Source organism: Capra hircus, chromosome 18 (assembly GCF_001704415.2).
Source record: "Capra hircus breed San Clemente chromosome 18, ASM170441v1, whole genome shotgun sequence".
In the NCBI taxonomy this organism is placed as follows: Eukaryota; Metazoa; Chordata; class Mammalia; order Artiodactyla; family Bovidae; genus Capra; species Capra hircus.
The window spans coordinates 50,582,927-50,841,899 of NC_030825.1; the positions used below are offsets into that span (position 1 = coordinate 50,582,927).

At 52.6% G+C, this 258,973-nt stretch overlaps 10 protein-coding genes across 20 annotated transcripts; 4 read left to right on the plus strand and 6 right to left on the minus strand.

The window, feature by feature from the left end:
* C18H19orf47 (chromosome 18 C19orf47 homolog) lies at window positions 2,758-23,682 on the minus strand. Of its 4 annotated transcripts, none has more exons than XM_018062419.1 (10): window positions 21,153-21,263; window positions 18,143-18,194; window positions 14,223-14,310; window positions 14,007-14,121; window positions 12,050-12,131; window positions 8,851-8,988; window positions 7,185-7,334; window positions 5,794-5,864; window positions 3,702-4,053; window positions 2,760-3,034 (listed from the first exon to the last, which is right to left on the minus strand). In XM_018062419.1, exons 2-10 carry the CDS (start codon window positions 18,159-18,161, stop codon window positions 2,937-2,939), a joined length of 1,113 nt encoding a protein of 370 aa, XP_017917908.1. In that variant the 5' UTR covers window positions 18,162-18,194; window positions 21,153-21,263; the 3' UTR covers window positions 2,760-2,936. The 4 variants fall into 4 exon arrangements, with proteins under 4 accessions (XP_017917906.1, XP_017917905.1, XP_017917908.1 ...); XM_018062418.1 differs by having other exon boundaries at window positions 7,185-7,337; XM_018062417.1 differs by lacking the exon at window positions 21,153-21,263 and adding an exon at window positions 23,588-23,682 and having other exon boundaries at window positions 2,758-4,053; window positions 7,185-7,337.
* PLD3 (phospholipase D family member 3) lies at window positions 23,753-43,311 on the plus strand. 5 transcript variants are annotated; one of them, XM_018062424.1, is made up of 13 exons: window positions 23,753-23,984; window positions 33,684-33,901; window positions 34,465-34,555; window positions 34,656-34,730; window positions 34,824-34,966; window positions 35,438-35,621; window positions 37,025-37,145; window positions 37,226-37,353; window positions 38,795-38,995; window positions 40,791-40,930; window positions 41,512-41,677; window positions 42,568-42,667; window positions 42,780-43,311. In XM_018062424.1, exons 3-13 carry the CDS (start codon window positions 34,529-34,531, stop codon window positions 42,965-42,967), a joined length of 1,473 nt encoding a protein of 490 aa, XP_017917913.1. In that variant the 5' UTR covers window positions 23,753-23,984; window positions 33,684-33,901; window positions 34,465-34,528; the 3' UTR covers window positions 42,968-43,311. The 5 variants fall into 5 exon arrangements, with proteins under 5 accessions (XP_017917913.1, XP_005692469.1, XP_017917910.1 ...); XM_018062421.1 differs by having other exon boundaries at window positions 23,871-23,984; window positions 34,424-34,555; window positions 42,780-43,307; XM_013971113.2 differs by having other exon boundaries at window positions 23,871-23,984; window positions 33,684-33,879; window positions 34,424-34,555; window positions 42,780-43,307.
* On the minus strand, window positions 44,043-52,636 carry HIPK4 (homeodomain interacting protein kinase 4). The gene is made up of 4 exons (XM_018062420.1): window positions 51,462-52,636; window positions 46,860-47,216; window positions 45,142-45,990; window positions 44,043-44,526 (listed from the first exon to the last, which is right to left on the minus strand). Exons 1-4 carry the CDS (start codon window positions 52,377-52,379, stop codon window positions 44,347-44,349), a joined length of 2,304 nt encoding a protein of 767 aa, XP_017917909.1. The 5' UTR covers window positions 52,380-52,636; the 3' UTR covers window positions 44,043-44,346.
* On the minus strand, window positions 54,282-69,398 carry PRX (periaxin). The gene is made up of 7 exons (XM_018062425.1): window positions 69,366-69,398; window positions 65,185-65,228; window positions 65,003-65,101; window positions 64,742-64,870; window positions 62,317-62,473; window positions 58,926-59,122; window positions 54,282-58,319 (listed from the first exon to the last, which is right to left on the minus strand). The coding sequence occupies exons 4-7, from the start codon at window positions 64,766-64,768 to the stop codon at window positions 54,495-54,497; spliced, it is 4,206 nt and encodes a 1,401-aa protein (XP_017917914.1). The 5' UTR covers window positions 64,769-64,870; window positions 65,003-65,101; window positions 65,185-65,228; window positions 69,366-69,398; the 3' UTR covers window positions 54,282-54,494.
* Window positions 77,971-80,861, minus strand: SERTAD1 (SERTA domain containing 1). Its single transcript, XM_005692416.3, has 2 exons — window positions 80,714-80,861; window positions 77,971-79,028 (listed from the first exon to the last, which is right to left on the minus strand). The coding sequence occupies exon 2, from the start codon at window positions 79,026-79,028 to the stop codon at window positions 78,309-78,311; it is 720 nt and encodes a 239-aa protein (XP_005692473.2). The 5' UTR covers window positions 80,714-80,861; the 3' UTR covers window positions 77,971-78,308.
* On the minus strand, window positions 87,714-91,587 carry SERTAD3 (SERTA domain containing 3). The gene is made up of 2 exons (XM_018062426.1): window positions 91,004-91,587; window positions 87,714-88,983 (listed from the first exon to the last, which is right to left on the minus strand). Exon 2 carries the CDS (start codon window positions 88,975-88,977, stop codon window positions 88,381-88,383), a length of 597 nt encoding a protein of 198 aa, XP_017917915.1. The 5' UTR covers window positions 88,978-88,983; window positions 91,004-91,587; the 3' UTR covers window positions 87,714-88,380.
* On the minus strand, window positions 94,122-111,868 carry BLVRB (biliverdin reductase B). The gene is made up of 5 exons (XM_018062427.1): window positions 111,685-111,868; window positions 100,110-100,274; window positions 99,884-99,973; window positions 98,494-98,622; window positions 94,122-94,383 (listed from the first exon to the last, which is right to left on the minus strand). Exons 1-5 carry the CDS (start codon window positions 111,761-111,763, stop codon window positions 94,226-94,228), a joined length of 621 nt encoding a protein of 206 aa, XP_017917916.1. The 5' UTR covers window positions 111,764-111,868; the 3' UTR covers window positions 94,122-94,225.
* Window positions 113,211-191,883, plus strand: SPTBN4 (spectrin beta, non-erythrocytic 4). 3 transcript variants are annotated; one of them, XM_018062428.1, is made up of 36 exons: window positions 113,211-113,346; window positions 115,784-115,970; window positions 126,332-126,483; window positions 127,601-127,774; window positions 128,876-128,967; window positions 130,009-130,089; window positions 131,605-131,720; window positions 134,393-134,505; window positions 134,605-134,792; window positions 134,867-134,984; window positions 135,429-135,587; window positions 136,325-136,627; window positions 137,412-137,562; window positions 141,309-142,248; window positions 143,724-143,861; window positions 146,572-147,322; window positions 149,215-149,417; window positions 153,052-153,142; window positions 156,855-157,001; window positions 158,534-158,797; window positions 172,394-172,618; window positions 173,521-173,610; window positions 175,715-175,993; window positions 176,107-176,237; window positions 177,114-177,318; window positions 178,089-178,469; window positions 179,804-180,048; window positions 183,599-183,737; window positions 183,832-183,916; window positions 184,270-184,466; window positions 185,043-185,668; window positions 186,727-186,796; window positions 187,488-187,780; window positions 188,908-189,081; window positions 189,236-189,278; window positions 190,867-191,883. In XM_018062428.1, exons 2-36 carry the CDS (start codon window positions 115,799-115,801, stop codon window positions 191,023-191,025), a joined length of 7,695 nt encoding a protein of 2,564 aa, XP_017917917.1. In that variant the 5' UTR covers window positions 113,211-113,346; window positions 115,784-115,798; the 3' UTR covers window positions 191,026-191,883. The 3 variants fall into 3 exon arrangements, with proteins under 3 accessions (XP_017917917.1, XP_017917918.1, XP_017917919.1); XM_018062429.1 differs by lacking the exons at window positions 187,488-187,780; window positions 190,867-191,883 and having other exon boundaries at window positions 189,236-189,279; XM_018062430.1 differs by lacking the exons at window positions 113,211-113,346; window positions 115,784-115,970; window positions 126,332-126,483; ... (13 more) ...; window positions 149,215-149,417; window positions 153,052-153,142 and adding an exon at window positions 154,533-154,641.
* Window positions 192,260-204,724, plus strand: SHKBP1 (SH3KBP1 binding protein 1). Of its 2 annotated transcripts, none has more exons than XM_018062433.1 (18): window positions 192,260-192,395; window positions 192,627-192,680; window positions 192,794-192,839; window positions 192,946-193,019; window positions 193,443-193,501; window positions 193,730-193,810; window positions 194,785-194,946; window positions 195,026-195,116; window positions 195,213-195,403; window positions 196,228-196,343; window positions 197,365-197,452; window positions 197,581-197,697; window positions 200,314-200,484; window positions 201,621-201,776; window positions 202,192-202,288; window positions 203,325-203,503; window positions 204,101-204,212; window positions 204,315-204,724. In XM_018062433.1, exons 1-18 carry the CDS (start codon window positions 192,310-192,312, stop codon window positions 204,544-204,546), a joined length of 2,112 nt encoding a protein of 703 aa, XP_017917922.1. In that variant the 5' UTR covers window positions 192,260-192,309; the 3' UTR covers window positions 204,547-204,724. The 2 variants fall into 2 exon arrangements, with proteins under 2 accessions (XP_017917922.1, XP_017917921.1); XM_018062432.1 differs by having other exon boundaries at window positions 204,098-204,212; window positions 204,315-204,723.
* On the plus strand, window positions 209,178-236,128 carry LTBP4 (latent transforming growth factor beta binding protein 4). Its single transcript, XM_018062434.1, is given in 34 exon segments — window positions 209,178-209,341; window positions 211,129-211,187; window positions 211,344-211,482; window positions 211,968-212,077; window positions 216,946-217,137; window positions 217,292-217,539; window positions 217,616-217,718; window positions 218,073-218,147; window positions 218,243-218,365; window positions 218,891-219,055; window positions 220,240-220,389; window positions 220,515-220,646; window positions 221,212-221,343; window positions 221,429-221,554; window positions 222,332-222,457; window positions 222,975-223,172; window positions 223,175-223,216; window positions 223,939-224,064; window positions 224,153-224,272; window positions 225,132-225,260; window positions 225,481-225,606; window positions 225,899-226,021; window positions 226,249-226,380; window positions 227,522-227,653; window positions 227,733-227,858; window positions 229,065-229,211; window positions 229,992-230,258; window positions 230,571-230,642; window positions 230,918-231,046; window positions 231,256-231,402; window positions 232,390-232,542; window positions 233,490-233,870; window positions 234,255-234,407; window positions 235,712-236,128. Coding segments are annotated over 34 exon segments (4,887 nt in total). The 5' UTR covers window positions 209,178-209,192; the 3' UTR covers window positions 235,867-236,128.

The window sequence follows — 258,973 nt, forward strand, 5'->3', positions numbered from 1 at the left end:
CTGGAAACAACCCGAATTCCCTTCCCTGAAGGACTGGCTGAGTAAGCCAGGCCATTAACATGTGTGTGCACATCTGCGTGTACTGTGTTCCTCTGGCTATATGTATGCACGCACATGTGTGTGTGTGTATACACACACAGACAGACACATCTCTGGAAGGGTGATCCAAGATAATGGTAACACTGGTGGCCTCTGAGGAGGGGGCTTGGGAAGAGACTTTTCATTGTGAAACCTTTGTATCTTGGCACTGTACACTAGGTATATGTATTCTTTTGGGTTAGCCAAAAATTTCATTCAGGTTTTTCTGTGAGATGTTTATGGAAAAGCCAAATGAACTTTTTGGCCAACCCAATACTTATACTCGAAAATATTTCAGAGAACCAGAGGAAAAAATAACACACCCCTGTGGGCCACAGCTGTTGGGGCCGGCTTGGGAGAATCACCGAAGCAAATGGGTGGGACGCTGGAGTGGCTGGGAGGCTGAGGGGTCCGGCTCCACCCTGTCAGGCAGGCGGTGGCAGGGTGGGCACGACCCTCAAGGCCCACAGCCTTCCAGAGCTGCAAGTGCTCCCTGGGGTAAGTAACGGGGTAGTGTGCACACACAAGCAACTCAAGGACACCGGAAACCACTCTCCCAGGACCCTGTCCTCCCCTTTATAAAGGGGGGCCCTGGTTCCGACCTGCAGCTGAGGCAGCACAGGCAGGGGCTGAGGGGTGAGGCGCCCGCTCACCTCCCAACGTCACACCCAGGACCGCCACCCGCCAGCTGTCTGTCCCCCTCTGCACCTCTATCAGGAGCAACAGTGACTCGACTTACCGCACAGCAGGTAAGCTTGTCATGATAAGTGACACGTTTTTATATCATTTTAGTTCCTATTATGCATTCAGAAATTACCCTGTGCTCTTAAATATAGTAACTGGAACCCTGCCAGGCAACCCTGGCAGTTGCTGAAGTTATCCATGAAGTGGAACTCAAGAAAATCACTAGGAGGGTTTTCAAAGAAAAAAAGAAGTGAAGAACCAACCGCAAGGAAAGTGTCTCTGTGTGTGAGCGCCTCCTTGTGGCCCTGACACAAATGGGCGGCCTCTGGGATCTTGACACCACTATCATTTGCTGTCCTTCTGAGGTCAGCAACCTCAACCAGCCCCACGAGGGTCTGGCCTGGGCCCTCTCCACAAGAGGGGGTCTATGGCTGCTCTATCACTGCCCCTCATACTGAAGTCTGGCCCGCACACCGCGGGCCCAGCGCGCGGGACCCTGCCTGACGTGCAGCAGCCTCCCAGCATGACGGCGCCGACTAACTAAAAATAAACGGATGATCATTTATGAAGACAAAAACAGGTCTGAAGATGGATGACGGTTATACAACAGTATGAATATGCTTAGTGCCACTGAAGAGGACACGTTAAGAACAGTTCAAATGGTCAGTGTTGTGTTGAAATGGAAAATGGAAAAAAATGGAAAAAAAAAAACCAATGGGAAAAAAAAAGGATGCCGTCTAACCTCACCTTCACCTGCTCTCAGTTCTTCTCCTCACTCCCTGACCACTCCTTGGTAATCTCCTTATCAGAGACTATTCTCGAGGTGGGAAAAGCACCCTCACTCCCTCTGGGCCCCCTCCTCTCTCTAGGCTCTTCTCCGGCGGGTACCACCAGGCCCGCGGCTGTGAACATGCCTGCGCTGAGCCTTCCCCGCGGACTGCTCACCTCTCAGCCAACCCGGTGAAACCTGAGCGCCCTCCCACCCCACCTAGCACTACAAAACAGCACGCTCCTCTGGATGCTGAAGTGCCCCATCCAGGCGTGACCCAGCCCCTTGTCTGCTCCCAAATTCCAGCCCATCTGCAGGGAGAATCCTGCTGCCCCTCTCGAGGCACCCCCAAAGTCCACCCCTGCCTCTCCTCCTCATCCCACCACTTCCCCCCAGGCTGCCTCCCTGCCTCCCTCCCACCCGCCCGACAACTCCTCACAGTGGCCCCAGCAACCTTCATACAAGGCAACTCAGATCACCACTTGTTAGCCTCAAACCCTCCCAAACTCAACGCTCTTGGGAAAGGGTTCAAATTCCTTAGGCCCGGTAATCACTCACTCACTCGGTCACCAGCCACGCTGGTCTCTTCCGTGTCCCCTCATCCCACTTCAGGGCCTTGGCCTTGCCTGTTTGCCCTGGTTGAGCCCTCTCCTCCTGAACTTCATGTAAACCACCCTGCAAGTCACCTCCTCTGAAAGGCCTTCTTGCCCCAAACATCTAGAGAGACCCTGATCACGGGCGCTCAGCCTTCCTTCCGACTCTGAGCAGCGTGATCACTTTCCGCTTGTCTCCCTGGCTGGTGAGGGCAGCCATGCAGACAGGGACGGGCCTGCTTGGCTCACAGATAGATCCCAGCCCTTAGAACAGGCCTGGCAGACACAAGTACCACACAGCAGTGAGAGGGTGAAGAACCCAGTCCAAAGGAGCCCACAGCCTCACAATGGAGCTGCAATCTGGAAAACCCCTCATAGGCAACCTGGCAGAAATGGGGGAAACCTATGATGAGGAGGGCAGACAGACAGAGGCCCTGCGGGAGCCCAGAGCAGGAGGAGGTGGCCCAAGTGGATGACGACCGGGACTTACTCCCTTCACCTCAGAGCTGGCAGGAAAATCACGGCCTACAGGTGTGCAGGGAGCTGCCCAGCTCTCCACGGGTGCCCCACCCACTCTGTGCTGCATGTAAAAAGCAATCCTGCAACTCACCCTGAAGGAGGGGAGGGAAACAGTCTGAAAGTCACAAAAATATATTAAAATAGCTGTTTTCTTCTCTCGGTGTTGGCTTCCCACCTCCATGCCCCTTACCCGCCGCCCACCACAGACTTTCAGGGAGAAAAGAGGCCCGGGCGGGTGCCCTGGCTACAGCCTGGGGTCTGGGGAGGTCCCTCCAGCCTGGGAGTGAGGGCGGCTAACAGTCTCTACTGGCTCGACGCCACCGCCGACGAGGGCGCCGCTGGGAGGCCGGAGGTGCAGGAGGGTCAGGCAGGACGCAGCGGACAGTCGGGCCTTGCCACGGGGACAGAAAACAGAAAAGAAATGAACAGAGTGAAGATCAGGAGAGAGTGGGGGAGGGCAAAGCAGTTGGGGGGGGGGGGGCAGAGGCAGGCGGGCAAGGAAGTCCCGGGGTGGGGGACACAGAAACCCCTCCGGGTGCACCCTATCTGGGGGACAAGGAGGCCCCAGAATGTGGGTTTGAGGCAGCAGATGCTGCTGGGAGAGAGGAAGGGCATGGAGGGGAGGAGAAGGGTCCTTGGCATCGAGAGAGGTAAAGGGGGGGTCCTGCCAAGGCCACAGTCAAGAGGCAAGAGCAGAGGACGGGAAGGAAGGGAAGCCCCAGAGCGGCAAGGCCGGGCCACGGCGACCCTCTCGGATTCAGAACACCCAGGTGGCTCCCCGGAAAGCTCAGGCCAGCGGAACACCTGAGGGGGCGACAAGTCGTCCGGAAGCCGGCAGGGAGGGGTAACGTGCCCTCGCTGAAGACTGATGGAGCCGGGAGTCAGGAGAGGGGCCTGCGCCCCGCCCATGGGCTAGAAGGTCCTCCGGCCCAGTCTTTTGAATACGCTCACGGTGCCCGCGTGGTCCATCTGGGCACCCAGGCCCTCGCTGGAGCTGCTCCCCCGGGGACCCACCAGAGTCCTCTTAATGGTGACCTTGACCTCAGCTGAGGACTTACTCTTGGTGCTGGTGACCTGGCTGTCCTGGGCCTCAGGCACGAGGGCGGGCTTGCCCAGTCTCTGGATGATGCTGACTTTGGACAGGGCCTCCGGCTTCCTCTCGGGCGCCGGGCGCGAGGAGAGGGCCAGGCGCCGCAGCGTGGGGGCAGCAGCGGTCGGCGCCGAGCTCGTCGCCTTGGCTTTGACAGCCAGCGCAGGCTGCGGGCTGGCCTTGGCGGGGGCGCGGCCCAGCCTCTTCAGGACCCCGGCGTACTGCAGGACGGAGCTGCTGCTGCTGTCGTTGTCGCTGTCCCAAGCCAGGTCCTCGTCCGTCTCAGGCGTGGCCCCCAGGCGGCTGAAGACTCCGGTGGGCTGTGGGGGTCGCAGACAGGACAGGTGAGCCACCGAGCCACTCACCCTGTAATCACAGAGCTGCCTCATCCGTGCCTGGCCTCGTGGGGCTCGCACTTGGGAAGCGCACCCCTCGCTGACACACTTGATAGTAGTGAGAGCCAGGAGAGGGCAAGTCCAGGGAACTGGGGGAGCCCAGAGGAGACCACTCCCCGCCGAAGTTAGGGGAAGGCATCCTGGAGAAGGGACCTCCAGGATGAGACCTGAGAGCTGAGTGGACGTGAGTCAAATAAAGAGCAGGAGGGAGAGGGGAGGTGAAAGGAAAAACTGGCTGCAAAGGTCTATAGAGGACCCACAGAGAAGAGGCGAACTTGGTCAATCACTCCACAAATAATCTGAGTTCCAGCTCAATATCTGGCCTGTATTGGGCAGTGCTGGGGACTCAGTGCTGACCAAGACTGGCCCTGCACCACTCACAGGGGGCTTACAGTCCAGCAGGGAAGACAGAGTCGGCATCGGACCTCACACAAGTAATTCTCCAGTAATGACAGGACTGCGTGCTTGGGAGGGCGGGTGTGGGGCGGGGGCAGTGGAGAGCTGTGGACAGCGAAGCCTCGTCTCCTCGCTGAGTTCAGGGACACTTTCTCTGAGGCTCCGCTGTTTAAGCAGAGTAAAGCGCACCCTCAAAGTCCCCCAGGCATGAGTAACAGTCATATTTATGGGGTACTTGCCCAGCTCTTCCCACGGCGGCATCTTTAAGCCAGGTTATCCTGAGCATTACAATCATGCTCATGATAAGATTTAGGAAATGAGAAAAAAGCCAGAGTGGGTGAGCCCTGGTGAGCAAGCAAGGAAAGGCAGCTGGCAAACTTGACCAGCGTGAATCTGAGGCGCCATTTCAAGACGCTCACCAGGGACTTCCCTGGCGGTCCAGCAGACTGCGCTTCCACTGCCGAGGGCGTTGGTTCAAGCCCTGGTAGGGAAAGTTCCGTGTGCTGCTCAGTGCGGCCAAGAAAAAAAGATGCCGACCAGGCACCAGACAGACCCCACCACACAGGTATACCTCCTGAGTCCTCACGACTACCCTGTGAGGCAGGGACTATACAGAGGAGGAAACTGAGGTGAAATGGTCGAGGCCATGAAGCCAGGCAATGGCAGAGCAGGATTCATCCCAGGCAACAGGCTCAGGCTGCGTCTCCTAACCACATGCCACGCCTGGAGCCTGCGAGACCCCAAGTGGAGGCAAGAAGATCGGGCTACCTCCTGGGCTGGTGAAAAGCCTCTGAAGGGTTTACGGTGGGCGAGGAGGGCAGAAGGGGCCTGTCCTGTGGGTCGTAGGCACTGCTGCTGTGAGGGAGGGGCTGGAGGGCTTTCCCTGGAGCTGCACAGACACCAGCTAGGAGGCCACTGCCCATCCCAACGGGACGAGGCTGCAGACAGGAGATAGATGGTGCCCTCAGACTCAAGACTGCCTGGAACGGGGGCATGGAGCCCCCAAGACAGGAGGAGGATGTACTTTGGAGGAAGATTCGAAGCCAGTTAGGGGACATGCTGGTGGGTGGGGTCCCAGGACACTGTCCAGGGGTCCACCAGAGCCCTGGGGCTAGAAATCGGGAGAGAGATCGGGGTAGCAGACAGACAGGGAGCCGGACTGGAAAGGTACGTGAGACAGGGTGAGGGGTATGCAGGAAGCGCCAGGAATGACACTCAGGGAAGACCAAGCTTTGAGAGTCCCCAGGGGCTCCCCCACTTCCCACTCACTTTATTCCCCGTTGTGGTATCTGCCTTGGTCTCAGCGCCGAGGCGGTCAAACACAGATGTCCTGTGGAGACCTGGGAGGGAAGTGAGGTTGTTAGCCTACGCCTGGGGGGTGGCCCCTGCAGGCCTAAGCTGGGCTGAGCACTGAACAGACAGGGAGGGGTCATCATGGCCAGCCCAGACCCCAGGAAGCTCTGGTCCAAGCAGGCGCACACTGGACGGAGTCAGGTTTTATGTCTGTGTTGTCCGCTAACACTGACCTTAACCCCCACACTTCTGGTCAATGTCAAATGTGAGAAGGATCAATTAAAATGGACACTTCCAGTCCTCACTTCTTGGTACCAATTCAGTAAGTGTATGTGCAGGAAGAGTTCTCAATCCCTACTGCTTCCTTCCCCTCTTTTGGGGGCCTTGGGCCTCTAAGAGAATCAGATAAGTGGTAATACCCTCCCTAAATAACAGTTTGAAGAGCCATCAACAGAAGAATGTTTACTAGATTACGATACAGAAGTATTATGGAAACACTGAACAGCCATCAAAAAGAATGAAGCAGATCCATGTGCACTAATGTGAAAAGAGCTCAATAAAACCTTATACAATACATGCAGGATGAGACTATTTGTGCTTAAAAAGAAAAAAAAAAGCCGAGATGCATGTAAACACACAGACAGATGTCTGGAAAGGCGCCATTACATGTGGGATACAAGTTTGTTTTTACTGCCTCTGCATCCACTGAATATTTTTCCGTGAGAATATACACAATGTTCTGACAGAATGCAGGGCTTCAGCAGGAGTAAAAAATCCACCTGCCAATGCAGGAGACAGAAGACACGAGGGTTCGATTCCTGGGTCAGAAAGATCCCCTGGAGAAGGAAATGGCAATCAGCTCTAGTATTCTTGCCTGGAAAATTTCAGGGACAGAGGAGCCTGGTGGGCCACAGTCCATGGGGTCGCAAGGAGTCAGACACAACTGAGCACAAAAGGAATGCTTAAAGAAGAGCATCCTCATACCGCCAGATAAACTCCAGCTCTGGACTGAATCTCAGCCTGACCCCTCTGGCTCACCGCGATGGTTCCTACTGTTTGGGGCACTGTCCTCAGCCAGGCACGGTCACTGACTTAGCAGGCAGACCAGCACTGGATCCGTGCCACCGTTCCCCGGGGGAGAGACGCCCGCTGAGGCACCGAGGATCCCTGCTATGCTAACTGCAGGACAAGAAGGCAGAGGTGGTGATGCGCCCCTCTCTACTATGGCCACCATTGCTGTCCCTGGGTCCAAAGCCCCCTGGATCCCCATCAGAGCCTGCTTTTGGGCCAACACCCGTAGAACGTGACCAACCCTGCAAGACGCAGCAAAAGGGAAACACAGTCTCTGCCCCTCCCCAGGCCAGTACCTTTTGCTGCCTGCTGCTGCTCCAGGATCTTCCGGGTCCGCGGGGTAGTACCTTTGGGCATGTTGATAATGTACTTCCCCTCCATCTCGGCGGTGACCCGGCGCCGCTTGGTGGGAACACTCAGGCTCTCCTCCTCTCGGCGGGCCAGGGCTGCTGGGGGAGGGGGTGGTGGTGAGCATCTTCTGAAAGGGAATGTCCACTTGGGGTGGGGGGCTGGACGCCCTGCAAAGGGCACACACGTGCCCTTTATCTCCATGCGTTCCCATGACCAGAATCCCTTCTCTTCCCAACCTCCCCTATGGGCATTGACTGATCCACCAAGAAAGTCAGGGGCCTGGGCCCAGTGGGGTTGCAGAAGGCTATGGCTGGCCTCCTGGGCTCTCTGTGGCTCTGACCCACCCCCCAGTAGGCTCGCCTCCCAGGCCAGCCAGAATACTCTCAGACGGGAAACTGCTGGGTGGTGGACAGGCCATCAAGGTAATGGCTTCACAGGTATGATCATTTGTTAAAAATCATTCAAGCTATGTACTTACAATGTGTGCCTTGTGCAAAAGTAAATTACACCTCAACTTACAAAAATAAACAGAATCTCCTCTACTGTGCTGAAGGGGAAGGAACCATCCATCCCAGGCCCCACATCTTTTCACTACTTTAGGAATGAATCTTAACTTTCTCACTCTTGGCCCACAAACTGAACAATCAGGAGGAGGAGGAGGAGGAGGCGCTTCCAGACACATGTGGCCCAAAGGGAGCACCTGTGATGGAGGTGGACGGGGCGTGACGGGGCTGGGCGCCATCCTGGGCCTTGCTTTCCACATGGGCCAAGACCACTGGGCTGTGGGGGTGGACTCAACAAAGGCAGAAGCGTGTGATGGACAGAAGGCGGGCTTGGAAGCCCAAAGGCCGTGCCCCACTCCCAGCTCACAAGCTGAGACCAGGAAGAGCAGCGGCCAAGCATAGAAGAGTCTACGCAGGAAGAGGGCCCTGGGAGAAGGGAATACTGGGGCAAAGGCCCCATGATGGGAAGGACCCTGGAGGGGAATGGAGGCAGCAGGCAAGACATAAACCCACAGGGCCCAGCAAGGCCACGTGGGAAGATGACTTTACTAATGGAACAATAGGAAGCCCTGGAGAGTTCTAGACAAGGGTGGAAAAGGATCAGATGGAAAGTTTTAAAGGATCCCTCTGGTGGCTAACAGGAAAGGTAGCTTCTTTACCTTTGACCCCAGGCATCAAGCACAGGGCCGGGAACCAGTGTGGGGCTCAGTGACCATCTGTTAAAAAAGACTGAACCACCCACAGTCAACAACACTGTTCTGCACACGTAAAGTTTCATGAAGTAGGCAGATCTCACGTTGTGTTCTCACCACAATAAAATAAAAATTACACAGACTGAACTGGCCCCTGCGTGAGAACTGCAACGGGCCCACGACACTCACAGACACCATCTCAAGGGCTTCCAACGGTCCGCGGAGGAGGGTAGCACCAGCCCCCTTCGACAGACGTGGAAGGCGAGGCCCCCAGAGAGGCCGTGACCTGACCGAGTCTGAACACTGTGCACACCCCATGGCCTGCACAGCAGCGTCAAGAACACATCCCCCCAGATGCCGTCTGCCAACCCGCAGCGGCCTCCAGCTCCTCCCACCCACTGCCCACGTCCCCTCACCGGCAGCCTTGGCACTCTTTGCTGCCATCTTGTTGGACACGGTGACAGAGATCTTGGAGGTGCTGGTGTCCGGCCGCCTGGGGGGAGTGCCAGGTGGGGAGTCTCGGTTCAGGCTGTTGGTGATCATTCGGGAGGCGGCTGGCAGGAAGAGCAAAGAGGAGAGTCCAGTGAGACAGGGCCCCAGGAAGGGGGCAGGATAGGGAAGGCCACCTTGGGACTGAATGGGCTGTACTGTCAAGACAGGGAGGCCTGGGGAGGGCCTGTCTTCCAGGGACTAGTCCAGCCCGCCTAGCCCAGGGGGTGCTTTCCTGAGGCCCAGACCAGATGGTTCCAAGCACCCTTCATCCACCGGTCACCCAGCCCTGTGCTGAGTCCTTCCCTCTCCCTCCCCCACAGCCTTGCTTTCCTCCAGGACCTTCCTCCTCCAGAAACCACACACCTTGGGGTGCCTGCTATTTGTCTATCTGCTGTCTGGCTGGCTCACAGCTCCCCCAGTACCAATGGGCTTGCTCTCTCTCTTCATTCAGGTCTCCTCTCAGACTCAGCCTCCTCAGAGAAAACTCCCGACTGCCCCCTCAACCGCTCCCACTTCTACCCTACACTATTCTTTTTCTTCATAGTCCGTATTACTGCTGGATACGCGTGCATGCTCAGTCACTTCAGTCGTGTCCGACTCTATGCGATGCTACGGACTGTAGCCCGCCAGGCTCCTCAGTCCATGGGATTCCCCAGGCAAGAACACTGGAGCAGGAAGCCACGTCCTCCCCCAGGGGATCTTCTTGCCCTTCCTCCAGGGCTTCCCAGGGATTGAACCCACGTCTCCTGTGACTCCTGCATTGCAGGCGGGTTCTTTACCCGCTGAGCCAGCAGGGAAGCCCACTACTGCTCGACATTCAAGTACATTTATCTGTCTACTGGCAGACTCGCCCAAGAGACTGCAAGCCTCAAGAGGAGATACTGTTTGTTGCTGTGTCCTCAGCACTTCACAGGTCCTCAGTAATAAACATCTACTGAAAAGATGAACAGGGTCACCGAACCTCTCAACACCCCTAGCAGACAGGCTCTGCTGCAAACGAACTTTAAAGATGAGGAAATTGAGGGCACTCAGGGAGGAGGGTCACCCAGCAGGGGCCCTGGACAATGTAGGTGTGCCTTCAGCTGGGCTGGGACAAGAAAAGAGGAGACCTCCCTTGGAGGTGGGGAGCAGTCTCAGGCACCCCGTCTCCTGTGGAGAAGGAGAAGGGGTGTCCCAGTTTGCAAGATGGGCTACAGAGAGCAGACGGGAGGGCCAGGAGCAGCTGCTGCTAGCTTCAGGGGTGGGTTTCCTGAACTCCCGGGGGAGCCCTGCAGGGGAGGGGGTAGGGGGGGTCTTCATGCTACCACTCCTTGCTCAGTAGGCCTAGGAACACCCCCTATAGTGGCTATCAGACGTTGCTACTTTGTCCTACCCCCTCCCCTCCGGAAAAGTTCTCTCTTCCTGCAGTGTGCTACCTCTCAAAGCCTCCTGAAATCCTTCATGATGACCCTCAACACAAGATTATAATTTCCTATTGCTTGGTTGTTTTTAACTATAACTACAGTATACAGAAAAATACATCAAAGCTACACAGTCCATTTAACATCAATTCCCATAAACCAGGACTTTCCCAGCGGTCCAGTGGTCAAGAGTGGCTTCCACTGTAGGGGTCATGGGTTTGATCCCTTGTCAGGGAACTAGGGGTACATGGGTGGGTCGGTGGGTGTGTGTGTGTGCTTCTGTATGTAACTTAAATGAATTACTTTGCTGCACACCTGAAACACAACACTGTAAATCAAGTATATTTTAACAAAAATTTTTTAAAAACCTTGGGTCAGAAGATCAGTTCCTCATTATCAGTAAGTGCACAAGTATGATTTGAAGTACTAAAATGTGCAAGTGTTAAAAATAAAATGAATTTTGCAAAAGGTGACCTCTTACTCTGAAAAGAAATCAACTACTTTGAAATCAAAAATTTTTTTTTAATGTGTGTTTATATCTGTTTGGGGGAAGCCTGTTAAGCAGCAAAGGCTAATCAATATGTACGTATGCATGTATGTCAAATTTTTCAAGTGCCACACTGCTAAAAAATCAGAAGTATAAATATAGTTGATTCTTATCATTCAGATTCTGTATTTATAAACTGGCATATTTACAAATTTATTCACAACCTCAAAACCAATACTTGTGGGGTTCTGTGGTCATTTATAGACAGGCACAGAGAGGCAAAAATCCTGAGTTGCCTAATGCATGTTCCCAACTGAGGTCAAACAAGGCAACACTCTGCTATCCTGCCACAGCTCACATAGTAAACAAGTCTATATAGTGCTGCTGCTGCTGCTGCTGCTGCTAAGTCGCTGTAGTCGTGTCCGACTCTGTGCGACCCCATAGACGGCAGCCCACCAGGCTCCCCTGTCCCTGGGATTCTCCAGGCAAGAACACTGGAGTGGACTGCCATTTCCTTCTCTAGTGCATGAAAGTGAAAAGTGAAAGTGAAGTCGCTCAGTCCTGTCCAACTCTTCTCGACCCCATGGACTGCAGCCCACCAGGCTCCTCCGCCCATGGGATTTTCCAGGCAAGAGTACTGGAGTGGGGTGCCATCACCTTCTCCACACCATCTATTTACGGTTTCCTCAGTGATATTTTCACATCTTTGTGTTTCTGTTTGTGATTCTGCTGTTTAAAATGGTCCCCAAGCTTGGTGATAAGATACTGGGTAGTGTCCTAAGTTCAAGAAGGCGGGGATGCGCTTTATGGAAAACATATGTGCGTTGGATAAGCTTCATTCAGGCGTGAGTTTTAGTGCTGTGGGCTGTGAGTTCACTGTCAATGAATCAACAATATATATTAAATAAGGTCTTTTAAAACAGAAACACACATAAAATAAGGTTGTACACTGGTCAGATGATGAAGATGTTGTGACCAGAAGCTTGCAGGAACCTGACCCCACATTTCCCTGGGAGCAGTGACTCAGAGTCACTGACTCAATGCTCCCAGTGGCTTTGCAGAATGGAACAACCACGAACGAAAATCGATCGTATGCACAGTCACTCTCTGCTCCATTTATCCCTGAGACAAGAGAGCCCCAGATGGCTGTGCTTCCACCTCTGCAGAGTCCAGGCGTGTCCCCTTCACTACAGAATGTCGGAACGGAGGAAAGAGGCCTGAACAGACAGGACTCACCGCTAGAAGCACCTCGGCGAATCTCGCCTGGGAGGGGGCTGGGGCTGCAGGGCACCGCCTCAGTGGCAGCTTTGCACATATCCTGTAAAGAAAACAGGTGCCTGGGGTTACCATGGGGATGGGATGTGAGGTGGAGGAAAAGGGGACCCAGATATCTGAGCAAAACTGGGGGAGATCAGAGCCTGGGCTGTTAGAGAAGAGATTTCAAAACATTTCACTTCTACTTGCAAGTTTTAAGTCGCTTCAGTCATGTCCGACTCTGTGTGACCCTATGGACTGTAGCCCACAGGCTCCTCATTTCATTGGAATTCTCCAGGCAAGAATACTGGAGTGAGTTGCCATACCCTTCTCCAGGGGATCCTCCTGACCCAGGGACTGAATCCATGTCTCTTTCGTCTCCTGCATTGGCAGACAGGTTCTCTACCACCATCGCCACCTGGGAAGCCCAACTTATAACAAAGCACCAGACAAACCCAAACAGGGACACGCTACAGAACAGCTGAGCAGTACTCTCCAAAACTGTTAAGGTCATCTAAAACTCGGGAAGAGCAGGACTCTGGCCCAAATCAAAAGAGACTAAGGAGACACATGGAGAAAATGCCATGTGGTACCCCAGAGGAGAAAAGGACATTAGTGGAAACCGGAAGAAACCCAGAGTCCGTAGCTTAGTGAATAACAGCATGTGCATAAGCTGGAGCTCAGTCGCGTCTGACTCTGCGACCCCATGGACTGTAGCCTGCCAGGCTCCTCTGTCCTTGGGATTCTCCAGGCAAGAATACTGGAGTGGGTTACCATTCCCTTCTCCAGGGGATCTTCCTGAGCCAGGGATCGAACTCACGTCTCCTGCACTGGCAGGGGGATTCTTTACCAACTGTGCCACCTGGGAAGCCCAATAACAGCATAGCAATGTTTCTTTCTTAGTTTTGACAAATGTGTCATGGCTATGTAGCATGTCAACATTAGGGGAAGCTGGGTGAAGGAAATACAGAAACTTTGTGTCCTACTGTTGCAACTTTTCTACAAATCCAAAATCAGTCTCAAATTTTAAAGTTTAAAGAAAAGAACACATTTTGCTCTGTGACCTCTGGGATAACTCAGACAGCATCCCTGGCTTGAGAGAGCCCTTGCTGCAGGGTCCTGTCCAGGATGATGGGCAGATGAAATCCTGGCCCTGGAATGCAGAAAGCCTCTAAAATTAATGAGAAAAATCCCAGTGACCACCACGTGGTACGTGGACTGCTTGAGAGTGCAGCCTCTGCAACAAGCCTCCCTTACGGGAAGAAGGAGTCAATAAGCTGGTAATGTGTATAAAGGATGAAGACAGGGACTGGCGGGCCACGGCAAGAGCCTGGAAGTGCTAATGATCACAGCTAAAGCAACTCTTCACTCCAGGCCCGGCACTTGACGCCATATACACTCTCTGGTGGACGGCCACAGAGGCCCTATTCAGAAAGGGTGAGTGCAAGGCCTGTTTCAGTGACTGGGGGAGGTGAATCACTAGTCCAAGGTCACTGTCAACAGAAAGCCCAAGAATGGAACCACCATGCTGTTGGCCAAGTCACCAACTGTGTCCCACCTCGGAAGCTCCTATTTTGGGGACAGAAGAGTCACAGTAAGAATAACTATGATGAGGGAAGGAAAAACTAACAGTAATAATAATAATAATACTTACAGAGAGCCCTTAACGAGGCCCTGCTGTGTACACTGTGCTAGGGCTTTATGTAGCTTAACACTTACAATCCCCCTACGAAACAGGTTTGCCTATGTGTATTCTACAAGCGGAGAAAGTAAGGTTCAGAGAAATTAGGCAACGTGCCCCGTGTCACACAGCAAGCAGTGGAACCAACCTTGGAATCCAGGTATGCCTACCTTTGCTTCCAAGCCTCCGACTGGTTCTACCACCAGCCCTCCATCCCACCCTAAACCCAGAAACAGAGGCGTCGAGCAGAGAGCCCACCTGGCGGTGCACCACCTTGGCATGCTTGAGGATGGCAATGATGTCGCCCACCACGGTCACGCCCAGCTCGTTCATGATCTCCTTGTTGAGGTCCAGCAGCATGCTCTTCTGGATTCTGCAGGGAAGGGTGACAAGTGAGTTGGGGTGGGTGGGCCGGCCTGTTCCCTAACTCCCCTTCTTTCCCCAGGGTCAGCCCTGTCCCCTCAGTAGCCTTACCTATTATCCACAAACATCACAGCGTAATTGACAGCAGGTCCTGGAGGAATGCCGGCTTCCTTAAAGAACTGGATCCACTCGGAAGTGGCTGGGAGCGTGGAGGTGTAGACAGGGCTCATTATTCACATGATTCTCCTTAGAGAACAGCAGCAGCAAAACCACAACAGCAGCAGCTCCCACAAATTAAGTGCTTATCAAATGCCAGGTCCTGAGCACTCCACGTAGATGACAGAACTAAGCCGACCTGCCAGCTCTGGGCGTTGAGCAGCACTGACACCTCTACTTGGCTGATGAGGAAACTGAGGCAGGGAGAGGCTGGACGCCGGGCCCCAGGCCACACTGCTAACAAGAGACAGACTCCCCAAGCCCCTGTGCTCCTGGACTGCCCTTCTCCTCACAACTTTGCCCTGCCTGGAGCATGATGACCCCCAGCAACCACTGTCCCCCAGGCTTGGCCAATGACTGGGGGCGGCGGGGAGTCAGGACTCTGGGTTCTCCACCCAGGTCTCCATCACAGGTGCAGGCCCAGAGGGTGACAGGATCCACAGGTGGGTGGAAAGAAGGTTTGCACAGTTGGCCTCTGGGTGTCAGCAAGCATCTCCACTACAACACGCACAGGAGCAGCCCAGCCTCAGAAAGGAGGTCATGAGCACAGGCTTTGGAGTGTGGGTTGGAATCCTGGCTTTGCCATCCCCCAGAAAAAGGACTCTGGGGAAGGTAGCGCTTGCTGCTCGGTCTCCTCTGGGGTGACACATTCCACAAGCGTGTACTGAGCATCTGGCACACACCGAGTCCTGCTCCAGGCACTGGGGATACTGCAGGGCCCAGAGTGCCTTCCCTCAGGGAGCAGACACTCTAGTAGTAAGAGCGCTGACGTCCTGGGTCATCGTGCAAACTAAAGAGAAAGGATGCAGAAAGGGCTCGAAATGGCACAAGGCCCAGAGGATGTCCTCCCCCACGGCAGCCGTGATGGTGACGGTGACGGTGATGACGTCCCCTCTACGCGTGGAGCCTAGACCAAGCAGACTTCATCCACCCAACTTCACTGTTTCCAAAGTTCTTTCTTGGCCTCTTGGGTGTGACCTTCAAAATGACCCTGACCACTCAGGCCAGGTATCAGAGCAGATCACTGGTTCTGAGTAGAATTTTTTTTCTCACATTTTAGTATCTCGGAAACTAGGATTTACCTCACAGTTGATGGTGTGCCACAATTTAATTAGCAACATTTTCTTTTAAAGTCTTTCTCATGGTATATAACGGTACATCCCAAACTCCATGCTATTTTTTTTAAAAAGGAGAAATTTGGTGTTACTATGCCCATTTTGCTGATATGACAACTGAGGCTCAGAGCAGGGCGAGGGACACAGTCTGGATGAGACGCTGCGTGGAGGGCGGCAGGGGTCTCAGGTGCCCACCCAGCACGGGCCAGTCTCCCCAGGCCTGCAGCAAGTGAGGTGCTCACAGCCTCAGGACTTCTACCAGCCCCGAGGAAAGGATGGACTTTTTTCTTCTTTGCCCAAGCACTTTCCATCTGTCAAGACATGGGCGGGGGTGGGGGGGGCCTGGGTTCCTTTAGCCAAAAGCAGGCAGCTTTGTCTAAATATCAAAAACTACCACGTAATAGTTCCATTTATGTGAAATGTCCAGGAGTGGTAAATCTATGGCGATCTATAGGGACAGAAAATAGAATAGCAGCTGCCAGGGACCGGGCTGGGAAAGCAGGGGGGAGAGGGGAGTGACTGCTAATGGGCATTTGGGAACTGGGGGAAGTGAGGAAAATATTTTGAAATTGATTGTGGCGATGGACGCACAAGCCTACAAACACAGATTTTAAAAACCACTGGACTTCCCTGGTGGTCCAGTGGTTAAGAATCTGCCTGTCAATGCAGGGTACACCTATTCAATCCCTGGGCTGGGAAGATTCCACATGCTATGGAGCACCTAAGCCCGTGGGCCACAACTACTGAGCCTGAGCTCCAGAGCCTGCGAACCGCAACTACTGAAAGCACGTGCCCTGGAGCCCGTTCTCCACAACAGGAGAGTAGCCCCCACTTGCAGCAACGGGAGAAAACCCACAAGACCCAGCGCAGCCAAAAAGAAAAAAAAAACAAACCCAATGAGTTGTATGAAATGTGAACTGTATCTCAACTAAGCTGTTATTAGGGGAAAAGGAAACACAACACGGTTGGAGGCAGTCAGTTGCCTGAAGCAAAGTCCAGGAGCTGCAAGAGACCCCGTATCCGGCGTCAACATCATTTTGTGTTCTATGAAGGAGGAAAACCTGCTGCCAGTTAAATGGTCCTAAGCACCAGCTGTAAGATGCACCCCCGTCTCAGAAATAATAATACAGGCCACAATGCGTGTCTGGGACTCAAACGGGTGACCTGCTGTTCACGCCAGAAGACAGGCACTAGAATATTCCTAGCAGCTAGTCTCACAATCCAGAAACAGTATCCACTGACAATAGCACTGGCAAAGAAACGATGATCGATGGCTCACCCAGTCCACACGATGCAGCAGAGTAAAGCAAGAACTATGGGGAATGCCCTGGCAGGCCAGGGGTTAAGACGTTCACTGCAGGGGATGCAAGACAGACCCCTGGTCAGGGAGCTAGGCTCCCACATGCCTCCCCGCCAAACAAAGAAAACATTAAAACAAGCAATATTGTAACAGATTTTTTTTAAAAAAGGAAAGAACTACAGCTACACACAGCACCAGAGATGACTCTCCGGCACTGCGCTGAGCAACAGCAGCCAGATACAAAAGAACACAGGGCATGGCCGGATTTCCTTCGTGTAAATTCAGAAGCAAGTCTGTAGGAACGCTTTCATTAGTGGCACACCGATAAGGTAAGGTAAGGAGGGAAGATCGCAAAGAGAAGATAGTGGCAGCTTCCATCTGAAGGAGGGAGGTGGTGTGACGGCTGGAGCCTCGAGGTGGGTAGGCAATATTCTAGTTCTCCACCTGGATGGTTAGATGGGTGGAGGTTTTTTTAAAACCTTTCTTACTGAACTATAAGGTACACTCACAAAAGTGCACACAAGTCGATAGATTTTCGTAAACCAACACACCCATGTAACCAGCACCCAGATCAAGAAGTAAAACATTTCCAACATTCTAGAAGCATTCCCCCGGCCTCCCATTCCCTAGGGAGCCACTTCTCCCTGCCTCCCAAGGGCAATAAACACCTTCTAGCAGCACAGAGTGATTGTGCCTGCTTCTGCGTTTTATTATTTCGACCATGTGGTGCAGCATGTGGGAATCTTAGTTCCCTGACCAGGGATCAAACCCATGTTCTATTGAAAGCGCAGTCTTACCCACTGGACCACCAGGGAAGCCACTCCTGTGCTTTTTGTCAATGGAATCAAAAAGGATGTATTCAGATGTTTGCTTTCTAATTGCTCTCATGATCACACAAATCTGTTTTACATACTTCTCTGTATATTCAAAAGTCCAAAAATTTAAAAGTGACTAGCTAATAATCTCTGTGTTTTGGCAATCCCCAAGTACAAAGTTTAAAGAGAATGTTGATAAAGCTCATGAGAATAGTAACAGCTAACATTTGCTGAGAACTAGGCTCAAGGCTTTACATGCAATCACCTCCTTAATACTTAAACAACGTCCCAGGATGTTATGATCTCCATTTTACAGATGAGAAAATCAAGGCTCTAAGAGGTCATGTGGGTGACCTGCTGGACTCCAGAACCCGAGTTCTTTATGGCCATAGTACGTTGTCAGGAGGCCAGGATAGCAGAAAGCAGGCGGTCGGCCCTGAGCAGGCCTGGCCCTGCCTCCAGGTTCCTCAGAGCACAGCTGTTCCTGCCAGTGACTGGCCCTCCCTCCCCCACCCAGCCCCCCCTATTAAGGTCACACGTCAAAAAGGGGGAGAGGGGAGAGAGGGCCCTTGAGAGAAGACTCACCCATAGTCACTGAGACCATTGTCTCCTGGGCCTTCACGCCGCTCCCTGGAGCCTGAAAGAGAGGACGAAGGGAGAGCGCTCGTGAGCCACCGCCGGCTAAGTGTCTGTCCGTCTCTTGCTGCCTGTCTGTCTGCCTGCCAGAAAAGAGTTCCTGGGCTGGGGGCTCACAGCCCAGGAATAGCCTGGACAGCTGGCAGGAAGTCAGCCTGGGGCAGAGCTGTCACTGCAGAGATCACTCCTGCCTGGGACAAGGCCCAGGGACAGCAAATGTCCACAGCTCCGTCCCCACACACCTCCCAAGTTTCTGGCTGGAAAAGAGAGAGACAGATAAAAGACCCTCCCTGGCCCAAGACCTTAACCATAAATACCCATTCATTCTTTCAAAAACTCTCTCCTGAAAACCTACTGGGCGTGAGGTACTGCTCTAGGGGTCGGGAATACAGAGGTAAACAAAAACCCGGAGCCTGGCCTCTACGTGGTGACACAGTTAAGGACAGAAAACAATTAGCAAACCAGCTGACAGTGTCGTGTGTCAGAAAGCCTTCAGTGTCATGGAGAAAACGCGGAGGGCCCAGGAAGGGAGGGCTTACAATTCTAAACAGGTGCCCGGGGAAGGGCTCTCTCTTTTTGTTGCTGTTGTTTCTTAAAAAAACTTTCTGGCCCCACCATGCAGCACGCGAGATCTTAGTTTCCGGAGCAGGGATCGAACCCATGCCCCCAGCAGTGGAAGTACAGTCTTATCCACTGGACCGCCAGGGAAGTCCCCAGTAGGAGCTCTCCAAAGTGACATTTAAGAGACCGAAGGAGGTGGAGGAGTGAGCCATGCAGTTTTAGAGAGGAAGAGTGTTCCAGGAGAAGGTACAGCAAGTTCAGGGCCCTGAGCCAGAAGCCCATCTGGCATGTCCGCGGGGCAGCCAGGAGCCCGCAGGGACCATACCATAGAGGGAGCGAGGTGAGTGAGAGAGCCAGGGACAAAGAGGCGGGGCTCCACTCAGGACGGGCCCCAGGGCAGAAACACAAAGCCAGTTTTCACTTGGGTAAGGTCAGCGGGTGCCAGAAAGACACATGACATACGAGCACCAATGGAGACCTTCTCCTGCACGTGAACAACAACGCTGAAACAGAACTAAAAGAAATCATTTCCTCACCTGATCTACCACTACTGACTCCAGGAACCCCCATGTCCCACACTGCCCCTCCCTGGCCATCCTCTCCCCCTACGCTGCTCCCCCGCACTCATGCCAGCCCCCAGTTCTGACTCATGTCCCCCACCCCTCCATCACCTACAGGGTGCAGAAGGCCCACTCTCCAGCCCCTTTCTGTGGACCATCACCTACCATCTGCCCCTTCCTACCCACTATTTTAATGGTATCGCAGTGATGGTACTCTGGGGGACTTCCCTGGTGATCTAGTGGTTAAGATTCCACCTTCCAAAGCAGGGGATGTGGGCTCGATCCCTGGTCGAGGAACAAAGATCTCACGTGCTGCAGGACAACTAAACCTGACTGCCGGGGCAACTAAGCCGGAACGCCACAACTAGAGAGGCCTGCACTCCATAAGGAAGAGCCCGCGCAGCCAAAAAAAAGTGTGGCGGGGGAGGCGAGAGTGCCTCCCGGGTGGCTCAGTGGTAAAGAATCCGCCTGCCAGTGCAGGAGACATGGGTTTGATCCCTGACACGGGAAGATCCCACGTGCCACGGAGCAACTAAGCCTGTGCGCCACAACTATTCAGCCTGCACTCTGGAGCCCAGAAACCACAACTACACACGCCCTAGGCCCTGTGCTCCGCAACAAGAGAAGGCACTGCAATGAGAAGCCCGTGTACCACAACTAAAGAGGAGCCCCCGCGCATCGCAACTAGAAAAAGCCTTGTGCAGCAACAAAGACCCAGCACGGCAAAAACCAAAAATACATAAACAAATAAAATTATTTTTAAAAGTAAGGACTCTGGAACCAGACTTGCAGGGTTCAAATCTGGCTCTACCACTTACTAGCTGTGTGACCTTGCCAAGCAACTTCACCAGTCAGGCCCCAGTGTCCACGTCTGTACACTGGGATGGTACACCCCTGACTTATCCCAGAGGACTGCTGTGGGGCTAGATGAGTTTCTATGCACAGAGTACCTGAGAGTGCCTGCTGCATGCTAAGTACTTTAGAGTGCTGGCTCTTCTTGCCCCCCAGGCCTCCCACTCCAGCCTTCCCTCCAACACCCAAGGGCTTTGCCAGCTACACACTCTTCACACAGAATGTCACCTGTGCCTTGCATGTTTGCTTCTCCTATCCTCCTAGCAAGCTCTCCATCACTCTGCATGGCTGCCACCTGCCTTGTGACATCTTCCCAAAGTCCCCAGGGTGATGCTCTCTCCTCCACCCTCAACTAGGATGAGGAACATGACCAGAGGCATCACTTGATCCCGTACTTGGCTCCTAAGATGCCCTTTCCCTTCGGGATGTTACCACTGGACAAGAACAACACAACCAACATCTCTCAAAGAGCAAGGCCTGAAGGAGGCTTCAGTAAGCCAGACAGAACAACGCTGCACATAGCAAGCACCAACTATGCACCAGGAATGGTGCCAGGCATCACGCCAACGCCTCACAACCTCCTCATGCGTGAGGACTATCATTAGCCACATTTTAATCAATGGGAAAAAAAAAAAAAAACTGACTCACTGTGGTACAGTCATTTGCCAAATGCCACATCAAGCCAGAGCTTTACTGGGATTCAAAAACAAAAACAAGTTATCCCTGATTCCAGTGCCCATGCAGCAGCTCCTGATGAGCATTCACGTGCCTAGCATTGCTGATGAACACACCTCAGCGCCTCCTCACCATCACCTGCGGTAGAAAGTAAAAACAATCTCCAAGTTACAGGGGATAGTGGCAGGCCTGAGGTCACACAGCAAGCAACTGAGGGGCCAGGATGCGAACCCAAGTCAGTCCACTGGTCAAGAGATTACTATGAGCTGGGCACTGAGGTCTGTCTTAGCAAAGTTTCAGTTAATACTTACTAGAAGCCTTTAGGTACTGGTATCCTCCCTGGTGGCTCAGTGGTAAAGAATCTGCCTGCAATGCAGGAGACTCAGATTCGATCCCTGGGTCGGGAAGATCCTCTGGAGGAGGAAATGGCAACCCACTCTAGTATTCTTGCTTGGGAAATCCCACGGACAGAGGAGCTTGGCAGGCTACAGTCTGTGGGGTCACAAAAGAGTCAGACACGACTGAGCAACTGAACAATAGCAACATCTTCCCACTACAGCTGCAGAATTCCCCACCAGAATCAATTTTCTCTCTCCACCATTAAAAACCTATCTCCCACGCTGACTTTATGAACAGCGAAAATTATATAACAATAATAGAAAAATGACAGCTCCCCAAAATTCAAGTAATTACCATTCACCACACTCCCTATGCTCAGCCCTTAGAAGGCCTGCCTCCAAAGCTCGATCTTACCACTTCCTAACCCTGACATTGGAAAAGACTCTGATGCTGGGAGGGATTGCGGTCAGGAGGAGAAGGGGACGACAGAGGATGAGATGGCTGGATGGCATCACCGACTCAATGGACGTGAGTTTGAGTGAACTCCGGGAGTTGGTGATGGACAGGGAGGCCTGGCGTGCTGCAATTCATGGGGTCGCAAAGCGTCGGACACGACTGAGCGACTGAACTGAACTGAACCCTGACTCTGAGGCAAGTGGTTTAACCTTTTTGGATCGCACTTTCTTCAACTGTAAAATAAGAATGACAGGAGTTATTGTACATCAACTATACTCAAATTAAAAAGAAAAAAAAGGATAGGCATATCTATTTTTAAAGTGCTTAGTGGGGTTAAGAGTTCCTAAATGCTAAGCTGTTAGAACGACGCTCAGTAGGTTTTGTACATGTGCATTAAATAAAATAAGTACATCTTCAGTGAGTCAGGAAAAGGGTAGGACAATCACTAAGCCAAGACCATCATATGCCAAGTGCGAGCTGAAAACAGAGTATAACTTGACAGGACCCATGAGACCTGACAGCATGGAATCACAAAAACACAAGTCCTTCCTTTTTCAATTCTTTCCTTTTCTATCTACAATATAATAAACCATTCTGCTTCCACTGGAGTTCAGGCTAAGTCCTCCTTTTCACAGCCAAGCAATGCTAGTTTTTCATTAGAAAAGCAATACAAATTTTCCTTCTCAAATGAACCGACTGGAGAAAAATGAATCAGTGGTTTCAAAGAAAAAGGAAAGCCTTAATACTACAGGATTCAGCAAAATATGACAAATAGTAAGTGGCAGGATGTCAATTTGCCTAGCTGCAGATTCAAAGTCTTTCCTATCAGAAGGAAAGTGAAGGAAAGCTGAAGTCTCTGAGCTTCTCCTTCTTCTCTACTTCCTTGCTAGTCTCATCTACACCAATGACTCTTGGAATCATTATGTCGTTATTGTTTAGTCACTAACTCATGTCCGACTCTCTGTGACCCCACAGACATCAGTGCACCAGGCTTCCCTGTCCTTCACTATCTCCTGTCGCTTGCTCAGATTTATGTCCATTGAGTTGGTGATGCTCTCAAACTGCCTCATCTTCTGCCGCCCTCTTCTCCTTTTGCCTTCAATTTTTCCCAGCATCAGAGTCTTTTTCAATGAGTTGGCTCTTCACATCAGGTGGCCAAAGTATTGGAGCTTCAGCGTTAGCATCAGACCTTCCACTGAATATTCAGGGTTGATTTCTTTGCGGTCCAAGGGACTCTCAAGAGTCTTCTCCAGCACAACTGGAAGGTATCAATTCTTCAGCGCTCAGCCTCCTTTATGGTCCAACACTCACATCCATATATATAGCTACTGAAGAAACCATAGCTTTGACTATAGGGACCTAAACACCTAATGGGCGTCTGCTATGGCCAGTATTATTATTATAGTCCGGATCTATTTACTGAGCTCCTGCTCTACACCGTCAGGCCCTATGCTGAGTACTTTACACGCACATTTCATCAGCATCCTCACAATAACTCTATGATATGATGAAGGGATTATTAGCCTTCATCCTATAAACGATGAAAATGAAGTTCAGATAAGGGAAGGCACAGGTCCGCTACCACAAAGTGTAGCTTAGGATTTGAACTGAAATGTTGGCTCCCAATTTCACGCTCCCACACCCTGATCTTCCGTACCAAACACAATCATCAACAATACTAACAATAATAGTATAGCAAAGAAGTGTGCAGTGGGCCAGGCGCTGAGCTAGGGCTCCGACAAGCACGAGCTGACTTCTCACTCCAACCCATAAAGAGGATGCTATAGTCACATTCTGACCCCCATTCTACAGAGCAGGAAACTGAGATTCAGAGAAAGAAATCGCTTGTCCAGAGCCGCACGGCGGCTCCAGGACTGACTCCGGAATCCCGGGGCGCCATTCATCTCCACCGCATCCAACCCATATCCACCACCCCTGGCCCGCGCCTCACCTGGCCCTCGGGGCCCGCGCCCACTCGCGCAACCCGCCCTCCCGGCGGCGCCAACTGTCAGACCCACCTCCCTCCTCCCGGCTGCCCGCCCCGGAAACACCGTTCTCGCTGCCGGAAGTCGGGCTTACCCGCCCTCGGCCGCTCTAGCCCACGGGAGAGCCACCAGCGAGAGCGCAGGGGCAACCGTCACGTGACCATCCGCAGTCTCCCAGGCGCTTCCCCCGCCCAGCGCTAGCGAGGAGCGCGGCCAATGAGAAACGCAGCTGCTTGGCCCCCGCGGGTCCGCAGTCCAGCCGGAGTGCGCCTGCGCGCGGCGGGTTGTTGGGGGGGCGCGCGGGGCTCCAGCCTAGAAGGTACCAGCAGGGCTGGGTCCTGGAGTGGGAAACGTGGAGTGCAGGTAATGTGCGATCTGGGGGCGCGGCGCCTCGGCTGCCTTTCTGTTGTCCTTCCTCTATAATGCATTTCTTCTCTCATATCGTCCTCTGTCCCTTTATATCTCCGTTCCTCCCGTTATGTTGCATCCTGCTTAGATCGTTATCACTGCCTTGTGTTTCCACCCCTCTCCTAATGTCGCCATCAATCCCCTTAACAAGATCTCGTTCCAGTTCCATGGCCACCGAATGTCACTCCTGTCGTGTCGCCTTCTCCTGTTGCCTACACATCTCGTTGCTGCTGCTCCCTTACAAAGTCCTTCTCATAAACCGTCATCACACCCCCGTGTCACCTTCGCACGCCTCCTGCCCCCTTCGTAAATCGCGTTCACGTTTCCCTTCTGTCTTTCTCAGGCCTTGTGTCTTCGTCGCTCCCCGCTCACCTTTGCTTCTCCGACAGTCACTGTCCGTGCCTAATGCTTCCAGTGTTTTCCCATTAGGAGTTTTTTTTGTGTGTGTCTTCATGTCTCTGTCATTTCCCCCGTGTCACCTCTCACATACCAGGTACTAGAGCCCGTTATTCTGGCTCCATCGGGAAACCTCTGGGTAACCTCGACCATCTCATCACACCTTTGCAAACTTAGCTGCCTCATTTGTAAAACCCACACAGGGACACCTATGTCAGGGATGAGAGTCAGGGTCCTGTGAGTTTATTCTGGTGACATGCCCAGCTCGATGTGGCTAATAACGATCAGTCATCTCACCCTCACCCTCAGCCAGTCACCTTCATCCCCTCCTCCTTGTTACTCTCCCCCTCCTCCCAGCTACCCTCATCATTCCTGGGGTGTCACACTCTCTCTATCCTGACAAGTTCGGCTGCAGCAGCCAACCCCTGCTGTCCCACGTCACGGTCTCCAAGCTGTCCTCCCCTCCGCCACGTCACCCCACCTGGGAGGGTGGCCCATCAGCCATTAAGAACCTTGCTCATGTCAATATTAATCCATACCTCTTTACCTTGGTGGACAGACTGATTTCCCACCCCCAAATTGAGAGCACTTAGCCCATAGTAGGGGTCGGGCAGGGCTTGGTGGGGGGAAGACTCTAGGTAGCTTAGACCCAACCATCCCTTAACTCATAAAATCAGGGGTACAGAGAGAGGAGGCAGGTCTCACCACACCATCAAACCTCAGCAACCCTAAATCCTCAAGTGAAGAGGCGAATATCTTAGTCACTCAGCTTGCCTTAGCATGGCTGAGGAGCACAGTCATTACAGTGTGTGCCGGGGACTGGACCACCCCCCACCCAGGTGCCAATCTTGGTTTAATTGTTTAGTACTTAAATAGCTGCATGAGCTTGGGCAGGTGGCTCAAGGTCCCAGTGCCTCAGTTACTACATCTGTAATATGGGAATGCAAATACAGGTTATTCATTCAATCGATATTTGTTAAGCGTGTTCTACATGCTGAAGACTGTGCTAGGCATGGGGACACATGAGTGAACAAAACAGATTCCCTGGCCTCATGGAGTTTACATTCTATTAATAGCAAGGGCCAGAGACAATACACAAATGGGTAAGTAGATGATACGATATATTGAGGGGATAGGGAACGCAGAGATTGTAGTTTTAAGTAGGGTGACCTGGTGACATTTGAACAAAGACTTGAAGAGGGGGAGAGAGTGACATGGCTCTCTGAAGGAAGAACAGCATTCTAGGCAGAAAGTAAAAGTGTTAGTCGCTCAGTCGTGTCCCACTCTGTGACCCCATGGACTGCAGCCAGCCAGGCGCCTCGGTCCATGGAATTCTCCAGGGAAGAATACAGGAGTGGGTAGCCATGCCCTTCTCCAGGGGCTCTTCCCAACCCAGGGATTGAACCCAGGTCTCCCACCTTGCAGGGAGATTCTTACTGCCTGAGGCATTAGGGTAGCCCCATTCTAGGCAGAGGGAACAGCACATGCAAAGGCCCTGAGGTAGGAGCCTGCACGGCATCGGTAAGAGGTAACGAGGACGCCAGTGAGGGAGGGGAGGGATGGGGGAGGAAGTCAGCGGGGTAATGGGGAAGGTCCCCTGGGGTCTCAAGGGCCATGGAGAAGACTTTGGCTTTCCTCTGAGTGAGGCGGGTTTGGAAGAGAGGAGGGACGTGATCTGATGTGACAAGAAGCCACAGCAGCAGCTGGGGAACTTCTACCAAGGATGGACTGGCAAGAGCAGCCTGGTTGGAAGAACACCTGAAGTCCTCTTTTAAAGCTGCACTCATATCCTTTATGCTTGGAGAAAGTTTCCAATGTCCTTCTCAAAGATTGAGGGGAGGGAGAAGGAGGTGTCGGTAGAGGCTTTGAGAGGCTGTTCGGGAGGGAGGGAGGAAACCACAGGTCTACAGATAACAGACAGCAGGAGAGGGGGCTGTCTATAGCCAGCACCTTAGGGAGCTTGGGCTCAAATCCTGGCTTCCTGGCTTTGTCCCTTTATGCCAATGACTTAACCGCTCTAGGTCTTTAGTTCCCTTATCTGTTTGTTGTTGTTGTTGAGCCCCTAAGTCGTGCCTGACTCTTTGCAATCCCATGGATTGTAGCCCGCCAGGCTCCTCTGTCCGTGGGATTCTCCAGGCAAGAATACTGGAGTGGGTTGTCATTTCCTACTCCAGGGGATCTTCCCAACCTGGGGATGGAACTTGCGTCTCCTGTGTCTCCTACATTGGCAGGTGGATTCTTTACCACAGAGTCACCTGGGGGAAGTTAGGCTAAAACAAAACAAAAACACTGTTATGAGAATTGAATATATAAAGTGTTTTGAGCAGTACCTGGTTCAATAAACAGAAGGATCCCACTTTCTCTCCCGTATCCTACCCTTCCACAGCCACAGACCTCCCGGAGGGTAGCAGGGAAAAGACATTCCACCTTATTTTGTGTTTGTGAGTTGGTTTAACAACACAGTGCCCTGGAACAGAACTGAGCTCTGGGATCAGATTCCCAGCCGACAAACCAACCCTGTGTGACCTGGGCAGGGATTTCCCTGAGCCCTGTCTCATCTGAAAAACAGGGATAATAATGCTTTTTCCCCCCAGATGTGTTTTTTTTTTTTTCATTTGTTTGATTTGGTGGGGAGGGTTTGGGGACCACACAGCCTGTGGGATATTCGTTCCCCGACCAGGGACCGAACCTGTGCCCCCTGCGCTGGAAGTATGGCATCTCAGCCATGGGAAGTCCCTGTTGTTTGTTTGAACGGCGGCATCAACCACTTTCACGGTGATGCCACGGCATCCCTCCCTTGTTTTCCTTTTCTCCCAGGTACGCAGTGTACATTTCACTCATTGATCTATTGTCTCACCCCCTCAAAAGAATTTCTTCCTTCCTAGGGATTTTTTTTTTCCTGTTTTTCTGTGCTGCATCTCCAGTTTCTAGACAAGGCTTGTCAGCAGTAGTTGAATAAATGCTAGTTGAATGAATAGATGGATGCACTGGCCACTGAGCATCTGCCACGTACTGTCCCTGTGCTGGGTGACGTGGGGAACACAGCAGTGACAGCCAGCCCGGCCCCCCTCTCATGGATTCTGGACCCATCATCAGGTAGTGACAGTTCAGTGGTCAGGGCCAGGTTGCGAGAAGCACAGGCAGAGGGGTACAGGCTAGGACTGATAAGCCTAGGGGACTGCCAGTCTCATGGAGGATGTCTGGACCAGCCAGGGAGTCAGGGAGGGCTTCCTGGAGGAGGTGGTACCTAAGCTGATAGAAGTGAGCAACATGAAGAGAGAAAGGTATGCTAGGCAGGAGGGGCAGCTGTGGGCAGGTTTGGTGGTAAATGTGTGGTTTCAGTTCGAGGAACTGAAAGATATTAAATCTGACTGGGCCATGGAGAATGGTACAAGCGTAAGCCCAAAAGGTTATTAAGGAAAGGGCTCTGGGAGCCACAGTGTGAAGCTGAGACTTTATCCTGTGCACACTGGAGGGCCAGAGTATTTGAGCAGGAGAGGGGCAAGTCAGACTCAGCTCAGAGGGGGAATTAGAAGTGTTTGAGTGGAGGCTGGGAGCCACAGGAGGTGGCTGGAATGGGGACCCAGATGAGAGGGGCCAGTTCATGGCCTTGGAGGGGAGGGGAAAAGGGTGGGTGGGAGACACTCTTGGGAGGCCAAGTGGATAAGTTATGGGGGACCCAGGACTCGGGGGGCATCAGGGCTTTCTGGGGAAGGTGGAACACAGGCTGAGACCTGAAGGCTGGGTAGGACAGCTGTCCTGGGAATGGGGACCCAGGGGAGGGGCAGGTTTGGGAGAGATGCTAAGGACAATTGGAGACATGGGTATAAGGGGCTTAGGGACACCTGGGTGGAGGTATCTAGGAAGCCATGGGACTTGCAGAGCTGAAGTTGAGGGAGGAGATATGAGTCAGAGACAGCTTTGGAATCAGAGGAACTGAAACTCAGATGGGGAAGGTCCACAGGCACTGTCCCTGGAGAGCCCAAGAGGGCATCATAGGACAGTCGCACTTTGTCCCGAAGGCAGTGGGCAGCCACAGAGGGGGTTAGAGTAGGGATGGGACAGCTTTTGAGTTCCAGTTCCCAAGTATTTATTCACCATTCATGATGGGGGCGGGGGGTGGTTTCATGTGGGCCCTTTTTTTTTTTTTTTAATGATTTGTTTTTAGACCAAGCATCTTCTGTCCCTGGAAGGGGCACCTTCTGGGGTCCTTTGAAATAAAGGATCTACTGCTAAAAAGAAAAACGTTTACAAAACCAGCGCTCTGTACTGTTTTCTATAGACTTGACCACAGACGATTGTGTGGTCGGTCCAAAGGGGTCTGCACAATCGAATGAAAATTGGCCCCTTTAAAACCAAGAACAGGTCTGTTTTGAACCATGCAGAAGGTCCCTAGGTTTGTAAATGTTTCCTAAGGTATGGCCTGTCCAGTGCTTCAGATATGCTTCAGCAGTTAAGTGGCCCACCCTGAATTTTACCCTCAGGCTGAAGCACCACTATTTGTACCTACCCTATTGCCCCAGGCTCAGAACGCAAGCTACTAATCATTGTGTAGGAACCCAGTGTCACTGAATCTTAAAGCGACATCTAAGAAAGTCTTTTCTCCCTTCTACTGCTCTTTCCTTCTGTTTTCAGAAGAAAAACAAATAAATAAACATTTACAATGTGCTGGGCACTCGGTGGGTAGAGGAATAAATCAGACATAGTCTTAGTTTTTCAAGGGACACATATATAAGTTTATCTGTGATAAATAGTGTGTTCAGGGTACTAGGGGACACAACTCACCAGCCAGCTTGTATCTGTGTGCACTGACTGCTGGGGATGGGTTTCATTGACTCTGCCCAGCAAAAGTCATGTTGGTATATTAATCTCCCCAGTGTTCTGAAGAATGTAAGTGAGGCTCAGGAAAGGTAGTCTCTTCTCCAGGTAAAGCACAGAGCTGAGATATGAACCAAGGGCTTGGGGACTGTGAGGCCCACCCTCTTAAACCAGCCACCACTCCCCAGTTGTTTTTTTGACCGTGCCACGTGGTATATGGGACCTTAGTTCCCCAACTGGGGATCAAACCTGCACGCCATACAGTGGAAGCACAGAGTCTTTACTGAACCGCTAAGGAAGTCCCAATCCTCTTTTTATGAATGAGGCCAGCAGGGAAATAAAGCCCTGTGCCCAATGTCACTGAGTATGAAAGTGACAGAGGGCTTCTGGCTGTCCAGTGGTTGAGATTCCACGCTCGCAAAGTAGGAGGGACCTGGATTCAAGCCCTGGTCAGGGAACTAGATCCCACATGCCACAACTAAAGATCCCACGTGCTGCAACTACGACCCGATGCAGCCGTATATTTATTTACATATAAGAAAATTTCTTAAAAAAAAGTGACAGAGGTGGGATTTGAACCCTGGATTCATCAGTCCAAAACACTTCTATGGAAGGGGGATCAAGTCTCCCACCCTCACCAGGGGTGGGGGTGTTCAGGGAATTGTGACCCAACACAGGCCCAGTGGGTTTTGCTTCCTCCTTGTCCCTGGGCTATGGTGTCACACCCAGGGTCAGGCAAGGCACACGCCAAGGGGACAGGGAGATATTCAATGGGCTGGTGAAACTGCACAGTTCAGTCCTAGAGGCTGGGACTCAAAACACAGCCAAAACCCAAACTGGGACTGAAACCCACTTTCTTTTCATCTAAATCACACACCTGGTCTCAGGATTTAATGAAGCTTAGGTTCTTTATCGGAGAAGGCAATGGCACCCCACTCTAGTACTCTTGCCTGGAAAATCCCAAGGACGGAGGAGCCTGGTGGGCTGCAGTCCATGGGGTCGCTAAGAGTCGGACACGACTGAGCAACTTCACTGTGACTTTTCACTTTCATGCATTGGAGAAGGAAATGGCAACCCACTCCAGTGTTCTTGCCTAGAGAATCCCAGGGACAGGGGAGCTTGGTGGGCTGCCGTCTATGGGGTCGCAAGAGTCGGACACGACTGAAGTGACTTAGCAGCAGCAGCAGCAGCAGGTTCTTTATGTCTCAGCACAGAAAGAATTCAGTGAGGGACAAAGTGATAGGTGAAAAGTGGGTTTATTTAGAGAGAGACATTCCATAGACAGGATGTGGTTCATCTCAAGAAGCAAGAACAGCCCTGGGAGAAACACTCCACAGAGTGTGGGCCATCTCAGAAGGCAAGAGTTCCTGAGATAGGGAGTGGTTAATTTTTATGGGCTGAGTAATTTCTTTTCTTCTTTGGCTGCACTGGGCAGCATGAAGAATCTTAGTTCCCCCATCAGGGATCAAACCCATGCCCCTGCAGTGGAAGTGCTGAGTCTTATAATCACTGGACCAGCAGGAAGTCCCTGGGCTGGGTAATTTCATAGGCTAATGAGTAGAAGGATTGTTGTAACTATCTTGGAGAAAGGGTGGTGAGATTTCCAGGAACTGGGCCACCACCCACTTTTGGGCCTTTAATGGCCAGCCTTGGAACGGTCACGGCGCCTCTGAGTGTGTCATATGCTAATGTATATAATGAGACTCCAGGTCCACTGAATAAGGTCACGTTCACAAGTTCCAGGAGTGATGACCACATCCAATTTAATCAGTTTTGAGGGCACCATTCAACTCAGCCCCAAAGGAGATCATGTTTCCTCCTCTGCCCAGAACCTACCCTTGGCCCCATTCTTGCTACAGTCCAGGTAGCTCTGCATAATCCGGTCCTGTGACCTCTGATTCACCTCCTCTCCCTCCCCTCACTGCCATTCCACTAGAGATACCTGCCAGCTTGCTCTTCTCTATCCCCACAGGCATACTCCTGCCTCAGGGCCTTTGCACTGGCTGTTCTCTGTGCTTAGAATACTGTTCTGTAGCTCTCTTCCTCCCCTCCTTGAAGTTTTTTTCTCAGATATCCCCTTCTCTGTGCAGCCTTCCTTGTCCTCCTTATTTTCAAATGCAAGTAATCCCACCCTCACCCAACCCCGTCCCTCTTCCCTGAGTCTCTATAGCACATATTACCTTCTAACATATAATTTACTTTTTTTTTTTCTGCAAGTCTGCAAGTCTATTTTGTTCACAGTGATGTTCCCCAGTGCTTAAAACAATACCTGGTGCACAATAAAGGTGTGCAAAATTAATGAACAGCCTTGGGAAAAGTAGGCAGTACTGTTACTTTGCCCATTTTGCAGATGGGGACATTAAGGCACAGATGCGTTGTCAGTTCTCTGAAATCAAATAATCGCATACATACTGAGGTTCATATTAAGATCAGGCATCTGGCTCCAGATGCCACAAGTGTTAACTGCCTCACCAATCTAATGCAACCTACACCACCTCTCCAATACTGGTTTTCTTTATAAGTGCGCTAGGTTCGTTTGCTTTGATAAAAATATAACAAGTCCAGATTCAACCCATCAGTAAAGACGTCATCACGGCACAATTTGAAAGCCAAAAGATTGCTAACAAACTGAATAAAACGCGTCTTCAGTCACTCAGTCACATAAGACTCTGCCACCGCACTGACTGCAGCATGCCAGGCTTCCCTCTTCATCACCAACTCCCAGAACTTGCTCAAACTCGTATCCCTTGAGTCTGTTTTCTTGCTGTTTTTGGTTTATCAGCGACCACCCCAGTTCCCCTGCCTCACCATGGTGTGCGCCATCCCTCACATCTTCCAGCCCTACCTTTCCCCAGTTTTGTTTCTGTTGATCTTAGCTTCCCTCCTGCAGAAGGGAATGGCAACCCACTCCGGTATTCTTGCCTGGAGAGTCCCATAACAGAGAAGCCTGGAGGGCTACAGTCCGTGGGGTCGCAAAGAGTCGGACACAAATGAGCAATTAATACTACTACTAGCTTCCCTAATTTCACCTGACCTTCTGTTCCAACCACATAGTCTTAAATAAAGCATTTCTCACCAAGGGCTTTGCAAATAAATAAAAGGCAAACTTGTTTCCTGCGCCATGCCTCCCCTCCCCCACCCTTGCTCCCTGCGGTCAGCCTTATCGAAAACTGTTACCTTCTGCTTCTCTTGGTGACCTACGGAGATCAGATAAGCTTGATCTGTTGCTATTCCTTGCTGGATCCATCCCCTTTTTGGCTGGCTCCCTATGATGGGGTGGGGGTGGGGGAATACCTACTGCCTTTAACCAAACTGGGATCAGACGTTGAGGGGGAAGGGGTTTTCAAATTATCCTTTCAGATCTAGGCTGGATCTTGTGGTGAGTGGTGAACCAAACTCCCTTTTGGAATTTCCTTCTTTTTTTTTAAATCACATCAATGCGTGGAATGAATTTTTAAAAACGTGACAAAACCTGGGACGCGGCAACACCTGTGTTCGCTTTATAATTATTTTTTTAACCCGCACAGAGATATTTTTCTCTTCTGTAAGTCGCTCATATTTCACGATTTTAAAAAAGAAAATAGGCGTAGGATAAAAAGCAGTCCTGACGCACCCCAAATCCTGTTGTCAAGGCAACCACTTCTGACGCTGTTGCTTCTTTCAATAATAACCCTTCTCTACCTTTGTGCACTTCCTGCCTGGGTAGGGGAAAGGGGGTCCTGCCCCTCTTTCATTGAGAGAGGTGGGCGGGAAAGGGGGAATCCCTCCAACTTATTATCCCGCCAGCTGTGGCCTTAAATTCTGCTTCGGAGATACGAGATGGTAGATGGGAAGCCCTCCTTATTCCCTTCAGCTGGAGCCTGGATTTTTTTTTTTTTTAACACCAAAACCATTTTGTATTGGGATATAGCCAATTAACAATGTTGTGGTAGTTTCAGATGAACAGGGAAGGGACTCGGTCACACATATACATGTATCCATTCCCCCCCCCAGCCCCCCGCCACACACACACTGGTAAGAAACATTTTTAAAATCCCTATCAAAATATCAGTTGGCCTTTTTAAAAAATCAAATAGAGACTGCAATACAGACTACAACAGAAAACCCACCATCCCCTTATCGAACACCCCGCGCTCTTCCCCTCCCGTAACGTGGGCTGCGTCTTTTGATTTTATGGCCACATCCGTAAATCATGTTGTTCAGCCTTGATCATTCCATTTTATAATTTTAAAAATCATTAGTCGTATTTATGTATTTATTTTTGACTAGGTAATACGTGCCCACGGTGCAAATATTCACAGGGTTTATAGCCGAGAAAAGATGGGGGGGGTCTCTTTTTTCTCTTTACCTGAGTCCTCCCTAACCCATAATGGGGAGGCTCTAGGATGGAGCGTAGCAAAGCCATCGCTCAGACCTGTGCTCTTTCTCCACCCCCGCCAGGTTGGCTAGACCGTATGTGGGGGGGCCGGCCCCCCCTCTCCTTGCGGTGAGCCCGGACCGGCGCGCTCACTGCGCAGACTCCCCGCTGCAGAGGGCGGAGCCCCCTTGGGCCCCGCCCCCTCCTCCCTCCCGCCCCTGCTCAGCCTGTTGGGGCAGAAGCTGGGGCCCCGTGGAGGTAGCAGCAGCTGTCTGCCGAGTAAGGCCGAGGCCTCTCTGGGGTACGGTAGGGGCGGATGATTGGGGGGATGGGATGGGAGCTGACAGGGAGGCCCCGATGGTCTTGGGCTCCTGGCCTGAGCTGTCTAGTGGTTACCTGAGTGTGAGGTTAAAGGAGCTACCTGGAAAATGACTTCAGGGTAAATCCCAAGGCTGGGAAAAGCCAGGAACAAAAATATTTAGGGCTCCGCTGACCCAATCCGGAGCTGTCATTTTGGGAATGTGTAGGATAGGGCTCAGAGAAGGGAAGGTGCTAAATGGGGAGCAGGGCCAGTGCTGATGACAGGCAGGGTGGGCACTCAGGGGGGCATGGTGGGCACTAGAGTGAGCAGGGAGGGCACCCCAGAGGGACAGGAGGAAGGCGGAGGGGTTGGACTTTGAGGGATTTCAAAATCCCTACTGACCAGCAGTCAGCTTCCTCCTTTAGGGGTGGCGGGCGCAGTGCCAGTAGCCCCCGTGACAAGGCAACCCAGTAAGTCCCGTGAGCCCGAGGCTGATCCGTTTTCTGTGATGTCCCCTAAAAGCCTAGAACACCCAACAGAGTCCCAGCTTCTGATCCCCGCAGTTTGGAGACCCTGACACACCCACTTTTGCACCTGGGACCTGCATAACCCCTGACTGCCAGCACGATGAAGCCTAAACTGATGTACCAGGAGGTAGGTGGATGGAGGACCCGGGGAGGAGGGGCTGGATCAGGAGAGGGTGGGGGCCCTGCTGAGCTGACCTGTCACCACCACCCCCATCCTTGTGCCCCAGCTGAAGGTGCCTGCTGAGGAACCTGCCAACGAACTGCCCATGAATGAGATCGAGGCATGGAAAGCTGCAGAAAAGGTAGGTGCCCCTCGCCACCCTCAGTCTGTCTCTGGAGGCTGTGGGCTGGGCTGCTTTCCTTGGGCTGACTGCTCGCCTCCTCCTCCCCCGCAGAAAGCTCGTTGGGTCCTTCTGGTCCTTATCCTGGCGGTTGTGGGCTTCGGTGCCCTGATGACTCAGCTGTTTCTATGGGAATACGGCGACTTGCATCTCTTTGGGCCCAATCAGCGCCCAGCCCCCTGCTATGACCCTTGCGAGTAAGTGGAGGGGGCGTGGGGGCCTGGGATGATGGGGGGAGGGGCCCTGCCAGGCCAGGGGCACTTCAACATGCACTACGCAGGGCCTGCACCCAGTGGTGGAGACAGAATAAGGGGGTGGCAGAGACTCCCAAGTGGACCGTCACAGTTCTTCTGTGCCCACCCGCTTCACCCACACTGTTGCCATGGCAACCACAGCGTCATCTTCTATGCCTCTGTGAACAGACAGGCACACATAGACACACATGGCCTCTTCCATCCACATCCATGGACAGACACACTTACACACACACACACATATACAACCTTCCACAAATCTAGAGAGACAAATGCAGACACACAGGGAATCACGAGTACAGACACACACAAATACATATAGTCTTCCATCCTCCGTGGGCAGACAAGTGAGCACTCACAGTCTAGCCCACCATAGCTGATTCTGCCTCCCTCCCTCCCCATCTCCCCACCCAGAGCAGTGCTGGTGGAGAGCATTCCCGAGGGCCTGGACTTCCCCAATGCCTCCACGAGCAACCCCTCCACCAGCCAGGCCTGGCTGGGCCTGCTCGCTGGTGCCCACAGCAGCCTGGACATTGCCTCCTTCTATTGGACTCTCACCAACAATGACACCCACACTCAGGAAGCCTCTGCTCAGCAGGTACCTGGCAACCTGGGCCCTGGCTGGCAGCAGGGGTGGTGGGAGGCATCAGAGGCAGGGAGATGAAAGGGGTTTCCCTCCAGCCCAGGAGACAGACTGGCATGTCTCATGTAGTGGGTTGGACAAAAGTGTTTGGAAGCAACTGTCTTCACATGGCCCGCTGGACTGGGGGCGTTTTGTCACGGTCATCTGGAGGCCTCTGAATGTCAGGGCATGGGTTCGGTTACGAGGGATTAGGCTAGCAGATATGCTCACCCACAAGCTGCCCTGAGCCTGTCACACAAAGAAATGGAAACATGGAATGAGTAGTAGCCCAGCCTCAAGCCAGGCTTCTGCTTCCCAGCTCTGTGACCTCAGGCAGGTCACCTCATCTTGCAGTCTTCTTTTTCTGCATCTGTAGAATGGGGCCATTATCTAATGTTCACCTCTTGTGAAGATGAAACAGGCTGATCCCAGCCAATGACAGCAGTGCCTGACAAGAGTCAACCTTTTATAAGCATTTACTATGAGAGCCTTGTTAGGGTCTGCAGACAAACTTAAAAAGCATAAAACTTCAAGATTTGAAAAGGAACAGCCTAGGTAGCTAAGCCCTTCTTTGAAAAACGTAGCGAATTTGTCCCTCTTATTCCTTTTCCCTGCTGCCACTCTTTGTCAGAGGTAGACTTTAAATGTATTAAAATTGTGGGGATCATTAAACAGTGCCTGGAAAAAATGCACAACAGTTAAAAATTATACAAGCTGCAAATTCCCTGGTAGTCCAGTGGTTAGGGCTCCGAGTGGTCACTGCCAAGGGTTCGATCCCTGATCAGGGAACTAAGATCCTTCAAGCCTGAGTTCGGGTGTAAAGGGGCTTAGAAGGGTCCTGGCTCACAGTAGAAACAAGGGAATCATTGGCTGTTACTGTTATTGGCATCATCAAGCCTTACCCAGGTCTTCCCAGACCCCCAAGTCTGCTCTGTGCCTTTAACATCCTTCAAGGTGCCTAGAGACCCCTGCTGTGTCAGGCATGGATAACTACCAGGTCAGGGGCTTGGGAAGGACCTGTGAAGGGCAGGAGTGGCAGGGAGGCCCTAACAGGGCTCAGAGCAGCCAGGTATTAAAATAGATAAAGACACTTGCCTGTTGGTCCAGTGGTTAAGAGTCCGTGTTCTGAATATAGGGGGCATGGGTTTGATCCCTCGTTGGGGAACTAAGATCCCTCATGCCACACAGCACAGCCAAAACAATAAATAAAACAGATAAAGTAAGGTTTTAACTTCTTAACCTGTAAAGCCTTCCCTAACTGTATTAATGTAAAGCCTGATCAGATCTAGAAGCCTAATCTCAAAACAACTCCATGGGGTGCTCCGTGGGGCTCGAGAGGCAGCTGATCCATCCCCTCAGAAGCTGTCTCCTCCCTCCAGGGCGAGGAGGTCCTCCGGCAGCTGCAGACTCTGGCACCCCGAGGTGTGAAGGTCCGCATTGCTGTGAGCAAGCCCAATGGGCCCCAGCCCCAGGCAGACCTGCAGGCCCTGCTACAAAGCGGTGAGCTAGGGGGCCACTGGGGGTGGGCTGGGTCTGGGGCTCCCCAAGCCAGCTCCTGACCTCCACTCCTGTCGGTCCAGGTGCCCAGGTCCGCATGGTGGACATGCAGAAGCTGACCCATGGCGTCCTGCACACCAAGTTCTGGGTGGTGGACCAGACCCACTTCTACCTCGGCAGTGCCAACATGGATTGGCGCTCCCTGACCCAGGTCTGCCTGTGCCCTGCACACCGCCCTTCTAGGTTGCTCCCTGCCTCACGGGGCTCCCAGCCTCCAACTGTACCCCACCTCCTCCTACCAGACCTCCTAAAACATCCCCCAATCCGGCCCTCCACCACCCTCCCCTTGCTCATGGAAGCCCCTCTGATCCCTGATGGCACCTGCCAGCCCCTTTATACAGCATCCAAGGCCCTGTCCACCCACTTGACCTTCACTACTCACTTCCTGAGAGCCTGCTCTAAGCCCAGCCCTGTTCTGATGCTGAGAACGTGATGGCAACAGATAGACCTCTTGGAACTCATGGTCTAGGGCAGAGACGGGCCTGTCACCAGGCAGTGTCAACCCAAAAGCGTCAAGGATGAGATGGGAGATGGGGAGAAGCACAAGTAGAGGGTCAGGATGGGGGACCCAACCTGGAGTATCAAGGAAAATCTCCCAAAGGAGGTGACAGTTAATCTGCTACTTGGAGGAGCTGCAGGAATGAGCATGAGATGGGAAAGGGGTACAGCTGAGGCAGTGATCATGTCTTCAACAAATGGATATTGTGCAAGCCCCTAATTGGGCTTCCCTGGTAGCTCAGCTGGTAAAGAATTTGCCTGCAAAATTGAACCCGGAGACCCCGGTTCAATTCCTGGGTCACGAAGATCCCCTGGAGAAGGGATAAGCTCCCCACTCCAGTATTCCTGGGCTTCCCTGGTGGCTCACTAAGTAAAGAATCTGCCTGCAATGCAGGAGACCTGGGTTCGATTCCTGCGTTGGGAAGGTCCCCTGGCGGAGGGCATGGCAACCCACTGCAGTATTCTCACCTGAAGAGTCCCCATGGACAGAAGAGCCGAGCCTGGCAGGCTACAGTCCATGGGGTTGCAAAGAGTCAGATACAACTGAGTGACTAAGCAGAAGCCCCTAATCCCACCGACTTTTGCGGGAAAACAGAAAATACAGCCATGGCTGAGACATCCCTGGTGCCTGTCCTCCCAGTCCAATGGGGAGACAGGTTTGTCACCAGGGAAAGTGATGAGGGAGGCCCAAGGGACCTGGAGAGCCAAAGGAGTGCCTGACACAGGGTGGGCAGTCAAGGCAGGATTCCTGGAGGAGGAAACCCTCAGTGGAGACCTAAGACTGAGCAGGAACTCAGTAGAAGGTAGAAGCTGCAAAGGTTCAGGAAACCAGGAGCTTCAGAATAACTGACTTTCACCAAAACTTCAGATTTTAGTCTTGAGTCAAGATCATGTCCATCTCAGGGCTTTAGCTGGGGGAAAGAGGACGGGGGCTAAGGGGCAGAAAGAAGGAAGTAGGGGCAGAAAGAGGGGGAGACAGAAGGGCAAGGGGCTGGAAGAGGGACTTGGTGGAGGCAGGAGGAGGGGCTGCAGGTGTCCATGTCACCTGCCGGCACCAGGCCACCACCCTGGGGCTCAGCACTGTGCTCCCACAGGTCAAGGAGCTGGGTGTGGTCATGTATAACTGCAGCTGCCTAGCTCGAGACCTGACCAAGATCTTCGAGGCCTACTGGTTCCTGGGCCAGGCGGGCAGCTCCATCCCGTCAACCTGGCCCCGGCCTTATGACACCCGCTACAATCAAGAGACTCCAATGGAAATCTGCCTCAATGGAACCCCTGCCCTGGCCTACCTAGCGGTGAGTCCAAGGGAAGAGGGGCCTGCCACATGCCCTCACTGGGCCTCCTCCATCTAGCCCTGCCCAGTGATTTGATGGGGATGAGGGAGTCCTGACTACTAGCTGTCACTTCTGCTCACTCAGGGGCCTGGGCTATGTCCCAACCTCCCTAGGCTTTGGTTTCATCTAGAAATCTTATGATTGCATCGTAATATTTGCAATCTCTTAGAGCTAATGAGGCAGCACAGCTGGGTTCATTCAGGCCAATCCCTGGTTGAACTGTCCACTATGGCTGAATGTCACATTTTTAATCAATTAAGATGCTGCTGCTGCTGCTGCTGCTAAATCGCTTCAGTCGTGTCCAACTCTGTATGACCCCATAGACGGCAGCCCACCAGGCTCCCCCGTCCCTGGGATTCTCCAGGCAAGAACACTGGAGTGGGTTGCCATTTCCTTCTCCAGTGCATCAAAGTGAAAAGTGAAAGTGAAGTCGCTCAGTCGAGTCCGACTCTTTGCAACCCCATGGACTGCAGCCTACCAGGCTCCTCCATCCATGGGATTTTCCAGGCAAGCAATTAAGATGAAATGCTGTTAAAAACTCAGTTCTTCAGTCACCCTAGCCCCCTTTCAAAGGCTTAGCAGCCACACCTAGCAAGTGGTTGCCATATTGAACAGTGTAGATACAGAACATTTTCATCACTGTGGAATGTTCTGTTGGACTGCACCCACTCTGGACAAGGCACTGCTGTTTTCAGCTGTTGATGTTTTCACTAGTTGGGGTGGCCAACCTGGGACCCCCCCAAGCAAGTCACCTGGCCAGGCCCAGCATCATCATGAAGGGCCACCCTAAGGCATGGATGGAGGGACATAATTCACTGGGGTCCTTTACTCCAGTGATCTCCCACTGGGGAGTAAAGTTTCCCTCGTCACTGGTTCCCCTTTCAGAGCTTAAGTTTGCTCACCTGTTGGGAAGGTGGAGGGGGCTGGGTGAAGCTCCTGGGGTCGGGGGGCACATGAGGAGTGCCATGGCGGTGGGCTGTGAGCCAGTCAGCGACAAAAGTGATTAGAGGGCTTCCCCGGTGGCTCAGAGGGTAAAGAATTCACCTGCCAGTGCAGAAGATTCAGTTTGCATCCCTGGGTCGGGAGGATCCCCTGGAGGAGGGCATGGCAACCCACTCCAGTATTTTTGCCTGGAGAATCTCCATGGACAGAAGAGACTGGCAGGCTACAGTCCATGGGATCAAAAACAGAGTTGGACATGACTTAGCAACTAAACAGCCACAGCAGCAGCAGCAGCAGAAGAAAACACTGGTACAACAGTGTAAAGCAACTATATGCTAATAAAAAAAATTTTTTAAGAGATTAAAGCAGAGGTCCTCAAGCCTGAGCATGCACTAGAATTACCAGAAGGGCTTGTTAAAACCAGATCCCTGGGCTCCATCACAACACCTTGATGCTGTGTGCCCTGTGCAGTGAGGCCCAGGAATCTGCATTTCTAACAAGTTCCCAGGTGATGCTGCTGCTGCCTGACCAGACACCTCATGTCCAGAACCACTGGGTTAGAGCTTAAGTTCTAGAACCAGACCGCCTAGGTTCAAACCCTGGCTCCGTTCCTCAGCTCTGTGACCTTAGGCAAATCACTTATCCTCTCTGAGCCCCCGTTTGCTGACCTGTGAGCTAGGCCGTGGTCATTATCTCTCCCCTTCACGGAGGCTGAGCATTCAGTGAGATACGCAGGGACCTAAGTCCTGATGGGCTGTCTGCAGCTGGGGTCCACGGTGAAGGATGTGTCTAGACTGTCCCCTTGTCCCCCCAGAGTGCACCCCCACCTCTGTGTCCGAGTGGCCGCACCCCAGACTTGAAGGCCCTGCTCAACGTGGTGGACAATGCCCGGAGTTTCATCTACATCGCGGTCATGAACTACCTGCCCACCATGGAGTTCTCCCACCCACGCCGGTATTGCGGGCGTGGACAGGGCTCGGGGCTGGAAGCCACACGAGTGGAAGAGGAGGCAGGAGAGGGAGTGATGGGGCCCAGGAAGCAGGCAGGGGACAGAGGGAGGGGACACCACAGGGCGAGACAGAGGCGGCAGGGAGAGTGGCTCTGGCTGCTTGAGACAAGGGAAAGGGGGCAGAGGAAAGGCTGTGAATATTGGGAAAGGGGTATGGAGATGGGGGGCTGGAGGCTTGAGGCAGAGGATGCGGCGTTTCTGGGCGTAGGGAGCAGGGAGTGTGGGCGGGATATGGGGTGAGGGGCTCGAGAGGTGGGACTGAGCGTATTCAGGTTTGGGGTGGCATGGTTGGGGTTTGAGACCTGGGATAGGAAGAGGGGGTGATTGGGTCTGAGGGTTCAGAGCAGGTAGTCTGGGGGCAGCAGACAAGACGATGAGTGGTTTGGGTATTGCTGGGCAGGAGCGGGAGCCAGGGATGGGTTGGTCTTTGGAAGTGGGGGTTCTCCGAAGCTGCAGTGGGACCCAGGCCCGGCACCCTAAAGCTGAGGGGAGACCTCCCTCCGTACCCTGTACTCCCTGCCCCCAGGTTCTGGCCTGCCATTGACGATGGGCTGCGGCGAGCTGCCTATGAGCGGGGCGTCAAGGTACGCCTGCTGATCAGCTGCTGGGGACACTCTGACCCCTCGATGCGGGCCTTCCTGCTCTCCCTGGCTGCCCTGCGTGACAACCACACCCACTCCGACATCCAGGTGGTAAGCACCTGCCCAGACCCGCCCCTCAACCCCTGTGCAGAGCAGTGCAGGGACACAGCTCCTGTGGAGCTCACCTGTCATCTGACAGAGATGACACAGAGCGGGCTGTGCCCTGATTGGGGCGAAGGAGGGGTGACCACAGGTCAGGGTTGGAATCAAGGGCGTGGGTAGAGGGGTCAGGGCCAGGAAGGGGGAACCCCGAGGAAGCTCCTGCTTCAGCCTGAAGGGTCACAGAAGACTTTCAGGAAAGGGGACATCTGAGGTAAGACCTCAGGGACAATGGTGAAGAATCTGCCTGCAGGGCAGGACACCCAGATTCGATCCCTAGGTCGGAAAGATTCCCCTGGAGGAGGAAATGGCAACCCACTCCAGTATTCTTGCCTGGAGAATCCCATGGACAGAGGAGCCTGGCGGGCAACGGTTCATGGGGTCTCAAAGAATCACACATGACTGAGTGACTAACACTTTTAACCCTAGAGGGAACAGGTGGCATGTGAGCCAGTCTTTACGGAGGATCCACTCCTCTGAAGGGCTTCACACACTGTGCTAGTGGTAAAGAACCCGCCTGCCAATGCAGGAGACATAAGAGAGACAGGTTCGATCTCTGGGTCGGGAAGATGCCCTGGAGGAGGGCGTGGCAACCTACTCTAGTCTTGCCTAGAGAATCCCAAGGACAGAGGAGCCTGGCGGGCTATGGTCCATGGGGTTGCAAAGAGTTGGACACGACTGAAGCAACTTTGCACGCACACGTGCACTTCTCTGGGCCCTGTTCTGATCCCCAGGGCCCAAAGGGAAGCAGCTGAGCCCCCAGTCTCGAAGACCTGGTTCCACTCCCCATCCCCAACCCAAGGGCTTCTCTGTCCTCACCCTGCATCTCCCCACCCCCTCAGAAACTCTTTGTGGTCCCTGCGGACGATGCCCAGGCCCGAATCCCTTATGCCCGCGTCAACCATAACAAGTACATGGTGACTGAACGGGCCACCTACATCGGTGAGTGTTCCAGGAGCACCGTGATCGGGGGGCAGGGGGGTTGGGTGGGCGATGGAAGGGGGTCCAGGTGGTGCCATGGGCCCTGACTCTCTGGACCCCCAACTCCCCATAGGAACCTCCAACTGGTCTGGCAGCTACTTCACCGAGACGGCGGGCACCTCGCTGCTGGTGACGCAGAACGGGCGGGGTGGCCTGCGGAGCCAGCTGGAGGCTGTGTTCCTGAGGGACTGGGACTCCCCTTACAGCCATGACCTTGACGCTGCCGCCGACAGCGTGGGCAACGCCTGTCGCCTGCTCTGAGGCCCGGTCCGATGACCAGGCCAGGCCTGCAAGGCCCCTGCAGGCCCAGGTGTTCCAGGTCTCCATCCCCTGTCCCCATGCCCTCCGCTTCTGTCTGACCCGTTGTGACTCCAACAGGCTCCCCCTTCGCAACCACCCCCACCCCAGCCTCCCATCTCTACCTCCGCCCCCACTGGCCTGATGCTGTGGCCCCAGAGGACCCAGCCGAGCTGCGGGCGGGCTCAGTCCCCAGAAGGGGAAGTGGGGGTGCATGCTGGGCCTAGCCTCCCTGGCCCACCCCACTTCCCAGGGCAAAGAGGGCCCAAGGTCATAATAAGAAGTAAATACCTTGTCTGTACAGCCTGTGCCTGACTGAGTGGTGTGAGGTGGGGTGTTGGGTAGGGGACAGCTGGCATGAGCCTCTGGGGGGGACATTTTTGTGGGTACTGGGCCCTCAGCATGTGACCAGTGTGGTTTGGTGTGCACTGGACTCTCAGCACCTGTCTGGTGTGTGCTGAGCCCTCAGTGGGTGACCAGCATGGGCCAGCGTGTGCTGAACGCTCGGTGTACGATGCACGCTAGCTGGTGTGTGCTGAGCATGGGTGTGTGACCTCGTGGGTGGACATGAACTGAGCCTCCCGGAGCCAGCATGGGGCCACATGTGCTGCACACTCAGCGTGACGCGAGCCACATGAGCACGCGCTAAGCCACTGCCCTATCCCTGAGGGTGGACTCGCACGTCTGGACACTGGCGTGGGTACTGAGCGTGAACTTAACATTTCGCATGTCCTGAGCATGGATACGTGCATGCCAAGCCTGTCACCTGTGGCAAGGACAGGTCAACAAACAATGAGAACTGGGCATCTGGCCAGCTCAGATGGGCACCTACTGAACGCTGAGCATGTTCTGATGGTGAATTCTTGCATGCCAGGCACCAAGAGTGTGCAAGGGAGGGGGCAGTGTGCTGAGTGCAGGCTCCAGCTTGAGCCTGTGGTAGACTGGGTGCAGCACTGGAGAGCAGAGCCTGGGTCCCTCTGAACCCCGCTCCCCGTGCCAGTTCAGGCCTCAGGCAAGGAGAATAGGCAGGGGGCAATACTGCTTAACAGTTCTTTATTGAAATAAACAGACGGCAGGGCCAAGGGTGTGCTCAGGGCCAGTGGGGTGAAGCCCCCCCTTCTTGCATACCTCTGGCCCAGGGGGCCACAGGTCAGACCCCAAAACCCTTCTGTGTTCGGGGTGTGTGTGCAGACATGCACCATGGGCGGCGGGGGGGGATGGGGAATTTCTGGATAACTATCTTTCTGTAAGAATAATTTGTCGGTTCAGGGGATGGCTCTGAGAAAGGGGTTGCCAGCCCCATCAGCGCAGCCCCCAGCGATGGGCAGGGGTGGGGTCACCCATCAGTGGTGCCCGCCAACGTGCTGCAGAAAGCTGGTAGCCCGGGGTGGACCATGTGGGTGGGCATGGCGTGGGGGGAGCCCCTGAACCCGTGGCCCCCTGAGGCCCTCCAGCGTCCAGTCTGGCTCACTCAGCCATTCCCCAGGACAGCTGTTGGGGTCGAAGAGCTCAGGGCCTGGACTCTGTTGGGGAGGAGCAGAGATGGGCATCACCCAGAAAGCCCCTTCCCCACGTCCCACCTCCACCCTGGAAACAGCCAGCCTGCCCGCTCATGGACTCCTTCAGTCCCAACTGCTTCCTTGTGACTTCCTGAGGACAATTTTGTACATCCTGAACCCTCTCGACATTTTGGAGGCTTAAATGGCGTGTGCTGAGACCTTAATGTGTCCTGAAGGAGTGTTTGCTGAGACCGTAATGTGCCCTGAAGGAGTGTTTGCTGAGACCATAATGTGCCCTGAAGGAGTGTTTGCTGAGCCTCTGTCCCATCTTCCTGGAGGTGGGTGAGCTGTGCTATGGTCTTGTTCAGGGTTCCGGGCCTTTATCCGTTCCCACATGTGGATTATGATGTTCTGAGTTTTTACACAGCCTGAATATGGGTTCATGTTTGCTGAACCTTGTCACATGAGTGTCTTAGTGTTTGCTGAGCCTCATCACATCCCGAGGGTGGGCTAGTAGTGTGTGTTGGACCCTGAGCCAACTACAGGCCACTCAGATGTGTGGGAGGCCAGGCTGGTTCCCTGTGCCCCAACCCCAGAATCACCTGCACCCTGGCCGCCCCCCACCCCCACCCAGCTCACCTCAGCATCCATGGCCATGTCCTTGATGTCTGGCCCATCCCCGTCACGCTGCGGGATGACAGGTGGCTCGGCAGAGGCCCCAAGGCGCTCTCCTTCTGCCCAGCCGCTGGCCCTGCATGGGGCGTCGTCCTCGGGTGAGGCCTGGCTCAGCCGGATCAGGTTGCTGAAGTTGGAGTCGGACTTGGAGCCGGCCGGTGGCTTGCGGATCTTGTGGCGGCCCACCAGGCGGCTGCCATAGAAGGCCAGGATGGGCTCAGGGCTGGACTCGGGCAGCCGACGGCCCACAGCGGCGGCCTTGAGCGGGGCCAGCACGTCGGGGACCACATTGGCATGGGTCTCGCCCCAGAGCCCACGCCCCACCTCCTGCAGGCTCAGGTCGTCCAGCTGATCGATGGCCCTCTGCATGCCGGGGGCCTTCTCCTCTCGGAAGAAGGGCCCGCTGCCCCCCGTGCTGCCCAGGCCCATGGCCACCTCCTCCTCGGCCAGACGGTAGTAGGGGGGCCCATCTTCCGCGGCGGCCAAGACCGACGTGGGTGGCTTGCCCTCCACCTGCAGGGACAGGCGGCAGCTGCGCAGCGAGAGCTGGTAGTAGCGGGTGGTCTCATGGGCGCTGCGCAGCTGCTGCATGGACACGAAGGGGTGGCGCAGGGCGGCGCTGGGGCTGATCCGTTCGTGCGACTCCCAGGTCAGCATGCGCTTGATCAGCTCCACCATGCTCTTGAGATCGGCGTGCTCCGCCAGCACCTCACGGTCCGGGAAGGTCAGCCGACTGGCCGCCCCGACTCCGTTCACCGTCTCGATCTGGTCCAGCGACTTGAGCATGTACTTACGGCGCTCCAGTGGGCGCACCTGGTGGGACGCAGGGTGGGGCAGGGGTGGGCATGGAGTTCTGGCCCCAGGCTCTCCTGCTGTGGGGCCCACATCTGAACCCCCGCCCTAGTTTCCAGTCGGCCCTCCAGTCTGGCCCAGAGCTCTCTCATAGCTATGAAGTCTGCACACGGGAACCCTGACTTCCAGTTCTGCCTGGGATCTGACTTGGTGCTCTCTTACTGCTGGGAAGGTCACACTTGCTCCCTACCAAGAGAGGCCCCCTCTAATCTCATCCAGACCCCGCCTATTGCTGCAGGAAGAACAGCTGACCGTGACCTCTGGTCCTCCTGTTTAACCCAGGGCTCTCACTGACCCCAGCTGGCTCTTGCTCCAGCCCTCCCGTCCTTCCCTGAGCCATGGGTGCAGCCCCTGCCAGCAATGAGCAGAAGGGGTGCCTCTTTTGGAATCAAATGCTGACCCCTCTGGCTGCCACAGCTGATCCCCGCGTCTGATCCCAGCCCTCAGGCCTCCAACGAGTCAAGCCCAGACCATTCTCCCAGGGGTTATTAAGGTCTGCCGGGTACTTCAGTCCCACCTTTGGTCCCACCCAGACCTCTCTCTTCCTGTGACAGCTCCCACGCCTGACCCAGACTTCCAGTCCTCTCTGCTGTCTCATCCAGGCTCTTGCCGCACAACTCTGATGATTCTGGTTGCAGAGATGGCCGCCCTGACTTCCAGTCCCACCCGGGGTCTCACTCAGATCCATCTTGCTGTAACAACTCCCACAGCCTGCATCCCACCCCCTGCCAAGCTTCCAGTCCTCTCTGAGATCTAACCTAGATCTTATTTCTTCTGGGTGCAGCAGACTGCCCACACTGACTGCCCTCGCCCCCACCTGTCCCCTCTACCTTGGTCTCAGCCAGGTAGTCAGCCGAGGACTTCAGCTGCCAGGGGTTGGCGGCGTCGGGGTGCGGGTTGCGCTTGAAGAAGTGGTGGGCCTTGCGGGCGGCATGCAGCAGGTGAGGCTTGGGCAGGCCCTGCGTCTCACAAATGTAACGCACCTGGTCGTACTCATTGTTGCCTGGGTAGAGGGGCCAGCCCAGGTGCAGCTCGGCCATGACGCAGCCCAGGGACCACACGTCCACCTTCTCGCAGAAGGGCAGCCCCAGTAGAATCTCGGGGGCCCGGTAGAAGCGGGACTGGATGTAGGGTTCCTTGACGTAACGCACCTCGCTGAATATGCTGGCTGAGCCGAAGTCTATCACCTGGCAGGAGGAGGGAGGCAGGTGGTCAGGGGCAGCCCGTATGAGCCTCCCCTGGTGTCTCGGTGGGCTCCTTCTGCATCTGCCACTTGACTCTCTGCTGCTGCACTTCTGAATCTTGGTCTCTTTATGTCCCTCTCTCCTCCAGCCCTTGTTTCTGGTTTGTGTGCTGGTCTCTCGATCTCTGTTTCTCTCCACTAGAACGTATGCCCCTGGGGGTTAACCTCTGTCTCTTTCTTTCTCCCCCAAGCCTTGTCCATCAGCAAATCTTCCTGACTCCACCCACGTTCTGTTCTGCTCACTCTGTGTCCCATTCTCAGCCCCCACCCTGGTCCTGTCTTCCTTCATCCCCAACCTAGGCTACTGGAGAAGAAAATGCAGAAGGAAGTGGCAACCTACTCCAGTATTCTTGCCTGGAGAATTCCATGGACAGAGGAACCTGGTGGGCAACGGCTCGTGGGGTCGAAAAAGAATCGGCCACGACTGAGCGACTAACACACCAGACTAACGTCAGGGCCTCCTTGCTGGTCTCCCTGTTCCTTCCCTGCCCACACCTGCCCCGCCCCACCAGCCCTCCAATCTGATTCTCACAGGCAGCCCCAAGGATCCTGTGACCACCTGAGTCAGATCGCGTCACTCTCCTACTCAGAATCTTCCTGCAGCTTTATCACATCCTGTGATAAGAGCCGAAGCCTTCATCCCTTGGCCCTCAAGACTCCGACAATCTGCCTCGTCCCCTACTCGTGGTCACGTAGCACCAGCTATACCTGCCTCTTGCAATCCTTGAACAACCCAGACACACTCACAGCTCAGGGCCTTTACAGTGGCTGTTCCCTCGGCCTAGATAGCTCTTCCTCTGGATGTCCACGTGGCTGCCTCCCTCACCTCAAGTCTTTATTTAAATGTCACCTTCTCAGGGAGCCCTCTGCTGACCATCCTATCGAAAACAGCACACCCCACCCTTCTCACCCACCTCCCTGTGTGCGTGCTAAGTCACTCAGTCCTATCTGACGCTTTGCAACTCCCATGGTCTGTAGTGCACCAGGCTCCTCTGTCCATGGGATTCTCCAGGCAAGAATACTGGAGCGGGCTGCCATGCCCTCCTCCAGGGGATCTTCCCAACCTAAGAATCGAACCCCAGTCTCATGTCTCCTGCATTGGCAGGAGAGTTCTTTACCACTAGCCCCACCTTGGAAGCTGCACTCACCTCCCTAGCCCTGTTTATCTCCATAGCTCTTTTTTTTTTTTTTTTTTTCTGGCTGAATCAGGTCTTAGTTGCAGCACAGGAGGTCTTTCAGATGCGGCGTGTGGGATCTAGTTCCCTGACCAGGAACTAGATCCCGGGCCCCCTGCATTGGGAGCAAGGAGTCTTAGCCACTTGATCACCAGGGAAGTCCCTCTCCATAGCTCTTGCTACCATTTCACATACCATGTATTTTAGTTTTGTTTGGAGTTCATTGCTTTTCTATCCAACGAGGACATCAGTCCCATGAGGGCAAGGATTTTATCTATTCATTGCCGCATCCCTAGATGGCTGGAACAGTGCCTGGCACACGGTAGGGGCCCAGGAGAGAGTGAATGAATGTTTGAACTGACTTTTTTATCCCTGTCATTCTCTTTTTTTCTGTCTCTTGTTGGGTTGGTGTCTCTCTCTTTTCTTTGCCTCCTCATTGCTTGTCTGCATCTCTCATCTCTGTCTCTCTCGGGCCCACTAGAAGGACACCACCCTGAAACCCATCAAGCATTGCTGACACCCCACCCCGGCCCTTGGTTCATACAGGTGCTTGATGAACAACCTGTCGAAGTCACCTTGTGAATGACTGAAAACCCTTGTGTCTTGCCATTCCTCTGGGGGAGCCGTCTGCCATTTTCACTCTGAATCTCTGTGACCGTATCTCAGTCTCTCCCTCGGTTTCCCTCCCTGAGTTACTCTGCTTTTCATTCAGCCATCCCTTACCTTCTATCGGCAGAAGGCAGTGTTATGCCAATTAGTTATTGATCTGGACTCAACACAGACTGCTGAGGCCTGAATCCCAGGAAGTTTGGATGACCCCGATCATTCAGTCGGCCTTCATGGAATTCATTCATTCATTCGCTCATCCCACAAACGAGGCGGGGGTGCCAACACAGACCAGGTGTTGTGGTTCTGTCTTGTTTGCCTCCTGCTCTATTTGTGGGAATCTCTCCTTCCTTGGGTCTCTCTCCCTCCATCTGTTGGGGCAGAATGATCTGCCTTTTCCTGTCTCTGTATCTCCCTGTGTCTCTGACGTTCATTTAGCACTGACTCCACAAAGGTGCTATGCTGGGAAATGCTGAACACACGGAAGTGACCGAAACGCCCCTGGCCCTGCCCGCACAAGGCTCTTAGTTCAGACCCATCATCAGAGAGTAACAAACCTGTAAGCAGACAGAAGGGTCAGAGTGGGGATGGGGGAGTCCAAGGACCCGCGACAGCTCAGAGGAGGCACCTGCGTGCCCAGCTCAGGGTCAGGCCCAGAGCAGCCCTCCGAAAATGTTTGCTGATGAACAAACTCACGATGAAGGATCCTGCCGCTGTCCTTCCAGTCACTCAGGCCAACAGGCCTTTCGGCCTCCCTCACTTCCTCTCTCACACGTCACGTCAGATCTGCCAGCAAGTCCTGTTCTAAAATCTTTTTTTAAATCATTTTTTTAATTGGTGAAAAATTGCTTTACAACGTTGTGTTGGTTTCTGCCGTACAACAACCTGTTCTAAAATCTACCCAGAGGGACTTCCTTAGTGGTCCGGTGGTTAGGACTCCGTGCTTTCAGTGCCGTGGCCCAGGTTCAATCCCTGGCCAGGGAACTAAGACTCCCGCCAGCTGAGGGGGTAACCAAAAGAAACAAATCTACCCGGAAACCCCACCCCCCCCAAACACATCTCTTCCCCCACGATCCCACCCACCTGGACCGGGGGCAGTCTCTCTCTTTCTGCTCCGGCCCCTCAGTCAGTTCCCCTCCTGCAGCCAGAGGGAGCCCGCGAGCACCTGCGTTAGACTACACCCCCTCCTCAGCCCAGGATCCTCAGGTGCTTCCACCGCTCTCTGGCTCTCTCGGAATAAAACCCAAATCCTCCCTGAGGCCCACGGGGCCCTGCACACCCCCGCCCCATCCTGTCCCTGGTCTCGTTTCCTCCCTCTTCCCCTCAGTCACTCTGCTCCAGCCACGCTGGCCTCCTCACTGCTCCTCAAACAAACATACTTGTGCATTTATATATATATGATGGTAAAGAATCTGCCTGCAATGCAAGAGACCCGGGTTCAATCCCTGGGTTGGGAAGATCCCCTGGAGGATATGGCAACCCACTCCAGTATTCTTGCCTGAAAATATCCCATGGACAAGGGAGACTGGCAGGCTACAGTCCGTGGGGTCACAAACAGTCAGACATGACTGAGCAACTAACACTTTAACACTTGATCTTAGCCAAAAGGCCTAGAAGCGATAAACACCTTCAGTTTCACACTTTCATATACTTACTCCTGCCTCTGGGCCTTTGCACTGGCTGCTCCTTCTGCTGAGATGCTTTCCCCCAGATGTTAACACAGCTCCCTCCTTCTCTCAAACCTTCCCTCAAATGTCACCTTCTCAGGGAGGCCTCCGTGACCACAGAGCCTAAAGTTTCATTCATCACCACCCCACATCCTCCTCCTCCTGATTTCGTCTTGTCTCTTTCTTGTTCACATAGCTTATTTTGCTCATTTATCTTGGAGACTCTATCTCCCCGGCTACAACTCACATGGGAAAGAATCTGCCTGCAATGCAGGAGACCCAGGTTCAATCCCTGGGTTGGGAAGATCCTCTGGAGAAGGAAATGGCAACCCACTCCAGTATTCTTGCCTGGAAAATCCCATGGACAGAGGAGCCTGGTGGGCTATAGTCCATGGGGTCACAAAGAGTCGGACACGACTGAGCGACTTCACTTTCACTTTCACTGTCTCCCCAGCTAGAAGGTCGCAGGGATGGGAGCAGGACAGAGGAGCTGCGCCAAGAATGGAACAAGGACGGGGAGCCCTCAGGACTGGCAGGGAGAGGGGGTCAGGACTGGGATGGGGGAAGAGAGGAATTTCAGAGCCAGGAGGTGGGCAGAACCATCGTGGACAAGGAGGGAGAGACCTCAGGTTGGGGAGGTGGGACCCAGGGAGACCCTAGGGTCAAGGAGAGACCCCAGGGCTGGGGGAAGCTGGGTGAGAACAGGAGCAGGGACCTGCTGCCCTGGGGTGGCGCACTCACCTTGACCCTGAAGGGACAGCGGGTCTGGTCCACCAGCATGATGTTCTCGGGCTTGAGATCAGCGTGGATGATGGCTAGTTCCTTGAGCCTGGCCAGGGCCCGGAGCACCTGCAGGGTGACCGTGCGGATGTGGCGGGCGGGGAGGGGCGCGAAGTTGTTCTCCTTCTGGAATTCGAAAAGGTTTTGCTCCAGCAGCTCGAAGACCAGGTAGAACTTGAGGGCGTCGTGGAAGAACTCGAGGAAGCGGATGATGTGGGCCTCCTCGGGGTCCAGGCCCCGCATGCATCTCAGCAGCTTCAGCTCGTTCTTGATGATCCGGTTGCGGTAGGCGTCGTTCTTCAGGATCTTGATGGCCACCATCTCGCCTGTGCTTCGCCGCCAGCCCTTGGCCACCTCCCCGAAGGTGCCCTTGCCCAGCACCTCGATGATGTCATAGCAGTCAGTCTCCGACTGGATGGTGGCCATGGTGCCCCTGCCTCTGGACGCCGCCCTGCCGCCACCCCTGTTCCACAGGCTCTGCCTCCGAGGCCTCCCGCCCCGACACTGGCCCCGAGGCCCCCACAGTGGGGGAAAGAGGACCTCACTCGTGCCTTGCCCTGCAAGGTTCGTCCCCACCTCCCTGGCAACCCCCAGACCCCTGGGCCACACGGTGAGTCTGCCAGGGGCCGCACCCCTCCCCCAAAGCCCTCCCGGCTTGGGACGAGGGGCCCCAGGCCCCCCCGAATGGGTTCCAGCGTTGCTGAGTGGCTCTGGTTCTGTTGTTGGAGACCTGAGCCCCTGGCTGGAATGGGGGGGTGGGGTGGCAGGCAGGGCCTCCCCTCCCCCGCCCAGGGGCGGAACCCTGGAGAGGCTGGAGAGGTGAAAGGTCGAAAGAGAAGGGAGCCTGAACATGGCCTTGGGCAGAGAGCAATGGGACATCCCTAAACAGAGGTGAGGAGCTGCAGGCTTCCCAAGCTGGGGGATTTGTGGGTGTCTGTGTTCAGAAAACGCCTGGCCCTGCCTGTGGCTTCCCTGGGGAGGGGGCGGCGTGGTTGAAATGAGGCCAGGTTGCAAAGGATCTTGAGTGCCAGGCTAAGGAGTCTGGACCTTGTTCTGAGAGCACTGGGCTTCCCCGGTGGCTCTGGTAAATAATCCACCTGCCAATGCAAGAGAAGTGGGTTCGCTCCCTGGGTTGGGAAAATCCCCTGGACAAGGGAATGGCGACCCACTCTAGCATTCTTGCTTGGGAAATGCCATGGACAGAGGAGCCTGGCGGGCTACAGTCCATGGGGTCACAAAAGAGTTGGACACGACTTGGTGACTAGACACCAACAAGTGAGGGCCCTGGGGAGCCACAAAAGGACTTTGAATGAGGAAGGCAGATTGAAAATTTTATTTAGTTACTTATTTTTAAATTTTGGCCTCAAAGCTGGCAGGATCTCAGTTCCCCTCAACCAGGGATCAGACCCAGGCCACAGCAGTGACAGAGAACTCCCCAGGGTCAGATTTTGAGTGTCAGAAAGCTACTGTGTGAAGAAGAGTGGATTGGAGGGGGCAAGAGTGGAAGCCCCCAGCCTGCAGCAGAGTCCAGGTGGGAGAGGCGGGAGAGGCAGGTGGATGGGACACTCAGGAGGCCAGGAGGACAGGCCATGGGACTGGCCAGTTATGGGAAAAGGAGGGAGCCGTGCAGGACAGGGCCCAGGGCTCTGGCCTGGATAACAATGGGACGGAAGCATGGATTGGCAGTTCGGGGGAGCAGACTTTAGGAAATTTAACACTGAAACATTAAAACACATATTGAATGCTTTAGAAGCCTTATCTGATCTTTACACTATATATGTGTAAAAAAACTCCAAGGGGTGTCAGCTTGAAGGAAGAAGGTGATGGATTAAGTGAGGAGACTGGGACAACCCAGGGCTTCCCAGGTGGCACTGGCGGTTAAGAATCCACCTGCCAATGCAGGAGACACGGGTTTGACCCCTGGGTCGGGCAGATCCCCTGGAGGAGGAAATGGCAACCCGCTCCAGTACACTTGCCTGGAGAATCCCACGGACAGAGGAGCCTGGCAGGCCACAGTCCATGGGGTCACAAAGAGTCGGACACGACTAAGTGACTGAGCAGGCGCACACACATACTCACTGGGACAACTCAAAGGCACAGCCCTTCTTCCTCTAGAATGGGAGGGTGGAGGCGTGACGAGAGTGGAGTGGCGGTTATAGCGGCATCACCGGGAGCGTTGCACCTGGACAGCTTACCTGGGGCACCTCAGTGTAATGGGGACCCTGGTGGGGGCTTAGATCCTGAGTGGGGAGGGGTCCCTGGGAGCTGAGGCCCAGCCCCAGTAGGGGCTGACAATCCTGGGACTTAGTCCTAGGGTGTCATGGAGTGGAAGTTCTGAACCCGGGAGCTTGGAAAGGCCTCCCCGGGTAGGGCAGGGGTGGACCGGTAGTCAAGCCAGCCAGGTGGGAAAAGGAGAGCAAGGGTGCAGGAGTGCTCTCGAGGTGGGGAGGTGGCCAGCGGAGGGCAGGGGGTAGCAAGCGTTTTCTGCTTAGGGCTCCCGGGGTTGTCCTGGCAGAAGGGACCCCGCAGGACACGTGGAGCCTCCAGCACAGGGGTCCCTGGGCTCTGCTGGGGCACTTCCCCAGCTCAGAGGCCCCTGGGAATTTTGAACAGCCCCTCTCCCACCAGGCCCACACCAAGGCCTTCCTGACTCTGGGCTGTCTCCCTGCACAGAGGACCCCTTCAGGCCAGACCTCAAGGGACTCCTTTCTCTGGCCCACCCCCCACCCGCCACACTCCACCCCTGCAACACGAGCACACAGAGGAGACCCCGCACAGAGCCACCTCTGGATTATTTTATTCACATGATTTGGCAAGACATAGGCACTCCTGCCAAAGAGCCAGGCACGGCCACCCCGGACCTGCCCTGGTCAGTTGCCCACCTCCCAGCCTTCTGAGGGTTAGTGCTAGTTATCTCACACACAGAACAAGGGGTGGGGGATGGGAAAGACGAGACGGGGGCGGGGGCGGCGGTTTCCCTCTGCTCAGGGGTTTTCAGATGACGGCAGCCTGAGCCCCCTCCATCCTCGCGGGGCCTGGAGGGCCCATCTCGGAAAACCCCACGCTGGGCAGCCGCACCCGGAATCCACCCTCGTCCTGGTCCCCACTCCCGCCCCGGGTCTTGGGGCTTAGGGACACCCGGGGGAAGCGGAACTTGGGTGACTTCTCCCCGCTGGGAGACTTGGGTGCCGCCTCGCCCTCCTGCCCCCGGGAGGCCTTGGAAGGGGCAGCCAGGCCCACACGGGGCAAGCGGACTCGGACGCGACCTCGGCGCCCGGAGGCCCCTTCCCCGCAGCCCTCTGCGTCTTCCTCCTCGGGGCTGGGGGAGCCTTCCCCACTGACCGCCTCGCTCTGGCTGAAGCCCACGCGGGGCAGCTTGAGTTTTGGGCTCTTGGCCTTCTCACCTTCCTCAGCCCCCTCCTTGGCCCGTGCCAGGCCAAACCGGGGCAGCCGCACCTTGAGCTTGTGTCCGGCATCTCCCTCACCCTCTGCCACCTGGTACTCAGCGTGGGTGCCCACAGCAGGTGGGGAGAGCTCCACGTCGGGCAGGGAGAGGTGGAAGATGCGCTCTGCCTCTGCGGACTGGTCGCCCGGCCCCTCAGCCCCGGCCCCAGCTCTAGCCCCCAGCGTAGGCACCTTCAGCTTCAGCCCACCCTCACTGGTGGTGGCCTCCCCACCCTGCACCTCTCGGCTCAGCCCCACGTCCAGCTCAAGCTGGGGCACTGTCACAGCGGGCATCTTGAAGACACCCTCGCCCACCAACAGCTCGCCACCCGCCGCCTGGGCTCCAGGTAGAGCCAAGGTCACTTGAGGCACGTGGACCTTGTAGCCCGCTGTGCCCTCTGCTAGAGGGGCAGAACTCTCAGCCTGCTGGCCCGGGGTGGCCTCCCTAAAGCCGGTGAGCTCCACCTGGGGCAGGGAGATGCCCAGCGGCATCCTCAGTCCCCCGTCCTGGGCCTCAGTGCCCACCTGCTTGGCTGGGGACACTTGCAGGCCTGCGAGCCGTCCTCGGCTGCCGGCTGTCTCCTCCTCTACCCGCCCCTCCTCCTGGGCCCCCAGAGCAACCAGTTCCACCTCAGGGATCTTAAGTTGCACAGCTGTGGACTCTGGCTTTTCCCTGGGGCTGACTCGCCCACCCGAGATGTCTGCTTCCTTCCCTCGAGCCAGCCCAAAGGAGGGCATCTTCAGCTTGGGCATCTTCACCTTCCCATCCCAACCCCTGCTCTTGCCCTCCAGCTCAGCCGCCCCTGACACTAGTTCCCCCACCTCAGTGTCCCGGCCCCTGACCCCAAACTTGGGCAGGCCGAACTTGGGCCCCTTGAGCTTGATATCGGCCCCGGCCACCTCTACCTTGCCTGTGGGCAGATGGGAATCCAGGCTTAGCTGCGGGATGGACAGGTCGAGGGCGGGCAGCAGACCTGCCTCCTCTGTGCCCTTGGCCTCCACCTCGGTCCCCACCCGAGCCCTGGGGAGTGAGATGGCGAACTTGGACACTTTCAGCTTGGCAGCTCGTCCGGCCCCCTCAGCCTCTGCTTTGGTCACCTTTGGCCCCGAGAGTCCAAACTTGGGCAGGGAGAACTTGGAGGAGGGCTTGACTTTCGCCTCTGTCACCTCTGCCTGCCCTTCCTCCAGCATGGGCAGCTGTGGGGTGACGATCTCCACGGAAGGCAACCGGAAGGCAGCTTCCCCGACCCCAGCTGCTTCTGCCTGCTCCCCTTTGCCCACTTCGGCGGCCGCGGCCTGCCCTTCCAGGCCCAGGGCCCCCGGCAGGTCTAGCTCCACCGAGGGCAGTGTGAGAGAGGGGACACCCACACGAGCCTCGCTGCCCACCTCTGGCTGCAGACACGGAAGTGTCACCAGCTTCCCCGAGACCTCAGCGCCTGCCTCACCAGGCTTGCCCTGAGATGGGGACTCCGCCCTCCCTAGCTTGGGCAAGGTCATCTTGGGCATCTTGAAGCCGAAGTCCATGCCCTCTGCCTCCTTTAACTTGGCAGCTTTTAGCTGCACCTCCGGAGCCTTGGGCAGCTTCACTTCTGGTGCCTTCGGCAGATGCACCTCCGGGACCTTGGGCGCCTGGACTTCTGGCAGCCGCATCTCCGACACCTTTGGCAGATGCACTTGTGGGAGGTGGACGTCCGGCACGACCACTTCCGGCACCCTGGGGAGTTTTATCTCCGGGAGCTTCACCTCGGGGAGCTTGACATCAGGGACTTTCATCTCCGAGACTTTCGGCAGCTGCACCTCTGGGAGATGCACTTCCGGCACGGCCATCTCCGGCACCTTCGGGAGCTTCACCTCGGGGAGTTTCACCTCGGGGACTTTCGGCAGCTGCACCTCTGGGAGTCGCACTTCCGGCACGGCCATCTCCGGCACCTTCGGGAGTTTCATTTCCGGGCATTTCATCTCGGGCACCTTCGGCAGCTTCATCTCTGGAACTTTCGGCAGCTGCACTTCTGGGAGACGCACTTCCGGCACGGCCATCTCCGGCACCTTTGGGAGCTTCACCTCGGGGAGTTTCACCTCAGGGACTTTCGGCAGCTGCACCTCTGGGAGTCGCACTTCCGGCACGGCCATCTCCGGCACCTTCGGGAGTTTCATTTCCGGGCATTTCATCTCGGGCACCTTCGGCAGCTTCATCTCTGGAACTTTCGGCAGCTGCACTTCTGGGAGACGCACTTCGGGCACAGCCATCTCTGGCACCTTTGGCAACTTCATCTCTGGGACTTTTGGCAGCTGCACCTCTGGAAGTCTCACCTCGGGGACGGCCATCTCTGGCACCTTTGGAAGCTTCATCTCTGACACCTTCGGGAGCTCCACCTCTGGGAGTCGCACCTCTGGAAGGACCGGCTCAGGCATTTTGGGGAGCTTGACCTCTGGGACCTTGGGGGGCTTCACCTCAGGCCCCTTGGGCACCTTGACCTCCGGCGGCGAGACCCCGATGCCAAAGGAGGGCATCTTGATGGTGGGCAGCTTCAGCTTGCTCTCAGGAGCTTCGGGGGCAGCAGGCCGGGGCTCCAGAAGAGAGAGCCCGAAGGTGGGCATTCGAAGCTTGGGCCCCTTCACCTTGGCCTCAACAGCTTCCTTTGCTCGGGCCCCAAAGCGGGGGAAACTGAGGCGGGGCATCTTCAGGGCCACCTCGGGCACCTCGCCTCGGGGTTCCACCTCTGCACCAGGCAAGGCCAGGTCCACCCCCACTGTAGGTGCTGCTACTTCCAGGGTGGGTACCGTCACTGCCACAGCCCCTTCCCGGGTCTCCAGGCAGGGAAGTGTGGGCAGAGCAGGTAGTGAGGGCAAGGAGGGCAGCTCCACTTGGGGCACCTGGATCCCTACAGCCGCAGGCTCCACGGCAGGGACAGCTGGGGCTCCCAGCCCAAGGGTTGGCAGGTGGAGGGCAAAGCCGCTGACGGCCTCTGCTGCAGGGGCCGCCTCCCCCTTGGGGGCTGGGACCTGGGGGACACCCACCTCGGCACCTGGCAGCCGGGGCCCAACCAACTCCACCTGGGGAGCCGTGAAACGGGGTCCTGCTGCCACCTCAGCCTCTGCTTTGGCCTTCCGTGGGGGAGGAGCGGCGGCCGCCAGCCTGGCTACCTGGGCCTCTTCGGCCACTTCTCGGACCCGCAGCCGAGGCAGCTGGAGGCGCCGGCGGGTGGGGGCAGCTGGGACAGGACCCTCGACAGCCTCGGCTTTGAGGCCTCGACGCAGACGGGAGAACTTGGGAAAGGAGAATTCGACGTCAACAGGGGCCAGGTCTGTGGGGGCCCCCAGGGCCCCGGGCATCACCATCTTCTTCTTCTTCACAGGGGACAGACTCTGGATGTTCTGGGGAGAGAGGAGAGAGGCAGGAGGCGGTGGGACAGTGGGAGGCCTAGGGTGGACAGGGGGAAGCCCCATGCTGTCATTTTACCAGGATGGGTACGTGTTGGATGGAGCATCTTGTCTCCAAAGCACCATCCCCACTTCCTGCCTGTCATGTCACCATGACTGCCCAGGAAGGCAAAGACTTTAATTTGGACTCTTACAGTGCATCACCAGGGGTGTATAAACTGTGACCCAAGACTTCTGGTTCCTCGTCCACCATTTTCCCCAATATCCTCACTTTAGAGATGGGGAAACTGAGGCCCAAGGAGGTAAAGAAGTTCCTCCAGAGTCACTCAGTAGTAAGTGAGCCACCCTTAGGCTTGACTGAACGTGGCCTCTCTGGTTCAGGACCACTGGTGGGTGAGGATCCTGGTTTGGGTGGGTGGGTCCCCCTCCCCAGGGAGGAGTTTAGGGGCAGAGAACAGGAGGCAGTGGATGGGATTAGCGCTGGGTTAGTGACGAGACAGAGGGCAAGGCTGGCCCACGGGTCTGGGGCAGTGGGGCTCACGGCGCAGAGACAGCATCGCTGGGGCAGTCCAGGGCCGGGGCCGGGCTAAGCACGCGTACCAGCTTGGCCACCTTGGCCCGCGGGCCCTTGATCTCGTAGCCGGCCACGGTCCCGGGCCGTAGCGCCAGGTCCCCGGTGGGTACAGTGCGCTTCAGGCAGAAGGAGACTTTGTAAGGCTCGGCGCATTGCAGCAGGCGGAGCGCGTCCTCGTACTTGAAGTTCTCGAAGAACACTCTGGCGCTCAGCAGCTGGTCCCCTGTAGGCCAGGTGGAGGTAGGCAGGGCGTGGGCATCTTCCGGCCCCGCCCACTTCCCTGGAGCCCGTGCAGCAGGGCGCCGCCCAAACTTTTGGCCCCGCCTATACCCGCGTGCAGTGCGTCCTCGATCGCTTCAGTTGTGTCCGACTTTTTACGACCCTACGGGACTGTAGGCTGCCTGGCTCCTCTATCCATGGGGTTCTCCAAGCAAGAATGCTGGAGTGGGTTGCCATGCCCTTCTCCAAGAGCACAGGATACTGAGACACAAAGTTCCTCCCTGTTTGAAGTTCTGATACTTAGAGAAAGCCAAGGCCTAGGCTTTAGCCCTGCCTACCTTAGAGCAAATCCAAGCCCGTTTGCCGCACCTCTCCCCTTTCTACTCCCCCTCCCCGAACCTCACACTTCAAACACTGATTCTGTTTTCTTTTACTGAGAAACAGTCAGAAGAAAACTTCCAGAAGCCCCCACCCAATTACTCACCCCCCCTGGTCCTGCGGCGATTTTCTCTACTCTCCATCTGTCCTAGAAACCAATGCCACTCCTAGCTCGGGTCAATCTCTCCACCACCTTTTCAGGGATAAACTCCAGCAATTCTCCCCTTGCTCCCTACATCATCATCAATTTGTCCTTCTCTTCTACATTATTGTCATCAGCAAAGAACATACCACTCTTTCTCCCATAAGAAAGGTTGTCGTGGACTTCCCTGGTGGCTCAGTGGATAAGAATTGGCCTGCCAATGCAGGGGACATGGGTTCGATCCCTGGTCCAGGAAGATTCCACGAGGCTCGGAACAACTAAGCCCCTGTGCCACAACTACTGAGTCCATGAGCTGCAACTTCTGAAGCCCTTGCGCCTATGGCCTGTGTTTGCAACAGAAGAAGCCCCTGCAACTAGAGGCCCACATACTGCAATGAAGAGTAGCCCACAGCTGCCGCAACTAGAGAAAGCCCTCAAAAAGCAACGAAGACTCAGCACAGCCAAAAATAATTTTTTTTTTTTTTTTAAAGAAAGGTTGCCTTGACCTCACTCTTTCTGGAACTTCTGCCCCACTTATATGTTCACTTTAATGGCACAATTCATGGAGTTGTCTGACTGCGTTATTTTCACTTCTCCAATCACACTTTTGACACCCCCCTCCCAGAGCCTCGAACTGGTCTCTCAAGGTCTCATACAGTGACCTCTGTGTAGCTGCTAAGTCCAGCAGTCAAGTCCCAGACTTCATCCATTTAAACCCTTGCTTGAGACTCAGCTTTACTCTCTCTCTTTCATCTCCTTGCTCAGCTTGGCTTCCAGGGTGCCCAACCCTCTGGAACCTCCCTGGGGGCTTCTTCTCAGCTTCCTGGGATGATTCCTCCCATCTCCCAGACCTCTTAAAGACACAGAGTCCCAGAGAGCCAGCTCAGGCCTTGGACCTCTCCTCTTCTCCATACTACTTATCCCTTAGGGAAGCTCACCCAGGTTCAGGAGTTTAAAGATCATAAATATACTGACAACTCCCAACTGTGTCTCTCCAGCCCAACACTCCCCACATCCATCCTAATTTCACATATCCCTTCACATCTCCGCCTTGGTGTCCAGCTCTCATTTGACAGGTCCAAACTGTACTCCTGGTCTTTCTCCAAACAAGCTCCAGCCCCAGGGTTTCCCATTTGTGGGGCTACCAAATCCATTCTCAGGTCAAAAATTCCTGGACACATCCTTGACCCCTCTCCAAAAATCCCATATCCAGTCCGGAAGACTCTTCCTTCAGATTATATCCAGAATCCAGAGCCTTGTCTTCACCTCCAATAACACTGTTTTGGCCCCAAGTATCACCCTGTCCTCCACTAACTCCCAGAGTTTGCTCAAATCCATGTATTTAATCATCGCATCCTCTGCTGTCCCCTTCTCCTTTTGCCTTCAATCTTTCCCAGCATCAGGGTCTTTTCCAATGAGTCGGCTCTCACATCCATGGGGTCACAAAGAGTCAGTTCCCTGTACTATAATGTAGGTCCTTTTTGGTTATCTATTAATATTTTAAATATAGCACTGCGTACATGTTGATTCCAAACTCCCTGTTTATCCCTTCCCCTAGCGAGTGAACAACAACAAATCACCAATCTCTTACCTGGATAATCACAGGAGCCTTTTTTCCTGCTCCCCATCCTGCCCCCTACAGTCTACTGCTAATACAGCATTTCAATATGGTCAATTCATGTTCTTTCTTCATTCACAACTTCTGATTAAAAATTAAAGTTCTCCCCGTGGTCCATAAAGCCCTCAAAAAACTACCCCTTCTCTTACTTCTCTGGCCTCATCTCTTACTCTGCTTTTTACTAACTCTGCTCCATTCACACTGGCTTCCTTGCTGTTTCTGCAACAAACCAGGCACTCTCCCATCTTGGGGCAGTTGCACTGGTTCTCTCTGCCTGGGATGCTTTTCCAGATGGCCACAGAGCTCATTCCCTCACCTCCTTCAGGCCTTTCTGCCCTTCCTGGTTCATCGTACTTAAAAACGCAGCTTCCTTCCTAGCTTCCATAAGCATACACGGCCTTCTAGTGCACTCTGTATTTTACATTAGTTTCCATAAATTATGTATATATAATGTACTATGTATTTCACAGATTTTGCTTAAATATGTCTCTCCTCACTAGAATGTAAGCTTCATAGGAACAGAGAGTGTTGTCTGTTTTGTTCACAGCAGTAGCCCAAGCGCCCAGAATAACATCTGGAAATAGAAGGCACTCAGTAAATAGTTGTTGCATGAATAAAGCATCAACCTCATCCATGTTACTTAAAATATCCCTTACTAAGCTCTCTTCGCCACTCCCTCCAAGTTGTTAACTCCGCCTCTTTTCTTCAGCCCCAACAACCAAACTATAACTAGCACTTATATAGTGGTTACTATGTGCCACTTAGTTACCTGCTGTGTTTTCAAATACTGACTCATTTAATCTACATAATAACCCTATGAGGTATGTACTAGAGTAAGTCCCATTTTAGAGGTGAGAAAACCGAGTCACAGAAAGATCACAAGATAGTTAAGTGCAGATTTGGGAGACAATGAACCTCCAGAGCCGGTATCTGAGCAACCGCAAAACCAAGACACACAAAGCCCCGCCCCTAGCCCTTAACCCCGCCTCCTGGCCCCGGGGCCTAGGGCAGATTCCCGCCCCCGCAGGAAGGCCCCGCCCCGTGCCTGCACCCCGCCCACCTTCCTGTAGGCTGAGGCTCCTGGCCGCCGGCGAGTCCTCACGCAGCTCGCGGACGAAGATTCCCTCCTTGCCGCCTCCCGCTACGTTGATGCCGCTGACCCCGGTCTGCGCCTCTGTCTCCACGATGATCTCCACCAACTCCGCCCGCCTCAGCTCCTGTGGAGAGCGGCGAGGAGTCGCCATGGGGCGCTGGGGCCGGACCTCGCCCAGAGCCCGCCATCGCGCTTAAAAGCAGCTCTTAACCGGGTCCTCAGGGCACAGGCGATCAGGCGGGGCTCAAGCCGGTCGTGTGGGCCCACTCTCGCCGGCATCTCCCCTTTAAGTGAGCGCGAGGGCGGCTCTCTGAGACCCACGGAAGGGTTCAGTGGGTCTCCCGGCTCACTGGCCTGAGGGAGCCCCGAAGGCTGCAGTCGGGAGAGGCGGGGCGAGGGGTGGTATCATAGAGGAGGGATGGGACGGGGAGGCCAGAGGGAACCTGAGTCGCAACTGAGAGGCCGACCTGCTTGTGAGGGCGGGGCTGTTTGCTAAGGGGGCGTGGTCGGTTCGGAGGCGGGGTTAGGGGTTGGAGCGCGACCCGATAGAGGACAGTGGCCGGAGAGGAGCGGCCAAAGATAGGAAAGGGGTGTGGCTAGAGTGTGTCCGTGGATGCGCGGAAGGGACCCGTAGTCTATGGACGGGCTTGAATTATGGGGAGGGGCTTTAACAACGGCAGAATAGGGCTGGAGTTGAGGATGGGGTCCCGAAGAAAGGGTGCGGTATGAAGGGGTGGGGGTGGGCCTGGCCTCCTTGAAGGCTTGAATATGTGTGACTGTCCTATTGTGTACTCTGTGACCTCAAGCCCTGCATAACGCCCACTGGAGAGGGAATCTAGTGAAGAGCGGCCGTGCGTGGGTAATGAGGGGTGGACTGGCAGACGTGGTATGCCTGGTATTTACTGTAAATGGTGCTGACCTGGCCCTGGCCCAGCAGTGCACTGTGGGATCCACATCCAGGCTTCCCAGAAGAGACAGTGAAAGACCTCAGTTTCACAACCCGTCCAGGAATGCACTCTTCTATGTGTCTCTAGGGGAGAACTGTGCCCTCTCTGGGCCCATTTCCCTCCTGTAAAGTTGGATGACATGGGTATATGGAAGGAATCTCTGATTGTGATTGAAACAACAGAGATGTGAGGGGATGCTGTAATGGGCAGTATCTTGAGGCTGGCACAGACTGGCGTTGAGCCCAGAACTGAGCCCAGGACTTGGAGAAGGGAAAGCAAATTTGCCCAGATGCTCCACAGCAGCAGCCCCGAGTCTAGAGTGCTGGGCAGAACATGGTGAGAAGGGGTAGGAAGAGTTGTGGTAGGGGCAGCAGGGAAAAGCATGACCATCACCACCATCCTTAGGCCCTGGGCCAAGTATTTTATGTGTGGTGTCTCATTTCATCCTCCACACAGCTTGGGCAGAGAGTAGGACACAAAGGTCCAGAGAAGTGAAGTGACTGCCTAATGCTACACGGCCAGTTCAGTGATGGGGCCTCAGCCTTGGGGGTGTGACCTCAGAGCCCATAAGCTGTCCTGTAGGCAATGACCTCTGTGCATGTTACCCCATGCCTGCCACCCTCAGCCTCAGCTTGGCTGCTATAAAAGGAGACCCGCTGTATGCTTGGCATCCAGTAGGATGCAGTCAGTGCTATGCTCTGTCTCCATGACAATGAAAGCCACTCACATTTAAGGAGGCTAGGTACCAGGCCCTGGGCAAATGACATAAGTGTGAGTCCTCAGCACCCTCAGAGATGGGGACCATTGCCCCATTTCACTGATGGCAAAACTGAGGGTTTGAAAGGTCAGGTCATCTGTTCAGGGTTGTACAGCTGAAGTGGTAGGACTGGGATGTAAGCCTATAGATCCAAACCCCATGTCTTTAACCCCTACACCATTCTGCCTCTTCTGATGAAGAGGCTTTCTACTCTATTTTCTTTAGCTTAGTATTAATAGAATTCCAGTATGATCCTATCCCTTGTAGCTCAGTCGGTAAAGAATTCACCTGCAATGTAGGAGACATGGGTTCAATTCCTGGGTCGGAAAGATCCCCTGGAGAACGGAATTGCAATCCACTCCAGTATTCTTGACTAGGAAATCCCATGGACAGAGGAGGCTGGTGGACTGCAGAACATGGGGTTGCAAGAGTCGGACACGATTTAGAGACTAAACCACCACCATGCTCAGTGAATTAGCTTCTTGGAATCTTAGTCTGTGTCAGGTACTGTGTTAAGCACATCACGAATGTTAATTTCTCTTTCCCTCACCGCGACCTATAACAGTCTGTTGCTGTCTCCATTTCACAGATGGGAAGACTGAGGCAGAGAAGCCAAGAAGTGCCTCAGTGCCACCCTAGTCATTGCTCCCCACCAAGGCCCCGCAGGTCCCCTTTGAAGGGTACTCACCTCGGCACTCCGGCTTCTGGCCTCCATGGCACTGCTGGGAGTCCCCTGGCCCCCCGGCTCCTCCGGTTTCCTCTCTCCCTTCTGCTGCAGGACCAGCTTCAGTTCTGCATGGAGCAGCTGCCTCTGAGCCTGTGGGGTCAGGGATGCAGGCTTGAGGCCATCCAGGGGAAGATGCGGGGAGAAGGCCGGGCTTAAAGGTCAGGGTGGGTATGAGATGGGGAGAAGGGCCGCCCCCCGCCCCAATCCCAAGTGTCCTCTCACCGCTGCCTGTGCATAAGCACCCCCTCCTAACAGGAGCCCAGCCCGGGGTGGCGCGCAGTCGTCTGCGGGGCTCGCGCCTTTCCTCTGGGGTCTTGCTGCCTGCCAGGGAGAGACCAGGTCAGGAGGCTCCAGGCAGGCCAGGAAAGGGCGGAGCGGGGCATGTGGCACCAGCCAGTGCTCACCTCAGTGTCACCTCCAGCTCCTTGAGCCTTCTGGGTCCGGGGCTCTAAGAAGAATAACGTGAGCATTACTATTGGCTGACCCTACTGATGATTCCTGAGTGTCTGACCCTCCCTGCACTCTGTCATTATTCTATCCCCACGGGTTCCCTGGTGGTCCAGTGGTTAGGACTCCACACTTCCACTGCAGGGGGCAAGAGTTTCGTCCCTGTTTGGGAAACTGAGATTCCACACCCTGTTGCATGGCTTGGGGACTGCAACCCTGCAACCCTGTTGCTGCTCTGTCCCCAAAGTGTAGGTAGGGAACCTGAAGCTCCAAAAACCTTTATCCAAGGTAATGTGGCTGGACAAGAAGCAGTAGTATAGCCAGGAATGACTCCTAGGCCTTTCTGACAGTACCATCCCTATGTTAACCACCTCAGCTGACCAAGGGGGCCAAATTCACTGTAAAACCATTGCCTCTACTTGCCAGGTAGGCAAATCACCTCACCTCTCTGTGCCTCAGTTTCCCCATCTATAGAATGGGGCGAATGAGAGCACCTACCTCCCAGGGCTAGTTAGAGGGTCACGTGTATTTGTAAATATACAGTGCTGGGCACCTGGTAGGCACTTCATAAGCACTTGCCATGATTATCACTGAGAACTTCCTGTGGTCCTGATCTTGTTTCGAATATCCCACGGGAGTCAGCGTCTGTGGACTTCAGAACACCCTGGTGAGATCAATACAGTTATTGGGCATGGGACTTCCCTGGTGGTTCAGTGGTTAAGACCGCACACTTCCAATGCAAGGGGCACAGGTTTGATCCGTGGCCAGAGAACCTGGGTCCCACATGCTGACGAGTGTGGCCAAAAAATAAAATCATTGAGCTTGTTACAGAGAAGACGTCTGAGACTGGGAGAAGGAAAGTCACTCACCTGAGTCACAGATGGCCTAGCCAGGACTTTTAACTCATCTGAAGGCTCCAGCTGCTTCTACAGATGCTAATAGCTAATGGGCACTGTGTGGTTACTCTTTGCCAGTCCTAGGCTAAGACCTTCACTTCCCACCTCACTGCAGAAAACCCTAACCCCTGAGAGAGGCCAAGAACCTCATTCAAGGTCACATGGCCCAGTGAGAAGGAGGCAGAGCTGGGGTCTCTGCCGACAGCCCCTTCTAGAGGAGGGAGATGGATCCTGTCCCCCTCCTCCAAGCCTTGTCCTCCTGGCCCCCACCTGGCATGCCAACTCACCAACCCCCACTCCACAGGGAAAGGTCAGGCCTCACGCGGCACATTCCCTCAAACAAAGGCCCATCTGCTGTGCTCGGTCACATTCCACCCCTGCCCACCCACCCCCAGCCACAAAAAGGCCCTTCATAGCCCACCACTGGCCGAGACAGAGGACAGAGAGACCCCCCCCCCCATGCTCCAGCTGTACCCACTCCACTGGTTGCCTTCCCCCTGCCGCCACAACCCCTGGTGTCAGAAGGCTCCTCTCTGGCTCTCCATGTCCTTCCCTGGCCTCCCCTGTGAACCCCCGGCCCCTCCCAGCAGGCTTGACCCCCACATCCAGGTTATTTCCTCTAGACTGGGCCTTATGCAGGCCTCCTTAGGCCTTGAAATCACTCTGGATGTGGAGGCTATTTTAGGGTTGGAAACTGAGGCTCAGAGAGGGAAAGTGACCTGTCTGGGGTCATACAGCTAGGACCTGTGCCCTTGACCCCCAACTCTGCACCTTAACTTGCACTGGTGACTCTGAGCCCTGGAGGAGGCCTAGGCAGCAAAGCAGTTGAGGCAGAAGTTGGGCTGGCAGAGGGGATCAAGGGTGCCAGAAACAGGTGTTTTGAGAGCAACTCAGTGCCAACACTGGGCAAGGCAGACACTTTACGGCTGTGGCTTCATGGTACCCCATTTTACTGATGAGTAAATGAGGGTTAAGAGATGGGCTATCACAGGGAGTTCCCTGGCAGTCCAGTAGTTAGGACTCGGCACTTTCAGTGCCAGGGCCCAGGTTCAATCCCTGGTCAGGGAACAAAGATCCCACAAGCCACGTTGTTGTTTAGTCGCTAAGATGTAGCCAACTTTGCAATCCCATGAACAGTAGCTTGCCAGGCTTCTCTGTCCATGGGATTCTCCAGGCAAGAATACTGGAGTGGGTTGCCAGTTCCTCCTCCAGGGGATCTTCCTGACTCAGGGATCGAACCTGCGTCTCCTGCAGCTCCTACACTGGTGGACAGATTCTTTACCACTGAGCCATCAGGGAATCCCATTCACAAGCCATGGGGCATGGCCAAAAAAAAAAAAAGAGACAGAGATGGGTGGGATATCACAGTGACGGAGTTGGGACTTGAACCCTGGTCTGAAAAGCTAACTCTTAGTCCCTGATACAAGGTAGTGTCCTGAGCTGTGGGTGAGAGAAGCCTGGTACTCGCAGGAGATGGTGGAGATGGAAGGGAGGATCTCCAGGGCCACAAGCGCCCTGTCCAGGACAAGCCAGAGAAGGTCACACCCAGAAGCTGGCACCGGAAACCCAGCCAGGGTGAGGGCAAGAGAGAGAGTGCCCAGCTTCTCCATCCCTTCCCGGGACGGCTGCCCAGCCCAGGTTATATTTAGCCCAACTGTGCCCTTCCTGAGCCACGTACCCAGCTCCTGGGGTGGGATTGGGTGGGAGCAGCTTCGGAAGGAAGCCCCCCCACCCCGCCCCCACTACCCCACAACCCGGGGCACTCTCTGTTCCCGGCTCTGGCTGTCCCACTAGGCAGGGGAAGGAGGGGTAGGGAGGTGCCCAGGGGGCGGGCCTGACCTGTGTTAGGGGAAGCTCTAATGGGGCTTCCCTGGGGAATCAAGGCTAGGCAGTACTCTCCAGAGGCTAACTGCCGATTTCTTGAGCTCCTGTGGCACTTCCCTGATCCATTCCTGAGCTTCCAGAATTCTGAGAATCCCCTTTCTTGAGCATTCACTGTGTGCAAAGATTCTTCCCTGCCTGGGCTCATTAAATCCTAACAACACCTCCCTGGGGAAGTCACAACTCAGATGCTCATTTAAGATGTCACTCCTGCCCTTCTGGGTGGGTGTCATTTTTACTCTGAGCCCTTCAGCTGAGCTTTGGGCCTGCTGAGGAAGCCCCCAGCTTTGCCTCACCGTACCTTCTTCCACCACCCCCATGCCTGGCACCAACGTCACTTAAGAATTCTCCCCACTCACAGCCTCAGCCACCCCGAAGACCAGAGTGACCTGGAGCCCTTGCAGTGGGAGTGAGAGGTTGACCTGACTCATCCAGGCCCCCAGATATCTGAGATATCTGAGGCCATCTAGTGATGCGGAGGGGGAGGCATTCTGGCAGTGGCCTCTGGGTGCCTCATTTAGGCCCAGCTCCAGCACTCCTCAGGTTTGCATACTGGGGCAAGTTTTGAATTTCACCTCTCAGGGCCTCAGTTTCTTCCTCTGTAAAATGGAGCCAATAACAGTGGCTTTGAGGAATTATGAGATAACAGCAGGTGCTTAGAATATTCGGAGTATACAGTATAAGAGCTCAAGTAATAGCAACTAATCTCTGAAGGCAATTGTGTGTGGGAGGCAGGGGGCTGAGTATCTTAAAGTGTCTCATATCCAGCCTTTGCCCACAGTGGCCCCACTTTCTCCGCTACCAAAGAGGAACTTTGGGTGAGGGACAAGATCCAGCTTGGGTACCAGCTTCCAAACCAGCAAGATCAGCACTGCCTCCCCAGCACTCTATTCCAGGGACCAAAAAGCCTGTCCCACCCTCAGCATCCAGCCCCAGCTCTCTATAAGCAGCAATTCATTTACTCTCGTGTCAGCCCTGTGAGGTGGCCTCCATCAGCCCCCCTGCCTTTTTCTTGGCTGCGCTTTGAGATAGGTGGAACTTCCCCAGCGAGGATGGAACCTGTGCCCCCGCAGTGGAAGCACAGAAAGACTGGACCACCGGGGCAGTCCCATCAGCCCATTTTAGAGGTGAGAAAGCAGAGGCGCAATGAATGCAGTATCTTGCCCAAAGCGACACAGCCAGAAAGAAGAGAACACTGGGATTTGAACCCAGGGTCTGGTTTCAAAGTCTGTACCTTTAACTCCTACACCTTGCAGCCTCCTGAGCCCCAGACACCCTCCCAGACCCTCCCAGGATCCTGGGTCTCATTCCCACAGCTTCTTAGCTTGGCCAGGATGGGAACTGGCTGGCTCATCTCTTACCACTAGGCCTCCAGACAGCTCGAGAGCTCCCAGGTCCGGTCTGTCTGCTCAGCCCCGGTCCCAGGCTGGGGGGGAAAAGGAATGGGGAGGGGGAGGAGGGGGAGACCCCAGCCATTGGCTGCCGAGATATGACATCACCAGGGGGTGGGTGGTGGGGAAACAAACATCCCCTTCTCCCAGCCACATCCACCCGCCAGGGGGTGGGAGCCACAGAGGAGAAGCCTAGACAGCTGCTCTTCCTCGCCTGGGCTAAGACCTCCACCGTGAGCCCTGATCCTGGGGTTGACAGGTTGCTAGTACCATGGGAGACTAGCCTCCTACCAACACCATTCCCTGGCTTCCAGACCCAGGCATGGCCCTGCTGGTTCCTGGGGCCCCTAAAAATAAACTCCACTCTCTCTCCCAGTTAATGTGGGTTCAAATCCCAGCTCAGCCGTGTCCTGGCTGTGTGACCTTTGGCAAGTCACAGCATCTTTCTGCACCTCAGTTTCTCCATCTCTAAAACAAGGATCACAGAAGTGTCTGCCTTATGGGTTTGTTGTGAAGATAAAATGAGTGAAAAGAGACAAAAAGCTTTCAAAAGCTCCTGGCACGGAGTGACTGCTACTTATACGCATTTCGTATTATTCAAACAAATTAGGGGACCAGCTAGACTTGTCAGCGGACTTTTGGCTTGAGTGGGACTGGATCAGGGAGCCCCACTTCTCTGTTTAATGGAGTTGCCACTTGGGGGGACATCTATCATGTACCATGCTGGGCACCCAAAGCTTGGCCCCTGGAATCAGGGATGCAAGACAGGCAGATGAAAGCCCAGTTTTTAGTTAAAAATCCAGGAAGTGCTGGGGCTGGGATCCAACCACAGTTCTACAGGACCGCCAAGACCCTGCAATATGCCCTGTCCCCTTCATATAACAGCCAAGGAGGCTCAGAGAGGGGAGTGACACCCAAGGTCACCCACTTCAGGTAATAGGTAGCACCGGGATTTGAACCCACATCTGCCCAACTCCCAAACCAAGGCCACCAGGCCTCACCCTGATCCCCCGGCCCCTGGCCCCCAGCCAGCCCTGACTCACCAGACCCCGGGGGGCGGCACAGGGAACATAGGTATTCCCACATGCCCCTCACACCCACCCGGCTGCTGCCTCAGATGCTCCTGGCTCTCTGAGCTGGAGCCTGGGGCCGGGGCTGGGCTGAGGCTGGGGATTACCCCCAAAATGCACATCAGCAGCTTCCGGCCCATTGTCCACCCGGGCGCGGCCTCCAGGCTCTCAGCAGAGGGGGCACCTTCACCTTTCACATCAGCTTAGCTGGCCCCTCAGCAGCCCCCTCCCCACCCTGAGCAGTTGGAGCCCACTCCTGAGGGGCTTGGGGGACCAGAGACCGGCTGGCAGGATCCCAGAATGCCAGGGGCATCCTCCCTTCTCTCCGAAATGCCCCCTGCCCACTCTCAGCCACTGGGGAAGGCAGGAATGTGCTGAGCTCTGGGAAATGCCTTCCAGGCCTGGCAGCCACTAAAGGTTGGGGTGTGGTGGAACCCAGCTAGAACCCTCCTCCCGGGAAAGTTGGAAGGCATGGTGTGGTCACGGCTACTGATGGGCTCAAGGAGGCCTACCCCCACTGCAGGCGCACGCTCTCTCTCTCTCTCTCATTCATTCATGCATTCAGACATTCCTGGGTTCATTCATTCATTCAATAAATCTTCACAAGCCCTTGGTGGCTGGCCCTTTGCTGAGCACTGGAGACACTGTCAGACCACAATTCACCACAGAGGGCAGGCTCAGGCCACAACTTCTGGGGTCAAACTGCAGGGTTGAGGAGGAAGAAGCCAGGTAAAAGGTTAGGGAAGAAGCTTCCAGGAGGGAGGAGGAACAAGGGCAAAGCACCAGCAGGGAGAGAGGGAGCAGTCCTTTATCCAAAGTCAGCAAACAGTCAAGGAGCACCTGGTCTTGTGCCCAGCCCCAGGCTGGATGGTGCTGGGGACACAGTGTGACCAAGATAGCCTGGGTCTCCTTTCAGAGTTCACAGTCCAACAGGGAGACCGACCCAGAGTGGCCAGGGTTGGGATGGGGGAATTGCACACAGAGAGATCAGAGCCTTACTGGGGGAGCCCAGGCAATGTACCTGCTGCAGCCCAGGAAGGGAGGTCAGGGAAGGCTCCCTGGAGGAGGGGACATGTGAGCCGAGACTTGAGTGACCCATAGGATCTAGGCAAGAGAAGAGGCGGTATGAGACTTCCCTGGCGGTCCAGTGGTTAGGACTCCGAGCTTCCACTGCGGGGGGCACGGGTTGAATCTCTGGTTCAGGGAACTAGGATCCCTCAAACTATGCAGTGGGGTCAAAAAAAAAAAAAAAAAACAATAGAAAGAGAGGGAGAGAGAGAGAAGAGGGAGTGGAAAAGTTTTATGGGCAGTGGGAACAGACCGTGTAAAGGATCTGAATCCAGACAGAGTTCGCACATAGGAAATTTTCTGGAGCCAAGAACCATGTCCTTGTTCATGGCTGTGTCTCTATGGTCAATATGCCCTGTCATGTGCATCTCCTTCTCATTTATACATGTATTCACCAGCTATTTGCGGACACTTCTTCGGAATCAATCCATCCCTGGGCTGGGCGATGCTGGGGACACAGTAGTCACTGTGCCCTCACGGGACTCTCAATCCAAGGGTGGCAGACACCAAAGAAGTGAGCAACTAAACGAGTGTATAATTGAAACAAGTGTACAATTACACACTAAGCTAAGTGCTCTGAGAAAAAGATCCAGGTCTGTAAGAGGGGTCTGACACGCTGATACTATCAGAAAGGGCAGAGAGGGCTTCTTGGAGGCGGCAACATTTAAGCTGGCACCTGAAGGACACATAGGAGTTCATGCCAAGCTGCGGGTGGTGGATACATGAAAGTGGGTTTCAGGTAGAGGGAACATCCCACGCAAAGGGCCCCTTTGAGAAACCGGTGAATGTGAGAGTAAAGGGAAGCTGAGGGACGGGCCACAGTCAGCAGGGCCATGAGGAGGGCCTCAGACTTTGTCCCACCGGCCCCGGGCACCTACAGGAGGGACAAGGCCAGAGCTGAGTTTTAATAACTGAGGGTGGAAAGAATCTACCAACAGGCCAGGCTAGAACCAGGAAGAAAACTCACTGCTTGCTACTCCAGCAGACAGGGAGGCTGGTACTCGACAGACAGACAGACAGACAGACAGAGCCTATCCAGTCCCTCTCTATGTCTCGGAGGGCAGATAACCTTCCTCATCCCCGATTTTATGGGACAAGCACAGTCCTCTGTCATGAAATATAACATTAGCTGTATGTTTTGTGTAGCTGCCCTTTAGCAGGTAAAGAAAGCTTTCTTTCCTAGTTTGCTGGAGGTTTTTTTTCCCCTAATATTTCTCTATTTATTTAGCTGCATCTGATCTTAGTTGAGGCACATGAGATCTTTTTTTTACTTTTTATCTTATTTTTTTTAATTATGAAAATATGATAACACATTTACAGGAGACTTAGAAAATACAGAACAAAGTTACATATATTCCACTAAATATCACAGTTGTTTAAGTAAATAAGTTAAGATTCTTGGTTGGAGTTTCAGTATCAGACTCTGAAGTGCGCGGGATCTTCATCTCAGTTGCGGTATGCGGGGTCTTTTGATGCGGCCCATGGGCACCAGAGCGTGCGGGCTCAGCAGTTGGGGCGCATGGGCTTAGTTGGTCTGCGGCATGTTGGATCTTAATTTCCCCAGCAGGGATCGAACCCACGTCCCCTGCACTGCAAAGCAGATGCTTACACTGGAGCACCAGGGAAGTCCCTGCTGTGCTTTCTGTGGTGACAGGTCTCTCTCTCTGTGTCTCTCTTTCTCTGTCTCTTGCCTTTCCTTCCCCCCCCGGGGGGGGGTGGCCATGGGAAGTTGAGTTCAGGGGGTGGCACCAGTGTCCCAGTTCCGGCCAAGGCCACCTCCATAAACACAGGACATCCTGCAGGGCTGGGGAAGGACATGGAGGGCGCTACTCAGGGACCACCCTCTCCCCACCCATCTGAGCCATGCAGGAGTCAGGTCCCACCCAGTGCAGCCTAGAGAAACTACCTCCCTCACCCCCATCCTTTACACCTGCTCCTGTCCCCTGCCCTCTCTACTGAGCTCCAGTCCCTGGGGTTTGGGGGGGGGGGGGCGGCGCTGCCTGGATACCTGCCCCTGAGTGTCCTCCTAGTCCCTTGCACCCACAGGGTGTCCCTCTCTGGCCTCAATGTCAACCCCAGACCTGGTCACCATCGTAGAGAGCCCCAGGTTCCCAGGCTAGAGCCCTGGATCTCATCCTAGGCCCGTCCTCCACTGCAGCCTCGTCACTCCTACAGGCTGTCCTCTGTAGCAGCTCTGCCTTCCCCTCCCCTCCCCTCTCCAAGGCTGATCTGTCCCTCTATGGCCTCCCCTCTCGGCTCCTGGCCTCCTGTATCACCTCCCACCCCCTGGTACACAAGGCAGCCAGACAGATCCATTTATTCCTAGATTCCTTTACCCTAGTGCCTTCAGAGTAAAGTCTCCCATCCAGGGCCTGTGTGCCCTCGTCCCTACCAACCCCTCCAGCTCCATCACTTACCTTACTGCTTTCTCCTTCTTCCCAATAAAACTCAGCAGCTTACAGATCCCTGAAAAGGTTGTAGGGTCCCTCACTCCCTTACCCTTGCGCATCCTTCTGCCTAGAACACTCTCCCCTCAGAACAATAGCCCTTCAAGGTGGCTACACTTACTGTCCCAGCTTATAGATGAGGACTCTGAGGCCCAGAGAAGTTGAGTGTCTTGCCTAGGGTCACACAGCCACAGAATGGCAAAATATAGGTGGCCTGGCTTTTAACACAATCCTTTTTTTTTTTTTTTTTTTTTTAATTTTGACTGCATCTCACAGCATGTGTGATCTTAGTTCCCCAACCAGGGCATAAACCTGTGTCCCCTGCATTGGAAGTGTTGCAGTGAAAAGGAAAAAAAGGGGGAATGAGTGCTTCTCTTCTTTCCTGAGAACAAATATAGAGAACAGTAAGCAGGCCTGATCACTCCTCATTTTTACTGTAACTGTTCTAATCTGTAGTTTGTAACTAAGTTTGCTTTTCTGCCCCCTAACTCCGCAGGAGCTACATTTTGCAACTATTATCCTTTGTGCTAATTACATTCTGTATCTGGTGCTCACCTTTATAGCACTCTCTTCACAGACCACCCCTCATAGTTTTTTCTCTTTTTGCATTATAGAAAGAATACCACACATAAAAGACAGTAGACCTTACCCATCTGCCAGACCCAATTACTGGGCTACCTGATGCCAGCCTATGACTATTTCTGAAAGAATGTAAGAGCAAGAAGAACACAAGTTCCTTATACATTTCTCATCACCGACCCCTGACTGTGAGCCCTCATCTTATATAACTCCCCAGATTCTTCCTGGAAGGGGAATCTGGACTTCAAGGTCACAGTTCTCAAAGCACGAGCCTACTGAGTTCTCCCCTCTGCCGGCTGAGGATTAAAGATACGTTTCCATTTCCTCTAGACTCTGTCTCTGTATCTTTTACTCGGCTTCAGTGGGCAGAGAGAACCAAGACTTTGGCCGCAACAGAAGCATGTAGTCTTAACCCCTGGACCACCAGGGAAGACCCCCGGTACAGCTTGCTGCTAAGTCACTTCAGTTGTGTCCGACTCTGTGCGACCCCATAGACAGCAGCCCACCAGGCTCCCCCGTCCCTGAGATTCTCCAGGCAAGAACACTGGAGAGTGTTGCCATTTCCTTCTCCAACGCATGAAAGTGAAAAGTGAAAGTGAAGTCGCTCAGTCTGTCTGACTAGTAGCGACCCCACGGACTCCAGCCTACCAGGCTCCTCTGTCCATGGGATTTTCCAGGCAAGAGTACTGGAGTGGGGTTATTGGGTCAATAATCATTGACCAAGTACCATTAGGGGCTTCCTCGGTGGCTCTGATGGTAAAGAACCTGTCTGCAATGTGGGAGACCTGGGTTCAATCCCTGGGTTGGGAAGATTCCCTGGAGGAGGGCATGGCAACCCACTCCAGGAGTCTTGCCTGGAGAAACCCCATGGACAGAGGAGCCTGGCAGGCTGCAGTCCATGGGGTTGCAAAGAGTTGGACATGACTGAGTGACTAAGCACAGCACAGCAGAAGCATCATTAGACTTCTGCACTGGGACCAGTAAATGTTCACTGAATGAATGAATGGGACCAGGTGGAAGGTAAGCCTTGGAAAGGGCAGGGTTCATATCCCCAAGGAGAGGGATACATTCTGAGGGGCCCAGAGGGTGGGAGAGATGCGGTCAGATTTGCCTTTTACATACAGCCCGGCACCTGGTAGGGTAGGTACTGGTAAATCTTTCCTGAATGAGGGAAGGGGAAAGCAGGAGACCAGGGACAGTTCTCCCAGGTGCTGGAGGAGAGAAGGTTGTGTGTGTGTGTGATGGGGGTCCCTGTGAAAGCCCAAGGAGGGAGCGGGCCTGGGAAGGGTCGTGGTGGGAACACACAGAGGCTCTGTGAAAAGCGGCCACAGCAGCAGGGCTGGCAGCTCTACGCGGAATGGTGTGGGCCCTGGAATCTGCTAGCTGAGGTAGCCTGGCTTCCTGGGGTTGAGTCTGAGGGCGGAGGGGCACACCAGAGCCAGGGAGCTGCACAATCCTTCTGCAGGGGGCAGACACAGGGAGAGCAGCACAGGCCCTCAGCCACGAGCTGTCAGAACCTGAGGGCAGCAGGGGGATGGAAGCAGGACTGATCTCTGCCAAGCGCTGCTTTTGTGCAAAAGGCACGCCCCCTCCCCCAAGGCACTTGATCTCCATCTACTGAGAAACTGTCCTCCTAAATATGTAAGCACAGGTGCCAGAGACGTTTGTGGCGGCCCCTTCAAAACCGAGCCTGTGTGCAGTGCACGATCTGAGCACCTGTAAATGGACACTGGGGAGAGGGGAGCGTCCCTCACCAAACAGGCCCAGGGGTAGACCGGGCCATTGTTGACAAACTGTCTGTGTCAGTAGGCATCGCAGATTATCCCCCAATCTGGCACTCAGAGACACCATCAGAAATAGGTCCTCACGGTGTTGTAAACAGAAGGCATTGCTGACCCCACACAGGGGGACTCCTTGACTCCCGGTCAGGTCACAAGGGAATTTTAAGGTAGTGACAGGACAGACCCCCCTCCCCCAGACTGGGCACCAGGGGGCATTGCTGAGCTTAGCCTACCCGCAAGGTCTGGGTCTGGGTCAAAATCGAATCTGAGTCCCACTGCCCAGGGGCTGGAGCCCCCAGGTGTTGGAGTCAGGCACCCGGAAGACCCTGAACTAGGGCACCAGCTCCCTTTGGGGCATTTCCACTCCCCTCCCGGGGCCACCCCATCCACTTCCAGAAATGGGCACGACTTCCTCCGCTCCTCCAGGAAGCTCCCCTGTGCCCGCCCCTTCCAGGCCCGCAGGCCCGGCCGAAGCTGCCCGCCTCTCCCCCTCCCTCTCCCCCCACCCTTCCTCCCCCCCCACCCTTCCTCCGTTTCCACCCCAGCTTCAGCCTCCCCGTAGCTTCCGGCCAGAGTGGAGGCACCGGGCCCCACGATTTGAAGTGTCCCTTTGCCGGGGCTTCCCGCATCCGAGGCCCAGCGAGTCCGCGCAGGTCACCCTGCGCCCCTCCCCCCGCCTGCCTCCGCCCTCCCCCGACGCCGCGTTCCCCATGCCCCTCCCCCCTCCGGTACCCCGGGCGCGGCCCTGCCCCCACGGCCGCCAGGAAGGACGCCGCCTGGGTCCCGTGCCAGGCCTCTGAGTGTGCGGCCCCTCCCAGCCGGGCCAGGAATGCGGCTGGACGGCGGGGGCGGCGCAGACACCCGGCGCTCAGGCCGGCCCTATCGCACAGGCCTGTCAGGCAGGTGGCCCCAGCCCGCTGGGGCTCCGAGTTTCTTCTAGAACGAAAGCAGGATCCCTTGCCGTTCTTTCTGTCAAGCCACCACACTTAGTGGCTTTATTTCGGAATCGGCTTCCGAGCTGCCTTATCCCTAGCCCAAAGAGAGATTTGAGACCCGGAGTGGATTTTGTTTAAAACTTCCTGGAGTCCTTCTTTCACCATTTTCCCAGAGAACTGGTTCTCTGCGCTCAGAGGAGAGGCTCCATCCAGCCTTCAGCTTTGTGCTTTTATTTCTGGTTCATTCTGAAAGCTCCTTCTGCACCCCCAACTCCAAGACACACAGGTAGACTCCAGGCAAGGTCTAGATTTCATTTTTCAACAGTGGCCTGGGGCTCCTCCTCCTCCACCACCACCCACCACCATTAGGTACACACACAGGCACATGGGGAGACCTGACTGAGTATATTCCAGAAGTTTTCTAGAGAGCCAGTTTCCAGACCTAATTGGTCTGCTTCTCAGACCAAAAAACAGTAAAGTTTGAAACTTATCTCCCTAAGAGTTGACTTCTTGGATCCTCAGTTTTCTCAACTGTAAAATGAGGATAATGACATGCTCATCTTGTTATGAGGATTAAATCAGCACACGTCAAGTGCTTAGAACTTGCTGTGTGCACAGTCCTCGCTTGATAAACGCTAGAGGTTTTCTACCACCCTCACCAGTGCCTTAGCCCAGAAACAGAGCAGTACACACACTTCAGACTTTCCAGGACTGGCTTTAATTTCAAAAAACAGGTTGGGGTCTCTTCCCCCATCGACGTAAATGTATACCAGGCTGTGCCTCCGGGGATTCAGCACAGGACCTAGTCCAATCACATTCCAGCCACCAGGCCCTGTCATTTCATCACAAGGGCCAATCCCAGACTCCCCTCCCCATCAGTCAGAGACAAGAGGATGGAGGTGAAGTTGCCCAGGACTGGATTCTTTCTCTCCAAAGCCCCTCTCGAGGGAAGCCAGCTGTATCTTTCCAAGGAGAGTTGGTCCAGCCAGCAGGCTCAGTTTGGACATCAGATCAACATCCCGGCCCAGAGGGGTCAACGCCCTGGCCCCGGTGGTCGCTCCAGCGCCTGTGTGCCCACCAGCACGTCCATGAGGTAGTCCAGCTCGGCCTCGTCCAGATCTGGACCTACCTCCTTGCCTGGTCCATCTTCAGGGCTGGATTTGTGGCCCTCAGAGACTGGTGCCCAGAGTTCACTGTCATACATGGACGTGTCAATGTCCTCAAACAGGCCCTCGAGCCCATCGTCCAGCAGACAGCCAGTGGCTGGGCCCAGCAGGTCCAAGGCGCCCAGGCTGGGTGAGGCTCCCCCGGCAGGGCGGCCTAGTGGCCCCTCATCTACCAGGGGCTGTGGGGCCTGGCTCAGGCCCTCAATATGGCTGAGGTCCTCCAGAAGGCTGGCCATGGAGGCTGAGAGGGCAGCATCAGAGCTGGCCAGCAGGTTGTCAGCCACGCTGGGGGCTGTAGGTGGGGTGGGCACAGGTGGCAGGGCAGCCGTGGGTGCCATGGATGCCTGGATTCGCCGCAGTGTGTTCACTACCAGCACCAGGTGCCGCAGGTCCGGCTCACTCTGCCGCAGGCTGTGATGGAGCTTGAGCACCGAAAGGTCAAAGAGAGAACTGGAGGCCACGGCTGGGGGTGCCTGAGCTACTGCTGAGTGGCTGGGATCCAGCCACCAGGCGTCCACTGCCAGGGTTTCCTTCTCCTCCTCCTCCTCCTCCTCCCGCTTTCGCTTCAGGCCCTTGCTCAGCATCATCTGTGGGAAGAGTCATTCAGTTATGGAAAGCCAGTGTGCAGTTCTGAGCATTGCTGTGTGATCTTGGGCAAAGCACTTAACCTCTCTGAGCCTATGTTTTTTTGGGGAAGCTTTAAGACATTGATGAAAATTGTATCTACTTCCTAGAGTTGTTTTAAGGAATAAATGAGATTAAAAAAAGCACTTTGGACAGTGTCTGGTACATAGCAATTACTCCTGTAAATAAGTACTATTGATAATAACTATTATCTATTTCTTCAATGAACTATGTGAAATGGCTAACATGAAGTGTCCAGTGTGAAATGTCCAATATTCAACTTTTTTTTTAAAACCTACAAAAGCAGTTGTTTCACATGGTTTGATCTAATATTTACTGAGTGTCTACTAATAGCATCAGACAATAAACAAACACAAGAAATGTACCGATGGTGCTAGGAAGATGCTAAAAGTTTCTGGAGAGTGGTCAGGGAAGGCTCCCCTGAGGAGGTGACATCTGAAATGAGCCCTCAAGTACGAGAAAGAATCAGCCATGGAAGAACCAGGGGGAAGGCATTCTGGGAATAAAGAACAGCAAAGGCAAAGAAAAGCCTAGAGACTGGATGAGTCTGAGCTGAAAAAGGACTCTGTAGTCAGTGCGGGGGTTGGGGGTTGAGGGTGGAGTAGGGAGGATGTGGGGGTTCGAGAGTAGGCAGAGGCAAGGAGCTTGGATTTTATTGGGGGGTGTGGTGGGAAGTCACTGAAGGGGTTTGAGCAGGGAGGACAGTGATGTTGTGGACTGATTAGGTTTCCAGAAGATCCCCTTGGCTGCTAAGAGGAAGGGGGAGCGAGGAGGGGAGGGGAGAGCGGCCCTGAGATCCTTTCGGAGGCTACTGCAGTCTGGGGTGGGCGAAGACGGTGACTTGGGAGCATAAGGTGGCAGTGGGCATGGAAGGAAGATGGTCGCTTCAGGATTTATTTGAGAGACAGCGTGGACAAAGCTTGCCGGAAAATCCTGATGGGCACGGGGGTCACGGAGAGAAGTTTGAAGACCCACACTTTCCCCGGGGTGGGTGCCCCTGACCCAACCTGCTTTTTTAAGCCAGGCAGCCTGTAGGGTATAGTACCCAGATCCTTGCCCAGGAGGACTTCAAGAGTGACCCCCTCACACTACTCAAAACTGGGTCCTCGCCTCCTTCCCAGCAAATCCGAGAGTCCGGAACCGCAGGAATTCAGCCCCCACTCCCGACTCCGCCCCTCCGGCCCCGGCGCCCCCTGGCGGAGCCAGGCCGGCTTTCCCCGGGGATTCCGACTCTCCAGACCCCAGGACTCTTTACAGTGCCCCGCGGGACGTGGTCATTTCTGCTTGCCACCAGGCACCGTGCGGGCCGGGATCCCCGGAGGGCCGTTCTGCCCTCTCGGCCTCCGCTCGCTTCCGGAAGGCAGTGGAGGCTACTCCTCCCGAAGCGGCGGCGGCGGCGGGGGCGGGTGAGTCACGCAGCCGGAGCCAGGGAGCCGGCGCCTCCGCCCCCTTCCCGGGCTGCGGTGTGATTCACCCGCCAGGCCGGGGCGGGCGGCACGGAGAGGCCCGTGCGCCTCGATCCCGGGCAGCCCTGGCGCGCACCTGCCGGACCGGGGGATCGAACCTGCCAAAGAACCCCGCGGCCAGTACCCCTCTTTCCCCAGGCCTCTTCCCTTCATTTACATACCTAGTTCACCAGCTGCCAATCAGAAAGAAGAGGGAGCCACCCGCAGCCAATCAGGAAGCGGTGGCGGCAGCATTGCTCGCCCGCTCTGCCTCAGCAACCGGCACCTGGGTTGAGAGACGCAGTTCTGACTCCAGCTCACGACTCGCGGCTCCTGACTCCCCTTAGTTACCGCCCACTCCCGTGGCAGCCCCACCCTTCACCCAGGGATTGGTCCTAGACGGTGATGGGCGGAGCCTGTAGAAAGCAGGCTAGAAAGAGAAGCGAGTTGTCTTTAGGGCGCATGTCCGGGAGGCTGCTTGAAGGGAGGGAGGAAGATAGGGTGGCTCTTGGCCCTGTAGGTCGGTGGCGCGGTGGAGTTTGTCTCTCAAGCTGTGGGCCCCCTCACATCTGCCCACATCTGCATCACATCTGCACTTGTCAAACCCAATAATTGAGCTTACGCAAGCAGCCCCAACAGAGGTCTACACTCCAGGCCAGCTTAGTCCTGGATTCAAATTCTGGTTTCTGAGCCCACAGAGTATGTTAAAGGGGGATCTTTTTCGCCTACCTCTTGAGAGTTGAGAAACTTCAAGTAAGGTATTATCTGTAAGAGCACTATATAAGCAAATTCTGGGTAGTTGGACTCTGTCCTTGGCACTGGAGTCCCTTCCTGGGCTCCATTCCGTAAGTACAAAGCTGTGTGACCTTGACCAAGTGCTTTAATTCTTTAGGTTTTCTCACTTATTTTTAAAATGAGAGAAATAGCCTCTGGCGCAGAGGATTGTTTTGAGGATTAAACAATTCCTGCACAATGCTGAGTGGTGTGTTAGGTGTCTTTTTTCATTAGTAATGGCTGTTGTAGTAATACCACAGGTGCTCAGTTCAAGGGGAGACATTCACGGTGGGGTGCACGTGGACAGGAGTTTAATACATGTCAGATAAACTGACAATGGGACTTACCTTCTTCAAATACCTCATTTGCTAATTCCTCATTCGCTAAGGGAAAGAACTGTTTGTGAATAAATCTTCTGACCAAAGTAAGCTATCAAAAATGCTAACTCAATTACTTGATTCAGACAACCATTTTCAATAGATGCTCACCCTTTGGGGTGAAAAGTTAATGGGGACCAGGATCTCGACAGTTTTCAAAGCATCATCCCACAAATTCCTTGCTAACTGCAAAGGGGGAAATATCCTTTTATGATGGGAAGAGGAGGAGCTCAGCGCCTTAACTATATAATGAAACTTTGCATCCACAGCAGCGGGATGCCCTGACACTGGGTGGTGCCTGACGTGATGCATTAGGCAGTACACAACCTTCGTTGTGGAGCTTCCCTGTTACATTTCATAAAGTGAGTCTCAAGCGTCTAGGCCCAAACTTCAGCATACAGGGAACAGAGAGTGACAATATTAAACACAAAAACAGTCAGACAAATACACAGTGTGGGAAGTCTACAGCAAGGCTGGGTTGTTCTTCCAAAAATCCAGTTTCAAGAAACCACAGTAAGGGATTAGTGAGGTTAGGGGGTGGATGTTCCAGAATAAAAGATACTGTATAATTTCTTTGTTACAACCAAATAAGCATGTGAACCTCCCTTAGACTCTGCTGCAGCTGCTGCTGCTAAGTTGCTTCAGTCGTGTCCGACTCTGTGCGACCCCATAGATGGCAGCCCACCAGGCTCCTCTGTCCCTGGGATTCTCCAGGCAAGAATACTGGAGCGGGTTGCCGTTTCCTTCTCTAATGCATGAAAGTGAAAAGTGAAAGTGACTCTAGTTTGTGGTAAATTCTACAAAGGGTGTTCTTGAGAAAATTGGGCAGATTTGAATATAGGCTGGATACTAGGTGATATTCTGAAATTCTTAATTCCGTCACATGTGAAATAGGACTGTGGTTTGTAGTTGAGCGTCCTTAATCTTAAGAGATGCCTGCTGAGCTATTAGGGGTACAACATTCAGATGTCTGCAATATACTCTCCAGTGGTTCAGCAAAAGGAAAAAACAGACACATATATATACACATATTCAAATAAAGGAAACAGAATGTTAACAACTAAATCTAGGTGAGAGGGTATTCAAGTGCTCAGAAGACATACTTTTTTTTTCTTTTTTTTTGTGCTTGAAATTTTTCAAAATGAATAAAGGGTAAAATGCTACTTAGAACCAGGCCCCTGTTAGGCAAACTCACATAATTATCTTTTTGGCCTGGAAAAAGGAGATTCAGAGTCTCCATCCAAGTGGCTCTTTCCAGGTCATAAAGAGAAGAAGAGCTCATAGGCATCTGATTAGTGTGTGTTTATTGAGCACCTAATATATGGTGGGCAGTTGTAGACAATGGGGGCACAGCACTTGATAAGCCTCACAGGGTCTCTCTTCTCATGGAACAGGGGATGGATGGAGTGGAAAGAGAAAAGAAGTATGAAAACAAATGAATTGAGCACTTTCTATGTGCCGGGCACTGAAGATATGGCTGGAACATTAGAAACAAAAATCCCTGATGTCAGGAGGTGGACAATAAACTGAATAAAGCAATGATTTAGTATCTTAGAGGGTGATAAGTGAAAAGGAAAAGCAGAGCAGGAGAAGAGTAATGAAAGGGGGTGCAGTTTGGACAAAGAAGTGGTAGAGGGTTTCTTTGAAGAGGTGACATCCATTGAGTAGAGACTTGATGAAGTGGGAGAGGGAGGTAAAGCTCTGGAAGAAGCGTTCCAATCAGAGTAAAGGGCCAGTCCCAAGGCCCTGAGGTGGGGAGGTACGGTCACTGCGGCCAGGGAGGAAGTCAGAGAAGTTTCCAGGCCCTTCAGAGCACTCTGCGGACCTTTGTTTTTTATTGAGCGGGATGAGAAGACCCTGGAAAATCACTAAATGAGGAAAATACTTTCTGCTTCTGTTCAGTGACTTAAACACACACACAAATAGGACGGGATAATAGGCTAGGAGAGAGGTACCTGCAGCCGGGGTGGTACGGGAGAGCCCCCCTGAGGAGGTGATAGCAGAGCTGAAATCAGAAAGTGAAGAAATTCAAAGGGCTAGGGGGAGGGAAACAGACAGAGGCCGGACCTCGGGAAATGAAACCAGAAGCGGAGCCACCGTCCCGGCAGGCCTGGGGAGGAGCCTCCGCCAGCAGGGGAGGGAGAGGGGCTGCGGGGTTCGGGGGGACGCCCCGCCTCCAGCCGGCCGCTCCACCCCGCCCCTGGGGAGAGAGGAGGCGCCGGCCCGACTCCCAGGCAGAGTGGGCAGGTGGGAGGGACCAAGGTGCCCGAGGTCCATCCCCCAACGCGGGACCCAGGCGGGAGGGCAGGTTGCGGAACGCGGACTCTGCCCTCAGCGACCCGATTCCCTCTACGAGGCCAGCCCTTCCACTTCTCTCGCCAGTTTTCTGACGGTTGTAGCTGGGCCTCTCTGAGCCGCAGTTTGATCACCTGGAAAGTGGAGGTGCTCCTCATACTGGCCTCACCTTGGTCCTAACAAACTCCATGATTCCTCATCACTCCTGTATTTTGGGGCTTCCCTGGAGGCTCAGACGATAAAGAATCTGCCTGCAACGCGGGATTTTGGCCTTTCCTGGTGGCTCAGACAATAAAGAATCCGCCCACAATGCGGGAGACCTGGGATCAATCCTCGGTTTGGGAAGATCCCCTGGAGGAGGGTATGGCAACCCACTCCAATATTCTTGCCTGGAGAATCCCATGGACAGAGGAGCCTGGCGGGCAACAGTCCATGGGGTCACAGAGTCAGACAGGACTGAGCGACTAAGTTTAGGGCAAAGAGAGTCCATGTAAAAGTGAGTCTGGGGACTTCCTGGTGATTCTTAGCTAAGACATCCTGCTCACAATGCATGTGGCCAGGGTTCGATCCCTGGTCAGGGAATTAGATCCAACATGCTGGAATCAAGAGTTCCCATGGTGCAGCTAAAAGATCTGGTGTGTCACAACTAAAGACTCTACATGCACAGCCAAATAAATAAATTAAATAAATAAATATTGGGGGGAAAAAAAAGTGAGTCTCCTTCCTGCACAGCTCAATACCCTGCCATGCCTTCCATCTCACTCAAGGTAAAGCTCTAGCCCTCCCTACGGGACTCTACAACACCCTACAGGACTTGCCCCCTCAAACTCTATCATCCTTTCTCCTAGTACTCTCCTCCTTGCTTTCTCTACTCCAGGCACCTGGATACTTGCTAAGTTATTCCGTCGTGTCTGACTCTTTGCTACCCCATGCACTGTAGCCCACCAAGCTCCTCTGTCCATGGGATTCTCCAGGCAAGAATACTGGAGTGGGTTGCCATGCCTTTCTCCAGGGTATCTTCCCAACCCAGGGACTGAATCGGAGTCTCTTACATATCCTACATTGGCAGATGGGTTCTTTACCACTAGCTTCACCTGGGAAATCCCACTGACCTCCAAATGGTCCTTTAAACACTCAACTAATGCTCTGACCACAGGGCCTTTGCACTGGCTGTTCCTGCTATAGGGATTGTATCCCCACAAATTCACAAAGATCATGTCTGGTCTTTCAGGTCCCTCTCAAATTTCATCCTGTCAGTGAGGCCTTCTTTGGCCTCCCATCTAAATAGCAACATCCCCATCACTTTCTTGCTTTTTCTTTGTAACATTTGTCACTACTTGACAGACTACATTTTACTGTTTATTTCAGTGTATATTTCAGCCTCTCCCACGATGATGTTTTATGAGAGTGGGAACTCTATTTCGTTCATGTTTTTGGACGAGTGCCAGGTCCACATAGGCACTCAGTAAATCTGAGCAATTATTGGAATCTTTGGTGTGCAGCAAGAGCCCTCTTACACACTCTGCATGATCGCTCAGTGAGGCAGATACTACTCCAGGTGTTGAGGGTGGGACATGGTGTGTTTGAAGAGCATCAGAAAATGGTGTTGGGGAGGTGAGTCGAGAGAGGTGGCAGGGACTTTGGCTATCTCAAGATTGAGAGTTCATCTTCTCAACAACAGCACATAGAAAAAAGAAAAAATTTGAGTGCCCACCTGTGCCAAGGGTAGTTCTGTGCAGTACCCAACCCCTTCCTCTGAGAGATATCTTTAACAGACCAGGAGCCTAACCTTAAAAATAACATAAATCACTTGAGATTGGATAGGTACTGCTAGGACTTCCTCGATGGCTCAGTGGTAAAGAATCTGTCTGCAATGCAGGAGATGCAAAACGCTCTGGTTCCATCCCTGGGTTGGGAAGATCCCCTGGAGGAGAAAATGGCAACCCACTCCAGTATTCTTGCCTGGAAAACCCCAAGGACAGAGGAGCCTGGCAGGCTACAGTCCAAAGGGTCACAAAGAGTTGGACACGACTGAGTGACTGAGCACAAGGTACTACTAACAAACTCAAACAATGTGAAATGGGGTTGGGGTGGAGGTGCACCTGGACACGTTAAGCTAGGAAGGGCAGGAAGGGCCTCTCTGAGAAGGAGACATTTGTATGGGTGAACTTATGCAAGAAGTGTCCTCTGGGCAGTTAACAGCACGTGCAAAAGCCCTGGGGTCAACTGAAGTTGTGTGAGGAGTGGAGGAGAATCAGAGCTAAAACTAGGGAAGCTAGGTGCAAGATTGTCAGGCCTTGCGTGGGTTGGGGTTTTATTCCGAGTGTGGGTTTCCCCGATGGCTCAGTGGTAAAGAACCTGGCTGCCATTGCATTTGGTCCCTGGGTCAGGAAGATCCCCTGGAAGAGAAAATGGCAACCCACTCCAGTATTCTTGTTGGGATAATCCCATGGACAGAGCAGCCTGGAGGACTGCGTCCGTGGGGTGGCAGCGTAGGACACAATTGAGTGAGCAAGACGTCACCTAAAGGTTTAAGTTGGAGTCAGACACGGGCATGTGCCTTCTGGAGATCCCCTTGACCACCTCCTTTCTTTCTCTGGATTGGCACCCACCTGTCAGTTACCCAGCTGTTTTCAGTTAGATGCAGTGCCTCTCAAGGTGAGCATCTGGCTTTGAGCCAGAAAGCAAAGGCAAAAAAATCCCCTTCCTTTCCCTGCATGTTACAACCACAAGTGGTTCCTCCTTGTATCTTTTTCAGAAAAGTCCCTAAATGCAGCATAAACTTATCTGTTGTCATGTTTTCAAAGGTCTCTGTGGAGGCCTTGCCAGTGCAGCAGTATACATCACATCTTCCCTGGCCTCCCTTCTTTTCCCCTACTCTTGCCAGCCTGGGCTTGCACCTCCTAAATAAATCACTGGAACCATTAACTTTAGCCTGGACTGTACTTCCTAGCCAACAGTTTTGTAGAAAGATCTGTTAGTGCTGGGGATCTCTGAACATTTTCTTTCTCCTCTGGGCCTCTGTAGCACATTTCCTACAAAATAAAAGGGCTGATTTTGTTTTTCCATTAAAATTTGTTTATCTATCTGGCTGTGACAAGTCTTAGTTGTGGCATGCAGCATCTGTAGTTACAGCACTGAACTCTTAGTTGTGGTATGTGGGATCTAGTTCTCTGATCTGGTCTTGAACCTGAGTCCCCTGCCTTGCAAGCACAGTCTTAGCCTCTGGACAGGCAGGGAAGTCTCAAAGGGCTGACTTTTTAAGTGTCAGAGAGCCCTATCCTTTGACATGTTAATTCATGTGACCTAATTTCTCCTTCCTGTGTCCACCATGTGGCTGGGGAGTCTAAATCTACAAAGAAGCGATGAATATAATAGTTAAGAAGGCTCTGGAGGTAGCCTGAATTTGAGTTCTAGCTCCTTGGTCCTTACTCTTCCTAGTTTGGGCCTCACTCTTCCTGAGCAAGTGACTTGACCTTTCTGAACCTTAACCTTCTCTTATGTACAATGTGGTAACAGTTATCTATTTCAGTATAATCATGAGGAGGAGATGACTTAATTCAAATAAAGTAGGTAGAACAGCGCTCTTAGCGTTCAATAATGTTAGTGGTCTTAACATTCAATAAATATTGTATCTAATAATATACCTACCCCAACTTTGACTGGGAAGGGGTACATGCCCCTAAGGATACCAGGTCCCTCCCACTGACCTACAAAAAAACTTTAGGCAACATCACCCCTTCCAAAATACTTTTATTAAAAAAAAAAATTATTACAAACAAACAAACAAAAACACCACAAAACCCGCTTTTCTTTTAAATAATGCGGCATGGAGCAGTTTGGTTTCCACCCTATTGCACGTGGTCCGGCCTGGTCATGAATCAGGAGGCTGCTGGGACTGGGGTCCTGTGAAGGAGGTGGGGTTCAGCCTGGGGGAGGAGGCCAGCCTCTCCCACTACCTGGAGGTGCCATGAGGCAGAGGCTGGGTTTCCATAGCAACCAAGTAGCACATCCCTGTCATCCTTTGACAGGCCCAGCTTATCTTCCCTGAGGCCCCAGTGACACAAGAGGAGTCAGAACTAGAGGAAAAGGCAGAAGAAATGTGGAAGTGGGAAATCAGACTCCCGGAAACAGAGTCTCATTAAGGCATTTGGAAGAGATAAATTAATTCAGGAAGACCCACCTTCACAGAAGGCTGAGATAACCAGACACACACACACATGCAAGACAATTTGTGGAACCCTGAAGTGGGAGGAGAGGAGGCCACTGCTTAGAGGCCCCATCAAAACACACACACACACACACACACACACACACACACACACACACAGAATTGCATCCAGGGAGTCATCCCACCAAGACTGGGATGAGGAAAGAGCCCTCCCCTGCCCCCCATCAAAGTTTTAGGATCCCAGAATGATTTCCATGATGTGATCTAGTTCATTCCATTCCCAGGACCCTGGGGCACAGAAAAGGTTGTGAGGAGGTTCTGGTGGGGCCACTGCAGGCTCCTTCTCCACTGCGGATGTGTCAATGTCCAGGAAGAAGTCATCCAGGCCTGAGTCCCCCAGGTACCGGGAGCTCAGAGCTTCTAAGAAGACTGGATCGGGCTGGGAAAGCACTTCATTCTGGGGGCTTGGGGGAGCTGCTGGATTCTGAGGTGGCTCAGTCTCATCCATGGAGGTCTCCAGCTCCCGGAGAATAGAGCCAATGGTTGCCGACAGCGAGAAGTCCTCCTCACCCAGGAAGAGGGGCTCCGGGGGCAGGGCAGGTGCAGGAGTCAGGCAAAGCGCCGCTTGGAGCTGCTGGAGGGTGTTGTGGATGAGCACGTGCCTGCGAAGGCTGGGTGCTCGGGGGCCTAGGCTTCGCTGGACTTTGTCTAGGGAGATGCGGAGCAGGGCTTGCTGGTAGCTCCGGAGGCCTGCTGGACTCCAGTCCCACTTCTCATCCTCTTCTTCTTCCTCCAGATCTGAGTGCTTCCTCTTCAAGCCTCCTACCATGATGCCCTATGGAGAGAAGAGGGGCAAATAAGACAGAGCAGGGCTAATTCAAATCCCGAATCTCTAGTATGATTATTATTGATTTGTAATGATCCAAACTTCAGTTTCTGCATCTAAAAATGAAGATAGTATGAGTCCCACAAGGCTAAGAAGAAAAGTCAATGTACGTGATTAAGAAAATTAGATCTCAGGACTTTCCTGCTGGTCCAGTGGCAAAGACTTTACGTTCCCAATGTAGGGGGCCCAGGTTTGATCCCTGGTCAGGCAACTAGATCCCAATGTCACAACTAAAAGTTTGCATGGCACAAGGAAGACAGAAGATCCACATGCCTCAACCAAGACCCAATGCAGCCAAATAAAGATAAAAATATTAAAAAAAACACAAAACACCAAAATCTGGACTTAAAGGGTTTGAATCCCACTTACTTGCCCGTGTTGCCTGAGTGAGTTTAACTCCCTGAGACTCAAATTTCCTCATATGCAAGATGAGGATCCTAACTCAAGTCCCCCTAAATCTTAAAGCTGTTCTTTCGACAATACTCTTTTCTTGAAGTGTGACAGATACAAGACAGGTGTTGAGCACAGAGCTATGGCCTTGAAGCAGAGAATCCTGGGTCTGAATCCTGCTTTTCACACTGCTCAGTTGTGCGATCTTGGGAAGTAATGTGACATCACGCACTTTAATGAACGAGAGTCAACTGCTATTTATGAAATATTTTTGAGTGCCTACATTCCAGCCACCTGGAGCCCTGTTAAGGCACCTATCTGTGAAGACGCTTCTTTCCACATGGAAGCTACTTCTGTCCATGCCCTCATCCTAACTGACTGGGAGCGTGCCCAATGACAAGGTATGCGGCCTCCCTCATTCCCTCCGCGGAGGCCTTCAGGTTTCCCCTGGGCGAGCCTCACAGGAAAACTTGCTAGAACTGATTCACGCCAAGCCCCGCCCCCACCAGTCCATCCAACCAGATCTCGGCCCTCTACAGGCCCCGCCCCCTACGATTCCTCTTTCCGCATTCAGACACGCCCCAATCTGGCCCAGGGGCTTCTGGGAAATGTGGGCCAATAGCCATCAGGTACAAGAACTGACGTTGAGCAAGCACTACAACCCCCGGAGGGCTCCGCAGGCCGCAGGGACTAGCCTTCCCCGCCCTGCCCCCCGCCGGGGCATGCGCACAGTGGCCCAGTGTACGTGGGGGAAGGGAACCCGGACGTCCAGCTGCCTGGCGATTGCCAAGCCCCGCCCTCCGCTGCCTCCTGGGCTGCGGGTCTGAGCTCCACGCCCTGAACACCCCTCCCCCACTCCAGACTTTGGCTCTAAAACCGCTTTCTCCCGGTCCTTTGGAACCGCAGAAGGTCCTGGATTCTTCACTCAGGCTGCTCTCGGGCCCAGAGACGCAGGACCCTAGCCACAACGCTCAAACAAATGCGCTCCGATTCACTCCGTTCGGGACACTAAGTATCTCAGTTACGAGACCGTCTCCCGTCAACGTTCCTCTATTCTCCCGTCTTTCAAACGCTTTTCGACTTCACCTCCAGTCTCCCACTGTGACTTCTAAGACCCGACAGGGAACTCTCCCCAGAACCCGCTCTCCGACTCTGCGTCTGGGAGACCCCAGAGTCCTTGCCCCTACTTCTCTCGCTTCTCCAAAGGTCCGGGATCCCAGCCCAGCCCCTCACACCTTTCCCTAAACACTAGAGCCCCGAATATAACCTGTCCCAGACTGTCCTAATGTTTAGTTTCCTACCCCAAAATTTCCTTCTCTAGTTTTCTCGCTTCTCCAAACACACTATCTCCCAGCTTCAAACTTCCTCCACTTGGAAGATTTTGCCCCCCACCCCCAAAACTCTGCCTTCCGTGCACGGATCTGGAAACCCCGGTCCCTAAATCCTCTCTCCAACCCCTATTATCACCCTGAATCTGCGCCCCCTACTCTCGCTCATACCCCGCCTCCACAACTCTCGAGGGAGCGCCTCCACCTCCCTCAACTTAAGGCAGATCCCAAGCCAGGTAGCCACACCTCACCTCAGCTGCCAGGTTCGCAACCACCACCTCCGGGAACGCCCGCGGCTTAGCGACCCTCCAGCGTTGGGTAGGGGCCTGGTTCACCTCCCCCGGGCCTCTCACCCTGGTCTCAGGCCCACCCAGCTCCGCCCGGGAGCCGAGCCGCGAGTCACGATTGGCTGGAGTCCTGCCGGCCGCGGGGCGCGGATTGCTGGGCGGGGCCACCCGCTAGTCGCCAGGAGACGCCCCACCCGCCCTCCCCTCCTTTGCTTCGCGGACCAATTAAAGGATTCCGACTAGCCGGCCGGGGCCACGTCTCTACAGAGTGGAGGGCACATCAACGCACTTTCCTTTAACTTAGCTACTATCTTCACTCCAACACTGTCATCTTTGCTCTCTGCTATCCCTTTATACCAGGCCAGGACCGCGTCGCGAAGCAAGAACTGTCTGGCACTCCCCACTCCACCCCGCTTTCGGGGCGGGAGGGGCTGAACGTCTCGCTGAGGCCGCGCCCATTGGATTCAGGAGGGCGGAAGCAGCGGGGAGGATGACGCATTGACGATCAGCCAATAGTTTGGCGCGGCCTATGTTGCCTGGGCGATCGCAGCCCCGCCCCTCGCCTCCCCTGTCCTGCCCCTCACACTTTACCCGAAGCCTTCTTCTTATAAGGACTTCTCCGGCCTGTCTTCTGGTGGTGCCTCATACGTCTTCCTAATGCCCCGTCTTTCCGCTCTCAGGGTGGCACGTCTGCTGCTAGAGACTAGCCTATGGCTCCCCATTGTCATGGGTACAAAGTTCAATCTCATTTTTGTCTCTAAGCCCTTCAGGTCTGGCCAGATACAAACTCCTGCTTGCTCGCTAAAATCCTGCCACACTCCTTGACTTGCTGTATTTCTAAAATGGCTCCAAGTGCACTCCACCACCAAGAACACAGAGATTCTGTTTTCTTCCCTGCTTTATCCACAGTGCCTACAACAATCCCAGATACATAGCTGCTGCTGCTGCTGCTGCTGCGTCGCTTCAGTCGTGTCCTAGTCTGTGCGACCCCATAGACGGCAGCCCACCAGGCTCCGCCGTCCCTGGGATTCTCCAGGCAAGAACACTGGAGTGGGTTGCCATTTCCTTCTCCAATGCATGAAAGTGAAAAGTGAAAAGTGAAAGTGAAGTCGCTCAGTCGTGTCCAGCCTTCGCGACCCCATAGACTGCAGCCTACCAGGCTCCTCCATCCATGGGATTTTCCAAGCAAGAGTACTGGAGTGGGGTGCCATTGCCTTCTCCGCTGATACATAGCAAGTACTCAAAAATGGAAGGGAGAAAAGAGGCCTCTGGATCTTTAAACTTGCGTCCCCATTCTGAAAACACACCCTCATTCCCCAGAATCCAAAATTCTCACCAGAAACTCATTCCAAAGGATTCCTTCCCTCAGAAGCCCTCCTTGAAGCTCCAGGATGGGTTGGGGCCTTTTCTGGGCTCCCTTGGTGTCCTGTGTTGTTTTCCCCATCCCAGCTCTGACTCTTCTGCTCCTGCCACTGCATCTTGGCCGTGGGCTGTCACTGTCTAGACTGTGGACCCTCTGATATACCAAGGTTATCTCAGGCTCCCACTGCTTGGGCCACAGCATCACCTCCCACAAGGCTGGACACCAAGCAGGTACCCAGTGAAAGTTTGCAAAATGCCTGGACAATGTGATTGAAAGAGATAAGAGGGCAGAAATAGAACGGTGCTGGTGCTGCGAAAGCCTGACCCAGCCTTGCCCCACCCCTACGCGTTCTCACCAAGGGAAGTTTTCTCCAGGCCACCCCTGGGAAGGAAGGTTTAAGTCGCCTCAGGGCAGTTCCCCCACCCCCACCCCCCGCTGGACTTTGCTAACCAAGTTGTCCATCTGTTTGCAGAGTGCAGGATTGGAATGGATTGGGGGTGGGGTATGGACGGAGAGGGATTTGGGAGTTTGGTGGGAAGGGGCTGGAGGTAGGGAGAGAGGAATGTCTTGCTCAGGCCTGGGAGAGGTGTCTCTGCAAAACAAAGGTTGGGGAGAATAGATTCCAAAGAGGGACATGTTTAGGAAGGGAGGGGGTTACAATTCTTCCCCTTCCTCCTCTCAAACTTGCCCCTCCAGGGTTCCCTTCACAGGGTGACACTGCTAGAACCCCATCTCCAGCATATAGCCCCAGGCTTCTTCCTAGATGTATCCTTCCCCTCGCCAGAGAACTGTCCACTCAAGACTCTCTCCCACCCACTCTCCCTTCTCTACCTCTGGGCACCTGGGTTTCCAGCCTCTGCTCTTTCATCCTCTGATCCATCTTCACACAGTTGCCAAGGAAAGCTTTATAAAATACAAATCTGAATGTGTCCCCCTCCCTGCATCTCCCCTGCTCCACTCATTGCACAACACCTTAGACTGAAATTTAGACTTTTTACAATGATTCTGAACAGCTTCGTGTCCTTTGAACAGCCCCTCTTGGGTCTGATCGCTCTTCTCCTCCAAACGAAAATGAAAGTGTTTGTCACTCAGAGGTGTCCGACTCTTTGCAACCCCATGGACTATAGCCCACCAGGGTCCTCTGTCCATGGGATTCTCCAGGCAATACCGGAGCGTGTTGCCATTCCCTTCTCCGGGGGATCTTCCCAAGCCAGGGATGGAACCTGGGTCTCCTGCATTGCAGGTGGATTCTTTATCGTCTAAGCCACCAAGAAAGCCCTCTCCTCCAAGCGAAGTGTTATTAACTGTAGGGGATAGATCTGAGTTCTTCAAAGGCACCATGTGCTATTCAGTTGCCTGGCTCAAGTGGTATCTTCTACCTAGAATGTCATGTCTTAGAACCTTCTCCTGGCTCATTCTCACTAAATCAGGTTTCAGGCAGGACATCTGCTCTTCCACAGAACACTGTCTGCACCTCCAGCTGGGTCCCTCAGCCCTGTGTGCTTCCTCCATCAGAGTTCTGGCCAGTCTGTGTTGTCGCCGTCAGGGGCAAGACTGTCCTTCCCCCTGGACTGTGAGATCTGTGCGGGCAGCGTCACCGCTAGGTCCACACAGTCACCATTGGGTCCCTGGCACAGAACCAAGAGAGGAAATGAATGAATGAATGAATACCCAGAAAATCTCACAGAGGCAGACAGACACACTGAGCATGCAGATAGATGTGGATCCTCTAGAGTAATCTGGAGCTCTTGGCTCTAGATTTATTGCCCCCTTCCTTTGTTCTGTTTCACAGGATGCTGTCTTCCGGGGACAGGGCCAGAGCCCTATTCATACACATGGGAGGGGTAGGTGGTGTGCCCGTCGTACTCATCGGTGGTGAGGCAGCGCAGCATGAAGTGGCCCAGGTCGTGTTTGGAGATGACCCTCGAGGGCCCTCGTCCATCCAGGGTCACTGTGTAGGCCCCAGTCAACGGGTGGTCTCCTGCGAGGTAAAGACAGAGGGGCCAGGTAAAGTGGATGACCTTTCCTCTCCCCCAACTTGTGATCACGCCAATGACATCCCAGGGTGTCTACAGAGTGCCTAGACCAGATGGTAGAAGATGGTATAAGAGCTGGGCTTCCCTGGTTGTCCACTGGTTCAGAATCTGCTTGTCCATGCAGGGAACTCGGGTTCAATCCCTGGTCCGGGAAGATCCCACACGTCTCAGAGCAACTAAGCGCATGGGCACAACTACGGAGCCTGAAAGCCTAGAGCCCGTGCTCCGCAACAAGAGAAGCCCCTGCAGTAAGAAGCGCAAGCACCGAAGAGTACCTCCCCCTGCTGCAACTAGAGAAAGCCAGGTCACAGAAAGGAAGATCCAGAGCAGCCAAATAAATAAATGAAGGGAAAAAAAAGAGGAAAGAAACATATACTGTCACAACATTCCCGCCAAAACTATTCAACCTGAGTCTGTAAGGCAGAAATTTCTGTAATGACAGAAATCCAGAATGTGGAATATTTCAAAAGATATCTGAGACAACAAGATCCTACTATTTAGCACAGGGAACTACATTCAATGTCCTGGGATAGACCGTAATAGAAACTAATATTAAAAAGAATGGATTCAAGAGGGAGGGGACATATGTACGCCCATGGCTAATTCATTTTGATGTATGGCAGAAATCAAACCAATATTGTAAAGCAATTATCCTTCAATTAAAAATAAAGTTAAAAATAAAAGAATGGATATATATGTAAAAAGAAAAGACACCTTGCCGGTTATGTTTCATGTTAAAAAATAATTTTAAAAAAATGATATGGAGGATTGTTCCAGACTGGAGGTGACATGGCAACTAAACGCAACACATGATCCAGGACTGGATCCTGATTTTGAGGGGAGGGGAAGGCTGGAAGACATTTTTTGGCAGTTGGGTATGTCTGAGTACGGAGTGGATACTAAATGATGTGATAGAGTGAATGTCAATTCCCTTAGTGCAGTAACCGTACTGGGGTTTGTTTCCAAATACTTCTTCTTGGAAGTGTGCCAATGTAGACACACACATTTTAAAAAATGTATGTATATACACTACATATATATTCACATAATCACACATGTACATTGTGTGCTAAGTCATTTAAGTCGTGTCCAATTCTTTGCAGCCCTGTGGATTGTAGCCCACCAGACTCCTCTGTCCATGGAATTCTCCAGGCAAGAATGCTGGCGTGGGTTGCCATACCCTCTTTCAGGGGAATCTTCCCAACCCAGGGATCAAACTCATGTCTCTTTACATCTGCCTGCGTTGGCAGGTGGATTCTTTACGACTGGCACCACCTGGGAAGCCCCTACACTTGTATTCACGTGAACACACATACACATTAGCGGCATGCATAAATGATAAGCAGATAGATGGGGAAAAGAAACAACCCAAAATGTTAACAAGTGAACCCAGATGAAGGGTTTATGGGTAATTCTTAAACCTTGAATTTCCTTAACTTTTCTGGAGGTTTCAAAGTTTTCATATTCACACAACAAAAGAACTAAAAAACCCCCCCACAACTTTGTGTTAAGTAATTTTTAGGCTTAATCTCTCCGAATATTCGCTTTAAACCTGGGAGGTCAAGAAGTAATATGAGCCCGTTTGGAGATGAGGAAACTGAGGCTCAGAGGTCACAGGCCTGAAGTCTGCACAGCACTGGGGCTGGCGCTCTCTTTCGCTTCTCCACCATGCAGCCTCACCACTGATTCACACCTCAGGATTCTCATCCAACAGGGTCCCTGAACTGAACCTCAACATCGAAGCTTACCTGAACCTCTGGAGGGTGGTATACAAGCCTCCTCCTCCTCCAGGCAGAAGGCCCCGGGCACAGAACTGCTCATCCAGCAGGCAGGCAAACAGGAAGGAGATAACAGTTCCCGACTCAGGCCTGGGCACTGCTGTTCCCTTATCCCAGAATGTCCCCCTTCCCCTTAGACACTCACCTGGTTCCCTCCCTCAGGGCATGAAGCCATGTCCTTAGAAAGCCTCTGCTCTAAGCAGCACCCCATTACTCTCTTCACTGAACTATTAACGTATGTTTCTTCATTCAGCATAGCACCACTCAACAGTAATATGGATCATCTATCGTTTGTTTGGATTTCCTTGGTGGCTCAGATGGTAAATAATCTGCTAGCAATGCAGGAAACCTGGGTTCACTCCCAGGGTTGAGAAGATCCCCTGGAGAATTCCATGGACAGAGGAACCTGGTGGGCTACAGTCCATGTGGTTCCAAAGACTTGGATGTGACTGAGCGACTCACACTTGCTCTTTCACATCGTTCTTTTATCTCCCCTGCTAGAAATGGAAGCCTCATGAGATCAGAGACTATGTCAGTGATATTTGTTTTATTGTTTTGGCCTCAACACGCAGCTTGTGGGATTTTAGTTCCCCAACCAGGGATCAAACTCTGGGCCCTGGGTAGTCAAAGCCAGTGAAAGCCTGGAGTCCTAACCACTGGGCTCCCCAGGAATTCCCACTGGTACTTGTAATGCTGGCCAGGTGCACACCTCCTGTGCAAGAGACATTTGTAAGTGAACGAATCTCTCCCTCTGACTTTGGGTCTCTCAATGTGAATTCCACACCCGGGAGGGGTAAAGAGGGTGTGGTTCCCTCCACAGCACCACCTGGAAGCAAGGCATCTCCCCTGGTATTAGTTCATTCGACAAATATTTACTGAGCACTTATTACAAACCAAATGCTTTGCCAGTGGCTCAGCGGAAAAGAATCCGCCTGCTATGCCAGAAACACAGGAGATGGGGGTTCGACCCCTGGGTTGGAAAGATCCCCTGGAGGAGAGCATGGCAACCCACTCCAGTATTCTTGGCTGGAGAATCTCATGGACAGAGGAGACTGGCAGGCTACAGTCCAGGGGGTCCCAAGAGTCAGACAGACTGAGCCAAGAGTAGGATAGGACTGAGCAACTGAGCCAAGCCCTATCTAGGCACTAGGAACACAACAGTAATCAAAACAAGACAAAATCCGTGCCTTCAAACAAAGCTTCATACTTCACAATTCTAGTGAGGGAAACACACACTAAATAAGATTAAAAAACAAGGGAATTCCCTGGTGGTCCAGGGTGACCACTTTGCATTTCCACTGCTGAGGGCAGGAGTTTGATCTCTGGCAGAGGCTCAAACAGTAAAGAATCTGCCTGCATTGCAGAAGACCTGGTTTCGATCCCTGGATCGGGAAGATCCCCCTGGAGAAGGGAATGGCAACCCACTCCAGCATTCCTGCTTGGAGAATTCTATGGACAGGGGAGCCTGGCACCTACAGTCCATGGGGTCGCAAAGAGTTGGACATGACTGAGCATTAACACTTTCTTTCACTTTCAGAGTAACTAAGACCCCACAAGATGTGCGGCGTGGCCAAATAAATACATGGGTTTTAAAAACAAAGAACCGACGTGAAGCATAAGTCCCCATCTCTTGAATGTGGAGGAGCCTCAGTATAACTTCCTTCTAATAAAGAGAGTACAGTGGAAGAAGTCCTGAGAGACTGCAATTTCAATAAACCTAGACAGCATATTAAAAAGCAGAGACATCACTTTGTTGACAAAGCTGTATAGTGAAAGCTATGGTTTTACCAGTAGTCATGTACAGATGTGAGAGTTGGACCATAAAGAAGGCTGAGCACCAAAGAGTTGATTGATGCTTTTGAACTCTGGTGTTGGAGCAGACTTTTGAGAATCTCTTGGACTGCAAGGAGATCAAACCAGTCAATCCTAAAGGAAATCAGCTCTGAATATTCACTGGAAGAACGGATGCTGAAGCTGAAGTGCCAATACTTTGGCCACCTGATGTGAAGAGCCAACTCATGGAAAAGACCCTGTTGCTGGGAAAGATTGAAGGCAGGAGGAGAAGGGGATGACAGAGGATGAGATGGTTGGATGACATCACATGAGCTTGAGCAAATGAGTTTGAAGGACAGGGAAGCCTGGTGTGCTGCAGTCCATGGGGTCACAGAGAGTTGGACACGACTGAGCGACTGAACAGGGAAGGCCCAGCGAATGTCCCCAGAGGACTGGAGGGAGCAGGCTGGTGATGACCCTGCAGTTGGCTCTCTGCCCACTCACCTATATGTGGTGGCATCACGGCCACGTACTTCAGGCCTGACTGCTGCAGTACCTTGTGCATCCGGACATGGTCATCGGTCACATCCTGCAGTCTTGGGGGCACCTTGGAAGGGTCCCACAGTAGGAAGGCTGGGGGGACACAGGGCAGGATCAGACAAGACTTGAGGACAGCCTGGCCAGGCCCATAGCCCGCAGGTCTCCTGCCAGAACATCTCCCTGCAGGGACTCATTACTGCCCTTCAGTTGTTCCAGGCTTCTCACCCCACCTGCTCCTGTCTGGTGTTACCTCCTGCCTAGACCATGGCAGAGCCTCCTCCCTGTTCTCCTGACCCTACCCTTGCACATCTGGGACCCTACCAGGACCCCATCTCACTCAGGGGAACAGCAGAGGCCCCATCAGGGCCCCGGGGCCCCATTTGATCTGATAGCATCAGCCCCCTGGCCTCACCACCCAACACTCTCCCCTTCACTGGCTCTGTTGCAGCCACGCCCCTGCCTCACAGTCCCTTCCCCTCCTCACTCCCCCCTCATGTCATCTCCCTTCCCTGGGAGACAACAGGTGTGATGGAACAGCGGTGAGGTGTGTGGGTAGTGGAGACAGACAGCCTGGTTCCACACCCCAGCTCTGCCAGCTACAGGCTGTGTGATCTCGGGTAAGGCGATGGGCCTCTCTGTGCCTCCACTCCCTTAGCTATAGACGGGAGGCGGTAAGAACAGCTACAATTCACTGGGCACCTAGGATGTGCCACCATGCATGGAAGTACTATCAAAGGAATTTTGAGAGGACTCAGTGGCATTCATCTGTGAGGTGCTCAGATGGTGCCAAGCACACAGTAAGTGCTCAATGAACACTGCTAGCTTTAACTGCTCCTGTCACACACCCTGCAGCCTTCTTTCCGGATTATTCAGGAAGGGCATCTCTTTGTAAATTGGGAGCTCTTTGAGAGTAAAGACCTGGCCCATGTATCCAAGGCTCTGTCACTTCCTCTTGCATTCTCTCCCTGACCCCTTCTTAGGCTGGGTCAGACACCTCCTCTGAACCCCCAGAGTCCTCTAGTCTTCCCCCATCCCAGCTCTGATCCCGTTCCCCATGCTCCCCCCAGATCCTGGCCTTGACCCCTCTGCCTGTGCCTCACCCTCCATCCTGGCCCTGACTACTCCGGCCTGTCACGGTTTGATGATCACGCCGTTACCACTTCCTTTCTGTTCATGAGACCCATGAGTGCAGGGCCCAGGTACCATTCAGCAAGGTTCAGATGCAGAATTGGTGCTCAATAAATACACAGTAACTTGGAGTAGCTCCAATGCCACCTTGTAGAAACCCCTGGGCTGCCTGTCCAGTACCCAGCTCCCACTTTTCAGCCACAACCCCTACGACCCTGCCACCCACCCGAGGTGCAGGCCACGACCTTGTCCACGCCATGGGCCTTCATGGCCGCCACAATGTTCTGGGCACCCTCGGACATCACTGTGGTAGGACCTTAGAGGAGACAGAGAGTGGCTGTCACTGGTGGGCGGCGGCGGTGGCAGGGGTGGCAGGGGAGGGGCTGGGGGCGGGGGCGGCGCTGGGGGCCGAGGTGCAGGGGTGGGCCGCGGGCAGAGGGGGGGCTCAGTACTGAGGTCATTGCGGGTGCCCAGCAGTACGATGACAGCGTCCTGCCCAGCCACAGTCTTGTCCACATCGGCCGGCTGCCGGACGTCGCCCACCACCACGTGGGCCGGCTGGGGCCCCTCTGAGGGCAGCCTGGAGGGGTCCCGCACCAGCACCGTCACCTCATAGCCTGCAAAGAAGGGCAGAGAGGCAGGTCAGTCGGCCTGCAGGCTGGCACTCCTAGGCTCCAGAGGCTGGGTCCTGGAGGGTCCCATGAACCCCCAAATCCATCCCCCAGATCCCCTGTTCTGAGACCATGATCTTCAAACATTTTTGCTGGCATACTCACAGTTGATATACACACAGTTGATTGTTAAAATAGGGTGATACCTCCCTGCCAGTTCATAAATAATCTGCCGATGCCTTTCTCTGCCTCTCATCCCCTTGACTTCTCTACTCCCTCCTCCCCCCAACAACTAAAGGGTTAAGCTCATCATCACACTGGTCTATGTCCCCCGTCCATGGTCCTGGAGGAAGCTGAGGTACTGCCAAGTATGTTCATCATTGGGTTTGGTCCCCCAGGCCTTACTTCTGAAGGGTTGGGTCCTGTCTTTCGGGTACGTGTGCATGCCAAGTTGTTAAGTCATGTCCAACTCTTTGTGACCCCGTGGACTATAGCCCACGAGACTCCTCTGTCCATGGGATTCTCCAGGCAATAATACTGGAGTGAGTTTCCATGCCCTCCTCCAGGGGATCTTCCCGACCTAGGGATCGAAACTGCGTCTCTTAAATATCCTGCATTGGCAGGTAAGTTCTTCACAACTAGCGCCACCTGAGAAGCCCTGGGTCCTGTCTTACTGGTCATTTATTTTGAATATTCCTTTGGCATATCACCTCCCAAAAGAATTTTGGATAACTCTGTGTCCCTTGGCCCCACCATCACACACACACAAGTACTCCTTTTTAAAGTTTATAACCAACAGGGACTTCCCTAGTGGCCCAGTGGCTAAGACTCTGTGCTCCCACTGCAGGCACCTGGGTTCCGTTCCTGGTCGAGGAACTAGATCCCACGTGAGGCAACTAAGAGTTCACATGCCCCAGCTAAGACTTGGTACAATCAAATAAATAAATATATATATATATTAAAAATCAAGTTTACCAGCAACATATTTCTTTGTTTTAGACAACATCAAAATATATTAATGTTTATGCATATTGCAAAGAAAAAAAAAACAAACCAGTAGTTTGTAGTCTCTGTCATGGACTGAATGCTTTTGTCATACGCTGAATTCATATGCTGAAGCCCTAACTCCCAATGGGATGGTATTTGGAGATGCAGCCTTTGGGAGGTAATTAGGTTTAGATGAGGTCATGAAGGTAGAGAGTAGGGTCCCCATAATGAGATTAGTGTCCTTCTAAGAAGAGGAAGGGGCTTCCCTGGTGGCTCAGTGGTAAAGAATCTGCCTGCAATGCAGGAGCCACAGGTTTGATCCCTGGGTTGAGAAGATCCCCTGGAGGAGGACATGGCAACCGCCTCCAGTATTCTCACCTGGAGAATCCCATGGACAGAGGAGCCTGGCAAGCTGCAGTCCATGGGATCGCAGAGTCAGAGATGACTGAAGCAACTTAGCATGCTTGCACGCAAGAAGAGGAAGACCAAGGCGCTCTCTCTCTACAGTGTAAGGACACAGCATGAAGGCAGCCTCTGCAAGCCAGGAAGCAGGCCCTCACTAGAAACCACACCAGCTGGTACCTTGATCTTGACCTTCCCAGTCTCTGGAACTGGGAGAAATGAGTGCTGATTAAGCCACTTGGTCTGTGGTATTTTTGTTATAGCAGCCTGAGCTGATTGACAGCCTCTAAACAGCATTCTCGTGAAAAATGAACCAGAGCTCCTTGAAGGAATGGCTGGTTGCTGGGCCGGGGCAGGGAGAGGACAAGATGAACCTGGAACATCTTGTACCACCAGCTATGTGATGTTTTAAGAATGATGAAGTGAGGTCAAGAGGACACAGAAGCCACTTGAAGGGGTTCTCAGGACAAATCAGGGGCAATTTGATTTGTCCCAAAGAATATGGATGGCAAAGAACGGAAGCACATCAAATATATAAAAATATGTGAATTCATAATGATAACTAAGAAATTTCATTGGTCATCACTGGTACCTATCAGAGGATTAATCTATTGTTCTGAAAATGATAAAGGAAAGGCAAAACAACACAACTGTCCCAGTTTCCTTGATACTTGTCATCATATATTTAAAAAACAAATAATTAAAAATCTGTATACTCTGGGGCAACGACGATAATAGTGATACTTAGTGGCTTCCCTGGTGGCTCAGTGGTAAAGAATCCGCCTGCCAATGCAGGAGACATGGGTTTGACCCCTGATCCAGGAAGATGCCACATGCTCTGGAGCAACCAAGCCCATGTGCCACGACTACTGAGCCTGGGCTCCAGAGCCAGGGAGCCACAACCGCTGAGCCCGGTGCCGCAGTGACTGAAGCCTGCGGGCTCCAGAGCATGTGCTCTGCAACAAGAGAAGCCACCTCCACGAGAAGCCCACTCACAGCAGCTGGAGAGCAGCCCCCTCTTGCCACAACGAGAGGGGGAAAAAAGTCGTTGGAGCAATGAAGATCCAGTGCAGTAAAAAATAAATAAAATTAAAAAATAAAGATACATAGTATTTAGAGAGCACTCACTAGATGCCAGGTGCTAAGTACTTTACATGTATTAGCTTATCTAATTGTCAAAGCAACCCGGATTTTGAATTCTATCTGTCCCTACCACTAGCTAGCTGTGTGACACTAGGCAGGCCACTTAACCTGTCTGGCCTTAGAGCCTTCATTTGTAAAATGACACCAATAATAGTCTCTGCCTTACAGGGTTGATGTAGGTTTGAATAGTATTCCTAAAAGTTTAAAGTGGTTGGTTGATTTTTGACAAGGGTGCCAAGACAATTAATTCAATGGGAAAAGAAGAATCTTTTCAACAAATGGTGTGGAGACAACTGGATATCCATATGTAAAAGAATAAAGATGGATCCCTACCTCACATCATATATGAAAATTAACTCAAAATTATCAAAGATCTAAATGTAGGAGCTAAAACTGCAGTCCATGGGGTCGCAAAGAGTCGGACACGACTGAGCGACTGAACTGAACTGAATTGAAAACTATAAAAATCCTAGAAGGAAAGTGAAGTTGCTCAGTCATGTCAGACTCTTTGCGGCCCCATGGACTGTGGCCCACCAGGCTCCTCCATCCAAGGAATTTTCTAGGCAAGAGTACTGGAGTGGGTTGCCACTTCCTTTCCCTTTCCCTAGAGGAAACATAAGCATAAATCTCTGTGCCATTCGATTAGGCAGTGGCTTCCTAGCAGTGACACCAAAAGCACAAGCAACAAATGGGAAAACAGATTCACTGGGCATCATCAAAATGAAAAAGAAAAATTGGTGAAAAAATGAAAACTGAAATGAAAAGAAAAAAGCTTCCAAGGACACTATCGAGAAAGTGAAAAGACAACCCACAGAATGGGAGCAAACTTTTGCAAATCATATATCTGATGAGAGACTTGTATTTAGAATACATAAAGAACTTTTGCAACTTGATAGTAAAAGATGAACATTAAAACCTGAGCAAAAGATCTGAATAGACATTTCTCCAAAGAAGATAGACAAATGGCCAATAAACGTATGAAAAGATACTCAATATCATTAACCATCAGAGAAATACAAATCAAAACCACAGTGAGATACTATTTCATACCCACTAATGGTCTGGACCTAATAGAAGCAAAAGATATTAAGAAGAGGTGGCAAGAACACACAGAAGAACTGTACAAAAAACATCTTCACGACCCAGATAATCATGATGGTGTGATCACTCATCTAGAGCCAGACATCCTAGAATGTGAAGTCCAGTGGGCCTTGGAAAGCATCGCTATGAACAAAGCTAGTGGAGGTGATGGAATTCCAGTGGAGCTGTTTCAAATCCTGAAAGATGATGCTGTAAAAGTGCTGCACTCAATATGCCAGCAAATTTGGAAAACTCAGCAGTGGCCACAGGACTGGAAAAGGTCAGTTTTCATTCCAATCCCACAGAAAGGCAATGCCAAAGAATGCTCAAACTACTGCACAGTTGCACTCATCTCACATGCTAGTAAAGTAATGCTCAAAATTCTCCAAGCCAGTCTTTAGCAATATGTGGACCGTGAACTCCCTGATGTTCAAGCTGGTTTTAGAAAAGGCAGAGGAACCAGAGATCAAATTGCCAACATCCGCTGGATCATGGAAAAAGCAAGAGAGTTCCAGAAAAACATCTATTTCTGCTTTATTGACTATGCCAAAGCCTTTGGCTGTGTGGATAGCAATAAACTGTGGAAAATTCTTCAAGAGATAGGAATACCAGACCACCTGACCTGCCTCTTGAGAAATCTGTATGCAGGCCAGGAAGCAGCAGTTAGAACTGGACATGGAACAACAGACTGGTTCCAAATAGGAAAAGGAGGACATCAAGGCTGTATATTGTCACCCTGCTTATTTAACGTATATGCAGAGTACGTCATGAGAAACGCTGGACTGGAAGAAACACAAGCTGGAATCAAGATTGCCAGGAGAAATATCAATAACCTCAGATATGCAGATGACACTACCCTTATGGCAGCAAGTGAAGAGGAGCTAAAAAGCCTCTTGATGAAAGTGAAAGAGGAGAGTGAAAAACTTGGCCTAAAGCTCAACATTCAGAAAACAAAGATCATGGCATCCGGTCCCATCACTTCATGGGAAATAGATGGGGAAACAGTGGAAACAGTGTCAGACTTTATTTTTTTGGGTTCCAAAATTACTGCAGATGGTGACTGCAGCCATGAAATTAAAAGACACTTACTCCTTGGAAGAAAAGTTATGACCAACCTAGATAGTATATTCAAAAGCAGAGACATTACTTTGCCGACTAAGGTCCGTCTAGTCAAGGCTATGGTTTTTCCTGTGGTCATGTATGGATGTGAGAGTTGGACTGTGAAGAAGGCTGAGCACCAAAGAATTGATGCTTTTGAACCGTGATGGTGGAGAAGACTCTTGAGAGTCCCTTGGACTGCAAGGAGATCCAACCAGTCCATTCTGAAGATCAGCCCTGGGATTTCTTTGGAAGGAATGATGCTAAAGCTGAAACTCCAGTACTTTGGCCACCTCATGAGAAGAGTTGACTCATTGGAAAAGACTCTGATGCTGGGAGGGATTGGGGGCAGGAGGAGCAGGGGACGAGAGTCGGACACGACTGAGTGACTGAACTGAACTGAGGAGGACTATAATCAAAAAGACACAATGACTGTTGGCGTGCCTGTAAGGAAACTGGAACCTTCATACAGGGCTGATGATGTTGAATGATGAGGTTGCTTTGGAAGACAATCTGCCAGTTCCTCAGGTTAAGCGTATTGTTACCCCTGTGATCAGTTGTGTCCGACTCTTTGTGACCCCATGGACTGTAGCCCGCCAGGCTCCTCTGTCCATAGGATTTTCCAAGTAAGAATACTGAAGAGGGTTGCCATTCCCTTTTCCAGGGGATCTTCCCGACCCAGGGATGGAACCCACATCCCCTGTGTGTCTCATGCACTGGCAGACGGATTCTTTACTACTATACCACCTGGAAAGCTGTTGTTACCCCAACGACCCAGCAATTTGGCTCCTAGGTATATGCCAAGAGAAATGGAAATGTTATGTTCACACAAAACCTGTACATGAATGTTTATAGAGGCATTACTCATCAAAGCCTCAAAGTGGAAACAACCCAAATTCCCATCAACTGAATGGATAAATAAAAGTGGTATAGAGGGAACTTCTCTAGTGGTCCAGTGGCTAAGAGCTGTGATCCCAATGCAAGGGGCCTGGGTTTGATTCTGGTCAGGGAATTAGATCCCACATGCCTCAGCTAAGACCCAGCACAGCCAAATAAATAAATTAATTAATTTAAAAAAAAGTGGTATAGGGAATTCCTTGGCAGTCCAGTGGTTAAGACTTCACACTTCCAGCGCAGGGGTTGCAGGTCTGATCCCTGGTCAGGGAACTAGGATCCCACACGCCACACAGCACAGCCAAAAAGTAAGAAAGAAAGAAAGAAAAGTGGTGTAGATAAATAATGTAATGGTGCTGTGCTGTGGTTAGTTGCTCAGTCGTGTCCAACTCTTTGCAACCCCATGGCCCACCAGGATCTTTTGTCCATGGGGATTCTCCAGGTAAGAAAACTGGAGTGGGTTGCCATGCATGCCCTCCTCCAGAGGATCTTCCCAGGGATCGAACCCAGGTCTCCTGCATTGCAGGCAAATTCTTTACCGTCTGAGCCCCCAGGGAGGCCTGTGAATACTGGTGAATACTCTTCTCCAGGAGATCTTCCCAACCCAGGAATCAAACCGGGGTCTCCTGCATTGCAGGCAGATTCTTTACCATCGAAGCTACCAGGGAAGCCCAACACAATGGTATTTCAACAATAAAAAGAGATGACACATAGGCTACAATATAGATGAACCTTGAAAAAATTCCTTTTGCTAAGTGAAAGAAGCCAGTCATAAAGAGTCACATGATGTATGCCTCCATTTATAAGAAAGGTCTGGAACAGGCAAATCCATATAAACAAAAAGTAGATGAATGATTGCCTAGGGCTGGGGAAGTGGCTGAGCAGGAAAATGGGGAGTGACTTCTAGGGGTTTCTTTTTGTAGTGATGAAATGTTCTAAATTGATTGTGATGATGTTTGCATGAGTCTGGGAATATGCTAAAACCCATTGAATTATATTCTTTAAAGGGGTGAATGGGGTATGGTATGTGAATGATAACTTAAAGTTGCTATTGAAAAGATGCAAAATGAAAACGAAAACAAATGAAAAGCTTAGAGGAGTGTCTGGCACAGAAAAGAGGGCTCTATGGGTGTTGGCTGTGACCAGGCCTTTTCATCATCTCACAACTGTATTTCCTGGCCTGGTCTAGTCCTCCCTGGGCTTCTGGCGTGTCTCAACCCCTCCAACCCACACTGCACATTGTAGCCAGATAGAGCTTTCCACAGTTATATCAAAGTGCCCTAGGACTTCCCCGGGGGTCCAGGAGCTAAGACTCCATACTCCCAGGGCAAGGGGCCCAGGTTTGACCCCTGTTCAGGGAATTAGATCCCACATGCTGCTCCTAAAGATCCTGCCTGTTGCAATTAAGACCCGGTGCAGCCAACATAAATAAATAAATAAAATTTAAAAAAACACCCCAAAAAACAAAGTGCCCTTGGCTCAGATCTCTCCCTATCCACCCTCCACCCCAGTGCCTTAAGATAGTCATGTTCTTTATGATAGCCTTCAAGCCTCCCCTCTTCACGCCCCCTCCATGTGGCCTCTCGTCTCCAGACTGTGCTGGAGCCAAAGCCCCCTTCACTAACTGCGTTTCTTTCAGTTCCTCAAACGCACCACGCTGTCTCCTGCCTCCTGGCCTTCGCACATGCTCCTCTGCCTGGAGCACCCTTACCCTCTTTCTCCAGCCAACCGTGCTTCCTCTGTCATGGCCCTGCTTATGCTGACCAACCAACGGCCCTGTGGGTGCAGGGGCTATGACATACTCAACATCATCTCCTGGATTTATTATTATTTTTTAATTGCCCTGCCAGGTAACATGTGGGATCTTAGTTCCCCGACCAGGAATCGAACTTGTGCCCTTGGCAGTGGAAGTGCGGAGTCTTAACCAGTGGATCATCAGGGAAGTCCCTCCCCTGACTTTTATATCAGCACAAAAGCACAGTCTATACTGCGCCAGAGACTTGAGTTCAGACTCCAGCTCCACCTCTCTTTTTTTTTTTGACTGCACCGCAAGGCCTATAGGATTTTAGTTCCCTGACCAAGGGGAACCTCAAGCCACTCGCAGTAGAAGCTCACAGTTTTAACCACTGGACTCCCAAGGCATTTCTCGGCTCCACCTCTCACTGGCAGAGGAAACTCAGAAAACGCCTTCCCTGACTGGTCCTCAGTCTCTTCTCTAAAGTGAAGGTCGGGCTTTCCTGGTGGCTCAGTGGTAAAGAATCCGACTGCTAATGCAGGAGACACGGGTTCGATCCCTGGTCTGGGAAGACTCCCACATGCCTCAGAGCAGCTGAGGCCTCGAGCCACAACTGTTGAGCCTGTGCTCTAGAGCCCGGGAGCCCCAACTACTGAGCCCAAGTGTCGCAGCTACTGAAGCCGGAGCACCCTAGAGCCTGTGCTCCACAACAAGAGAAGCCACCGCAATGAGAAGCATGTGCCCTGAAACTAGAGAGTAGCCCCTGCTGGCCCCAACTAGAGAAAGCAGCGATGAAGACCCTGTGCAGCCAAAAATAAATTAATAATTTAAAAAATAAAAACTAAAATGCTCTTGCCTGGGAAATCCCATGGACGGAGGAGCCTGGTGGGCTGCAATCCATAAGGTCGCTAAGAGTCGGACACGACTGAGCGACTTCACTTTCACTTTTCACTTTCATACACTGGAGAAGGAAATGGCAACCCACTCCAGTGTTCTTGCCTGGAGAATCCCAGGGACCGGGGAGCCTGGTGGGCTGCCATCTATGGGGTCGCATAGAGTCAGACACGACTGAAGCGACTTAGTAGTAGTAATAGTAGTAGTCTCTAGCATGCCTACCCTGTGTGTGATCACCTTTCATATGGAATGCTGGCCTCAGACACATTGGGGAGCAACAGGGGCTTTCAGGGCGTCAATGTAGTCACTGGTTAACTACCACCGTATTAGTAAAATGGACCCTAGAAAATTGTAGGCATTTTGGAGGAGAAACATTCTCACCAACACAAGAGCTCTGACACAGGCCCAGCACAAGAGTGCCCATCAGCGCGACATTGTTGGTAATTAATTGTGCTGGTGCCAAGTCGCTTCAGTCGTATCCGGCTCTTTGTGACTCTACGGACTGTAGTCTGCCAGGCTCCTCTGTCCAAGGATTCTCTAGGCAAGAATACTGAAATGGGTTGCCGTGCCCTCCTGCAGTGGATCTTCCCAACCCAGGGATCGACCCGGTGTCTCTTATGTTTCCTACATTGGCAAGTGGGTTCTTTATCACTATAGAGCCACCTGGGAAGCCTATTGGTGATTAGAGACATTTACTGAGAGCCTCCTAGAGAATTCCCTGGCGGTCCAGTGGTTAGGACTGCAGGCTCTAACTGCTGAAGGCACAGGTTCAACCCCTGGTTGTGGAACTAAGATCCCACAAGCTGCAGGAACCAGCCAAAAAAAAAAAAAAGCCTCTTATGTGCCAAGTGCTGTACTAAGCTCTTTCCACTGATGAGTGACTTAAAAAAATTTTTTTAAACACAACTCACATTTAAATTTAAATAGCCACAAGTGGCTAACGGCTACTATGTCAAACTATAGTTTTAGAATTCACAGATTTTGCCCTTTACAAAGAACACAAGCATTTGTAAGGTTATTTCCAAACTTAAAAAAATTTTCTTTCTTCCTTTTTTGTTTAAAACAAATCTCTTACTTTATCTTTTTTCCATTAAATTTTATTTTGAAATAAATTCAGACCTATAGGAAAGTTGCAAGACCTATATTCTCATATTTGCTTTATCTTTCTCTCTGTGTATACACAACACATACATGTAACATGTATAATTATATGTATAGGTATAAAGTTTTTTCCTAACTATATGAGAATAAGTTGTAGAAATCATGCCCCTTTTAAGCTTTTTTGATCTCAGCCCTCCATTCAAAGTAGATTTCACTGTCTAACCTTGTATACACAAACTTATACATGTATAACTGAGACAATAGTTTCATAAAACCAGTATTCTACATGTGATCCATTCTGACACTGTTACGACCCATTGAATATACTTCAGAACTGTCTATGACCTGCAGTTTGAAAACGGCCCTCAGACTGCAACAACCTCACAAAGTAGGTTGTATTATATGCCCATTTTGAGTCTGGGGAAAGTAAGGCAAGTTTAGGTAACTGGGCCAGGATCACACAGCTATAATCTATAATTACTCAGCCAAGGAGTGTCTACTGAGCACCAGCTATATGCTGGACGGGCCTCCCAGGTGGCTCAGGGATAAAGAATCTGCCTGCTAATGCAGGAGATGCGGGTTCAATCCCTGGGTAGGGATGATCCCCTGGAGAAGGAAATAGCAACCCACTCCAGTATTCTCGCCTGGGAAATCCCATGGACAGAGCCTGGCAGATTACAGTCCATGGGGTTGCAAAGCGTCAGACACGACTGAGCGACTAAACACAGCCCACCACATGGGCACCAGAGTCTGTGCCTTCAGGACTCAGGCCTACAGAGCCACTGAGGTCAATAAAAGTCTAGTTCATTCAAGCCCCTCCTTTTTCTGATGGGGACAGGGAGGCTCAGGCTCACTAGCTCTGAAGAGACCTGTTAGAGCCACCGTAAGAAGGCAAGGACTTCCCTAGGCCTCAGGTAAAGCCCATACTTCCAGGTGCAGTCCCAGCTGTGACCAGCAGGGAAGCTAAGTGAAATTTTATAGAATCTAAGACTAAGAGAAAGGTAGTAATCTGGGAATCCAAAACTCACAGTGACTCAGCATCTTTCAACTTCTCCCTCTTACTTCCTCCCCAAGAAATATTTATCAGCAAATTTGTTTCTCCTGTCCCCACAAGTCAACATCCTCACTAGGTCTTCCCTGGGGAGGTGGAGAGAAGCAGGGCTAAAGGGGAACTTTGAGTCACAATCCCTCCCAGGGAAAGTTGGGCTAGCAGGCAGCTGAGAGTGGGATCATGGTGGCCTCCACCCTCTGGGGACACCCAGATAGTCAATATCTTCAGAGTCACTCAGGCCAGCAAGGGTGGGGCCATATATCTGGACAGGCCAGACTCTGCTGGGAGTTGGTGAAGTTGGGGTGGTGGGGGCTGGGTCCTGCTGCATGATACTTATCCCCTTTCCTGCCCCCTTTCCTGGGGGCAACTCTGAATTTTCAGCCCTCATTGATTTTCCTGGGACCTGTGTCTCCAAGCCTTCACCCTTGTCTCCATGATCTTTCCATTAGGTACTCATAGCGGCTTACCCCTCAGTTTTTCAATTTTAAAATCCTTGGTGCTCAAACCAAGTGCTGGCGGGCTCTCAGTGGTGAAGAGCAAGTGCCAGGTAACAAATTTCAGCACTGCCCCTTTCCAGTTATGTGACACTGGGCAAATCACTCAGGGAGACTCGGCTTTCTCTCATTTGTCAGGTGAGGTGATACTAGTTCCCACCTCACAGGAGTGCTATGAGGATTCAACGCAAATGGCCAGAGGGCACTGCTGGGAAGATGCCTCAGGCCTGGCATAGTGAAGCCCTTGCTGGGTGTGCAACCACCCACCACAGTGCCACCAGCACACCAACTGTCTGTCATAAGAGCATTGGATCGCTACAGTCCCCCAGCCTCCCATGGCCATTTCGTTTCCCTTGGGACTTAGATCAAGTTGGACCTCATAGCGTCCCCCATTTCTGCCCCCGTGGCCACCAGCTTTGCTCTCTAGGTCCTCGCACACCAAGGCACGTTGGCTCCAACCTCTCTGGGCCCAATCCCACGATGCCTATAGTTCTAGCTGTGCACCCCGCGACATTCCCTGCCCGTCCCAGCTCATGCCTGCTTGCACCGCCTGCGCCAGCGTGGTGAGCCCGGTGTTGCCGGTGGCGCCGAAAAGGGCAATCTTCTTGACGACCATGCTGCGGGATCGCGGGGGCGCGAGGCCGTGGAGTTGCAGGACACGCGGGAACCGACTGGCTGCTGGTTCCCCTTCGCGTCCTTTCCTAGAGGGAGGGACGGGGCGGGGCCGCCTCACGGTTCGGTCGAGGGGAGGGGCCAAAGGCCACGCCTCTAGCTAAGTATAGAGTGGGCGGAGCTGGAGTCAGCTCGCCTGAGGCCCAGCACCGCCCCCTCCGCCCGCCTCTTAGCCTGGAAGGCGTGTCTGGCGGCCCGCGAAGGTGGACGCAGAGCCCCGCCTCCGCGCTCTAGCGTCCCGGGGTGGGGCGGGGCGAGCGCGGGCCCCGCCCACAGTCCTCTCCTCGCTCACGCCTCCTTTTTCACGGCCGTGAGTCTGATCTGGGGCTCACGTAACGCCCCACGGCCTTCCCAAGGCCACAAGGGGAGAAAGTGAGGCAGAACAGTGTGGGTGCATGAGGGAGACACTGTGTAGCTGCGTGTCTATGTGCCCGTGTTGACCCCGTGTGACTCTGCGAATAACCCCAAGCATGATTGTGGAAGACACTTGTGCCCTCTGTGTAAAACACCGTATTACAGTGTGAGTCTATGTGTGACACCACGTGTGGAAGACACTGATGCTCTTCCTCTGTGACCGGTGGTGACACCGGTGGATAGTGGGACCGTTTGTGATCCTATATGCATCCGTGACGCTGGGGGATATGGTGTGAGTGTGGGACGTGTGAGTTGTGATATACGGGAGTGTGTGACTCTTCGTGTGTGACTCTGTGACATCATTTGAGTGTGGCTGTGGGTGTTACTGTTATTGTGATGTTATTTGTGACCCGTGACTGTGTAACGTGTGTGTGACTGTGCAGGATGTATGACTCCCACGTGAGTGTGTAACAAGTTTGAGTGTGTAAAAGTGTGTGGTGCTGTGTGATGGTGAAGCCGTGTGTGATGTGTGAGTCGATGATACTCTGTGACCCCATGGAAGTGTGCTACAGTGTGTGGCACATGTGTGCTCGTATATGACTCCACGTGAATGGTGGTGACACGATTTGAGTGTTTTCAGTGTGTGACGCTGTCGGGCACCGTTTCAGCGCGGGACCTGGTGCAAGCTTGTGACTGCGTGACATGCTTTGAATATTCGACCCTGCGTGACCCCGTATAAGGGGGCGACAGTGTGAGCGTGTGGATGTGGAGAGTCCTTGTGACGCTGTATGAGACCCCGCGTGTGTGTGGCAGTGTGGGAGTGTGTGACCCCGTGGGAGTGTGCACTGTGTGTGACGCTGCCTCCGGGCCCTGCAGCTGTGTATCGCACGCCGTGGCCGGGTTTGTGGCCGCGCGTGGGCAGGCGCTGCAGGCGGCGGGGGTTGGCGGGGGAACCGCGGGCGGGAGAGGGTCCCGGGGGCGCGCCGAGCGCGGCGGCCACGCGATCGGGAGGAGGCGCGCCGGCGGTAGCGGCGCATGCGGATCTGGCCGAGCGGCGGAGCCGGTGGGGCCGAGCCGAGCCGGCTGGGCTGGGCCGGGCCGAGGACACCGACAGGGAGGGCGGTCGGCCACGGCGAGCAGCGGGGACAGCGGCACCGGCGGCCGCGGGGCCAGGTGAGCGGCGTGGGGGCGGATAGCCCCTCCCTCCAGCATCTTCCCACCTGCCTGAGCATCCCTCCCCCGCGCCCCGTGGGCATGGCCTGAGCCCCGAGGGTCTCCCCGGCTAGGGGAGGCAGAGGGTCGAGGGCAGAATGAGTCCCCAGTCCCTTACCCCAGTCCAACCTCAGCGCCATACGTGGGTCTTCCACCTAAGCCTTGTCCTTCCCAGGCCTCCCTCCTTGGGAACGGTGACTAGACTGTAGGGAGAGAGAGGCGCGGCCTTGGAAGGGTTAAAGCATCGGCTGTCAGCTCCTATCCCCAGCCTCGCCCGACCAACCTTTCCTGGGGCCCTCAGGACACCCCTTTTCACCTCCCCCACCGCCTTCTCCCTTCCTTCCCCGTTGAATCACGTAATAGACAGGGCTGTTCCCCTGCCAGCCTGACCGAGAGCTCACCAAGTGCTAAGTGCCTTTCCATCTCCAAGTATCCTCCATTGAGGAAACAGTTGTGTTCACCGTTATAACAGGGAGGGACACCGAGGCACGGAGAAGCCAAGTCAAAGGTAATAGGGTTTAAAGATACAGCAAGACTTGAACTCATTTTTGTCTGACTTCAGCACAGACACTTAGATGTGCTAAGCTATGTGACTGGAGGATGAATAGTAATAGCAAGGCCCGTGTATTGAGGGCTTACTGTGTACTAGATACCATGTTCCCCACATCATTAATTCTCTCATCTTCAAACACCCCTAGGAAATGGGTACTATTGTTACCATTTTACAGATGAACAAACTGAGCCCTAGAAAAGGTGACTTGGCCAAGGTCACATAGGTGCCCACTTAAAGATTTTCATGGAAAAAGGGAAGGATAATAATGGATTTTTGAGTGTCTATGGAAAGGGACAGTCTCTACTACATTGATCAAGACTTAGACCCTGCCTTCCTAAAATCTGGTTTGTTGGCTACTGTCTGAATATTTTGAGAATGGGGATATTGAGCTCCTCCCAGCTCCCTCTTTTCTTAGTCTTAGAATCAGTCCTGGGGTTCTAGAGAATGGAGGAGATGTATCTAACATCTCCCACACCCTTGAATTTCATATTTACAATCTGGCAGTGTTCTAGAACATTGCCCTAGAGTCAGACAATATGTCAGTCAGCTAGTGCCACAATAATGCTACATAAGAAAACCACCCCCAGACTCAGTGTCATAAAACACTAGGCATTTATTTAGCCTTGAGTTAATCTGAGGTCAGTGACTTGGGCTCGTCTGAGCTTATTTCCCCATTAGGATGGGTAGGGGGATATTGACTGTTGGTTGTTGAGGCTGGCCTTGGCTGTGATGAAGGCCTTGGACTTGGACTAGCGTTGCTATGTTTTTCTCATGGCCACAGTTAAACAGAAGCAAAAACATGCAAGATCTCCTGAGTCCTGGGCTCAGAACTCACTAGTGCTTCTATCTAATTCTATTGGTCAAAGCAAGTCATGTGGCCAAGCCCAGAGTCAGGGGGTAGGGCTTCCCCCGACTCAACCCTACTCTTTCATTCCTCCCATCCCCAGAGTGGGAGAGCACTGAGGAGCTATATGGCAGAGGACGTGGCTGTACGGATGAAGAATTGAGACCGTTAATGCAGTTATTCAATCACAGTGACTAAGTTTCAATCCTGGTTACTCACTAGCTGTGTGATTTGGGGCAAGTGAATTAACCCCTCTGTGCCTCAGCTTCCTCCTCTGTAAAACAGGCCTAATAATATCTTTCTTTAGATTGTTAAATTTGTGGGAATTAAGATATAATGCATATAAAGTACTGAGCACAGTGCAAGTGCTCAATAAATGTTAATTATTGTTGTCACTGCCTTATAGAGTTCTATTGATAACAATGCTATAATTCTAACAATAGCAGTGACAGTTTTTTATGGGGGAGGCCATGTGGCATGCAGGATCTGATAGGTTCAATCTCTAGTTCCCCAACTAGAGACTGAACCTACGACCCCTGCAGTGGAAGAGCCGAGTCTTAACCACTGGATCACCATGGAGTCCTGACAGTGACAATTTGCTGAGCCCTTACCCTCTGCTAGGTGTTAAGGTGGGTGTTTGACCACAGTCCTATGATGTGGTTAGGGTGAAAATTATTGTCATTATTAGCATGTCACTCCCTTCTAAAGACAGAGAAACTGAAGGTGAGAGACTCACAGTCAGTCCCTGTTAGAGGTGGGATCTCTAGACTTTACTGGTGGTCCAGTGGCTGAGACTCCATGCTCCCGATGCAGGGGGTCTGGGTTTGATCCTGGTCAGGGAAACAGAGCCCATGTGCCACAAGGAGATATCCCACTGGCCACAATGAAGATTGAAGATCCTGCATGCTGCAACTATTTATTTGGCTGTGCCAAATTTTTAAAACAGTAGTGGGACTTCCGAACTCAGCCCCTATCCCTAACCTGCCTCTCCTCATCCCTAGGCCTCATCTCCCCCAATGGCGCAGGTACCAGGGGAAGTGGACAACATGGAGGGGCTGCCAGCCCCCAATAATAACAACCCTGCAGCCCGTTGGGACAGTCCCGATCGGGGCTGGGAGCGAGAGCAACCGGCCGCCTCCACTGCAGCAGCTTCGCTCTTTGAGTGCTCCCGGATCAAGGCCTTGGCAGGTACCTGGAAGAGGGCTGGGGTTGGAGGTGGGAGAGAAGGAAGGGAAGGCACTGCTGGGGTGGTATCTGTATACCTTGATGACCTGGAGGATGGGAAGAGGGTTACAGACACTTGGAACTTGAGTCTTTAGACCAGCACTCTCCAGTAGAACTTTCCACGATAATGGAAAATTGTTCTCTATCTGTGATGTCCAGTATTGTTGTTGTTTAGTTACTAAGATATTAACATTCCAAGGGTCAACGTGCTAAGGGTCTAATGTTCTAAAGGCTTACGATTATGGAATTGTGTGTCTGAGAAGGGTCTTTGCTCATAAAACTTTAGTATTGATGATTAAACACTTCTGAGGTTCTAAAACTTCATGAATACAAAGTCCAAAGGATCAAGAACTTAAAGTTCCAAAGGTCTAAGGTCCTAAGATTCTATACAGTTCTCTCGTCTTTGCTTATATTGTCCTAAAACATCAAAGTAGCGTGACCAACAATTCTAGTTGTCCCAAGACTGAGGGTTTCAGTGCAAAAAAACATGAAGGTGTGGTCATTCTTTCTCAAAGTGCTCAGCATCCACATTTCTAACCTGAAATCCTAAAGCTTTAGGATTATAACTCCTTCGTGACCCCATGGACTGTTAGCCCACCAGGCTCCTCTGTCCATGGGATTCTTCAGGCAAAAATACTGGAGTGGGTTGCCATTTCCTCCTCCAGGGGATCTTCCTGACCCAGGGATCGAACCTGTGTCTCCTGCATTGGCAGGCAGATTCTTACCACTGAGCCACTTGGGAAACCTCTCATAGAGCCTTAGAAATGTACAATCCCAGAAACGTGGGACTTTCTAAGTGTGCTTCCTTAGAATCCCCAAATGCTGACATCTAGCATCTTAGGACCATGGAATGTCATACACAGAGATTCTTTGAATCCAAGACCTTTAGAAATGGAGACTCTTGTAAACAGAACTTTGTAATCACCGATCTTAAACATTTTAATTGTTGGGTCTTAGAATCTTAAAGCCTCAGAAATCTAGACTGTAATATACATAGGTCTTTAGGGCTTTATAATCCTAAAGCTTTAGGATTTCAGGTTAGAAATGTGGATGCTGAGCACTTTGAGAAAGAATGACCACACCTTCATGTTTTTTTGCACTGAAACCCTCAGTCTTGGGACAACTAGAATTGTTGGTCACGCTACTTTGATGTTTTAGGACAATATAAGCAAAGACGAGAGAACTGTATAGAATCTTAGGACCTTAGACCTTTGGAACTTTAAGTTCTTGATCCTTTGGACTTTGTATTCATGAAGTTTTAGAACCTCAGAAGTGTTTAATCATCAATACTAAAGTTTTATGAGCAAAGACCCTTCTCAGACACACAATTCCATAATCGTAAGCCTTTAGAACATTAGACCCTTAGCACGTTGACCCTTGGAATGTTAATATCTCAGAAATGTGGCATGTTATGCACATAAAATATTTTCAGAGTCGTGAAATCTTAAAATCCCAAAGTCAGTATCAGTTCCCTCAGAATCTCAGAATGTTAGTAACTCAGCATTTGACAATCGTGGGATCTTCAATACTGAGATTCTTGGAACTTTATAAGATGTTGAGCATCTTGTTAAACTCCTGGGCCTCTGCGGAAGCAGGTGACATACACAAGTGAGTGGCCTGGGGGCTGTGGTCAACTGGTCACCAGCTCTAAACCCTAGGAAATGTGGGCCCAGAGCTGTTAGCTCTGATGTTTATCTGCCATTTCCCAATTTAAAAAAGCAAACTGTAAATAAGTGCACAAAGTCTGAACCAGATTCAACCCATGGATTGCTGGTTTCCTCTGGTTTCGACATCTAGAAGGATATAAACATATACTCATGAAAACTTAAAACTGTATTTTATTTTTTGGTTGTACCTCACAGCATGTGGGATCTTAGGTCTCCAACCAGGGATTGAACCCATGTCCCCGGCATTGGAAGTGCAGTCTTAACCACAAGACCACCAGGAATGTCCCAAAAATGTATTTTTAGATTCTTAGATTTAAGTCCTTGGGAATGTATCCACTTAGAATTCTAGAATTTATTATTTCATCCACAAAATATTTAGGCAGTGCCTGCTCTGTGCTTGGACAAAGTGGGGACATAGAGGTGATTGAGGCAGCCCAGGTCCTGCTTCTCCAGGGCTCCCAGTCCAGTGGGAAAGTTAGATCCAGTCCAGTGGGAAAGTTAGATCCAGCCTCGCTGTGATGAACCACAGGAATCAGAGCCGAGATGGGGGAGGCACGGGCAGAGGCCAGATGGGGAAGCTCAGAGCTGTAGGAGCCCAGATGAGGGGCCTGATTCAGGAGAGAGGATCAGAGTGCTTCATGGAGGGGAAAATGGCTAAGCTGAGCTCCAAAGGATGAACAGGAGTGAATGCTGGGGAAGAGAGTGGAAGAATATTCCAGAGGGAGGGAACAGCACAGGCAAGACCTCCAGAAGTTGAGAATAGCTGGAGTGAGGTGGTGAGTATGGTGAGTAAATGATGATGGGAAAGGAGGCAGTGGCAGCCAGATCTTGAGGGGCCTTGTTGGCCATTCTGAAGAGTCTGAGGGCACCTGGGACTATGGGGAGATTTTATGCAGAGGTGGGATGTGGCAATGTGAGGATCAAGGACTCTACAACTTTAAGAACCACTGATTCGAGAACACCAGCCCCAGACACTTCAGACAGCATCTAGTCCAGAGAAATGTAGGGACCCCCTTTAAGGAAAATAACTTTCTCATATACTCCCTGTGTCTACTTAAATTATCACAACTGTGGTTTTCTGTTGTCTTTTTTCTTTTCCATTATGGCTTATTACAGGATATTGAATATAGCTCCTTGTGCTATACAGTAGGGCCCTGCTGTTTATCCATTCTATATATTCATAACGGTTTACATCTGCTAATCCCAAACTCCCAGTTCCCACCCCCACATTCTCTGTGTCTGTGAGTCTGTTTTCTGTTTCATTTGTGTCATATTTTAGATTCCACATGTAACTATTATCATTGAACTATGGTTTTTTAAAATGTACAAAAATACACAGCTCTGCTTATATCTCTTATGCTTGTTCTGCAACTAAAACACATAAATTGGATTGAGACTCAAACCACAAAACCAGTAACTTCCGCTTAACAATGATGTCAAGATGCTGCTATCCTACTGCTCAAAATATTACTATGACATAGACAGCTACCATGCATTTTCTTTTGCATCCCTTTGCCCACTTCTCTCGTGGTTTTCTTTATTCAAACTAAAGCTAAATCTTTGAGCAGAGTCCTCTGTAAATGATTTTTCAATGAATTTATTTTAAAAAATTGTCTGGATCCTGTACTCAGAGAATTTGTGGTTCGCTGGTCTCATGTGTCTGTATGAGGCCCCATTCTTTCTCTCTCTTAAAAAAAAAAAGAATGTATATATTTGTCTGCTTCGGGTCTTAGTTGCAGCATGTAGGGTCTTTTAGTTGTGGCATTTGAACTCCTAGTTGCAACGTGTGGGATCTAGTTCCCTGACCAGGGATCGAACCGGGGGCCCCTGCATTGGGAGTTCAGAGTCTTAGTCACTGGATTACCAGGCCCCGAGGTCCCTATTCTCTTGATCTACTCTTTTTATTCTCTTTTATTCCCAAATCTCACATCAATGCTTTCTCTCTTATAGGCAATCATTCTGATTGTTTTAATGCAAATCTTTTTCTCTGCATGTGGATAACTGCAACATGCATTGCTAATTCCTGTGCATGGATCCATATTTTTAAACTCTTTATTAAAATATCACATCCACAGAGAAACTCAAATATATTGTATGGCCAGCATTTCCACGATGAGTACCCCCTTATAACTAGATTGGGAAACAGACTCTGACAGCCCCAGAGAAGCCCCTCTGAGGCTGCCTCTATATCATCCTGGGAGTAAACACTGTCTTAGCGTCTAACAGCGTACATTCAGTTTGCTGGCACTTGAACTTTATATAAATAGGATCATGTAATGGGTACCCCTCTGTGTTTGGTTTGACTCACTCAGCGCTTGGCTCATGAGATTCATCCATATCTACCTGTACTTGTAGGCTATTCCTTTTCATTGCTGTATAGTATTCCACAATGTGATTATGGCATAGCTTATCTGTTCATCTGTTGATGAGCATTTGAGTTCCTTCTACTTTGGGACTATCACAAACCAGATTACAAACTAGTAACTAGTGGTATCGCAAGCTATTACAGATTATTGCTGTTCTAAACTGTGTAGGATACAGGCACTCATTTCTGATAGCTTATACCCACCCAGGAATGAAATTGTTGTGTCACTTGGTATGTGTATATCTAAACTTTAGAAGAAACTTCTGGTTTGGATCATTTTACATTCCCACCGGCAGTGTATGAATGATTCAGTGGCTGTACATCCAACCCTTGGTATGGTCAGTCTTTGTAATTTTAACCATTCTGATGGATGTGCATTCTATTGTGGTTTTAATCTGCATTTCCCTGATGACTAAAAGCGGCTAACAAAGTGGAGCGCCTCTTCAAAGATTTACTCTTTGGATATGCTTCTGTGAAGTGCCCGTTCAAGCCTTTTGTCTACTTTCTTATTAATTTTTTTTTTTTTTTGGCTGCACTAACAGGTAGTGTATGGAAGCTTAATTCCCCAACCAGGGATCAAACCCTCCTCCATTCAAAGCACAGAGTCCTAACCACTTGACAGCCACAGAAATCCCTTCCTGCCTTTTTTCTGTTTTGTGGGTATTCTTATATACTTTGAGTACAAACCCTTGGTCTGATATATGTGTTCTGAATATTTTCTCCCACTATGTGGCTTGTCTTTTCATTCTCTTAATGTTGCCTATAAAAAATAATTTTATTTATTATTTTTGGCTGTGCTGGCTCTTCATTGCGTCGAGGGCTCTCTAGTCGTGAGCAGGGGCTACTCTTCCTTGCCGTGCTCAGGCTTCTCGTCGCGATGGCTTCTCTTATTGTGGAGCCTGGACTCTAGCGCGTGTGGGCTCAGTAGTGGTGGCGCTTAGTTGCTCCACAGCACGTGGGATCTCCCCACTTCAGGGGTCAAGCCCGTGTCTCTTGTATTGGCAGGTAGATTCTTTACCACTGAGCCACCAGGGAAGCCCTTAGTGTTGCCTTTTGATGAACAGTGTTTCTTAATTTAAAGGTAGTTTAATTTGATAATTATTTAATCATGATTTCCTATATGGCTCACACTCTGTGTCTTGTGTAAGAAACTGCCTGCACCAAGGTCATGGAGATATTCTTTCATGTTTTCCTGTGAAAGCATTATTGCATTCATTTCACATTTAGGTTTATAAACCAGATGGTATTTAGTATATTTATTATTGTATACAGTGTGGGTCAAAGTTCTTTTCTCCCCAACCCTGCCCCGCTCCATGAATGTCCAGTTGACTCAGCTCCACTTATTGAAGAGACTCTCCTTTCCCTACTGAACTGCCATTTCACTTTGTTGTAAATCTGGGAGCCCTATATGTGTGGGTTTGTACATACAGGTATGGCTAATCGATGCATGTTTTATCATAGTCTCGATTGCATTTTTGGCATTATGTTCTCATTCAGCGCTGTGGCTTTGAGCCTCAAGACTCATCCGTGTGGCTCTGTGTGCCTCTAGTCTAACTGCTGCCTGGAGCTGATGGTGTATATCCGCCATGCTCCACTTCCCCAGGGATGGACAACCAGGCTCTCTCCAGCCCTCAACCTGTCCCTGCCCCCTCCCAGCAAACAGCACTGCGCTGAGGCATCATCATGTGTGCTCCTTATAAACCAGAGTGGAGGGACTTCCCTGGTGGTCCAGTGGCTGAGACCCTGCCCTCCCAATGCAGGGGACCTGGGTTCAGTCCCTGGTCAGGAAACTAGATTCTACACGCTGCAACTAAGACCTGGTGAAGCCAAATAAATAAATAATAAACATTAAAAAAAAAAAACAACCCATGTGGGAACGTTTATAGAACATATACGTAGGGAAAGAATTGTTGGCTCACAGAGGGAGCGCACTAATTTGACTCAGATTGTCTTCAGAGTGGGCTTCCCTGGTGGCTGAGATGGTAAAGAATCTGCCTGCAATGCAGGAGACCTAGGTTTGATTCCTGGGTCTGGAAAATTCCCCTGGAGAAGAGAATGGCTACCCGCTCTAGTATTGTTGCCTGGAGAATTCCATGGACAGAGGAGCCTGGTGGGTAACAGCCCATGGGGTCCCAAAGAGTCGGACATGACTGAGTGACTAACACAATTGCTGCCCACCAGCTGGCATGAGGGTTATGATATTCCCATGTTTCCATCAATACCTGGTATCTCCAACCTCCTCACTTTTCCCAGACTAATATCCAATGTATCATTTACATATTGTCTCTATCCTTTCTTGGAAACCAATATAGATTAGTCCCTGCTCTATGAAAATCTTGATGTAGTAAATATGTGAAAAAATTAAAGTCTTATTCTAAGGAAATGAGTTTCACTTAAAAAATTTGTTTTTGGCCACACTGCACAGCATGTGGGACCTAGTTCCCTGACCAGGGATGGAACCCTCGTCCCCTGCATTGGAAGTGCAGAATCTTAACCACAGGACTGTCAAGGAAGTCCCAGGCTTGCATTTCGCTTGTAATCGGTGACTGCCACAGTGGGGAAGAATATAGAAATCGCAAAATAGTATGAACACAATGGCAGACAAAGAACAATTGTAATTTGACTGAGAGTCTTGACAACCCAAAGATGTGTGTGGCAGCTAGAGGACCAGGAGGAAGTTAATGGGCTCCTCAAAAAGGAGAATTTAAGGAAGGGACTGTTTACAGACATGTGGAGACCCCGGGGACTGGGACAGGGCAGGGAGTGCTGAGAGGGGAGCGAGGCATCCCCGGCAGGAGTGGGGGCTGTAGGGAGCGCCACCAGGCCCTGGGGGAAGCCTGGTCAAGCAAGGAAAGTGAAAGTGTTTGCCATTGTTCTGTCATGTCCAACTCTTTGCGACTCCATGGACTATAGCCCACCAGGCTCCTCTGTCCATGGGATTTCCCAGGCAAGAATACTGGAGTGGGTTGCCATTTCTTCCTCCAGGGGATCTTCTCGACCTAGGGATCGAACCCAGGTCTCCTGTGTTGCAGGTAGATTCTTTACTCTCTGAGCTACCAGGGAAGCCATGCCCTCCTCCAGGGGATCTTCCTGATCCAGGGATCGAACCGGTGTCTCTTATGTCTCCTGCATTGGCAGGCGGATTCTTTACCACTAGGGAACCCTGGGGAGGAAATTAATCCCTCAGCCCTTTCTCTCCCCTCATCTCTTGCTAGCCAAACCTCTAATGGCCCAAGAGCCCATTCCCACGGTCCACCCTGGCCAGCCTCCCTGGGCTCACAGCAGGTGCACCAGAGAGGAGGTGGCGCCAGAGGGGCAGATGGAAGGCACCCACTTCCATGTGGAGGTAGCTGCACACACTCACCAGCACAGTCAACATTCAATGTCAACTTAGGCCAGAACTGGCACTCTAGGACACATTTGGTTTCAACCCCACTGTGTTTTACAAAAACGTAAATCAGTTGCCAGCATTTAAAAATAGGGAGATTCTTGTCTCCAGATTTTTGGCACCTCGTGGGCTATCACATGGTGCGGCAGCACTGGGCCTTCACTCCTGTGAGGCTCCAGTCGTGCGGGGCTGTGTGGCTGTTGCTCCCTTTTAGCAGGGCCTCATTCTCCCTTGTGGAGCCTGCCTGGCCCCGGTGGGCATTTCAGTTCTGGACCCCAGCTCCATGCTAACGAGACTGTAATCACAAACTCCCAAATCTCACTGCATAGTTCTCTATAAAGTCACCATCTAGACAGTCCAGGATGTGTTTCTTCTTTTCTAAAAGAGTATTTATTTATTGGCTGCGCTGCTGCGTCTTAGTTGCTGAGCTCAGGCTTTCTCTAGTTGCGGTGAGCGGAGGCTACTTTGGTGCACAGGCTTCTCACTGCAGTGGCCTCTTTTATTGCACAGCACAGGCTCTAGGAGAGGGCGATTCCCTAGTGGCAGCTCGTGGGCTTAGGTGCCCTGCAGCATGTGGAAACTTCTCAGACCAAGGAGCAAACCCATGTCGCCTCTGTTGGATTACCAGGGAACTCCATCCAGGATGTGTTACTATTAATTTTCTTTGCAGATCACAGAAATGAAGTTACAAAATTAAAAACTATTCTCCCGAGTCCTTGTTTTCCAAGCATGCATTCCCAAACACCCAGGGTCCCCCAGAGCCCACTGAAGTAACCCTGACCTAGTCTAAACCCCTCATTTTGGAAATGGGAAAACAGAGGCCCAAAGAGGAGGGATGGGCTTTGGGCTTTTCCCAACATAGCCTGTCGCTAGTAAAGGCAGAGCTGAATCCAGTTGCCCTCATTCCGCCCCTCTCAGGGGATGCATTCAAGTTCCACTCGGGCCTCAGTATGAACTGCAATCTGCTCTGGGCATTGGCTGTCAGAGGCAGGATAAGCCAACACTCTATTTACATATTTCCCGTCATCACTTCCTTATGTGTTCACACAGGTCCCCCATCCCATCCAAAAGCACACAACCCACATTCAAGCAAACAAGGTATGTTGTTCGGATTCACTGGGTTGTTTCTGTATATTCAAAAAACGTTTATTTTTTAATTTTATCTATTATTTATTTGGCTGAGCTTGGTCTTAGTTATGTGGGGCATAGTTCCCTGACCAGGTAGTATATGGTATATCCGTACAATGGACCACTGGGGCTTCCCAGGTGGTGCTAGTGGTAAAGAACACACCTGCCAATGCAGGAGACATAAGAGACGTGGGTTCGATCCCTGGGTGGGGAAGATCGGCTGGAGGAAGGCAAGGCAACCCACTCCAGGATTCTTGCCTGAAGAATCTCCATGGACAAAGGAGCCTGGGGAGCTACAGTCCATAGGGTCGCACAGAATGGGACACACCTGAGTGACTCAGGACTCACGCATGCATGGAATATTACTTAGCTGTAAAAAGGAATAAAAAACTGCTACATACCACAACATGGATGAGCCTTGAAAACATTATGCTGAGTGAAAGAAGTCGGACACAAAAGGTCGCATGTTGCATGATCCCATATCCAGAGTAGGAAAATCCTTAGAGACAGAAAATGGATGAATGGTTACCTAGGGTTAGGAAAAGGTGGAATGTGGAGTGACTGTTAACAGGTATGGGGTTTCTTTTCTGGGGTGATCAAAGTGTTCTGATATTAGATAGAGGTGATGGTCGTATAACTCTGTGAATATGCTATAAACTACTGAATTTACAACTTAGAAGGACAAATTCTATAGTATGGGAAGTATAGCTCATACTAAAACAGTTATTTAAAAAAGAAATGACAGGAAGAGAGGTCCCAAACAATTTCTTGGTAAGCAGCGAGAAGTTGCATACATCCTTCCCACCTGGCACCTCCCCCTTAAGTCATCCCAAGCCCACTCTTGCCCCAGGGATGGGGGAAACCTGGCAATCCAGCAGCAACAGAGGGGAAGATGTGGCTCCTGCCCTCAGGGAACATGCAGTCTAGCATAGGCCTTCCTCTTCATTCCCCCACAGCCTGTCAGTGGCTAACCCTTACTTTTTCATCTCTAAATAACTCCAAGATGCCCCCCTTCCCCATCCCCTCAGTGTCTGCCCTGGGCCAGCCTCTCTCCGGAGTCCTTTCCCCAGTCTCCTCCCTGGGCTCCAGGCTGCCATTCTTGCCCTCTCAGATGTACCCTCCCCACAGCAGCCAGGGATATTCCTGAGACCCAACCCTCATCCTCTCCTCCCTCCTTAACCCTCTGTGACTCCCTAGACTATTACCTGTATGCTTAGTCACTCAGTCGTGTCCGACTCTTTGCAACCCCAAGGACTGTAGCCCACCAGGCGCCTTTGTTCATGGGATTTTCCCAGGCAAGTATACTGGAGTGGGTTGCCATCTCCTCCTCCAAGGGATCTTCTCCACCCAGGGATCAAACATGCGTCTCCTGCATTGCAGGCGGATTCTTTACCGTGGAACCACTGGGGAGGCCCCAGCTTATGATTTGTGCCCCCACTAAACTGAACTCTGCCAGGAAAGGGCTCTGACTGAATTCGGAGCCCAGAACAGTGCCAGGCACATAGTGGACGCTTGAATACTGAACAAATGAACAGAGCTGACTAGGCTAAAACACAAGACAGTTTTCCTATGCAACTGATATCTCAGGAAAATTTTAAAGGACAGCAGAGAGGGGTGAGGGAAGGGCGTCCCAGATAGGAGGAAGCACCTGCAAAAGACCTGATAGTTGCAGAGAGCTGGGCCTGGGCAAGAACTGCCTGGGCCTTGGAGGGCTGGGGTGAAACTGGAAGGCGGAGTTCCTGGAGGAGCTGGGGGCTCATCAGGACCTGTCCTTCAGATGAGCGGGAGGCCGTGCAGAAGAAAACCTTCACCAAGTGGGTGAACTCGCACCTCGCCCGTGTTGGCTGCCACATCGGGGACCTCTATACAGACCTCAGGGACGGCTTCGTGCTCACGCGGCTGCTGGAAGTGCTGTCTGGGGAGCAGCTGGTGAGGGGGCCAGAAGGGGTGGGGAAAGGGGGCCGCCCTGGAGTCTCGGGCTGGGCTTCTGTATACAGGGCCAGGCTAATGGATGGATGGAGCTTACTAGAAAGACTGAGTGGATTAGAGGCCCCTCATTCGGGTGGGCGGGGCCATGGCACAAGGTTGAGCTTAGTTGGGAAGAGCCTGGGATCTGGCTTGGAACAGAGGTGGGATTCTGTCTAAGGAGAGGGCTGTCCTTCAGGGAGGAACTCTGGGCTTGGGTGGGGCTCCACTGGAAGTGGTGGTGGGGGGTGGCTAATGGAGAAGGGTGGATCTTTATTAGAAGGGCTTGGCTTGGATATGCGGTAGCAGGAGGCAGGGCTATAAAATTGGGGCAGAACTCTGTTGCACGGGTCTGTGGTTGAGGGTGTGGTTGTCATCGGAAAAGTGAGGCCGAGGTTGCGGGAGTCTGGGGATTAAATGGAACTCTTGTATGGATACGGTTTATTGTATGGGCTGCAGTTGTATTTCTGGGCTTGGATGGGACTTCATTGCAAAGGGTGGGGTTATGATGGAGCTAGAGATTGATGAAAGGACCAGAGCCTGAAGCTCTGGAAGTCATGAGGGGCACATGGTATAGAACAGGAGCGCCCTTGGAAGGACTAGAGCAACTGAACAGCAGCATAAAGAGGAGACTCCTGGAGTGGGGCGGGGCTTGAAAGGAGTGGGCGTGGCTCTAGGCAGAAATCTGAAGAGGAGGAAGTGAGGGGTGTGGTCATGGGACTAGCGGCAAAACAGTGGTGGCCTGGGATGGAAGGGGCGGGAGTAAGACTACGAGAAAGGGGCGGGGCTTCATGATAAAAGGTGTGGTTATCAGTTTAGAGGTGGAGCTTAACTTGAAGGGGCGGGGCCAGGAACTAGACTAAGCCCTGAAAGGACACGACTTAGAAGGGGTCTGGCTATGAGTGGTGCAGAGCCTCTTTAGAAGGACTGGGTCCTGGGTCTTTGATAAGGCTGAGGGGGCGTGGCCTGGACCAGGGGTAGAGGGGCCTAGTTATGTAGATGACCTTCTTTGAAAGAGGTGGGATCGAGGGCACGTGCTCTTGGCCAGGCCCTGGCTCTCCTAATACCCCTGCCGCCCTAGCCAAGGCCCACGCGTGGTCGCATGAGGATCCACTCACTGGAAAACGTAGACAAGGCCCTGCAGTTCCTGAAGGAGCAGCGTGTGCACCTGGAGAACGTGGGCTCACATGACATCGTGGACGGGAACCACCGACTGACCTTGGGGCTGGTCTGGACCATCATCCTTCGCTTCCAGGTGATCCCAAGTGACCCCAGCCCAGCCCACCCCCCGGAGGGAGGCCTTAAGAGGTTGTCCCTCACCCACTCATCCAGTCATTCCAGAAATATTCCTAATATGCTCCAGGACACAACATCATTACAATCATCATGTATATAGATTTTACTGTGTTCTAAGCACTTGGCATTTAATATGCACAATAACCCCATAAATTAGATATTATTCATTATCCCATTTTACCAACAAGGAAACTGAAGCCCAGAGAGGTGAAGTAATATGCTCAAGGTCACACAGCTGGGTAGTGGAACTGGAATGGGAATCCAGACAGTCTTGCTCCAGTTCAGAAACAAAATAGACAAGTTTTCTGTCTTTATGGAGCAAGAAATGGGGGGCAGCAGTAGACAGATAATAAATAAGCCCATCAATATGTAAACAAGGCATGTGTGGGAAAAGGACCAATTCTAAGCAGAGAAGAAAAAAAAGAGCCATGCAGAAAAGAATAGATTATGATAAAGCAGTAATAGGGATCGTATGGACCAGAGAAGGGCTTGGGGAGAGGCTGGTGGCTGAATGATTATGAAGATGAAAGGGAAAAGCATTCCAGGCAGAGGACGCAGCAGTTGCAAAGTCCCTGGGGTGGGAATGAACTTGGCTTGTTGCAGGAACAGAAAGACCAGTATGACTTGAGACTGGGAGGCAAGGGGGAGACAGGGAGGAGATGAGTCAGAAGTCTCGGCAGGGCCTAGGTGATCTGTGGTTAACAATCTGATCTTATTCTGTCTGAGATGGGGAGAAATTAGAGTTTTATCAAGAGAAAAGGCATCATCAGACTTAGAAATATCCCTCTGGATTGGGGGTCATCACCAAGACTGGGAGCTGGAAGCCCGAGGAAGAGGCTGGAGCTGGACCGGGGTGGGGCATAGGCAGATGAAGAAGGGGCCAGGTAGGGTAGGGGGGAATGGACATGCCCTAGGGGACGGGGAGGGGGAGAGAGTTGGTGCCCCCACCCTGAGCCTGAAGCTGCCTCTCCCATATCCTCTGTCCCCCCAGGGTGTGGGTGGGGTGTCTCCCAGCCTCAAGCCCTCCAGACCCCAGCAGCCAAGTTTTGTATCCTTACAGATTCAAGTCATCAAGATTGAGACTGAGGACAACAGAGAGACACGCTCAGCCAAGGACGCGCTGCTCTTGTGGTGTCAGATGAAGACAGCTGGGTAAGTCCCCCGTCCTCAGGGGAGCCAGGCTTCCTTCTGGGACAGGGGTGCAAGGGGTGGCTCAAGTCCTCAGCGTCAAAAGTTACATCTGAAGTTACCAAACTCTTTCAACCTTGGTGTATCACAATCCCGTGTCACAATGTAACCTGTATCACAATCTGGAAGAACTTGGACTCCTCAGGGGAATAATGCTGGGAGGTGGGGTGTGTCCCCAGCCTGCTCCCTTCTCTCCTCCCACTTGGTCCTGCACCTCTAGAGGCCTCAAGTGCACCTGTGTGGGACCCTTGGGCCCGATTCTCGAGCTGTCCCCCACCCTACACCCTTGAAAGTAGCCCCCTCAGCCTAGGAGGGCACACCCAGGGCTCAGGCAGCTGGGGTGGGAAGTTCAGGGTCCTGGTATCTTCAGTGGGTTTGAGAAGAGGGGCACACAGACACCGCTGGGCATGCCCCCTGGTCCCACAACTCTGTCCTCCTGGGAAGGGCCTGGCCTGAAACTCAAGTGCCCTCTGGAGAGCAGCCTGGGGAGGAAGGAGGTAGGGGCAGGCATGGATGGAGACTGGGCGTTCTCTGTCTCTCGTCCTCCTGGGGCTCCCGGTCTGTCTTGCAGTGCTATCTGTTCTTCCGTGTGTCTGTCTTTACCTCTATATCTGCTTTTCCTTGTTCTGATCACTCTCTTCCCCTTCTCTTCTCTCTCCTCCCTTCTTCCTTTCCCCACCTCTGTATCTCTCTCTGCCCCTCCCTTTTCCTCCTTTCCTCTGTCTCTCTCTTGCTCATCTCCCGTCCCTCTCAATCTCGCTCCCCCTCCTCCTCCCCATGCTGTCTCCACCTCTGTGTTCCCTCCGTCCTTCCTTCCTTTCCTCATATACCTGTGTATCGCCTGTGTCTATCTGCCCATCTGTCTACCTACCTACTTTTCTATCATTTATCTTTTATCATCTATCTATCCATCCATCAATCCATCTCTGTCTCTTCCTCCCTCCCTCTTTCCTCTGGACTTTCTCCATCTCTGCCTGCCTCTGTCTCTCCTTTCCACGCTGCCAGTTACCCCGAGGTAAACATCCAGAATTTCACCACCAGCTGGCGTGACGGCTTGGCCTTCAATGCCCTCATTCACCGGCACAGGTACCAGCTGGCCTGGGGCAGCTCTGCCCTGCACCCTACCCCAACCCTGTCCCTCGGATACTCACCTGTACATGGATGTGTACAGATGCCGCTCACAGACACAGAACCCACTCCCTTCACCTCTCTGCTTCCATATGTATTTCCATTCACACACATGCTGTTACACATTTACACAGAGATGCACACACACACAGACCCTGTGCACACATGGAGACCTTTATGCCCTCCCATAGATGTGAGCACACCTGCATATACTCATTCACATATACAACTTCTACATGGACCCAGACTCACTTGCTTGGGTGGTCCCAGGATGGGCAGCTCACTTGCTATGAATGGTTGAATCTGGTGTGTGCATAGCACCTCCTCCTCTCGGAAAGTTCTTCCTCACAGTGAGCCCCCAAGTCCCCCTTCTGGCTCCCTGCACACCCACCTATTCCTGCTTTAGGGTCTGGTGCCGAGCTGGCTGAGGAAGGGCTCCCAGATAAATTACACCCACATCATGATCCATAACCTGGAGGAGGGTGTGGCAACCCACTCCAGTATTTTTGCCTGGAGAATCTCATGCACAGGGAAGCCTGGCCAGCTACAGCCCGTGGGGTTGCGAAGAGTTGGACACGACTAAAGCGACTGAGCACACACACGCAATCCATAATAACGGTCTGTTCATATGACAGATGGGGGAAACTGAGGCCTGAGGCTGGAAGGGACTTGCTTCCAGTGTGAAGGAAGCCAGAACCCACATGTACACACTCATGTATACGGGGAGACCCAGCCCCACCTACATGCCCATCAACCCACAAGCTCTGACTGGAGTCCTGCTAACAATGGGAACATCACTGAGTGTACCCGGCATGTTCTAAGTGCTTTCCAATAAGTCGTTTACTATTCAGTGAGCCTGTAGGCAGAGCCTATTATTCTCCCCTTTTTACAAAGGAGGAAATGGAGGCACAGGACAAGACAGTAACTCACGCAGAGTGACAGCCAGGAAAAGGCTGGGCTGGGGTTTGAGTCAAGAGGGTGGGCCCCGGACCTCACACCTCACACAATACAGTACAGAACCCACCCACATAGACACATGAGCGTCATAGTCAGACGTACACGTGAGCTTCCCTGGTGGCTCAGAGGGGAAAGTGTCTGCCTGCAATGTGGGAGATCTGGGTTCGATCCCTGGGTCAGGAAGAGCCCCTGGAGAAGGAAATGGCAACCCACTCAGTACTCTTGCCTGGAAAATTCCATGGACGAAGGAACCTGGTAGGGTACAGTCCACGGGATTGCAAAGAGTTGGACACGACTGCGCGACTTCGCTTTTCTTTACACATGCCCTCACGCAGAGCTCGCCCCACAGCTGCATGGCGCACAGACACGCACCAGTACACACGGCTTTCCCCTGGGCTGGGCTGTGCGCCTCCTGCCCTCACCCTGGGTGGGACTCAGACAAGGATGTCTTTTCACCCATTTGCCCACCGGCTTTGGAGCCTGCCTGTTGCCTGCCCGCTCTGTGCCCCTGCCCAGGCCCGATCTCGTGGACTTCAGCAAGCTCACCAAGTCCAACGCCAACTACAACCTGCAGAGAGCGTTCCGCACGGCTGAGCAGCACTTGGGGCTGGCACGTCTCCTGGACCCTGAGGGTGAGCCCTGCGCGGCCCCAGCCCGGGTTTCCTCCTGGGGGACTCCCAAATCCAGTGCTGCCCCCAAACTCAACTGCAACACCAGCCCAAAGCCCAAGATCATTTCAAATTTAACTCCCTCCCAGTCCCCACCTCTTCCTCATCAAGAATCCTACCTGCTTCCGGGCTCCATATCTGCTACTTTCTCCTTCTCTACCTTTTTTTCTTTTTGGCCACTCTGTGGGACTTGCTGGATCTTAGTTCCCCAATCAGGGATTGAACCTGTGTCCTTGGCAGTGAAAGCCTGTAGTCCTAACCACTGGACTGCCAGGGAATTCCTGTTCATCTCTGTCTCAAACCCAACCCTATCTCCATTCCTGAGTTCAACTTAACCCTCCTTCCCCAACTCTATCCTTTTTTTAAAAAACAAAACAAAACAAAAACTGTTTACGTTTGTATTGGGGTATAGGCAATTAACAATGTTGTGATAGTAATAGTTTCAGGTGAACAGGGAAGTGACTCAGCCATACAAATACACGTATCCGTTCTCCCCCAAACTCCGCTCCCATCCTCCACTCCCATCCAGGCTGCCACAAACGTTGAGTGGAGTCCCATGTGCTATACAGCAGGTCTTTGTTGGTTATCTATTTTAAATATAGCAGTCCCAACCCCATTCTTGGGCTTCCCTTGTGGCTCAGCTGGTAAAGAATCCACCTGCAATGAGGGAGACCTGGGTTTGGTCCCTGAGCTGGGAAGATCCCCTGGAGAAAGGAAAGGCTCTCCACTTCAGTATTCTGGCCTGGAGAATTCCATGGACTGTATAGTCCATGGGATCCCAAAGAGTTGGACGTGACTGAGCGACTTTCACTTTCAACCCCATTCTTAATCACCTCCCTGCCAAACCCAATCCCCCCAACCCCAGCCCCATCCCTAAAGCCAACACCACCCCCAACCCAATCTCCAACACTATCTTCATTCTCATCCCCAGCCCATCCCTATTTCTGCCTGCATCCACAGCTCTGCCCTCATCCCCAACCCCTTCCCATTTTCAGTCTGTCCCCAGCCCCACCCCTGACTTCAACCTCATTCCAAATTCATGATCACACCCAATACCAACCCCCCATCTCTAGGGTAATGGCCATGATCATGCCCCACCAATCCCCTGTATCTGAAATAATGATTGCTTCCTTTTTCTGAGCCCCTACGATGTGCTAGGCACATGGCTGGAAATTGTATCAACACTGTTCCCTTTCATCCTCACACCGATTCCGTTGGATAGAAGTCCTTGATCCTGTCTTAAACTGATGGAAAGGAAGGCTCAGAGAGGTGGAGTCACTTGTCTAGCATCACACTGAAAACCCAGTAAACAGTACTTTCTGATTCCAGAATTCAGGGGCTTAATCACTCCTCTGCCCTGCCTCTTACAGTGCCTGGTGCAGAGTGGGTGTTTATTGGATGTCAGTTTTATGAGGTGAAGAAGAATCAGGGCCAAGTATGATGCTATGCATTCAGTGGGTAAATTGAAATGATAATCAGGATTTATTGAGCTTCTCCTCTATGCCACTATGAGTATTCTCCACTATGAGTATTCTCTCTCATACTCATAGTGTTCTTAGGTGGCAGGCACTGTGACTATCCTTACTGTAACAATGCGGAAACTGAACTCAGAGCAGTTCAATCTATTTTATTAGCATATTAGTGAGTAAGTGGTTGAGTTAGGATTCAAGCTCAGGCTGCCTTCAAAGCCCATGTCCTTGACCTCAAACTTCATATACCATTCATATATTTAGTTTATGTGTTTTTTTGAGCTTCTGCTGTCTGCTGGGCATGGCCCGGACAGTGGTAAAAGACAGGCATAGCACTTGTCCTCATGGAGCTCAAACTTGATAAAGACACAATCACATAAGGCAACATGTAATTAGAAACTAGACTTCCCTCGTGGTTCAGGTGGTAAAGAATTTGCCTGCATTGCGGGAGACCTGGGATCGATCCTCTAAAGAAGGGAACTCACTCCAGTATTCTTGCCTGGAGAATACCATGGACAGAGGAGCCTAGTGAGTTGCCAAAAGTCAGATACAACTGAGCTACTAACACACACACACAGTTCTAAATTGTGATATATTCTAGGAGGAAATGATAAGAGGGCACGAGGAAGAATAACAGGAAGAGATCATGTCTAGACAGAAGGAACAGGAAGGCTTATTTGAGGAAACTTGAGTGGAGCCCTGAAGGATGAGTGGGAGTTTGGCCCATGGAAAAGGGAACAGTGTTCCAGACAGTGAGAACAGCAAGTGCAAAGGTCCTGAGGTGGACAGTAGAATGAATGGTGTGTCCAAGAAATCACTGTAGATAATTTCTCCATGGTGGTGTATATGTGTCAGGCACTGTTTAATCCATGAAGTAGATCCTCACGGGGCAGATAAAGGAACAACACGGACTTCCCTGGTGGTTCAGTGGTTAGGACTCCACCCTTCTGCTGCAGGATGATGGGTTTGACCCCCTGGTCAGGGAACTAAGGTCCTGCATGCCGCTTGGTGTGGTCCAAAAAAATAGCAGAGGAACAGAGAGGTTAGTTATCTTGCCCAAGGTCACACAGCTAGGAAGACTGAGTTCTCCCAACCTCCACTCAGTATGTTTGATCTCTCTGTCAGAGTGCTCGTCGTCATGCTCTCTCACTCTTCTTTACCCCTCAGATGTGAACATGGAGGCTCCTGATGAGAAATCCATCATCACCTATGTGGTCTCTTTCTACCATTATTTCTCCAAGATGAAGGCTCTGGCTGTGGAGGGGAAACGGATTGGAAAGGTACACAGAGCCCAGGAATGGGGTAGGTGGGAGCCTGGGAACCATACGGGGCTGCATCTGGGAGGAGACTGACCCCCCTCCCTTCCTCTGCCGGGTCAGGTCCTGGACCAGGTGCTGGAGGTGGGGAAGGTCATTGAGCACTACGAGGAGCTGGCGACCGAGCTGCTGGCCTGGATCCACCGCACCGTGGGTCTCATCAGCAACCAGAAGTTTGCCAACTCATTAAGTGGGGTGCAGCAGCAGCTTCAGGCTTTCACGGCCTATTGCACGCTGGAGAAGCCTGTCAAGTGAGGCCTGGCTCAGAACGGAGGGTGGCAGGTGGAGGTGTGGAGGCAGGGCTCCTGAGCTCAGGCCCCTTCAGGTTTCAGGAGAAGGGAAACCTGGAGGTGCTGCTGTTCAGCATCCAGAGCAAGCTGCGGGCCTGCAACCGTCGTCTCTACGTGCCCCGGGAGGGCTGTGGCATCTGGGATATTGACAAGGTGAGGCTGAGGATGTAGGGCAGAGGAAGGGTTGCCCTGTGAGGTTGTATAGGTTGTGCACTGCTCAAGGGAGCTCTTCACATTGCAGATGTCATGCATCTGACATCCATTCTGATGGTTTTTCCAACAGTAAAGGGTCATGAGGAAGCAAGATTTTTTTTCCAGTGTGTGCAAAGGTGCCAAAGTGCTGAGCATGACCTCAGACAGAGAAGCCAAGGCCATTACTGTGGGGCATTATTGGAATCTTATTTATTTATTTGGCTGCCCCAGGTCTTCACTGCAGCATGTGGGATCTTAGTTGTGGCATGTGAACTCAGTTTTGGTATGTGGGATCTAGTTCCCTGACGAGAGATGGAACCAGGGTCCCTGCATTGGGAGCGCAGAGTCTTAGTCTCTGGACTACCAGGGAAGTTCTGAGCTGTTGGAATCTGACTGCCTCTCTAGGCATGGGGACAACTGGAGAAGGCAGAACATGAGCGAGAGGCTGCCCTCCGGGCTGAGCTGATCCGGCAGGAGAAGCTGGAACTGCTGGCCCAGAGGTTTGACCACAAGGTGGCCATGCGGGAGAGCTGGCTGAATGAGAACCAGCGCCTGGTCTCCCAGGTACAGGGCGAAGGGCTTGGCTCCGGGGGAAAGGGAGAAAGGGTGAGGCTGACGGCCTTGGGACCAGAAAGGGAGATTTCTCGATTTCCTAAGCAACAGAGAAGTGTTGGATTAGTCTTCTAGGTGACAAATGAAGGTGGGACGGGAGAACTGGTTTCCTAAGTGACTGGTCGGGGAGGGATGTGGGCTTGCTCTCCAGGGTAATAGGAGAGTGAGGCTGGTCTCCAGGGTAACTAGAGAGGACAGAATTAGTCTCTTTAGAATTAGGGAGAGTAGTTAATTATCCCTTAAGTGATAAAGGAGGTTGTTATCAGGTGTCCAGTGTAACTCAGAAGAATAGAATTGGTCTCCTAAACAACAGGATAGGGTAGGCCTGGTCCTCAGTCTCTAAGGAAATGGAAGGATAGGGCTTGTTTCCTGGGTAACAAATTTAGGGTTAGAGGTGTAACAGGGAATGGTGGGGCTGGTCTCCAGGGTAACTGGGGGGGATGATGAGACTGGTCTCTAGGGTAACTGGGGATAGTGGGGCTGGTCTCCAGGGTGACAGGGAAGGTTGGAGATGGTCTCCAAAGTAACTTGGGGTGATGGGGTTGATCTCCAGGGTAACAGGGAAGGATGGGACTGGTCTCCAGGGTAACAAGAGCAGGTAGGGGAGTTTCCAGGGTCACACAGGGTCAAGGTAACAGGTTAACTGCTGAGTCATTATGGATGAGCATCTGTGGCCTGCCCTGCCCCAGGACAATTTTGGGTATGAGCTGCCGGCGGTGGAGGCAGCCATGAAGAAGCACGAAGCCATCGAGGCAGACATAGCAGCCTATGAGGAGCGGGTGCAGGGCGTGGCAGAGCTGGCCCAGGCCTTGGCAACTGAAGGTTACTATGATGCCCGCCGGGTGGCAGCCCAGCGTGACAGTGTCCTGCGCCAGTGGGCCCTGCTGACCGGGCTGGTAGGTGCCCGGCGGACACGGCTTGAGCAGAACCTGGCTCTGCAGAAGGTCTTCCAGGAGATGGTGTACATGGTGGACTGGATGGAGGAGATGCAGGTAGGGGCCAGATCGGGCACCAGTGATGGGGGTGGCATACCTGGAGGGGTGGGAGGGGTCCTTATCCTGAAAGAGTTGTCAAAGATGGAGAGGGAAGAGAAGAGAGACAGAAAGAGATAACGAGAAAGGGAGACAAAAAGAGTGAAAGATACAGAGAGACACAGAGGCAGAGGAAGAACGTATGAAAGACAGAAAAATACCCGGAGAAATAGATAAAAAGACACAGTAGTACAGAGACAATCAGGGACAGACAGAGACAGAGATTAAGTCAGAGGAAGACTGAAACAGTTTCAGAGAAAGAAATCAGAGAAAAAACCAGAGAAGCAGACCCAAAGGTATCACCAGAAATCTATTAAAAGTTGGCTACAGAGAACACACAGGAAGATGGAATCCATTTGAGAAAGAGAGAGAGACCTATGGGAGAAAGATAGTTGGATAAAGAGCGAGATGGAGATAAGATGATGGAAGCAGAGAGAGAGAGATACAGACACAAGACATGGAGGGAAAGAGATAGGAATCGAGATGGAGGCAGAGAAATATAAACAAGAAAGGGATGAAGGCAGAGAGAGAGAGACAGAGCCCAGAACTACGGAGACGATGAGAGACGGAGCATCCAGAGAGACAGAGATGGAGAGAGGTGATTACAGAGGCATGGGGTCTGAGACAGAGATCAGAGTTTAGGTGATGGAGTAGAGGAGCGAAGGCTGGTGTGGGTGGTGGGTGGAAGGGGGAGTGGCCTGAGGGCTGATGCCCAAGCTACACTCAGGGCAGCTCTTACTTGCAGGCTCAGCTGCTGTCCCGGGAGTGTGGGCAGCACCTGGTGGAGGCGGAGGACCTGTTGCAGAAGCATGGACTGCTGGAGGGGGACATCGCGGCCCAGAGTGAGCGGGTGGAGGCCCTCAATGCTGCTGCCCTGCGTTTCTCACAGCTGCAGGGTGAGTCTGGGGCTGAGGACTGGGGTGGAGACTTTCAGGGCTTGTGCTAATAGAAGGAGAATGTCAAAAAAAATTAAAAAAAAAAAAAGAAGCAGCAGAATGTCTCCTGAGATACAGATCAAGAAGTGAGCTCCCTGTCTTTGGAGGTATCCAAACACCAACTAGGATCACACTCCATCAGGGATATCACGTGGGAAATTAGTGCCTTGAGTGCGAGGCTGGCCCACATGACTTCTTCCTGCTTTGAGATTCTGCAGTAATAGTTCACGTTTTTTGAACATTTGTTATGTGCTAAGCCTTTCACAGTGGGGTCTCAGTGAATACCATAAAAGGACTGGGTAAGGCAGTTATTGTCAAGGCCTGTTCAGCATCAAGTGATAGAAACTCAATTTCAATTAAGGAGAACAAGAGAAGATATTGGCTGATGTAACTAAATGTGTAAGAAGGGTTGAGTTTTGCTTCAGGTATGGCTGGATCCAGGGATAGTTCAGTGATGCTTTTAAGACTCCACCTGTCTCCACCTCTAATGTTTATGTTTGTGTCACTATTGGGCAGTCCCTCCCCTTGTGGTGTAAATCTGGGACCATCCAGCCCACATTTACATCCCAGCAGCTTCACAGATCCAGCAAGAGACAGGCCCCTTTCTCCCAATATTCTGGCAAAAGGCCCAAGGAAAGCTTTCATTAGCCCATGGTGGGTTCCATTCCCACCACTCAGCCAAGCATTATGGCCCGGGGCTACATACATGATCTAATTGGCCACATCTATGTGACATGCTCACCCAGGGCCAAGAGTGGGGTCAGCTCTCTCCAAAGACACGAACTGAGAAGGGGGCAGGGATGAGATGCCATTAGCAGAAGCAGGGGCGTGGATATCGACAGGCAAAAACTTAGACTGACTCTAGAAAGGTTCTCATTTTCGTGGTGTCAACACCCTCCAGCTAAAGACCACCAGGAGCCCTGCTGCAGTCTAATCAAGCTTGATTTGCATGCATGGGAGTGTGGGGACCATGGGGCACCTTAGTAAGAAGATGTTAAGAGGGGCTTATTGTAGGACGTGGGCTGTGTCCGGTGATTTGGGATGACTTAACGTAGTGTATTTTGCTGCAGGTTGGATGCTATCAGGAAGTGGGGGTAATTAGATGATTGTGCGTCTTAATCATTTTTAGCCAGGTGGTGGGAGGAACAGGACAGGCAGGAACATGACTGGCAGGAGTGGTTCACCTTGGCCAGGCGTGGGTAGGCAGGCAGGTGACTGTTTTGTGGTTTGCACAGTGATCTTGTTTTGTGTGCATGCAGACATGATTGTGGAATGGTCTTGTCTTCGTCTCCATCATGATTGCCGAGTGGTCTTTTTTTTTTTTTTTTAATAATTTTATCTATTTATTTTTTGGTTGTATTGGGTCTTTGTTGCTGTGCGGGCTTTTCTTTAGTTGTGGTGAATGGGGGCAACTCTCTCGTTGTGGTGCATGGGCGTCTCATTGCGGTGGCTTCTCTTGTTGCTGAGCGTGGGCTCTAGGGCGCATGGGCTTCATTAGTTGTAGTTCCCTGGCTCTGGAGCACAGACTCAATAGTTGTGCCCCATGGGCTTAGCTGTCCTGTGGCATGCGGGATCTTCCCAGAGCAGGGGTCGAAGCTGTGTCTCCTGGATTGGCAGGTGGATCCTTAACCACTGAGCCACCGGGGAAGCCCTGCTGAGTGGTCTTGTCTGATGTTTTGCCTTGTGCAACTGTGTATGAGTGCTGACAGCATCAAGACTGCTTTTTTCTTTCTCACTGATGAGGAAACAGGTTCAGAGGTGCAGAACCGATAAGAGGGTTTGGAGGCTGATCTATCTCACTGCTTTATCTGGAGCTAAGGCCCTTGGGAATCCTGGTGCATTGTTAGAAAATGAAGAGGCACTCCAGCTTTCAGGGGCTACCCAGGTGGTGTAGTGGTTAAGAATCCTCCTGCCACTGCAGGAGATGTGGGTTCGATCCCTGGGCTGGGCAGATCTCCTGGAGGAGGAAATGGGAATCCACTCCAATATTCTTGCTTTGAAATTTCCACAGACAGACGAGCCCAGCATGCGCACACACTCCAGCTTGCAGGATGGTCCGGGGAGTTTCTCACTCTCATGGGCTGGGATATGTCCTAAGAGAAAATGTTGAGGTCTCCTTCCAAGCCCCAGTGCAGGTATCCGCATCCTAGCTCAGCCCATCACCAGCCTCACAACCCCAAGAGGCATCATTCATTCATCATCCTTCACCCTTCATTCTTATGGATGTTTGTCCAGGAGGCTCTGCCTGTCTTTTCCTTGTGAGATCTCAGCTCCCAGTGATAATGCACCAGCAGTACTGTGGAAACAGCAAAGAGGCTAGTGTAGGGTGTGTGTTGTCATGGTAACGGGAGACAGCAGTGTGTGTGTTGTCATGGTGACGGGAGGCAGCTCTGCCTGCGAAGTGGTCCAGAGTTGGCCTCCTGATGTACCACTTCTTAGCTGATCCTGAGCAAGCAGCTTCCCTCCCTGAGTATGAATTTCTTCATCGGCAAGATGGAGCTAAGGAGGATATTGGCCTTATAGAATGGTTGTGAGAACTCAGTGTCATTGGGTCAGAGTAAGCGCTGGATACATGGATGCCACTGATGTTTATTATTCAGTTAGGTGGCTTGGAATTTGGGTCAATTTCAGTGAATGTCCAGCAATGCATAAACCTCACATGCCATCTAGGGCAGTGTCTCTCCCACTGTTTTGACCCAGTAAGAAATACATTTACCTCATGACCCACAGTTCACAGGCACACGTGCAGACACACAGAGACACAAAGCCTTTGGAAAACAACGCTTCCCCTTACTTCTCATATTTTCTATTCATTCTACTCTGTTCCACTAAAGAAATGCTGACTGCCACCCATTAAGTTAATCTCATAGTTCTCAAACCAGAGATCCAGGTGTGTGCCTGCGTGCTAAGTCACTTCAGTCGTGTCCGACTCTTTACAACCCCATGGACTGTAGCCTGCCAGGCTCCTCTGTCCATGGGGCTCTCTAGGCAAGAATGCTGGAGTGGGTTGCCATGCCCTCCTCCAGCAGATCTTCCCAACCCAGGGATTGAAACCACGTCTCCTGGCGCTCCTCCATTGCAGGCAGGTTCTTTAAGAGGTCCAGGAGGAAGGTGAAATATTTGAAGATAAAAAGGAGTTTAGGTGATCACTGGGTTAAGAGATAAGATGACAGAGGATGAGAGGAGAGTCAAAACATAGGTTAAGAATAGAGAGGTTTCATTTTGTCCATTTCTGAAGGAAAAACCCTGCACTTACACCAACATATAAAGATTCTAGGATTCTCTGATTCTCCGATTCCATCCCTCATTCAGTCAGTAAGTCACCGTTTTCACTAAGCGACTGCCCTGGGCTCCACCATGTGCTGGGCAGTGGTGGGAACATGGTCTGATGGAGACAGCCCCAGGTCTTGTCCTTATGGGACTCCCACCCCAATGGGAGACACAGAATCTTCGCAACAGCCCAGAGGGGTCAGAGGTGGGATGAGGGAGTCAGAGGCAGACTGGCCCGCGCTGGGATGGGGAAACAAAGAAGCCTGCGAGAGGCTGGTAAGGTGCCTGCTCCAGATTTGAAGTTTTGGGGAAGGCTGCCAGGAGGAGGGGACGCATAATCTGACATCTGGTAAAGTCGGGCCAAGGACTCTAGCCCCCTCTCTCGGGCGGCTCCTGGTCCGTGCCCAACCTGGGATCTCCCCCTTTCCGTGGCCCAGGTTACCAGCCCTGCGATCCGCAGGTCATCTGCAACCGCGTGAACCACGTGCACGGCTGTCTGGCGGAGCTGCAGGAGCAGGCGGCCAGGCGGCGCGCGGAGCTGGAGGCCTCGCGGAGCCTGTGGGCGCTGCTGCAGGAGCTGGAGGAAGCCGAGAGCTGGGCCCGCGACAAGGAGCGCCTCCTGGAGGCGGCGGGCGGCGGCGGCGCGGCGGGCGCGGCGGGCGCGGCGGGCGGCGCACACGACCTGTCCAGCACCGCGCGCCTCCTGGCGCAGCACAAGATCCTGCAGGGCGAGCTGGGCGGGCGGCGGGCGCTGCTGCAGCAGGCCCTGCGGCGGGGCGAGGAGCTGGCCGCGGCCGGTGGCGCCGTGGGCCCGGGCGCCGAGACGGTGCACCTGGCGGGCCTGGCGGAGCGCGCGGCGAGCGCGCGGCGGCGCTGGCAGCGGCTGGAGGAGGCGGCGGCGAGGCGCGAGCGGCGGTTGCAGGAGGCGCGGGCGCTGCACCAGTTCGGCGCGGACCTCGACGGGCTCCTGGACTGGCTTCGCGACGCCTACCGCCTGGCAGCCGCGGGCGACTTCGGCCACGACGAAGCGTCCAGCCGCCGCCTGGCCCGCCAGCACCGCGCACTCACAGGGGAGGTGGAGGCGCATCGCGGGCCCGTGGGCGGCCTGCGGCGCCAGCTGGCGACACTGGGGGGCGCCAGTGGCGCCGGGCCCCTGGTGGTGGCACTGCAGGTGCGCGTGGTGGAGGCCGAGCAGCTGTTCGCCGAGGTGACCGAGGTGGCTGCGCTGCGGCGCCAGTGGCTGCGCGATGCCCTCGCTGTCTACCGCATGTTCGGCGAGGTGCACGCGTGCGAGCTGTGGATTGGGGAGAAGGAGCAGTGGCTGCTGGCCATGCGCGTGCCCGATTCATTGGACGACGTCGAGGTGGTGCAGCACCGGTGAGCGCGCACCGGTGGGACTCCTGGTCCCCTTCGTCCCGCACGCAGTCTCGATTTCCTTGATTCACCAATTTCCCCATATTCACACACTTGGAACCAGTGTGTGTGTGCTTAGTCGCTCAGTAGGGTCTGACTTTTTGCCACCCCATTGGACTGTACAGCCCACCAGGCTCCTCTGTCTATGCGGTTTCCCAGGCAGAAATACTGGGATGGGGTTGCAATTCCCTTCTCCAGGGGATCTTCCCAGCAAAATGGGAATGATATTTACTGGTCCCAACCTCATGGGCTCCTGGAGGACAGTAAATGTGCAAAGTAATTAGCAAATGCCTGGGTCCAGGGAGCATTCCAGGGGCGTTTACTGCTATTCCTGTGAGACTTATAGTCACTTGGCTATATTAACCTCCAGAGATGGCTCAGCATGATCCCTCCGCTGGGACTCCCGTCCCTAGATGGGAAGGATGTTACCCCTTGCATAGATGTTACCTCCCCAGCTAATAAAACTGCTCTGACCCTTGTCACTTTCTCTTCCCTCACCTCACTTTACATTTCTTCATAGCAATTACCACCCTGGGACATATTAGATACTGATTTATCTGTTGGCAGACTTAGAGATGGGTCATTAAGTCAGTGGATGGACCCTCTGCACCCCTCTCTCTGAGCATATTCATCCATCCACTCATTCGGTGGATACTTATTGAGCCCTTGCTCTGTTCCAGGCCTTGGGCTGGGCGTTGCTGGAAACACAGGCCTGGTCCCCTCTGTTACTGGGCCCACAGTTACCCAAGCCACAGCCTTGGACATTGTTTTAAACAAGGGAAGACCATAGCCAGCTTAAAACGGTTCTCTCTGGCTGCCACATAGAGAGTGGGCTGGAGGGGGTGAGAACAGTGGCTGGGAGCCTAGAGAGGCAGCTAGGGTGGGGGCTCAGACAGGAGAGGACAGGACTGGACCAGGGCAGGAACCCAAGAGGACAGGCCGTGGGGGCAGACAGGCTTAGGGCTCTGGCCTAGGGAATGGCCGGGGTTGTGGGGAGGGGGAAGGGAGGGAGGGGAGCTGTCCCTGGGATGGAGACCCAGAGGAAGAACAAACTAGGGGAGATGTTGAAGTGAGTGTGAGTCACAGCAAAGAGCCCAGACAAAGAGCACAGCAGGCTTTAAGGTGGGGGACAGGCTCAAAAGGGATAATGTTGAGGCTGGAGACATGTGGGACTGATGGGCTGGGGGGCAAGGGCGGAAGCTGTGGGGGTGGGTGAGATGGACCAGGCAGGATGTGAGGGAAAGCTGAGAGGGCCCAGGGCAGAGCCCTGAGGGACCTAACACTTAAGTGGCAGGTAGAAGAAGAGGAGGCAGCAGAGGAGCCTGAGGAGATCAGGTTGAGAGTTCAGAGGAGAACCAGGAGAAGGCAGTTTCACAGAAGCCAGTGAACAGGTCCCCAGCGTCCAGGCCTCACTGATCGTGTCCATCCTTCTTCCGCAGATTTGAAAGTCTGGACCAGGAGATGAACAGTCTGATGGGCCGTGTCCTGGATGTGAACCACACGGTTCAGGAACTGGTGGAAGGAGGTCACCCCAGCTCAGATGAGGTGCGTTCCTGCCAGGACCACCTCAACAGCAGGTAAGTGAAGCCTGGGGCTGGAAGTCCTTCTGAGTCCCAGGCCAGTTCTTCCTGTCATTCTTTTCCTCAGTCACTCAACTATAGAGGTCAAGAATGTGCCCTTTCAAACTCCTGAGATGATAAGGTGGTTGTTGTTGTTGTTCATTCGACCCCCTGGATCACAGCACCCTAGGCTTCCCCATCCTTCACTATCTCCCAAAGTTTGCTCAAACTCATGTCCACTGAGTTGGTGATGCTATCCAACCAGCTCATCCTCTGTTGCCCCCTTCCTCTCCTGCCCTCCATCTTTCCCAGTATCAGAGTCTTTTCCAGTGAGTCAGCTCTTCAAATCAGGTGGCTAAAGTGTTGGAACTTCGGCTTCAGCATGAGTCCTTCTAGTGAATAAGGGCTGCAGGCCACCTAGTAAATTAGCAAAATCTTGAAAAAAAATGATAATTCCCAGTGTTAGCGATGATGTGGTAAATTGAGGATAGAATACATTTCAATGGGCTCTTAATTTACTTGTTCAGAAATGATGTATTGAGAATCCACTAGCTGCCAGGAATTTTTCCAAGCACTTAAAAAAAAATCTCCCAATATCCCAATTGCCATAGTAAAGTTTCCAGCATTCAGAACTCTTTAAGAGTAGTAACCAATTAAATCTTTCCCCTAGAACACTACAAGTAGTTCTTGCAAGGTACGATTCATAGATAAACACACAGATCCAGAGAGGTGAATTCCTTATCCAGGATTACTCAATCTAGTAAGCAGGAGTCAAACCCAGTTCTACCTGAATCCAGAGCTGAGGCCCTTGACCACATATTGCAGTCTTCCCAGCAACTCTGTGGGGGTGTAAATACCCATATAAGAAAGGAGGAAACAGGAGCTCAGAGAGGTAAAGGTGGCCTAAGGTCCCACGGGAAATTAGGTGGGGATCAAGCCTGAATTTGAAGTTGAATTTGTCTGACTCCAGACTGTGCCCTTAACTGCTGTGCTGTCAGATCCCAATATCCAGTGATTTCCAAGCGTCTGTATCCTCAACAATCCCAGGGTACCAGGGCCTAAAAAGATAATGACAGCTAGTGATTTATGGCCATTAGTGAGATGATGCGCCAGTGCTTTAGCCACAAGAACTCATTAAACAGCCAGTGACGTGGACATAATTATCTGCCTTTTTTCAAATGAGAAAAGAGAAACGAAAATGATTTGCCCAAGTTCACATGGTGGGTCTGGCCAGAGCAGAATTTGAACCTGAGCCCTTCTGATTTCAGAGTCCTAATCTCTGCCCTTGTGCTATGTCCATTCTAGAGGGGACAGAGAGAGAGTTAAGAAATAAACAATAAAAGAACAAGATATTTGGAGAATTGTAAAGATTCATGCTAGGAAACCAAACCAGTCAAACCTAAAGGAAGTCAACCCTGAATATTCATTGGAAGGATTGATACTGAAGCTGAAGCTCCAATGCTTTGGCCACATGATGCAAAGAGCTGACTCACTGGAAAAGACCCTGATGCTGGGAAAGATTGAGGGCAGGAGGAGAAGGGGATGACAGAGGATGAGATGGTTGGCTGGCATCACCGACTCGATGGACATGAGTTTGAGCAAACTCGAGGAGATAGTAAAGGACAGGGAAGCCTAGCATTTTGTGGTCCGGCAGTATCATCACTTGCTTGAGGGCACAGAGCAAATTAAAAAAAAAAAATCTTTTGACGGCGCCTACAGACCTTAGTTCCCTGACCAGGGATCAAACCTGTGCTCACTGTATTGGCAGTGTGGAGTCTTAACTACTGGACCATGAGGGAAGTCCCATAAATTTATTTTAGGATAAAATAAATTTGACTCAGCACCTGGCTTATAGAACATGCTCAACTACTGTTTATTGCATCCAACATATTATCTGATGTCATAAGCTGACAGATTTCACATTCTTTGGTTCCAGAACCCTTTGCATGCTTAAAAGCAATTTAAGGACCCCCAAAGAGCTTGATTAATGGGTTATATCTGTCAGTATTTACTATATTAGAAATTAATACTGAGTAATGTAAAATAGTAAGTCGTTAAAATAACAATAATAAACTTACTATGGTAACATAACTTTTTAAATGAAAAAGTGACTATTTTTCAAAACAAACAAAAAATGTAGCAAGAAAAATGGTGTTGTTTTGCATTAAAAAGAAATTATTATTTACTTTGGCTGTGCTGAGTCTTTGTTGCGGTGAGAGCTTCTCTATTTGCCTGTGTGGGATCTTAGTTCCCCCACCAGGGATAGAACCCAGCCCCCAATGCAGGGGGTCTTATCCATTGGAGTCTTATCCATTGGACCAGCAGGAAAGTCCCTGTTTTGCATTTTTGCACATCTCTTTAATGTCTGGTTTAAGAGAAGGCAGCTGAGTACTCAGGTCTGCTTCTGCAATCAGTCTTTTTCCTGTAGCTTCTGGAAATCTCCACAGTATACTCGGCACAGAATGAAAGTGAAAAGGCAAATAGCGTCTTAGCATTTTGATGAAGATAGCTTTGCCCTCGCTCAGGTTACATTTTGAGAACCGCTGTTCTAAGCAAATGTGCCCGGCAGAGTCCATTTTACACAGGCAGGAACTGGGGCTTGGGGAGATAAGGATGACATTCCAAGGTCACACAGTGGCTGGGTTCCACCCAGGGTCATGGGCCCTCCGCACCCAAGGCGGGGCGGGGGTCTCCGTCTTCCTTACGCTGCCCTGCTTCTCCTGGGTAGGTGGAACCGCATCGTGGAGCTGGTGGAACAGCGAAAAGAAGAGGTGAGCGCGGTGCTGCTGGTGGAGAACCATGTGCTGGAGGTGGCGGAGGTGCGCGCCCAGGTGCGCGAGAAGCGGAGGGCTGTGGAGAGCGCGCCCCGGGCGGGCGGCGCCCTGCAGTGGCGCCTTAGCGGCCTGGAGGCGGCTTTGCAAGCGCTAGAGCCGCGCCAGGCGGCCCTCCTGGAGGAGGCGGCCCTGCTGGCTGTGCGCTTCCCGGCTCAGGCTGCGCGGCTGCATCAGGGTGCGGAGGAACTGGGCGCTGAGTGGGGCGCTCTGGCCGGCGCGGCTCAGGCCTGTGGCGAGGCGGTGGCGGCGGCCGGACGCCTGCAGCGCTTTCTGCACGACCTAGACGCCTTCCTGGACTGGCTGGTGCGCGCCCAAGAGGCGGCGGGCGGCGGCGAGGGGCCCCTGCCCCGCAGCCTGGAAGAGGCGGACGCCCTGCTGGCGCGCCACGCGGCGCTCAAGGAGGAAATGGACCAGCGAGAGGAGGACTACGCGCGCATCGTGGCGGCCAGCGAGGCGCTGCTGGCGGGCGACGGCGCGGAGCTGGGCCCGGGCCTGGCACTCGACGAGTGGCTGCCACACCTCGAACTTGGTTGGCACAAGCTGCTCGGCTTGTGGGAGGCGCGCAGGGAGGCGCTGGTCCAGGCGCACGTCTACCAGCTCTTTCTGCGCGACCTACGCCAGGCACGAGCGGTGCTACGCAACCAGGTGCCCGCTTCGGGGGTTGGCACGTGTTGGGGTCTGAGGCCGCAGGGGATTTCGGGAACAGAAAACTGTATGGAGGAGTGTGTTTGCGGGGACCACTGGGTTCCTGGCGTACCTCATGCTGCGGGGGAGAGGGGGGCGCGGGTATCTAGTATGAATAGCTGGGTTTGTGAATAATCCGGTGTGAACAAGCGTGGGTGTGTGTATAACAGAATTTGAGTATTACGATGGGGAGGAGGGTGTCTTACTCTGTTAGAGGTGACTAAGAGTTTGTGGACTGTTCTGAGTGAGTAATGCACTTGGACGTTCTTTGGAGTGACTTCCTGGGTTTGTGGGTTATCTGGAGGGAAATAAGAGTATGCGTTTGATTGGTGATGGTTAATGGGGTTTAAAGAAGCTCTTGGGGTGGATAACAGAGGATGAAGGTTAGGGCAGGAAGGTTCAGGTTGAGGGATTCTTGTGGTTAGTAAATGATTGTGGATTATGTGGCTGTGGGGGCCTAAGTTAGCAGACTATCTTCTCGGGAATGGCAGATTGCACAGCGTCACTGCGTTTATTATGGTGTGAGGAGTCAAGTGCCATGGTTATCTGGGAACAGCTGATCCAATTCAAGGATCTTTCTGAGGCGGCGGGCGGGAACCAAGTTTGAAGATTTGGACAAGATAAAAACACCTAGTTTTCAGATTGTCCAAGAGTAGGTACCAGCTTTTAGGAATCATTTTAGAAAACATGGGCTTCCCAGGCAGTGCTACTGGTAAAGAATCTGCCTGCCAAGGCAGGAGATGCAAGAGACGAGGGTTCAATCCCTGGGTTGGGAAGATCCTGGAGGAGGAAATGGCAACCCACTCCAGTATTCTTGTCTGGGAAATCCCATGGACAGAGGAACCGGGCAGGCTATAGTCAGTGGGGTCACACAGAGTCAGACAGGACTGAGCAGGAGCATCTGTTGGAAAGCATGACAGCCTGTGCTGGTGTCAAGAGAAAGCTGGCTTAGACGGAGGATGAGCTGGAGGAGCAGACAGCAGGCCCCTAGAATCATGAGGTTCCTAAACACTTCAGTTGAGGTGGCCTTGAGATGCTCATTCTGATCCACCCATGTTACCAGTTAGAAAACTAACCCCAGAGAGGGAAGGAACTTCCTTGAAGTCACATGGCACCTGCTAAGTCTTCATCAATTAATCAAATACTTACTGAGTGCCTACGCTATATCAGGTACTTTTCTGGAGCTGAGCACAGAAGAAACAGAACACGAAATCCCATCCTCATGTGGCTGGCATTTGTGTGTGTGTGTGTGTGTGTGTGTGTCTGTGGAGGAGATGGAGGAGATGATAAAAAAAGTAACTGCATATATATCATGTCAGATATACGCTATGAAGGGATTTCCTAGGTGGCTCAGTGGGAAAGAATCCACCTGCCAAGCAGGAGATTCGGGTTCACTCCCTGGGTCGGGAAGATCCCCTGGAGAAGGGAATGGCAACCCACTCCAGAATGCTTGCCTGGAAAATCCCATGGACAGAGGAGCCTGGTGGGCTACAGTCCATGGGGTTGCAAAGAGTCGGACACAATTTAGGGATTAAAGAACAACAACAAATATGCTGTGAAAAACAATAAAGCAGAGTAAAGGGATAGCTGGTGGGGGTGGGGGGGAGGCGTGGAGAGGATGATATTTTTGACAGAAGGTCAGAGACCTGAGGAAAGTGAAAGAGCCAGCATGGGGATATCTGAAGGGAACAGCATGGGACAAGGACCTGACGTGGGGCCATGTCTGACACGTTCAGTGCTAGAGCCTAGGGAGCAGGGGAGAGCAAAGTGGTGGCTGGGCAGGCCGGGAGCCCCCCCCCCCCATCCTGGATGGAGCAGGGCCGAGCATAGCCTCCCCCGTCCCCCGTCCCCAGGAGATGGCACTGTCAGCTCAGGAGCTGCCAGGCACCGTGGAATCAGCGGAGGAGGCACTGAAACGGCACCGCGATTTCCTCACCACGATGGAGCTGAACCAGCAGAAGATGCAGCTGGCCGTGCAGGCTGCCGATGGCCTGCTGAGACAGGGCAACGCCTACGGGGAGCAGGCCCAGGAGGCTGTGACGCGGCTGCTGGAGAAGTAGGTCCCTCAGACCCCCGGGGCCCAGGGGCTGGGATTCAGCAGAGGAGGGGTGACGAGGCCAGAATTCCCTTCCCTTCCATCATATTGCTGCTTCTCTCTGGTTTTTTGGCTGAGCCATGAGGCTTGTGGGATCTTGGTTCCCTGACCAGGGATCGAACCATGCTCCCTGCAATGGAAGAGCTGAGTCCTAAGCACTGGACCTCCAGGAAATTCTCTGTCTCTCTCTGATTTCTACTTAATTCCATATTGCTTTAGATTTGATTTAAATTGATGTTGGTGAAAAGGTAACTTGTGGTTGATAACCCCAAAGCTGGAGAAGTATATATACTGTGAAAAGTTTCTCTCCCAAGCCTGCCCTCAGCCTGGAATAGTAGGACTGGTTGTTACAATGTTAACATCTACTGTGTGTCAAGCACTATTCTAGGCCTTGGACAAAACAGCAATCCCTCCCTTCCTAAGAAATAGTCCAGCCCTCAAGCAGTGACAGGGAAGCCTGGCATGCTGCAGTCTGTGGGGTCGAAAAGAGTCACTGTGGGGTCGCAAAGAATCGGACACCACTTAGCGACTGAACACAGCACCAGAGTCCTTATGGGATTTCCTTCAGGCCTGCTTCTTCCTGTCGTCACCGTTTCTCCTCGTCCTTGTGACCCCAGCTTTCTCCTCTCTGGCATGAGTGAGGCAGGATGAGAGCCTAATACTGCTCTGCCTTTTGTCTCCCGATGGAAATCATACCCCGTCCCTCCACCACTGTCCAGAGTCCTGAGGCCCCAGCCCCTGATCTGTCTGGCTCTGGCATCCTTTTCCCCTAAATTCATTTGGGGGAATGGATAGTGGAGTTTGCTAAAGGAAACTTGTATGGGGATTCTCATCCTGAGGAAACAAATTCCTGATCTAGTGTCCCCAACTCCAGGCCTGGCACCTTTCTTTTACTCCATGTTTCCTTTTTTTTTTTTTAAATGTATTGGCTTTATTTATTTGGCCATATCGGGTCTTAGTTGCCACACACGGGATCTTCACTGCATGCCACGGACTCTCTAGTTGCGGCACACGGGCTTAGATGCTCCAAGGCATATGGGAATCTTAGTTCCCTAACCATGAATCAAACTCAAATCCCCTGCATTGCAGGGCAGACTCTTAACTGCTGGACCACCAGGGATGTCCTTCACCTTTCTTGAGTATCTACTCTCCGCCAGGCTCTGCAGAATCAGGAGGAGGAGGAGCCTGGAGGGCTGTTCTTTTGAGTCATGCCTTTCTTCCCTTGAAGTCATTACTTGCTTCTTTCGTTCTATTGTTTATTCATTTATTCTTCAGCCATTTAAACAGGGACTGAGTCCATGCTGTGTTCCTGGCTCCATGTGGGGCAGTGCCGGGCATCCCCTGGTAATGGGATCAGAACACGGTTCCATCCCTCACAGAGCTCTCATGCCATCTGGCAAGGATGGCCAAGAATGGTCAGGGCCGGGCTGGGGGAAGCATGGGCAGAATCGGCAGGTCCAGGATGGAAGAGGTGCAGGGGTCTGAGGGAGCCCTGGGGTCAGACAGGGCTGGGTCCCAGTCCCAGCTCTGCCTGTCAACCTGTGAGATTCAGGGCATGTCACTTCTCTCTCCCCATGGGGCTCACCTCCCCTGGAACCTGGCCCTGCCCTGCGTGAAAAGATGTTCTTGCGTTTTGTCTGCATTTGGCACATGAGGCTCAGAGAGGGGAACAGACTGGCCACAGGTCACGGCTGTTTTCTCACCCTCCAGGAGACAAAGGGTTTCTCTCATCCCTGGGACAAGTTGGCTGGTGAAGGCCTGGAGTGACTGAGTTCAGTTCCATTTCAGAGGCATTTCCTGTTTCCTGAGCTGAATTTGAGCAGGAGGGAGTCCATATTCGGCTTGTCTCTGGCCCTTCACGTTCCTCCATCCAGCGGTGTGCTCGGTTATCTTTGTAACTTCCTCTCGCACGCTCCATCTCTTTGCCTCCATCTCTCTGTAATCTATGTCTCTCTGTCTCCTTCTCGCTCCCTGTTTTTTCTACTTAGATCTACATCTGTCTTTTCTGCTGCCTCTCTCTTTTTCTCAGACATTTTACTTCTGTTTCTGACCTCCCTCTTTTTCTCTGCCTGTCTCTCTCTGTCTTTTAAAAGTAATTTCGGGCTGTGCCGGGTCTTCATTGCTGCTCATGGGCTTCTCTTGTTGCAGAGCATGAGCTCTAGAGAGAGAGCTCAGTAGTTTCGGCGCATGGGCTTAGTTGCTCCGTGGTACGTGGAATCTTCCCAGCCCCAGGGATCAAAGCTATGCCCTCTGCATTAGCAGGCAGATTCTTAACCAGTGGGCCGCGAGAGAAGTCCCCTCTATGTCTCTCTTGCTTTCTTTCATCAAATACGTATTGAGCACCTACTGTGTGCCAGGCTCCTTTTTTTAGGTACTGGGGAATACAGGGGTGAGCAAAACAGATAAAAATTCCTGCCCTCGTGGAATGACATCCTATGGGGAAGACAGACAGGATAAATATGGGATATATACAGTGTGTTGGATAGTGTTAAGTGCGAAGGAGAACGTTAAAGAAGAAGAAAAAGCCAGAAAGTGTTGGTCAGCGGGCAGGAAGGGTCTTGCTAAGAAGGTGACATTTAAGTACACTTTGAGGAGAGGAGCATTCCAGGCAGAGGAAACAGCCAATGCCAGCCAGCTCTCTGAGCTGGGAGTTGTTTGTTCAAGGCACAGTGAAGTGGGACCCTTTCAGCCCTCTCTGCCGGCCTCTTGGGCGCTTTGCCTGCACTGCAGGCAGGAGGCCAGGCTGCCTGGGGCTGTGATGCCTGCTGGCTCCAGGTTGGCGGGGCCTGCCTCTCTTTGCCTCCCTGCGGCTCCACCCCTGCTCTACCCGTGCCCTGCTTTCATCCCTCTTTTCAGCTCCATTGCAGCCTTCTGTCTGGCTGGCTGTGTCTTACGGGTGGCATCTTGCCACTTCTCTACCTGTCCCTTTCTGGGCTCTCCCTCCCAAGTCTCCCTCAGCCCCTTCCTTTCCCTCTGCTTCCCTGTCTGTGGTGGTCTCTTGATCTCTGTCTCTGGCACCAGCCCGCTTCATTTCTTTTTCTCTGTCTTTCGTATTTCCTCTGTCTCTGGGCCTCTTTCTTGGTCTCTCCCGAGTCTCTGTCAGTCACTCTTTCTGAGGTCTCTGTTTCTCTCTGTCTCTGTTCTTGCGTGTATTTCTGTTTCTCTCTCTAGGTCCTTACATCCTCCTCTGTCTCTCTGAGTCAGTCTGCCTCTCCCTCCTGGTCTGTCTTTCTCTCCAGGAGTCTCTTGTTCTCTTAAGTTTTTGTCTCCCTCGGTATCTCTTACTCTGTCCGTAGCTCTCTGTTCTCTCTCTCTGTGGGGTTGTGTCTGTGTCTAAGTGTCTGCATTTCTTTCTTTCCAGATATCTACCTGTCTCTGTCCCTCTCCACCTCCCCTCTGTCCTCTCCAGCTGTCTCTGGCTTTGCCTTCACTGATGTTTCTTTGCCTTTCCTCGCATCCCCACATTGCTCTCTCCTCTTCCTCGATCGTACATATGCCCCCGGTTCCTAGCCCTGCCAAGTTCGATGTCCTCACAGGCTTGCTGCTAGCGCCCCCAAACTCAGGCTTCCCCCAACTCGTATCTCCTCATCCCCAGGAGCCAAGAAAATCAACTACGGGCCCAGCAATGGCTGCAGAAGCTACACGACCAGCTTGGGCTGCAGCACTTCCTCCGAGACTGCCACGAGGTAGGAACTCTAGCTGAACTCCAGCTCTGCTGGGCACGGGACTTCTTCAAGTGCTCCAGGGCAGAGGCGTGGTGGGGGCAGGGACGCCCCGTCTAAGTGGGTCGCGGAGCGATGTTCACCTGGCACCGCCAGGAGGCGTGCGCATCCTGGCCTCAGTGCGCATGCTCCTCAATTCCCTCCGCCCACGCGGGCGCGGGGAGGCGGGGATGGAGGGAGGGGCCTTGGGCGCCCCTGGCAACGGCGCGCGTCCGCGCCTAAGGGTCCCGCGGGGACGCGCGCTGATCTCACCTTACCCGCAGGAGATTTGTGAGAAGTGCTTTGCTGGGGAGAGGAACCAGAGACAAGGAGAGGGGTATGCGGGGAGGCACGGGTGGACCAGAAATCCAGAGCGCAGCTTCGGTCAGAGGTGGTCCAGGACCAAGACTTCACCCCTTTAAAAGTGTCCAGGAATCAAGCTCTGCCCCTTTGGAGATGATCTGCACACCCGTTAGGATCTCCCCAAAACAGGGGTGGTCTAGAGCCCCTTCTTCATTAGAGACGACTCAGGAGATAGTGTTGCCTTTCTCTCCTTCCTTTGTATTCTATAGAAACTATGCTGGATTCTGACCCCCATAAGAGATGGCCCCATGAGAGATGGCCCAGTGAACATTTTCCTAATCCCAAACAGAGATGATCCTGGTCTTACCTATCTACCTGACCCGGGATAATTAGCAACCCCTCTACGAAGACACAGTACAAGTTTTCTGCAACCAAAGATGGTTCAGGAACCAGGTCCCAGTCTCCCCAGTCAAAGATGATTTGATTCCCGCCATGGTGAACCCCTCTGTTCCACTCCCCCCGCCCCCCCCCCCATGAAATGGTTAAGGGCTTCCATCCTCTCCTCCCAACTCAAGTTCATTAGAGATGGGTCTGGGACTCGAACCCACTAGAGATAGGTTCAGGTACCCCTGTCCCCTGCCTTTTTCCCACTGGGAGATTATTCTGGACTGAGGTCTTAAAGAGTCCAGGCCCCCTGCCACATTTTCCACTCCTGTATAGCTGAGGTAGCCAGGGACCTGAGTCCCTTCCCATCAGAGATGATTCAGAAGCCCACCCCACCTCACCCCCCTCACATCGCTGGGATAGGCCAGGCTCCAGCCTACCCCCCAGCCCCTCTCCGCCGCTGTTTGGCCCTAGGGCCCCTTCCCCCTCTCGTTAGATTGTTCTGGACCAAGCCCAATCATCTGAGATGGCGCAGAACCCCCGCCCCCCACTCCACGCTTTAGGGAGGGTGATGATTTCTGCTCCACCCGCATCTGGGGCCCGGCAGGGAGGCGGGCACCGAGGCAGGCAGGGGGCGCGCGCGGGCGGGCGCGCTGCCGCGGCGCGGGGGCGGGGGAGGGGGCGCGCGTCCGCCGGAGACTCAGCCGTCACCACCGCTGCCGCCGCCGTCGCAGTGGAGGGGCGAGAACCCGCCCGCCCGCCGCAGGGACGCCCCATCAACGCCTCCGCCACTTCAGGTCTCGGGGGCGCCCAGGGGAGGGGGCTGATGCGCGCCCTCGCTGAGGCGGGCGGCGGGTAGGGGGCTTGGGCGCGTGCTCGTCCGCCCGCCGCGGGAGGGAGGGAGGGGCGTCGGCGGCGCGGGGGTGGGTCGGCTGAGCGCTGGGACCCCAGCCCCGGGGAGGGGCCCAGATGCCGGGAGCTGTCCGCGGTGCTGCTGCGGGTGGGACTGAGGTGCCGGGTCCCAAGGGATAGTATCGGAGACAGGGGACTTCTAAGGCTACTCCTGGGGTAGTGTGGGTTTGCCCTGGGGATTAAGGGGGTCCCAACCTCTCTAGGGGCCTCTTCTCTGGGTAGTGGGGCATCTGAAATTTGCGCTGAGGTTGGGGGACTCTCAACATTTGAAGGGATTCTTCCCTGGTTCTTGCGGAATCTGAATTAGCCTTAGACGATGGGGGCGAGTCACTTTTGCCGGGATCTGCCTTGGGCGATGAGGGTCTTGGACTTGCTCTGGATTTGGAGTGCTCCGATTTTGGGGGCTTTTCCCCAAGTTATTTGGGACTCTGGCTTTGCCTTCAGTGATGGGGGGTCAGTCACTTTGGGGGGGCTTTACTTTGATGACGGAGTACCTCTTCTTCAGGGTCTTTGCTTTCCCTGTGAGCTGTGACTGCCATTGGCAAACTCTTCCCTGCTTATGTGGGGAATCTGTGAATAGCGTTGGAGGATTCAGCATTTGATTTGGCTTGTGTGTGTGTGTGTCTATGTATGTATGAAGGAGTCTGAAACTGTCTTGGACCCCTGGGGAGCACATGCCCAGGGGATAGAGTGGTGTTTGGCCGACTGGGAATTTGTCCTTGGCTATGACTGCAAGCTAGAGTCCATGGGTTTTTTTTTTTTTTTCCAAGAGGGAGGAGGAGGATCTTGTGACTGAGGGGGGAGGAGAAAGAGGAGGAGCAAACTGTCCAGGTGTCAGGTTTGGTCATGAGTGGGGAGGTTCCTGCTTGAGGGACAAGTCTTATTGGAAGGGAAGGGTGGCTCAGAAAGCAGCCTTGTGATTGGTCCTGCTGAGGGTAGTGAGAAGGGCCCACGCCTGTTGCTTGCGTTTGGATGACTGATTTTGTTGGGAAGTGGGGGCACTAGAACTGGCTTTGGTTTGGGAGGGGGGTTGGCTACAGAAGTTCTCTCTGGTCCATGTTGGAGAGTCTGATCCTAGATTTGGAGTGTCTCCTTTGGGGCAGACTCATTTGGGGAGCCAGAAAGTAGCCCTGATACTTGCATTTGGGGGGTTGGCTTTGGTTGGGGGTTAGAACTCATCATGGTCTTGGGAAACTGTAGTCTTGGCCTGAATCCTCAAGGCTAGATCTGGGTGTCCTGTGGGCTAATTAGTGAGGCTGGATCTGGGTTGCAGGGCACAGGTCTACCCCAGATGGGAGGGATGGTTTGGAGGGAACTAGACTTGGCACTGGGGCTTCCCAGGTGGTACTACTGGTAAAGAATCCACCTGCCAATGCAGGAGATGCAAGAGACACAGGTTCCATCTCTGGGTTGGGAAGATCCCCTGGAGCAGGAAATGGCAACTCCAGTATTCTCGCCTGGGAGATCCCACGGCCAGAGGAGCCTGGCAGGCTACAGTCTATGGGGGCCATAAAGCGTCAGACACGACTGAGCATGCACACAGACTTGGCGCTAGTTGGGAGTTTTTTTAGGGGTTCATCTAGCCATATCGGGGGTCTGGGTTTAGATATGGGGCTTTCGCTTGATACCTTTGGGAATGATTTGGATATCTTGAACTGGTCCTTATTAGAGGTGGTGCGAGGAATCGAAGGATCTAAGTATTTCTGGGGGTGGGGTGCCAAGGCTGAATTAGGTTGGAGGGCTTGTTTTGGAGGTTTGATTTGGCTTTGGGTAGGAAGACTGGTCCAAGAACCCTGCCTAGGAGCTTAGGGCCTATGGGGAGTTGAGAAGGGCTATCCTGAGGACAGGGGCTAAGGGATGAGGCATTCTGGAGAGCCTTTCATCCATCCTCTACTCCCTAGAAGAGGGCCTAAGCTGCCCTCACCACTGCCCCCCCGCCATGAAGGCCTTACTTGCAAAGGTTCTTCCATCCCACCCTTTTCTCCCTCCCCAGTTCTAGAAGCCTAGCCCCCCCCCAAAACTGGGGACATCGTGGTGGGAATGGGGGCTATGCTAGGTTGCGGAGAATTGGCTGAGCCCCTCCCCCTGTCCTGCACAGCTGGATGGCTGGATCCATGAGAAGATGCTGATGGCGCGGGACGGCACACGGGAAGACGGCCACAAGCTGCACAAGCGATGGCTCCGGCACCAGGCATTCATGGCCGAGCTGGCTCAGAATAAGGAGTGGCTGGAGAAGATTGAGAGGGTGAGGATTCAGAAAGCCTCTCTGCCTCTGCCCAGGGTCAGGGGCCTCCAGAGAACTCACATCTCACCTCCTTCACACTCCACTGCCAGCCTGCATTTCTCATACCTTTGAACTGCTTCAGGTCATTTCCATGCCTATTCCTAGCTCTGTGGCCTTGAGTAATTCATGTAACCTCTTTGAGCCTCAGCTTTCCTGTCTGTAAAATGGCCAGCATCTCTTCTGAATGGCTGTTAAATATTTTACCCCTTCCTATAATCTCTTTGCCAGGCTTCCTTCCACACCATTTGGAGCATTTGCAGTAGGAAATCAGGTAGTCAGGGTGGGGCAGCCCCAGGAAGCTAGGGTTAAAGTGAGCATTGGACTTCCAGGGACAACCCAGGGTTCTCATTCTGTCTATGCCTGTTACCAGCTCTGGGGCCTTGAGGGAATTGTGTTAACTTCTTTGAGCCTCAGTTTGCTCTGCTGTATTTTCATTTTTTATTATTTTTTACTTTTAATTTTTTATGGAAGTGTAGTTGATTTACAATATTGTGTTAGTTTTTGGTGTACAGCAAGGTGATTCAGTTATGTATATGTATATGTATATATATATAGATATATATATATTTTTTCTTATGGTTTATTACAGGATATTGAATATAGTACCCTGTTCTATCCAATAGACCTTGCTCTACTTTATTTTTTAACACCGGAAACATTCTGTATTGGGGTATAGCCAATTAACAATATTGTGATAGTTTCAGGTGAACAGTGAAGGGGCTCAGCCATATATGCTCTACCTTAAAATTAAGGAATAATAACTTCCCTGGGCTCTTGTGTATTTAAAGTACTTAACACAAGGCCAGGCACCTAGGAGCTGTCATTGCTATGATGTTGTTATTTTTAATATGTAATATGATATATGTGGCTCTAGGCCAACATACATGGGAGCTTGACTTCAGTCTTGGGGGAACCCAGGTAGATTTTTGCTGTAAACATCAACCCACAAAACTGCCCCTAGACCTGCAGCCCTGTATCCCCCCACCATTCTAACTCAAACGGAGACACCGAGGTGGATCTTAAACCCTTAAATGGTCCCTGGTGCCCCATAAATGGTGGCATGAGGCAAAGCCATGCTCCTTGACTTTGAATGTAACAGAGGTTTGTTCTCTCTGCCTCTCTCCCCCTCTGTCTCTTTCTTCCTTCTGCCTCTCTCCGTCTTATGGTCCTCTCGCCATGTTTGTGACTTGCTACATATCTGTGTCCATCTCTTTGTTTTCTCTGTCTCCTTCCCATGCCTCTGTGTGTCTCTCTGCCTCCCTCCCCACACCACTGTCTGTCTGTCCATCTCTCCTCGTCTCTCCTCCCATGCTTGCTGCTTTCTCTGCATTGACCACCCCCCCCATGTCTTTGTCTCTCTGTGTGCCCTCAACTCCTTGCTTCCGTCTCTCTCTCCATATCTCTCCCTATGATCTGCTGCTCCCGTATTTCTCTGTCCCTCCCCACCATCCACTCCCTCACTCTGATTTCCTATCCCCCATCGTCTGGGGCAGGAGGGCCAGCAACTGATGCAGGAGAAACCAGAGCTGGCGGCCTCGGTGAGGAAGAAGCTGGGTGAGATCCGGCAGTGCTGGGCAGAGCTGGAGAGCACCACCCAGGCCAAGGCAAGGCAGCTCTTTGAGGCCAGCAAGGCCGACCAGCTGGTGCAGAGCTTCGCGGAGCTGGACAAGAAGCTCCTTCACATGGAAAGCCAGCTGCAAGACGTGGATCCTGGTGGGGACCTGGCCACTGTCAACAGCCAGCTGAAGAAGCTGCAGGTATGGCCTGACTGATGCAGATGGGGGCTTTCTAAACACAGTAGGGTCCCAGCCAGAGTCAGACCCCACTGGAGGTATTTCAGAGGATATTTAAGATAGGGGTTTAGTTCAAATGTGTTAGAAGGGCTGGAAGCGGAAAGGGAATATGAGGCAGTCCAGCTAGTTAGTTACTGGAAGCAGCCGCCGCCCCTAGGGCAGGAGAGGAAAGGGAGAAGAAAGATTTAGAGCCGAGAAGGTAGATAACAACAACACTGAGGGTTTCTCAGAACCCTGACATCTGTTTCCCTGGATCGAGAAACCAAGGCCCAGGGGTAGGGGGATGGCTTTATACAGAGTGATAACAATATTCATGGGACTTGCCTGGCGGTCCAGTGATTACAGCTCCGTGCTCCCAATGCAGAGGGCATGGGTTAGATCCCTGGTCGTGAAACTAAGATCATTCATGCCATGCCACGTGGCAAACAAACAAGAAGAAGAAATGGCATTCATGGAGTGCTTCCTCAAGAGGAAGCCTCCTTGCTGAGCTCTTACTGACTCCCGCCAGCAATCCTGAAAGAGCAGTACTATTATTATCTGCCATTTGACCAACAAGGAAACTGAGACACAGAAGGTAGAACGCCTGGCCCAGGGACACACAGCCAGTCAGCGTCTCCATCACAAAGCAGGGGCTCTTAGAAGACAGACCACATCTGCTCTATCTCTGCTGCTAGCCTGGCAGCCAGTGGATGCTCCGTATCTGACTGATGCGCTGACTGAAGGTTTGAATGTGGGTGTTGAGTCCGTCTCACCTCCCAAGGTGTGACAACTCCTGCCCATACATCTTAGGAATGATGCCTGAGGCTCTGGGGGGTGAACATATGGCCCAGGGTAGCAAGTGGCCGAGCCTGCGTTCAAATCCAGGTCCCTCACCTCTTCATTGCTCCTGTATAATTATGCATCTAGAGAGCTTGACATGGTGTCTGGCAAAAAAAAAAAAAAAGAAGTCAATTGATAATAAAAGCCCATGACACCGGTTAGTATTTATTCAGTTATCTATGCAGCAAATCTTTATTGAGCAGTTATGTCAGCACGCCAGGCACTTTTCTAGAATACAGCAGTAAGCAAAACAGATGGAAAATCGCAGCCCCCGTTAGGCTCCCATTCTGGTGGAGAGATGAGCAGAGAAGCAAAGAGAAACACAGACCTGCGTGAGATGCCAGGGTCGTTACCGCTTTCTCTACCCCAGTGGTTCTCAACTGCCTCGTCTCCAGGATCCCTTTACCTTTTACAAATCCCTGAGAATCCCAAAGAACTGGTTTGTGTGGATTATATCTGCTAATGTTTACTATATTAAAAATTAAAACAGACATATTTTTTAAATATGTTTTTATTTATTTGGCTGTACATGTGTTAGTTGTGGCATCCTTAGTTGTGGCATGCAGGCTTTTAGTTGTAACATATGGGATCTACCTGAACAGGGATCGAACCTGGGCCCCCTGCATTGGGAGCACAGAATCTTAGCTACTGGACCACCAGTGAAAGTGAAAATCGCTCAGTCATGTCCAACTCTTTGCGACCCCATGGAATGTAGCCCACCAGGCTCCTCTGTCCATGGAATTCTTCAGGCCAGAATACTGGAGTGGGTAACTGTTCTCTTCTCCAGGAGATCTTCCTGACCCAGAAATCAAATCAGGGTCTCCTGCATTGCAGGCATGTTTTTTACCAGCTGAGCTAAGTCCCTAAAACTGAGACATATTTAAATGATCGGTTTGTTTTGAAACAACAGTAAGGAATCAGTCAATCACATATTATCCCCAAAGCATTCTTTTTCGAAGAATAGCTATAATTTCCAAAACAATGGAGGCAGAAGAGTGGCTTCATTCTCAGTGTGGCAGCCTCCTTTCATGCCTGGCTTAAAAGCGCGCTGGAGGGACTTCTCTGGCGGTCCAGCGGCTCTGTGCTTCCACTGCAGGGGGCATGGGTTTGATCCCTGGGTGAGAACTAAGATCTTGCCTGCCATGAAAGGCACTGGATTCTCACTGCTTCCAATAGCACAGGTCCTACAGTCCCTGCAGAACCCTGCTGTGCACCTGGGAGAGAATGAGAGAGGCAAATAACACCTTAAGTATTTTTAAAAATATAATAGTTGTAACCTAGGGACTTCCCTGGTGGTCCGGTGGCTAAGACTTCATGCTCCCAAGGTAGGGGGCCTGGGGTCCATCCCTAGTCAGGGAACTAGATCCCACATGGTGCAACTAAGAGTTTACATGCCACAATTAGAGATTCTGTGTGCCGTAACGAAGACTGAAGATCCCACGTGCCACAACTAAGACCTGGCGCAGCCAAATAAACAAATAGTGTTTAAAAATAGCTGAAACCTTGCAGACACCTGGAAAAGATCTTGTGAATCCCCAAGAGTCCCCAGGCCACACTTTGAGAACCACTGATCTGTGCTCTGTGTCTGCCACAGATAACCCATCCCTCCTCTCCAGCAGCCCTACAAGGAGGGGCCGTGGCCATCCGCACTGGACATGTGAGGAGACCACAGCACAGGAAGGGTGTGTGGCTCTCCCAAAGTCACACAGCCACACAGTGGCCATTCAGGGCCACGTTTAGTTCCCAGTCGCCTTCCTCCCTCGATACTCCCAGACCACAGTGAGGGAAGGTGACCCCCTCACTGGTCTCTGAAAAATCCTTCACTATCTGAGGTCCGCACTGCGTTGGCTGGGCAGGCAGTGGGCAGGTGGCGATGGCCTGGCCCCAGGTCTGCTCTGAGATCGCCCAGAGTACTGGCAGAGACAAGCGGTGGCCTGGATGGCCAGACAGGAGAGAGAGCAAGAAGCACAAGCAGCCAGGGGCCAAGTGATGAAAGCCTGGGCAGGGGGGGCAGATAGGCCTGGGTTCAAATCCCAGCGTCCTGCTCTGAGCCTCTGTCATCCCATCTCTGCCTTAACAAGGCCTCCCAGGGCCCCAAGTGAAAGTTGTGCACCAGGGTGTGGTGAGTTCCCAACAGATGGGGACCTGTGACTGTCGGGGTCCCAACCGGAAACAGAAGGCACCCTCCACTGAGGCCAGCAGCAGGGAGCCTTCACTTCTGGGGGTAAGGGGGAAGCGGGCATGGAGTCTCCAGACAAGAGCAGGGACCCTTAGTCAAGAATGGCTCCAGAGGCTTCCCAGGTGACACAGGTTCGATCCCTGATCCGGGAAGATTCCACGTGCCGAGGAGCAGCTCAGCCTGTGTGCCACAGCTGTTGAGCTTGTGCTCTGGAGCCCAGGAGCTGCAACTACTGAAGCCCTGCACCCGCCTAGAGAATAGCCCCTGCTCACCACAACTACAGAAAAGCCCATATAGCAATGAAAACCTGGCACAGCCAAAAGTAAAAGTCAATCAATAAAATTATATGTATGTAGGTATATATGTATATATATGAATGACTACAAAAAAGAAAATAAAAAACACGCACAAAATGGCTGCTACTGCAGGGAGGAGCTGGGAAATAATACATCTACTCCCTCTTAGTTTTGAAATTCTTTTTTTTTTTTTTTTTTTGGCCATGCTGCAGGCCATGTCAGATCTTAGTTCCCTAGCCAGTGATTGAACCCTCGCCCCTTGCAGTGGAAGCACAGAATCTTAACCTCTACTGATTTTGAAATTCTTAACATTTGAATCAAAGGACCTGCATTTTAATTTTGCACTGGGCCCTGCAAATTATGTATCTGGTCCTAAGCCCAGCCCAGCTGGAAGCCAGAAGGCAGAGGAGCCAATTGCTGTGATCCTTACAGGGCACCCCACCCACCCAGGGCACAGAGCAGGATGGAGAAGTTTAGACTGTGGTCAGGAGGGGCAAACCAAGACCTCCAGCACAGTAACAACTACGGCTAGGATTATTCACTGTCTTACAATGTTGCCTCTTTCCTGGCAGTTTATTGCAGTGGATAAAAGCACAGACTCGGCACTCGGTGGCATGGGTTTGAATCAAAGCTCTGCCACTTACTAGGTGTGTGATGTTAGGTGTGTGGCTTGACCTCTGGTCTGAGCCTCTGTCCCTCTTCTGTCCAACAGAGAGAACCCTAATACTAAGCCACTCAGTGACAACAGGGCTATGAGAGGCAGTACATGCCAAGGTCAAGGCCATGTATGCTGGAGCCTGGCTGCCTGGGGTCGAGCCCAGCTCTGTGATTTATTAAGTGTGTGATCTGGCATTATTTCTCTTTTTGTGCATCAGTTTCTTCTTCAGTAAAATGGACATAATAATATTAGCAACTTCATGTGAACAATGTACAGATTAAAAACTGATGCAGATTAAAAAATGATTTAGTTTCAAAATTGCTGACCCAGCAAATATAAGAGACAATACTTGTTTACAAGTTTAAAATTTTTAATTGTCTTCAACCAAAGGGTACATCATCACTCTACTGCATTAGAAAGTTGGGTTATTTCTCTGTCTTCCATAGATGATGTTGACTATGTGAAATAGTTGTTTCATTTGTTTCTGATTATAGTCCATTTAGGCATTTCCCCACTCCCCCATCCATGTAGCTTTTCAAAAATGTATTTGGCAGGGGTCCGGTGGGGGTTACTTCCTGGTGGTCCAGGAGCTAGGATTCCAGGCTCTCATTGCCGAGGGCCTGGGTTCAATCCCTGGTCGGGGAACTAAGACTTCACAAGCCCCGCAGTGCATCCAAAAAAGAAAATTCAGTTAGAAAAATAATGTCTTTGGATGGGGACGTACTATATGAAACATTGATCCAGTGTGAGAAGTTAGAGGCATTTGCAGTTCACCCGGTTGTGACAGATAGCTTGCCTAAGTCCTGATGCTGTTTGATGCATTAAATGAGAGCTCCTTTTTCCAGCCATGGTTGCCAGCGCTTGGTGTTGTCAGACTTTTAGATTTTTCCCCAGTATGGGGGATGGGAAGCATTTCTCACTGTGGGATTTGCATTTGCAATTAGAGGGGGGAACTGGCGACCTCGAGCACCTGTCTCCCTTTCAGAGGGAGGGTTTGGGGCCCCCTGCCCTGGACAAGTGAGGACTTGGCTTGACCCTCCACAGGGCGGTGGGTTCACAGGGCGGCGGGTTCAGCCCCACACACCCTGGAGAGCGTGATGTGGGGTCCCCATTGTTTAAGGGAGAGACTGAGACCTGGCGGAGATGAGGGCCTGGCTGGGAGGGTCACATTGGCGATGAGCAGGCTCCAGTGTGGGACTCCTGGGCCCTTTCTCCAGCAGAGGGCGCCCGAGGCGGGGAGTGACTCAGTGGGCCGAGGCCCCCAGACGGAGTCCAGCTGGGCCTCAGGAGCTGCCCCTGGGGGAGGGAACTCCCGTGACCCCTGCTGACCGCTGGGGCCCGCCTGAGATCCAAGACACTGGACTTGTGCGGCAGGGAGGGGGGCGGTCCAGTGGGGCACATTTCCCGGCTGCCCCACCCCTCAGGGCACCCCAGCCGGCTGCGCTGGGGGAGGTGGGGGCCCGGGTCCAGGGGCGTGGATACGTGAGTTCTGTGTTCCCTCTGCCTCGCTCTGGGCCTGTCTCCCAGCCCTGCTCCCCCAGTTCCTCCGTGTCTCCGTTTCTCTTAGTTTTTTCCCCTCTCCTCTCTCTCTTTCTCACCTGTCTTTCTCTGCCTCTCCATCTTGCTCGCTCACTCTTCACTTCCGTTCCCCCTCTCTGCCCCTCTCCCTTGACCTTTCCTCGTCCCTGCGTCCTCCTCGCGTCCTTCCCATGTCCCTCCACCCCAGCCTCTGCAGCAGCCTTTCTGGAACCCCAGTTCCCAGGTCTAGGCCACACGACACCCTCCCCCCAGTCCTCCTTTCGGGCCTCCTCCAATTGTCCTTCCCAGCTGAGGGGCCATATGGTGGAGTCCCAAGCCCCTGCTTTCCCAGTCCCCAGGGGCCAGGCCAGCTGGTCTGGCTCAGCCTTGGGCTCTCGCTCCAGGAGGGAAGGGGGGAGCTGGTCTCCTGCCATCTGAGGGGGACCAGCCAGGGGAAAAGGCACTGGAGGCTTTGCAGCTGCTGGGCTGAGTCCCCAGAGACTTCTTACCCAACCCACCCTGAGCCAGAAAACACTCTGGCCAAGAAAACACCCTCTTTAACTGAGAGGGATATGGTGGGGACAGACATATGTATACCTGTGGCTAATTCATGTTGATGTCTAGCAAAAAAAATCACAATATTGTAATTATCCTCCAATTAAAATTAATTGAAAAAAAAAAGAAAGAAAACACCCTCTTTGCCCCTTTTCAGTCTTTGTCCCACATTTCTTCATCTAGCTCAGCATGGCCCAGAGTCAGGAGCCACACCGTCCAGGGTTTGAACTCCCATTCTACTGCTGTGTGACTGCAGGTGACTAACCCCACCTTTCTGGACCACATCATCCTGGATTGCAGAGAAGGAGAGTGACCGAGAGCCATGAGGGTTTTTGGTCACCTGGTTCTGGCTTCAAATTCTGGTCCTGGCAGTTTTCACTCTAGGCCAGGTACTGATCTCTGAGTCTCAGTTTCCCCATTTGGAGTATGGGAAGGCGGTGGGTATGGCTTCCCTGATAGCTCTGTTGGTAAAGAATCTGCCTGCAATGCAGGAGATGCGGGTTCTATTCCTGGGTCAGAAAGATCCATTGGAGAAGGGATAGGCTACCCACTCCAGTATTCTTGGGCTTCCCTTGTGGCTCAGCTGGTGAAGAATCTGCCTGCAATCCAGGAGACCTGGGTTCGATCCCTGGGTTGGGAAGATCCCCTGGAGAAGGGAAAGACTCCCCACCCCAGCATTGTGGCCTGGAGAATCCCATGGACTGTATAGTCCATGTGGTCCCAAAGAGTCAAACACGACTGAGCGACTGTCAGTTTCACTTTCAAGGCAGCAGGTGAGTCTGAGTAGCAGTCAGGTTGCTACAGGGGGATCTGGGTTTGTGTGTCACCAGGTGGCAAAGCAGCTGAGGTTGTTTTGGAAATAGGTGCCTCTGTGTTTTGTTGATTTGGTTTGGTTTTTGCCTTGAATTTGAATGTCTTTTTAAAAATGAGATATGATTCCATACCACAATATGCACTTTTTAAAAGTGTATAGTTCAGTGATTTTTAGTGTTTTTGCAAAGTCAACTCTCACCACTAATTCCAACACAGTTTCATCACCCTGAAGAGAAACCCTGCGGGGCTTCCCAGGTGATTCACTGGTATAAATCTGCCTGCCAATGCAGGATACTCAGGAGATGCGGGATGGATCCTTGGGTCGGGAAGGTCCCCTGGAGGAGGAAATGGCAACCCACTCCAGTATTCTTGCTTGGGAAATCCCACGGACAGAGGAGCCTGGTGGGCTATAGTCCATAGAGTCACAAAAGGGTCGGACATGACCAAGCGATTGAGCACTCAACGAGAAACCCTGTCCTTACTCACTCTCTCTGCCAGTCTGCTTTCTGTCTCTACACATTTGCCCGTTTTAGACAGTTCACATGAATGGAATCATACAATATATGGCTCTCGTTTTTTTCTGGATTCTTTCACTTAACGTTTTCAAGAGTTCTCCATGTCGTTCCTTTGGTTGTAACATTTCAAGCTGGTTTAATTTTTTTTTTTTTAATGTTAACCTTTAATACCAAGAGAAGGAGAAGAACATGGGGGCCAATCCAGCAAACAAAAGCAACACACACACACACACACATACACAAAAGCAACACACACACAAAAACAACAACATAAAAAGCAACACACATTTATGGAGACTTACTCTGTGCCGGGCACGGAGCCAGGAGCTGGGCTCCAGTTGTGAGCAATACGAACATCCCCATCTTCCCTGACCTCATGGGCTGTTGTGAGGATTAACTTAATTCATTCTTGTCAAGTGCTGAGAGCAAACATGGGTGTGTTACCCATTATTGCTGTTATGGTAAGAAGTTCAAATGGAAGGGTATGCTGTGAAAAGTAAAAAACCTTTCTTCTCCACATGCAAGCCCCCCTCCCCAGGGGTGTAAGTGCTCTCCACTGTTTCTTCTCTATCCTTCTAGAAATATTCTATGCATACCCCCACACGTACACATGACATACAGACCACAGTGAAGCTTGCCTTTTCCTTTGGCCGAACACCCTAGGCATCCCTCCTTGTAGGACATACCCAGTCCTTTTAAACTGTTGCATGATGTTCCAAGGGATAGTTTGACAATGTTATTGACCAGCCTTCTGTTGAGAAACCTTTAAGGCAATTTCTGAACTTCTGCTAGTATAAATAATGTCACAACAGACATCCTTGTCTGTGTGTATTTAAGCCTGTGTACAAATATTTTAGAATTAATCCTCAGGACTTCCCTGGTGGTCCAGTGGCTAAGACTCCATGCTCCCAATGCAGGGCGCCTGGGTTCAGTCCCTGCTCAGGGAGCTAGATTCTGCATGCCACAACTAAAGATCTACATGCTGAGAAGTAAAGATCTCGCATGCTGCAAGTGAGACACAGCACAGCCAGATAAAGACATATATATTTACCACTGAACCACCTGGGCAGCCCCCCTTCAGTGTTTAGGAAAATGCAAATTAAAATAACTACAATACAGTATCTCTCACTTCTCAGATTAGTGGAGATAAAAAGCTTGCAAGTACCTAATGATGGTGGCCATGTGGGGAGATGGATGGTTTTATATATACACATTTATATATGTATATAAATATATATTCTTTCCTTATATATGTATATTTATATGTGTATTATAAGAAATATGTATTAGAAAATAATTCTCAAAGTAAAATTTTGGTACCAGCAGATTTATGCATTAAACTTTCCCCCTCATTTCTTTGCTTCTTTTCCTTTTTTTGGCCATGCAGCTTACAAAATCTTAATTCCCCAACCTATATCCTCTGCAGTGAAAACGAAGAGTCCTAACTGTTGGCCTTCCAGGGAATTCTCTAAACTTTTTGATAAATATTACCAAATATCCTGAAAAGGCAGTGGGTGCACTTGCAGAATGACAGTCATCCATCTCCCCACATGGCCACCGTCATCAGCTGTTAGCAAGCCTTTTATCTCTGCTAACCTGAGAATTGAAAGATAATTGATTTGTGCTATGTTAATTTGCATTTTCCTAAACATTGAAGGGGGGACTTCCTAGGTGGCTCAGTGGTAAAGAATCCTCCTGCCAATGCAGGAGACACAGGTTCAATCCCTGGGTCAGGAAGATCCCCTGGTGAAGGAAATGGCAACCCACTCTGCTATTCTTGCCTAGAAAATTCCATGGACAGAGGAGCCTGGTGGGCTATAGTCCTTGGGGTGGCAAAGAGTCAGACACGATTGAGCGACTAGACGACAAGACACTGAAGGAGACTGAACATCTTTTCACATGTTTAATGACCAGGTACTTCTGTATCCTTTGCCCATGTTTGCAAGAAAGTTTACATATTACGTCGGTGTTTGAAATACTTGGCATTTTTCTAGAAGTAGAAACATGGCAGTCCCTGGAATAATTCTGTCTCAGGCCACATGGCCACTTGCTCCAGAGGGAGGAAGGGGTTTTCATTTCATGGGGAACTGGAACTTATAACCTTAATATTTCAGACTATATTCGCAAGTTTCCTCAATTCTAATGTGTTTTTATTTTCTACATTTCACTACCATGATTTTCTTAATAAAAAAAGTTGTGGGGAATGACTATTTCACTTTTCTTTGATTTCTGCCGCTCGTGTGTCTAAAAAATTTCCATTGGACATGACTTGGATTTGTCATAAGGTTTGATTTTTTACCCACTTTTCCGACTCCTACGGATTGTGAACTGTATCAGCTGGGACTCTTTGAAATGTGGTTCTTAGGACTTAGGCTAAGAGGAGCTGGAAGTTGTTGGCTCATAGAGCTGGAAGAACCACGGGTAGGAGCTTGGGGCATGGCTGGATCGGTCCCACAAATTCTGACCTTTGGAGTTTCTCTTTGTTTCTGCACCCTGCTTTCCTCTGTGTTGGCCTCATCATTGGGGAACCTGTTCTCTCTTGGTGGCAAAATTGTCCCTATTATCTCAGGCCTGTGTTCTTCCAGCTTTAGAAACAGGTTGAGAAGGAGACCACCCCTTTTCAGCTCACATGCTTTTCCAGAAAAAGTGTGAAGAGTTTTCATTAGCTGATCTTAGGTCACATGCCATCTCTTACCCAATCCTTGTGGCCAGGGTGATTCAGTGTTCTTATTGGCCAGGCCTGAGTCACATGGCCATTCTTGGACTGATGGGTTTCATCAGCCCTTCAGGAAGCTGAAAGAGTTTTCATTGGCCCAGCTTAGGTAATAAGACCTCGCAAAGAGCTGGACACGACTGAGCGACTGAACTGATCAATCCTTGCGGCCACAGTGGTTTCTGTGTTTTGATTGGCTAGGTTTGGATCACGTGGTCCCCTTTGGCCCTCTAGGTTTTAGTAGAAGACTGCTCAAGAAGCTCAGTTTCTCTGGTGGCTCAGCAGTAAAGAATCTGCCTGGCAGTGCAGGAGACATAAGAGATGCGGTTCGACCCCTGGGTCGGGAAGATCCCCTGGAGGAGGAAATGGCAACCCCCTCCAGTATTCTTGCCTGGGAAATTCCATGGACAGAGGAGCCTGGAGGGCTACAGTCCTTGAGGGTCACAAAGAGTAGGGCTGGACTTAGCTACTACACAACAAGAAGTTCAGGATCAGAGTGGGATTTGAGGTGCTAGGAAAGAAAGGACCAGTTTGGGGCAGGCAAAAGCAACAGCTCTGCGCTACAGAACCTTGCAGCAAAAGTCTTGACTTTGTTCTTAAGATTCCAGCTTTGGGTTGCAGTCTTTTGCTTTAATCTGTTACCACTTAATTTCATGCCTGTTATTTTGTTTTCTGTATTTCCTCCATCTGTTTAGAATCACACAAGTAGTACATAAATATATTATTTTGTTAAAAGCTACTGTTATCTTAGAGATCTTTAGTAAAACATAAAGTCTCCCTTCAACATGCCTCCGGATCCCACACTCCAAAGAGAACCCCAATTATTATTTGGTATGCATCCTTCTAGACCTCTCTTTATGTGTTAATAGAGGTACCTATGTGGATTATTAATGGTTTTATTTTCTTCATGTTTCAATTCCTTTTTAATTTATTTATTGGCTGCACTGGATTTTCATTACTGTGAGCGGGGGGTGGCGGGGTGCTGTTCCTGTTGCAGAGCATGGGTTCTCAGGGGCTCCGGCTTCAGTAGTTGCAGCACATGGCTTAGTAGTTGTGACGCATGGGCTTCATTGCCCCTCAGCATGTGGAATCAAACCCATGTCCCCTGCATTGGCAGGCAGATTCTTAACCACTGGACCACCAGGGAAGTCCTAATTGAAATTCTTGAATAAATAAATATAATGATTCAGACATCAAAAACTGTATAAAAAATCCTATGTGAGAAGTCTCTCCTTCATCCCTGTCCCCATTCACTAAATTCTCATGCCTCCAGTAGGTACCATCTGTGATTAATTTCTTCTTTATTCTAGGGAAGTTTTATGCATGTGCAATTCACTGCAAATATTTATTCATAGTATTCATATAGTATTCATAAGTACAAATATCTATTCATAAGTATGTTCTAATTTTTTTCCCTCTTAACAGTAAGTCTTGGGTATTATTCCATATTGATGTGGACTTGTTTAATCATTTCACTCTTGATGGACATGGAGGTTAGTTTTTCCATTTTTTTCCCATTATAAACTCTGCTATGATGAGATCTTTATTTTATTTATTGATTTGGCTGTGTTGGGTCTTAACTGTGTCACGTGGGATCTTTGTTACACCATGCGGCATCTTTTCTTGCGGCTCAAGTGCTCTCTGGCAGTGGCACGAGGACTTTAGTTGCACTTGGGATCTTAGTCCCCCAATCAGGGATTGAACCATGTCTGCTGCCTTGCAAGCTAGATTCTTAACCACTGGACCACCAGGGACGTCCCCATGATGAGATCTCTGGACAAACATCTCTGCTATGATGAAAATCCTTGGACGGACATCTTTGTGCACACATGCCACTGTTTCTTTAAATACATTCCTGGAAGTGCAAGTGCTGGTCAAAGCATTTCAACACATACTGCATTTTGATAGTACCTGCCAAACTGCCTTCCAAAAAGGCTCTTACTAATTTACACCACCACTGACAGAGGCTGAGTGTGCCCGTCTCCCTATATTTTTGCCAACACTAGAGATTATCCATCTTTCACAATTTTGCCAATCTGATAAATAGAAAAGAATACCTTCTTTTAGTATGTATTATCCCAATGATTAGTTAGATTGGGCATCATTTCCTGTGCTCATTTCTTCTTCGTGTTGCCTGTTCACATCTGTTGCCCATTTCTCTTTCGGGCAATCTCTCTTTGCTGATGTCATTCATTTGTGCATTGGACAAACCACAGTAGAAGGTCTATTACATGGCAGACATGGTTCTAGACACTGGGGAATACATAGGTGAAGAGAGACACAGCCTCTGCCCTCATGAAGCTTATAGTCTAGAAGCAGACCAATAAACAGAAGCCTCGTGAGTAAAGACAGTTATCCGATGGTGTTTAAGTGCCGAGGAGACAACGGGAGCAGGATAAAAGGGAATTCTTTTACTGTTAAAGAAACTAGTTCTTTGCTCGAACACATATTAAATGTTTTTCCAGTTTGTCATTTGCCTTCAAATCTAGAAACTTTGGTTGACACAAAACTATTCTTTGTGGCCAAGTTTATAAATCTTTCCCTTTACGGGTTATATGCTTGGAAACATTTTCTCCATCCCAAGACTGTAAAAACATTTGCCCAGATTTCCTTGGTATGCCTTATGGATTTACTTATTCCACTTAAGTTTTTAATCCATCTGGAATTGTTTTCAGCATAAACAGTGAGGAAGGGATCCAGTGAAATTGGTCAGCAACTTGGCCCATGACCATTCATTGAATAATCCATCTCCTTGGAGATTGGAAATGGCATCTATAAACTATATGAATTCTCCTGTGTATTTGGGTCTGCTTTTGTACTTTCTGTCTCTCCCTGTGGCCCAGCAACCATTTAAATCACTATAGCTTGTGTTTATTTTAAATTATTTATTTATTTGGCTTTTCCAGGTCTTAGTTATACATGTGAGATCTTTATTTGTGGCATGTGAACTCTTGAGTTGCGGCATGTGGGATCTAGTTCCCTGACCAGGGATTGAACCCCGGCCCCCTGCATTGGGAGATTGGAGGCTTAGCCACTGGACCACCAGGAAAGTCCCTGTATTTATTTTTGATATTTGAAAAGATTGACTCTTTGGACAAATTACCTAACTTTTCTGGGCCTCAGTTTGCTCCTCTGTAAAACAGGGATACCACCAACCTTGAAGGGTTTTTGTGAGAAGTGATGGGCTGCTTTAGTCCAGGGACTCAGGCAAGCCTCATTGAAAAGGTAATAAGTAGTTGAACTGAAATCTGATTGACAGGGAAGAGCATGTCTGGCAGAGGAAATAGGAACAGAAGAGGCCCTGAGGCGGGATCTAGCTTAGTGGGTTGCAGGGATCAGAGAGGAGGACAGAGCTTCTGGAAGGAATTGAGCAAGGGGAGAGTGGAATAGTGGGCTTCGACCAGGGGGTTGGCTGTCATCATAAAGGTACTTGGGAGCCACAGCGGGATCGGGAGGGAGGCCGGGGCCTGCTGACCCTGCCCTTCTCCCTTCAGTCGATGGAGTCGCAGGTGGAGGAGTGGTACCGCGAGGTGGGGGAGTTACAGGCGCAGACGGCAGCGCTGCCCCTGGAGCCGGCTAGCAAGGAGCTGGTGGGCGAGCGGCAGAACGCGGTGGGCGAGCGCCTGGTGCGCCTGCTCGAGCCGCTGCAGGAGCGCCGCCGCCTGCTGCTCGCCTCCAAGGAGCTGCACCAGGTGGCGCACGACCTCGAGGACGAGCTGGTGAGAATCGGCGCGGGGATCTGGGGCGGGGCCCGGATGAGAGGAGGGGCATGCGAAGGTGGGGGCGGGGTCAGCGGGCAAAGGGGGTGGAGACTGGGGTGGGGGCGGGGACATGGCCCTTAGGAGGGTTCAAAGGTGCAGGTGGCGGAATGACCTATCCACTGATACGCTGACAGACTCAGTCATTCGATCCTTAAAGTTTTTCATTTACTCGCGCTTATTCATTCATTCACTCTCATATTTCATTAACACTTTGGCTCGTTGATTTATTCATGAAGTCATTGATTTATTCAGCCCCTCATTCTTTAGTCCTTTCTTCACGCATTTATTTTTCATTGATCACTCATCCATTCATTTCCTCATTCAGTCATTCACTAATTTGCTCATTCACTTGATCGTTCTGGGCCCGGCCCCTTCTTACTCATGTAGGGTCGCAGGAGTGACCACAGCAAATCCCATTCCTCCGAAGGGGAAAACAGACTTATCCTAAGTCAGGGACAGCTCAAGATGGTTAGGAATGTGATGGGGGAAGCTAGGGGACTGTGGGAGCCCAGAGGAGGCAACTGGCCAAGTTTCGAAGTCAGAGAGACTTCCCCGGAGGAGGGAATGTCTAAGCTGAGACATGAAACAAGAGCTGAGCCTGCTGATGGGTTGGGAAGGGAATTTTCCAGGAAGCATGACCTGCCTGTGCAAAGGCCAGAGGTAAGCAGGAACCTGACTCAAGTGCAGAGAGCTAGTTAGAGTGTGTCCAGAGAGGAAGTGGAAGATGTGAGCAGGCGTTTAGTTGAGGGAGGCCCTTGGTTGCTATGGAGGCTTGGATGCGTGCAGTTTAGTTGAGATGGAGGGGTCCTTGCCCTGCTCCCTGTGTCCTTCCCTTGACCTGTTCCCTGATTCCTTTCCAGGCATGGGTCCAGGAGCGACTGCCACTGGCCATGCAGACAGAGCGAGGCAGTGGTTTGCAGGCCGTCCAGCAGTACATCAAAAAGAACCAGGTGAGCAGAGCCAGGGCAAGGGAGTGGGTCTGGACACATTTGGATACAAATGACAGAAAACACTTGAGGTGGTTAAAGCCTAAGAGGGGAATTTATAGGCTCCTGTAATTGAGATCTGTGAACAGCAGATACAGATGTGTCCAGGTGCTTCCAAGAGGTCATGAATCTCTCATTGCCATTTTTTTTTTCTTCCTATTAGCTTTTTTCTCAGGCCAGCTCGCCTCTCCTGCTGGTAAAAGAACTCGCAACAGATTCAAGTTTACATCCCACAAGGAAAACTAAAGAGACTCTCTCAGTAATTTCAGTAGTAGTCTCAGGCATAACTCTTTTTGGCTCAACTTGAGTCACATGTCCACTCTGAACTAGTTGTGATGGCCAGGGATTTAGGCTGCTCTGAATGGCCTGGTCTGGGCTGAGAATTCAGCCTTGGAACCTGCAGGTGAGATCAGCCTTAATTATCTGGGCTGAGATGGTGGCAAGGCAGTTCCCCCAAAGAAAATCAGGGTCCTGTGACTGGAAGTAAGGAAAATGGCTATCGGGCCAGGAAAGAAAGAAAACATCAGACAAGAACTCCAGGGACTTTTCTCGTGGTCTGATGGTTAAGACTCCATGCTTCCACTGCAGGGGTCATGGGTTTGATCCCTGGTCAGGGAAGTAAGATACTGCATGCAGTGCAGCTGGAAAATAATAATATAATAGTAATAATAATAATAATACATTGATTAAAGACTTACTATGTACCAAATACTGTCATAGGGGATTATGTCAGATATTTAATCTATGCAATAACCCTATGATGTAGGTATTGTCATCACCTCCTTTTATAAAATATATATATATATAGTTTGGGAGAATAGGGCACTGAAGAATGGTGGGGAGGTGGGCACAAAAATTATTTTGGAAAGATTCGTGATCATGCTCTACTAGGTGAAGTTCTTTAAGAGGCTGTAAGTTCTTTAAGAGGCTTTTGTTTTTCTATCTTGATGAAAATACTCCTGGTGGTGGACTACGCTAGGAACAAACAAAACTGGCCCATCATTTTCACAGTTGAGGAAATCAGTCAAGCGCATTTAATATTTAAAATTGGAGATGCTCAAGCTGTGTGTGTGAGAGATTGCTAGACACACAGAGGCTGTGAAACAAATAATAGCAGCTAATGTTGATTGAGCACCTGCTGCATGCCAGGCACAGTTGTCAGTGCGCCATGGTACAGCAGCCCTACAAGGTAAATATTAGGGGGCCACCACTAGCCATGTGCCTTTGGCAAGTTCTTCAACCTCCCCGTGCCTCAGTTTCCCCATCTGTAAAATGAGAATGATGCTTGGCTCCTGGAGTTGGAGTGAGGACTAAATGAGTGGCTACAGGGACTTCCCTGGCGGTCCAGTGGTCAGGACTCTGCCCTTGCACTGCAGGGGGCACAGGTTCCACCCCTGGTTGGGGAACTAAGGTCCCACATGCCACGCAGTGTGGCAAAAAGAAAAAGAAAGTGACTACATTATGCAAAGCCCTTACTTAGCAAAGTGCCTGGCAGGCACTGGGTGTTGACTCTTGTTATTGTGTAATTATTTAATATCTCCATCTACCAGGTGGGGAAACAGGCAAAGGAGAGGTTAACTAAAGAACTCAGCAAGTACAGAGCTGGTTGAGAGAACCTTCTGGGGGTGATGGAAGTATTCTGTATGCCTATCTGGGTACACAGGCTTAAATATGTGTAAAATGTGTCCAGCTGTATTCCTAAGATGTGTGCACTGCACTGTAGGTAAATTATACCCCAACCTGTGTTCAGGCCTGTGTCGGGATCCTTAGGCGGGCGGGCATCATGGATCACCAGGGATCTTGTTTGAAAGCAGAGTCTCTGGATCCAGCTTCTTGTGTTCAAACCCTGTCACCCCTTCCTAGCTGCTTGTTCTCCTAACGCACTTCACCTCTGCGGCCTATTTTCCCACCTGCAACAAGGGGAGGATGAGTGAGGAGACATGTGGTATCCGGCTTGTCGCTAGCGATCTGCGGCTAGCGATCTGCAGCTGTTTGTCACTCTCTCCTGGGCGGTGCCAGTCGTGCAGGCCCCGAGCCTCTGAACTCCCCTCTCCTCTCCCACCCGCAGGGCTTGCGGCGGGAGATCCAGGCGCACGGGCCGCGCCTGGAGGAGGTGCTGGAGCGCGCGGGCGCCCTGGCGTCGCTGCGCAGCCCCGAGGCTGAGGCCGTGCGCCGCGGCCAGGAGCAGCTGCAGGGCGCCTGGGCCGGGCTGCGGGAGGCGGCCGAGCGGCGCCAGCAGGTGCTCGACGCCGCCTTCCAGGTGGAACAGTACTACTTCGACGTGGCCGAGGTGGAGGCGTGGCTGGGCGAGCAGGAGCTGCTCATGATGAGTGAGGACAAGGGCAAGGTGCGCCCGGGCTGGCGGTGCGGGGGGCCGGGGCGGGGCGGGGGGGGGGTGACGGTGCGCTGGAGCCCGGGGTCGGCCGCTGCCACCTCATCGCGGGCGCCGTGTATCCCCAGGACGAACAGAGCACCCTGCAGCTGCTCAAGAAGCACCTGCAGCTGGAACAGGGCGTGGAGAACTACGAGGAAAGCATCGCGCAGCTGTCGCGCCAGTGCCGGGCGCTGCTGGAGATGGGGCACCCGGACAGGTGGGCGGGGCCAGTTCTTAGGGAATGGTCCGGCAGGATCTGGAGCTTCGCGGTTGGAAATTGGGGCAGGGCCAGGACTGGACGTTGGGATGGGAGGGTTGGGTCCCTCTTGGCCCCGTGCTGGTGCTTTAGGATTTTGGCAAGTGGTTGGGGTCCCCGCATGGAGGAGCGCTGTGCAAGGATGTTTGAACGGGTGGGGCCAGGAGCACTAGGATTTTGAGTGTGTGGGAGGAGTTGTCTAGGACTGAGGGGAGAAGAGCGAGCTCAGGGCAGGAAGGGTTCTCTTCCTACCCAGTGTCTGGGCCCCTCTGGGAGGACAGAAAAGCCTGGAGCACAGTGAATGGGTGTGGCCTGAGACCTCCTGGACTGCGGGTCATGTGGCCTCTCTGAGGTTAAGTGTAGGGGCCACATCTAGGAGGCTTGGCCCAGGGGTGAGATCCGAGACAGAGGTGCAAGGCTCGACCTCAGTCCTCCTGAGCCTGGAGATCCTGAGTGGGGGTGAGGTGGGTTGGCTGGGGAACCAAGTAAGGGGTCTGGAGTCCCACCGAAGTCACTAGAAGGGCCAGGTGTGGGACTGCAGCTTGGAAAGCTGGGCGCACGCAAGGGGGTGAGAGGGAGTGATGAGCTTATCAAGCTGAGGGAAGCAGAATTTTCCTTGAGCTCCGAGATGCAAGTGCTGAGTTGGCTGCATCCAAGACTTGTAGAAAACAGAGCTCTGCATGAAGGAGTCTCGGGGGGGACTCAGTTCTGCCTGAAGGTTCAGAGAAACACAGCCCTGCCCTGAGGGGGTGGCAGGGGCTCAGAGCTCTGTCCTGGAAGTCTGGGCGGGGAGGCGCCATCCCTGCCCTTCCCTGTCCCCTCCCTGTCCCCCTTCAGCGAGCAGATCAGCCGGCGGCAGTCTCAGGTGGACCGCCTGTACGTGGCGCTCAAGGAGCTGGGCGAGGAGCGCCGGGTGGGCCTGGAGCAGCAGTACTGGCTGTACCAGCTCAGTCGCCAGGTGGACGAGCTCGAGCACTGGATCGCAGAGAAGGAGGTGGTGGCTGGCTCCCCTGAGCTTGGCCAGGACTTTGAGCACGTCACGGTGAGCAGCATTAGGAATAAACAGCGATCCAGGGGCCACTGTGTCTGCTACTAAGGTTCTTCGGGCCTCAGTTTCCCCACCTATAATAGGGCGATTATAATAGCACCGCATCATGGCTCTGTTGAGTCACTGATGGATAATGTAAAGCCGCGGCTCCACCCTTTTCAGCACCAGGGTTCAGTTTCACGAGAGATGATTTTTCCATGGATGGGGATGGTTTCAGGATGTTTCAAGCGCATTTCATTTATCGTATACTTTATTTTTATTGCATCAGATCCACCTCAGATCATCAGGCGTTAGATTCCAGAGGTTGGGGACCCCCAAAAAGCACTTAGGGCAGTACTGAACACCCACGGAGCCTAACACAGTGTTAGTTACTATGCTTAGGGTCTTGTTAGTTGCTCAGTCAGGTCTGACTTTTTACGACCCCAGAGACTATAGCGTGCCAGGTTCCTCTGTCCATGGGATTTCCCAGGCAAGAATACTGGAGTGGATTGCCATCTCCTTGTCTAAGGAGTCTCTGACCCAGGGATTGAACCTGGATCTCCTGCATTGCAGGCAGATTATTTACCATCTGAACTGCCTTATTTATTATTATTGTTACTATTATTGCTACAGAGTGAGTTCTCAGTACGTGTGGGATGTTATATTTTGTTCTGATGGTCACCTTTAGTGTTGTTATTCTGCCACAAGGTGGTGGGTTGAAGGGGGCTCGTGTCTACGGCACTTTGCCCATGATAGCACACCCCCCCCCCACTCCCTGGTGGCAGGTGCTACAGGAGAAATTCTCAGAATTCGCCAGCGAGACTGGCACGGCAGGGCGGGAGCGGCTGGCGGCCGTGAACCAGATGGTGGATGAGCTGATCGAGTGTGGCCACACAGCGGCGGCCACCATGGCCGAGTGGAAGGACGGGCTGAATGAGGCCTGGGCCGAGTTGCTGGAGCTTATGGGCACGCGGGCCCAACTGCTGGCTGCCTCTCGGGAGCTGCATAAGTTCTTCAGTGATGCCCGAGAACTCCAAGGACAGATTGAGGAGAAGCGGAGGCGACTGCCTCGCCTGACCACCCCGCCGGAGCCGAGACCCAGTGCCAGCTCCATGCAGCGGACCCTGCGCGCCTTTGAACATGACCTGCAGCTCCTTGTGTCCCAGGTGAGGGGCTGGTGGCCAGGAGGAGCTGGTGGGAGGGCCTGGCAGCGTGGCCAGAGGACGGGGGCAGCAGCGCTGGCAAAAATCAGGTTGTGGACCACGTTGAAATGAGAGAGTGGAATAGACAGAAAACGGACTACAGAACAGGGAGAAGTTATATGATGGGGCAGGTAGAAAATGGACTGGTTGCATGGTGCGCAGAATCAAACAATGACAGGGAATATAGAATGCGGGGTATAGAATGCCTGATAGAAATCAGACAGTGTTTCCAGTGGAGGTTGGGCAGGGGTTCCCTTGAAAACTGCAAAGTGAATCTTACCCAAAGCCCGATGGAGAGTCTAAAAAGAATTGCAAGGAAGTTGAGAGAAATTTCTATTCTAAAGTTGAGAGAAATTTCTAAATTCTATTAGCTGCAAAGCAAATAGAAATTAGAGTGCAGGTCTCTGATAGAAATCACATGATTTTCCCTGAAGAAATTTGATGGGGTTGGATCTCATGGATGGAAATCAGGGCTAATAGGAATCAGGAAGTGGGTTTGATAGGAATTAAGAGGTAGATCTGAGAAACCAGATGAAAATGTGAAGCTGTGTGCCTCACAGGAAGCAAGCCACAGAACTGAAGGAAATAGGGTTGTAGGCCTAGTGGAAGGCAGAAATGGGACAATTATTTTATATATATGATATGAAAGACCATGAGAAGTCAAGTAGAGAGATTGATAGTGATTATGTGGTGCATCTGACACAAATATGATGTCCTCTGAAAGAGAACAAGTGGCTGAAACCACGGAGAGTGAGCAGTGACTCTAACTCACACAGCAGAGATAGTGGAAATTGGATGGGAGACCTGCTAGTGATTGAATAGCGCTTCTGAAGGAAATTGGGTGATAGGGAGTGGCTTGAAAAAATTGGACAGCACGTCTAATAAATGTCAGGGTGAGGAATGGTTTCCTGAAAGAAATCACATGGGTCTGAAACAAGACAGAGGTGGGCCTGAAGAGGCGAGGTGGCAGCCCCAATAGAAATAGAGCTCTCAGACTAGAAGTCAGACAGTGGGCTGAAAGAAACCTGACAGTAGGTGTAAAAGAAGTCACAATGTAGGTCAGTCACAGAAACATTAGGCAGCAGACGTGAGAGAAATACGGTAGTGGGTCGAAAAGAAGTCAGAGTGCGAAGGTCAAAAAGAAAGCGGGCAGTGGCTAGGAATGGATCCCACTGGAATCAAGGGTGTAGGCTCCTTACTTCTTCAAGCTCTGCACCCAGTCTGCAGATGGGAGATGGGGGAGAGGATGGAGCCTGGATCCCCATGGAGGGCTGGTGCTCGACCCCGTGTCCCCTTAGGTACGGCAGCTGCAGGAGGGGGCAGCCCAGCTGCGGACGGTGTACGCGGGCGAGCACGCGGAGGCCATCGCCAGCCGGGAGCAGGAGGTGCTGCAAGGCTGGAAGGAGCTGCTGGCAGCCTGTGAGGACGCCCGCCTGCACGTGAGCTCCACGGCCGACGCCCTGCGATTCCACAACCAGGCCCGAGACCTGCTCTCCTGGATGGATGGCATCGCCGGCCAGATTGGGGCAGCTGACAAGCCCAGGTGCCCCTCTTCCCACCTCGGGTTTCCTCCCTGCCTCCGGTCAGCCACTCTCAGCCCCTCCACAGTCCCCTTCCCATAAAAAAAAAAAAAAAAAATCACCATAGCCAATACCTGCGTGGCTCCACCGCCTGCCATGCCTTGTTCTACAGGCTCCTCGTGTGTGAAGACCCCATGTCACGCCTGGCATCGAGCTCAGAGCACAGGGCATCCTCTGCCTCTGCAGGGGTGTCGCAGCCTGGGATGGATTAAAGCCAGGATAGGGATGGGGAGGTGTATATGGGGCTTGGCCTAGTAGGCACTGACTGCTCACATCATGGCTTGATGTGAGTATGCAGCAGAAGCCTGTCCCACAGTGGCTGGGAACCAGTGTTCTTCTATCATCGACCCTGACATGAGTGGCTGGGCCTTCTACATCCAGCTACAGATGAGGAAAAGAGAGCTGAGGATACAACCGGAGATTGTAGAGACTAAACCTGCACTCGCATCCCTTTGGCTCCGTGGTCCAAACCTGTCTGCTAGGGACTCTGGGAAATGTAGTCCAGCAGTGTGTCCAGGAAAACAAGGAGGTGGAGAGTAGTGGATACATAGCATTGTCTCTGTGACTGTGAGCACTTGAGTCTGCATTCATTTACTCAGCAAATATTTGTTGATGCCTACCGTATGCCAGAGGGCTTCCCAGGTGGTGCTAGTGGTAAAAGAACCCGCCTGCCAGCTCTAGAGACGTAAGAGATGTAGGTTTGATCCCTGGGCTAGGAAGATCCCCTTGAGGAGAGCATGACAACCCACTCCAGTGTTCTTGCCTGGAGAATCCCATGGACAGAGGAGCCAGGTGGGCTACAGTCCATAGCGTTGCAGAGTCAGACACGACAGAAGCAACTTAGCGCACACGCACGCACGCACTGTATGCGTGTAAGGTCAAGCCCCTGACTGGTGCAGCTGACATTCTGAGAGAGGAATCAGGCAACAGATAAGTCAGTAAACAAACACTTAATATTATTCCAGATAGTAATAAAAGAAAAATAAAGCAAAGTAAGGGGGCCTGAGTGCAGAGATGGTGAGTTGGGTAAAGTTTTTGGGGAAGGGTCTTCCCGGTGAAAGGATCAGCAAGTGCAAAGGCCCTGAGGTAGGTTGTGGTTAGATACGTTTGCAGAAAAGCTAGATGATCATTGTGGCTGGACAGAGTGAGTGAGTGGGGGAGTGGAAGGTGGTAGGAGATGAGGTTAGAGGGGAAACAGCATGGTGAGGGCTTCCCACATGGTGGCAGTGTTAAAGAATCCACCTGCCAGTGCAAGAGATGCAGGAGACATGGGCTGGATCCCTGGGCCAGGAAGATCTCTGGAGTAGGAGATGGCACCCCATTCCAGTATTCTGGCCTGGAAAGTTCCGTGGGCAGAGGAGCCTGGCAGGCAGCAGTCCATGGGGCCTCCAAGAGTCAGACATGACTGAGTGCTGGGTGTGGTGAGAAGTTTGCCTTTTTTGGAGTGAAATGGGAGCCACCGGAGAGTTTAGAGCAGGAGGAGGGGGTGATGTGATATGATGTATATTTGAGAAAGATAAATCCAGGTGCTTGTGGAAAATGAGAGAGTGTGGAGAGCCAGGGTAGAAGCAGGCAGGCTGCTCAGGAGGCTCCTGCCATCATCCAGGGCGCAAGGTGACGTTGGCTTGACTCAGGGTGGCAGCTGAATAAATGGGAAGAAGTGACCAATTTTAGGAAAAAATGATTTTAAAAAATCTTTTTATTATAAGAAATTCCAACTCTCCACTGAAGTAGCAGTAACAGAGAGAACCCACATGTGTACAGTGAATACCCGGCCAGTCTTCATGTATGTACTCCCCTCCACCCTAAGCTGAGTTATTTTAAAACAAATACCAGATTTCCTATCATTTCACAGAGTATATTTTTAAACATTTTTTAAAGATTTTTTTTAAAATTTATTTATGGCTGCACTGGGTCTTCGTTGCTGCAGGCTTTCTCTAGTTGTGGCGAGCAGGGGCTACCCTCTAGCTGCAGTGTGCAGGCTTCTCATTGTAGAGGCTCCTCTTGTTGCAGAGCACGGGCTCTAGGCGCATGGTTTTGTAGCTGCAGCTCATGAGCTCTAGAACTCTGGCTCAGTAGTTGTGGCACACAGGCTTATTTGCCCCAAGGCATGTGAGATCTTCCTGGACTGAGGATCGAACCTGTGTCCCCTGCATTGGCAGGCAGATTCTTCACCACTGGACCATCAGGGAAGCCCATTTCACAGAGTATGTTTTAAAGTTACAAATGTCCAGTCTTGACTGATGGATTAGGTTCCTGAGCTGAGGGAAAAAAAGAGGAGTTACAGATGAATGATGGGCGAATTTACTGAGGTGGAGAATTTCAGGGAGGGTATGTTCGGGAGACGGGAGAATCAGGGAGACTATTCTAGGCATACTAAGTCTTAGGTAGGAATTGTTACAGTGTGAGTGATCAGAAATAAATTTGAACATATTCAACATTAAATCTTTTTTTTTTTTTTGGTCACACTGCTTGGCTTCTGGGATCCTAGTTCCCTGACCAGGGATTGAACACAGTTCCTCAGCAGTGAGAGTGTGGAATCTTAACCACTGGGCTGCCAGGAAAGTCCCTGGACATATTAAGTCTTATTGGGCTATACTTGTTGACTGATGGAACCTTCAGAAATTTGGAATTTGTTTTGGCCATATAATAGTTTAGAACGGCGCTGTCCAATAATTATACAACACAGGCCACAAATGTGAGCCACATATATAATTTAAGATCTTGTAACTACATTAGAAAAAGTAAAAAGAAGCAAGTGAAAATTCATTTTAGTAATTCATTTTATTTAACCCATTCGTGTGTGCATGTGTGCTAAGTTGCTTCAGTCATGTCCGACTCTTTGTGATCCTATGGACTAGCCTGCCAGCCTCCTCTGTCCATGGGATTCTCCAGGCAAGAATACTGGAGTGGGTTGCCATGCCCTCCTCCAGGGGATCTTCCTAACCCAGAGATCACCCGTGTTTCTTAAGTTTCCTGCATCAACAGGCAGATTCTTTACCACTAGCCCAACCTGGGAAGCCCTTTACTTAACCAAGGATACTCCAAATATGATTACTTCAGCATGAAGTGAATATTAAAATTATTGAGTTATTTTTCATTCTTTTTTTATACTAAATCTTCAAAGTATGGTGTCTGCTTGACCCTTGAACACATCTCAAATCAAAGTAGCCACATTTCAAGTGCTTGACTGCCACATGTCTAGTGTTTACCCTCTGGGACCGCACAGACTTAGAATCATAGGTTAGTGGAAGCTTCAGAAGTACAGCTTTAGAGGATTAGAAAAATTGGATCTTGAAATTCTCAGAATCACTGAAGTGGGACATTTTAGCACTCTGGGAGAAGTCGGAATCATTGAATCAGTGAAGAAGGTTGGCCCCTCAGAACCTGGTTGTGGGAGGTGGACAGGGACAGCGCCAGCCTGAGGGATCTGGGCTCATCACAAGAAGTGTATATGGGGTGGGTTGAGGGAGGTGGCCCATGGCTCAGATCCCTACCCACCACCCACTGTAGGGACGTGTCATCGGTGGAGGTGCTCATGAACTACCACCAGGGCCTGAAGACTGAACTGGAGGCACGGATGCCAGAGCTGACAGCCTGCCAGGAGCTGGGGCGCTCTCTGCTGCTCAACAAGAGTGCCATGGCTGATGAGGTGGGAGGGGGGCCGGGGGTTCCCCTTTGTCCTCTGTGCCCATCGGGGTGGGGGGCCAGCCCTGATGCCTCTCCCAACCACCTGCCACTCCCAGATCCAGGCGCAGTTGGACAAGCTGGGGACCAGGAAGGAGGAAGTGTCGGATAAGTGGGACCGCCACTGGGAGTGGCTGCAGCAGAGTGAGTGTGGGCCCAGACACACGGGGCTCAAGGGCACAAGGACATCACGCCCCAGCATGTCCGGAAATGCCCAGAGGGTGACAGAGTCATGCTTGCATACCCCCGCATCCCCAGCAGCAAACACAAAGGCCTGGGCGAGTGGACAAGGGGGCTGCCCTGGCACTGACTCCCAACACCTAGAGGAGAAGCTGGTGTCCTCAGAAATAGCCCAGCCCTTCACCTTCCTGCAAACCCCACAGTGGCCAGGGCTGGGATGGAGGAAGCCAGAGGGGGTGTGGAAGGCCAGAGGAAACAGCCCCCAGGTAGGGCCCCCAGGTGCCCCCAGCACCCTTCCCCTGAATGTCTCTCCTCAGTGCTGGAAGTGCACCAGTTTGCCCAAGAGGCAGTGGTGGCCGATGCCTGGCTGACGGCCCAGGAGCCGCTTTTGCAGAGCCGGGAGCTGGGCAGCAGTGTGGACGAAGTGGAACAGCTTATCCGGCGGCACGAGGCCTTCCGCAAAGCGGCTGCAGCCTGGGAAGAAAGGTTCAGCTCTCTGCGGCGCCTGACCACGGTCAGCACCCCATTTCCTGCCCCAGACCCCACCCCCCCCACAGCCCCACATCCATCTCTCTATATGAGACAAACACATGGGCCAATACACGGCCTCCACACTGTGTTGAATAAGGGCTAAGACAGACCATCACTGTGTTTCCAAGTCCTGGGGGCGAGGGGAGCTTTGAAGGGAGAGGGGACAAACTTCCACCTGTCACCAGTGACAGTCCAGGGCTAGGATGGGGGAAGCACAGGGGAACGTGAGAGCCCAGAATCACTTGTCCTGGCCTGGGAGGAGTCTGATCTGATTACTTGAAGAATGATGAGATCATTGTAATAAAAAGTCTCAAGATCCTGAAGGAAGGAGGCAATGGGTGGGAATGGAAAGGCACCTACAGAAAGTGATGATTTAACCCGTTATTAAATGAGCGCTAGGTGTTTGCTGGAGAAAATAGGAATTAAGCTTCTGGCCAACCCTGCTTTTTCACTGATAAGAACCAATAAACTGGGCGGTGAGGCAGACGACCCAGAGCCACCTTCCCAGCCCCCACCTCCACCATGCCCCTCCACTGGAGCCTGGCCCCTCTGTCCCCAGATTGAGAAACTCAAGGCAGAACAGAGCAAGCAGCCGCCCACCCCCCTCCTGGGGCGCAAGTTCTTTGGAGACCCTACGGAACTGGCGGCCAAGGCCGCGCCCCTGCTGCGGCCAGGGGGCTCTGAGAGGGGCTTGGAGCCGCTGGCCCGCCGGGCATCAGACACGCTCTCGGCTGAGGTGCGGACCCGGGTGGGGTACGTGCGGCAGGAGCTCAAGCCGGAGCGCCTCCAGCCGCGCATCGACCGGCTGCCCGAGGTCCCAGGGAGGGTGGAGCCTACGGCCCAGCCGGCGGCACCAGAGGAAGCCGTTGAGACCCCGGGGGCCCCTGCGGTAGTGGCAGCGGAGCAGGTCAGGCCGCGGCCCGAGCGGCAGGAGTCAGCTGATCGCGCGGAGGAGCTGTCCAGGAGGCGGCGGCCCGAGCGGCAGGAATCGGCCGATCAATCCGAGGAGGCTGCGCGGAGGCGGCGGCCAGAGCGGCAGGAGTCAACGGAGCACGAGGTGGCACACAGCCTTACCCTGGGCCGCTACGAGCAGATGGAGAGGCGGCGGGAGCGGCGGGAGCGGCGGCTGGAGCGGCAGGAGTCCAGCGAACAGGAGATGCCCATCAGAGGAGACCTGGCCAAGGGGTGAGGCCTAGGGAGTGAAGGAAGGGGGACAAGGAGAGCTCCTGGAGTCGCGCAGGCCCAGAGGCCAGGGTTCCCAGGCTGAGAATGGCTTAGCTCCCTAGATACATTCGTGGTACCCATTGAACAGGGGTGTAAACGGAAAGAAGCTGAAAGAGGGTAGGAGTCGCGCTCAATAACCCACAGTGGCAGTGGCTTCCTTCAGGTGCAGGTTGTCAGGTACCAGGTCCTGACCCCTGCTTCAAATCCCCTGGGTGATCCTGAGCAAGGATTTCATCCTCTCTGCATCTCAGTTTCTCCACTGGGCTAACAGTGGAACCATCACCTCTTTGATTGAAGTTAAGATCCTTCATCACCATCTCCACCTTATAAACTGGGGACTGTAATCACACATTTTATGGATGGAGCAACTGAGGCTCAGAGAGGGCAAGTCACTCAGTTTGGGTGAAACAAGACTGGAACCCAGACCTTTCAGAATCCGGAATTAATGAGAATGTGTCATGTGGATCACTTCAATCAGCCGTGTCCCCAGAAAGAGGCCTTTGGTCAAAGACATTTCAGTAACAGTGATTTCCAGACCCCTTTTAAATTTTGTATTTCACGAACACTGGTCGGGCGCCCACTCCGTGTGTGATGTGTGCTAGGGAGAGCAACAACCCAACCAGCTCCAGCCCTGCTTTTCAGGTGGCTCAGTCCAGGGGAAGAAACAGACTTGTCACTGGAGAGTATGATGCAGAGTGATCAGAGGCTGGGAGGGGGCAAATCCAGGGAGCCTGAAAGCTTAGGGGATGGGTGGAAAAGGCAACGGTGTGGGCACTGGTTTGCATTTTGGTCTTTGTGTTGCTTAAAACTCAAGAGGGCAGAGAGGTTCCATCGTCCACTTCGCAGACAGTGCTGAGCACCTGTGGTGTGTAAGGCAGACAGCCAAGACAGGCAGCTGCGGGAGTGGACGGGGACCTGGCCTCTCAGGCTAAGATGTGGAGGCTCCTCCAGCCACCCAGGCTGGTCCCTGGGAGAAGGCATCCCAGTCCCAGTGAATCTTTCTGCACCCCTGCCCCCAGGAAGGCCACCCTGGCTGACATTGTGGAGCAACTGCAGGAGAAAGAGGCAGGCCCAGGGCTCCCTGTTGGGGTAAGTTGAGCCTCGGCATGGGTGGGGGTATGGGGGCCCCTCTCAGACCAGGAATTAGGATTCCAGAAACACAGGAGCCTAGCCCTGCCCCCTATCTGAACTGTGCAGAGATTCTTGGGATGGACAGCGGCCCTGAGACACCAACCATAGTCTGAAATTTTCTCCCTTAGAAAGATGAGGCCACCGACCTGAGATTCCTACTACCACACACACACACACACACACACACAGACACACACACAGACACACACACACAGACACACACACACACACACACACACACACACACAGATTCCAGACTTCCCACAGTTGTCCTAGACCCTTCCCTCTAAGCACAGCAGGGGTCTCAATAGTCCTTACTGACAATTATACACAAACAGAGAAAGCCCCAGATTCCTCCTCCTACAGATAGATGGGACACCCACCTGCCCGTATCCCCACTTCCATAGGACCAGACCCCATACCCCCAATATCTAGAGGGATTCCAAACATGAGTCCTGACAGGCCCACTCCCAAGATCCGGGGAGCCCTTAAGCGTTGGGACTCCAACCCTGAGGTCCTCCCAGACTCGCCTCCAAGACAGATAGCCCTGCAGACAGATGGGACCCCCCAGGCCCGTCAGTTCCCCCAGACAGATGGCCCCCCACGCCCCACTATGGACAGCACCCCTCTTCCCCCTCCCTTCACACAGCCTTCGCTGCCTCAGCCTCGCGAACTTCCCCCCGGCCGCCTGCCCAACGGGCTTGAGCCGCCCGAGCGGACACCTCGGCCGGACCGGCCGCGGGCTCGGGACCGGCCCAAGCCGAGACGGCGGCCTCGGCCCCGAGAGGGTGGTGAGGGCGGGGGAAGCCGGCGCTCGCGCTCCGCCCCGGCCCAGGGCGGCTCCGCCCCCGCGCCTCCACCACCGCCCACTCATACAGTGCAGCACGAGGGCTTCCTGCTGCGCAAGCGCGAGCTCGACGCTAACCGCAAGTCGTCCAACCGGTGAGCGTGTGGGCGGGGTTTTGGAAGGCGGGTTCCAAGCTCAGTGTCCAATGAATGAATAGGTGAAGGGGTGGGGCAAAACTCTGGGCACCCAACCGGTGGCGGGGTAGGTGGGGCCTGAGAAGGGGGCCTTAACTTCAAAGAGTCAAGCAACGAACCGGAGAACTGGGGCTTAAAGTTAGTGTGTCCAATGGGTGAGCCGGCGGAGCTTAGATGGGACGAGACCTGAAGAAGGCATTATTGCTACTCAAGTCTCAGATCAACCAACCCAGGAGTAAACTAGAGCTAACAGCAAACTAGATATGGGATCTAGTCTAGAGGGTTCTCAAGATCTGTGAGGTGGAGCCTGGAGAGGTCCTTCAGCCAAAGAGTAGAGTGGGTGAATTTATTTCAGTTTCAGATTGTGGAAGGGTCTGATGAGAGACTGATCCGAAACTGAGGAGTTGGGGGCACCTCATATAGGTTTCCTTCCGGATGGGGGGCCTAACAATGATGTGTCTACTCTTGGGAGTCCAGCTCGGGATTGTCCAACTGGGAGTCAGAATCTAGTGAGAGGTGGAACCCAAAAGGGAAGAGTTGACCAAGCAGAATGAGTTGAGCGGGACACATTGAGGTTTCGTCTGTGGGGTCTGGAGTTAGCCTTTCCTCCTTGTACTGAGACCAAGGGGCACCTTAGGAATATTTTGCTTGTGGGAGACTTCCTCTTTGGTTGGGGCTTTGGTTGAATGGGGAAATAAGAATTCCTCTTTTCAGGCGTAGGCCAGTAGATCAGCCCTTCTGGGGATGAGGGTGAGCAGGGGTGGAGGAGTAACAAGAAACATGCCCAAGCAAAGGTTTGTGGAGGAGACAGCCTAAGTGTTGCCTTCAGGAATTTCAGCGTGGGAGGGGATAAGGAAGAGCAGTTCCAGCAGGGGCCAGTCTGGGCAAAGGCTTGGTTCCCAGAGACAGAGACACTCCTCTCAGCTTCACAACTGCCATAAGGAGGAGTACTCCCAGCGTGTGGCTCAACTAGGGCAAAGGCCCAGATGGAGGAAGGCTCAGGCATATTCAGCCCCCAAAGGGTATCAATGAAGAAAACCCAGGCAGAGTGCTTCGACTCTGCCTTGAGCCCCATCTCATCGCCCCAGGTCATGGGTGAGCCTGTACTGCGTGCTCAGCAAGGGGGAGCTGGGTTTCTACAAGGACGCCAAGGGCCCGGCATCCGGGGGCACACACGGCGGGGAGCCACTGCTCAGCCTGCACAAGGCCACCAGCGAGGTGGCTAGTGACTACAAGAAAAAGAAGCATGTCTTCAAGCTCCAGTGAGCCCCCTCAATGGGCGGGCGGGAGGTTTCCAGACCCAGCTTCCCCCTCCCAACAATACCGTGTTCCCCTGGAGGATAGTCGGTAGATGGGTGGATGGGTGGGCTGGGCCCCTGGTTCTGGAGCCCCCAAGTCTTGTGTCCTCTCCCACAGGACCCAGGACGGCAGTGAGTTTTTGCTCCAGGCTAAAGATGAGGTGAGATCCGTTCCTTTCTCTCCCTATTCCAACCTCAGGAACCACCTGGCTGGCTGGCTGGCTCCTGGCCCTGAGTGATGGGGCTGTGAAGAGGGAACGTGCAAGCCAGAGTTACCTGGGCTGAGTGGGCAAGCCCATGGCAATGAGAGTTCAGAAGTTCCTAGCCAAACTGTGAGAGATGGAGGATCAGAAGGGCTGCCTGAGGCCCCAGGATAAAGTCCAACTTCTTTGCCTTGGCTTCTGAGATGAGACTGAAAAGTTAGGAGGGCATTAGCTTTAAAAAAATAAAAAAACAATGAACTGCAAGTGTAAGGAAACAGAGGTACAGAATTGCAAAGGGTTAACTGTGCTGAAGGACAGTTCAAGGAAGAAATTTCTTAGAAAGGTTCCCTGAGGCTGGATCTCTAAGGACACTGTGGGTCATTCAGAGGAGGCTAGCATTTATTCTAAGTACACTAGGGAGGGACTTCCCTGGCTGTCAAGTGGTTAGAACTCTGCTTTCACTGCTGAGGGCTGGCTGGGGTTCAATCCCTGGTCAGGGAGCTAAGATCCCACAAGCTGCAAAAACAGAACAACAAACAAAAAAACAATTCTAAGGGCATGAGGAATCCGTGGAAGAGTTTTGAGCAAGGGAAGGTTACAGTGCTGCCTAAGAAAGATCCCTTTGGCTACCAGTGTGCAAGGTGGATTGGAGAGGGCAAGAATGGAGGAGGGAAGCACAGGAGGTGGCCAAGGCAGGGACCTAGGTGGGAAAGCACAAGGCTGGACCAGGACAGGCCTGTGGGGAGGGGTTGAGGAGGTAGATGAGAGGGAGGAATGTGAGCGGACCTTGGGACTGGGGCTAAGGGGAAAGGGAAGGGAAGGAGGAGCAGGTACAGAGGTGGTTTGAAGAGATGTTAAAAATAGTAACACTTGATACCCATTCATGTTCCCAAGAAGCTATGAAGTAGGCCTTTATTCTCTTTTACTTATCTTTAAAATGGAAGTAAAAATAGTTTTCCATCATAGGGTTATTGTGAGAATTAAATAAGTTGATACAACTAGAATACTTACTGAGCTGGGAAAATACAGTGTCTGCTGATATTATTGTTTCTTGTTGTTTATCTCTATAGTGGGAGTTAGATGTAATCCAGTTGCATTGGATTAAGTGAGTTGATCCATTGAAGTGCTTAGAACAGTGTGTGTGTGTTAGTCACTCTGTCGTATCCGACTCTTTTGTGACCCCATGGACTAACTGCCCCCTGCCAGGCTGTTCTGTCCATGAAATTCTCCAGGCAAGAATATTGGAGTGGGTTGCCATTCCCTTCTCCAGGGGATCTTCCCAACCCAAGGGATCGAACCCAGGTCTCCTGCATTGCAGAGGGATTCTTTACTGTCTGAGCCACTAAGGAAGAGCTAGGCACAAAATAGGTTCTAAGTAACTAAGTTACTATTTACACCGTCATCATCGTTGTTGTTATTTTTATTATTACCCCGTTTAATAGATGAGGAAGCTGAGGTTCAGAGTGGGCAGTCAGATTCCAGACTCATATATTACTCAGTTTCCTCTCTTCCAAATATCGACTATGTGCCCTATTTCTCCCTCTAGGAGGAGATGAACGGCTGGCTGGAGGCTGTGGCTGCCTCGGTTGGTGAACACGCCGAAATCGCCCGCTGGGGCCAGACACAACCCACCACGTCGTCCACAGATGAGGGCAACCCCAAGCGGGAGGCAGGGGAGCGCAGGGCCAGCGGGCGCCGGAAGTGACTTCCCACCTTCTCGACCCTCCTCCCTGCACCGTGGGCACAAAGACACTTTCTCTTCCGCAGGGGCGGGAGCCCCTAGTCCCACCAACACTGAGGACGCGCCATGACTGGCACTGGAAAGGAGGGGACTTCTCCTGCACCCCAAGAAGTGGTGGGGGGATTGCTGCCCCTATAGCCATATCTCGGCCCCTTCCCGCTCGCCACCCCCACCCCAGGTGCTGGGGCTCCATTATTTTTATGCAATAACTGAGCTTGGGGGGGGCGGGGGACGGGTAAGGGGCCAGCTGAGCCAAGCCCCCTGCCCCACGAAGCTGGGGGGGTAGGGGCGATAATTCCCGTACCTCCCTCCGCCCTAGGGACGGGCATGGGGGCACTGGTGAGGTCCCCTGGACCATCCAGGGTGCTAGGGGGTGGGGAGGGGACGCCCCCTCCCCGCCTTTACCTCACTTCCAATGCTGCCTTGATCTCTGTCTGGGAAGGAGGCGTGAAAGGGGCCCTAGCCTCCGCACTCCGCTGTCTCAGAGCCATGCGGTAATTCCTTAGTTTATTTTTGCAAAACGTCGACCTCCTCCTCCCCCGCCCCGCATCCGCGAAGGCTTTTAATGGGAGGGGCGTCAAAGCTCAAAACTGTCTTCCTCTCTCCTCCCCCCTCCAGTTGTAAATAAGACATCGTGAGGGGAGGGGCGAGGGGAAGCCCTCCCCCCTGCATGCTTCTGGCTGGAGCACCTCCCTGGGGAGCGGGAGAACTGGGTTGTGGGCAGCCCCCATGGCCACCTGGAGAAGCCGCTGGGGTCCAGGGGTGAGGAGAGGTGTGGCAGGCGCACACTCTATGTACCTATAATAAATCTTTTGGCTTTGACGGTCTATGCTGGTTTCTTCGCGTTTCATGGGCTGCGCCCAGGAGGATTGGGTGGAGCGACAGGAAGAAACTGTTTTACGGAGGACATTTAGATGTCCCTCTTGGTGTGGACTAGTTTCGAGGTCTAAACTCGTGTTCCCGATTAAGCACCTAGATGCCACTCCTAAATTGGGACTCCCAGAGGGATGAGAAACGGTCTGCTATCCGTGGTAACTAAACTTCCCCAAAGGAGCCGCTCGGTCCGCCCCGTCCAGGACAGGAAAGGCGGGACCCTTTAAGGAGGCGGAGAAGAGAACCGCGATGGGCGAGCGTTTTGCCCAATCGCCAGCTGCTCTGGGAGTCTGAAGGCCAATGAGCAAGCGGTGGGGGCGGGGGCGGGATGCACACCCGGAAGCGGGTGCAGGCCGGCCGGCTAGCCCGGGGGCCATGGCGGCCGCGGCCCCAGCAGTCGACGGGGTCCCGGGTCGAGGGCCTCCCGGAGAGGTGATTCATCTGAATGTGGGAGGCAAGAGGTGAGTGTAAGAGTTTCTTGAGTCATTACTCTCGGGGCCGGGGACCCGGCTGGGAATACCCGCCTCTCCCGCGGTGGGAATTCTGTCCATCAAGGATTGCTCCGCCCCCTGCTGGAGGCGCGGGAGCCTGGATGGATGCTGGGGGAGGGAGGGAAGCTTACCCGGTGCTGAGACTGGGGGCCGCATTCTTCATCCTCCATCATCTCGCGTCCGCTCACCGTCCCCGCACAGATTCAGTACCTCTCGCCAGACTCTCACCTGGATCCCAGACTCCTTCTTCTCCAGGTGATTGGGGAAGCGAGTTTAGCGTTGGGGACGGGAGGGTTGGGTATGGGGAGACCTCATCTCCCCGTCACACACACTCCGGCCCGTGACACCTCTGCGTCCCCTCCCTGCAGTCTTCTGAGCGGACGCATCTCGACACTGAAAGATGAGACCGGAGCCGTGAGTAGACCGAGAGCTGAAACGGGGCGGCTGGTAGGAGGAGGGACAGGAGCCCCACTCAGCCCCGCTCTTTGCCCCATCTATTCTCTGCCTCCCTTCCCCGCAGATCTTCATCGACAGGGACCCCACCGTCTTCGCTCCCATCCTCAACTTCCTGCGCACCAAAGAGTTGGACCCTAGGTGGGCATAGAAGATAATGGGGAGTCCCCCACGTCTTTACCCCTTGAGAAGTCTCTTCTTCCCCTCAGAATGTTCACTTAAGTTCTTTAGAATATCCCTCCCCAACACACACACACACACACACACACACACACACACACCACACCACACACACACACACACACACCACACCCACACACACACACACACACACACACACACACACACACACACACACACACACACACACACACACACACACACACACACACACACACACACACACGTTTTCACCACCCCGATCATTTCTTCTTTAGAATCTTGATACCATCAACATTTGCTACCTCTTGAGATTCTCTGTGCAGTTTCAGAATCTTGGTCCTCAGAATTCTCTGCCCACTCCCACTCCCCAAACCCTGACACCTAGTCAATTCTACTACCCAGGGGTGTCCACGGTTCCAGTCTCCTCCATGAAGCCCAGTTCTATGGGCTGACTCCTCTGGGTAAGTGGGCCCACCCCCTTAGAATCCTTATAGAAAACTAGCCCTCTAATGATACCCTCTCTTTCTTCTCACTTCTGAAAGAAGGTGGGGTTAGAGCTGAGGGCACTGGATTTGGTGTCCAGTGGTATTGGGAGTGGTGGTATTCTGTGGAGAAGGAGATAGGGGAGGGGAAAAGGTTCTGCCTCAGCCTTCTCCAAGTCCCAGCCTGTGTGAGTCCTTCTGCCTCAGTTCGTCGTCTACAGCTTCTTGAAGAGTTGGATCGATCTTCTTGTGGAAACGTCCTCTTTACTGGTTACCTGCCTCCACCAGGTGGGAACTACTAAGGAATATGGGGTGGGAATGGAGGGTGGGGGGTTAAAGACTACATTTCCCATAAGGCTGCAGCCCTTGCCTGCCTCAGCTGTGATCCCTGAGACACTATGGTAGTTGTAGTTCTACATCAGATGCTTTGACTCATGCTTGGAGAGGAAGTAGGAAACTGCATTTCCAGTGAGGCAATGGGCCAATCTAGTCCCCTTGAGCCTCAAGCTTGCCTTGGAGCCTGATGGAAGTTGTAGTCCAGTTTTGATTTCCTTGTAGAGAGTCTTAGGGAGAACTGGTGTCCTTTGCATGGAGGGGAGAAATATTAAAGGAGAGTTATTGACTGTAATCCCCAAGGAGCAGCCAGTCCACTGGTCATGAAAAATATGCCCCCGTGGTTATTGGGAACTATAGTCTACTATGCTTTGCTGATTGGTAGAAGGTACAGAGTTGGGGAGTTCAGTTTATGACTTTATTTCCCTAACTTCAGTCAGTACCTGTCACCTTCATGAAGTTTGCCAAATATGAAGACCTACTGTTCTTTTAGTTTGTTCCTGTTTTTTTTTTATTATTATTTTCAATAGAAGCTTTATATCACTGCTTTTTATGCCATAAATAAGTGGATGTGAAATAATCCTTAAACATAACAGTGTAAGTAAACTCTGGGTAGATGCTGTTGCCTGCCAAGGGAGCAGGCTTCCATTTCTTAAAAGGAAAGATTAACAGACACTGAAGGGGTATCATTATCATCGCAGCCCCAGACTGATTCTTTGTGATGGGCTCAAAGGACCTGATAAGGGAGCAGCTCACTGTGATTCAGTGTCACTTAATGCCATGTCTCTGCACCACCAAAAATCTTTTCTCTAGGAGACGATGCTACCTGTGTGGGAAAATCAGTATCTGGCACATTTTAAGTGTTTACTCTGTGACAGTTTTTGCAGTTATTACAATGATTGTTGCTCTGCCCCTTCTTTCTGCCATAGTGTTCCCTGTGAAGCGGCGCAACCGGCACAGCCTGGTGGGGCCCCAGCAAGCAGGGGGCCGCCCAGCCCCTGTCCGACGGAGCAACACGATGCCCCCCAACCTGGGCAATGCAGGGCTGCTGGGCCGAATGCTGGATGAGAAATCCCCTCCCTCCCCATCAGGTACATTTCTGTCTCATGGGAGATCGGGGTAGCCAGTGGGCCCTGTGACCCTGCCCTGATCCCTGCCTTTCCCCCTAAGGGCTACCCGAGGAGCCGGGGATGGTGCGCCTGGTGTGTGGACACCACAACTGGATTGCCGTGGCCTATACCCAGTTTCTTGTCTGCTATAGGTGCTCAGGGAGGGTGGTGGGAGGAGGCCTTGAGCCCTGTTGATGCGGGTAGGGGATGCTCAGGGTGAAGGTTGGTGATGTCCCTCATTCGTCCAGGCTGAAGGAAGCCTCCGGCTGGCAGCTGGTATTCTCCAGTCCCCGCCTGGACTGGCCCATTGAGCGCCTGGCACTCACAGCCCGGGTGCTTGGTGGGGCCTTGGGAGAGCATGACAAGATGGTGGCAGTAGCCACAGGCAGCGAGATCCTGCTGTGGGCTCTGCAGCCAGAAGGCGGTGGCTCTGAGATAGGTAAGAGAGAGAGCCTGGGCTTCCCTGGTGGCTCATCGGTAAAGAATCTGCCTGCAGTGCAGGAGACCCGGATTCGATCCTTGGGTTGGGAAGATCCCCCAGAGAAGGGAAGGGCAACCCACTCCAGTATTGTTGCCTGGAGAATTTGGCCGGCTACAGTCTGTGGGGTCCCAAAGAGTCGGGCACAACTGAGCAACTAACACTTTCACTTTCTCTTTGAGATAGGTATGGCCCCAGGCTTTTTCTAGAACCCCTTCACCCTTTATAATTGTGCTCCAACCTGTGGTTTGTTAAAACAGCCACCCTACACAATTCTCATACCTGTAAGACTTTGTGTTGTTACGATGTGCCAACCCTTTGAAATTCTGTATCCCATTAGCATTCCTTGGTCTGGTAGAAAAATCCACCCACATACAGTTCTCTCCTCTGTCAGAATTCACGGCCCTGTTAGATCTCTTTGCTTTGGTCGAATTCTCCATGCCAGTAGAATCCCCAAACCTGTTAGAATCTGTTCCCATTAGAAGAAATCTGACTCCTGAGACTAATCTGTTCCCTGACCAATCTTAATCCTCGTGAGAATCCTCTGCCACCCGTAGGGTTTTTTGCCTTTGTTGAAAATCTCAGCTGAATTCCACGCCCCGTTAGAGTCCCACACCCCAGCAGGAATCTAGCCCATCGTAATCCTCTGTAATTCCTGCTGGAATCCTCTAGTCTGTAAAGACTCTAAGACTGACTTGAATCCTCTGGCCCTCGGAGTTCTCCCTGCCATCCCACTTCTCCCACTGTGAGGGGGGTCCTGGCCGAGCCCTTCTCACCCTCTGCAGGAGTCTTCCACCTGGGGGTGCCTGTGGAAGCCTTGTTCTTCGTTGGGAACCAGCTCATCGCCACAAGCCACACCGGGCGTATTGGCGTGTGGAACGCTGTCACCAAGCACTGGCAGGTCAGGGAGCTGGCCAGCCTGGCTGCCTCTTTCCCAGTCGTCTAGGCAAGCCAGACCCAAGGAGGGGTTCCTTTCTGGCCCACCTGACCAGGAAAGAACCAAAGAATCTGGTAGTGGGCCAGATGCAGTGTCAGGGTGAGGTGGGATATGATAAAGGCCTAATGAGGATCTGGGAGGCTTTCCTGGAAGAGGGGCTGCTGAGCTGACATGAAGGATGGGTGGTGGCTTTGGAAGGAAGAGAGGGATCTTCAGGCACTGGGGTGGCCAAGCAGGTAAGGGGAGATGGTGTAGGAGGCTGAAACCAAGACATATGTGCAAACGTCTGTCATTTTCTTTGCACTCACCCCAAGCTCTGTCCAGCATGTAAAATATGTGTGTGTTCAACATATATATACACCTACAGCGTTGTTTTCTAAAGTGTGAGTTTGGGTAAGAGAGATGGACAAGCAAAGAAAGAAGAGAGAAAGAAACAGAAATGGAGAGAAATAAATAGAAACAGGAAGTCAGAGGCAAGACAGAGAGCGAGAAAGAGGGTGGATGGAGAAAGACCGGGACTAAATGATTGTGTTAGATGAAAGGACCACAGAGAGATAGATGGAGATGAATAAAGAAATGTCAGGGATAATAAATAAAAGAGAAAACAACCAAACAAACAAACAAAAAATGTCAGGGAATTCCCTGGCAGTCCAGTGGTTAGGACTGCATGCTTTCAGTGCTCTGGTCCAAGTTCAATCCCTGGTTGGGAAACTACAATCCTGCAAGCTGCATGGCCTGACCAAAAAAAAAAAAAAAAAAAGAAGTGTTGGGATGTCAGAAGTACAAAGTCAAGGAGAGACTAATAGCGCCCAGCAAGAGTCGTTCAGAGACAGATGTCAGGGATGCAGACCTGGGCCAGGCAAGGCTGGGAGGAGTGAGCCTAGAAACCCTGCCTGGTGGGTGGCGCTGGAGCAGAGAGGCGAAGGCCCGCCGCAAGGGGCGCCGCAGCGAGGGCCACCCTGGCCACAGCCCTCCCCTCCCGCAGGTCCAGGAGGTGCAACCCATCACCAGTTACGACGCTGCCGGCTCTTTCCTGCTCCTGGGCTGCAACAACGGCTCCATCTACTATGTGGGTGAGCAGCGGCCAGCACCCCAGCTATCCGAGAGCCTCCCCTCGGAGGTGGGAGAGGAGGGGAAAGGCTGGGCTACCTTGAACCAACCCGCTTATCCTCCGTGCCCCGCCCACCCCCGCTGCCCCCAGATGTGCAGAAATTCCCCCTGCGCATGAAGGACAACGACCTCCTGGTCAGCGAGCTCTACCGGGATCCGGCGGAGGACGGGGTCACAGCCCTGAGCGTCTACCTCACCCCCAAGACCAGTAAGCTATGGCTCAGCCTTGCCCCTCTGCCACGAGCAGCCAGCCCCAGCCCCAGCCCATGGCAGTCTCCCCACCCCTTGACACTTGCGTAGCATGGGCCAGTGAGATACACTGAGAGGGAGACACATTCAACTCATTCAGTCATTCCACAGTTACTAAGCACCACTTATATGTAAGCACTGTGCTAGGTGCTAGCCATGGCAGGCTTCTCCACCAAGGGCAAAGCTGACCTCTTGTAGCTCTTCTTTGTGTTTCTTTCCCATCTCTGTGATTAGGGCATGATGCTTGCACGCTACTAAAACAAAGAGGATGTGTGACTTGAGAATTCCCTAGCCCTCCAGTTGTTAGGACTCCGTGCTCTCACTGCAGAGGGTCTGGATTCGAGTCCTGGTCAGAGAACTAAAATCCCATTAGCCTCAGGGTGTGGCCAAACTATACTGCCCCCATCAAAAAAAAAAAAATCTGAAATAAAAACAAACAAAAAGAGGATGTGTGTCTTACACGGGGTGAAGCTGAGTTCTCCAACTTGGAACAGTCTTTGTGTTTTGTTTTCTTGATCGCAAATGCAGAGAAATAGATTAATTTTTTATTTGTTTTTATTGAGATACAATCTCCATCCCATAAAGTCCACAGTTCAGTGATTTTTAGCAGATTCACAAAGCTATGCCACCATCACCACTATCTAACTCCAGAACGTTCTCAGCACTGAAAGAGAAACCCCACGCTCGTTGGCAGTCACGCCTGTCCCCACTCCTGACTGCCCCAGGCACCTCTAACCCGCCTTCTGTCTCTATGGATTTGCCTGTTCTAGATGGTTCATGTAAAGGAAATCATACAGTCTATGGCTTTTTGTGTCTGGCTTTTTTCACTTTGCATAGTGATTAATTTTGTTTTATGGTTAGTGCTTTCTGGAGCTTGAGATGTCTTTCCCTACCTGCAAGTTGCAAAGACTTTTTTCCTATATTTTCTTCTAGAAGCTTTGCATATTTTGCTTTTACACATAGGTCTCTGTTCCATTTCAGATTAACTTTGGTGTGCGGTGTGAGGTAGAGGTCACAGTACATTTTTTCTAGCAGGAGTAAACTAATAACATTTAACTTCACAGCCTGTCATCGCATAAATCCCCTTTCTTTCTTTTTAAACTTTATTTATTTTTGGCCATGCCTCACAACTTGTGGGATCTTAATTCCCCACCAGGGATCAAACCCAGGTCCTTGGCAGGGAGCATGCGGAGCGCCAACCACTGGACTGCCAGGGAATTCCCAAGGGCCTTTTTCTTATTTCACTGACTTACTCCTTTTCTCCTCACCACATGGCACTGTTCTGTCATGCATGTTTAATATTTATCTTTTCATTTGTATGTGCCCTTAAAAAATGCGTATTATGGACATGTTTTTGAATTTGCATAAACAGTATTGAGTATATATCTCAGTTTATATACTTTACTTTGATCCATCCTGCCTAAGCTTCCCTTGTGGCTCAGCTGGTAAAGAATCCACCTGCAATGCAGGAGACCTGGGTTCGATCCCTGGATTGGGAAGATCCCCTAGAGAAGGGAAAGGCTACCCACTCCAGTATTCTGGCCTGGAGAATTCCATGGACTGTATAGTCCATGTGGTCGCAAAGAGTTGGACACGACTGAGCGATTTTCACTTCACTTTGCTAAGTTGCTTCAGTTGTGTCCGACTCTATACGACCCCATAGCCGGCAGCCCACCAGGCTCCCCGGTCCCTGGGATTCTCCAGGCAAGAACACTGGAGTGGGTTTCTATTTCCTTCTCCAGTGCATGAAAGTGAAAAGTGAAAGCGAAGTCGCTCAGTCATGTCTGACTCTTAGCGACCCCATAGACTACAGCCCACCAGGCTCCTCCATCCGTGGGGTTTTCCATGGATGTGGAAGTACTGGAGTGGGGTGCCATTCACTTCACTTATCCTGCCTTAAATTAAATGTCTATCCATGTTGCTACGCATCACCTGAATTCATTGCTTTTAACTCATGCACAAAATATTAAAACCACCTTTTACCCACATTCCTTAAGATGGTCCATTAAGTGTGTGACATTACAACATACCTTTTCCCCTGTGGAAAGCTGACAATGGAGGAGGAGTCCCTCAGGCATACAGGGTTGCATTTTCTTGTCTTGCTGCCTTTTTTTAAACTTTTTTTCCCCACCATGCAGCTTGTAGGATCTTAGCTCCCTGACCAAGGATGGAGCCCTGGCCACGGTAGTGAAAGTGCTGAGTCCTAACCACTGAATTGCCAGGGAATTGTCACTGCTATCTGTCTGTATGTCCCTTTCCATGTTTTCCTGTTTTTCTCAAATTCCGTCTTTCTCTCTGTCAGTCTCTGTTTCTATAACCCTCCCTGTTTCTGCTTTTCTACCACTTTCTCTGTTTTTCTCTCTCTTCCCCGACTCCTCTTAGCTCTGTCTCTGTGTCTTCATCTCCGTCTCCGGTTCTCTTTGTCTGCTCCATCCCTCTCTCTTCCATCGCCTTGTTCTCTCCCCTCCCTTTTACTTTCTGACTCCGTGTCTGTTCCTTGCTGACTCTTTCTCCCTGCCCCAGTTTCTGTCTGTCTGTGACCCCATCCCTCTCTTCCTCCCCGGCTCCTCGCCAGGTGACAGTGGAAACTGGATTGAGATCGCCTACGGGACCAGCTCAGGGGGCGTGCGGGTCATCGTGCAGCACCCCGAGACGGTGGGCTCAGGGCCTCAGCTCTTCCAGACCTTCACCGTGCACCGCAGCCCTGTCACCAAGATCATGCTCTCGGAGAAGCACCTCATCTCAGGTGAGTCTCACCCCGCTGCCCCGGGCCTCTTTCTCCCTGCAAGAGTGATGGCTCCGCTGGGAGCATGAGGCCAGGCAGATGAGGGTCTCCACTGGGGAGGGACTTGGTGTGGGGAGTGGCCTCCAGAGAACTCCGTGAAGGAGAGCAGTCTGGGGGAGAGTGAATTGCCAGGAGAGGGGAGAATTCATCAATTTCACCATTGCCAGGCACAGGATACTGTGATAAGCAAGACAGGCCAAGTCCCTACCCTGTGGAGCTGACAGGCAAGAGTACTGGAGTGGGTTGCCATTTCCTTCTCCAGGGGATCTTCCCGACCCAGGGATCAAACCCAGGTCTCCCGCATTGCAGGCAGACGCTTTACCACCAGAGAAGCCCCCTAGTTGGGGCATCAGATGATAAATCAATACAAATATAAATCACTGACAGTGATGGGGGCCGTGAATAAAAACAAGGCTGTGTAAGAGACTAGAGAGCACCAGGGTCATGAGAGTGCGTGGTTCGGGAATTCCTTCCTGATGAAGCTCTTTGAATAGAAATGAGCAGTGCAGATCAACGGGGACAAGCATTCCCGGCAAAGGGAACAGGCACTGCGAAGGCTCTCAGACGTGAGGACGATTGACATACCTAAGGAAGCCCAGAGTAGAGTGGGCGAGGACGAGGGTGGGAGGTGATGGGGTAGGTCAGGGGGACCTTGTAACCCCTGCAGAAGACTTGGTCCTTAAGCCTGAGTGAGATGGCACCGCAGGAGGGCTCCCAGCAGAGGAGGGCTGTGGCCTGATGCAGGTGCTCACAGGGTCCCTCTGACTGCACATAGGGACAGACTGGTGGGCAGGAAGGCCAGGGAGGAGGCTGTTGCGGTGGTCCAGGCAGAAGATGAGGCAGACAGGACCGGGGTGGGGGCGGGTTGGGGTCAGTGGGAAGGGAAAGGCAAGATCAGCCTCTGGAATGACTTGGAGGCAGAGCCAACAGGATTGGTAACTCTAGAATTCTGGGGAAGAGAGGATGAAGAAAGGGGAGAATTCAGAGGGGCTGGGATCCCAACACCTTGGAAAGGAGATCGTCTCGGGGCTCAGGAAGGTCAGGCAGTGGCCATTCCCCTGCCAGGCCTGACCTGCTGCTGCCCTCTGGCTCTCCAGTTTGTGCCGACAGCAACCACGTGCGGACATGGTCCGTGACTCGCTTCCGCGGCATGATTTCCACCCAGCCCGGCTCCACCCCGCTCGCTTCGTTCAAGATCCTGGCGTTGGAGTCGGCCGACGGACACGGCGGCTGCAGTGCTGGCAATGACATTGGTGCCTCCTAGCCCCTGGCCCCCACCCCCACAGACCCTGCATGACCTCCACCCACCTCCGCTGATCCCTTTCCTCACCCCTGAAGGCCTCTCTTGACCCACCCAATTGATGGAGTTGACTTCTACCGACCACCACCTGACCCCTCCTGACCGCCACTTACTCCCAGCTGCCCCGCTTGGATTCTGTTACCCCCACTGATCCCTGCCGATCCAGGACACTCCCCCTGATGTGCCTGAACTCCACTGACTATTGCTGACCCTCGACCCTCTCTGACCTTGCCCAGCTCCAGCATCCTGGGGATGGAGACCTAGTCCTGGGTTGGGAGATTCAACTGTGGGGAAAGGGGCAGAGTCTTAGGGTCTGGAGGTCCCAGAGACCCCAGCTGGCCCTGACAGACCCCCTCTACCTGGCCCAGGCCCCTACGGTGAGCGAGATGACCAGCAAGTGTTCATTCAGAAGGTGGTGCCAAGTGCCAGCCAGCTGTTCGTGCGTCTTTCATCTACTGGTCAGCGGTGAGGACCATCCCGTCAAACAGGGAGGGTGGTCAGTGCAGAGGCAGGATGTCAGCCAGGTCACAGAGGTCAGAAGGGCATCTCAGCCAAGGGGGCACCGCAGGAGCTGAGGCTGGGAAGGAGCGCAAGCCTGGTCCTAGGTGTAGGGCCTGGGGGTATCAAAGGTGTGACAGGTGTGAATGGGAGTGAAGCTGGAACAACCCCAGGTACCTGTGTAGTTGTGGCCTGGATGGGGGCCGGTGGCGGTGAGGGCTGGGATGGGGGAAGGATGGGAAACCATGGGAACCCAGAGGCGGTGCTTGCGTCAGCCTGGGAACAGGGGTCTCTTGAAGAGGGGCCTCTGAACAAAGACCTTGAGGATAAATAGGGGCAAAGAGAAGAAAGGAGGAAGGGGACAGGTGTGCCCGGCTGAATGGGCAGCATGTGCCAAGGCTGGAATGGCCAAAGAGGTAACCAGAGACATGCTTGTGGTCTCTGGGGGCTGGAGCACAGAGCTGGAGGTGAGCGTTGAGGCTGCAGCAGGGCGGAGCCTTGCCGATCCTATGGAACAAACAAGACTGTCGCGCATGTTCTGGGAGCCAAGGCTGTGCTCAGGGGGATGGACTGGAGGTTGGAAGAGAGGAGGCTGGGACAGATGGCTGGCTGGAGAGGGTAGGGCTTGACCAGGGCCAGATGGGGAGAGGGGAAGGGGCCCAGGGAGAGAGGCAGGAGGCTGAGTGGACCCACCGTGGGTAATGCTGGCAAGTGAGGGAGCACCGTTCTCCTGAATCAGGAGCAGGGGGGGCAACAGGTCTGGGGAGAGTCCCATTTAGGCCCCATGATGGGTATGTGGGGCTGGAGACTTCCAGGAGGCCACTGGACCCGCAGGGCTGGAACCCAAGGTCTGGGAGCGACGGAGAAGCTTGGGTGCTCATCGGAGAGGCAGGAAGGGAAGTCATAATGGTGGGGACAGAGGCCTGGGAAGGGTAAAGGACGAGAAGAGGGAGCAGGTCAGGCTCTGGTGTGACCAAGGTACCCCTGCGCCCTCCCCTCTCAGGGTGTGCTCCGTGCGCTCCGTGGACGGCTCACCCACCACCGCCTTCACGGTGCTGGAGTGTGAGGGCTCCCGGAGGCTTGGCTCGCGGCCCCGGCGCTACCTGCTCACCGGCCAGGCCAACGGCAGCCTGGCCATGTGGGACCTGACCACCGCCATGGACGGCCTCGGCCAGGCCCCTGGTACTCCCACTGCACAGTCTCACACTGAACCCCTCTCCACAACCTCCTTCGCCATGCCTGCCCTCTCCAAGCCCTGACCCTCTGACCCCTTACCCTCAACCCCTCCTTACCCTTGCTTTTTAAGTGTAATTTTAGTTAGTTAGTTTCGGCTGTGCTGGGTCTTTGTTGCTTCGAGCAGGCTTTCTCTAGAGAGCAGGGGCTGCTCTCCAGCTGCGGTGCTCGGGCTTCTCATCGCAGTGGCTTCTCTTGTTGCAGAGCGCAGGCGCTAGGGTTCACTGGTTCCAGCTGTTGAGCCTCCCGGGCTCTAGGGCACAGGCTGAATAGTTGTGGTGCAGGGGCTTAGTTGCTCCGTGGCAGGTGGGATCTTCCCAAAACAGGGATTGAACCTGTGTCTCCTGCGTTGGCAGGCGGATTCTGAGCCACCAGGGAAGCCCCCTTGCCCTTGCTTTCTAAGCTGTCTCTCTTAGCTTCTGACCCTTGTTCCTTGACCTCTGCACCTTTTTTTCCTATCCTGACCTCAGTCTTTGCACATGACCTTTGTCCCTTGGCCTATGACCCCTGTCTTGCCCCTGACCCTGCTTCCTTGCCCACCAGCAGGGGGCCTGACAGAGGAAGAGCTGATGGAACAGCTGGAGCAGTGTGACCTAGCCCCACTGGCTTCCTCCAGGGGCTCTCTCCCCAGCCCTTCACCCCGGACCTCTCTCACCAGGTGGGCATGACCAGTGCGGGAGAGGGCAGAACATGGTGGCCTTAGGGGAGGGGGACCCAGCTCCACCCTGATGCCCTTCATTGACCCTCATCACCCCCTCAGTCTCCACTCAGCCTTCAGCAACACCTCCCTGTCCAGCCGTCGGGGGAGCCCAAGCCCCCCACAGGCCGAGGCCCGGCGCCGCGGGGGAGGCAGCTTCGTGGAGCGCTGCCAGGAACTGGTGCGGAGTGGACCGGAGCCCCGGCGGCCACCAACACCAGCCCCCCGGCCCTCCTCGGGTCTCGGAGCTCCCCTCGCACCCCCCAAGAAGAAGCTCAATGAAACTTCCTTCTGAACACAGCTGCCATGGTGCCTTGGGATATCCAGGTCCTGGGGAACTCGGGTGCCTCCCTCGCTTCCTGTCAGAGCCCTGGGTTGAGGGCCAGAGCCTCCTACTGTTACAAGACCCCACACCATCTCCTTTGTCTGGAGCCAGAGTCACCCTTCCTTAATAAAGTTCTCACTGCCAGCGCTTTGGTTGCAGTCTTAGAGGGCCTGGGGACCCCTAGGGGAAGGGTGAGAGAGATGCAGTACCCCATCAGGTCCCTGGCTGTAGATTCAGGGACGTCTGTCTCTCGCAGTTGAAGTGAAGAAGGGGAAATGGCTTGCACTCTGGCTTCAGGCATGGCTGGATCCAGGGCTCAGATACTCATCCGGAATGTCTTTCCATCCTTTGGCTCTGTTCTCCTCTGAGATCATTCTCAGTCAGGTTTTCCCCACTCTGTGCCAAGATGACTCCGCATAGCTCCTTAGCAACTTTTTCTCTCTGTTGTTCAGTCTCCAAGTCGTATCCAGCTCTTCGTGACCCCATGGACAGCAGCACGCCAGGCTTCCCTGTCCCTCAGCATCTCCCAGAGTGTGCCCAAGCTCATGTCCATTGAATCCGGGATGCTATCCAACCATCTCATCCTCTGTCACCCTCTTCTCCTTCTGCCTTCAATCTTTCCCAGCATCAGGGTCTTTTCCAATGAGTTGGCTGTTCACATCAAGTGGCCAAAGTATTGGAGTTTCAGCTTCAGCATCAGTCCTTCCAATGAGTATTCAGGGTTGATTTCCTTTAAGATGGACTGGTTGGATCTCCTTGCTGTCCAAGGGACTCTCAAGTCTTCTCCAGCACCACAGTTCAAAAGCATCAGTTCTGCAGCACTCAGCCTTCGTTATGATCCAGCGCTCATATCCATACATGACGACTGCCGTGTCTCTTCATAGCAGCAAAATCACAGGATTGATCCTCACTGGCTTGAACCGAATCGGCTGGCCATTCCTAAAGTAATCATTGTGTCCTTCCAGGGATCATGTACCCTCACAAGCCAGGCAGTGAGGTCAGCCCCATGCTGACAGAGTGAAGGAAGAGTTCCTTAAAGGTGAATCAGGATACTATTACCACAATCGGGGATGAATAGGTACAGCCTGGCAGAAACACAGCTGTCGGCTAGGTGACATTTGTGCCCCAAATCTCACCGCTGCAAACACCTTGCCCATCCATATCCCTGGCTGCCCAGTTTTTGCCCCTCTCTTGCTCACAACAGAGAAGGTGTGCAGGATGGCATCAGCTCGCCTCAGCCTTGAGGTTTTCCTCTAGATAATACCTCTTCCTCTGGCAGCTCCTCAGGAAAGTTTTCTGCATCTTTTCCTTGGGTCAATGAAAAAACGAGAAAGTGGGTCAACTAAGAACAAGGGATTTTAGAGTGTGCTAGTTCTAGAATCCCAGAGTTTCTGGGATGCCAGAACTGTAATTTGGCAGAATGTTAGGAGATCTAGAACACAGGAATATTCTATAGTGTTAGTGGATGGACAATATTAGGCTTCTCCCCTGCCTATCAAAGAATGCAGACTGCAGAAGTTTCTGAGAAACAACCTGGAAATTTGATGATTCTAGAACAGAAGAGTGTTCTAGAATGCCTATCCCAGTAGGAATGTTTTACAAGCCAGAGATTCTAGAATGCTGAGAATTGTAGGACACAGAAAAGAATCTGGATTACTAGGAAATCTAGAGCACAGCGGTATTCTGGAATGTCAACCCTTTTGGATCACTAGAGGATTGCTTTGCATTCTAAGAAATCCATAGTGTCAATGGGCTCTGGATTGCCAGAGAATCTAGAACATGAAGAGGAGCCCTAAAAGATGAGTGAGTCTAAAACATGAGTGTTCTGGAATGTCTGTGCTCTAGAATATGCGAGTATTTTGTGATGCTCATAGAGCTGGAATATTGAGATAGTTTTTTCCATGCCAAGGAATCCAGAACACTGTTTTGGGATACTAGTGATCCTAGAACTGAGGGTGAGAATGTCAGAAAATCTAGAATACTAAAGAGATTTGTTTGTTTTTGTTTTTAATACCAAGGTAAAACGCTGTGTGTGAGCACATACAATGTAGGAAGCTTCTGGAATGCCAGGACTCTAGAACGAACTCTGAGAGATTCTGAAGGATTGAGATCAGATCAGGATCCAGGGGTGACATAGAAACAATCCTGGGGGGTAGTAGTGCTGAGAGGGAGGGACTGGGAGCTGGGAACTCCAAATTCTGGGGGGAGGGGAAGCCAAAGCCATCCCCGGAAGTTGCAGTGGTGAGCCAGAGGCTGTTGCCTAGCAACGAGCATTGAAGATGCCCTGAATCCCAAGCAGAAGGGAGAAATTTCGGCAGCGCCCCCAGCAAATGCTCCAGCTACAGGGTAGGAGATGGGGAGGGGGAAACGGGAGCAGGGCCACATCGTCCTGCAGGGCCATGTTAGCAGGGATCATGGGAGCCACACGAAGACAGGGACACAGCACATTCAGTGGGCAGAGCCGGGCACTCCACCGTTGAGCAGGGACAGCCCACGGACGCCCCTGAATGGGGCCTGAGTGCCATTATTACTGCTCCAAGAGGCTGTGTGTCCTGGACAGTGTGTGAGCCCAGACTTCTGGGTGGCAGTGTTGGGTGGAGACTGTGGGTAGCGGTGATGGTGTGTGTGTGTGGCTGTGTGAGTCAGCCCGTATGCCTCAAGGTAAGGAGGGAGGGTGAAGAGACCCCTTGACCCCCTTGCACACCCCCTGGAAGAAGGAGCAGGAGTTGGGGATGAGGTGGAAGCTGAATTGATTGCTGTTAGTCTGGGGTCAGCCCTTTGGTCAGGCCTGGTACCCTGTGTGGGTGGAGCCTGGGATCTACTCAGGGTGGGGCTAAGGCTACAGAACTGGAAAGCTTAGGATTTGGAATTCCTGGAGGAGCAACAAGAAGTGGGTAGGGTTTTGGCACCGTAAGTGTGGGGCCTCAGCCTAATTCTTGAGGGAAAGGATTTGGTCTGAAACTCAGAGGAGAAGGGATGGGAAACTGGGGTTCAGGCTCTAAAGCGCTAACGCCTTTGGGAGAAGAGAGGGTTTTTAATTCCAAGAAAAGTGTAGCCTTGAATTTATAATGAAAGGACTGGGCTGGGCTTGAGACCCTCTGAGTTGGAGGGTTGTGAGCAGGGCTTGGAGCCCCCTAAACCCACTAAAGTGGGAGCAGGTGGGGCCTAAGGCCCCTTGTGGCTTGGTGCTCCCAGTGGTAGAGGTCCCTAGGAAGGGAGGGATTCTCTTTTTTTTTCCTTTTAATTTCAGTTAGTTTGACTGTGCTGGGTCTTCATTGCTGCATGGGCTTTTCTCTAGTGAGGCACGGGATCTGTGCATGCGACCTTCGGTGGTTGCAGCGTATGGACACAGTGCTGCAGTTCCCGGACTCTAGAGCACAGGCTCAACAGTTGTGGTGCACGGGCTTCGCTGCTCTGAGGCATGTGGGATTTTCCTGGATCAGGGATCAAATCCGTGTCTCCTGCTTTGGCAGGCAAATTCTTTACCACTCAGCCACCAGGAAAGTCCCGGGACTAGAATTCTCTAAGGAGAAAAAGTCTGCAATTCTGGGAGTGGGCTGAGAATTTTTAAAGCTGAGAAAAACTTAGCTTTTAAAAATTCAGTCAGGGAAGTGGGTGTGGTACCCTCTGGGGCGGGGAGTGGACCCGGGTGCAAATAGGGGAGCAGAGCCAGGGGGAGCCCTCTAGAAGGGAAGCGGAGTCTGTGAATTAGGAGCCCAGCCATGGTCCTGTGAGAGGCAGAGGCTACAACTTTCCTAGGAACAAGCTATTGTTTATCAAGCCTGGAACCCCTGAAACACAGGGCCTTGAGAAGGGGCCAATCCTGTGGGAGAGTGTAGAGTCGTGGTACGGTCCGGGGGTGGGACCTGGAGCTCGGTGCAGCATTAGAGTTAGCCCCCGGAATCCTGAGTCTCTCGCGTGAGAAGTGGGCACCCGTGGGGTCTTCCGGAATCTACCCCCGTCGGGGAGGAAATTCTGATGGATTTCTCCCAGGACTGTGAGCCGAGAGATGAGGTCTTCCAGTGGGAGTCTAGTTTAGGGGAACCGGGCTTCCCAGGTGGCTGAGCGGTAATCTGCCTGCAAACCAGGAGATGCAGGAGACGCAGGTTCTATCCCTGGGTGGGGAAGATCCCCTGGAGGAGGGCATGGCAACCCACTCCAGTATTGTCGCCTGGAGAATCCCATGGACAGAGGAGCCTGGCGGGCTACAGTCCATAACGTCTCACAGAGTCGGACACGACTGAAGCGAGTCAGCAAGCTTTCACGCCTACCACCTACGCATCGACTAAGAGGAGCCCCAGCAGCTCCACACTTGGGGCCTCTCCTTTAAGACAGGATTCACTGAGCCAGTACCCTCCTAGGCACTGAAAATTCCGGGCCCCAGCGCCCCCGGCCCGGCACCTGTCCATGTAGCCCCTCCCCTGTCGTCTCCTGATTGGCCGTGTAGGCAGCGCCCCCTGGCGGCACCGGGCTCTGATTGGCGGGAAGTTCGCAGCCCGCGACTGGGATTGTGGAGAAAATGAGTCGGCCTCCGGCGGGGGCGGGAGGCGGGGCAGCGCCGAGCCGGACCCGCTGGACAGACGGGCCGCCTGGAGCGCGACTCCACGCCGGACACGATGCGGCTGCCTGGCCCCAGCGGCCGCCGCCCCCTCCTGCTGGTGCTGCTGCTGCCGCTCCTTGCAGCCGCCGCCACCGCCGCCTCCGCCGCCGGCCCCAGCCCCAGCCAGGCCGTCGAGGTCGCGGCGATCCCGGGCCGTCCGGCCGGGTAAGCCCCGCTGCGGCCCCTTCGTCCTTGTGCCCCCTCCACCCAATAAGTCTGGCGGTCCAGGAAGACCAGGACTTTCGGATTTAGGGGAACATGAGCCCACTGCTTCGTGATAGGGATAAAGAACCAGAGCTCTTGGATTTATTAGGGCCCTCTGTTTTGTAGGGGTTAGAATCCGAGGTGTATTGAGGTTCTGAGCGGAGGGACTCCCTCCCGGTGCGGTAGAGACAGATGTGGCTCCAGGGAATTCTAGAGTTTATTTGGAGCAGGGTCCCAGTTTATATAGGGATGGGGCTTTGGGTTCTCCTAGGATGATAGATGGGTGGGGCCGAGCTGGGATGGGGTCCCCCAGGTTTCTGGGATGCTTAAGGAGGAAGAGTATGGGAGGTTATCAAGGTGCTTTAAGGAGTTGAGACGTCCTGGTTTTCTGGGGTTTGGGAATGCTTGAAATAATTAATAGAGACCTTTTCCTATAAGACTTGGAGTTTGGTGTTGATGGCGGAGGGGCTTGTGGGAAATTGTGCGGAGGTGGGGTCCGGGGGGCTCAGATTTCACGAGGGTTAAGGATGCTTTAGTTTCCTAGAATTAGAGGATTCCGGGCTTGAATGAGGTACCCGTGATTTCGCGGCAAGAAATCCAGAATTTCATATAGATTTGGGAGTTATAGCCACTCTTCCTGTCTACGGGTGACGAGATCGGAGGAAACAGTCTGCCCAGTACCCCCACCCCCCGCCCTGCGGCCCAGCGCTCCGTTACAAAGGCCCCGGGCTCCGCTCCCGCCTCGGTCTCTGCGAATACGTTTAGTAACCCGAGCCGCTCCGGGGGCGGGGCTGGGAAGGGGTTAACCCGGAGAAAAGGCGGGAGGGAATGACGGCAGGATCGGGGGTCAGGGAGGCTCCCACCCGGGCCGCCCCTTTCCCTACCAGGCCCCACCCGTCTAAAAAGAGTCCATACTGCCGACGTCCCCTTCGCAGCATTCCGCGCTGCTCTTCTCTCCTGACCTGCGCGCGCGCCCACAGCCCTCGTCCCCCTTAGCTTGGGGATAATGGATTTGTCTGGGGGGCCCCTGGGTTGCGACGCACTTGCGCCCAAGCTGAGGGCTCCGCCAGCCAGAATCGGAGACCCTCCCGGCGCGGAGGTTCCTTCTGAAGAACCACTCCTTCCTCGTGGTCAGGCGGGAAACTGAGGCTCAAAGACCAGGAGACTCTGGCTCCAGGACACACAGCGTGGAAGGGCAGGAACGGGCTAGAACTCAGACCTCGGGATTCTCAGTGCTGGGCTGTGGCTCCTGTATCCCTGTCCACCTCTGCACCCCGCTGGACCCACAGTCAAAAGAGGACTTCCCTCCCCAGCCGTTGAGGCCTGTGGACGTGGCGCCATCTTCCGGCAAACTGCGGGATGACGGCTGAGTCCCGGACAGGGACGTGCGGGGAGGGCCGGGTTCTAGATTCCCAGAGCCGGCTTGGAAGTGCGCTCAGAAATCCTCTCTGAGTCTCTCTCTTTTTCAAAAAAGACTTTAAAATGTCTTTTCCAATAATGCCTTACCAACAAACACTTCAGAAGGAAAATAAACATGAGGTTGCTGTGACCTTTACCTAAACCAATTTGCCTCCCATTGTACAGATGGGGAAACTGAGGCATCGAGCGAAGTGCCTCAAAGTGGTCACATATCAACCCCAAGCACCCTCCAGCCTTATCTCGGCTTCCCCTCCCCTATCCCTCATCGCTGTCCTTTGGGGAGTTCTATAGTGCTAGGGGCTGAGTGACTTCCATCCCTCTATTTACAGTGCTCCTGCTTGTCGCTGCTGCCCAAGCCGATGGCCCAGGAGAAGCCGCTGCTTTAGAGGTGGGTTCTTGTAGGCAGGGCATCGGTTGGAGGGGAAAGATGGTAGAAGCAGAGGAGCGGGGGGTCCCTTCCTCATCCCTCACCCCAGCTGGAGAGCTGGATGAAAGAAGAACTCGGTTGCCTCCTTTTCCACTTAGTCCCTGGCTGTCTCTGAAGCCTCCTGCAGGGTCCGGAGCTGCCGGCCCGAAAAGTGTGCAGGCCCTCAGCGGTGCCTGGCTCCAGGGCCCCCAGAGCTGCCGAGCCCCAGCCCCAGCGTGAGGAAGAGACAGGTGTCCCTTAACTGGCAGCCACTGACGTGAGTGTGTGACCCTCTCCTGCTAGATGCTCCCAGTCCCTCCATTTCCAGCACAAATCTCCCTGCTCCCTGGGTCTCCTTTTCCTTGCTCTCTCTTTCTACCAACTTGTGTCTCTGTTTCTATTTCTCCTTTTCTTGCCTATCGCTGTCTCCAGGTCTTTCAGTTTCTATCTTTCTCTCTCTGTCTCCGTGTCCCTCTCTCTCTGTTGGTTCTTTGCGTCTGTCTCTTTCTCTCATAGCTACCTGTTTCTTTCCTGTCTTCTCTCTCTCTCTCCCTCCCTCATCCTGGTTTCTCCCGCTGACTTTGTTCTTCCTAGCCTCTAAAGAATGTTCCAGGCCTGATCCCCAGAAAGAGATGGAAGGGGGATGCAGAGCCTCCACTGGAAGACCTCCTGATGTAGGAGGTCCCTTCCAGCCGCGGGAGTTGGGGGGAGGGGGTCAGCCTAACCTCGGTGACAACTCCTTCTCTGCCCCATCCCACCCAGGCTGCAGGAAGCCCGAGCCCTGCTGAGGCGACGGCGGCCCCGCGGGCCGGGGGCCCGGGCATTGCTGAGAAGGAGGCCCCCACAGCGCGCCCCTGCTGGCCAGTCCCGGGGTAAGAACATCCGCCCTTCCTCCGCCGGGTTGGGGGGCGGGGAGGCGGTGAAGGGGGATGGGGGGGTTCCGGGCCAGATAAAGCCGTCTGGTTCCCACGGTGCAGCCGCCGCCTAGCCGCCCCCCACTGTAGCTCAGCACCCCTCCCCAGGACTCAGCCCCCTCTAGGGACCCCGGCGTCCGGCTGCGAGAGGTGAGTCCGGGACAGGACTAGACGCGGGCCAGAGGCGCTGACCCGCGGGGGTGGGGCCAGGAAGCCAAGCGTCCGGGCTCCCCGTGGCCGAAGAGGGGGGCGCTGTCCCGGCAGAGAGCGCCCGAACTAGCCCAGACAACAAAAGCGATTGTGCGGGTTGGCGCCTGCCAGGTCACCGAATGCCCCAAATTGCGGGGTGGCTAGGGGCCAAAGGCCTTCCACTGCTCTCCCGACCCTCCTCCCCCTCTCCTCCTGCTCCAGCTCTCAGCCCCTGGGCTAGCACACCCCCTAGTCTCCGCTACCCTCAAAAGTCTCCCTCCTGCTGTGGCCTTCAGCCCAGATGTGTCCCCTCCTCCCTAAAGTCTTCCAGATGTGGGCCTTCCGCCAGATGTGAGGACCCCCGCCCACCATCTTCCTCCACAGTTTCCCCTAATCCATTCCGACTTCTCCTCCCAGGTGTGAGGGTCCCGGTCAGATGTGACTGCGCCCTCAAGTGGGCCCCTCCAGCGTCCTGCCCACCAGGCGGACCCCCAATCACTTCGTGTGCCCAGGTGCACCGACCCTTCTCCTCCCCCACCCCAGATGTGCCACCTGGCTGCCCAGATGTGCCATGACAATCGCCTACCCAGATGAAGCCCCTGTCTCTGTGACTGAGGCGGGGACAGCCTTTAGCCTTCTCCCCAAACGCGGCCCCCACTACTCTTTCCTCTAAAGACTCAGCCCGGTCTGGGGTGGGGTGTAGGGGGGACCGGCCCGCCCCCACCTGTTCCCTTCCCCGCCGCTCCCCCGCGGGCCCCATTCACTTGTTGATGCGGGGCGAGAGCAGAGGGGGCACCCCCCCTCCCCGCTCCGAGTCTAGCGCCCAGCCTGCGCGCCTCTGGCTGCGCGCCCAGCCCCACGCGCCCCCGCGCGGCCGCCAGGGAGGGAGTGGTGGGGAGGGGGGGCCTGAGCGGGGGCGCGGCCGCCCTCCCCCGCGGGCGGGCGGGCGCGGCCGGGCCCCTCGGGCGGGCTGGGGCGGCGGCGCGGCGGAGCGCGGCGCTGCAGCCATGGCGGGCGGCGCGCGGCTGCTCTGGGTGTCGCTATTGGTGCTGCTGGCGCTGCTCCGGCCGCAGCCCGGGCTAGGTCGACCCCGAGAGCGCCTCCGCGTGCGCTTCACCCCGGCCGTGTGCGGCCTGAGCTGCGTCCATGGGCCCACCGGCCCCCGCTGCACCCCGACCTGCGCGCCCCGCAACACCACCAGCGTGGACAGCGGCGCGCCCGGCGGGGCGGCCCCGGGGGGACCCGGCTTCCGCGCCTGTGAGTGCGGGGTGGTGGTCCCGAGGGAGGGATTCCCGGGGGGAGGTGGAGGATCCCTGGGGATGAGGGAGACAGTCCCCAGGAAGAGGAATCCCAGATTCCTTGTGCCAGAGTGCTGGGGGATCCCCTGCTTATTTGAGGAAGATAGCCTCAAATTCCTGGCTTTTGGGATTGAATCCTGAGAGTCCTGATTCTGCAAGCAATGAGGGTTCTCAGGGACCTGTAGTGTCCCATGTGAGGCGATGGGGGCTGACTTTCTTGCCTTTGAGTCAAAGTGGGAAATCTCAGAATTGAGGGGCTCTAGAACTTGGGGGAAAGGGGTCTGAATCCTGCGACTGTGAGCAGGGGTCCCAAGAGTCCAAGGGAGAGTTCCAGGGCCTTGAGAAGCGGTTTTCCGTTTCTGCTTCTTTGGGTGGGAGGCATTAGGAAAGTCTAGGATGGGAGTGCCTATGAGGAGGGGAATTGGGGTGTGGGAAGTCAATCCTGAAAGCTGAGAGGAAAGGTGTTCATAGGAGGGTCTCTGCAAGACCCCGAGTTACAAGGGTCGCACGTGGAAGAGCAATCCACAGGCGGTCTGGGGGGAAAGGCGCCCCCTGGGGGGCCCAGAGGACAGGAGGGTCTGCGCACCAGGCTCCTCTAGAGATGGAGAGCCCTGGTGGGGGCGGGGGGAGTCAGGTGAGGTAGGGGTAGTGGGCCACCTGTTGGCTCCAGGGCGTGGTGGTGGGTGGGCTCTCAGAGTCTGGGCCTACCTGCCCCCAGTCCCGGAGGCCCTCTGGAGTGGGGAGTGGGGGCCCCTGGCGCCGAGAACTCGCCCAGCCTGGCCCCCGGCCAACCCAGCCCTGGCCGGCGTGAGCTCATCTCTCGCCGGAGCCCCCGCCCGCTGCCACTCCCTCTCTCCACCCCTTCCTCCCTCTTTCCCTCACTCCCTCCCGGCCCAGCCTCAACGGGCCTGTGCCAGGCGCCGTGCCCAGGCGGGTGCCAAGCCCCTGGAGGCGCAAAGAGGGGACTGCGAGGGGAGGGGGGGTGGTGGCTGACCTCGGGAGGACCTCGATGTCCTCAGCTCCTCAACTCTCCAGGGGTGTGGGACATGGAGTTGCCTGTGCCCATCTAGCGGCCCGCCCTGGGTGTGGGAGCCCTCAGGGAGCTGGGTGGGGGTGGGGGTGGGGGTGGGCCACATTTCGGAAATGCCCCCTCCCCCGACCGCTGCCCCCCAACAGAGACTTCCGATTTTGGAAACTTTATTCCTAGTTAAGCCTTTCCTAAGCCTGCCACTTAATTAAGGACCCCTCTTAGAGCACCCTGGAGTCCTGGCCTGAGCCCCCTAACTAGGGGAGCCGAGAATCTCTGCCCTCAGTCCCCATGCCCCTCCGTACCGCTATCAACAGACTCCAGAGACCAGCCCCTTCAGTGAAGTTCCCGCCCATTCTTCTGATGTAATCGCCCCAAACTGCACCCCTCACCAGAGAACTCTAGTTTTGTCCCTCAGCTACTCCTCCCCACTTCCAGGGGAAACCCCAGATTACAAAGGCTGTACAGTGATAACTACTCTAGCTGAACTCCCTTCCTGAAAAAGTTTCCCGTTTTCTTCTATTTCCAACTGAATCCCCTCAGAGATCCCTGATTGCTGGGTATCCAAGTCCTTCTCTCCCAGCTGACACCCTCTCCCAGAAACTTCTGATCCCTCTATTTTCAGAGAAACCCAAAGTTGGTCTTGATCAGCTGATTCTCCCAAGAGCACTCCAGATACTGTGCTCCCCTCAAGCAGCCATTAATCTAAAGACTGGGGTACCTTATCCCTTAGCTGAGAGGGAAGCAGGTATTCCACAATATCTTAGAATCTTCCCAGACAGCTGAGGCTCGCATGTGCTGGAAAGAACTCCACCACTCCATCTCTACCTTGCTCTCAGTACCCTCAAATTGGCCATTCCAAGTCACTAGAGTCCTGTTAGTAGGTAACTCTCCCCAAAAGGACTAAAGAGGTTCCTTCTGCCTCCGTTTCCTCTGGGATCGGCTCCCTTTCTGTTCCAGAAACCTCCTGAGGTCTTCGAACGGCGGAGTGCTGCCTTCGAACTGATCTCCTCCCAGGAGTCCAGTCTCCGTACCCTTATAAGTTGAGGGGGCTCCCGCTATGTTTTCCTGTCTTCAGTGTGTGGCTCAGAATCCCACACACGCCTTTCTGGACGGCCCCGGCCGCCTGCCCCCTTCCTCCCCTCCGCACAGCTGTCTCCAGCTGTTCTCGGCAGCCCCAGGGGAGAAAGGGAGGGGGTGCCCTCGCAGGATGTGTCCGGCCTTCTTTGGCTCTGCGGGCCCGGGGCTCCCCCAAGGGTCCAGAACGAGGAGCCGCCGCCCTGCCCCCGCCGCACCCCTCTCTTTGTTTACCCCGCCGCACAGCTGGCAGTGCCCCGCCCCAAGGTGGCCCGAGGCCCAACGAGGACGCGCACAGGGGAGAGCAGGCGCGTTCCCGCTGGCCCCGCCCCGGGGCTACCGGAGGCGGGAAGTCAGAGCTGGAACAGGGGAGCCGGAGCCAGAGGGGAGGTGGGCGGACACAAAGCGCGGGGATGTGGGGCTAGGACGCGCAGATGGCGGGGAGGTGGGATGAGAGGAGCGCGGGCGAGCGAGCCAGGGCAAACTAACGTGAGAAAGGGAAGATGGGTGGGGCTAAACGCAGCAGGTTAGACGCCTCGATGGGCGGAGTTTGCAATCCTTAGGGTAGAAGAACGCGATGTGGGCGGGGCGCATAGAAGTGAGAGGCGGGGACGGGGCGGGGAGAAACGTACAGCATGTGGGCGGAGCTTGAACCGGCCGCACGGGGTGCAAACGTGCCTAGAATGGTAAGAAGACAGAGTTGCGAGCACTGGATGGTGCCAAGGAGTGACTGAAGTGTAGTTTTAGTCAATGGAAGTCACAAGCCCTGGGTCTAAAGGGGCTGGGACAGCAAAAGATGGGCAGGACTAAACGCGAAGGCACGAGTTAGAGCGGGCGTGACTGAGCCTATAGGCGGGGCCAACACTATCTGGGCGGGGCTAGTAAGCCTCGGACTCGGCTGGAAAGTGGGACTTGAGAAGGAGGGCGGGGCGATATGAAAGTGAAGGAGGAGTTTGGGGGCGTGGCGAGAGGACTCAGAGGGCGGGGCTACACCTCCAGGGGCTGGACCCAGCCAATGCCAGTGGCCAGGGTTAGTGAGATGACGCAAGACTACTCAAGGCTGAACGACTTAGAACTGAGTGATACCTTTGACGGTGTAGTTATAACGTTAGGGGTTGAGCTAGTGAGTGGGGTGTAGTTATAACGTTAGGGGCTGAACTAAGTGAGGGTGCTCTCGTCCCAAGGGAGGCTGCAAGGAGGGTTGCCGACCCTGAGTGTCCTCGCTCTCTCCCCAGTCCTGTGTCCCTTGATCTGTCACAATGGAGGAGTGTGCGTGAAGCCTGATCGCTGCCTCTGTCCCCCGGACTTCGCTGGCAAGTTCTGCCAGTTGCATTCATCAGGCGCCCGACCCCCGGCCCCGGCCATGCCAGGCTTCACCCGTTCTGTGTACACCATGCCGCTGGCCAACCACCGCGATGATGAACATGGTGAGGAGAGTGCGGCCAGAGTTCCCTCCGTACCCTCCACCACCTCGTCGTTCCTCTCACTCCCATGTTTCCTTCTTTCTCCTGAGTACCCTTCTCCGTCGCTCCCTTTTCCCGCATTCCTACTCGCACTTTGCCCCGCGGTGCCTCTCTCCAGGCGTGGCATCTATGGTGAGCGTCCACGTGGAGCACCCGCAGGAGGCGTCGGTGGTGGTGCACCAGGTGGAGCGTGTGTCCGGCCCTTGGGAGGAGGCGGATGCCGAGGCAGTGGCGCGGGCCGAGGCGGCGGCACGGTCGGAGGCGGCAGCGCCCTACACAGTGTTGGCACAGAGCGCGCCGCGCGAGGACGGCTACTCGGACGCCTCGGGCTTCGGTTACTGTTTTCGGGAGCTGCGCGGAGGCGAAGTGAGAGGAGGCCTGTGGGGAGGGGCCCGGAGCCTGCTACCGCGCGGGGGCGCGCTCACCTTACACTTCCCCACAGTGTGCGTCCCCGCTGCCCGGGCTCCGGACGCAGGAGGTGTGCTGCCGAGGGGCCGGCTTGGCCTGGGGCGTTCACGACTGTCAGTCGTGCTCGGAGCTCCTGGGTAAGCCCCAGGATGTCCCCAAGGTGCTCGGAGCTGGGGAGGACTGAGTACCCTGCCGCTCCCTGTACTCTGCCCGTAGATGTACCCTTACACGAATTCTAGCCACGCCTATCCCGTTGTGGGAATCCTTTCCAGTCTAGACCCACCCATACCAGCTGGGACCATCCATCCCACATTCTGACTTTGGCTAGCTACCCTGTTCTTACCCGACCTTCACGCCATTCGCCAACCTAAGGCTGACCTTGCGCTCAAACCACACTCAGCACCTTTTAGTTCCTGTCACCCCATTTTCGCCCCCGCCCACTCCATTCTCGCTCCTCTCGCCCCTGGCCCACCCCTCTCCTCTTTCCACAGGTAACACCCGCCAGGGGGGCGCCCCAGATGGGCCGTGTCCAACTGGCTTTGAAAGGGTTAATGGGTCCTGCGAAGGTGAGCTGGGGCAGGGGTGGGAAGAGCTCGGGTCTAGGGAAGGGGCTGGCGGGGAGCTTGCCCTGATGCCTCTGGGATCACCCCATTCCTCGTAGATGTGGATGAGTGCGCGAATGGCGGGCGCTGCCAGCACGGAGAGTGTGCAAACACGCATGGCGGGTACACTTGCGTTTGCCCTGACGGCTTTCTGCTCGACTCTTCCCGCAGCAGCTGCATCTGTGAGCCACCGGGGTCTGAGGCTGGTCCCGTGTCCACCCTATCCTCATGGCCGAGCATCCCTGGGTCTAATTCCCTTAGACCACACCCTCCCAGATTCCCTGGTCCGTCCCTACCACCCCCACCTCTGCCCCCCAAGTCATTCGTACCTCCCCTTCCGCACATCTCAGACTCTCGGGAGCTTCTTTGGCTCCTCTAAGAACCCCTCAAACCTTTTGAACTCAGATCTCCAGACTTTGATTAGCTCCTCTCAAGCCCCGACATTTCCTCATCTCTCGCGATACTTCTTCAGATCCTGAGATCCTTCCCAAACCCCCTTTCACCCCCTCAGATTCTCCCCAAACCCAGAACCCTTCTCAGTCCTCTAGGCTCCTCGCCCCAGCTCGTCTTCAGACTCTCTCAGAGATTTCCCAGATGCCCTTCACACCCACCGAGCTCTCCTTGGGACCATTCCCCTACCTTCCAGATCCCCTAGACCACTACACTGCCAACCCTTCCCTGAAGAATTTCCTCCCCGACCTCCCCAGCCCAACACGTGATCTCAGAGGCCAAGGGGCCGTGCTTCCGCGTGCTTCGAGACGGCGGCTGCTCGCTGCCCATTCTACGCAACATCACCAAACAGATCTGCTGCTGCAGCCGTGTAGGCAAAGCCTGGGGCCGGGGTTGCCAGCTTTGCCCACCTTTCGGCTCAGGTGAGTGCCTCCTGCCTGCCTTTCTCTAGCTTTTTTTTTTTTTTTTTTGCTTTCGTTCTCTCTGTTCGACTCTGCAACCCCTTGGATTGTAGCCCGCCAGGCTTTTCTGTCCATGGAATTTCCCAGGCAAGAATACTGGAGTGGATTGCCATTTCCTACTCCAGGGGCTTTTCCCGACCCAGGAATCGAACACGTGTCTCTTGTATCTCCTTCATTGGTAAAGTGGATTCTTTACCACTTGGGCCACCTTGGAAGCCCGCCTTTCTTTCAGTTCAGTTCAGTTCATTTCAGTTCAGTCGCTCAGTCGTGTCCGACTCTTTGCGACCCCATGGACTGCAGCACACCAGGCCTCCCTGTCCATCACCAACTCCCAGAGTTTATTCAAACTCATGTCCATTGAGTCAGTGATGCCATCCAACCATCTCACCCTCTGTCTTCCCCTTCTCCTCCCGCCTTCAATCTTTCCCGCCTTTCTTCAGAGTTGACGCAAATAGGCCTTCTAGGCTCCGCCCCCAGACTCTCCAATCAAGTTAGACCCTAGCCTTGGCCACACCCCTGGACTTTGAGACAACCTATCATCAGACTGGACTCCGCCTGGGCCCCACCCCACCTTGGGCCACACCCACACCTGAGGCCCACTACCTTGAAGTTAGGCTGTGTCCCACGAGCGTCAGCCCCAGCCTCAACCTCTCATAGCCCTTGAGATAGACTGCTTTCCCAACCTTGTCTCGAGGCTTGGCCATGTCCCCAGCTTCTGAGACACTGCCTCCTATCTAACTTCAGCTTTGGCCCCTGCCCAAGACACACCCCTCTCCGAGACACCTCCCTGGCAATCTTTTTCTGCATAAAACGAGACCCCACAATGGACCTGATTGCTTCCTGGCCTGTCCCTGTAGACACCAAACCAGACCCCGCTTTCAACTCCTGTCCCTGCCATCATCCCAAAGAGAGAAAAACATCCTTTGTCCCACCCTTAGCCTCTGAGATATCCCATTCTTTGCCAGGGTACCACCCCATCTCAGCATCCAAACCAAACCCCTGACACACCCCCAGGCCAAGTCTTCCCCACGATCAAGTCCAGACGCTCAACTCCCTCTTCTCTTTCTCCTTCACCGCCCTTCCCTCTCATTTCCCCTACTCTCTTGCCCTTTCTCTGCCCATCTTTCTCCCTTTTCTGTTACCAGAGGGTTTTCGGGAGATCTGTCCAGCCGGCCCTGGCTACCATTACTCTGCCTCTGACCTCCGCTACAACACCAGACCCCTGGGCCAGGAACCACCCCGAGTGTCCCTCAGCCAGCCCCGTGCCCCACCCTCCACCTCTCGACCACCCTCAGGTGAGCTGGTTTCTGGAGGAGAGGGTGTTGTCCCCAAGGGGCTGCCCCAGGCTCACAAAAAAAGGGGGAGATGTTCAGGGACACCCAAATCAAGGTCTCCAATGCTAACACCCCTTCTTTACCAGGCTTTCTGCCCACTCATCGCCCAGAACCTCGGCCTGAGCCCCGGCCTGAGCCCCGGCCAGAGCCCCGGCCAGGCGCTGAGCTTCCCCTGCCCAGCATCCCTGCCTGGACTGGTCCTGAGATCCCTGGATCAGGTGTGGTAGAGGAAAGTGAGGGCATTGATGGGGGGTATCACAGGCAAGAGTTCCAGGGAGGGAGGCTCTACCGTGAAGATTCTAGAATAGAACAAATAGGGATGTGACAGCCAGAGGAGTTAAGAAATGGGTGGGAAAAGATCAAGGTTTGCTGGGTGGGATGGTGTTTACACCAGGGGCTGGAGTCAGACAGGCCTGGGTGCAAGTTCTCTGTCATTACTGTGAGGATTAAACAACTTGTGTGTGAAGTATCTAGGAGATAGTAAGTGCTCAGTTAATGTGAGACAAGTGATTTTCGTGGAGGACACGAAGAACATATTTCAGGTAGAGGACGGGAGAGTAAACTACTAGAAAATGGAGACTTTGGGGTGGCAGTATGGGAGGATTCAGGCAGAAGGTCTGATGAGAACATCGCATGATAGAGAAGGGCATCAGAGGGAGAAGACTGGGTTTGAGGAGGGACACCCAGGAGGGTGTTTTAGGTAGAGGATCTGAGGGAATTGTACTGGGGTGAAAGGGACGGGATTCAGACATGGGGGAACCCTGTCTCATTGGACCCCCGCAGGTCCCTCTGCAGGCGAGTGTCAGCGCAATCCCCAGGTCTGCGGCCGCGGACGGTGCATCCCCCGGCCCAGTGGCTACACCTGCGCGTGCGACTCCGGTTTCCGGCTCAGTCCGCAGGGCACACACTGCATCGGTGAGCCAGGCTGCGGGGGGAGGATGGAGGCAGGACGGGAGGCTGTACGGTGTCACCTCCTGACCAGGCCCTTCTGTACCCGCAGACATGGACGAATGTCGCCGCGTTCCCACGCCTTGTGCTCCCGGGCGCTGCGAAAACACGCCAGGCAGCTTCCGTTGCGTGTGCGGGCCGGGCTTCCGCGCCGGCCCGCGGGGTACGGAGTGTCTGGGTAAGAAATCCAAGCCCCACCCCAGCCGGGATCTCGCTCCAGCTCTTCCTCTGGAGCAGTCCCCGCCCTCGCACGCTTTCCCACGTCCCTTCAACCCAAATTCTGCCTTGGCCTGGCCCCGGGCCCCGTCTCTAGTCTCTAGACTGATTCCGGCCGCACCACTGTCTCTTTCGCGACCTGCTCGCCCTTCCGGTCGGGGCGGGTCCCTGCCTTCTACTGCCTGGCCTTCTCTATGGTGCTGGGTCCTGGCCCCGCCCTTCCGCTGGCCCCCGCCCCCATATAACCCCGCCCCTTCTATGTTCCAGACTAGTGCCTGCCCTCTCCAAGGCCCGTCCCCTGACCCTCAACTGCTGTAACCCACCTCCTCACCGTGATTTCCGCCCTGTCACACCATTGCCCCATCCCCAATCCACCCCTTGCCCCCTCCTGCCGTCCCTTTTCTGGGTCTGCAAAGCTGCCCTTCCTGCCCTTGCCTTACCCAGTCCCTGCTGCTGCTCCCCAAATTGTCCCCCTCACGATTCCACTCTCTGCTTCTGCCCAAGCTGGTTCCCTAACTCAGGTCCTGTCCTCCCCGCTGAAGCTCCACCGCAGCCTTAAACCGACCCACTCCGAGCCCCTCTGCCGCCCCTGGCTCCCGCTTCAGCCTGGCCCCTGCCCCAGCTTGACTCCGCCCCTGCTGTCCCCGGGGGGCCCCCCCCCACCCCCGCCAAGCCGTCTGGGGGAGGGGAGGAGGCGGAGCGTCTGCCCCAGCCCCAGCCACCCTGTTTGTGCCCGCAGACGTGGACGAGTGCCACCGCGTGCCGCCACCGTGTGACCGTGGGCGCTGCGAGAACACACCAGGCAGCTTCCTGTGCGTGTGCCCCGCGGGGTACCAGGCTGCACCCCACGGAGCCAGCTGCCAGGGTGAGGGACTGGGCATGTAGCGGGGAAGGGAAGAGCAGCAGCAGTGCAGGATGCTGAGACGGAGCCAGGAGGCAGAGGGAGGTTGATTGATTCGAGACAGAGGCCAGGCTCTGAGAACCAGACAGGCAGCCTGGTTGGGGACGGAGAGGCCAAGTGATGGAAAACAGAAAGGCTGAGTCATGGAGGTTGGAGAAACAGAGGGATGGGGTGGAGATGAAAGGGTAGAGTTATGAAGGACAGAGTTTAAGGAGGCCCGCTGATATGGACTAGAAAGACAGAGTTCTAGGAAGCAGACAAGCAGCTTCATAGGGATTGAAAAAATAGAGGCATAGAGGATGGAGGTAGGATGATGAGGGATAAGATGGCAGAGTGATAAGGATGGAGAGCCCGGGGATTAGGACAGGGTGGCAGGATGGTGCAGGGTGAAAGGTCAGAACGATGGAGGTCAGAGAGGCAGAATAGAGTATGGGGGGAGGGGCATAAGGGAGGTATGACCTGTGTCCCTTGTTCTGAGCAGATGTAGATGAATGTATCCAGAGCCCGGGCCTATGTGGCCGAGGGGTCTGTGAGAACCTGCCTGGCTCTTTCCGCTGTGTGTGCCCGGCTGGCTTCCGGGGCTCGGCGTGTGAAGAAGATGTGGATGAATGCGCCCAGGAGCCACCGCCCTGCGGGCCTGGCCGCTGTGACAACACAGTAGGCTCCTTTCACTGCGCCTGCCTGCTGGCTTCCGCTCCCGAGGGCCTGGGGCGCCCTGCCAAGGTGAGGGGGCCAGGTCTAAAGTCACTCCACAGCCCACCCTTTGCTGTGGGGACCGTAGAGAAACAGGTTTGGGGTAGGAGGGGGCAGCAGAGAGGCAGAGGGATGAGATTCAGTGGAGGAGGACAGGAACAGAGGCCTGGGGAAAATGAGGGGGTGGGGAGGGTCTGGCTCCAGAGTCTTTCCCCCTTTCTCCAAATATGAGGGTGCTCTCTAGCCCTCCCCCCTTTCTTGGATGGTGCTCTTGTGCTTGTGGGCTTTCCCACTGGCTCAGCGGTAAAGCATACACCTGCAATGCAGGAGATCATGTACAATGCAGAAGACACAGATTCGACCCCTGGGTTGGGAAGATCCCTTGGAGAAGGAAATGGCAATCCTCTCCAGAGTATTCTTGCCCATGAACAGAGGAGTCTGGTGGGTTACAGTCTATGGGGTCGCAAGAGTCAGGCACAACTTAGCGACTCAACCACCACCTTGTGCTTGTGGGAACTCTCAGGAACGGACAGGGCTGAGGCACAGAAGACATCATGCAGGAGGTGGTGTCCTGGCCACTTCATGGCAGTTAGAGAGACCATTAATGGGGGAGCAGTGATCTGTCCTTCTGGCAGGAGGGGGCAGCCTGAGCAAGGTCGAGGGCACTGCCTCCAGAATGGAATGTTGGGGTGGGTGGTGATGGTAGGGGGTCCAGGCCCCTTCTTCATCCCCACTGGCCTCCTCTGCCCCAGATGTGGACGAGTGTGCCCGTAGCCCCCCGCCCTGCACCTATGGTCGGTGTGAGAACACGGAAGGTGGCTTCCAGTGCGTCTGCCCCACAGGCTTCCAGCCCAATGCTGCCGGCTCTGAGTGCGAGGGTGAGGCCGGGGAGGGAGGGAGGAATGTGGATGGATGAGGGGGGCATTGGACCACTACTTCAAAGCCGCATTCTTGTCTGCTCCCCAGATGTGGACGAGTGTGAGAACCACCTGGCATGTCCTGGGCAGGAGTGTGTGAACTCACCCGGATCCTTCCAGTGCAGAGCCTGTCCTGCTGGTCACCACCTGCACCATGGCCGATGTACTGGTAAGATCAGGCCCTGGGTGTGACCTTGGACCTGCGTGCGTCATGACTCCTGACTGAGATCATGACCCCTGACCTGAACTGCAGCCTTTTAACCTGGATCTCAGTCGTCTTACCTGGACCGCAACCCCCAGAGCATGACTGCGATTCTTGACCTAGACTTGACCCCCGATCAGAGTGCAGTTTCTGATCTGGACCATGACCCTTGGCCCTGAATGTGACTTCTCCCTCTGTGATCAATGACCTTCAACTTGACTGTGACTTTTGACCTTAGCTGTGAACACTGCTGATAACCCTGGGACCCCAACCCTGGTAGCAGTTGTGTCCCAACTGTCCTCTGGCCCTGTATTCGACCTGTGACCCCTAAACTTGACTGTGACACCTGGTCTAACCATAACTACCAGTCATAACCCTGACCATAACCCCTGACTCTGTGTGATGCTTGATTCTGTCTTTTCACTTCCCCTCCCCTTTCTCAGGGTCCCTTCTCTGGGACCTGATTGGGTTCATGATCCTGGATCCCAACCCCTGACCAGAGACTCAGACCCCTGACTCATCAGAATGGCATCCAATTATCCTGCTTTATAATACCTGACCCCTTATCCTAACTAATGTCTGACTCCTGTCCCAGTCCCTTCACCTGCCCCTAGGATCCTGGCACAGGGAGTTCCCAGAAACCCAGACACAGGATCCTCCGAAGATGGTCCCCAGGATTAGGGAGCCCTGGTCTCCCTTACCTCTTTACCTTACCTCCCTGGACTCTTTACCTCACGTCCAACCCAAGACACTTCCCATCATTTCTTTCTGACGCTCATCCATGTGTCCCTAAGCAGAACCGCCTCTGAAATCCCCATTCCTGCAGATGTGGACGAATGCAGTTCGGGTGCCTCCTGCGGGCCCCATGGCCACTGCACTAACACCGAAGGCTCCTTCCACTGCAGCTGCGAGCCAGGCTACCGGGCGCCAGCTGGTCGGCCCGGGCCCTGCACAGGTGGGCTGGGTGGGGAAAGGGCTGGACAGCCTGGGAGTGGGCCCTGGCTTCCTGGGCAAAGCCTGGTGGGGAGGTGGGAGCTGGACTAAGGGACTGTATAGGTGGAATTTAGAAACTGGCCATCTGGGGCGTGGCTTGCGAGCAGGGTTGCTGCTTTGTAGGCGGGGCTTGGGCCCTGGGGACGGGTCTGGTGACCCAGTCTGAACTCTGGGTACCCTAGACGTGAACGAGTGCCTGGAGGGCGACTTTTGCTTCCCCCACGGCGAATGCCTCAACACCGACGGCTCCTTCGCCTGTACTTGTGCCCCCGGCTACCGGCCCGGACCCCGCGGAGCCTCTTGCCTCGGTCGGTACCCAGGCCGGGCCTGAACCGGGAAAGGGTGGGGAAAGGGAGCGGCGAAGTTGGAGAGGAAAGGGGGAAAGGGCGGAGTCTGGATAAATTGGGCAGTGAATGGAAAGGCTCGAGCCAAGCTCGTCGGGGAGGTGGGGCTTGCAGGAAAGGCAGGAGCCTAAGGCAGGTAGGGGAAGGCGTTAGAGTCTCGGAGCCATAGGGGCGGGGAAAAGTCGGTGGAGGGGCGTGGTCTGGAATGTCAGGCAGAGAAGGAGACTGGCGTGCGGTTGCCGACACTGTCCTGCAGACGTGGACGAATGCAGCGAGGAGGACCTCTGCCAGAGCGGCATCTGTACCAACACCGACGGCTCTTTCGAGTGCATCTGTCCTCCGGGACACCGCGCCGGCCCAGACCTCGCCTCCTGTCTCGGTGCGAGGCCCCGCCCTGGCCAGATCCCTCTCTCCTCTGCCTCCTGGTCTCCCCTATTTGTCTCCCTCTCTGCTGCTTCCTCCTTCCCCCTTTCCTGCGTCTCCCGCCTCCCCCTTCTAATTCTGCTCTCCCCTCCTTGGCTCCCCAACCTGTTCTACTTGCCCTCCTTGCCACCCGTTTTCCCGTGCGCCGCTTCCCTCATCTGACAGCCCCGCCTCCTCCCTCAGACATTGACGAATGTCGGGAGCGGGGCCCGGCCTTGTGCGGGTCCCAGCGTTGTGAAAATTCCCCGGGTTCCTACCGCTGTGTCCGAGACTGCGACCCCGGCTACCACGCAGGCCCCGAGGGCACCTGTGACGGTGAGACCACTGCCCCCGCCCCCACGAAAAGCTTTCTTGATGACCAAGGAGGGGCTCCAGGCTTCACTTAACTCTCCCCATCGGTGGTGCAAACAAGCTACTAGTGTGTCCTTACATTGTCTGTAGTGGGGAGACAGGAAGCTGAGGGAAGACACTTCTATCAGGAAACAGACCAGACCTCGCTTCTAGAGGCAGCACAGCTTTGGGGTTAGGGGGGATGGTGTGCAGGTCAGCATTTTGTGGAACAGATGAAATGACTGTGAACTGCCTTGCGCTCTTGGGTTGCCAGACCCCTGATTCATGGAAACATAGTTTCATGGACCTCATTCACTAATTTCACAAGAATTCATTAAGCCCTACCGTGTGGGACACTGGCAGCAGAAGAGGCAATAAGTCCAACAAAATCCCTGCCCATGGGACTTCCCTGGTGGGTTAGACTCTGCGGTCCCAATGCAGGAGGCCTGGGTTTGATCTGTGGTCAGGGAACTAGATCCCACATGCTGCAGCTAAAGATCCCACATGCCACAACTGAAGACCCAGCACAGCCAAAAGAAAACAAAAAAATCTCTGTCCTCATGGAGCTGATGTTTCAGGTGGGAGAGACAGACAATAAATATGTAAATAACTCTGATTCATTCAGCAAATGATTTAGGGGCACCTACACCTGGGGATAGAGTGAGGAACAGGACAGACACAAACCCCTGCCAATGTGGAGCTTGGATTCTAGGGAGGTGACAATCAGCATGCTAATAAATACATGGATATAAGAAGTTTAAGAAGGAAAGTAAAGCAGGATAAATGGACAGAGAGGACAGGTTAGATAAGGGTGGGGGGGCTGGTTAGGGCGGCTGGACCTAGACTCTGGAGTGAAGCAAGAGAGGGAGCCATGCAGATAGCTGAGGGGAGAGTGTTCCTGACAAAGGGAACACCAAGTGCAAAGGTCCTGAGGTGGGGTCACGTTTAGGCTATTTGAGAAATGGTAATGAGGCCTTGCCTGCCTTAAGAGGTATCAATGCTTGTTGGTCAGACTCCAGAGTCAGAGACCTCTCAGGCATAGGAACTGGAAACAGCACCAAGAACCTGTGAAATCAGGCCTGTGACTCCCCTCTCTCTCCCCTACGCCCTCCCCATGCTTTTGCAGACATAGATGAGTGCCAGGAATATGGCCCAGCGATTTGTGGAGCCCAGCGCTGTGAGAATACCCCTGGCTCCTACCGCTGCACGCCAGCCTGTGACCCTGGCTACCAGCCCACGCCAGGGGGTGGATGCCAGGGTGCGTGTCCCTGGGGCCACGGGTGAGAGGCAGAGGGGATAGAAGTTCCAGCCTTGGCCTGACTGTCTGGTGGTTGCAGATGTGGACGAATGCCGGAACCGGTCCTTCTGTGGGGCCCACGCCGTGTGCCAGAACCTGCCTGGCTCCTTCCAGTGCCTCTGTGACCAGGGCTACGAGGGGGCACGGGACGGGCGTCACTGCGTGGGTACGGGGCTCCTGCGGGAGGGTGGAGCCAGCGGGTGGGGAAGAGGCTGGTCAAGCCCTGATCCTCTCCATAGATCTGAGTGCATGTAACCTTTAGGGGTATGGAATTTAGACCTTGGAACAGAAGATCATTTTCATGTCAGTCAGGAGTCCCTATTAACTCAGATTTTATCTGGGGCGTGCTTTAAAAATTCATGCATAAGGGAGTAGAAGTACAGTAACCTTAAGTGTATGTAAACATTTTTCCCCCCAACATTTACAAAAAAATGTTTGGCAGCACATGGGACCTTAGTTCCCCAACCAGGGACTGAAACCCTGTCCCCCACATTGGAACGCAGAGTCTTAACCACCGGGCCACCAGGGAAGTCTGCCAACATTTTATGAGAAAAATTTCTAAACATATGGCAAGTTAAAAGGCCTGTAGAGTGAATCTCTGCACAGCCATGACCTGCATTCTATTATCATTATACTTGCTTCCTCACATGTCTCTCTGTTAATCCACCTAATTTTGGGGGGAGATTTAAAATTAAATTGCAGGCATCACTATATCACTCCCCCAAATTTTTCATGCATAATGCATGTCATTAACCAGAGATCAATATGTGTTCACAGATATTTTTGAGGTTCAACTTACATACAGTGCAATGGATGATTCTTAATTATACATTCTCTTAGTTTTGACAAATATGAACAAATCAGGCTTCATTTCTTTAAAGGGAATCAAAACTGTGAAGTTCAGGGAAATATTTGAATTTCGAGGATACGTGAATATAGGAATTCTAATGAGGCTAGCTGTCTCCCAGCTCTGCTATCCTCTACTGCATTTATCTTCAGGCAGATTCTCTTTTCACAACGACGAAAGGGGCCGTCGCACCTCTGGCTGACATCCTCAGCTTGCCATCCCTAGCTACAGAAGAAGGCTCTGCGTATTTCTAGAACAAGTCCCAGGACTGGCTTTGATTGGGCCCAGCTGGGTCACTGCCTGTCTTTGACCCAGAGAAATGCATCAATCTGCTTGACCTACTCAAAACACATGGGTTGGAAAATGGAGGAGCAGATGACTCCCATGGGGAAATCAGGGTTTGTCACTGGAACATAAGTAGAGGATGGGATCTGAGCCATTAAATACTTCAAAGCTCAGACTTTCATGGAATTCCAGAAGTTTACCACCGTTGACTCCCTCTTCCCTCTTGTCTCCTGCTCACAGATGTGAATGAATGTGAGACACTACAGGGCGTGTGTGGAGCTGCCCTGTGTGAGAATGTGGAAGGCTCCTTCCTCTGTGTCTGCCCCAACAGCCCTGAGGAGTTTGACCCTATGACTGGGCGCTGTGTTCCCCCTCGGACCTCTGCTGGTGAGACTGAGATCAAAGTCTATTTAACTGATGGCTGCTGGCCCCACAGGAAAGTAATGGGATCTAACCATTCCTGACGTGGACAGCTGCCGTCAGTTAGATGCTGTTGTTTTAAACAACAAAATACTGCAAAACACAGAAGTTAACCTAGGTGTGGGACTCAGTGTCAGGAGAAGTAGATCCTGGTTCTGACTTGACCAGATTCCTCCATTCAACAAATGTTCACGGTGTTTAGGCCCTTTTCTGGGCACTGGGAACACAGTAGTAACCAGAAAACCACCCTGTCTTCAAGGGGCTCACAATCCAGGGGGGACAGACAGCAATATAGCCTGACAGTAATAATCTAGAGAAATCAGGACTGTGATGGCGGCAAGGGCCATGGGGTAGGTAGGGAGGAGACGGCAGGTGAGAGAGGGGCTTGAGCGGTTCCATGTGGACAGGTTGTGGGGCTGCCTAGTTCGGGGAGCAGTGTCTAGGCCCACGTCTGGGTTTTGAGTATGAAGATTCCCAGGCCGGTTTGGGATGTGTTGATTAGGAGGCCTCCAGGAGGCCAGGGAAATGCCCTCTTCTCTGACCTGAACTGCAGGTGGGATGAGGGGCCAGATGCTTGGGAGAGGGAGATAAGGAGGCAAGAGGTACAGAAAGGAGAAGAGGCAAGAATGGAAGAGACCATGGCCGACGGGTGGTGAGGGGTGTGGAGCCTGGTTCTGCCACACGGGGGCCTCAGTTTCCCCGTCCATAACGGAGGGGCTGGAGGCTCAGCCCGCACTGTCTCCCCAGGTACGTTCCCAGGCGCACCGCCCCACGCACCTGCCAGCCCCAGTCTGCCGGCCAGGCCCCCGCCCCCACCCCCGCCCCGCCGGCCCAGCCCACCCAGGCAGGGCCCTGTGAGCAGCGGGCGCCGGGAGTGCTACTTTGACACCGCGGCTCCGGATGCCTGTGACAACATCCTGGCCCGGAACGTGACGTGGCAGGAGTGCTGCTGCACCGTGGGCGAGGGCTGGGGCAGCGGCTGCCGCATCCAGCAGTGCCCGAGCACCGAGACAGGTGGGCTTGGGCCTCGGGGTGCACGCAGGGCTGAGGGTTTGGGTAGAAATAGGTGGACATGGGACTGGGCTGAGACAAGGGGACACACTTGGACAAGGGGCAGAAGTGCTGGTATTGCATGGGCAAGGGTGACTTAACAGCTAGGTGGGCATCAGGCTGAGAGGTGGCTACAAATAGGCACAGGGGCTGAAGTCTTGGGCAGTGAAGGGCAGGCATGGGGCAAGAGTAAGCACTGAGGCAAGTGGGCACAAGCAGGCCCAAGGCAGGGCCTAGGGCCAGGGTGTGGAGGCTCAGCCTTGTCTCTGTGTGCAGCTGAGTACCAGTCATTGTGCCCCCATGGCCGGGGCTACCTGGCGCCCAGCGGAGATCTGAGCCTCAGGAGAGGTAAGGCCCACCCACCCTCAGCTTCCAGCCCAGCTCTGTCTCACCCGGTCTCTGTTTTCTTCATCTCTATCTCTCATCCTGTGTCTCTGTCTTTCTCCTTCCCACCCTTATCTTCTGACTCTCTGTCTCTGGGTCTTTGTCACCATCTCTTCCTCCTTCTCTTTCCTGATCCTGCCCTGCGGCCACACACTCCCCTCCCCTGATCCAGCCCATCCCACAACCTGGCCCTCCCCCATCTCTGGTGAGGCGCGTGCCTCTGATCATCTTTCCCCCAGACGTGGACGAGTGCCAGCTCTTCCGAGATCAGGTGTGCAAGAGCGGCGTGTGCGTGAACACAGCCCCGGGCTACTCGTGTTATTGCAGCAACGGCTACTACTATCACGCCCAGCGACTGGAGTGCATCGGTAAGAGTCCCCCACCTCCACCATCACCCCCACCCTCGCCTGGGACTCTTTCCAACCCTTGGTCACGCCAGCGCCTCTCTGGAATGTGACCACCACCAGCAGGAAGTCGTGCCTGAAGTCTAGACTCCATTTATCAGGTTGTCAGTGCACTGGGGAAAGGGCAACGGGGAGGAGGCTACTTCTTAATCACTCCCTCCATTCCTCCCTAGATAATGACGAGTGCGCGGACGAGGAGCCAGCTTGTGAGGGCGGCCGCTGCGTCAACACTATCGGCTCTTATCACTGCACGTGCGAGCCCCCACTTGTGCTGGACGGCTCGCGGCGCCGCTGCGTCTCCAACGAGAGCCAGAGCCTTGGTAAAGTCTTCCCGCGCCCCGCCCCGTCGATTATCACGCCCCAGTCCCGCCCACGCCGTCCAGCCCCTCTTAAGCTCCGCTCAGCCTCAGGCCTACACCCGGGCCACGCCCCTCGCACGTGGCTCGGTCACGCCCCTTAACGCCCCATTTAGCCTCTGGTCTTGGCTTTTTTGACTCTCAGAACTGGAGGCCAGCTGGCGTGGTTAAGGACGAACGTTTCAGAGGAGCCTCCCTGCCACTTGCTGGTCCCGTGTATGCAAGCACGTTTGCTTATTCCCTCTTGGACCCCCACAGCTTGCTTTCAGCGCATTGGGTAGATTGGCAGTAGCCCCTACCTTAGAGGGTGGCTCTAAAGAATTCTGTTTTCAAGAACAGAAGGAGGACCTGGTCTCACTAAGTGCTAAAAGCATGCTTTCTGTTATCTCCCTGTGTGTCTCTGTCTCTGCACCTCTCTATGAGTTTCTGTCTTCGGGCTTTTCTCTAAATTTCTGACCCTCTCTGCATCTGTCTTTGCTTTTAGGTCTTTCTTGCTGCACCTTTGCTTTCCTGTGTTTCTGACTGAATTCTGACTCTTTTGACATGTTTGTCTTTATTTCTTTGGGTCCCTTCTCTCTTTTTGCCCACTGACCCAAATTCTCTTCTCCTCTTGCTTATTGTTCCTACAACATCCTCCCACACTCTAAGACGTCATTCAAACAACAGTGCTCAGAGCAGAAAAGCAACTGCCCTGGGGTCACAGAGCCTTCCAGAGGCCAGACTTGGATAGATTGCTCCTCTCTAGACCCTGTCTCCCTCCTATTTGATAACTTCATGCCAGGCCAAGCCCTGTATTCACCTGGAGCTACTTCAGAGGACTTCCCGAAGTCACATCACAGCTGATGAGGACTGAATGATAGGGAGGGGCTGGCTGAGCTGAAGGAGATTGAGCAATTTGGGAGGTCTTGAGTGTCTTCTTCCTGCCTCGATGCATGCTGTCTCTGCCCTCAGATGACAATCTGGGAGTGTGCTGGCAGGAAGTGGGGGCTGACCTCGTGTGCAGTCGCCCTCGGCTGGATCGCCAGGCCACCTACACAGAATGCTGCTGCCTCTATGGCGAGGCCTGGGGCATGGACTGTGCCCTCTGCCCTGCACAGGACTCAGGTACCGCCACCTGCCTGGGCCACACTCAGAGATTCTGCCCCTCAGGCTCCAAATCCAGTCCTCAGACTCCCAGTCTTAGACCCCAAGATCCCCCCAAACTCAGCCCCTCAGACCCCTATGTCCCAGCCCATTCCTAAATCTTGATTTCTTAGGCCCCAAGTCACAACCCAAAGACCTCCAAGCCTCAACCACAGAAAACCCAAGGCCTGACTCAGCAGGTGTCATAGTTCCAGTCCCATAGGGCCCTGATGTATGGGCTCTCAGACCCTCAACCCCTAGTCTCTGGAACCTCAAGACAGCCCATGAGACACCCTCCCCCAAAGCCTGGACTTATAACTCAAATGCCAGTTGCTCAGATCCTGCCATCCTGGCCCCCAGACTCTGGTCATAGCTCACAAACCTCCAAGTTCCACTGGCTTGGATATTCACATCCAAGGGCCTTTAAGAGGCCAGCCCACAGCAACAGAGATCCCCCATGCTTTGCCTCTTAAAAGCCCAGAGTCCCCCATTTCTCAGCCCTTGTGAAACCAGTGCCAGCCCCAGGTCCTTGGTCCTCTGACTTCCAGGTCCCATGGCTCAGATCTACTCACATGCATCCTGACCCCTCAGATCCCTGATACTTGCCATCCTACCTTCATAGGCCCCTAGCCCCAGATCTCATGGGTCCCCAAATTCCATCACTTGGATCCAGACTTCTAGCTATAGTCCTCAGTACTCCTGATCTCAGTGCCTTGGCATCCCAGCCTCAGTCCTCAGACCTTCAGTCCTGGCTCCAGAACCCCTGATCCCAACCCTGCAACCCCAACTTGCTCCTTGGACACCCCTCTAATGCCTCAGCCCAAACCCCTCCCACCCTCTCCTCCAGGCTCCTCTTCCCTGAGGGGGGACATAAATAGCTGGTGCAGTGGAAGCCTGAGCTGATTGTTAGGCTTGGCTCCCATTTGCAGATGACTTTGAGGCCCTGTGCAACGTGCTGCGCCCCCCTGCATATGGACCCCCGCGGCCAGGTGGCTTTGGACTCCCCTACGAGTATGGCCCAGACCTAGGTCCACCTTACCAGGGCCTTCCCTATGGGCCTGAGTTGTACCCACCACCTGTCCTACCGTATGACCCCTACCCACCGCCACCTGGGCCCTTCGCCCGACGAGAGGCCCCCTACGGGACGCCACCCTTCGACATGCCAGACTTTGAGGATGATGGTGGCCCCTACGGTGAATCCGAGGCTCCTGCTCCATCTGGCCCGGGCACCCGCTGGCGCTACCGGTCCCGTGACACCCGTGGCTCCTTCCCAGAGCCTGAGGAGTCGCCTGAAGGTGGAAGCTATGCTGGTGAGTATTAAGCCCGAGTGATGAGCGCTAAGATGAGGACCCAGTGTACAGAGATGGCGATAGGAGAAGGGAAGGAGGGAGGGACGGGGAGAGACAGAAACAAAGAGAAGTCGGGGGGAGACACAGGCTCAGAGAGACAGGAAAACAGAGGTATTGTTGGAGAGAGCGACAGAGAGCAGAGATGAAGAGGAACAGACCCATCTCGGTAGATGAACCGAGAAAACGATGAGGACAGAGGGAAAAGCTAGAGAGAACAGAGCAACGTAAACATCCTGGCCCCACAGCGCCACCCACAGCCCTGGAGCGGGATGGACAATTTAGAAGGGGACCCAGGGAATCAGGGCAGGGCCCCACTTGAACTCTGAATCCCCACACTCTCCGCAGGTGCCCAGGCTGGGCGCTACGAGGGACTGGAGGCAGAGGAGTGCGGGATCCTGGATGGCTGTGCCCATGGCCGCTGCGTGCGCGTCCCCGAGGGCTTCACCTGCGACTGCTTCGACGGCTACCGCCTGGACATGACTCGCATGTCCTGCGTTGGTGAGGGGGTGGGCCAGGGCTAGCACCGAGGGGTTGGAGATAGGGTGGAAAACCTTTACTAGCGGTGGGTAATCAGGATCGTCAGGAAGACCAGCCAAACGGCTAGGCAGGGGAACAGAAAGAAATTCTTGCTCAGGGATGGGGCATGCCTGAAGGAGAGGTCAGGTTGTGAGGAAAGCCAGGTTGTGACCACAGGACCAGGGCTGGGCTTGAAGCTGGATGGAGAGAATAGAATCCTGCAGGCGTGATTGCTAAGGACTCCCAGGGCTACTTTGAGCGATTTGCTTGACTTCTTTGAAGAACCTTCAGTTTTCCCATCTGTAAAATGGGAATATGAATCATGTCTGCCTAGTTTAGACAGCAGGAAAGCAGAGTGGTTACAAGCCAGGACTCTGGGGCAGTTGGATAGACCTCAGGCTCTGTCCAGCAGTGTGATATGTGATCTCGGACAGGTCACTGTCCCTTGCTCAGTTTTTCTCATCTGAAAAATAAGCATATCTTACAGAACCCATTTCACAGAGCCAAGAACATCGATTTGCAATGACAGTGAGGCCTTTGTGTAAACCAAAGCTCAGCGAAGAGAACTGACTTTCCCAAAGACTCAGAACTAAGAAACAGCAGGGAGCTGGGCACTGAGTCTTTGCCAGCTGGTCTAACTTCCTGGGCTTTTTGGTGACACTGGGCCAGGGGCTTCCCCATGCTGAGGCTCAGTTTGCCCAGTACCTACCTCATAGGGTTATTAGGAGGATAGTTAATACAGGTAATATGCTCAAAACAATGTCTGGCACAACAAGCATTTGTGGTTGTTAGTATCATCATCAGTATTGTTTTCCTATCAAAACCCCAGTGTCCTAGGGGGCTACCATACCCATCTCACAGAACACAAAGCTGAAGTGCAGAGAGGTTAAGTCACCTGTCCAGCTCACACAGCCAACAGTCTCCACTCCGACAGGAGACTCAGCATCCACAACCCTCAGGGGCCAGGGAGGCGGGCTCCTGGGTCCCCAGCCCTGAATGCTGCTGCTGCTGCTGCTAAGTCGCTTCAGTCGTGTCTGACTCTGTGCGACCCCATAGATGGCAACCCATTAGGCTCCCCCGTCCCTGGGATTCTCCAGGCAAGAACACTGGAGTGGGTTGCCATTTCCTTCTCCAGTGCATGAAAGAAAAAGTGAAAGTGAAGTCCCTCAGTCGACCCCATGGACTGCAGCCTACCAGGCTCCTCCATCCATGGGATTTTCCAGGTGAGAGTACTGGAGTGGGGTGCCATTGCCCTGAATAGCACTCCTGGTATCCCCTCTCCCCAGACATCAACGAGTGTGACGAGGCCGAGGCGGCCGCCCCGCTCTGTGTCAACGCCCGCTGCGTCAACACCGATGGCTCGTTCCGCTGTATCTGCCGCCCAGGATTCGCACCCTCACACGAGCCGCATCACTGCACGCCCGCCAGACCCCGGGCCTGAGTGAGTCCCCAGCAGCCCTGGGCCGCCCACTCCGCGCCTGCGCACACGGGGTCCCTGCTGCGCAACCCTGCCACCCACCCGCTTGCGCGCATGCGCATAGCGATGCCGGACCCGGCGGAGAGGAGGGTCAGTGGGACAGATGGACAAGAAGGAGCAGCCTTCCTACCGACGCCGCGGGCCCAGGCTTAGCCCACAGTCCCTTCACATTCCTGCTCCTTTTTATAAAAAGTGTTCAATTAAAAAACACCTATTTTGTACCTTCCGCCTCTGTCTGCCTGATGTTTCTCAGTTTGGCTCCAGAATTTGTTCTTCGAGCCACTAAATTACATCTTCTCCCCATTCCCGCTTCTTCATTCCTGCGCCTCCGGCGCTTGCTCTATTTCTGCCTCCTTTGGTTCCTGCTTTTCTCCTGTGTCTGTTTCTTTGTCTTCTGGCTCTTGTCTTTCTGCTTCTTTTCTCTGCCTAATTCTCCGTGTTTCTGTGTCTTTCTCTTTTCCTCTCTGTTTCATTCTCTCTAATCTCGAGGTCATACCTCTGGATTTTTAATACTCCTGCCCTTCCCGATAAATCCTGTCCATAGCCTCAACTTCCCCCTGCCGTAGGCCTCAAGAAGGGGTGGGATAGGGTAGCCTAACCCCTGATCAGAATGCTCCCTCTTTACTCAACTAGAGGGAACCCCCAGATTTCCTCTACATCCCAAAGAAGTTTCAAGCTTCTCTGGTGCAAGTGGGCCCTGGGGAGGAGGTGGGAGCAGGAGTCTCTGGAGGGGGACGTCCAGACCCGGGCCTCCAGCTGGAATTTGGCTATGGTAGGCAGGGAGTGGCACTCTTGGTGGGTGGCCTGCGCAAGGACATGTGGAAGCCGGGATGAACTCTGTGTGTGGTTGTAAAGAGTCTGTCATAGACGCCCCCTCCCTGTTGGTCTCTGCCTGCTTCCTGGCCATGTAAGGAATCCGAAGTTCTCCTCAATGAAAGAACAAAAAGATGGTCTGAATGGGAGTAAGCTCAGCGGATTGGAGACAGTTGGGAGTGGGGGAGCTCTTTGACACGGAAAAAAAAAATAATATGAAAGATTGTATCTGGACTTCCCTGGTGGTACGGTGAATAAGAATTCCCCTGCCAGTGCAGGAGACACAGGTTCAGTCCTTGGTCCAGGAAGATCCCACATGCCACAGAGCAACAAAAGCCCTGTGCCACAACTACTGAGCCGGTGCTCTAGAGCCTGGGAGCTGCAACTACGGAAGCCTCCGCACATCCTAGAGTGCATGCTTTGCATTAAGAGAAGCACCCCAATGAGAACCCCATGCACAAATGCACCACAAGGAGAGAAAGCCCATGAAGCAATGAAGGCCCAGCACAATCGAAATAAATACCTAGATTTAAACCTGAGTCATTCTTTACCCCCCTGTTAGTGTGAGGGTCTCGAACTCAGACGCTTCAGGGACCAGGTGACATGGAAGCTGGTGCAGGATAATAAACTCAAAGTACAAGGGTAAGGACTCACAACCAGGGGCACTCTACTTAAGGGCTGGAAGGAACAGAGAGGGAAATTTCCCCATTAAAAAAATTTTTTTTGGCCTTGCTCTGCAGCTTACCAGAGCTTAGTTTCCCGACCAAGGATTGAATTTGGGCCCTCAGTAGTGAAAGCACAGAGTTCTGACCACTGGACCACCAAGGAATTCCCTCCTTATTTTAAATAAAAATATTGGTTAAAACCACTCTGTGGATCTGCTCTGCGAGAGACCCATTTCAATCTCTCAGGCTGAGCTCAAGTTGCGTACATGGGGAACAGGGGCCCCTTCTTGACCTGACCCCTCATGAGCTTCAGGAAGGGTCGCTTTCTCCCTGGTGCCACGTAGAGGGTCATACAGATAGCGCCTGATCTACAGGAGTGCTGGTGGCAGTTGCGTGAGCCATCTGTCAAGTGCTTACAACGGCACCTGGCACCTGGCAAGTGCTCAGTGATTGTTACCATAACCCTGAGCAGGTGGCGAGGGCAGGTGGCCAGAGCTCGTTCACTCAGTCTCCCTCCCTGAGGCCAGACTCTCTCCCCGTCCCGTGGGGCAGTGAGAAAGCTAGCACCAGGCCTTAGCTGGGGGTGGGGGAGGGTGTCAGACTGTGAGGGGCTCAAAGCTCCAACAAAGGCAATGATGGTTGCACAATTTTGCACGGAAACCCACTGAACTGCACACTTTATTTCTTTTATAATTTTATTTATTTTTGGCTGTGCTGAGTCTTCACTGAGGGCTTTTCTCTAGTGGCCGTGAGTGGAAGCTACTCTTCCTTGCAGTGTGCGGGCCTCTCATTGCAGCAGCTTTTCTTGCTGCCAAGCACAGGCTCTAGGCAAGAGGGCTTCAGGGCTTCCTAGCTGCGGCATGTGTGTTCAGTATTTGTGGCGCACGGGCTTAGTTACTCTGAGGCATGTGGGATCTTCCCAGACCAGGAATTGAACCCGTGTCTCCTGCATTGGCACACAGATTCTTTACCACTGAGCCCCCAGGGAAGCCCTGAACTGTATACTTTAAATGGGTGAGCTGCATGGTATGCAGTTCAATAAAGCAGTTAAAAAGAAAACTCCACAGAGGCAGTCAAGAAATGACCTGTCAGTTGACACAGGGAACCTAGCCCAGACATTGACCTGTCATTCATTCATTCAACAAATATGTTCTATATAATACCTACTTTGTAAAAAGCGAGTGTCGAGAACACACTTTAGCCCAGCCCTAGGAGGTAGGAGCTAGGGAAGCTCCTTGGAGAAGACGTCTGAACTAAGACCTGAACAATATGGGGAAATGAGCCAGACCAAGCCGTGCAGGAGGGTGTTCCACGTGGAGGTAACAGCTTCTGCAAAGGCCTACAGGTCAGTAGGGCAATGTCTTTTAAATGTCCTCTCCTTTCTTTTCAAAAAAATTATTTAAAATATTTATTTACTTATTGGCTGTGTTGGGTCTTCGTTGCTGCTCACAGACCTTCTTTAGTTGCAGCGAGAGTGGGCTTCTCACTGCGGTGGCTTCTCTCGTTTCGGAGCACAGGCTCTAGACACGTGGGCTTCAGTAGCTGTGGCCCACGGGCTTAGTTGTCCTGAGGCATGTGGGATCTTCCTGGACCAGAGATCAAACCAGTGTCCCCTGCATTGCAAAGCAGATTCTTAACCACTGGACCACAGAGAAGTCCCTCCCCTTTCTTTCGTACATCACTCCTTGTGTTGGAGAGTGCTGGTTTGGACAATGCTGGTGACACTTTCAGTGCCCAAGCAATCCTTGGTCTCTGCCTTCACTGAGCTCCAGTCAGATGTGACCATTTGTGCTGGGATGAGAGAGTCACAGGAGAGGGGTCAGGGCTGGGATAAGGAAGATTAGAGGCTGTAGGTTCCCAGGGGAGGAGGCACCTGACCTAGTCTGAGAGGACATCAGGGAAGGCTTCCTGGAGGAAGAGAAAGAGTTCTGAACAGTCTCTGTTCAAAGATCCCGTTGAGAATCTGTTGAACGCTTTGGACATTCACAGAAGAAAAACCACACAAACCCTGTGGGCAATTCCCCCAATCCTATCAATCCGTCAAGCGCCTGTGCCTAGGCAGCCCATAATTATCCAATGACCCCCCACAACCGCCTTGCTATCTAAATGTCCCAAGAATGGGGCCAGGGGTGGCCAACAGTGCTGGAAAACTTTGAGATGAAATTTCAGCATCCGGGGTGTGGGGTGGGGTTTTGAGAGCCCCAAATATCCCTCTCATCCACTGCCGAGACGGGAGGGTGTGCCGAACATCTATTTTTTTTCCTGCCTATATCCTCCACACTAACCTCTAGCTCCGGCGCTTGGGGGCCCTTGGCACGTGCAGAGACCAGCGCGTTCTCCTCTGGAATGTCCAGGGGGAAATAATCCAGGCTGTCCCCTGTCTCTCCAGACAAGCGCCGCAGCGCCCCCTGACGGTCACCGAGCAAGAGCGTCCCAAACTGCCCTCGCCCCCTAGTGGCCAATGCTTATTCAGAATTTACACAGTCATCAGCTAGCATCGACCGCTCCTTTTCAACCTTTGGTCTGCTGGCTAGAGTCATCCTCATCGCTGTCGTCAATGTCACTTCCTTCTTCATCACCACCATCACCATCATCATCATAGCTAATACATAAATAGTGCATCCTATGTACCTGGCGCTATGCTGCTTTATACATATCACCTCGTTTAATCCTTATTATCAGCCCTGTGAAATGGGTTCTGTTACCATCTCCGTTTTCCTCATTTGAAGCAAAGAGAGGTAAGGAAACTACTTGCCCAAGATCACACAGCTACTAAGTGGCAGAGTCTGAGTTGAACCTAGGCAGCTTGTCTCCGGAGGCCATTTTTATGAACTGTTCAAAAATAATCCTGAAGTAATAGGATGGTGGGGCTGCTACTGCTAAGTCACTTCAGTCGTGTCCGACTCTTAGCGACCCCATGGACCGCAGCCTACCAGGCTCCTCTGTCCATGGGATTTTTCAGGCAAGAGCACTGGAGTGGGCTGCCATTTCCTTCTCCAAGGATGGTTGGGGATTGCTTCAAATTAATTCCACAAAACAGCTGTGTGTCAGAGTGGAAATAACCTGGGTCTCAGAATCACCATGTTGCTAGCTTGGAGTATTTAATCTGTGGGTGTTCAATGAGAATAAACTTCTTAGCTATGGTTTTTTCAGTAGTCATTTCGAAAGTGAGAGTTGGACCATAAAGAAGGCTGAGTGCCAAAGAATTGATGCTTTCAAACTGTGGTCCTGAAGAAGACTCTTGGACTGCAAGAAGATGAAACCAGTCAATCCTAAAGGCAATCAACCCTGAATATTCATTGGAAGGACTGATAGTGAAGCTGAAACTCCAATACTTTGGCCACCTGAAGCAAAGAGTTGACTTATTGGAAAAGACCCTGATGCTGGAAAGGATGAGATTGTTGGATGGGATAACCGAATCAATGGACATGAGTTTGAGCAAACTCAGGGAGAGAGTGAAGGACAGGAAAGCTTGGCATGCTGCAGTTCATGTGGTCACAACGAGTTGGATACAACTTAGTAACTGAACAACAACAAATTTTGAAGTCTCTTTGTTGTAGCGACTTAGCTTTGATCCTAAAACTGCTGCTGCTGCTGCTAAGTCGCTTCAGTCATGTCCGACTCTGTTCGACCCCACAGACGGCAGCCCACCAGGCTCCCCCGTCCCTGGGATTCTCTAGGCAAGAACACTGGAGTGGGTTGCCATTTCCTTCTCCAATGCATGAAAGTGAAAAGTCAAAGTGAAGTCACTGAGTCGTGTCCAACTCTCTACGACCCCATGGACTGCAGCCCACCAGGCTCCTCCGTCCATGGGATTTTCCAGGCAAGAGTACTGGAGTGGGGTGCCATTGCCTTGGGCACCAGAATCACCTAAAGGGCTTGTTAAAAGGCAGAATCCTGGGTTCCACTCCCAGTAACTCTGGAATAAGGACCTAGAATTTGGATTTCAAATAAGTTCTCAGGGGCTGCTGCTGATCTGGGGACCAGACTCTTGAGAACCACTGGAATACAGGTCCTTACCGGGTGTTGTTTTGCATGCCTATTGCTCATTCTCTCTCTTTGGGAGAATTACCTTTTTCACTTTGAGTCCATAAGGCTGACGCCACTGGAAGACTCCAGGCCTGGCGAAAGAGTGAATCCCTCCCCTTAGCCTTTGCAATTGGTTCAGTAATGGGCGTGGCCCTGAAGTCGGACCAATGAGAGTCAGTCCTCGGAGTATTGCGGGATTGTAGGGGAGGGGCCTCCTAGACTTGCCGTGCGGGGAAGGGCAGTGGCATGGAGCGTTGGGGACTTCCTTGAGGGAAGAACTAGTCTGAAAGTGAAGCCAACACAGGCGAAAGTAGGGCTGGGAGATGAATAGAGACACTGTTCCTGACATATGTGCCTCTGGGTCCAGTGAATCCCCAGAATGTTTCAGGAACTGGATATTTCCCTCCATATCCTACATCAAAAATATAAGCAAATTCTGACAGGTCTACCCCTGAAAGATATTTCATCCTGTATTTTTTAACTGAAGTATATGCATGCTTGCTAAGTCGCGTCAGTCGTGTCTGACTCTTCGAGACCCTATAGACTAGCCCTCCAGGTTCCTCTGTCAGTGGGATTTCCCAGGCAAAAACACTGGAGTGGGTTTCCATGCCCTTCTCCAGGGAATCTTCCCGACCCAGGGATTGAACCGGTTTCTCCTGCGTTTCCTGCGTTCCAGGCAAATTCTTTACCCCTGAGCCACCAGGGAAACCCCTAATTGAAGTATGTGAATTTGCTCAGTCGTGTCCGACTCTTTGCGACCCCATGGACTGTAGCCCACCAGGCTCCTCAGTCCATGGAATTTTCCAGGCAAGATTACTGGAGTGGGTTGCCATTTCCTTCTCCAGCGGATCTTCCCAACCCAGGGATTGAACCCGGGTCTCCCGCACGGCAGGCAGATGCTTTACCGTCTGATACTTATGTACAATATTATATGTTACAGGTGTACAATAGTGATTCACAATTTTTAAAGGTTATACTTCACGTATCATTATTATAAAATATTGACTGTATTCCCTGTGTCGTACAATATATCTTCCTGTCCTGTACTGGAAGAACAGTTAGGTTCTTGATATAAATTAGAACATTACTGGGTCAATGACAAAATTGGAACACAAATAGTAGAGTAGGAAACTTTTGCATATTCATGTTAAATTTATGAAAGTCATTGTACTGTGGTTATGTAAGAGAATATTGATATTCTTAGGAAATGCACACTGAATTATTTAGGAGTGAAAGGCTACAGTATATCTTAACTTCAAATTATACAACTCCCCCCACCCCCCAGCTCCTATAATAGAGCAAATGTTAAAGAGGGTAAAAATGGGGTTTCCCTGGTGGTTTAGTGGTAAAGAATCTGCCTGCCAACGATCCCTGGTTGGAGAAGATTGCATATTCCCTAGAGCAGCTAAGCCCATGCACCACAGCTATTGATCCTGTGCTCTAGAGCAAGGGGTCCGAAACTACTGAGCGCATGTGCCCCAAGTACTCGAGCCTGCTGCCCTAGACCCGGCGCTCTGCATCAAGAGAAGCCACACAGTGCAACAGAGTCGCCTCTGCTCACCACAACTAGAGAGCAGCCCGTGCAGCAACGAGGACCCAGTGCAGCTGGAAAATACATAAATACAAGTATTTTTAAAAGAGAGTAAGAATATTAACAAGAGGTGAACCTGAGTAAAAAGTATACGAATGGTCTTTATACCGTTCTTAGTCTGGCAACTTTTTCTTGGTAAATGTGAATTTATCTCAAAAAAAAGAGTTAAAAACATATTTTGAGAAATGAGAGATCTAAAATTTTGGATAACAATATCAGTATAAGTAGAACTGGGGAGATAAAGATAAAATGCTCTACGTTCCAGGTAGTGTTTGGTCTGAAGATTAAACTTTTAATTAAACTTCAGATCTGATTTTCTTTATGGCAAAGTTTCAAGGATTACTGCTAAAAGAATAGAAGTGGTATCTAGATTCCAAATTAGTAGAGGGAAAAGGAAGAGTAAGAAAATATGACATAGCAAACAAAAAACACAATCAGTTCAAAGAAGTCTTAATAAGAGCAAGGGTGGTGGGAAGCATAGGAGAAAAAAAAAAAAAGGACAGTAAAATCACAAAGTAATGGGACTTCCCTGGTGATCTGGTGGTTAAGACTCTGAGCTCCCAATGCAAGGGGCTCCGGTCTAACCCCCGGTCAGGGAAGTAGATCTCACTGACCTGACTTGGGCTTCCCAGGTAGTGCTAGCGGTAATGGATCTGCCTGCCATTGCAGGAGATTCAGAAGACGCGGTTTCAGTCCCTGGGTCTGGAAGATCCCCTGGAGTAGGAAATAGCAACCCACTCCAGTATTCTTGCCTGAAAATTCCATAGACAGAGGAGCGTGGTGGGCTACAGCCCAAGGGGTCGTGAAGAGTTGGACACAACTGAGCAACTGAACACACACATGCACACACACACACACACACACACACACACACACACACACACAGGACCTGGCGCAGCTAAATAAATAAATATTTTTTAAAAACCACAAAGTAAGATGGGAGGAATGAAAGAAATACAACACTAATAACAGAAAAAAAGTGTATTCTGGGTCTAAACGCTTCTGGATAACTTCCCTGCCTCCACCTGTGTTCCACCCTCCTACCCAGACTTCCCGCTCCCACCCCCATCCCGGTGTCCCTTTCTCAAGCAGCTAGAGCAGGGGTCCCCAAACTCTAGGATCTAACGCCTGATGATCTGAGACGGAGCTGATGTAATAATAATAGAAATAAAGTGCACAATAAATGTAATGCACTTGAATCATCCTGAAACCATCCCCACCCCATCCGTGGAAAAAATCGTCTTCCATGAAACCGGTCCCTGGTGCCAGAAAGGTTGGGGACCTCTGAGCTAGAAGGACTCTAAACACCCAAGTCAGATCCAGTCCCTCCCCTGCTCCATCTCACTTGTAAAAGCTGGGGCCCCGGCTGCAGCCCATAGGATGCTGCACCATCTGCTTCTGGTTTCATTCCACACCTCCTTCCCCTCCCTGCTTATTCCTCTCCAGGCACATGCATCCCCTTGTTTCTGTCTCTAAGAAACCAGATGTGTTCTCGCCTCAGGACCTTTGCACTGGCTGTTCCTTCTGCCCCGAGGACTCTTTCCGCTTGGCTCACTCGCTCACCAACAGAGACCAGATAAATAAACTGGGTACAGCCACACAGCAGGATCCACCAGAATAACCTATAACTACACATGATTACAAGAATGAGTCCTACATTGTGTTGAGTGGGAAAAGGCAGACATTTGAGATAACGTACTTTCTGATTCCATTTACATCAACTTCAACACAGGAAAAACCAGTCCATGTCGTGAAGCCAGAATGAGGGCGACTCTGATGGAAGGGCAGATGGGCTGAAAGGAGCCCACTTTGGTTGGAGAGCTGGTGACAGAGGTGTGATCAGTTGGTGAAAATTCACTCCACTGAACACTGATGGTCTGTCCTGCTTTGCATGTGTGACCACTTCAATAAACAACTTCAAGAAACGAAAGAACGCAAAATGCAAAGAAGCCTCCATGTTCCCACCACCCAGCTTAAGAAGCAAGACATTTCCAGGGCCCTGCTCTCCCTACACAATATGTTTTTATAGCCACACACCAGCCCCTCCTCCCGTTACTTTCCCCAGTTTACTAAGCACATCTTCCCACGCTGGCAGCTAGCGGCAAGGGAGTGGATCGGGGAGGTCTTGGGGGTGGAGGAAGGGAACAGGGATGGGATTTCTGGGTTCCATCCAGGCAGTGGGAAGTTAATGCTCCTGAAATGCCCTTGCCCTGAGTACTGATGGGGGGACACTTTGCAGGGAGGCCCCCAAGTGCTCAGGGCCAGTGTCTGGGAGGTGGGACTCAGCACTGACCCTTCCTGCTAAGTAGTCACTGGAAATGCAACCTACTTGCTTGCACACTCTCTCTCGATCTCTTTCCGTGACTCTTTCTCTGTCTCCCTTCCTCCTTCACAATCTCTCCTCAAGAAGAAAAAAACTCACAACTATTTACATAAACTTTTATTACATCAGACTGTAACCAAAGGAACCATGTTCCAACTCTAAATCTTTCAATAAACTTTGAATAAATAACAGGGTTTTTTATTTTCTTTTTTGTATTGTAAAATTTATTTTTAAATTCTTTTTTACTGGCAGTATTTTATGTAGATGAGGTTCAAGAATAGTTCAGCCTTTATATTTCTTTTCTGGCCATTAGTATTATTCATTTCATGTCCTGATTATTATGGGAAATTATCTTGTATAGTGAATGGAAGTGTTTGGCCGGTCTCTCTGATAGCCAAGCAGCATGCCACAGGGTGTGGTGACATTTAGGAAGCTGGGGGCTGGGGGTGGGGTGCTGAGGGGGCCCAGTGACTTAAGGGAAGACAGGAGGTCAGGCAGGGACCCCAGGTGGGACAGGCCTTGGGGACTCTGGGCTGGAGGAGGCGGTGAATTCCAGTCCCATTGAAAGTAGAAACCACAGAACGCAAAGTCATGCTGGTTGCAAGGGAGGAGAGGGTAAAAGGAGGGCATGGCCGCTCTGGGCAGACCCAGTCCCCCCCGCCAGGAGATGGCTCAACCTGTGGGGCTGTGAATAAAGAAGAAAGGGCAGGTCAGGCTAACCACTGCCATCCTTGAGCGCTTCCTTATAATTGTAAGGAAGGGCGCCCTTCCTTACAACCTGGGTCCTCACTGCACCCATCTTACAGATGAGAAAACTGAGGCTCCAAGAGAGGAAGACCCCAAGCCATAGAGCAGGACTGGAGCTCTGGTCTCCTACTTAACCCTGTGCTTTGAAATCTTAACTTCAGGGTTTCGACCACCTCCGATTACTGCTTTTTCTCCATTAGAAAAAATAAAATAAAATAAAAAGCAAACGTTTGATTACAAAGCCTGAGAGAATTTTTGGAGTGACAGAACTGCCATGAATCCTGCTTGCGGTGGTGGTTATACAATTCTAGGCATTTGTCAAAACGGAATACATGCAGATATCCAGCCATTGATGACTTCTACTGTTTGTAAACAAGAATATTTTAAAAAGTAAATGTACTTTGTCTGGATCCCAGTTCAAACAGAACAACTGTGAAACGATGTTTTGGGAACAGCGGGGGAAAAACTTGAATAAGAAACAATTAGGAGATGACAGGCCCTTCTCCGTTGCCTCCGTGGTAAAGAATTCACCTGTGATGCAGAAGTCGCAGGAGAAGCAGGTTTGATCCCTGGGTCAGGAAGCTCCCCTAGAGGAGGGCATGGCAATTTATTCCAGTATTCTTGCCTGGAGAATCCTATAGACAGAGAAACCTGGAGGGCTACAGTCCATAGGGTCACAAAGAGGCGGACAGGGCTGAAGTGACTTAGCACACACAAGAGGTAATATTTCAAATTTTGTTAGCTCTGATAAGGCATTGTAGTTATATAAAAATATGCACCTCTTCTTTATTTTGAGGTTCATTGTGGTATTTAAGAATGAGCATGTCCATCACTTTTTTTTTTTTTAATGGTCCCAACTAGAGGGGAAAGAAGATGAAATGGCAAAATGTTGATATTTCTTGAAGTTAGTTGATGGGCCTATGTGGCTTTATTGTCTCTCAGCTTTTGGTATCTGTTTGGAAATGTTCACAACCTAAGTTAAACTTTTTGAAAATAAAATTAAAAAGAAGAGTTCACCCTTGGTTAAGCACAATTTGGAAAATAGAGAAAATCAGAAAAAGACACTACTTCCCCAATCCCACATCACTATTGTAATTAAGAATTTGATGTATTTCCTTTCAGCGTTTTCTATTTTATTCAGGCTTTAAAAGTGGTGTGTGTGTGTGTTTTACATAACTGTGTGAGCAAATTGTTTATACAGTCCTGCTTTTTCCCTTCTTGAAACGTAAGCTGTTCCCTTGTTAAAACATCTTTGTGTAAACACAATCTCTAATGTTTGTATGGTGTTTACTCAACGGGGCAGTGTTGCCAGACATTGAAGCTGTTTCCAATTTCCTCCCATTATAAATAATGCCTCGATGCACAGCCTTGTGCGTCCCAGAGGTGGAATTGCTGGGCCAAAGGGTGCGGATCCCTTGGCAAAATCTCCATAGTGTTTCTGCCTGACCCGAAGCTGAAATGACCTCATATGGCTAAAGTGAGATTTCACTGCTATTTGTTATTTCCTAAAGGTTTGATTCATGACTCGAGTTCATAAGAGGATGTATTTTTTTTTTCCCCCAGTTGCAGGAAACAGAAATCCATTCACACCAGCTCATGTCAGAAGAGGGTTGTGTCAGCCAGCAAGTAAAGCTAATATTCAGTTTTGTTGGTCTGAAACAATAAGCCAGGTATTTTACCAGCAAATTGGGTTTACTTGGGAACAACAAACATTACAACTTGGAATACGCATTCTACAGCAAAGCACAAGCAAGTGGCGAGAACAAAGAACATTCTTTTATAGAGGGGAGGGTTGGGCGGAGCTCTTGGAGAAAGTCCATTGGAGGAAACTTGGGAGCTTGAAGTTTAGTGGCTTTTCATTGGCTGAGTTGTAACTTTCTCTCATTGGCCATGGAGTTGCCAGGCAAGAAGAAACTCTTCCTTCCTCCTACTGGGTGGTAAAGCAGTAACCTTCTTCCGGTTGGAAATAGAAAGTTACATCTCTTCCTGTTCAGTCTATAATTGCCCCAGAGAGGCAGAGCATAACAGCTCCCCCTTCTGGCTTCTCCACTTCATGTTTTTGATTAATAAATTTTATTTTTGGCAGCACAGGATCTTTGTTGCTTTTTCCCAGGCTTTCTGTAGTTGTGGCAAGTGGAGGGCTACTCTTCCTTAGAAACAGTCTCTCAGGCTTCAGTGGTTGTGGCTCACGGGGCTTAGCTGCTTTGCAGCATGTGGCAGCTTCTCAGACCAGGGAAGGAACCCTGTCTCCTTGCATTGGCTGGTGGATCTCATCCATTGCACCACCAGGGAAGTCCTTCATTTTAAGTGAGGCTTCTGTTTATCAATTTTCACAGCTTGGACGAGCTATCCTGCTCTGTTGACTAATACTAGATTATTTCTGTATTGGTTGGTAAATCGTGCTGCCTCAAGACCTGCACGTTTCCCTTCCTATGACCACTCCAACTTCCCCCACTTCCCAACCTCCCACAATGCAGGGGGGGCGGGGAGGGGAAGCCTTACTATGCGGCACAACATTGAAGCATTCTAATCGCTCAGTGCCCAAATTACTGGTTGCTAAATATTCTGATTAATCTTGGATACTAGAACAGAAAAGCTGACTCAGATGGCTTAAAGAGTACAGGAAATTTGTAACTGGAAATTCCACACTTGCCTGGCTTGAGATAAAATTGACACATCTGTTCAGCAGTGTCACCAAGGACCCTATATCTTTTCACCCCTCTACCCCACCTTTTCCAGGGGCATCTCCCAAGAGAGCCACGAGCAGCCTTTGGGCCACCGGGACTCTCATTCATATTCCCCACCTGAAGGGAAGCACCTTTATCTCACGGTCCCCCCCAAGTAATAAGACTGACTCTGATTGGCCAGCTGAGGTCACATGCTGTGCCAGAGCCAATCACTGTGGCCTGGGGTGGACCCAAATGCCCAGATTGGCAGAGCCAAGTCACCTGTTCCGCAATGGTAACACCCTTTATTTGAAGCCACAACCGAGGTTCAAATTCCATTTTTATCCGATTCCCTACTGTCCTCTCTGCCCAGTTTCCGGTAAAACAGAGATAATAATGACACCTCCTAGGATTGCTGTGAGGATTGTGAGTTCATTAATGCTGAGCACTTAGAATGGTGCTCATAGAAAGCGCTTAAATGCTAGCTGCTGTTACTGTCATTAGGCGACTATTTCCAGCGCTCCAGGCTGCCATTCTCTGCAAGTTTATTTTTGTACTCCACCCTTTTTCTTGTTACTATTGCTGGGTAACAAGTGTCTCCAAAACGTGGTTGGCTTAAAGCAACAATCAGCCTTTTATCTCTCACCAATTCTGTGATCAGATTTTTGGGGAGGGTCCAGCCGGGCAGTTCTGCCTTGGGATCCCACATGGATGTAATTAGTTGGTGGCTGAAGCTGGGACAGTGACAAAGCCGGAGGTAGGTGGGCAGCTCTCTCTTTCATTGTAGTCAAGTGGTCTCTCCCCGTGGGCTGGTTTGGGCTTCCTCAAATCATGAATGGCCTCCAGCAGTCAGACTTCCTGCATGGCAGCTCTGGTCCTCAGTGTCAGTGTCTCCCCCAGGAGGCAGAAACAGCCTCAGCTCTTCTGATCTAGCCTTGGGGATCAAGGGCATCACTTCTAGCACGTGCTGCTGGTTACAAGCAACTCACAAGCCTGCTCAGGTTCAAACAGAGGGCAGGCAAACCCCACTTCTCAATGGGAGGAGTGTCGAGGTTCTAGAAAAATCTGGTGTGGGAAACGTCATTGCAGCCCTCTTTGGAAATTACAGTCTGGCTTCTTTAGTACTAACTTAAGTCCCACCTTGGTGCAATCAGTGCCCAATGTGGGTCACATTCTCCCAATCCCAATTCTAGATGGAAGTAGTTAATCGAGAAATCTCAATTCCTCGTCATCAAAAACACTATCATTTCCTTTTGTTTTCTAGTGACTGCCTCCACCTTTGCTCTGTTAATTTACTTTTTACTGCCAGATAAAGGCTATAGGTGGCTCAGACGGTAAAGAATTTGCCTGTAATACAGGAGACCTGGGTCAATCCTTGGATTGGGAACATCTCCTGGAGGAGAAAAATGGCAACCCACTCCAGTATTCTTGCCTGGGAGAGTTCCATGGACAGAGGAGCCTGGTGGGCTACAGAACATGAGGTCGCAAAGAGTCGGACATGACTTAGTGACTAGCACAAAGGCTATTCAGTTCAGTTCAGTCGCTCAGTCATGTCTGACTCTTTGCGACCCCATGAATCGCAGCACGCCTGGCCTCCTTGTCCATCACCAACTCCCAGAGTTCACTCAGACTCACGTCCATCGAGTCAGTGATGCCATCCAGCCATCTCATCCTCTGTCGTCCTCTTCTCCTCCTGCCCCCAATCCCTCCCAGCATCAGAGTCTTTTCCAATGAGTCAACTCTTCACATGAGGTGGCCAAAGTACTGGAGTTTCAGCTTTAGCATCATTCCTTCCAAAGAAATCCCAGGGCTGATCTCCTTGCAGTCCAAGGGACTCTCAAGAGTCTTCTCCAACACCACAGTTCAAAAGCATCAATTCTTCGGTGCTCAGCCTTCTTCACGGTCCAACTCTCACATCCATACATGACCACAGGAAAAACCATAGCCTTGACTAGACGGACCTTTGTTGGCAAAATAATGTCTCTACTTTTGAATATGCTATCTAGGTTGGTCATAACTTTTCTTCCAAGGAGTAAGCATCTTTTAATTTCATGGCTGTAATCACCATCTGCGGTGATTTTGGAGCCCCCAAAAATAAAGTCTGACACTGTTTCCACTGTTTCCCCATCTATTTCCCATGAAGTGATGGGACTGGATGCCATGATCTTTGTTTTCTGAATGTTGAGCTTTAAGCCAACTTTTTCACTCTCCACTTTCACTTTCATCAAGAGGCTTTTTAGTTCCTCTTCACTTTCTGCCATAAGGGTGGTGTCATCTGCATATCTGAGGTTATTGATATTTCTCCTGGCAATCTTGATTCCAGCTTGTGTTTCTTCCAGTCCAGTGTTTCTCATGATGTACTCTGCATAGAAGTTAAATAAGCAGGGTGGCAATATACAGCCTTGATGGACTCCTTTTCCTATTTGGAACCAGTCTGTAGGGAACCTTAATGACAATGTCACCAGATTCTCTAATGTTTCCCGTATTTTCTGTTTGTGGCTGGGCTGGGTCCTTACTGTGGCGTGTGGCTTCTTCATTGCAGCATGTAGAGTTTCTCTAGTTCAGTGTGTGGGCTTCCCTTGTTGTGAGAGTGTGGGCTTCAAGAGTTTCAGGGCTCAGACTCTCTAGTTGTGGCCCCTGGGTTAAGTTACCCTGGGTCATATGGGATCTTAGTTCACCAACCAGGGATCAAATCCATGTCCTCTCCATTGGAAGGCAGATTCTTAACCACTGGACCACCAGGGAGGTCCCTGTTTCTTTCATTTTCACTCATTTTAAAACACTTGAATCATTTTCTGAAATGATTGCTCCCGTTTTTTGGGTGTGATAATAGTATCATGGTTCTATCAACTTTTACTTTCACTCTGTAAGAGAATGGCCTCATCTTAGAGGATACAGCTGAAGTATTTAGCAGCCAAGCCTCGCTATGGTTCAGCAAATGTTCATATATGTGTGAGCACGTGTGGCTATACAGAGAAAGAAGGGAAACAGCATGAAATGTTCAGTTCAGTTCAGTCGCTCAGTCGTGTCTGACTCTTTGCGACCCCATGAATTGCAGGATGCCAGGCCTCCTTGTCCATCACCAACTCCCGGAGTTCACTCAGACTCACGTCCATCAAGTCCGTGATGCCATCCAGCCATCTCATTAACAACTGCTTATTCTTCGGCTTCCCAGGTGGCGCTAGTGGTAAAGAACCTGCCTGCTGATGCAGGAGACGGTAGTTCCATCCCTGGGTTGGGAAGATCCCTGGAGAAGGAAATGGCAACCCACTCCAGTACTCTTGCCTGGAGAATCCCACAGACAGAGGAGCCTGGCAGGCCACAGTCCATCGGGTCACCAGGAGTCAGACTAACTGAATCAGCTTAGCAAGCGTGCCTGCTAAGGTAGAGGGTATGCTGGCGTTCATTGCACCGTTTCTGTCAACTCTTCCATAGACTTCGTTCTTCCTAACAAGTATTTGAGGGGAAGAATACTTCAGCTGAAACCAGATTCAAATTTGATGGGTGAGGGAAGTTCCAGCTTCTCCCGAGTACTCTACCCTTTCATTTCCCTCCAAAGAAGATGACACTAACTTTCCTTTCCCCATCATTTTCTGGGGGAGATTAGGCTAGCCTTGTGTCAAGTTTTCAAGGTAGGTGGCTGGTTCCTATTGTGGTGATCTTGAACTGAGGCAGTGGGGTAGTTGGCTGCTTTTGTTCCCATCTTTGGACCTAGTACCAATTCTGGAGGTCCTGGGAAAAGTTCAATTTAGCATCCTCTGACAGAAGCCTAAGGGCAGAGACTCAAGGTGGCTTTCAACAACTGATGGCTGTATTCTCACCCAGGGGCAGTGCCTGGCGGCCTTTTCAAAATGTGTGGGATATTTGGTGATTGTCACAATGACTTGGGAAAGGGTTGCTAAAGGCAGCTGTTCTGGATTTTGTAAAAAACTTTTTATTTTGTATTGGGTCAATTAGGGGTTTCCCTGGTGGCTCAGTGGTAAAGAATCTGCCTGCATTGCAGGGGCCACTGGAGACACGGGTTTGATCCCTGGGTAGGGAAGATCCCCTGGAGGAGGGCATGGCAACCCACTCCAGTATTCTTGCCTGGAGAATCCTGTGGGCAGAGGAGCCTGGCAGGCTACAGTCCATAGGCTTGCAAAGAGTTGGACATGACTGAAGTGACTTAATTCCAAAAGGCTGGTTCCAAATGAGTACGTCAAGGCTGTATATTGTCACCCTGCTTATTTAACTTATATGCAGAGTACATCATGAGAAACGCTGGACTGGAAGAAGCACAAGCTGGAATCAAGATTGCTGGGAGAAATATCAATAACCTCAGATATGCAGATGACACCACCCTTATGGCAGAAAGAGAAGAGAAACTGAAAAGCCTCTTGATGAAAGTGAAAGAGGAGAGTGAAAAAGTTGGCTTAAAGCTTAACATTCAGAAAACTAAGATCATGGCATCAGGCCCCATCACTTCATGGTAAATAGATGGGGAAACAGTGGAAACAATGACTGACTTTATTTTTGGGGGCTCCAAAATCACTGCAGATGGTGACTGCAGCCTTGAAATTAAAGGACGCTTACTCCTTGGAAGGAAAGTTATGACCAACCTAGACAGCATATTCAAAAGCAGAGACATTACTTTGTCCATCTAGTCAAGGCTATGGTTTTTCCTGTGGTCATGTGTGGATGTGAGAGTTGGACTGTGAAGAAGGCTGAGCACTGAAGAATTGATGCTTTTGAACTGTGGTGTTGGAGAAGACTCTTGAGAGTCCCTTGAACTGCAAGGAGATCCAGCCAGTCCATCCTAAAGGAAATCAGTCCTGGGTGTTCATTGAAAAGACTGATGTTGAAGCTGAAACTCCAATACTTTGGCCACCTGATGTGAAGAGCTGACTCATTGGAAAAGACCCTGATGCTGGGAAAGATTGAGGGAAGGAGGAGAAGGGGATGACAGAGGGTGAGATGGTTGGATGGCGTCACTGATTCAACAGACATAAGTTTGGGTAAACTCAGGGAGTCGGTGATCGACTGGGAAGCCTGGTGTGCTGAGGTTCATGGGGTCACAAAGAGTCAGACACAACTGAGCGACTGAACTGAACTGAACTGAAGCGACTTAGTATGCATGCATGCATAGCAAATTAACAATGTTGTGAGTTTTAGGTGAAAAGAGAAGGGACTCAGCCATACACATACATGTATCCATTCTCCCCCAAACCCCCTCCCATCCAGGCTGTCATGTAACACTGAGAAGAATTCCATGTGCTTTACAGTAGTCCTTGTTGGTTATCCATTTTAGTTTTTTCACTTTCTATCTTAATTTTTTTCAAACTTTAGACTTTTTATTTTTTATTAGGCTATAGCCAATTAATGATGCTGAAGCTGAAGCTCCAGTACTTTGGCCACCTCATGTGAAGAGTTGACTCATTGGAAAAGACTCTGATGCTGGGAGGGATTGGGGGCAGGAGGAGAAGGAGACTACCAAGGATGAGATGGCTGGTTGGCATCACGGGCTTGATGAACATGAGTCTGAGTGAAATCCGGGAGATAGTGATGGACAGGGAGGCCTGGCGTGCTGCGATTCATGGGGTCGCAAAGAGTCGGACACGACTGAGCGACTGAACTGAATTGAACTGATAGCCAATTAATAATGTTGTGATAGTTTCAGGTGAACAGAAAAGAGACAGCCATACTAATACATGTATCCATTCTCCCCCAAACTCCCCTCCCATCCAGGCAATCATGTAACATTGAGCAGAGTTCCATGTGCTACACAATAGATCTTTATTGGTTATCCATTTTAAACAAAGCAGCGTATACATGTCCATCCCAAACTCCCTAACCGTTCCTTCCTCCCATCCTTCCCTGTTCTGGAATTTTTATGTCAAAGCCCCTTTTACACTCTTAAAAGTGATGAGGACCCCAAAGAGCTTTTATTTATATGGGCTAGGATGTCTCTGACAGTCCAGTGGTTAAGACTCTGTGCTTCCAATGCAGGGGGTGAGAGTTTGATCCCTGGTCAGAAATCCAAGATCCCACATGCCACACGGCTCTGCCAAAAAAGTTATAACTATTGATATTTACTGTTGTGAATGTCAAGTCACTGTATTAGAACTTAGAACTGATACTTTGAATATACAGGAATCCACAAGCACATATTCCATCAGCTGGCAGAGCAATGACATCATCACATGTCCCAGAGCTTCTGAAAAACTCTACTGTACACTCAAGAGAAAACGAGAGTGGGCCGGCCAAAAAACATCCTGGTATTATTACAAAAATAATGTTAACTTTGTGGACAAAACGTCTGGGGAACTCCCAGGGTATCCTGGACCAAACTTTGAGACCTGTTCTAAAGGCATTTATAAACCTGGGGTGATTAGGTATGCCAAATGGACTTCAGTGTACAGGACAATTCAGCCCCAAATGTCCAAAGCGCCCCTTTGGATGGATTGCTATCCGTTTCATCCAGTTATCTGTGACTTGCAGGGGGTCTCTCGCATATAAACAGTGTTGGTGGAGTGTTTATACATTGTTCCCTCAGATACAGGCTTGACTCCTTCATTTCAGTCAGGTCCCTGATCAAATGTTTTGTTCTTAGAGAGGTGCTCCCTGACCACTCTAAAACTGCACCCCTGGGGAGACTTTTCTGGTGCTCCAGTGGTTAAGACTCCATGCTTCCAATGCAGGGGGTTCCGGTTCAGTCCCTGTTGGAGGAGCTAGATCCCATGTGTCATGCAGAGGGGCCAATAAATAAGTAAAACTGAACACTGGAAATTCCCTGGCAATCAGTCCAGAGTTTAGGACTCTGCACTTCCACTACATGGGACCCAGGTTCCATCCCACAAGCCTTGTGGTGGGTCAAAAAAGAAAAACAAATCGCTACCTCCTCCCCTGGTTTATTGTCCTCACAATACGTTTCATCACCAGCCATTATATCACATATATACTTATTTTTAAAATCCTCTCATTAGAATATCAGCTCCAGCAAAACAAAGTTTTTTTTCCCTCTCCCTAACCCTAGTGCTATATCTCCAGGGTCTAGAACAGTAGCTGGCACAGGTGTTCAATACATATTTTTGAAGGAAGGAATGAGGCTGCTGCTGCTGCTGCTAAGTCGCTTCAGTCGTGTCCAACTCTGTGCGACTCATAGGCGGCAGCCCACCAGGCTCCCCCATCCCTGGGATTCTCTAGGCAAGAATACTGGAGTGGGTTGCCATTTCCTTCTCCAATGCATGAAAGTGAAAAGTCAAAGTGAAGTCGGTCAGTCGTGTCCGACTCTTAGCGACCCCATGGACTGCAGCCTACCAGGCTCCTTCGTCCATGGGATTTTCCAGGCAAGAGTACTGGAGTGGGGTGCCATTGCCTTCTCCAAAGGAATGAGGGACCAGACCTATTTTCCCATTAGCCATGGGACCCAACCGGACTCTGAGGTCCCTGAGGGCAGGAACTGTGTGTGTCATTAAGTATTCTCGACACTCAACCTAACAGAAGCAAGCATTCCGAAAATGCTTGTGAAATAAAGAGAAGGATACAAAGTAGTGGGAAGTAATCAGTGGTTGCCTGGGGCTGAGGCTGGGAACGGGAATGGGAATGGACTGAAAGAGGGCACGACAGGAGAGATCTTTGGCTGACAGGAACGTTCTAAAATTGGATTGTGGGGATGGCTGTATGTATGATTGTAAACAATCATCACTCAGTAACAGCACATCACTTAAAACAGGTGGATTTTATGATCTGTAGATTACACGTCACCAAAACTAAGCACCGTCTGGGTGAGGGAGCAAATGAATGCTCCGTAGGAGGTGCCCCGCAGGTCGTCCAAGCCTTTCATTGTACTGCCCTGGACGATGCTGGGGACACGGTGGTGACTAAGACTACCCAGAGCTCAGGGCCGGGACGGGGGAGACACAGGCACAGAGGTCAGGGCAGGGATGGGGGAAGCCTAAGTGGCTGCAGGAGATTCAGATGAGAAGTCAGAGAGGACTTCCTGGCGGAGTGAACGACTGAGCCAGACCCTAAAGGATCATGTTGTCCGTGACCGTGACACTAGTGTGTGTTTGTTTTTTTTTTTTTTTTTTTTTTGCTGTTTCCTTAAACACTTTTCCTATTAAAACCTTAGCACGGGTCGGGCGGGTCTCTCCACTAATCCGGCCCTTCCGCGAGTTCCGCAGGACAAGGCCACACGGGGGCGCTGTTCTACTGCGCTCTGGGATCGCCTTGGCCTCGCAGGAGCCGGAGCTAGGAACCGCGCGTTCAGGGCGGAGCGGGGAGATGGGGGTTGTTTGTCCGGGGAAAGGTTTCCGAAGGGCGGCGCGTCCCCTTCGTAGGGTGGCGGAAGCAGCCCCGGGGAGCCGCTGATCGTCAGTGGAGCGGGGGGCCGCGGCGCAGCGAGCGGCTTTCCGAGGCGCTTCGGGAAGGGGGCGGAGCGCTAAGCGCAGTCTGGTGTGGAATTTCCCAAAATAGCCCTGGCCGCCGCCTACTGTTCCTGGAGAGGGGGCGCCGGGGTGGGAGTGGGGGGCGGGGGTTTGGGCCTGGGGGGCGGAGCTTTCCAAAGAGAGGCGGGAAGGGGGGCGCTCAAGCATCCTGAGCTGCACGTCTCCCCGAAGATGACCTCGATGCGGGCGTGGGGTGGGGGGGGGATGGATCACGTGGTGTCAGGTGGGACGAGGTCACTGGGGAGGGCGGTGGCGCTAACTCCGCGTCCCTGGCTCTATTCTGAGAGACTCTTCTTTGGGCGTGGGAGGGAAGATGGGGAAACTGGCAAAGAGGAGGCCGTGGGAGGTCTTTGGGAGATAACGGGTCCGCGGAACTCCACATCTGCTTCAACGGGGATGGGGGGGGGGCTTCGTGTGTGTGTGTGTGTGTGTGTGTGTGTGTGTGCGCGCGCGCGCGCGGGCGGAGGGCGTCTGAGAAAGACTGCTTTGGGCACAGGGAAGAATGGTTTTCTGTAAAGCTCAGCCTCTGGCATGGAAGACGACGGTCTTGACTCTGTCCCTGATTTTCTGTGTGCTGTGTGGCCTGTTTCCCCATCATACCAGTGATTCGCATCACCTCCGAGTCCTGGGCTCTTTCTGCCTCTCTCACTCGCCCGTGGTTTGTAGAGGTGAATTGCTGAAACGACCTCTTCTGGGCCTGGCCTTGTGCCCGGACATCAAAATGACCAAGACAGCCCCAGACCCATCCCTCACCCATAGTCCACTGGGAGATCAGATAGTGACAGCGCAGGGTGGGTCGGGCCTGGTCTGGGAGAAACAGGAGTTAGGGCCAGGATGGGGGACGCTCAGGGCCGTGGAGGACCCAACTGGAGACTGAGCGCTCCAGACTTGGCCTGAAGGGTGACAGAGTTTTGAAAGGATTGGATGGGGGCGGGACCTTGGAAGAGGCTTCACCTCTACAGAGATCTTTGAACTGAGGCCTGAAGAATGTGTAGCCTCCTGTGAACTGTTAACGGAGGGCTGACACGGATCTATATCTGACTCACCGATATGAAATGGCATATCCAGGGCATTCTATTATTAGGGGAAAATAAAGCAAGTGTTAGTCACTCAGTCGCGTCGACTCTGTGTGACCTCATGGACTGTAGCCTGCCAGGCTCCTCTGTCCGTGGGATTTCCCAGAAAAGGACACTGGAGTGGGTGGCCATTCCCTCCTCCAGGAAGTCTTCCAGACCCAAGGATTGAACCCAGGTTTCCTGTATTACAGGCAGATTCTTCACTGTCTGAGCCACCAGGGGAGCCCCAAAATAAAGCAAACTGCAATACAAAAAAAGTTTTTAAAAAGAATGAGTATTGGTCCAGCATTCTTCTTGGAGAAGGTGCAGTGTCAGGAAAGGTATTGTAGGCAGAAGACATAGCATCTGCAGAGGCTTGGATTGAAGCACAGCTCCTTCCAAGCAGAGTCCTTTGCTTGCTCCCTAGGAGCCCTCTTTGGTGCCCAGGCAGACCATCTGTCACAGGTTCCCTAGTCCAGGATCCAGCTGGTTGACGGGATGTAATGTAAACCCTTGAGGCCAGATCCTAGGCTTCTCCCCTCACAGCTTGGTGGTTCAATGACTGGCCTTGAGGTCAACCAGAAGCTGGAGTTGAATCCCAGCTCCTCCACTAGTCAGATGTGTGACCTTGGGTAAGTGACTCAATTTCCTGATTTATCAAATGAATATATGGGGTTTGGTTTCTTGAGACCAGCCTCCTCATTTTAAAGAGCTATAAAGGATTAAACATGTCATCTATATAGTATATATTTTTAA

Excerpts from the sequence above, each read along its gene's own strand:
- SERTAD3 (XM_018062426.1), bottom strand. The coding sequence starts at position 88,977 with ATGGTAGGAGGCTTGAAGAGGAAGCACTCAGATCTGGAGGAAGAAGAA.
- BLVRB (XM_018062427.1), bottom strand. The coding sequence starts at position 111,763 with ATGGTCGTCAAGAAGATTGCCCTTTTCGGCGCCACCGGCAACACCGGG. Across the intron at positions 100,275-111,684 it reads GGCGCAGGCGGTGCAAGCAG|GCTATGAGGTGACGGTGCTG; the intron begins GCATGAGCTGGG and ends CCTTCTTTGCAG. Across the intron at positions 94,384-98,493 it reads CGTGATGCCACCACATATAG|GAGACCACCCGTTGACTGGG; the intron begins GTGAGTGGGCAG and ends TTTACCTCGCAG.
- PRX (XM_018062425.1), bottom strand. The coding sequence starts at position 64,768 with ATGGAGGCCAGAAGCCGGAGTGCCGAG. Across the intron at positions 59,123-62,316 it reads GAGCCTCAGCCTACAGGAAG|GGGACCAGCTGCTGAGCGCC; the intron begins GTGGGCGGGGTG and ends CCTGGCCTACAG. Across the intron at positions 58,320-58,925 it reads GGGCCAAGGTGGCCAAGCTG|AACATCCAGAGTCTGTCCCC; the intron begins GTACGCGTGCTT and ends CTCTCTCCCCAG.
- HIPK4 (XM_018062420.1), bottom strand. The coding sequence starts at position 52,379 with ATGTCCCATTGCTCTCTGCCCAAGGCCATGTTCAGGCTCCCTTCTCTT. Across the intron at positions 47,217-51,461 it reads GCTGTCCCTTCAGGGTCAAG|GTGATAGACTTCGGCTCAGC; the intron begins GTGAGTGCGCCA and ends TCCTCCTGCCAG. Across the intron at positions 44,527-45,141 it reads ACATGGCCATGGATGCTGAG|AGTCCAGGCCCTGAGCTCTT; the intron begins GTGAGCTGGGTG and ends CCTCCCCAACAG.
- C18H19orf47 (XM_018062417.1), bottom strand. Across the intron at positions 7,338-8,850 it reads AAAGAGTGCCAAGGCTGCCG|CAGCCCTGGCCCGCCGAGAG; the intron begins GTGAGGGGACGT and ends CCCCTCCCCCAG. Across the intron at positions 4,054-5,793 it reads ATACCACAACGGGGAATAAA|CCCACCGGAGTCTTCAGCCG; the intron begins GTGAGTGGGAAG and ends CGACCCCCACAG.
- SERTAD1 (XM_005692416.3), bottom strand. The coding sequence starts at position 79,028 with ATGATGCTGAGCAAGGGCCTGAAGCGAAAGCGGGAGGAGGAGGAGGAG.
- SHKBP1 (XM_018062432.1), top strand. The coding sequence starts at position 192,310 with ATGGCGGCCGCGGCCCCAGCAGTCGACGGGGTCCCGGGTCGAGGGCCT. Across the intron at positions 196,344-197,364 it reads CTGTCACCAAGCACTGGCAG|GTCCAGGAGGTGCAACCCAT; the intron begins GTCAGGGAGCTG and ends CCCCTCCCGCAG. Across the intron at positions 203,504-204,097 it reads CGGCCTCGGCCAGGCCCCTG|CAGGGGGCCTGACAGAGGAA; the intron begins GTACTCCCACTG and ends CTTGCCCACCAG.
- PLD3 (XM_018062424.1), top strand. The coding sequence starts at position 34,529 with ATGAAGCCTAAACTGATGTACCAGGAG. Across the intron at positions 35,622-37,024 it reads AGGAAGCCTCTGCTCAGCAG|GGCGAGGAGGTCCTCCGGCA; the intron begins GTACCTGGCAAC and ends TCCTCCCTCCAG. Across the intron at positions 41,678-42,567 it reads CCCACTCCGACATCCAGGTG|AAACTCTTTGTGGTCCCTGC; the intron begins GTAAGCACCTGC and ends CCACCCCCTCAG.
- SPTBN4 (XM_018062428.1), top strand. The coding sequence starts at position 115,799 with ATGGCGCAGGTACCAGGGGAAGTGGACAACATGGAGGGGCTGCCAGCC. Across the intron at positions 147,323-149,214 it reads GAGCGGTGCTACGCAACCAG|GAGATGGCACTGTCAGCTCA; the intron begins GTGCCCGCTTCG and ends CCCCGTCCCCAG. Across the intron at positions 180,049-183,598 it reads GGGGCAGCTGACAAGCCCAG|GGACGTGTCATCGGTGGAGG; the intron begins GTGCCCCTCTTC and ends CACCCACTGTAG.